General features: G+C 47.6%; 5 protein-coding genes across 7 annotated transcripts in view; 3 read left to right on the top strand and 2 right to left on the bottom strand.

The window, feature by feature from the left end:
• The window catches only part of GCH1 (GTP cyclohydrolase 1), a 47,570-nt gene extending 26,758 nt beyond the window's left edge, over positions 1 to 20,812 (top strand). The window contains exons 4-6 of the mRNA XM_088475380.1: positions 9,474 to 9,505; positions 16,053 to 16,137; positions 18,540 to 20,812. Of these exons, the coding sequence (XP_088331506.1) occupies positions 9,474 to 9,505; positions 16,053 to 16,137; positions 18,540 to 18,666 (244 nt within the window). The 3' untranslated portion in view covers positions 18,667 to 20,812. The remainder of the gene's footprint in view (positions 1 to 9,473; positions 9,506 to 16,052; positions 16,138 to 18,539) is intronic.
• Positions 20,813 to 45,107: 24,295 nt separating this feature from the next.
• On the bottom strand, positions 45,108 to 66,419 carry ZNF410 (zinc finger protein 410). 2 transcript variants are annotated; one of them, XM_088475381.1, is made up of 10 exons: positions 66,160 to 66,419; positions 65,078 to 65,152; positions 64,609 to 64,738; positions 62,047 to 62,253; positions 54,823 to 55,014; positions 51,403 to 51,541; positions 48,070 to 48,251; positions 47,910 to 48,002; positions 47,738 to 47,836; positions 45,108 to 45,846 (listed from the first exon to the last, which is right to left on the bottom strand). In XM_088475381.1, exons 2-10 carry the CDS (start codon positions 65,108 to 65,110, stop codon positions 45,725 to 45,727), a joined length of 1,197 nt encoding a protein of 398 aa, XP_088331507.1. In that variant the 5' UTR covers positions 65,111 to 65,152; positions 66,160 to 66,419; the 3' UTR covers positions 45,108 to 45,724. The 2 variants fall into 2 exon arrangements, with proteins under 2 accessions (XP_088331507.1, XP_088331508.1); XM_088475382.1 differs by having other exon boundaries at positions 47,910 to 47,999; positions 66,160 to 66,417.
• Positions 66,420 to 66,519: 100 nt separating this feature from the next.
• Positions 66,520 to 77,110, top strand: MRPL17 (mitochondrial ribosomal protein L17). Its single transcript, XM_088475388.1, has 3 exons — positions 66,520 to 66,795; positions 67,198 to 67,266; positions 76,713 to 77,110. Exons 1-3 carry the CDS (start codon positions 66,622 to 66,624, stop codon positions 76,959 to 76,961), a joined length of 492 nt encoding a protein of 163 aa, XP_088331514.1. The 5' UTR covers positions 66,520 to 66,621; the 3' UTR covers positions 76,962 to 77,110.
• A 3,287-nt stretch (positions 77,111 to 80,397) lies between these two features.
• SLC25A47 (solute carrier family 25 member 47) lies at positions 80,398 to 172,748 on the bottom strand. 2 transcript variants are annotated; one of them, XM_088475387.1, is made up of 7 exons: positions 172,654 to 172,748; positions 145,613 to 145,708; positions 129,618 to 129,661; positions 127,844 to 127,915; positions 127,584 to 127,766; positions 124,462 to 124,732; positions 80,398 to 80,809 (listed from the first exon to the last, which is right to left on the bottom strand). In XM_088475387.1, exons 2-7 carry the CDS (start codon positions 145,641 to 145,643, stop codon positions 80,529 to 80,531), a joined length of 882 nt encoding a protein of 293 aa, XP_088331513.1. In that variant the 5' UTR covers positions 145,644 to 145,708; positions 172,654 to 172,748; the 3' UTR covers positions 80,398 to 80,528. The 2 variants fall into 2 exon arrangements, with proteins under 2 accessions (XP_088331513.1, XP_088331512.1); XM_088475386.1 differs by lacking the exon at positions 172,654 to 172,748 and having other exon boundaries at positions 145,613 to 145,983.
• Positions 172,749 to 172,787: 39 nt separating this feature from the next.
• SLC25A29 (solute carrier family 25 member 29) lies at positions 172,788 to 232,397 on the top strand. Its single transcript, XM_088475385.1, has 4 exons — positions 172,788 to 173,000; positions 209,887 to 209,930; positions 225,068 to 225,151; positions 230,935 to 232,397. Exons 1-4 carry the CDS (start codon positions 172,967 to 172,969, stop codon positions 231,676 to 231,678), a joined length of 906 nt encoding a protein of 301 aa, XP_088331511.1. The 5' UTR covers positions 172,788 to 172,966; the 3' UTR covers positions 231,679 to 232,397.
• The last annotated feature ends 25,302 nt before the right edge of the window (positions 232,398 to 257,699 follow it).

Below are 257,699 nucleotides of genomic sequence, written 5' to 3' on the forward strand. Positions count from 1 at the left end.
CCTTGGAGGATACCTTTCCTGATGAGGCTCCGGATATCCAGAGAGCGTTAGTGGGACAGATGCGGGATGCAGCTTCCTATATTGGGGAAGCGTCTTTGGATGCCAGCCTGCTCACTTCTAGGGTGTCGGCTGCAGCGGTGTCTGCTCGGCGCTCCCTGTGGCTGAGGTCCTGGAGGGCTGATGCAGATTCAAAAAAGGGTCTGGAGGCCTTGCCTTTTAATGGTGATTTACTATTTGGTCCGGATTTGGACAGAATAGTGGATACTTTGGCTAAGTCCAAGTCGGCTTTTCTCCCTTCGGCCTCTGCGCCGGCTAAAGTGAGGAGCTCTGCCTTTCGGTCCTTTCGGGTTCAGGGTAAGGCCAAGGGCCAGTCCTTCCCGAGACATTCGGCGACCAAGGCCGCACCCAAGCCCAAGAAGCAGGCATGGAGTGCTCGGCGCCCTTCTTCCAAGCAGGAGGATAAGCCTGCTGCCTGATGGGACGGGCCTCTCTCTGGGGGACCCCAGAGTGGGAGGCCGACTTCTCCAATTCGCCCAGTGTTGGCACAATACCACCACGGATGCCTGGGTTCGAGAAGTAGTCTCTCAGGGGTACGCCCTGTCTTTTCGGTTCAGGCCGCCCCACCAGTTTTTCTGTACGAGTCCTTCTCTGGACAAGACCAAAGCTGGTCAGATTCAGGTAGCTATAGAATCCTTGCTACAAGCAGGGGTCATTGTTCCCGTTCCGCAGTCTCAGCGCGGGACGGGGTACTATTCTACTCTGTTTCTGGTACAGAAACCCAATGGTTCTCATCGCCCTATCCTGAATTTGAAGTCTCTGAACAGATACCTCAGAGTTCCCAGGTTCAGGATGGAAACGTTACGTTCCATCATTCTGGCGATGGAACCCGGGGATTATATGGTCTCCCTCGATATCCAGGACGCCTATCTCCATGTGCCCATAGCACCGGCACATCAGCGGTATCTGAGGTTTGCTATCCTGAACCATCACTACCAATTTCGGGCGTTGCCTTTTGGCCTTTCCACGGCTCCGAGGGTGTTCACCAAGGTGATGGCGGTTATGGCTGCCCACCTTCGGGGTCAGGGTCTACGTCTGTTGCCGTACCTGGACGATCTTCTGCTGCTGGCGAGCTCCCCGGAGGTGCTTCTTCGACATCTCCACCTGACCATTGCTTGTCTTCAAGCACACGGGTGGTTGATAAACTGGAAGAAGTCCTCCCTGATTCCATCACAGCGGATGGTTCATTTGGGAGCCCTGCTGGATTCTCGTCAGCAGCGGATTTTCCTGACTCCAGAGAAGGTCTCCTCCCTGCAGCTGCGGATACACAGTTGCCTGAGCAGTTGCCGCCTGTCGGTCCATTCAGCTATGAGAGTTCTGGGGTCCATGGTGTCGACATTCGACATGGTGGAATTTGCCCAGTTCCATTCCCGGCCCCTGCAGGGGCTGATTCTATCGGAATGGAACGGGTTACCTCACCGGATCCGCTCTCAGATGCTGGTGTTGTCCGCGGAGGTTCGGCAGTCTTTGGCTTGGTGGCTTCAGACGGTGCATCTGGTCGAGGGGCGCCCCTTTTGGATCCCGGACTGGGTCCTGCTCACGACGGATGCCAGTCTTCGGGGTTGGGGGGCAGTGACCGGCTCATTATCGCTTCAGGGTCGTTGGTCCGCGGAAGAAGCACTTCTCCCCATCAACATCCTGGAACTGCGGGCTGTGTACAGGGCCCTGCAGTCGTCCGGCCCCGCTCTTCACGGAAGGGCGGTTCAGGTGCAGTCCGACAACGCCACCACGGTGGCGTACATCAACCACCAAGGGGGAACTCGCAGTCGGGCAGCAATGTCGGAGGTGTCTCGCATTCTTGCTTGGGCGGAGTGTCACGTTCCAGCGATCTCGGCAGTCTTCATTCCCGGAGTCCTCAATTGGGAGGCGGACTTCCTCAGCCGTCACGATGTGCATCCCGGGGAATGGTCGCTTCACCCAGAGGTGTTTCAGCTACTCGTGGACAGGTGGGGGCTGCCGGAGCTGGACTTGATGGCCTCCCGTCACAATCACAAGTTGCCCGTTTACGGGTCAAGGACAAGAGACGCAGGCGCCTGTCTGGTAGACGCTCTGTCGGTGAAATGGACGTTTCACCTGGCGTATCTGTTTCCTCCGATATCCTTACTTCCTCGGGTTCTGCGGAAATTCAAGCAGGACGGCGGCACGCTCGTGCTGGTGGCTCCGGTGTGGCCCAGACGTCCTTGGTACTCCGATCTGAGGTGCCTCTCCATCGACGCTCCGTACCTTCTTCCTCAGCGTCGGGACCTGTTGTCTCAGGGGCCCTGCCTTTACCCGGATCTGGGTCGGCTGTCTTTGACGGCGTGGCTCTTGAGACAGCCGTCTTGAGGTCTAGGGGTTTCTCCAGTTCAGTGATTGGTACCATGCTTAGGGCACGCAAGCCTGCTTCCGCGCGGATTTACCACAGGGTGTGGCGCACTTATTTTCAGTGGTGTGAATCCAGAAACTATGATCCGCAGGTGTTCCGGGTTTCCAGAATCTTGGAATTTCTTCAATCGGGTTTGGACCTCGGCTTACGCCTGGCCTCTCTGAAGGTTCATGTGTCTTCTTTGTCCGTGTGGTTTCAGCGACGGATTGCTACACTGCCAGATGTTTACACCTTTTTCCAAGGTGTTCTCAGGATCCAGCCTCCCTTCGTGCCTCCGGTGGCTCCGTGGGACTTGACGGTGGTACTGAGGGTCTTGCAGGGTCCTCCTTTTGAGCCGCTTGAGTCGGTGGAGCTCAAGTGGCTGACGTTTAAGACCATTTTTCTTCTGGCAATTGCTTCGGCCAGGAGGGTTTCAGAATTGGGGGCGCTTTCCTGTCGCCCTCCTTTTCTGATTTTTCACCAGGACAGGGCAGTGCTCCGCACGCGTCCTGAGTTTTTGCCCAAAGTGGTTTCAAAGTTCCACATTAATCAGGAACTTGTTGTGCCAGCTTTTCAGTCACCTGATCTTTCTGCTGGTGAGGCTTCCTTGGATGTGGTCCGGGCACTTAGAATCTATGTGGACCGGACTGCTTCGGTTAGGAAGTCGGATTCTTTGTTTGTCCTCTTCGGTTTTCACAAGAGGGGTTGGCCTGCCAACAAGCAAACGTTAGCCCGTTGGCTTCGTTCAGTTATTTGTGAGGCTTATGCGCAGGAGGGTTTACCTGTGCCAGCCTCTGTTAAGGCTCATTCCACTCGTTCTGTGGGTCCCTCTTGGGCTGCTAGACGTGGCGCCTCCGCTGTTCAGCTGTGTAAGGCGGCTACTTGGTCTTCAATTCAGACGTTTTTGAGGTTTTATGCGTTTGACACCTTCGCCTCTCAGGATGCATCCTTTGGGCGCCGGGTACTCCTTTCAGCACAGGAGCGTCCCCGCCCTTAGTTGAACTGCTTTGGGACATCCCCAAGGTCAACCCTGTGGACCCCCTATGGACCCTGAAGTAGAAAACAAGAGATATGGTAAGAACTTACCTTTGTTATCTCTGTTTCTACGAAGTCCATAGGGTCCACAGGGCGCCCGCCCTGACGCACCTGGCTTCAAATGGGCTGTGTGGCTGGTCACCGGTTTTCCGTCTCCCATTTCTGTGAGTATGGTTTCTTGTGTGTTCCAGTCTTCCTTCTCTCTGTTTAGTCTCCTCCTCCGGCCTTAGCTGCTTACCAACTGAGGTGCCTGTGGCCGGGGCGGGGTATAGAGGAGGACGGACCCAAGTGCATCCTGGGAGCAGCAAAGCTTTAACTGCGTGGTGCCCGTGGATCCAGATCCAGCTATACCCCTAGGGCAACCCCAAGGTCAACCCTGTGGACCCTATGGACTTCGTAGAAACAGAGATAACAAAGGTAAGTTCTTACCATATCTCTTGTTTTTTGTTCATGCGCAATTAACGCCAGCATGCATGCGAAGAGTGACGGGAAGCATCGTATGCAAATGGCGAGGCGTCATATCACCCCATAACCCTCCACATAAAAGTGAAAAGAGCATTTACACAAAACCATATTATTTCATTACTGAAATACCTGGTTTGTATAAGTGATCATATCATTACCCTTAGAGTAACCTTCGTAAACTTGCTCAGGTACAACCAATGACCTGCAGATCACCCCCTGCCATCAGATGTAGTGGTGCAGATGACTTCGGAATAAAACAGTCTGCTCCTTTATGATCCTAATACTAGTGGTGCATTATAATGCTAAGAATTCACCATGGTTGGAAATTTGCACGGCCATAAATTGTTATGCAAATTGTCCGCTAAACACAGTGGTGAGAGCCGTAATCATGAGAATGCAACCCTTCCATTTATTAGGAACCAATGCCATCACTGTGAATTCAGCCCGTCAAATAGCCAAGAGACCTATCAAAGGACAACCACATGCATATGCTGCCCCGAAATAGCCAATAATGTAATATTCTAACAGAGCGAAACCATTTCAGATGTCCTGCAGCACTACCCACTGGTCCAAAGTGGTATTACCGCATCTTTGATGTATCACAGGGCAATGAGAGCTTATTGTATGTACTATATCAGGTTTTAAGCTGCATACACAGACAACGATGTTAGTAACCAACGATTTTAGTGAACGTTTTTCGTTCAGATTTTCCCTTGAAAAAGTGAACGAAAATCGTTGACTAAAAATCGTTGGTTACTAAATTAATGAACGATTTTCAAAAACGATGAACGATTTTTTAATCATGCATACAGTGAATGGAAATCGTTCATCGTTTATCGTTCATTCTGCACAGCATGAACGATTATCTGAACGAAAATCGTTTGTTGGACAGTCAGAATGGACAATGAACTACAACATCGTTCAGCTTAAAAAGTTGAATGATTTTACAAACTATGTAATGATAACGACGTCGTTATAGTTAAATCGTTCAAAAAATCATTGTGTGTACGCACCTTTAGAAAGAATCCACAAATTCAATCCAAGACGAGTTACATTTTTACCCTGCGAGCATTAATTTCACACTGTCCGCAGAGACTTCCGCTATATAAGAATATACCATTTCACAAACATTATTCCTTAACAATGGTTTATAAAGGATTACTTGCTAAGATTTATTTATTTAATTCAACATGTTATCCATAACAGGGGTAAATTTTCTAAGATTCGTGTTGGTCCCGATTTGATCTGTTAACAAACACGGGCAGGAACGATCAAAATCAGGAGGTTTTTTTTTAAATAATATCTGGTATTTACCTAGCTCCCGTGTTTTTCAGGATCATGTTTTCCGATGGTATATTTGATGGTTCCTGTCCGTGTTTAATCCCCTTGTTTACTACCCGTGTTTCCATCCCGAACAAGCAGCCTGCACATATCAGTGAGAAATGTGAAGGCTGCTTGTGTGGTTTTATTGTGAATAAAGGGTTAATTATATTTTTTAAAAATTACATCGCCCCCCCCCCCAAAAAAAAAAGTATAATTAGCCTCGGGCATCTCAGCCAGTCCTGGTATCTAAAAATATGGGGGGAAAACCGTGTAGGGTTCCCTCGTATTTTAGGGACCAGCACTGGGCTGCTGAGCCAGTCCTGGTTTAAAAATAGGGGGGAAAATTGCATAGGGTTCCCTCTATTTTTTTTTTTTTAATTCTTTATTTATTCAAGGAAAAATAGACATTAATAAAAAATATGCAATATACAACAAATGTTACTGTAATTTTTCCAGAATTTTGAGAAAAGAGAAAATCCAAATAAAAATTCAAGACATAGGGTGGGGAGAGGGGGGGCATAAACAGGTACAAATCAAACAATACGTATTGCCAAAATACATAAATATAAAGAAATATGGCTTACCAGAGTACAAAACAAATGAACTGATGAGGAGGACCTGATGGAGGCAAGGCAGGCACACTAAGAGCCCCGAAAATACAAAGGTAGCACCAAACCAGGGGAGATGAGCTATGGTTGCCTCTTAGAAGCCAGGGGCGTTCCCCCTATTTTTAAAACCAGCACCGGGCTCAAATCTGTCCGGGGTGTAATGCCACAGCCAGGGGACCCTTTCACCGGGTCTCCCCGGCCAGAGCGCTCTGATCTGTGTATGTTTCTGCTAGACATGCGGCTCAGGAGGGGGCCTATTTGAAACTTCTATTTGGGCACCGAGTTTGCTAGTATTTTTGGCTGGAAGTTAACTGTGATTTTGCCTGTGATTAACTCTAAAGATACGGGAAATACTCCCGTTTTTGCTGTAGTAAGTTCCCGTGTTTGAAAACAATGACTCAACACTTCCGTACAGCCACATTCAAACCAACACAGTTCTTAGTAAATTTAGCCCACAGTGTCTCAATTTTTTTTTTTCAATTAAATTTGACATTTAATACCACAGAGGCTCCTGGCGATACAACCAGCAGAAATATTTATTGTGGATTTAATAGGAAAAAGGAGGAAGATTTTTACATTGACTAACCATGGGGAATATTTGATAGAAGGTCAGATATCCTTACTTTATATTTCCTCAGAAATAGGTGGAATTGTGTATACTAGTCCTATAGGTGACAACTATTTGTTAGCGCGTGAAGTACACTAAACTATAATGAGCAGTTGTACAATCGCTCACCATACAGATTTATTTGCAGGATAACCAATGTCAATAAAGAACGCCACCCCTCCCCCATCCATGTTCCCAAAATTACAAATATAGCATAAATGTAAAAATAAAGGGGGGGGGGCGCCCTATTTTGCTTCTTGGGTTTCAAGTGATCTATTTAATGAGCTAATAATAATTTATTCATTATATCTTTTTTTTTTCCCCAATGGGTGCTACCATATATCGGAGAAAGTCTGGCTCACATATCAAGTCACATCAAATTTATGAACCTCAAACTGCAGACGAGTGAATCCTTTTCATGAGCTAATCCTCTTCAGTTGCACACGTGCTAATCTTTGGAACTACCCCCAGAAAATCACTGAATTTCTCCTTTAGCACTGCGCACGTTTTAGCGACTTAGTAGAAATTCCTTTAATCCCACCACAGAATACACAGCACGACTGTCATGGCGGCTTCCTGATGTACTGTAGGTCCAAATAAAATATCCAGTAAAAATGTTTGTAAAAGCAGAATTTGTAATGCCAAAGTGTCAGAGGCCTAACACAGGATAAAGTTCAGTATGGTGACGGTGGTTTCATTTTCGAATGCGCTTTTTAAATATAGTTACCCCAGGAAAATCTCAGTAAACATTAATAGCAACAGTGCCACTAGCAGCTTCAGAAAAGGGGAGAGAGCAACTTAAAGGTTATGTGGAAACGATCCGAATGCCAAAATTTTGCATGTTAGCGTGTTGACATAGCGATTTAACAATGTCCACATTTTGGTGTCAACATAATGACTATACCACTAAAACCACACTTATTATTACAAACTTTGCACTAAGCCGCATTAACCAGACAGTTGCTTTCATGGCCTAACATGAACTAAACATATAAAAGTCAGTTATACCCCTTTTACACCAGAGCAAAAACCTGGGTTATTGCTGGGTCTACCCGGGTCGCCGCTCAGTGTAAAAGGGTCCCTGAAAAATAACCCGGGTCAAGTGACCAAGCAATCCAACCCAGGTAGCTACCAGGGTTGGACCCAGGATTGACCCGGGTAATGGTGCAGTGTAAATGGTGCGACCTGGGTTATCCGACCTGGGTCATGCCTAAAATGAGCTGATTGGTGGTTGTGGAGCAGTCACCTCCCACTTTTTATGACCTCAAAGGTTTAGAAGGGCAGACCTGAGTTCAGTGTGAACAGGGCTGACCTGGGAGTAACCCAGATCGAAGGTGCATTGTAAATGGGGTCTGACCTGGGTCTGACCTGGGTTGGAACCATGTCCAAAAACCCAGGTCGGACCCGGGTTTCTGGTGGAAAAGAGGTGATATTGATCGCTTGCATCCAAATGCGCTTTCAGTAAACGAGCTGCAATGTTTCCATCATTGTAATTAGCCGCATCCAGGGGCACGGATGGAAACTGGTGCGCATGAAACCGCATATAAGGTGTTTTCCCACATCAACCAGACTCTCTGGTTTCAGTGTTACGCATTAGAAAACGAAAGCTATGTCCAATTATTTACTGTGGGTTAAGCACCTTTTATACACAGCAGCTTATGCAGAGTGTTCAGGACGTGTTCCAGCTCATATGATTATCTGTGTCACTCCGACAGTCTAGCACGGACATAATCCGCAGTGACTCAGATTATCGTGCTATGATACTTCCCCGCTGACATCACTGAGCGTTGTGTCACCTGCCAGCTCACAGCACCCAATTACAGACTCTAATAAGGGAGGGGGCACTTTGTTATTTATTTATTTTTCTCCCTAATATATAATCAGACAGGTTCTGTGGCCCATTCAGGGGCATTTTCATGTAAGAGTCATGCTTTAGTGTACGACACCGTCTGCAAACTTGCCTTTATGGTTTTCACTTTGGGAAAGTGAAGGTTATAAACTGACCTGGTTGGGTAGAATCCACTGTACTGTGTTACTCTGTACAGCATATTCTCAGGGCATCCCTTTATGGTGGAATTTTCATTGAATTTTAATTTCAACTTTTTATTTCTCAGATAGCACAATTAGGCTGATATCCAATTAGCAGCGAAACATTTTTTGGACGCAATAAAACAAGTTTTCTTTTTCGACGATTTTCGGGTCTTTTTTTTTGCTATATATTTTTTTGTGGCATTAAAGTAAACCCCGTTTTTTACGTCCGAAAAGTTTCTGTTTTTCTCACAAAAACACGTAGGATCCGCAAAAAGTCGTTGAACTATGTAATCTCACTGCAGCGATCGGGAGAAAAATGGTTGCTCATCACGGATTTGAGTCCCCGAAATTCCCGATAAGTGCCGGCATTGGGGCTAATTGGATAGCCCCGAGTGAGCTAACTAGCGGCAGTAATTTACTGCGGCCAATACCGGCCATAGAATTAAACGATGTAACCCTCCCCGTGGACCGTTTTGCCCTCCTTTTGTATTGCCCGCAAGGACTGCGCTCTCCCTGGCTACCAGCCGTGCAGTGAGCTCTGTAGGCTGCCACAGTGAGCCCAGGTACCTCCCAAATTCTCTGCAGTCGAGACAAACGTGGCAACAGCAGGATAGTCCCATAACATAGGGACTGTCCTGCCGACATCGGGAGTGTTGAAAGCTGTACAGCTGAGGGAGCCCATGGGGGGTGTCCCCACATATAAACTTTGGGGGCCCATTCAAAAATGTGCCAGGTGTCCCAGCAACATTCTAGTTATTCCCCTTGCTTGGCGCACAGCCCCGCGTCCATGTGGCAAGGGGTCACACACAGGGTTAAATGTTGCGTGTACTGTGGGCACTTCAGACCGACAACTTTTTAACCGTTTCTCGGCTAGACAAGAACTGCAGGGAATTGCGCTTTGCACCTGCGATTCATGGGCCGTCTCTGCTTGGGGCTTGGCGCTATCGCCTGAATCCTGCGTTTCTGATTAACTGATTTTTGTTTCTTTTTCTTTTTTCTTAAGGATTGTGGAAATTTACAGCCGGCGACTACAAGGTAAGGAGCTGGACACGGTGCACTTAATTGTTTTTGACATCCCCAATACACTCGCAGCCGGTTACTCAGTTGTTCTAAATATAACAGGTCCGTGGATGGGGACAGGCAGTATGTATAGTGAGTCAGACAGAATCTGCTTATGATAAAGGTCACCATTGCTGCGGCTGCAGAGTATCTCAGATTATATTGTGGAGGTTTACACAGCGCAGATGAGGCATCTTGTACAGCAGTGATGGGAGCGCCCTTTATACAAACATGAATTATCCTGACAACTGCCCTTTACATAATGCTAGTGACTGAGCATAGACGCACTATTACAGATCACTGGGGTTTTATGCTAAGATTCCGGCTGTTGCTTGCAGACAGACTGCGGGCTGTTATTGTAATGGTTCAGATAGGGTCAGGGCAAATTTCTGTTATCACATGTCATATCCGGTACGCCTGTGACCCCAACCTCGGCTGCGATCCCAACGGTGCGTATTAGTTTTAGGGATAAGTACCAGGGGGAAGGTTAGGGTTAAGCTGTGAGATGGAATGGTTAGGGTTAGGTTGCGGAGTGGAGTTAGGGTTAGGCTGTGAGATGGAATGGTTAGGGTTAGGTTGCGGAGTGGAGTTAGGGTTAGGCTGTGAGATGGAATGGTTAGGGTTAGATTGCGGAGTGGAGTTAGGGTTAGGCTGTGAGATGGAATGGTTAGGGTTAGGTTGCGGAGTGGAGTTAGGGTTAGGCTGTGAGATGGAATGGTTAGGGTTAGGTTGCGGAGTGGAGTTAGGGTTAGGCTGTGAGATGGAATGGTTAGGGTTAGGTTGCGGAGTGGAGTTAGGGTTAGGCTGTGAGATGGAATGGTTAGGGTTAGGTTGCGGAGTGGAGTTAGGGTTAGGCTTTGAGATGGAATGGTTAGGGTTAGGTTGCGGAGTGGAGTTAGGATTAGGCTGCCAAAGGGGAAGGTTAGGGTTAGGTTGCGGAGTGGAGTTAGGGTTAGGCTGTGAGAGGGAATGGTTAGGGTTAGGTTGCAGACGGGAGTTAGGGTTAGGCTGTGAGAGGGAATGGTTAGGGTTAGATTGCGGAGTGGAGTTAGTGTTAGGCTGTGAGAGGGAATGGTTAGGGTTAGATTGCGGGGGGGAGTTAGGGTTAGGCTGTGAGATGGAATGGTTAGGGTTAGGTTGCAGAGGGGAGTTAGGGTTAGCTGTGAGAGGGAATGGTTAGGGTTAGGTTGCGGAGTGGAGTTAGGGTTAGCTGTGAGAGGGAATGGTTAGGGATAGGTTGCGGAGTGGAGTTAGGGTTAAGCTGTGAGATGGAATGGTTAGGGTTAGGTTGCGGAGTGGAGTTAGGATTAGGCTGTGAGATGGAATGGTTAGGGTTAGGTTGTGGAGTGGAGTTAGGGTTAGGCTGTGAGATGGAATGGTTAGGGTTAGGTTGCAGAGGGGAGTTAGGGTTAGGGTTAGGCTGTGAGAGGGAATGGTTAGGGTTAGGTTGCGGTGTGGAGTTAGGATTAGGCCGTGAGATGGAATGGTTAGGGTTAGGTTGCGGAGTGGAGTTAGGGTTAGGCTGTGAGATGGAATGGTTAGGGTTAGGTTGCGGAGTGGAGTTAGGGTTAGGCTGTGAGATTGAATGGTTAGGGTTAGGTTGCGGAGTGGAGTTAGGGTTAGGCTGTGAGATGGAATGGTTAGGGTTAGGTTGCGGAGTGGAGTTAGGGTTAGGTTGTGATATGGAATGGTTAGGGTTAGGTTGCGGAGTGGAGTTAGGGTTAGGCTGTGAGAGGGAATGGTTAGGGTTAGGTTGCGGAGTGGAGTTAGGATTAGGCTGCCAAAGGGGAAGGTTAGGGTTAGGTTGCGGAGTGGAGTTAGGGTTAGGCTGTGAGAGGGAATGGTTAGGGTTAGGTTGCAGACGGGAGTTAGTGTTAGGCTGTGAGAGGGAATGGTTAGGGTTAGGTTGCGGGGGGGAGTTAGGGTTAGGCTGTGAGATGGAATGGTTAGGGTTAGGTTGCAGAAGGGAGTTAGGGTTAGCTGTGAGAGGGAATGGTTAGGGTTAGGTTGCGGAGTGGAGTTAGGGTTAGCTGTGAGAGGGAATGGTTAGGGTTAGGTTGCGGAGTGGAGTTAGGGTTAAGCTGTGAGATGGAATGGCTAGGGTTAGGTTGCGGAGTGGAGTTAGGATTAGGCTGTGAGATGGAATGGTTAGGGTTAGGTTGTGGAGTGGAGTTAGGGTTAGGCTGTGAGATGGAATGGTTAGGGTTAGGTTGCAGAGGGGAGTTAGGGTTAGGGTTAGGCTGTGAGATGGAATGGTTAGGGTTAGGTTGCAGAGGGGAGTTAGGGTTAGCTGTGAGAGGGAATGGTTAGGGTTAGGTTGCAGAGTGGAGTTAGAGTTAGCTGTGAGAGGGAATGGTTAGGGTTAGGTTGCGGAGTGGAGTTAGGGTTAGGCTGTGAGATGGAATGGTTAGGGTTAGGTTGCGGAGTGGAGTTAGGGTTAGGCTGTGAGATGGAATGGTTAGGGTTAGGTTGCGGAGTGGAGTTAGGATTAGGCTGTGAGATGGAATGGTTAGGGTTAGGTTGCGGAGTGGAGTTAGGGTTAGGCTGTGAGAGGGAATGGTTAGGGCAGGGCCGCAACTAGGGGGAGGCTGGAGGTGCACGTGCACCGCTGTACCCGGTGCCAGTGACCTCCAGCCCGGCGCTGCAGAGAGGCTCCAAGGCTGATGTCCGCTGGTAAATTACTGTCTTGCCCCTGGTGACAAAAATCCTAGTTTCTGCCCTGGTTAGGATTAGGTTGCGGAGTGGAGTTAGGGTTAGGCTGTGAGATGGAATGGTTAGGGTTAGGTTGCGGAGTGGAGTTAGGGTTAGGCTGTGAGATGGAATGGTTAGGGTTAGGTTGCAGAGGGGAGTTAGGGTTAGGCTGTGAGAGGGAATGGTTAGGGTTAGGTTGCGGAGTGGAGTTAGGATTAGGCCGTGAGATGGAATGGTTAGGGTTAGGTTGCGGAGTGGAGTTAGGGTTAGGCTGTGAGATGGAATGGTTAGGGTTAGGTTGCGGAGTGGAGTTAGGATTAGGCTGTGAGATGGAATGGTTAGGGTTAGGTTGCGGAGTGGAGTTAGGGTTAGGCTGTGAGATGGAATGGTTAGGGTTAGGTTGCAGAGGGGAGTTAGGGTTAGGCTGTGAGATGGAATGGTTAGGGTTAGGTTGCGGAGTGGAGTTAGGGTTAGGCTGTGAGATGGAATGGTTAGGGTTAGGTTGCGGAGTGGAGTTAGGGTTAGGCTGTGAGATGGAATGGTTAGGGTTAGGTTGCGGAGTGGAGTTAGGGTTAGGCTGTGAGATGGAATGGTTAGGGTTAGGTTGCGGAGTGGAGTTAGGGTTAGGCTGTGAGATGGAATGGTTAGGGTTAGGTTGCGGAGTGGAGTTAGGGTTAGGCTGTGAGATGGAATGGTTAGGGTTAGGTTGCAGAGGGGAGTTAGGGTTAGGCTGTGAGAGGGAATGGTTAGGGTTAGGTTGCGGAGTGGAGTTAGGGTTAGGCTGTGAGATGGAATGGTTAGGGTTAGGTTGCGGAGTGGAGTTAGGGTTAGGCTGTGAGATGGAATGGTTAGGGTTAGGTTGCGGAGTGGAGTTAGGGTTAGGCTGTGAGAGGGAATGGTTAGGGTTAGGTTGCGGAGTGGAGTTAGGGTTAGGCAGTGAGATGGAATGGTTAGGGTTAGGTTGCGGAGTGGAGTTAGGGTTAGGCTGTGAGATGGAATGGTTAGGGTTAGGTTGCGGAGTGGAGTTAGGGTTAGGCTGTGAGATGGAATGGTTAGGGTTAGGTTGCGGAGTGGAGTTAGGGTTAGGCTGTGAGATGGAATGGTTAGGGTTAGGTTGCGGAGTGGAGTTAGGGTTAGGCTGTGAGAGGGAATGGTTAGGGTTAGGTTGCGGAGTGGAGTTAGGGTTAGGCTGTGAGATGGAATGGTTAGGGTTAGGTTGCGGAGTGGAGTTAGGGTTAGGCTGTGAGATGGAAGGTTAGGGTTAGGTTGCGGAGTGGAGTTAGGGTTAGGCTGTGAGAGGGAATAGTTAGGGTTAGGTTGCGGAGTGGAGTTAGGGTTAGGCTGTGAGATGGAATGGTTAGGGTTAGAGTGCGGGAGAGGTGGGTTAGAGAAGGGTTGGAATACTTACCTGAATGCATTGGGATTTCCAACGTCGGGATTCCACTGCCAGGATTCTGACCACTGGTATCATCAGCGCCGGCATCTCGTACTCAACCCCTTCAGAATAACAGCGGCATAAAGTATTTTATGTGAGGAGTTTACGGATCTTGTAGCGTCGATGAAAAATATATACTATGGTGATATGTGCATTTGTGCGTCCGTTAGCTGAATTGCACTTTCAGTTGTACTAAGTAATAAAATCTAAAATTAAACATCAACCACAATTATAATTTTTTTAACTATAAAAAAACTATGTTATATTAATATATTGTATAGGATAACTAACGGCGTCTCTGCAGTATGATGATTTATGTGTCACTAAAAGTCCTGTGAGTATATATTTGATGGCAGATAAGAACCACTCGGCCCATCTAGTCTGCCCTTTTTTACCTTTTAGTAACCTCAACCCTATGTGATCCTCAGTTCTGTGTAAGGATATCCTTATGTCCATCCCAAGCATGTTTAAATTGCTCTACTGTCTTAGCCTCTACCACCTCTGATGGGAGGATATTCCACTTATCCACTACCCTTTCTGTGATGTCATTTTTCCTCAAATTTTCTTTGAACCTACCATCCTCCCTCCAGTTTTAGTGCATGTCCTCGGGATGGGTACGGGATGCTGGCGCTCGGGATACAGATGGTCAGAATCCCGACGCTGGCAGCCCGACAGGATTAGGATACCGACACCTGTCCGTCAGTTTACTAACCCTCCCCGATGCCTAAACCTATCCTCCTTCCCTAGTGCCTAAATCTAACCCTATTGCCTCTTAATAATAAAGCATTTTGTGTTCCGTGATTTTCATTTGTTACACAACATGAAACATAGTCTGTGACTCTGCAGTACTACTTCTGTTCTGAGAGTTGTATAGTGGAAGGAGCAGGGTCACTAGCAGCACAGAGTATATCAGGAGATGAGTGATGTGTTAGTGAGGACAGCGCTGCATGTGACAGGGGCAGTGACATGATGTGAGGAGGGGAATGGAGGCAGCAGGAAGTCACAGACTGAGAGTTATATAGTGGGAGGAGCAGGGTCCCCAGCAGCACAGAGTATATCAGGAGATGAGTCATGTGTTAGTGAGGACAGGACTGCATGTGACAGGGGCAGTGACATGATGTGAGGAGGGGAATGGAGGCAGCAGGAAACCACAGACTGAGAGTTATATAGTGGGAGGAGCAGGGTCCCCAGCAGCACAGAGTATATCAGGAGACGAGTCATGTGTTAGTGAGGACAGGGCTGCATGTGACAGGGGCAGTGACATGATGTGAGGAGGGGAATCGAGGCAGCAGGAAGCCACAGACTGAGAGTTATATAGTGGGAGGAGCAGGGTCCCCAGCAGCACAGAGTATATCAGGAGATGAGTCATGTGTTAGTGAGGACAGGGCTGCATGTGACAGGGGCAGTGACATGATATGAGGAGGGGGGATGGAGGCAGCAGGAAGCCACAGACTGTGCTGCTGGGGACCCTGTTCCTCCCGCTATATAACTTCCAGACTGTGCCTCCATTCCCCTCCTCACATCAGGAGATGAGTCATGTGTTAGTGAGGACAGGGCTGCATGTGACAGGGGCAGTGACATGATGTGAGGAGGGGAATGGAGGCACAGTCTGGAAGTTATATAGCGGGAGGAACAGGGTCCCCAGCAGCACAGAGTATATCAGGAGATGAGTGATGTGTCAGTGAGGACAGGTCTGCATGTGACAGGGGCAGTGACATGATGTGAGGAGGGGAATGGAGGCAGCAGGAAGCCACAGACTGAGAGTTATATAGTGGGAGGAGCAGGGTCTCCAGCAGCACAGAGTATATCCGGAGATGAGTGGTGTGTTAGTGAGGACAGCGCTGCATGTGACAGGGGCAGTGACATGATGTGAGGAAGGGAATGGAGGCAGCAGGAAGCCACAGACTGAGAGTTATATAGTAAAAGGAGCAGGGTCCTCCTTCCTTTATTAGATACCATCACATGTTCACTCAAACACGAAAACCCCTGGGCCATGGAGCTTACACTCTATAAAGGCTATGTAAGTACAATTCACCCTATTAAACACCTATTGCGATGCAAAATACAAGTTGATCCAAAATGAAACAGCACCTTGAAATATTCACCTCCAGGCTGTAGCAAATTAGAAGGGATAGTCTCGTCTGTCCACGTCTCCAATGAAAGGGGAAAGACATTATGAGAAAGATATAAAGGCCTTTCTGCTAGTTAATGAGCCACAAAACAGTTTTTTTCTTTACCCCACACAATATTGCTAACAAGCAGCAATAAGTGAAGTTATTTGATCCCTTTCGTTTCAAAAACATTGAATTAACTGACAGAACAGAAATACTTAGGACATGTAAAGTATCAAGTTGGGGTTTAGCACCAATCACATTGTTGTTCTGTTATTTTCCACAGTTCAAGAACGCCTTACCAAACAGATCGCCATCGCAATTACCGAAGCCTTAAAGCCCGCCGGGGTGGGAGTGGTTATAGAAGCTACGTAAGTCTTCTTTTCTCTTTATTTAGATCTCCTTATTGAGATGACTGCGTATACCAACACAACCGACTTTGTACAATGTCATCCCGGCGACACTGACCATAAATACAAGCACTGCGATAGCGTATAGTGTAGTGGGCACAACCGATTGGTAGGCGCACTCTCTCCAAATGGCAGAGTCTCATTATCATCGTTATTAGCAATATCAGCTTATCGTGTCACCAATTTTACTTAGTGCTCTACGGATAATACATTTCATTTATATCACTCCCTGTACCATTCATGCTTACAGTTTAAATTACCAAACACACATGTGTTAATTGTGTCAGAGGAAACCCACACAATCATGTGGAGAACGTATAAACTCCACACAACCGAACCGGGAATTGAACTCATGACCTTAGTGATGTGAGGAAGTAATGCTAACCACTATGCCAATATAATGCTGAATCTTCCTTATATACAGCATAATATAGGAAATAAGGACTCAGCATTGAACAGTGAGCAACTTCTTACATGTAACAAAAGGCAGAATACTGCTACAGCTTGTACGGTAACCTCCCAGCACCCTCTTCCCACCTGGTTATAGGTAGAAGTAGTTTCCCTGACCAAGCACATCTGACGCCTCATCACCCGCTCCTATAGTCTGAGTTGCACTTGTTTTCCGTTCTCTGCTACATGAGGACGCTCAATATATGGCGCCTAAAGTCTCACAGCGCCGCAGAAGGAATGGTCAGACACGTGATTACATAAGTAAGAATGTAACATTCCAGAATAACAGATTATTTACTAAAGAGGAAGCAAAAAAACGAATTTTTATTTAGATCATTTACAGAATTAATATTGGCACAAAAATGCTACATTGCATGAGAAAATTCCATAGCATAAAATATACTACATAAATATAACAATATACCGAATTATTAAAATGCAATGCCATACAGTACAGTGCCACGTCAGTTGAAAAAAGTGTAATATATTCATCAGGTCGAGGGGTCAACATAACACTTAGAACAACAGACTATATAATCTTTGTCTATTAGAGTAGGGGGGCTCTCTTTGAGGCCTATTCATCAAGGTGAGTGGGTCCTTTACACATGCGGAAACGGCACTTTCAGAGCTTGACTGCGGGTATGAGTGCCATCTTCAGATGGTGTTAGCCCACTGAGCCCTGCCCCTTCCTATTGGATTGCGAAGAGGGACCCATTCTGATCCCTCCGTCTCCGCCCCTGGCAGAGCATATGTGTGACCTAAATTCGCCCACGTGCAGCAACATTGCCGGTAGAAAACTAATTAGTGGATGCTAGGGATCGCGGTACAGCTATATTTCAGCTGTCCCTACACCGGCCATTCAGTATTGCTCCAGTCACTGGAAGTTACATATATACATGTATCCCTCTTCACAATCAGGATCTTCTTCCAGTAGATAGGAGCAGTGCTCCTGCAGTCAAGGACCAAAAACTTCCAGGAGACTAATGGGGCCCATACATCTTCAATCAATTGGGTCACTTCTCCATTCAGCAAAGGACTGGGTCGGGGGATTGTGAAAGTCCAGCATCAATTTGCTGATTGTGACCCAAAAAGTATTGGAATCTTTTTTTTTTTTTTTTAACATGTTGTAATTTCCCAACTCCCCAAGAAATCGACTATCGTCATAGACCAACGATTGGCGGATAAGATTGGTATCAGGGAATTGCCCGGCAGATGTACATAGAGAATAGGAGCTACAATGTACAAATATATTTATCTTACTGGTCCTCTATAAACTTCTCAGATTCTGCAACATTGATTCAGTATTAGCCCTAGCTGCCTGCCAATTCCTAAGGTGGTGCTGATGAACGGCATTTCGTGTGGTGGGTACACACCGCACGATCTGGTGACAGCCCGTCCGGTATGTCGTTCATCGGCACCATTGAACTTGCTGGTGTCGGCAGCTGGATCGCTCCGTCGTCCGTGGAATGACCCCCGTGTCGGGAAGCTGGGACGTGCATAGTGGGTATACACTAGAAGATGTGCCCGTTATGTCTGCCTGATTCGCAGGATTGGACAACTTATCGTCTAGTGTCCAGAGAGCAGCCGGCCAGACCCCAGACCACTATCTTTTGCAGCTCACATTATAGAGGGCTCCCGAATTCTGAAGCTCAGACACTGAATACCGCATGAATATAGTTTGTTTTCTGTGGGTTTTTTTTTTTTTTTTATAATAAAGAAGCAGAAGATTTAACAAGAGATTACAAATCATGGTATAATCAGTTAGGCAATTAAATAAAAGAATAACAATGAATGAAAAAGGTGCTATGGTATATGTGATAGACACATGTCATATTACATGAATATTACTGGTAAAATATTCAACACATTGTTCCAGATTCAAATAATAATTTGTGTTGTCTGGTTGTGTTTAGACATATGTGTATGGTAATGAGAGGGGTCCAGAAAATGAACAGCAAGACTGTAACCAGCACTATGCTTGGCGTATTCCGAGAGGACCCCAAAACCAGAGAGGAATTCCTGACGCTCATCAAGAACTAATTCCAGTGCCAAAAAGAGCCCGACGTCTACTGTAGGGATTGTGCTGTCTGCTGGATCTGTCCGTCCGTGTCCTCATCTGGTCCAATCGCCTTCGCTTAGTCTATTGTCCAACCACGTCGAGGAACACCGTGATTCATAATGAGCATTTCTGTGTACTGTTTAATTGTTCTGGTGTTTACATTTCTGAGGTGACCTATCAGAGGAAAGCCGGTAACTAGATCATGGGAGGGGGCATACATATATGGTCCATGGGGGGACGCAACCTCACTCATTCACATGTTTACATTAAACCGGTCTCCCTCAGAAGGCATTAATGTTCTCTATTGTTGCTGCTTCCATCTGCTAGAGAATATCAACGGTTCCAATTCCCCTGTTCGTGAAGCCTGGAGGGGTAAATGTGCTGTGCGATTTCCTCTTTGGCCAACAAAACCCACCATAATGACCCTGAATAGGAGTGTAACTACTGAGGTCAGATTTGTGGCATGAGAAACCTGCAGGGGAGACAAAGGCCTCATCGTGGTCGTTGCAAACATTGTGGGGCACTGGTGGTCCCCACCAAGAGATGAAACTTCTCTCTGCAAGTCGAGGACAGAATGGGGGGCAATTGCCCTTTCGTTCCCTTTGCCAATACTCACCTGTAAACTACCGGTATGTCAGGGTGTTAGATGGAAAAATCTTGTCCAGGATAAATAACTTGGCCGAAAGCACAGCGAGCCATTTTACCTCAGACATACATTGTATAGCAGCTATAAGGTAGATGGCATTCCACTGACGTCTCTGAAGAGGCAGTGTGTACTGTATCTCATAACTTGGTTACGTCTCTGTCACATATATATAATGTGTTCATGGTGTTTTTATTGATTCAGGACCAGTCCCCGAGCCTCACTACATTATTGTTCTGTACAAACAAAAGCGTCAGGTCATTTACGGTACTTAGTCAGCCTCTCACAGTATTATTCTCTTGTTACTGCCTCATGTATTTCCATTATAACACACAACGACCCGGTGCCATTAACATCACTTAGTGAATTTGTAAGCAGAAATATTTTTTCCAGGTCACAAAATGGCCGGTTCCACTGTGCATCCCACCCACAAAATGGCTACCTTCGCTGGGTGTGGGCAACCTATAGACTTAAAACAGGGCAGTATGAAAAGCTGAAGAAAAAAAAAAATACCCCAAAAGAAAATACATTTGTCATTTCCACAACTTAATGTTTGAAATAGCTTTTATATACTTTTCTGGTTTTATTAAAAATTTTAATTTGCCTGCAACCTTCATTTCAGAGTCAGACTGTTTCAATCAAACCAGTAGTGAGTAATAAAACATGGGGTTCTGCCATCAGTACACTGGGCATTTCCCAGCTCAGCGCCCCAAAATGAAGTACATAAGGACAGACAATGGTTTTGCAGCCTGATCCGAAATTCTATGTTTGGGGGATATATTTTAAAACCGATTGTAACCTTCAGGCTTAGTCGGAGACGGCGTTTATTAGCTTTCTAAGTTATTAATGCGTGGGTGGCCTTTATTTGAATTTTAAATTACATATCTATATATTCCATTATATCTATTTTTCTATCTCTTCTCACTCTTTTTCTGCCTCTGCAGCGTTGTTTAAATAGTGTAGTATTTATTTGCTTTGTCTAATCTCTTAGTGGATGGAATGTATTATTCCAAGTGATTATGGAGAGGCGACATTATAAAACTGCTTTTTTGTTACTGTAAGAAACATCTGCATGGATGTCATTATGTTCTTATGTGGAATTTCTGTCCAAATTCCATTCCGTCCTGTGGGTGCTGGTAGTGGGTTACGAACAGATTAAAGGGCATCTCCACCTGAAGAAAAGAGGATTGAGAGGGGATGTATAAATGTACATTTGTCTGTGACCCACAGGCTACAACAAGATGGCTGCCGCCTAACTAGATGTTTGTAAGTGAATGAGCATTTTAGACATTGCTAGAAAGGAGAGGAATTTATAAACCATAATGTTCATGCAAAGGATGAATAAGAAAATGTAATTTACCAATGTGATATAAATGTGTATGGGAACTGTAACACAGTGCTGCCAATGTGTTTATCTGACGATCCCAACTGTATGATGAATCTTATGTTCAGCACAATTAATAAAGCACAGTTATTACCAACAATTGTGTTATGTGAAGGCATTCTCATGTACTAACGTCACTATAGAGCTGCTTTCCATCGCATTATGACGTGATTTAAATGTTCAGTAAAACAAATCACTCTGCACAGTGTGAATTCCTTGTGTATATGCATTTATTATACTGAGCTGCCGCCGAGATCTCTCTTGTTAGTGGGATACAGAGATGGCTCTATTTCCAGTTATAAATATCTTAGACTTATATTTAAACCAAGTGGACCCAGTAGGTGCTCTATAACAGTGTGTCTGTTCCTGCCTTCTCTCTGTGCTTGGTCCTGTAAAACTGTGTTTATTTGCCTGCATACATAATATTAACTTTGCACACGTTTGTAATTTACAGTGTATTTGGGTTGGTGTTATGTCTAATTGCCAGACATGTGGCACAAATCTCAGCTCCATAAACACATTGCTCATCTCCTATTACTATTACTAGTCACATGAGAGACGTCACTGTCAGCCATATTGTGCAAATTACATTACAGGACCCAACAGTGCCATAAAGTAAAATGTAGGTACAGCTGTAACGTATCTTTCCCTTTTTTTAAAAAATAATAGCAATGACAGAAGGTATCGTCAGCCACACACCTCACTGCCAGCCATGTGGCACACACCTCACTACCAGCAACAAGGCACACATCTCACTGTCAGCCACACACCTCACTGCCAGCCACGTGGCACACATCTCGACGCCAGCCACATGTCCCATAACTCGCTGCCATCCACGCGGCACACATATTGCTTCCAGCCATACGGCACACAACTCGCTGCCAGCCACACATCTCGCTGCCAGCCACACACCTCACTGCCAGCAACAAGGCACACATCTCACTGTCAGCCACACACCTCACTCCTAGCCACGTGGCACACATCTCGCCGTCAGCCACACAACTCGCCGCCAGCCACATGTCCCATAACTCGCTGCCAGCCACGCGGCACACATATTGCTGCCAGCCACAAATAATGAGGCTCATATCTGACTTAAGCCGGGATGTACTAAAGTAAAAATGCAGTAAAAACCCAGTTTTCAGGGTTTTTACCGCATTTTCATATGTACTAATCCCCGGCCACCCGATTTTCAATGCAGAGGGTAACGCCAAATTTTTCTGGCGTTACGTTATAGAAGCCTATGGGTTTCTTACCGCATCCTGGTCCCCGCCACCACGCAATCGCCCAGTACCTCTCACTGCCGGCCTCAATCACCTCAGCCTCCTTTTACGCATACACATTCTTCCAGAGGCGCCCTGCAGCTGCCTAAGTTCGCTTAGTGGTCACGCCGGCCCTGGTCTCAGTACTTGCTCTGGCTGTTACAGAGTGTAAACTAAAGCTAAAAGTACATTCTCAGCATCTTAATGTATGGCCTGTTCATCATCAGACGCTATGCAGCAGAAACACTGATGCATCTAGCAGGTATGGCATACACAGACCTTTCTAGTCCATTTGTGTAACCCCCTGATGCATGTGTAACAGGATTAATAAGAGTTGTGCAATATTAGCAACTTATTGTCATTGCTGATGTCTGCAGACCGCAAGACCTGAGGAAAATTACCGTTATACACTGTGGAAAGCTGGAAGTTTTAGCAATGAATGCCGAGGGTGATTGCAGGGCCACATTAACAATGGGTGTGGTCAAATTGATCACAGATCGAACCACACTGTGCTGGGATCCGGGGGCCGGGATTTGGCCAGGACGATTGGAGCAAAGGCGTTTGTAGGCTAAACCCCAACGGTAGAAGCACACAAACTACAGCAGCAGGTGCTATAATCATCGGCTTGCTATGGGTTACAGCAGTGATAAGCAAACTGATACACTTCATGGGGGTGCATGGGCGGCCTTCTAGCCCTCAGAAGGGCCTCCCATTACACCTCTCCCTTGCGCCTCAATATCAACTCCAACTCTGGGCGCCTGCGCAATGTGACTTAGACGCACGTACAAAAGAAAAAATAGCTCCACTGCATCCGACATCCCCTCTGCATCCAACTCAGAATCGAGCCCATTATGTGCAGTGATTTCCACAGATGTTCTGCATTGTGTGTCTTTAAGTTAGAATTGATCTTTCCACCTTTGCTCACCGTTATCAGCGACGGCTGAAAACTTAATCAAGATACAATGATATGAAATTAATTTGCTCTCAGTGATATGGAGGCTTCGAGCACCATAGTCCAGAGGTCATTTGAGGACAAATAATAAAAAAAAACTTAGCGTAACGCGCTGTGTATTCACCCCATAAACACAACATGCAGAGAGTTTGTAACATGAGATCTGTGTATTGTACTGAAGTAATCGGTCAGGATATCATATCACAGAATGGGATAATCGGTCAGGATATATCACAGAATGGGACAAGGAGCCCAAACGTATTAGCCTGCGAGCTGCAGGACGCCATGAGATTTCTGCTATTTAGCCGCTAGATTTAAAGTGGCAATTTTTTTAAGTCAAAATCAGAAGTCTGGAAAACCAGGTGAAATGCGTTGGTCGTTCTCTCTACACTTTTATTGCCCTATAAAATGGCAGAGGCTAAAAAATTCTCGCCAGCATTACAGCAGCGATCTCCAGGAGGATGGCATAAGCACAGACTTTTTGAAGAGTTAACAAAGATGACTTATATGGTGGATTCCGATTTTTATTGGTGTATTAGTGATTGTTTTTTTTTGTATGTTTTTGGCCATGTCATTATACCTACCTTCGTGCAGTTTTGTTCTACGTTTATGTACATTTTCTTCTCTAGGTCGTCTTTTTCGTTTGCAACTTATTTTCCTTGGCTAATCTTCCTTTTATTGAATGTATATTTTGCCTTATTCAATTTGACACGCAGTTGATTTTTGGTACCATTGTCTATTCACTGTATTTGTTATCAAACGAAACAAGGCAATTTGTATCCTCTGTACGAAAAATGTTCTTACTTGAAATAAATAAACCACTTATGTGAAGCTCTAGAGGTCTGTGGTTATCGATGACATCAAATTTCCATTTAACAAAATAAGTGTGCACCACACAGAGATATAGGGGTCTGTGTACATAACCTTGGAGCGTTATAAAGTGGACGGAGATGAAGGGGTCTATTTACTAAGCCTTGGCTGGAGATAAAGTACAAACCAACCAGCTCCTAACTGTCATTTTTCAAACACAGCCTGTGACATGACAAATAGGAGCTGATTGGCTGGTATTTTATTTCCGTTCACGGGCTAGTATAAAGACCCCAAAGTACCAAGCAATCACCTCCTGTCACTTTAGAGGCTGTGGTGTCTATTTACTAAGCCTTGGATGGAGATTAAAGTGGACAGTGGTAAAGTACCAACCAACCAGCTCCTGTCATTTTTCAAATACAACCTGTGACAATGAAGTTAGGAGCTGATTGGCTGGTACTTTATCTCCATCCAGGGCTTCGTAAATAGACCTGTTTGAAAAATGACAGTTAGGAGCTGATTGGTTGGTACTTTATCTCTCTCCTAGGCTTAGTAATCTCCCCTTTTGTCTGCTTCTTACACCCACCTTTCTCCACCCCACTAACTGCGCCAGGCGCATTGTCTCTCCAATTGTAAGCACGATTATGAGCCTGGAATACCCACATACGCTTTTACAGCATTTCTTTCCCCACATCCTCCCCCGTTACATGCCGTAATCACTACCACTATATCACAGCAAGCGCAGATCCCCCCTCTCCCCTCTTGTTTTAATACCAAATAAGGCCACGTCCAGATCAACTTTGTGGTTTTTTTTAAATGCTATAGGATGGGTGAGGGTGGTTCGGTGGCAGACTATCGTTACATCACCTTGTGGGGGCTATGGGGGTCAACTCCAACCCGGTGCCAATCTGTGTGCTCCACCTATGGATCCTGCTGGGTGTCCCGCCCTCTCCCCCACACCTCAAAACCCACCATTAGGCCTCTCAAGAAATGAAGCCTAGTGGGGATCTTTGTTGTATTTAAGATGGATTGCAAGCTCCACAGCGGCAAGGATTTATGTGAAGGGTTAAATATTATCTGTAAAATCTGCTGTGTAATATGTAGGCGCCTTATAAAATACCAGGTAATAAATAATATTCTGGCAGTGTCTAGGAATAAGAGGTAGCACTCGCCATGCCTGTATCCAGTGTTTTATAATCCACAATACAGACAGGAGGTTACCAAATTGCTCAGATATACAGTACTGCAAAAATAAATAATAATGATGATGATGATGATAAATTAAACCCAATATATCCCTTAGCAGGCAACGGTTAGAGAGACAGAAGCCAGTTATAACCAGTAAGCGGGCAGACTAAGCACCCTGGCCCCATCCATATGTATAATGGTGTTTCTGTCACTCAGATCTAGACACTTGTCAGGACTCAGAGAGGGGCTACAGGAAGGTGACTGCTCCCGGGGGAGGGGGGAGAGACACTGTGATGGCAGCCTCTGGTCTATCTTACTGAGCTATAACAGACCCTGGTCTCATCAGGACATCTCACATTCCCTGCACCCTCACTCGTGCATTATACAAATCACCATGGCAACACCGCGAGGGATGCCAAAGACTCGTCATGTATGAGCATGTAATATTATCAGCCAGAAGACAAAGGAGATGTACTAAGCTCAAGTGGAGAGTGATAACCAACCAGCCACTCAGCTCCCAACTGTCATGTTACAGGCTGGGTTTGAAAAATGACAGTTAGCAGCTGATTGGCGGGTGGTTTGTCACTCTCCACTTTATCACTTTTCAGAGCTTAGTACATCTGGCCCATGTGACTTTTTACTGGGGTAAAGGGCCTCATCACTATTAGCTCATTACTGTTTAATAGCCAAGAGGTTACCCCTCTACCCCCTTGGCAGGCAGACCTAGCACCAGTCCACCACCCTTGCTTCCCACTGCTGCTGCTTCCTCTTGTGGAGAGGAGTGTGGCAGACTGTGCTGGGATCAGCTGTCTGACCCCAGCACCAGCACAGCTGCGGCAGTGGGTGGAGATGTGACCCCAACGGGGCACATCAGCGGTCGGAGCTGGGACGGGGGTCTCTGCGCACAGCGCCAGGTAAGTAGAAGAAGTGGCAGGGATTTGGCGCTGCCCACGAGCCAATCACAGCTATAGTAGGCGGCTGCGGCGAGCCTGTAGCGGCTCGCTGCATCATAGCCCTGCCCACTTGCGGTGTCTTATATTAGACGCTGCGGAGCGAGAGAGGTCAGTCTGGCGGTGTAGAAGGATGAGAGAAGACCTCCTGAAAAGACGGCAGCGAACGCAGAGGCAAGTGCCACGGCAGACATAGAAGAAACCAGAATTCACCACGGTCAACAAAGAAGATGAACAGCGGGAAGGACGTGGAGTCGGAGGCGTGGCAAGCACTTCTTCGGCCGCAGAAGAGGCCAGAATATGGTTTATGGCTGATGTTGAATGTTTTTCCTATCGATGGGGGGAAACCATCTGGTTCTCCCCGATAGAAGGGAAAAACATTCAACATCGTCCATAAACCATCAATGATTATGAATCATCGATGGTTGATGCCAACCCTATTCAAAATGCCATCCCTATTCAAAAGGGCTAACAAAGCTCCCCAGTGCAGCCTCTCCCAACTTACCGGTAGGCGGCCTTGGGCCACCTATATTAACAAGAACCCTCCCTAGACCATCAGGGCAGTCAGGTGCTAGGCCCGTGGGCACAGTCAGGCATTAGCCCTGGGGGTGATTAGAAGAACACTGGGCCTGGGTTGCATAGCCATGAGCAAAACCTACAGATTTTAATTGCTCTTTAGGCGTGAATGGCCTGGGCACTAGGCCCAAGTCACAAACGTGCCACTGATAGTCAGGAGGCCCATATTGCTGATAAGGTGACCTGGGCACTAGGCCTAGGTCACCTTGGTGCCCAAAGTAGCGTGGCCCAAGAGCCCGAGCCCCATAAAGACAGGGACACTGAGCATTAGGTTTCCCATATGTGTCCTCTGGTAGACAGGCCAGTGCCAGCGGCCTGAGCTCTGCAAAGTACTCCTGGGTTTTAGGCCCAGGGGATTCTAAGTATAATCAGGAATGTCAAAAAAGCCTGAACCCCATGGTAAGTGGCCCTGGGCAGTAGGCCCAGGTCACTAAAATTATAATTGGATAGGTGGGCCCCTGATTAATTATATATATATATATATATATATATATATATAAACACACACACACACACGCACGTAGAGGTGATAACGCTGCGTGACAAGATTGCGTTAATATCCGGGGCATTCCGTTGTCACAGGTGGGACATTTGCACTGAGGTTTTCTTATCAAAAGATAATATGTATATTTACATTATGGTAGATAACATACAGTGCATGTTATTAAGCAATGTGAATTGTAACTTTATTTGTATAGTTAGGTATGCCATTATTGATTTTCAAATGTGTCACGGGTGGGACATAAAGTAGACATACAGTCTCTGTGATTGTACAGGTGGGATAAAGTTTATATTTACCCATTGTGACGCAAGAACTTGGTGTAGAATATGTTACAATAAAGCAAGAAAGTATTATTAGTTTTAGGCAAAATAATGATTATATATTTTGTCACAGGTGGGACCACCCATTGTATGTATGTATGTATGTATAGTATGTATGTATGTATGGTATGTATGTATGTAAGTATGGTATGTATGTAATGTATGTAATGTATGTATAGTATGTATGTATGTATGGTATGTATGTATGGTATGTATAGTATGTATGTAATACAAACGGTGCATTTCTATTGCTATATAATCATTTTTTATCACATAACATGTTACACTTATTACAAATATTGTTTAAAGTATAGGGTTTTTTTTTACATTCCACTTTTAACCCTGTTCAAACACATCTACCATAGCAGGAAACTAATAACATATTCTGCCTCTCACTTTAAGAACTGGTGTATGTAACACTGCAATAATCTGAGCATGTCCTATGCCGCTCAGGACTCTATAGCCATACAGGGGCCTAATTCACAGATGGACAGAGTTACAGAGCCGCACACAAGCGGCTGCAATTCCATCCATCTTACTGTAAATGTAGAAGGAGGTGTCAGACACCTGCAATCACCATAGTAATCAACGTTGGCGATGGTCGCCCCTTTGGTCAGACTGTGGGAGCTGAAGCCTCCCATAGCCTCACCAGTTGCTGGTCACGTTAGGGTCCAGGAGTCTGCATCCACCGACGCAGACCCTGGAATCGTCCCTCCCCGAAAGCCTTTAACCATCAGATATGTCCATTTATCATTGGATGAAAGTACATCTCTGAATCAGACCCATGGGGCGATTCAATTGATGCGCGGCGCCCCCCGCTGGCCGTCTATAGTAATGGGAGTCTATCAGAGCAATTCAATGGTTTCTCTGATAGACGGCCATTAGCCGCGTCAGTCACATTTTTTTTTTTACTCACAGCCTCTGGAGGTGCGAGAAAAAATGTGTTAAATTGACCTTAGTTTAGTTTAAGCGGCCAAACCCAGACTTTGGACGCCCAATCAAGCGCTTTAGACGGGTTTAACCGCTATGCGCGGCTAAACTCGAAGCGGTCAGGCGTGTAAACTACTAATGGCAGTCTATCGAAGAAACAATTGAATTGCTCTGATAGATGCCCATACTATAGATGATGGGTGCGCATCAATTGTATCATCCCCTCAGTGCATCCGGACCCTAAGCACACAGCCAAGATATCACACGAGTGGCTTCAGGACAACTCTGTGAATGTCCTTGAGTGGCCCAGCCAGAGCCCAGACTTGAATCCGATTGAACATCACTGGAGAGAACTGAAAATGGCGCTGCACCGACGCTCCCCATCCAACCTGATGGAGCATATGAGGTGCTGCAAAGAGGAATGGGCGAAACTGCCCAAAGATAGGTGTGCCAAGCTTGTGGCATCATATTCAAAAAGACTCGAGGCTGTAATTGCTGCCAAAGGTGCATCAACAAGGTATTGAGCAAAGGCTGTGAATACTTACAGTATGTACATGTGATTTCTTAGTTTTTATTTATTTTTTTACTACATTTGCAAAAATCTCCAAAAAACTTTTACACGTTGTCATTATGGGGTATTGTGTGTAGAATTTTGAAGACAAAAAAATTAATTTATTCCATTTTGGAATAAGGCTGTACCATAGCAAAATGTGGAAAAAGTGAAGCGCTGTGAATACTTTCCGGATGAACCGTAGTTAATATCCCAGTGGTCAGGATGCTGCTGTTCAGAATGCAGACACCAGCCAGACACAAGTATTGGAATTAGGGGGAGGGTTAGGGGTTAGGCCCCGGGGGTGTGTGGGAGGGAGGGGGTGTGTGGGAGGGAGGGTTAGGCACTAGGGGAGGGTGAGGGTTATGATACCTACCTGCAGGTGTCGGTAACTTAACCCAGTCGGGATGCCAGCATCCGGATGCTGAGCACTGGCATCCCGTACCCGACCCATATACAATGTCTGCATAGCACTTGTCACGGACGCTATGGACTCAGCGCGCTGTGCACCACCATCCATTATCTTATTTGTTACAGTGAAAACACACTTACATGTGGACTCTACATCTACGATCTTCCCTGATATTGTTCCCAAGATTTAGGCCTAGCTTAGGTGTTACCTCCATCAGGTAGCCCTCCCCTGCCAGCCCAGGTGCTCTATCTCATCAAGTTCCCCTGTATGTGTTCCTGTCCCAGAAAGAACATTGTGTTACCACCCAGCCATAGCCTGGCCTGGCCATCGGCACTGTCTCTAGTTCAAAAACAAATGCCAATCTTGACTATGTAAGAAGAATAATCAACAATTAATTTTTAGGTTCACTAATACTGATATTTAATGAATTATGGCATTGATTTTAGTTTGATCTTACAGAAGTATCTAGAAGCCATTTTTCAAGGAACTTCTCAGGGCAAATGCCTTCCTCCTTTTCCGGTAGGCCAACAAAACGGACATTGTTCCGCCTAAGACGCCGTTCCATATCTGCTAGTTTCCTGTGGACCGCAGCCATCTGAGAGTCCAAGGAATCCACCCCGGCCCCTAGTGAGGACACTTTATCTTCCAGCGTAGAAGTGCACGTTTCCACCTCGTCCACGTGTTCACGAACACACTGGAGATCATGATGAATAAAGGACAAGTCAGACTGCACCTTTCCTAACTTGTCTTTCACCTAGCAGCCACAGCATCAAGGCTAGATAGCAGCAGCAGAGGACTGCACCAATTCTGATTCATCTGGAGGGGACGCAGGTGGGGATCCGTTCCCCTGTCCATCAGCAGGCAGGGGCTGAGCATTAGATGTTCTTGAAAATTTCTCTATCGTGGTCATAATCCCTATAATGAGGTGGCTTGGAGATACAATAAACTGTTGAGACTTAGGGACATATACAATTGGGAGAGAGTTTTTTTCCGCAACAAAAAAATCATGTGGACCTCCAACCCAATTGTGGAATACCGCGGGAATGCACGCTCCCAATACCCGCAGTATTCAATTAAAAAAGATAAAATAAAAACAAGAGATATGGTAAGAACTTACCTTTGTTATCTCTGTTTCTACGAAGTCCATAGGGTCCACAGGGTTGACCTTGGGGTATAGGTTGGGAACCAAATCCGGGCACCACGCAGTTAAAGCTTTTAGCTCCCAGGATGCACTTGGGTCCACTCTCCCTATAACCCCGCCCCCCAGCCAGAGGCACCTCAGTTTGTAAGTAGCCAAAGGCCGGAGGAGGAGAGAAAAAGAGAGAGAAAACTGGAACACTCACGAACCATACTCACAGAAATGGGAGACGGAAACACCGGTGACCAGTACCACAGCCCATTTGAAGCCAGGTGCGTCAGGGCGGGCGCCCTGTGGACCCTATGGACTTCGTAGAAACAGAGATAACAAAGGTAAGTTCTTACCATATCTCTTGTTTTCTACTTCAGGGTCCATAGGGGGTCCACAGGGTTGACCTTGGGGATGTCCCAAAGCAGTTCAACCAAGGGTGGGGACGCTCCTGTGCTGAGAGGAGAGTCCGTCGCCAAAAAGGAAGCATCCTGAGAGGCAAAGGAAACCAATGCCTAGAACCTTAAAAAGGTGTGGACAGAAGACCACGTGGTCACCTAGTAAGGCAAAACAGCCGAGGTGCCACAGCGAGCCGCCCACGAGGGTTACCTGGCCCGAGAAAAAACAAGCCTCAACTACAGAAATGCCCACCCATGGGTAGGCCCCTGAGGAAGACATACGAGGCCATCCAGCCAACACTTCATTATAGGCCGGCCATCCGTTCCTGTGAAAACCAGAAACCGCAGACCACCGATAAGGAGTCCGATTTCCATAAGGAACTTGAACGGATCACATAAAGCCAAAGAGGCCGGACCACAGTCAATGAGACCACACCAGCCGAGAGGACTGGGGACTGAATGGCCGTACCACAAGTTCCAGAATAATATGGAACCTAAAAACCACTCTAAGAAGAAACACAGGGCGAGAGCAACTCACACCCTGACATGATGCCCTCCAGAAGAGGGAGCCACATGAGAACGCTCCCAATTCAGACACTCTCCTGGTTGATATAAACACCCTGAGAGAGAGAGAGAGCTTAAACAATAGACCATGTAATGGCTATCACAACCAGCGGTTCCATTGACTGTCCCCGGAGGGAACAAAGAACCACTACTAACTTCCAAGGAGTCCCTAGGGAGGACAAATGGAGGCATAATCCAGAAAACACTCCAAAGGATGAACTGGATACCAGAGTGGAGCGATTCCATATCTTAACCACACCGACAGTGTAGAGATCCGCACTGTCAGGAAGGCCAGGCCGAGGGTGAAACCCAAGCCAGTCGGAAGGAATGCCAGAATATCTGGAAATCCTGGACACCGGAGGATCGTATCGATAGGTACGATACCATAAGAATTATGTATGCCACAGTCCGTGGCAGATCCCAGCAAAGTCTGGCCTATCTGCTCTAAACATCTCAATGAAGACAGAGCCAGGGAAGCCCTAGGACCACAGTAGGGGCGCAGTCAAAGACAAACGATCCAGGTCCAGGGAAAAACAAGGACCCTGAGACAACAGGTCCAGATAGTGAAGCAGTAGGAACGGAGCATCGATGAGGAGACTCCGAAAATCTTAGTACCAGTGATGTCTGGGACGAACTGGAGCCCCCAGAAGGAAAGCCCCTCCATCTCAAATTAAACTTCCGAAGACCTCGAGGAAGAAGGGAGGACACAGATACACAAAGTGGAAGGACCACTTCACTGACAAAGAGTCACTGAAGGTAGCTACAGTACTCCTAGAGCTGGACTGTAACACCGGCAATGTGTGCTAGAGTCAGAAGGCCATGGTGATCAATCACCTCAGGGAGGCCCCCTCTGCTCACCAGGAGTTTAAACCTCTCTTGGAGAAGAGACTAGTCCCCGGGATGCACGTCGTGACGGCTGAGGAAGCCCGCTTCCCAATGGAGAGCTCCGGGAATGAACGCTGCAGAGTTGGCCAGGAGAAGACCCTTGGACCATGTCAGAATGTATGACATTCCTGTCATTGCCACCCAACTAACAGTGTTGCCTAGATGGAAGCCACTGTGGTGACACTGTCGGACTGAACCTATTCAGGTTTACCGTGACATATGGGTTAGGCCAGAGTGAAGGCCCAAGACAGATTAAAGTTCCAACAAGTTAAGTGGTAGGGCTGAAGCGACAGACGTCCAGCTGCCCCGAAACGAATGCGGACCAGACACTGTCTGTAGCAAAGAATACCCTGGACGAGATGGCCATAGCCACCCGGACAGAGACCGACTCGCCTCCAGAGAGAGCATCATCGTACGAACAGCGATCCGATGGAAAAAAAACTCGATCCATCCGGAGAGGAGTCAATTATGGCAAGGCCTGGAATGGAACTGAGCACATTCCACCCTACCAAAAAGTAGACACTTTGGTAGACCGCGTATCACCAAGAGTAATGACATATGTCGACTGCGTAGACATCCGCACACTCCAAGTTGAAGAGCTGAGATCTTTTCTTACGCCAGAAAAATTCTCAGACTCTGAGAATCCAGCAGTGCTCCCAGATGAAGAATACCCTGTGAGGGTTGCAGGGAGGGCTTTTTCTCCGTTGACTAATTATCTGTGCCGAGAAGAAGCCACGGTTATCCTGACCTGGCGGTAAAGTACCTTGGTGATCCTGCTAAAAGCAGGAGGCCGCCCAGATAAAGGAGCATTCGGATACACTGAACAGGTGAACTGTCAGAAAATCAATAAAGCTGGTAGACCCCGGTGGAGTTGAGGACAGTCCCAACAGGCAGAGCCCGAAACTTGCAAGTGTTGCTGTGGCACAGCAAACCTGAACCCATGCAGATGAGAGGGCTCTGTATGTACCCGTAGGTATGTATCCTGAATATTCAGATATACCATAAAGTCCCCAGGCTCCAAACCTCGGATGATGGAGCATGGAGGATTCCACCTGAGTCCAGGCACCCTTGGAATCTGATTCAGGGATTTGAGAGAGTATAGGCAAATGAGGACCAGTCAGTCACTGCCCCAGAAAGAAAGTAGAACAACCAGTCCCTCGCAGAGATAGTGAGGCTGGCCAAAATAGCTCTGCTTACCGCAAAGACACTATAGCTTTCTGGGTTTGTAAGGCCCTGACCGGGTCTGAAGAAGGGCCCATGTAACAACGCCTGTGAGGAGGCCGCCTGAGCAATGAGAGGCCGTTGAGAATTAGTATCTCACTCTGGAATCCCCCAGATGTAGACCTGTCCCGTCAGGCTGAAGGTTTATCCTCAGGCGTAGAAGCAGGGTCGTCCGGAAGTCCAGGACTGCTCGGTACTGAATATGGTGGCCCCCGTGGAGGCCAACAGCCTAGGAAAAAACAGGCCTTTAGGCTGACCCTGAGGACAAAAAGACTTAACAGAGTTAGGCCGAATGTAGTGGGAGTAGCTAAAGACGGTATCTCTCCATAAGTGATACTGCCAATGATGCAACAATCTTGTCAAGGTCAGGACCAAACAAGATCTTCCCAATGGAAGGAGTCTGCACCTCTGCTTTCCCATAACGCAGCCATAGGGTATTGCGGCGGATATAGTCGCAGCTGAAAACCTGAAAGTTAGAAGCCCGGCATCCAATGTAGGTAATCCCATACATGACAACTGCATATTTTATGTGAGCGGCAAAAGACATTTGAACCCCATGACGTGTTGGAGGGGAAAAACGTTACAAATGCATCAGCCCAGTATGCAACAGTATTAACCAACCATGCGATGGCCATGGTAGGACGGGCAACAGGCCCTGAAAACGAGTACATTGATTTCAGGCAAAGTTACCACCTATCGATCCGTAAAATCTGTTCAGGATGGAAGGCGTATTAATGCCTGTAACCCGACGATTATTAAATCCACCTCAGAAGGAGATTTCTATTACTTGTGAGGACCCTCAGGGAATGGGAAACAGGAGGCCTTTGTGACCGCTCGTATCTGGCGACAGCCAGACTCCTGCCATGAGATCCACCCGCTGGGCAGAAACGGGGAATGTATGATACAGGTGCAGGATCGACATTCTCTATATCCAGAATGAACCTAGCTACCAGCCCCAAAGCAGGGATAATAATACTTGAAATCGGCTCCCCCCATGTGAGAGGGTAAGAGCCGAAAACACCATCCAGTTCACGGCAGAGCCACTGGGAAGCAACCACAGGGGCGTATAACACGCCATTTAGTATTTCGTAGAAAACGACATCCACCAGGGTGGCCGTTGTGGTAATCCCTGCAAGGGGAATGACAGACCGATGTGGTACCGGAGGTAATTCATGTACTGTGAAAAACCCTGGCGGGGAGCGATAGTCTGTGACACAGGGGTAAAGTGCAAGAAATTGCAACATACCCCGAGTTGAAAAGGGCAGTATGGTGAAGTAACCCCAAGCGAGTTACGACAATGAGGCCCGTCCGGCGATCCTCAAAGGAGAGGATCCTGAGAAATAAACCGCCCAAGGGGGTCGTGCAAGGGGCCCGGCACCAGATGGTGCCGCATACATAAACCTTTCTGAGTCAAATCCTCCGCACTAATACCTGCAGGCCATGACCTGCAGAATAGCAATAATGGGTGCAGTATCGTGTGCAATCTCCTGGTCAGATATATTTGACTATCTTGACGGAAATATTAAGCAGCGCCATACCGGTCCTGACTGACGCTAAGATTAGCTGCAGGGACCCATTATCAGCAGCTCAGCGACGCCAGACTGTAGCATTGAAAGGCGCGCTGAGCTGAGGGGAGGAGCCGCTAGACAGGGAAGGCTTCCTCCCCTGGCTAGCAATTAAACCCCCGGGATGCCGGCTCCCGCTGCCGCTATAATCCCTGGTGGGCTAGTGGACATGCGGGGTATGTCTCCATGGAGGGGGAGCCCGCCGCCACCACTAGCGCCTCCGGTCTGTCCCCAGAGACCGGAGGCATAAGGCTGCATACACACGTGGATCACCGCAAGCGGTGACCACGCGACTTACCTGTCCCCGTCGATCCGGCAGCAGCCCAGGGATTCCTCCAGAGCCCGGCTAGTACAGACTCTGGGGTCCCGCTGCGATCCCCAGATCTGTACTGGCGTCGCAGCGCCGGCGGGGTGTAGGAGCGGCAGCTTAGACGTCCATTGGACAGTCTGATGCTGCCGCTCTGAAGAGTAGTAAAAAATAATAAAATAAAACTCTTTTTAAAATAAATATTAAGCTTAGGGGCTGCTAAGCAGCCCCCCTGCAGTAACGGTGACCCGACTCCGGCCGGGCACCAACTTAAACTGAAGTGCCTCTGGCTGGGGGGCGGGGTTATAGGGAGAGTGGACCTTTGTGCATCCTGGGAGCTAAAAGCTTTAACTGCGTGGTGCCTGGATTTGGTTCCCAACCTATACCCCCAAGGTCAACCCTGTGGACCCCCTATGGACCCTGAAGTAGAAACACGGGCGCAGGGTTTTCAGCAGTCATCTCCCTTCCATGTTTGCACTGGGGAGGGGGCTGCTGGGGGACCATGGAGCTGCTGGGAGGGGAGATGGCTGCTCCGGGGGGGGTGCTCAGACAAATATTGGGGTCACACTCATACACACATTGTCACACACAGTGCTCACACTCACACAACATACTTACACACACACACAGCTGCAGGAGACCAGATCCAGACACTGGAGAGAGAAGACAGCACTGCGGAAGGTGAGTATTTACTGACTAAGCTAATTGGAAACTTCCAGTTGCTGAATTGGTCATTAGGTGGGGTGCCATCGGGGTCCCAGAGCATTTCCTGATCATTATTCCTAAAAATACAGATAAGTGGTCGTGCTCTGGAGGCATATACTGTACTTGTATACTTTCATTTTTACTCCCCAGGAGAAGACCGGGGTGGAGAAGCAGGTGGGGGGTGGGGCCTGACATTTTGTCATTAAGCCCCACCCTCTAACCATAAATTGCCGCAAATAGCGCATATTTAAATAGGGGATGGGGCCAAATAACTAGATTCTTGTAGAATGGCTTCTTTAAGCCCTGCCCCCTACTCAGAGACCCCCGATCTCCGTGCAAGTTCTCCCCATTCTGCACACTTCACTAGGAAGTGAGCAGGAATGCAGGAGAAATCCCTACTCTACCAGAGGGTGCGGTGGGGTTACCCGAAAAATCGCGAGTGTACCGCCACTTCCGGGAGAGTAGGCATGTCTGGGGGTGCTACAAAAAAAACAAGAGATATGGTAAGAACTTACCTTTGTTATCTCTGTTTCTACGAAGTCCATAGGGTCCACAGGGTTGACCTTGGGGTTATAGCTGGAACAGGATCCATGGGCACCACACAGTTAAGCTTTTAGCTCCCAGGATGCACTTGGGTCCTCCTCTATACCCCGCCCCCGAGCCACAGACACCTCAGTTGGTAAGCAGCCTAGGCCGGAGGAGAATATGGAACAGAGAGAAGGAAGACTGGAACACACAAGAAACCATACTCACAGCAATAGGAGACGGAAAACCGGTGACCAGCCACACAGCCCATTTGAAGCCAGGTGCGTCAGGGCGGGCGCCCTGTGGACCCTATGGACTTCGTAGAAACAGAGATAACAAAGGTAAGTTCTTACCATATCTCTTGTTTTCTACTTCAGGGTCCATAGGGGGTCCACAGGGTTGACCTTGGGGATGTCCCAAAGCAGTACAACTAAGGGCGGGGACGCTCCTGTGCTGAAAGGAGTACCCGGCGCCCAAAGGATGCATCCTGAGAGGCAAAGGTGTCAAACGCATAGAACCTCAAAAACGTTTGAATTGAAGACCAAGTGGCCGCCCTACACAGCTGAACAGCAGAAGCGCCACGTCTAGCAGCCCAAGAGGGACCCACAGAACGAGTGGAATGAGCCTTAACAGAGGCTGGCACAGGTAAGCCCTCCTGTGCATAAGCCTCACAAATAACGGAACGAAGCCAACGGGCTAACGTTTGTTTGTTGGCAGGCCAACCCCTCTTGTGAAAACCAAAGAGGATAAACAAGGAATCAGACTTCCTAACCGAAGCCGTCCGGTCTACATAAATTCTAAGCGCCCGGACCACATCTAAGGAAGTCTCACCAGCTGAAAGATCAGGGGACTGAAAAGCTGGCACAACAAGTTCCTGATTAATATGGAACTTCGAGACCACTTTGGGCAAAAACTCAGGACGAGTGCGGAGCACCGCTCTGTCCTGGTGAAAAATCAGGAAAGGAGGGCGACAGGAAAGCGCCCCCAATTCAGACACCCTCCTGGCCGAAGCAATTGCCAGGAGAAAAACCGTCTTAAATGTCAGCCACTTGAGCTCCACCGCCTCAAGAGGCTCAAACGGAGGACCCTGCAGGACCCGTAGCACCACCGCCAAGTCCCAAGGAGCCACAGGAAGCACAAAGGGAGGCTGGATCCTGAGAACACCTTGGAAAAAGGTGTGAACGTCTGGTAGTATTGCAATCCGCCGTTGAAACCACACGGACAAGGCGGACACATGAACCTTCAGAGATGCAAGGCGTAAGCCGAGATCCAATCCTGACTGAAGAAATTCCAAGATCCTAGAAACTCGGAACACCTGAGGATCATAAAGTCTGGACTCACACCACTGAAAGTAAGTGTGCCACACTCTGTGATAAATCCGTGCTGAAGCAGGCTTGCGTGCCCTGAGCATCGTACCAATAACCGAACTGGAGAAGCCCCGAGACCTCAAGACGGCTGTCTCAAGAGCCACGCCGTCAAAGACAGCCGACCCAGATCCGGGTAAAGGCAGGGCCCCTGAGACAACAGGTCCCGACGTTGAGGAAGAAGGTACGGAGCGTCGATGGAGAGGCTCCTCAGATCGGAGTACCAAGGACGTCTGGGCCACGCCGGAGCTACCAGCACGAGCATGCCGCCGTCCTGCTTGAATTTCCGCAGAACCCGAGGAAGCAGGGATATCGGAGGAAACAGATACGCCAGGTGAAACGTCCATGTCACCGACAGCGCGTCCACCAGACTTGCACCTGCGTCTCTTGTCCTTGACCCGTAAACGGGCAACTTGTGATTGTGACGGGAGGCCATCAAGTCCAGCTCCGGCAGTCCCCACCTGTCCACGAGTAGCTGAAACACCTCTGGGTGAAGCGACCATTCCCCGGGATGCACGTCGTGACGGCTGAGGAAGTCCGCCTCCCAATTGAGGACTCCGGGGATGAAGACCGCCGAGATCGCTGGAATGTGACACTCCGCCCAAGACAGGATACGAGACACCTCCGACATCGCTGCCTGACTGCGAGTTCCGCCTTGGTGATTGATATACGCCACCGTGGTGGCGTTGTCGGACTGCACCTGTACCGCCCTTCCGTGAAGAGCGGGGCCGGACGACTGCAGGGCCTTGTATACTGCCCGCAGTTCCAGGATGTTGATGGAGAGAAGTGCTTCTTCCGCTGACCAACGACCCTGAAGCGACAAAGAGCCGGTCACTGCCCCCCAACCCCGGAGACTGGCATCCGTCGTGAGCAGGACCCAGTCCGGGATCCAAAATGGGCGCCCCTCGACCAGATGAGCTGTCTGAAGCCACCAAGCCAAAGATAGCCGAACGTCCGGAGACAACACCAGCACCTGAGAGCGGATCCGGTGAGGTAACCCGTTCCATTCTGATAGAATCAGCCCCTGCAGGGGCCAGGAATGGAACTGGGCAAATTCCACCATGTCGAATGTCGACACCATGGACCCCAGAACTCTCATAGCCGAATGGACCGACAGGCGGCAACGGCTCAGGCAACTGCGTATCCGCAGCTGTAGTGAGGCGACCTTCTCCGGAGTCAGGAAGATCCTTTGCTGACGCGAATCCAGCAGGGCTCCCAAATGAACCATCCGCTGTGATGGAATCAGAGAGGACTTTTTCCAATTTATCAACCACCCGTGTGCTTGCAGGCAAGCGATCGTCAGGTGGAGATGTTGAAGCAGTACCTCCGGGGAGCTCGCCAACAACAGGAGGTCGTCCAGGTACGGCAGTAGCCGTACATTCTGGTTCCGAAGATGTGCGGCCATGACCGCCATAATCTTCGTGAACACCCTCGGTGCCGTGGAGAGACCAAAGGGTAGCGCCCGGAACTGATAGTGGTGTTGAAGGATAGCGAAGCTCAGATACCGCTGGTGTGAAGATGCTATCGGAACATGGAGGTAGGCGTCCTGGATGTCCAGGGACACCATGTAATCCCCCGGTTCCATCGCCAGAATGATGGAACGTAACGTTTCCATCCTGAACTTGGGAACTCTGAGGAATTTGTTCAGAGACTTCAAGTTGAGGATAGGGCGATGAGAACCATTGGGTTTCTGCACCAGAAACAGACACGAATAATACCCCGTCCCTCGTTGTGATAGAGGAACGGGAACAATGACCCCTGCTTTCAGCAAGGACTCTATAGCCTCCTGAACCTGTAACGCCTTGGTCTTGTTCTGAGAAGGACTTGTGCAGAAAAACTGGTGGGGTGGTCTGTGCCGAAAAGACAGGGCGTACCCCTGGGAGACCACTTCTCGAACCCAGGCATCCGTGGTGGTATTGTGCCAGCACTGGGCAAATAGAAGAAGTCGGCCTCCCACTCTGAGGTCCCCCAGAGGGAGGCCCGTCCCATCAGGCCGCAGGTTTATCTTCCTGCTTGGAAGAAGGGCGCCGAGCACTCCAGGCTTGCTTCTTGGGTTTAGAGGCCGTCTTACTCGCAGACTGTCTCGGGAAGGACTGACCTTTCGCCTTACCCTGAACCCGAAAGGAACGAAAAGCCGAACTCCGAACCTTAGCAGGCAGTGCCGCCGAAGGGAGGAAGGCCGACTTGGATTTAGCCAGGGTGTCCACTATTTTGTCCAAGTCCGGACCAAATAGTAATTCCCCATTGAAAGGTAAGGCCTCCAGACCTTTCTTTGAATCAGAGTCCGCTCTCCAGGACCGCAACCATAAGGATCGGCGGGCAGACACCGCTGTAGCCGATACCCGCGAGGTCAGCAGACTAGCATTTAAAGAAGCTTCTCCAATGTAAGAAGCGGCGTCCCTCATTTGTCCCAACAACGCCCGCTGGACATCCGGAGCGTCGTCCGGGAAGGTATCTTCCAATGCATTGGCCCACCCCTCAATGGCCTTGGCCACCCAGGAAATGGCCATGGACGGTCGGGCCACCGCCCCGGAGAGGGAGTAAATAGACTTTAAGCAAGTCTCAACTTCCCTGTCCGTGGGATCCTTCAGCGAGGATATCGACGGTAATGGCAAGGTGGCGCCCCGAGTTAAACGGGTGACATGGGAATCCACCGCCAGTGGAGTTTCCCATTTTTTACAATGTGCCTCAGGGAAGGGGTAATTAGAAGCCAACCGCTTCTGAGGAAGGAATCTCTTACTGGGCGCCTGCCAAGCTACCGCCATATGATCCGTCAACTGATCCGACAGGGGAAACACCGCAGAAGCCACCTTAGTTTTTTTGAAACTAGGAAACTTCGACCTAGGAACCGGTGCCTCATCCTCTATAAGAAGAATAGCTCGCACCGCCCTAACTAGTGCTCGCACATTAATGGACGACTTGGTATCCATTTCCTGGACCGAGGCGTCCGAGTCCATGTCATCAGGGACCTCCCCATCATCTGAGGAACCCTCTGAGTCCGATACCTGAGCAGCCCGTGTCATGAGTGGGCGTTTAGAAATCCTAGAAGGCATGTCAGTCTGCAACATTGACTGAAAAGCCGAGGAAGCGGCCGCCAAATTTTGCACGGAGTTGGAGAGCACATCCACCCATGGTGGAGGCGTCGCCATAGGGGCCTGAAAAGGTACCACAGGCTGCTGCGGCACAGGGGAAGCCTGTATATACATAGGCAACCCCGCATAGGGACCAACTGATTGAGACCCAGGAGGACTCCGCAATAACTGCGGGACACCCGGGGAATGGGGGATGGTCGGCTGGGGCACCGCCCTAGTAGGGAGAGCAGTCGGGACCGACAGACGGTCCGCAATAGACACCAGCACTTGAGAAAACATCGCCCACGGTGGTTCCTGCGCCAGAGAAGGTCTGGATGGACCAGGAGCCACCTGGCATCGACTACACAGGCCATCCTGTGACAAATCCTCCCTATCTACTCCTGCAGAACAGCGTCCGCAGGAGGCCAACACCGGAGCCACTGAGCGCTCAACCTCCTCGTCTGACATGACAGAATATATTATATATCTGGCACCAGGGTAGAAGTAAAACGCACTCACCGGTGTGCTGAACAACAGCCCACAATATGGCACTGAGTAGCACACAACTGTATCTGACGGACCTCACAAATACGTGATCTATATAAGTGAGGTCAGTAGAAACGCCCCTCCCCCACACACCTGCAGGGCTTGTAGGAGAAGTAAAGGGATAGGTATAAGCTGACAGTAAGCGGAAAATAAGCACAGACAGGCAGCACTAGCAAAAAGTCACATACCATGCAGGAAGATATACTCACTGCACCTTTACACTACAATCAACCTGCCCAGATTCAGTGTCTGGGAGGGCTATAGTGCTGTGTACGCTGTCCTTAATCAGGGGAGAGGTACACAGGGGGACCGGTCCGCGTGCTCCCTGAGATCTGCGCTGCCACTGGGAAAATGGCCGCTGGAGACCTCAGAGGAGGAGTGGCCGAGGAATCTGCAGCTCAGCGACGCCAGACTACGTGCTGAAAGGCGCGCTGAGCTGAGGGGAGGAGCCGCTGACAGGGAAGGCTTCCTCCCCTGGCTGGCCATAACCCCAGGGATGCTGGCTTCCCACTTGCCGGTTATCCCTGGTGGTCTAGTGGTCCCACGGGTTATGGGGGGGCCCGCCGCCACTGCCAGCAGCCTCCGGTCTGTCCCCCGGACCGGAGGCTAAAGGACTGCATTTAAGGCATTCCGCGCGCCGCCGCTAGCCAGCGACGCGCGGCTTACCTGAATCCCCGGCGACTCCGGCAGCAGTCCTGGGAGGTAGACAGAGTCCGGCTAGTACGGACTCTGTCCTCCCGCCGCGATCCCCAGATCAGTACTGGCGTCGCGGCGCCAGTCGGGGATCAGAGCGGCAGCGTGGGCGTCTGTACAGACAGCCCTTCGCTGCCGTCTGTAGTAAAAAGATTAAAAATAAATAAAATTTAACTTAAAATAAAAAGCTTCTGGGGGCTGCTCCTGCAGCCCCCCTGCGCGGTGACCGACTCCGGCCGGGCACCAGCTTACACTGAGGTGCCTGTGGCTCGGGGGCGGGGTATAGAGGAGGACCCAAGTGCATCCTGGGAGCTAAAAGCTTAACTGTGTGGTGCCCATGGATCCTGTTCCAGCTATAACCCCAAGGTCAACCCTGTGGACCCCCTATGGACCCTGAAGTAGAAAGAAGAACTACCGGCGCTCAAATAAGCGAACGATTTTTGCTATTCTCGCACCTAATTGAATACGCCCCAAAGATGCTCAGTAAACTTCTGTAACTGAACTCTGATAAGAGGGATAAATACACATTAGGCTGCTGTGGGCTCATTCTGTCAGGAGGCTCAGACACCCCCAAAAGCTGCTGCATGTAAACTCCGGCAGGAAAGAGATATACACAGTAGGCTGCTTGCAGACAGTCTGTCAGGAGGAACAGACACACAGAAAGCTGCTGTAGGTGAATTCCAGCAGCGATTACCACAGGCTATTGGATCTCCAAAATTGCCGCTTGCACTGTGACTCAGAAGGTAGGAAGCTGTCTTACCAGGATGCAGGCAGGCTCTGAGGAGGCACAGAAATGGCGAGCCAAAGTCACAGGGGGTGCAGGGACCCAGACCGCTAGGTGAATGCTGCGCTGAGATGCAGGACAGCCGCTCGGTGAAGCGGGGGTGGGCGCCTGCATCTTCCATGCTCATGCACTGCTGCAGATTCGGCCACAATCAAAAACAAAATTATATGTCACTCAGTAACACAGGTACAGACTGGGCTGACCCTTTACACACAGTAAGAGACACGGAGCAGCGTTACTGTGTGTAAGGGGTCAGCCCAGTCTGTACCTGTGTTAGTAAGAGACACAGAGCAGCGTTACTGTGTGTATGGGATCAGCCCAGTCTGTACCTGTGTTAGTAAGAGACACAGAGCAGCGTTACTGTGTGTATGGGATCAGCCTAGTCTGTACCTGTGTTGGTAAGAGACACAGCAGCGTTACTGTGTGTAAGGGATCAACCCAGTCTGTACCTGTGTTAGTAAGAGACACGGAGCAGCGTTACTGTGTGTAAAGGGTCAGCCCAGTCTGTACCTGTGTTAGTAACACTGCTCTGTGTCTCTTACTAACACAGGTACAGACTGGGCTGACCCCTTATATACAGTAACACTGTTCTGTCTCTTACTAACACAGGTAGACTGGGCTGCCCCCATACACACAGTAACGCTGCTCTGTGTATCTTACTGACACAGGTATAGACTGGGCTGACCCCTTACACACAGTAACGCTGCTGTGTCTCTTACCAACACAGGTACAGACTAGGCTGATCCCATACACACAGTAACGCTGCTCTGTGTCTCTTACTAACACAGGTACAGACTGGGCTGATCCCATACACACAGTAACGCTGCTCTGTGTCTCTTACTAACACAGGTACAGACTGGGCTGACCCCTTACACACAGTAATGCTGCTCTGTGTCTCTTACTAACACAGGTACAGACTGGGCTGCCCCCTTACATACAGTAACACTGCTCTGTGTCTCTTACTAAGACAGGTACAGACTGGGCTGCCCCCTTACACACAGTAACGCTGCTCCGTGTCTCTTACTAACACAGGTACAGACTGGGCTGCCCCCTTACACACAGTAACGCTGCTCCGTGTCTCTTACTAACACAAGTACAGACTGGGCTACCCCCATACACACAGTAACACTGTTCTGTGTCTCTTACTAACACAGGTACAGACTGGGCTGACCCCTTACACACAGTAACGCTGCTCCGTGTCTCTTACTGTGTGTAAGGGGTCAGTCCAGACTGTACCTGTGTTAGTAAGAGACACGGAGCAGCGTTACTGTGTGTAAGGGGGCAGCCCAGTCTGTACCTGTGTTAGTAAGAGACACGGAGCAGCGTTACTGTGTGTAAGGGGCAGCCCAGTCTGTACCTGTGTTAGTAAGAGAGACAGCAGCGTTACTGTGTGTATGGGGGCAGCCCAGTCTGTACCTGTGTTAGTAACACTGCTCTGTGTCTCTTACTAACACAGGTACAGACTGGGCTGATCCCTTACACACAGTAACGCTGCTCTGTGTCTCTTACTAACAGGTACAGACTGGGCTGACCCCTTACACACAGTAACGCTGCTCTGTGTCTCTTACTGTGTGTAAGGGGTCAGTCCAGTCTGTACCTGTGTTAGTAACACTGCTCTGTGTCTCTTACTAACACAGGTACAGACTGGGCTGATCCCTTACACACAGTAACGCTGCTCTGTGTCTCTTACTAACACAGGTACAGACTGGGCTGATCCCTTACACACAATGACATTGCTCTGTGGGCCTGATTCACTTAAGATCGCTATTCTGCTTATGCGCACACAACTGCGTTGCTAATATCAGGGGTGATATTTAAATGTTTGCATTCACATTGCGATCACAGTCCGACATAAGGACGCGCATTTCCCCATACTCACAAACGTATACTTGGTCAACATAGAGAAACAATCGGTAACATAGGACAGTTAAGCCCAGACCTTACTCAGGAATTGCTTACTTCAGCGCACACTATGAGGCCTCAGGTATCGCAGTGAATAATTTATGCACGCCGCCGTCCCAAAGCACTGGAACGCCTGCATTTGCAAGACCACCCTTACATGAGACCCCCACTATTCTTCTGATTGGAGGACAGGACCGGTGACACAGCTGAAGCATGAAGCCACGCCAACTTCTGCAGATTACTTTTTAGAACTTACAATGAAGTCAGTAAAGTGTTGGTGACATATTCCTGGATTTCACATGAAACAGAACCTTTTATTTTTTGTCCTCTGTGGTTGTAGAAACAACAAAAAACAAAACCATGTTTGTGACTTTGGCCCCTGGTAGAATGTGCCAGTCTCCCTTCCTTAGCATGGCATGTTCCCATACAAGCCGGGGCGGAGATGGCGGTGGTCTAGAGTCGCCCTGTTATAGGGAGGATGACCAGTCTTGGTATATACGCTCACTGAGAGAGAACGGACTGAGGGGGTCACCATTCTTCGGCCATGACACTGTTACCAGTTGTTGTAAAGCTCTGATAGACTGATAGGAATGAGGCCTTTCCATTGACATCTTCCAGGGCTGGTGCATATTACAGGAGGCAGCAGATGAGAATACGTAGGAGCCGAAAAGGTTTATTGCTCTATATATAGATCAATCCTATCCACACTGAGTGTAAAACTTCTGCCAGGTCCAGGTTTACGCTGCTCGCAGGTTGTGTGGAGCTTCTCTGTCGCCACCTGCTGGTCAGAGATCCACACTGCACATTTCTGTGCTTTAGAAAACTAGATCTTGTAACAAACATTAGTTCAGGTACAGACTACGAGCGGTCACCAGTCATAATAATTAAATAAGAAACGTGTCCAGTGTCATCAATTTAGCAGAATGGAGACATACTCTTCATAAGAGTGTCTCCCGGAGCCCACGGAGAGAAGCTGACTGTCCTGCAGAGCATCCTCGCTCAGGTGTAGATGTTCTGCAGTGTCACTGTGATCTGGAATAGGAAGACAAAGGGTAAAACATACACACGTACCACCACTTTCTGGTTCTCACAGAGATAAAATATGTTACCCACCTTCAGGCAACTTTAGTGTATTGGCTTTCACATGTCCCCTTTTACCAAATATGTATGTTTGTCCATCTTTCCTGTTTTTCAGTCATGTCTTTATATCATCCAGCAGGGTTATGATGCTCTGCTCTATTCATAAATGCATCCAGGAAGTGTAAAAAACAAACAAAACTCCACATGATGATATAAAGATATGGCTGAAGAACACAGAAGATAGAGATGTGTCTGTGTACATCTTTGCTACAGCCGCACTAAAAAGCCCCTCACTGCGAGCCAGGTCCTCTGAGACTGCTAGCGACTGGCGTATTTTATTGCCAAACATGCCTCTAAGTCGCAATGCGATGCAACTAAGAAGCACTAACAGAATGTACGGATTCATTTAATATGCGACACTTGTATATCTGTCTGATACCGAGTCTCTAAATCTGTATATAGTGCTACAATGTAGCGGCAGCAGCTTTATTCATTCCAAGTTCCGTTGTGCTTCATATACAGACTCAGGAGCACACAGATATACAGGTGTCACATATCACATTACTCAGCACAGTATCCCATATACAGACTCAGGAGCACACAGATATACAGGTGTCACATATCACATTACTCAGCACAGTCTCCCATATACAGACTCAGGAGCACACAGATATACAGGTGTCACATATCACATTACTCAGCGCAGTCTCCCATATACAGACTCAGGAGCACAGAGATATACAGGTGTCACATATCACATTACTCAGCGCAGTCTCCCATATACAGACTCAGGAGCACACAGATATACAGGTGTCACATATCACATTACTCAGCGCAGTATCCCATATACAGACTCAGGAGCACACAGATATACAGGTGTCACATAACACATTACTCAGCGCAGTATCCCATATACAGACTCAGGAGCACACAGATATACAGGTGTCACATATCACATTACTCAGCACAGTCTCCCATATACAGACTCAGGAGCACACAGATATACAGGTGTCACATCACATTACTCAGCCCAGTCTCCCATATACAGACTCAGGTACACACAGATATACAGGTGTCACATATCACATTACTCAGCGCAGTCTCCCATATACAGACTCAGGAACACACAGATATACAGGTGTCACATATCACATTACTCAGCGCAGTCTCCCATATACAGACTCAGGAGCACACATATACAGGTGTCACATATCACATTACTCAGCGCAGTCTCCCATATACAGACTCAGGAGCGCACAGATATACAGGTGTCACATATCACATTACTCAGCGCAGTCTCCATATACAGGTGTCACATATCACATTACTCAGCGCAGTCTCCATATACAGACTCAGGAGCACACAGATATACAGGTGTCACATATCACATTACTCAGCGCAGTCTCCCATATACAGACTCAGGAGCACACAGATATACAGGTGCCACATATCACATTACTCAGCGCAGTCTCCTATATACAGACTCAGGAGCACACAGATATACAGGGGTCACATATCACATTACTCAGCACAGTCTCCATATACAGACTCAGGAGCACACAGATATACAGGTGTCACATATCATAGTCACTTAGATGAATTTTCGGCAAAAAAAAAAGATGCCTGATGCTAGCAAAGTATCACAGGACCTGGCAGTTCACCCACGCCAGACAAATCATGCTGCGTGAAGTATTGAGGATAGATGTATGAGGACACTGTATTCGGTAAATGTTGCAGAAAAGATTATACAGTAAAGTGACCTGAAGGTGGGCAACCCCTTGTACACTGCCATCCCCTCCAGCAGGCAGAGGAATGTAACTCTGCTGTGAGAGGGGGCGCTCACCTTCCTTTCTCCCCGTGTGATGTTTCCGAAAATGAGCGTTTCTACTTCCACTCTGAGAGAAGTTCTTCCCACACACCTGACACTGGTGAGATTTCACACCTGAGGGGGACAATAGATTAATCACGGGGAACACGGTACGTGGCATGAAGACTACGGAATGACCCTTCCTCACCTGAATGGACAACTTGGTGCTTTCGGAGACTGGAATACTCAGCGAACGAGCGGCCACATCCCTCGGTCTCACACAGAAATGGTTTCTCCCCTGCTGGCAGTAGAGTCATGAGTGACAACCAATCACAAGCAGCGTTACACACATCGCTACCAGCACTCACCGGTGTGGATGCGCAGGTGGTTCTTCAGATTGCCCGCTGTAGTAAACTGCTTGCCGCAACCAGGCTCCGAGCACAGGAACGGCCGCTCCCCGTTGTGAGTGCGCATGTGGACTTTCAGCCTTTGGAGCACATAGAAGCTTTTCCCGCAGCCGTCCGCAGGACATTTGAATGACCGGTCATTTCTGAAACCGTGTGTGAGAGACAAGTTACCATTGGGAGGTTACCAACGTTTCGGGGTATTTGCACCCCTTCCTCAGGACAACTTACTATGTTGTCCTGAGGAAGGGGTGCAAATACCCCGAAACGTTGACTCACAAATAAAAATAGTACCCTCAAAGGAGGGAGTTTATCAGTCTCCGAGTGCCGTCTGAATACTGTCTGCACATATATGGTCACACTCTATAATAGCTAAAGGGTTATTTAATTATTTAATTTAATTTCTATTAATATCACAGAATATTGGTTATATCCATTACTGACAGCTGTAAGGGGGGGTATTCAATTTGGTGCAAGAATAACAAAAATCCTGCACCTGCGAGGCTTTTCCTGCCCCTGCGAGGTTTCTCCGCTATTCAATTAGGTGCAGAGTTTTTCCATTTTTGAGCTCCAGGAGGTATTCCCACCCCCCCACCCCCCCCCCTCGCACTTCCATTTACTCTCTGGGCTGTATTCAATTAGACGCGAAAAGCAGTTTTCCGCAGAAAAAAAGTATCGCGGGTGATGTCATTTCGCCAGGCGGAAAAGTATCGCCGTATTCAATTCTATGCAGAAACGCAATGTAATAGGCGAAAAAGATTTGCCCAATAGGTGGTGAAAAAAGGTGCAGAATTGGGGCTTTGGGGTGCAAACGTCAGGAAACCACTCAGCACCCTTGGGATAACGCCCCAAAGCATAACTGCGTCAAAAAAAATAAAAAATTAACAACCCAAAAAATTACTTTGAAAAAGGGGGCAAAAAAGTACAAAGCGTGGGTAAATCTTAAATACTAGCGAAATAAGCTTTTGGGGTGTCCGCAAGAATGGGGAGGTGTTTTTTTGGATTGCAGGTGCTTGCTGAAGGTGCGTTTTTTAAAATGTCACTTTTGCGATTTTTAACCATGCTTGTACCCATTTTCATGTACCCCAAATTTGCTGGGACTAGCTATTTTCTCCAAAAACCCTGCTAAATGCTATTCTTCACCACTTGTGCAAAGACGCTAATTAGCATCTAATGAGAGCATTTAAGTACCCAAAATATCTCAGCAGGCCTATTTGGGGGCATCTACATTGATCTCCAATGTTAGTGCATCTTTTTGGGGGTGTCAGGCTGGTTTCCCCAAATCTGACAGCACTTTTCGCCTGTTTGCGTTTCGCCGGATCCAGTCTTCGCTGCCTTTGGCATTGATTAGGGCGAAAAGCTGGGACGTGCACAAACAGTTTTCACCTCCAAAACACGCGAACACCGGCGAAAAGTATGGCAGGCGAAACCTTTCCGACTTTTCGGGGCTAATTGAATATGCCCCTATGTACCATACCCTGTTCTCTTCTAGGTTTAATATACCCTTTGCGGCACCAAACGGACATGGAGAATCGGACGCGGCCTATCTGTGCAGGAGGTCACAGCCATAGGTAACAAGCTGCGCCGTCAGCACCACACCTCTCTATAGTCTGATGCTCCCCTCACATCCCACCTGCTAAGGAAATCCGCTTCCAGACCATCACCTTCAGGGCGAGTGCTGGAGCCGGACATTCTGTGATGTGAATGGGCGTAAATGTCAGTGCATGCTGGTATTAGGCTGCTGCCACACCAAGCACCATCATTACTACATAAAGCGATAAGAGTGCTTTAGCCATAGGGCTCCGTTCCATCTCTTTTCCCAGAATCGTTTATATTCCATTCCCCGGGTATAGTGAGCAGAGATCGCGATTAACTAAAAAAAATGTGGGTCCCAAAGATCCCTCACTTTTAAAAATTGGGGTCCTACTCCACAGTTTGTGGGTCCCAACACAATTTATGAAAACTTGCTATAGCGAATATTTTGCACTGAGAATGACATGGGAGGAGGGCACAGCAACGGGGAGAGTACACAGGAGAGCAGATGGGGTACAGACGTGGTGAGAGGGGAACAGGGGGCACAGGAATGGAAGGGGGAGAGTACAAAGGAGAGCAGAAGGGGTACAGCGACATGGTGAGCAGGGGAACAGAGGTGGGTGGGGAGAGTACACAGGAGAGCAGAAGGGGCACAGCGACGGGGAGAGTACACAGGAGAGCAGATGGGGTACAGACGTGGGGAGAGGGGAACAGGGGCACAGAGGTGGGTGGGGAGAGTACAAAGGAGAGCAGAAGGGGGTACAGCGATATGGCGAGCAGAGAACAGGAGGCACAGAGGTGGGTGGGGAGAGTACACAGGCGAGCAGGAGGGGCACAGCGACGGGGAGAGTACACAGGAGAGCAGGAGGGGCACAGCGACGGGGAGAGTACACAGGAGAGCAGGAGGGGCACAGCGACGGGGAGAGTACACAGGAGAGCAGATAGGGTACAGACATTGGGCGAGGCGAACAGGGGCACAGGTGGAAGGGTAGAGCACTTCCCATAGATTTCTATGGGGGATGCGATGCTGCCAAATTTACCATCATCCGGAATGCGATCCATCCAGGGAGTGTCCCCTGCAGCTAACGCCATCTGATGGCGTTAGCCCCTGTAGCCTATGGGCTACACTGTGAATAATCTGCTGGGAGAACGTTTCTCCGGAAACCCTCCCTGGCAATGGCGGCCGTGCATGTGCAGTCAGCGTGACTGCGAATGTGCAGTAGCCCCGGCATCTCTACGTACACATCGCAGGGACTGGCACCTTCCGGACCCCCTGCATGTGCCAGATTATACATTCTGGCAATAGAATCGCATCTCGCAGCGCTACCGTGGGCGGTAATGTCATGCTCAGATCACATTGTAATTGCGATAATTAATAAATGGGGCTCTAAGCAATCGTATTGTGATGGACAGTTTAGGAAGGGGTCGTCCACTTTGGCCTACGGTCACTTATATCCTTCCCAACCTCACACTACACTAGGCTCGGGCACAGGAAGAAGGAAGTGACTGAGGGACGTGCTTGCAGTCTCCTCAGTAACAGATCCTCAGTACAGATTGGTGGATCACACGTATGGTGGCTACGGTGAGAAGGCCTGGCTGCATTTGTCCCATTACCGCGGTTTAGGCTGCAGGGTTCAAACTATTATTTGCTTAGTGACCCAGAAACCTAATTCCCCCGGTGCAGATACAGATAACAGCAAACTGTGAAAGGTGCTAGAACCAGCAGTGCAGTACCAGCAGTGCAGTTCAGTGACGATAACCAACCTGTGAGTTTTCAAGTGATATTTCAGGTGTGTCCGATAGACGAAGGAGCGCTCACAGCCGGGGAAGGAGCAGCGGAGGCGCTTCTCAGGGTGTGCGGCTGCTGCGTCAGCCTCAGGGGAGCTGCTCAGCGTGCTGTCAGCTGGGAGAGATCAGATAAGAGACGTGTGTGATACAACCACCGCGCATCTATGGGGGAGGATAGTGATTTACAGCTGCTTTACTTATGCCCTGAACAATTCTGACTCTACCCAGTACTGTCCTCAAATCACTGCAGGGAACGTGCGGCTTGTCGTCAAAACAAGGAGAGTCCAGCAAACCAGCCAGTGCTATGGAGCTGGTGGCATCAACAGGGAAAGGGGAAGGGTGCTGTACCCATGGAAATGGGTCATGCTTTATACTATGCCATCACATACAAACTGGAGCAAGTGGCTGGCGCCTAGAGGAAGTAAACTCCTATGTCTGCAGCCAAGGAGCAGATCGAGGCCTCATAATTGGGATGCAGTCAGGAAGCCGACGGTCGAAATGCCAACCGCCGGCTTCCCGACTGTCAAATCCCGGCAGGGGTCTAATGATCATTATCCCTATGCCGGGAGTCCGGCATAGCGGACGAAGGCAAGCCGGGCGGCGGGATCGGACAGCCGCGCAGGGGGTAGGGTTAGGTTTGGGGCTCCCGGGTGGGACTTAGGGTTAGGCACCCCCTGGGAGGGTTAGGGTTAGACTAGGGTAAGTTAGGGTTAGGCAACCTCGGGGGGAGGTTGGGGTTAGGCACCCCCCCGGGAGACTTAGAATTAGGCTGCTGGGAAGGGGGTTAGGGTTAGGCACTAGGGGGGAAGGTTAGGGTTAGGCACCCCTAAGGGAGGGTTAGGTGGGGAGTAGGGTTAGTTTTACTTACCTTAATCCCCTGTCCGGATCTTCACGCCTGCCGGTCTTCCGGCGTCGGGATTTGAACCGCCATAGGGCGGGTGGTCATTTATAAAGATTGCTCATAATTTATCCCTCAACAAACCTGCAGTGCAATGAATTTCTCCTCCGGGGCTGACAAAGGGGCCAGACGGATTATATAAAGGGTCATTACTACCCAATTAATATAGAACCACAATAATGCAATCACAATAAATCAGATGGTGCCGTCTGCCTCTCTCATTAATGAGCTATATACAGTATAAACTTAGAGAATGTCCGTGAATGAATGTAGAGATCATTAAAATATTAGTTTGGTTTTTTTAGGCTATACCACAATGCAAAGTTAGATGGAAGTCAGTGTCCTGGTGTTATTGTTACTCCTTATTTACAGACACAAAGGTTTATAACCCAAGGGATGGTAACCATTCACTTCACAGTTTCCGAAAAATGAAAATATGACTTATAATAAAGTATAAAACTAAAACAGCTAAAAAAAGATTAAAATATAAAACATAAAATAAGAACAGCCCAACAAGGTCACTCTGCAACGCGTTTTGCAGATGTGGCTGCTACATCAGGCAGTGGCCAAGGGCATATCTGTGAAACGCGTTGCAGTGTGACAAATGAACTATTCTTGTTTTAGGCTTTATTTTTCCATGTTTTTAGCTTTTTGTTTTTCATTCTTATATTTTATTTTTAATACTTTGTCCTTCTTTTACTGAAATAGTGAAGTGAATTGTTACCTTCCATTGGATCAAACACATTGTGTCTATTTATTTATTTTATTTATTTATTAACAGTTTCTTATATAGCGCAGCATATTCCGTTGCGCTTTACAATTGGAAACATTAATAGAACAAAACTAGGTAATAGACAGATATATAGGTAGGAAGGCCCTGCTGGCAAGCTTACACTCTATAGGGAAACAGGCATTGATACACAAGGATAGGTGCAATATATTGCATTTTGGTCCAGCCAGAATGCACAGTTTCTTAGTTGGCTGCATGATCCAGTCACACAGGAATATCGACCAAATGTCATGAGGATGTGAGAGAAAGACGATGTGTGAGGGTATGTGTGGACTGTGAAAGGGGATGTAATTACATATGGAAGCTATGAAGGTTATGTGGGAGGTTCTGGAATCTGATAAGCTTGCCTGAAGAGGTGAGTTTTCAGGGAACGCTTGAAGGATTGGAGACTAGAGGAAAGTCTTATTGTGCGAGGTAGGTTATTCCATAGAGTGGGTGCAGCGCGAAGAAAGTCCTGTAACCGTGAATTGGAGCAAGTAATGCATGGGGATGAGAGACGCAGATCTTGTGCTGAGCGGAGAGGTCGGGTTGGGAGATATTTTGAGATGAGTGAAGAGATGTATGTTGGTGTGGTTTGGTTAATAGCCTTATGTGTAAGTGAAAGTATTTTGTATTGAATACGGTAGAAAACCGGCAACCAATGGAGGGACTGACAGAGCGGGGCAGCAGAAGAACGTTTCGCAAGGAAGATAAAGGTGCCCACACACATACCGATGTCCTCACGATACGATTTTATGGCCAATTTCCTCATGAACTTTCACGGGAGCTCCCTTGCCGTCGTGATCACGATTTGGAGTTAAAAATGTCCAATCTGACTAAAGATCTATCTTGCAGCCAATGCATTGTATCCCAGATTGGCTAATCTGCCCTACAGCACGGCAGATCAGAAGATGCGATGTACGACGAGCGGGGACGCGCATCGGCATCGTGCTCGTGAGTATAAACTCACGATTTGTACCTTTTTTTAACCAATTCGTAGTCACGATTCGTCGAAATCGGCCAAATCGTGTAAAATGTCGCTATGTGTGTGGGCACCATTAGCCTTGCAGCTGCATTCATAATGGATTGTAATGGTGATAGCCTGTTTTTGGGAAGACCAGTAAGGAGGCTATTGCAATAGTCAATGCGGGAAATAATGAGTGCATGGATTAGAGTTTTTGCAGTGTCTTGTGTGAGATATGGTCGAATTTTGGATATGTTTTTTAAATGTATGTAACATGATTTTGAGACAGATTGAATATGGGGAACAAAGGACAGTTCAGAGTCAAGGATGACACCAAGGCAGCGAGCTTGTGGGGTGGGGTGGATGGTCGAGGTATCAACAGTGATAGAGAGATCAGGTAACTGTTATTGGCCGGTGGAAATATAATTAATTCTGTTTTAGAAATATAAATAGGAGTGACAATAAAATCCACATTAATTCACGGACATGCTCTATATACATAGCTCATTACTGAGAGAGGAAGACAGCACCATCTGATATATTGTTGTCCTTGGTGAGTACTGACCCTATGCATAATATCTGAGCCCATTTGATAGCACCGGAGGAGAAATGTATTATGTCACACACATTACACCGCCTTCATATCCTTAGATCTGAGGAAGTCTGCAGAAAGTCATAAACGTACAGTTCCCTATATGGTGCCAGCACACATCGCAGCCCGTACAACAGGCTTAGCCTGATCGCCGGGTAGGTAGCGCCACTTACCGTTACTGCTGCTCTTTGCGCTTTTTGCCAGTTGAGCCCGAGTGGCAGCAATGAGACTGTCATGAGCCAACTCCTGAACCCGCAGGAACCAAGGGGTGCTGCTGTCTGTGCAGTCATTGGACAGGAAATCATTCCCAGAATCCTCAGCTTCATCCTGAACAAAGACTAAGTGTTCAGAAGGGGAGCCTAGTCCTAGGAGGTAAAAGTAACATTATAATTCATCAGCATCATAATACCATGTGTGCTAACCCAAATACAGAGCAGAATACCTCCAGGGTACCTGCTACGGCTCAGTCTATGACTGTAGTAAGTGCCATAGCTTACAGAGAACAGGTGGGAGAGTACCAAAGTGCTAACTCCTCAGCCAATGCGTACACTATCATAACTATCTCAGGTGACGAGGGGGTGATTAAGCAGAGTAATAGCAGAGTATAATACACAGTGACTAGTAATGTATAGGGTTAGGAGGTATAATATCTGTTGATATAGTGGTCAGTAATCAGTGTAGTCACAGGCAGTACAGATGTGTCTTCTAACATCCCATCCAATCGCGCTACAAACGTGCGCACGCATCACGGTATAAAGAGTGTAGTATCAGTATAATACAGAGTGACTGGTAATGTAATGTATGGGGATAGGAGGTATAAGCAGTGTAGTAACAGTATAATACACAGTGACTGGTAATGTATGGGGATAGGAGGTATAAGCAGTGTAGTAACAGTATAATACAGAGTGACTGGTAATGTAATGTATGGGGATAGGAGGTATAAGCAGTGTAGTAACAGTATAATACACAGTGACTGGTAATGTACGGGGATTAGGAGGTATAAGCAGTGTAGTAACAGTATAATACAGAGTGACTGGTAATGTAATGTATGAGGATAGGAGGCATAAGCAGTGTAGTAACAGTATAATACACAGTGACTGGTAATGTAATGTATGAGGATAGGAGGCATAAGCAGTGTAGTAACAGTATAATACACAGTGACTGGTAATGTATGGGGATAGGAGGTATAAGCAGTGTAGTAACAGTATAATACAGAGTGACTGATAATGTAATGTATGGGGATAGGAGGTATAAGCAGTGTAGTAACAGTATAATACAGAGTGACTGGTAATGTAATGTATGGGGATAGGAGGTATAAGCAGTGTAGTAACAGTATAATACAGAGTGACTGGTAATGTAATGTATGGGGATAGGAGGTATAAGCAGCGTAGTAACAGTATAATACACAGTGACTGGTAATGTAATATATGGGGATAGGAGGTATAAGCAGCGTAGTAACAGTATAATACAGAGTGACTGGTAATGTAATGTATGGGGATAGGAGGTATAAGCAGTGTAGTATCAGTATAATACATAGTGACTGGTAATGTAATGTATGGGGATAGGAGGTATAAGCAGTGTAGTAACAGTATAATACACAGTGACTGGTAATGTATGGGGATAGGAGGTATAAGCAGCGTAGTAACAGTATAATACAGAGTGACTGGTAATGTATGGGGATAGGAGATATAAGCAGTGTAGTAACAGTATAATACACAGTGACTGGTAATGTAATGTATGGGGATAGGAGGTCAGTAAGCAGCGTAGTAACAGTATAATACAGAGTGACTGGTAATGTATGGGGATAGGAGATATAAGCAGTGTAGTAACAGTATAATACACAGTGACTGGTAATGTATGGGGATAGGAGGTATAAGCAGTGTAGTAACAGTATAATACAGAGTGACTGGTAATGTAATGTACGGGGATTAGGAGGTATAAGCAGTGTAGTAACAGTATAATACAGAGTGACTGGTAATGTAATGTATGAGGATAGGAGGTATAAGCAGTGTAGTAACAGTATAATACACAGTGACTGGTAATGTATGGGGATAGGAGGTATAAGCAGCGTAGTAACAGTATAATACACAGTGACTGGTAATGTATGGGGATAGGAGGTATAAGCAGTGTAGTAACAGTATAATACAGAGTGACTGGTAATGTAATGTACGGGGATTAGGAGGTATAAGCAGTGTAGTATCAGTATAATACAGAGTGACTGGTAATGTAATGTATGGGGATAGGAGGTATAAGCAGTGTAGTATCAGTATAATACATAGTGACTGGTAATGTAATGTATGGGGATAGGAGGTATAAGCAGTGTAGTAACAGTATAATACACAGTGACTGGTAATGTATGGGGATAGGAGGTATAAGCAGTGTAGTAACAGTATAATACACAGTGACTGGTAATGTAATGTATGGGGATAGGAGGTATAAGCAGTGTAGTAACAGTATAATACAGAGTGACTGGTAATGTAATGTATGGGGATAGGAGGTATAATCACAGATAGTATGGAGGTCAGTAAGCAGCGTAGTAACAGTATAATACAGAGTGACTGGTAATGTATGGGGATAGGAGATATAAGCAGTGTAGTAACAGTATAATACACAGTGACTGGTAATGTAATGTATGGGGATAGGAGGTCAGTAAGCAGCGTAGTAACAGTATAATACAGAGTGACTGGTAATGTATGGGGATAGGAGGTATAAGCAGCGTAGTAACAGTATAATACACAGTGACTGGTAATGTAATGTATGGGGATAGGAGGTATAAGCAGTGTAGTAACAGTATAATACACAGTGACTGGTAATGTAATGTATGAGGATAGGAGGCATAAGCAGTGTAGTAACAGTATAATACAGAGTGACTGGTAATGTATGGGGATAGGAGGTATAAGCAGTGTAGTAACAGTATAATACAGAGTGACTGGTAATGTATGGGGATAGGAGGTATAAGCAGTGTAGTAACAGTATAATACACAGTGACTGGTAATGTAATGTACGGGGATAGGAGGTATAAGCAGTGTAGTAACAGTATAATACACAGTGACTGGTAATGTATGGGGATAGGAGGTATAAGCAGTGTAGTAACAGTATAATACATAGTGACTGGTAATGTAATGTACGGGGATAGGAGGTATAAGCAGTGTAGTAACAGTATAATACACAGTGACTGGTAATGTATGGGGATAGGAGGTATAAGCAGTGTAGTAACAGTATAATACATAGTGACTGGTAATGTAATGTATGGGGATAGGAGGTATAAGCAGTGTAGTAACAGTATAATACACAGTGACTGGTAATGTAATGTATGAGGATAGGAGGCATAAGCAGTGTAGTAACAGTATAATACACAGTGACTGGTAATGTATGGGGATAGGAGGTATAAGCAGTGTAGTAACAGTATAATACAGAGTGACTGGTAATGTAATGTACGGGGATTAGGAGGTATAAGCAGTGTAGTAACAGTATAATACAGAGTGACTGATAATGTAATGTATGGGGATAGGAGGTATAAGCAGTGTAGTAACAGTATAATACAGAGTGACTGGTAATGTAATGTATGGGGATAGGAGGTATAAGCAGTGTAGTAACAGTATAATACAGAGTGACTGGTAATGTATGGGGATAGGAGGTATAAGCAGTGTAGTAACAGTATAATACAGAGTGACTGGTAATGTAATGTATGGGGATAGGAGGTATAAGCAGTGTAGTAACAGTATAATACACAGTGACTGATAATGTAATGTATGAGGATAGGAGGCATAAGCAGTGTAGTAACAGTATAATACACAGTGACTGGTAATGTAATGTATGAGGATAGGAGGCATAAGCAGTGTAGTAACAGTATAATACACAGTGACTGGTAATGTATGGGGATAGGAGGTATAAGCAGTGTAGTAACAGTATAATACAGAGTGACTGATAATGTAATGTATGGGGATAGGAGGTATAAGCAGTGTAGTAACAGTATAATACATAGTGACTGGTAATGTAATGTATGGGGATAGGAGGTATAAGCAGTGTAGTAACAGTATAATACACAGTGACTGGTAATGTATGGGGATAGGAGGTATAAGCAGCGTAGTAACAGTATAATACAGAGTGACTGGTAATGTATGGGGATAGGAGATATAAGCAGTGTAGTAACAGTATAATACACAGTGACTGGTAATGTAATGTATGGGGATAGGAGGTCAGTAAGCAGCGTAGTAACAGTATAATACAGAGTGACTGGTAATGTATGGGGATAGGAGATATAAGCAGTGTAGTAACAGTATAATACACAGTGACTGGTAATGTATGGGGATAGGAGGTATAAGCAGTGTAGTAACAGTATAATACAGAGTGACTGGTAATGTAATGTATGGGGATAGGAGGTATAAGCAGCGTAGTAACAGTATAATACAGAGTGACTGGTAATGTATGGGGATTAGGAGGTATAAGCAGTGTAGTAACAGTATAATACATAGTGACTGGTAATGTAATGTACGGGGATAGGAGGTATAAGCAGTGTAGTAACAGTATAATACACAGTGACTGGTAATGTATGGGGATAGGAGGTATAAGCAGTGTAGTAACAGTATAATACATAGTGACTGGTAATGTAATGTACGGGGATAGGAGGTATAAGCAGCGTAGTAACAGTATAATACACAGTGACTGGTAATGTATGGGGATAGGAGGTATAAGCAGTGTAGTAACAGTATAATACACAGTGACTGGTAATGTAATGTACGGGGATAGGAGGTATAAGCAGTGTAGTAACAGTATAATACACAGTGACTGGTAATGTATGGGGATAGGAGGTATAAGCAGTGTAGTAACAGTATAATACATAGTGACTGGTAATGTAATATATGGGGATAGGAGGTATAAGCAGCGTAGTAACAGTATAATACACAGTGACTGGTAATGTATGGGGATAGGAGGTATAAGCAGTGTAGTAACAGTATAATACACAGTGACTGGTAATGTAATGTATGAGGATAGGAGGCATAAGCAGTGTAGTAACAGTATAATACACAGTGACTGGTAATGTAATGTATGAGGATAGGAGGCATAAGCAGTGTAGTAACAGTATAATACACAGTGACTGGTAATGTATGGGGATAGGAGGTATAAGCAGTGTAGTAACAGTATAATACAGAGTGACTGGTAATGTAATGTACGGGGATTAGGAGGTATAAGCAGTGTAGTAACAGTATAATACAGAGTGACTGATAATGTAATGTATGGGGATAGGAGGTATAAGCAGTGTAGTAACAGTATAATACAGAGTGACTGGTAATGTAATGTATGGGGATAGGAGGTATAAGCAGTGTAGTAACAGTATAATACACAGTGACTGGTAATGTAATGTATGAGGATAGGAGGCATAAGCAGTGTAGTAACAGTATAATACACAGTGACTGGTAATGTAATGTATGAGGATAGGAGGCATAAGCAGTGTAGTAACAGTATAATACACAGTGACTGGTAATGTATGGGGATAGGAGGTATAAGCAGTGTAGTAACAGTATAATACAGAGTGACTGGTAATGTAATATATGGGGATAGGAGGTATAAGCAGCGTAGTAACAGTATAATACAGAGTGACTGGTAATGTAATGTATGGGGATAGGAGGTATAAGCAGTGTAGTAACAGTATAATACAGAGTGACTGGTAATGTAATGTATGGGGATAGGAGGTATAAGCAGCGTAGTAACAGTATAATACAGAGTGACTGGTAATGTAATGTATGGGGATAGGAGGTATAAGCAGTGTAGTAACAGTATAATACAGAGTGACTGGTAATGTAATGTATGGGGATAGGAGGTATAAGCAGCGTAGTAACAGTATAATACAGAGTGACTGGTAATGTAATATATGGGGATAGGAGGTATAAGCAGCGTAGTAACAGTATAATACAGAGTGACTGGTAATGTAATGTATGGGGATAGGAGGTATAAGCAGTGTAGTAACAGTATAATACATAGTGACTGGTAATGTAATGTATGGGGATAGGAGGTATAAGCAGTGTAGTAACAGTATAATACACAGTGACTGGTAATGTATGGGGATAGGAGGTATAAGCAGCGTAGTAACAGTATAATACAGAGTGACTGGTAATGTATGGGGATAGGAGATATAAGCAGTGTAGTAACAGTATAATACACAGTGACTGGTAATGTAATGTATGGGGATAGGAGGTCAGTAAGCAGCGTAGTAACAGTATAATACAGAGTGACTGGTAATGTATGGGGATAGGAGATATAAGCAGTGTAGTAACAGTATAATACACAGTGACTGGTAATGTATGGGGATAGGAGGTATAAGCAGTGTAGTAACAGTATAATACAGAGTGACTGGTAATGTAATGTATGGGGATAGGAGGTATAAGCAGCGTAGTAACAGTATAATACAGAGTGACTGGTAATGTAATGTATGGGGATAGGAGGTATAAGCAGCGTAGTAACAGTATAATACAGAGTGACTGGTAATGTAATGTACGGGGATTAGGAGGTATAAGCAGTGTAGTAACAGTATAATACAGAGTGACTGGTAATGTAATGTATGAGGATAGGAGGTATAAGCAGTGTAGTAACAGTATAATACACAGTGACTGGTAATGTATGGGGATAGGAGGTATAAGCAGCATAGTAACAGTATAATACACAGTGACTGGTAATGTATGGGGATAGGAGGTATAAGCAGCGTAGTAACAGTATAATACACAGTGACTGGTAATGTATGGGGATAGGAGGTATAAGCAGTGTAGTAACAGTATAATACAGAGTGACTGGTAATGTAATGTATGGGGATAGGAGGTATAATCACAGATAGTATGGAGGTCAGTAAGCAGCGTAGTAACAGTATAATACAGAGTGACTGGTAATGTATGGGGATAGGAGATATAAGCAGTGTAGTAACAGTATAATACACAGTGACTGGTAATGTAATGTATGGGGATAGGAGGTCAGTAAGCAGCGTAGTAACAGTATAATACAGAGTGACTGGTAATGTATGGGGATAGGAGGTATAAGCAGCGTAGTAACAGTATAATACACAGTGACTGGTAATGTAATGTATGGGGATAGGAGGTATAAGCAGTGTAGTAACAGTATAATACATAGTGACTGGTAATGTAATGTACGGGGATAGGAGGTATAAGCAGTGTAGTAACAGTATAATACACAGTGACTGGTAATGTATGGGGATAGGAGGTATAAGCAGTGTAGTAACAGTATAATACACAGTGACTGGTAATGTAATGTACGGGGATTAGGAGGTATAAGCAGTGTAGTAACAGTATAATACACAGTGACTGGTAATGTAATGTACGGGGATTAGGAGGTATAAGCAGTGTAGTAACAGTATAATACAGAGTGACTGGTAATGTAACGTGAGTTACCTGATCTAGCTAGATTGAGGAGGATGAAGGAGGAGTTGTCGTTAGCAGGAAGGTCTTGTAGCAGCGATGAAGGCTCAGTGGGGGAAAGCAATGCTCTGCTCTTGTCCTCTCTGGTGTCTGTGCTGTGGTCAATATCCACCTGGAGACTGTTCAGTAATCCTCCAGCTCTGGGCCCCTTAGGTGCTTCTGGCGCGGAGCGAATATCCTCTATCAGAAACCCCCCAACAAAAGGGTCATTATATTTACCGACTCTCACAGGTAAAACAGCATTTGCAGTGTAATGTATGTACATGTCACAGAACACAATGGAGCAGAATCAATTAGCGGCACAGTCACTTCCCTGAGTAAAGTGCCCAGAACCAAGCAACTACAGACCGGCGCTCAGCCCACAGCCGGCAGGTAACCCCAGCCTCGGGGCCTGACTGCGGCTCTGTAAATGAAGAGCACTGGGCGCTTTACCTGGGGGAACAGACCGCGCAGATCCACCTGCAGCTGTTATTTTTTGTTTTTTAAAAGATTCTGGAGACAATGTATTGATAGAATCGATCCAAAAATCCCGGTAATGCAGCAGAGATAAACGTACAGTTTCCCGGTGATTCCCGCAACACCAAGCACGCCTCAGTTTCTTCTTTTAGTCGCACTTGCGTGACAATAATATCAATCTCGTAGCAGATCTTTTTTTTATTATTGTCTGAATTAAATACAGCATTGTGATCCAGCATGGATCCGAAAAGATCGATACTGGGCCCCCGATTGGCCACCCCTACATAGAAAGCCACATGACTGCCACCCGATGATCTACAACTATATATAGAATTTTAAAATAAATTCATAGGAGTAAATTTACTAAAGTGAGAGTTTTTAGAAGTGGAGATGTTGCCCATAGCAACCACTCAGATTCTACTTATCTAGCACATTCTAGAAGATAATAGCTAGAATCTGATTGGTTGCTATAGGCAACAACTCCACTTCTAAAAACTCTCACTTCAGTAAATTTACCCCATAGGGTAATAATATGCAACTGTGGAATATCCTCTGTAAATTATTATTTAAATTGTATTTAAGCTTTTATCACAAATAAAAATACAACAGAAAGCCCTACCCCACCACCCATTTAGAAGTACCGTGCACATCTCAAGTACAGTAACAAACTAATTAATGATTATTGTTTATATGTAAAAGCGCAAACATATTACGCAGTGCTGTACATTGAGGAGGGTCAGAATGCAAAGTCAAAAATTACATACTATAGAATACATAAAGAGAAGTTAAAAGGTACATAAGAATGATACGCCTATAGCAATTATATATGAAATGTAGCACAAATCAGTCCGTGTAATTGCCATGTTCATGCTGCACACTCAGAACTGGCCGCATTCACAGACAAATCACATAGGGCGGTATCCAATTAACACAGATATATTTTCGGGGGCAAAAAACTGGGCTTTTTCTCCGATAATTCAATTTTTTTGACGATTTTTGTTTTCACCCTACCCGATTTGTTTCAGGCGAACAAATAGGATAATTCGCCTGGAAACACAAAGGATACGTGATAAGTTCACGGACGTGTGTTTTCGCCTTTTCCCTGGAGAAAACAGGGCACTTTTCTGGGATTATCTTTCAGGACCCAGCAGGTCCCGAAAAAAAAAAATCCCTGATAAATGCCAGCGTCGGGGCTAATTGGATAACCCGGGGGATCGAATAGCGCCCAAATAAAGTTCGGGGCTAATTAGACACTGCCCATATACTTCGCTGACCCAGACTTACAATACTCAGACACCTGAAGAATAATACAGGCTGCCTGTTACTGGAGTAAGAGAAGGGGATTTAATTATATTTTACTTTTCGATCAAAAAGGAAAGGGAATTGGTTTCTATTTTTAGAAGAAAAAAAACAGCAGCACCTTCAGCTGAATGTCACCTTAGCGGGAAAAAGAACACGCCTGCGGTAACATTTTGTGTAGTTGCGCAAGTAAAAATAAAGAAATAAAAGCGTCCGTGCTATACTGCAGCTCTGAGGCCCAGGAAGGAGCCATCACCGCGGTTGGAGAAACAAACCGCAGAGGTGTACGGGCTGAGCTGAGGAAGATGTTTTGCGCGCCTAGACCACCAGAAGTCCCGCTATGCGACCCAAACGTAGAACTTACGCAGGATGTATAAAAACTGGGGCATCACGATCATTTTTAGATTCAGTCTCCCTACGGCAGACAAAGGTCATTTACACCAGTGTTATTCATCCACTGCGCTCGGCCAATGACGGTCACCTCTCTTCCCAACGAATTACCTCCTCCCACTCTCATCTCCAGCGCTGCTCCTCATACACTCTATCAGGCTCGCCCCGCGGATTATATCTCAATTCGTTATAATTCATAGAAAGATTATTAAGGCGTAATAACGGTATACCTATCTAGAACCCTCTTTTCTGATTCTAAATGGGATTAGAAGGTGAAGATTGCAATATGAAAGGGTATCAGGAAAGTCCAAGTCAGGGTTCATTATTATAATTGCTACAAACTCTAGTGTCTCTCTTCAATGTGAATTATTCCCCTGATGGCGGTGTTACCTGGCAGCAGTAATGAGCCGCATTCTGACGTCTCGGGCAGCAGAGACAGACAGCTCAGATCTTTACACTCCGTCTTAACAAGGCCTTCTCCCAGCGGGATGGAAACGTTCTGCACAAATTCCACCAACAGCTGCAACACATCAAGGAGAGGACACAATGTACCAGGCTAAAAGCAGACGGAGTGAGCGACATACACGAGACATCTGGGACACACAACAAGCAATGCAGACGTCACCTCCCCACCTTTACCTCGGCCCTCCCCACTGGCACAGTAGCACATTCACCAAGCCGGCTCCTGCGCTCATTGGCGCTTCACATCACCTTCCGGTCCCTAGCACAGCCTCCGTTCTGCAGCGCCTTTTCTTTCCACAAACCCTACTCCCACTGTGGTGTAGCGCCAAGAGAGAAGTTTTACCTGAGGCAGTAGCATAAGAGAGGCAAGTCCCCAGTGACAGTAAAGGACACTTACCTCTGGTTTAGACTCTAGCTCATCAGATAACATTGGGGCAGCTCCAGTATGTGACAGACGCAGAGAGGAGGTCTCCTGTAACAATGCAAAGTCATTCACACAAATCTGAGGAGAGGATTCTAACATCATATAATAATAAACAGGTTTGGCTGAGTATGTATGATAATGAACACAACATGGGGAGTAGGGGAGAAAGGGCAGGTAGAGGACAATGAGCACAGGTGGAGGTGGGGGGATAAGATTCAGCACAGGTGGGGGATAAGATATTGAGCACAGTTGGCGGAGGGGGGATATGATAATGAGCACAGTTGGCGGAGGGGGGATATGATAATGAGCACAGTTGGCAGAGGGGGGATATGATAATGCGCACAGTTAGAGGAGGGGGGATATGATAATGAGCACAGTTAGAGGAGGGGGGATATGATAATGAGCACAGTTAGAGGAGGGGGGATATGATAATGAGCACAGTTAGAGGAGGGGGGATATGATAATGAGCACAGTTAGAGGAGGGGGGATATAATAATGAGCACAGTTAGAGGAGGGGGGATATGATAATGAGCACAGTTAGAGGAGGGGGGATATGATAATGAGCACAGTTAGAGGAGGGGGGATATGATAATGAGCACAGTTAGAGGAGGGGGGATATGATAATGCGCACAGTTAGAGGAGGGGGGATATGATAATGAGCAGTTAGAGGAGGGGGGATATGATAATGAGCACAGTTAGAGGAGGGGGGATATGATAATGCGCACAGTTAGAGGAGGGGGGATATGATAATGAGCACAGTTAGAGGAGGGGGGATATGATAATGAGCACAGTTAGAGGAGGGGGGATATGATAATGAGCACAGTTAGAGGAGGGGGGATATGATAATGAGCACAGTTAGAGGAGGGGGGATATGATAATGAGCACAGTTAGAGGAGGGGGGATATGATAATGAGCACAGTTAGAGGAGGGGGGATATGATAATGAACACGGAGTGGGGGTGATGATACACGTTTACAGAGAGCACCGGCTGTAGGGGCCACACAAGAAATGTTGGGGGCCCATGCAGGGGGCTGCGCTGTCTCCCAGGCACGCACCTCCCACCAGAAGATTCTCCGTTCCCCTCGTCTCCGGTTCTCGGGGTTTTCTCCTCCTTACAGCTGAGACTCCTCCGGTCACCGTACTAATAGTATCCTCGGAGTCACGGAGAGCGTACGGAGGCCGATAGGGTCACCGTACCCAGCATGGTGCCGGAAGTAAGCAGAGCGCCAGGAGAATAAAGGGGGCCGGAATTTCATCTGTCAGTGTGTACCGCAGCCGGAAGTTTCTCCCACAGTGTACGGAGGCCGGAAGTATCTCCCACAGTGTACGGAGGCCGGAAGTGTCTTCCACAGTTTACGGAGGTCGGAAGTGTCTTCCACAGTGTACGGACGCCGGAAGTATCTTCCACAGTGTACGGAGGCCGGAAGTGTCTTCCACAGTGTACGGAGGCCGGAAGTGTCTTCCATGTTGTACGGGGGCCGGGGGAGGACAGAGATCTGTAACCTTCTGTCATTAGTATGAGGCTGTTCAGGAGCCTACTCATCTCCCATGGCAAAGTGGCCCGGCGTATGGGGCGGGGGCCCCGCTCCAGGCTGGACATGCTGCGGAACCTCCTCACGGCGCTGGTCAGACATGAGCGGATAGAGACCACCTGGGCCCGGGCGGACGAGCTGCATTTCTATGCCAACAAGGTGCCTGGGGAGGGGGAGTGGTAATATGTGTCCTATAATATCCACCTCTGACATGTGTCCTATAATGTCCACCTCTGACATGTGTCCTATAATGTCCACCTCTGACATGTGTCCTATAATGTCCACCTCTGACATGTGTCCTATAATATCCACCTCTGACATGTGTCCTGTGTTACTATTTGGATCTCTGTGCTGCTGCCTGGGAATGGAGAGCCCCCACCCTGGTTCCTCTTATTAGCTGAGCATTTATGTCTGATGTCCACCATGTCGTGTCAGTCTGTGTGGAAAAACGTAGCCCGGTAATGGGGTCTTCTCCCTCTCTGGCTCCTTGTGTGTAGGGTATAGAAGGGATTGGTGCCGTACATTAAACGTCACTCACTATGTTATCGTTTTTTGTTTCAGATCATTGATTATGGGAAATGTGGCGATACGGATGAGAAAGCCATGAAGATGGCTGACTTCTGGCTGACGGTACCTCTGATAGTTTTATTTATATTCTCAATATTGGTTTTCTCTAATCACCTGCAACAAACAAAGGTTTTACCCCATAGGGGCAGATTCAATTAGCCGCAGTGTTAACTGCCTGGGTAATGCTCCGGATTTAACGCCTGGAGCTAGTCAATTACCGGGCAAACCTGCGGCTAACATGCGTTGATTCCTGAATAAGTGCCCGGAATACATGGGTTACCACTCGCGTTAAACCCCTTTTGTGATTCTGGAGCATTTACAGATCAACTGATCCAAGTTTTAATCACTTTTTTTTTTATCTTACATTCCCCAATTTTTATTGCACACTGTATACTACATGGAACATCAAAGCTGACCACAAATCTTTATTGGGCCCGAGGGTTATGTCAGGCCCCACCCCCTCTTTTCCGTTCAGTCCCCCGCTCCGTCACGCCTTCCCTCCTCATTCCCGGCAGCCGTTCCCGGTCTCCTCGATGTGGAATCCTGGGCGCACGCCCCAACAGCTCTCACTGCGAGGAACAGAACTTGTACAATTATCATATAGATAAGGCACTTGTGAGTATACAAAAACTCTCAGGATAGGAATGAGATATTGGGGGGGAAAAAAAAATAAAAAAGTAGTAATTTTGTTGAAACATAACAGGCATTCATTTAATATACAACATGTCTAGGGTTAGGGAAGACAACATGTCATGGCCGCAGACTCAAAACAATTTAGAAATACATTTCCAAAAAATAAAAACATAACTGAAAATTTTTCAAAAATGTTGTATTTATTCCTTGATGTTTTAAGATTGTCCGTACCAAATTTCAAGTTGGGATCTCTGTGGGATCTTATATTTTTAGTCATTTCTGTTTATAGTAATGTGAAAGTTTCTAGATGTCACTCAATTTTCCAGTCAATTATTTAACACGAATGAACATTGCGTACAGGGATCATCCTACGTGTACGAGGTAAGCTGCTCAGTTAGAAGGTATTCCTTCCTTCCAAAATACACATGGGGTAATGGTGAGCTCAGCGCTGCAATGTGTGTATATATAATCCTGACAGCGGCAGGGGTGAAGATCCAGATCGTTAATTAAGGTAAGTATCGCTAACCTAACCCTCCCTTAGGGATGCCTAACCCTAACCTCTCCCCCAAGTGCCTAAACCGAACCCCCCTCTTCCCTGCAGCCTAACCCTATGTCTCTGGGGGGGTGCCTAACCCTAACCTCCCCCCGGGGGTGCCTTATCAGTCCCCCCCCTCCCGTCACCTGGCCTAACCCTCCTGGGGGGGTGCCCTAAAAGCTAACTAACCCCCCCCCCCACCCCCCTTCCCCCTACTGTGGCTGTCCGCGCCCGGCTTACCTTCGTTCGGTATGCCGGGCGTAGGTCTAATGACTCAACGGGATTTCACCGCCTGTCATAAGTACCTTGCCGGGATTAGACAGTCGGGAAGCCGGCGATCGGCATTCCGACCGTCGGCTTCCTGACTGCATCCCGTATGTTGATATGTTACGTAATAGTATTGACCCTGTATAGATGGTGTGTTACTTTAAAATAAATTATGGCAACAGTAGTAAGGATAACAAGCAAAATTCTTTAGGTAAATGAAAACAAGTTTAATAAAGATTGTCTAAAACCATCAAACACAGAATAAATGTAAATTCACATGTGTCACGTATAGCGGGATAAGCCTGATGTGGCGTATCCTCATGGCTTAAATTTGAACACTGCCCCCCCTAGGGGTTGGATTACTGTAGTTCTTGCCACGGTAAACGTGGTTCAACGGATCTACGTAATAGTCTCCTAATCGAGATATGCAGCGTCCCGCTATCTGTTGGTGGAAATTAATTGCAGTCTATATGGTGTTAACGTTGCCTGGGGTGTTTCCAGGGCAGATCAGAGGGGGAGCCAATTGGGCTGGAAACAGGGACTCTGGACTGGGATATACAACAACTAATGCCTGTGTACGTGCCACGTCTTTGCTGCAGACTGTGCCCTGTACTCATGGACCATCAGCTGTGTACTTCTCTGCCTGGGGAGGGTAAGTGACTATCTCCCCCGGGCTCCCCCTCCACTGTTAAGCTACAGATCCACTAGCCGATATTAACGAGTGATTGCACGATTACGACATCGTAATCATGCAATCGCTCATTAATCGTGCATGAAAATGTCAGAAACGACCAGCGATGCGCGCACCAGCTGGTCGTCTTCGATATCAATCATCGCCTGAACATGCACGTCATACTGCCGATTAGTGCAGGAATTGATTTTCTTTGCATTGTATGTGACTTCTGCTAGCGCTGCTACCTGTACTTTCATTTTCTACTGTCAGCCTTTTCACTGTCCCTGATCTTTTTCTGCTAAAGCCCTTTGCGGTGCTGTGATTGCAGGGTGGTCTGACACTATACTAACGCGTATCAGTGAGAGGGGTCACATACTTACCATCATGTCTGAGAGTGACTTTCCTCTCCAGCTTTTGTGTACTACGTGCAAGGTACCTATAGCGGAAGGTGAAGGTAGCGCGGAGGGGCTATGTCGGCAGTGTTATTTATTGGCGCGGCCAAATACTGTCACGGCCCCGGTACAGGAGCCGCCCTGGGCTTGTTTTGCCAAAGCGCTTACAACCCTCGTGGGCCAGTTAGCTCCGCAGCCTGCGTTCTCACAGATGGATTTGTCCCAGCAGTCGGTGGTGTCGTCACCCATGCAGGGTTTCCCGAGACAATTGATGGTACCCCACAGTCTCCCTATTTCCCCTCCCCAGGTCTATCAGGAGCCTGCGTGGGTTAATTCTCTTGACAAGTTCTGTACAGCACTTGTCGGACGTGTTACAAGTGGAGTCTGTGTTGTGGCCGCATAAGTGGTCGGTGGCGTCTCTGTCCGCTCCTTATGAGGATGACGACGTGACGTCTGATGATGGGGAGATTCTGGATCTTTCGGACCAGGAACCTCTCCGTACTAAAGAGTCGGACGCTAGGTCCAAGGTTTATATTCCTGGACTTATTTGGGCAGTCCGCACAGCTTTAGTGATTGAGGATGAAAATCCTCCGGTGTCAAAATCTAAATATGCCTTTTTTAAGGATATTAAGGGTGACGCCACAGTGTTTTCTCTTTCGGGTCAATTGGTGGACCATTTAGAGGAGGCGTGGAAACACCCGGGCAAACGGTATCAGCCTCAGAGGCGCTTGGCGGTGGCTTATACGTTTGCGGATAATTATTTTTCAAAGTGGGAATCCCCTCCACAGGTGGATTCCCATGTGACACGCCTAGTCCGCAGTGCCACATTGGCCATGCCCTCCATGTCTTCCTTGAAGGATGCTACGGACCGTAAGGTAGAGATTTGCCTAAAGTCCGTTTATTCCCTTGCGGGGGGGGGGGCAGCTAGGCCGGCTATGGCTATTTGTTGGGTAGCCAGAGCTATGGAGCGCTGGGCTGATAATTTGGAAGCGTCTTTCGATTCCGACTGTTCGGCTGAACAGACCGATTTGGTAGGCAATCTCTGGGACTCGGCCACTTATATCAATGAGGCGGCCTTGGATATCAGTACCCTGGCGTCTCGGATTTCTTCGGCGGCTGTCGCTGCTCGTCACACCTTATGGTTGCGATTTCGGAAGGCGGACGCTGATTCCAAGAAGGGCTTGGAAGCTTTACCTTTCAATGGAGAAGTCCTCTTTCGTCTGGATCTGGACAAAATCGTAGCCACGCTGGCGGCAGCCAAATCGGCATGTCTTCCGTCTGCTGCGGTTCCTTCCGGTTCAGGTACGTCGTCCTTTCGGCCTTACAGGGCCCAGGGTAGGCCTAAAACACAGTCCTTTCCCAGACAGGCTGGCCCCCAAAAAATCGGCCTGGAGTACCAGACATCCGGCCCCTAAGCCCGATGACAAGCCTGCGGCCTGACGGTCCGGGCCTCCCTTTGGGGGATCCCAAAGTGGGAGGCCGCCTGCTGCAGTTCGCCCAGTGTTGGTCGGTTACCACGACAGACACTTGGGTTCTCGAGGTGGTTTCTAACGGGTACGCCCTCTCCTTTCGGCACAGGCCCCCGTCTCGATTCTTCACCACGGGTTTTCCTTCAGACCGGAGCAAGGCCATAGAACTGCGGAATGTTTTGCACACTATGCTCCAGGCTGGAGTTATAGTGCCTGTTCCATTCTCCCAGAGGGGCCAGGGTTTCTATTTCAATCTGTTTTTGGTGCAGAAACCCAATGGGTCGTATCGTCCGATCCTCAACCTCAAAGCACTCAAGTCTTTGCGGGTGCCGAGATTTCGGATGGAGACCCTACGGTCCATCATTCTGGCGCTGGAACCTGGGGATTACATGGTGTCGTTGGACATACAAGACGCTTACCTGCATGTCCCTATTCTTTTACGCCATCAACAGTTCCTCAGGTTTGCAATCCACAACGACCATTTTCAGTTCCGGGAGGTTACCTTTTGGGCTGGCGACAGCACCACGTGTATTCACCAAGGTGATGGCGGTCATGGCGGCTTCCCTGCGGCTGCAGGGAGTCCGCATGTTACCGTACTTGGATGACCTTCTGTTGGTGGCAGGATCTCCAGAGCTCCTTCTACGCCACTTTGACCTGACCATTGCGGTACTGCAACGGCACGGCTGGTTGATAAACTGGCAGAAGTCCACCCTGATCCCGTCTCAGAGGATTCTGCACCTCGGAGCCTTATTGGACTCCGGACAGCAAAGGATTTTTGTGACGGGGAAAAGATCTCTGCCTTGCAGTTGAGGGTGCGCAGTTGTCTGCAGAATCGCCGTGAGTCTCTGCACTCGGCGATGAGGTTACTGGGCTCCATGGTGTCGGTATTCGACATGGTGGAATATGCCCAGTTTCACTCCAGACCTCTGCAGCAATTGATCCTGTCCAAATGGAATGGACTGCCTCAGAGTCTAAAATCCCAGACGATGGTGCTCACTCCGGAGGTTCGCCTGTCCCTAGCCTGGTGGTTGCAGACGACCCATCTCAACAGGGGTCGTCCGTTCGGGGTGGCGAATTGGGTCCTGTTGACAACGGACGCCAGTCTGCGAGGCTGGGGAGCAGTCACGGGTCCACACTTGTTCCAGGGCAGGTGGACTCGGGCGGAAACAGAGCTTCCAATAAACATCTTGGAGCTCCGAGCGGTATTCAATGCTCTCCAGCAGGCACATCGAGTTCTCCAAGGTCACCCAGTGCAGGTCCAGTCGGACAACGCTACGGCCTACATAAATCGGCAAGGAGGAACCCGAAGTCGGGCGGTTCTCGTAGAGGTGTCCCGAATCCTAGTTTGGGTGGAGCGCAATCTCCCGGCCATATCAGCAGTCTTCATCCCGGGAGTCCTAAACTGGGAGGCGGACTTTCTCAGTCGCCAGGACGTTCATCCGGGGGAATGGTCTCTGCACCAGGACGTCTTTCAACTTCTGGTGGACAGGTGGGGTCTTCCAGAGATCGACCTCTTGGCGTCACGGCACAAACAGCAAGTTGCCGGTGTACGGGTTTCGCACAAGAGACGAAAAGGCGTCTCTGGTGGATGCTCTGTCCGTCCGGTGGACGTTCCGGTTTGCTTATGTTTCCTCCGTTTTCCCTTCTTCCACGGGTAATCCAGAAATTCAAACAGAAAGGAGGGACGCTCCTGTTGATAGCTCCCGCGTGGCCCTGGAGGCACTGGTTCTCAGACCTCCAGGGACTGTTCGTGGACATTCCTCTGCGGTTGCCGTTACGTCCGGACCTCCTGTCACAGGGTCCTTGTCTTCACCTGGACCTGAATCGGCTGTCTTTGACGGCGTGGCTGTTGAGACGGCCATGTTAAGGTCCAGGGGGTTTTCCAGGTCTGTAGTGCAAACAGTGCTAAGGGCTCGGAAACCATCCTCTGCAAGGATATACCATCGTGTGTGGCATACGTTCTTCCAGTGGTGTCGGCCGAGAGGTTATGCTCCTCGGGAGTTCCGTCTGTCTAGAGTATTAGCTTTCCTACAGGCGGGACTGGACCATGGGTTTCGCCTTGCGTCTCTGAAGGTGCAGGTGTCTGCCCTGTCCGTCTGGTTCCATCATAGGATTGCTGCAATCTCTGATGTGCGCACCTTTATGCAAGGTGTTCTCAGAATTCAGCCACCTTTTGTTCCACCGGTGGCGCCTTGGGATTTAGCTGTGGTCCTGAGGGCTCTCCAGGGACCGCCTTTTGAACCACTGGGCTCAGTGCACCTCAAATGGCTGACAGCTAAAACTATTTTCCTTCTGGCCATAGCTTCGGCCAGACGTGTTTCTGACTTAGGGGCTCTCTCCTGTAGACCCCCTTTTCTGATTTTTCATAGGAACAGGGCGGTGCTGCGCACTCGTCCTGGTTTCCTTCCTAAAGTTGTTTCCAGTTTTCACATCAACGAGGAAATCGTTGTGCCGGCTTTTAACTCACCTGATCTTTCAGTGGGTGAGGCCACTTTGGATGTTGTGCGGGCCTTAAGGATTTATGTTGACCGCACTTCTTCGTTTAGGAAGTCGGACGCCTTGTTTGTCCTCTATGGCTTCCGTAAAAAGGGGTTGGCCTGCTTCAAAGCAGACTTTGGCAGGCTGGATTCGTATGGCCATTTCAGAAGCTTATCTTCATGAAGGCCTTCCGGTTCCTTCCTCTGTGAGGGCTCATTCCACTAGGTCTGTGGGTAATTCGTGGGCTGCTCGACGTGGTGCCTCTGCAGTCCAGATCTGCAAGGCTGCCACATGGTCCTCGGTCCATACCTTTGTGAGGTATTACGCGTTTGACACCTTTGCCTCTCAGGATGCTTCCTTTGGGCGGCGGATTCTCCTTTCAGCACAGGAGCTTCCCCACCCTTAAAGGATACTGCTTTGGGACATCCCCAAGGTATCCTGTGGATACCCTATGGACCCTGATGTAGAAAATAGGAGATATGGTAAGAACTTACCTTTTGTTATCTCTATTTGTACGAAGTCCATAGGGTTCCACAGGACTCCCGGCCTGTCGCACCTGTGCTGCAGATGGGCTTTGCTCTGGTCACCGGTTTTTCCGTCTCCCTCTGGTGAGAATGTGATTCTTGTGTGTGTCCAGATCTTTTTTTTTTCTCTCTCTTCCTTCTCCTCCTCCGGCCTATGGCTTGGTACTTAACTGAGATGCCTTGGCTCGGGGGCGGGGTATAGGAGGGGGACCCTAGTGCATCCTGGGAGGCTGAAAACTTAACTCTATGGTGCCCGATGCCTGACGTCATCACCTATACCCCAAGGTATCCTGTGGAACCCTATGGACTTCGTATAAATAGAGATAACAAAGGTACGTTCTTACCATATCTCCTATTATTTAATATAAAATATAGAATATTGAATAAAAACGGTCTGTTATCAATGGATATCTATATATAAAACACACAAATAAGACCATATATTGTATGGAGAGTGACCAAAAAAAATTGGTTTGCACTGTGCCTGTAAATGAGTTACATAATGGTGAGAAACACATATCTGGGGTACCTCATATTGCGGAGACCATGTGACCGGCGCGGCTGTGCACTGGGCTGCTGTATTCTGCACCAGCAGTCTGCGGGTGTGTGACTGTGCCCCCTCCCTGTGACAGCGGCTATCGGAGACTCTCCAGCAACAGGGGATTACACCATTCCGGCACGCGGCAGCATTTACCACCAGAGCGGCTGATCACCGGCACTGATATTCCCTGGCAATTGTAGGCTGCACATCCTCTCTCTGCACGGCGGTACTCACCATCGGACCATCGGAGTGGCATTCCGGACACTGCCCTTCGGTTCCAGTCTGATATATTTGAATTATATCTAACAGGTCAGCCCGCATTTTACACAGTGTACTGGTGATTTCAGCCCATAAACTGAGGCTAATCTAAGTGCTTTGAATTACTGATTGTGTTCAATTGACACTGTTTCTATATCAACCATTCAGGACTCATTCATCACCTCAACAACATTGCATACTAATGCTAGGTTGATTATCACATGTACAGTGGAGAACGATTGAGACATTTACATTTTTCATCTTCAATTCCTAATTTTTCCATTTTGTGTTTTTATAAAGTACTACAATTAGGCCTTTTTCTTTTTCTGGATTTTCAATAGGATATGAGGTACCTCAGATATGTTTCTCACCATTATGTTACTCATTTACAGGCACAGTGTAAATCAATTTTTTTTGGTCACTCTCCATACAATATATGGTCTTATTTGTGTGTTTTATGTATAGATATCCATTGATAACAGACCGTTTTTATTCAAGATACTATATTTTATATTAAATATTATTCATTGGTTATTCCATTGCGCTTTCCCACAATATTGTTTGTTTTCTCCATTTAAGGGGTCAGCCACCCTTTAGAAAGCTGCATAGGAACAACATTCTTCTCCTACATAACCACAGCGCCCATTTGTGTTGTGTTTGTGTTCCACTTTAGAGACTCGCCTGCCTCTAGGTGTGGCTGAATCCCTCCTCCTCCTCCCCGCGGTCTGTGTCCTCCGGTGTACGGCAGCAGTCTTTAGGCTCCGGTGTCTGGATTCTCCTGTCATTCCTGGTCACGTGATCGGGCCAGAGTTAGATCAGCTCTGCGGTGGTCAGTGATGGGAGTAAACTGTAGCCGGCAATGTAGATGGAAGTGTAGTGTCTTCAACGCGTTTCAACCCGTTAGGGTCATCCTCTGGGAGAATTGGTCATATCAATTATAAAAAATCGCCGACCACTTTTTCGGGCTCGTTACTTTCTTGATCTTGGCAGCGTTTCTCTTTCATAAATTGGTTTCATTCATTGTCATACTTTGGAGACGGCAGCATATAAAGGTGCATTATTTTAATTATTTTGACAAATGTTCAAGCAGAAAGATCCAGGGGCCTGGCTTTGGTAGGGACTTGGCCTTGCATGCATTGACAATACAGTGATTTGGGAAATGGCTGTATACACGGGAGGTACCCATACCTCAGCGCGTGGCTGTATATACTCGGGAGGTACCCATACCTCAGCGCGTGGCTGTATATACTCGGGAGGTACCCATACCTCAGCGCGTGGCTGTATACACGGGAGGTACCCATACCTCAGCGCGTGGCTGTATACACGGGAGGTACCCATACCTCAGCGCGTGGCTGTATACACGGGAGGTACCCATACCTCAGCGCGTGGCTGTATACACGGGAGGTACCCATACCTCAGCGCGTGGCTGTATACACGGGAGGTACCCATACCTCAGCGCGTGGCTGTATACACGGGAGGTACCCATACCTCAGCGCGTGGCTGTATACACGGGAGGTACCCATGCACCAGCGCGTGGCTGTATACACGGGAGGTACCCATGCCCCAACACCAGCACGTGGCTGTATACACGGGAGGTGAAACTGCGCCTTGTGTGCGGTTCTCCCTCCATTGCTGCCCTCTGTCCCATGAAGGGGTGAATCTTGGTTTCTTTTCCCTTTTAAATTACTAAAAATCACTTGTGTAAATGTTCGTGTCAATGGTTTTCTCTGTTCTTCCAGGAGAAGGATCTCATTCACAAGCTTTTCAAGACTCTGGTTCCGCGCTTCAGTTCAGATAATGGCAACTACGTAAATAGGTTCCAGATACCAACCCGAGAGAACCTGGACCGTGCCAAGATGGCTGTTATAGAATACAAAGGAAACCCTCTCCCACCGCTACCGGTTCGTAAGAGGGACAATGACAAGACTCTTATAAACCAGCTTCTATTGGGTTATCGGCTAGAACATGCTGTGCAGACACCAGTATAGCCTTCGGGTAACGTCCTTCTACTTGTCCCCTGGAGGCCTGGAGCCATCTCCTGATTATACTATGCACCCTGTGGTCATCCCTCTGCTGCTGCTGACGGTCAGGGGTGGACATGTTTATTTCCTCATCAATAAAACTGTTTTGTCTAAGCTTCATTCCCCAAGATTGCTGGCAGTCGCCCGTCAGGCTGTAGTGGGTTTGTGTAGCGATAACTCTTAATGGTCTGAAACGAGCACAAGAACGGAGCAAGTGTCGGGTGATTTTATTTTCTGTATGTTGTATTTGGTGTTTATTCTTATACACAGTTGCAGTTTTGTTTTTTTGTTTTTTTATCGGATATATTTTTCAAAATACAGTTTGCCCCCTCCAACGCAAATGATAACATTACAGGACGTCCAGTATTGCTGTGTCTACAGTAGCTCAACCCTGTAACCGGACCCTCCAGCTTGAAAACCAAACTTGATGTCTCCTACAAAAGAACATGGGGGGGAGCTCCTAGTGCCTGAAGCAATAGCGTACAGCTTTAGGTCATTGTTTCTAGACACGGAACTTTGAAAAACTTGGTCTGATTGCTTATCTGAAGAAACACGTGATCACAACACAGATCCGTCCACACCTCTCCTATACCCATATCCTAAAAGAGGCAAATTCCATGGGTGTCTTAGGAAAAATTCTCAATGTCGACATGGACTTTAGGTCGACAAGCAATATGTCATCATTTTTGTAAGGTTGACAGCTTTTTCTTTCTTTCTTACATGTTTTCATTTTTTAATGTCGACACGTCGCTTGTTGACTGAAAGTCCATGTTGACATTCAGAACCTGCCGCCACTCTCTTGTTGATATTCGGATTACAATCCCTCCAGTGTAATACTGCTAAAAACACCTCTCATTGCCAAATCACAGGCTTGATTAAAATGTGCTCACAGGGTCACATGATAAAGCAGCTAATCTGATTGATGCTCCCAGTATCAACAACCCTCTCTGCTATACCACAATCCACACATGGGAAACAGAAACATGGCATGCCACCCAACGCGTTTCGTTTGCAAGTGCAGTATTGCACTAGTGGAATTTGCCTTTTTAGGATGTGGATATTGATGAGGTCTGGACGGCTGTGCGGTGTGATCACGTTTCAGACAAGCAAACATATCAAGTTTTTCAAAGTTCTGTGTATAGAAACATTTACCTAAAACCGGACGCTATTGATTCGGGCACTATGAGCTCCCTGTTTTATATCTTTATTGAAGTTTCCAAAGCAAAACCTTTTTATCTATCATATTCGGCTTTTATAGTGTAACAGATTTGTTTTGTATTGTTAACGCCAAATGTGAGCTAATCTGTGTTCTCAAAATGTAATGGTGCCATGCAGTGGCTTGGGATATTGGCTATGGCGTGAGTAGAAGAGAGCAGATTGGGGTGGGCAGGGAAACATGCAGAACACCCCCGTCGCCACAGGGCATCTTACCTCTTGCCCAATATTGCCCCACATATTTGAATTAGTTGGTATAAGTAGGAGTTTTATAGTAAGAAATGGACTGAACGTCTATCCAGACTACAATAGCATAGCGCCGCTAGTGGTCATATCTGTAAGCTGGGTACACACTTATCAATGCGTGTACCCAGAACTGCGGCTGCTACACATTACACAATCTGGTGCCCGCCATGTCAGGCATCGGCTCCATTCACCTGTCTGGCGTTGGCCCCTACATGCAGGCTGACGGAGAACGATCCAGATGGACGACCTGCGAGAGCGTGCATGGTCTTCCACAGTGGGTACACATTTCCCGATGTGGACGATATGTCGGGCCTATCTGCCGGATGGGGCGACATATCATCTAATTTGTACCCACCTTAATATATTGTGCTTAACACTCGCTTGGCTTTTCCAATAAACTGTGTCCAGTAGTTGCTGCCAGCTTCAGCAAGGACACGTGTTGATGGCACTAATGACTGTAAATACACTCAGGCAGGGCCATAAAGAGCGGTTTGTGACCAGGCCGAGGGGGTGGGGGAAACATTGTTGCTGCCCAAGTGGCAACCTTCTCTGGCTCGTGGGGTGCCTGAAATGGCATCCTGGGGCGGAACTTGGCACCCATGTACCTGGCTGCTCCTAACCCGGCCCCCCCTCTTCCTGACGTCACATGATCTGGGGCAGGTGGTGGTGTCCAGTGCAGGGTGTGGAGGTGCTGCCCCTTGCTCCTGCATTCAGACGCTTGTTTTACAATGGTGTTACCTGTAACATTGAGAAAATATAGAATATTGATTTCTGTATAGACCCAATCACTGTCCTCAGGGCTCCCCAACAGTTCAGGTGTTAGAGATATCCATGGTTGAGCACAGGTTATTTAATTAGTACCTCAGTCACTTTGATTTAATCACCTGTGCTCAACCATGGATATCACTAAAACGTGAACTGTTGGGGAGCCTTGAGGACTGCGTTTGGGAACCTCTGGTATAGCCTATGTGGTGTATATATACACTGGCCACACAAGATATTTCATGGACTGGGATTAATGATGATTGCACTTATAGTTCATCAAGTATCCTGCAAATTTCCAGTGTGTACTGACAGTCTATTGTCTATCTGGGATATTTAATTTACCAGCTGTTCATGCTGCAGCGACTGACGGTGAGACTGAACGTAGCGTAGAGCCTACATAAGCGCATCTGTGTATCTGCCTCGCAATCATAGCATGACTTGTATGTATATGTTATAATAGGTGTTTATTGTCTATAGTGCAGAAATCTATCACGTGGGTCCTTCAAACCCAAATTCCAACTCTAGCCTGAGATCAACTGCACCCGCCGGGAATGTGTACGCGGCACCGCAGTAAATAAGGGGGCAACTCCGATACTATACACCCAGGCTAACATACATTCACCAACACACATGATAAAATAAAGAATACAAATGCAAGAAAAGGATGTGATCTCACCGTGAATAGGTCGGGCTACACTGTCGCAACAGCCGCATCAGTGTATGCATCTCTACAGATGGTAATAGCAGTATATCTTTGCATACAGCACGTTCACTCAGACGTATAAATCCGTCCCAGATCACTCTCGCTAGTAAAAATCAACCTTGTTTATGATCTCTGAACGATCTTGAGACCAGGGAATTGCGTAATACGTATTTAAAAAGGATCACGTCAGCCTTTGAAAAGTAATAAATTAAATTCCCCCAGCCAGCTCGCGGTTACGGTAAGTAGCCAGCTGCCAGAATGGCGCAATTTGACACATTTACACCCGGACTACCCCCCCTTTGGTGCCGCCAGCGAGCGTCAGTGCTCGGAGGAAATGGGCTGGGCATGTACTTGGTTTCATAGCCGGCTGCTGGTCTCCTAACGTTTATAAAGGTCAAATATGGACAAAATTTTCCCCGACCACGATGTGCCCAAACCCATTTTACTATTTTTTTAAATAAAGCTCTACCAAAATCAGCGTAAGCTCCACCTTTTATAAGGACCATGAATCTTGGCATTATGGGGAGTTAGGAGGTATGTAATTGGCAAAAGCATTCCTCTATATATATAGATTTCCCTGAGAATCGTTCTTGCATGAAGAATCGTCATATGGAGAAAGGTTTGATCTGTTTCAGTATGGTCTCGTAGGTGAAGAACACCACCATGTTGACAGGGAAGGCTCTGAGGCAGTTCAATGTGAGTCCTTTAAAGAGCACGGTGGCCCCTTCCTTCTGTACACTGTCCGTGACGCAGTGAATGACCCCTCTGTACCTCCGCTGTGTGACTCCATCCACCTGCAGACGAGCTTTAATCACATCCATTGGTGTGGCTATGCCCCAAGCCACCACCCCTGCGAGACCACCGGCCAGCAGGATGCCCATTAGTTCTGTAAGACAAAGCAGAGGACGTTGTTACTGAAGAGTATTTGTCTCTTCTACGCTGTGGAAGTTGCCACTTTGGAGACTGAACCAATCTCTGTCGGATTGTAAATTCTCAATTCACTAGTAACCAATGATGTCGCAGGAGGATAACGGAGCCTGATCAAGACTTCATGGGGTTCTAGGCAAGGTGCTGGACAGAAAATAAAACACCTGACATACAAACAAGATAGAGTAATCTGGTTCCCTCTGTGCCAGCTGGACCCTACGTGTGATCTTAGGATGATAGTGGATAATTTGCCTCTAGGGCACAGGGTCTAAATTCATTAGTGATATCACAGAGAAAATAACCCGATGAGCACCTGTCTTGCTCTTATGACGAGAAAATGTAATTTAGCCGCGCCCCCTCCTCATGGTCCCCCGATTGGCAGCAGTTAACCACTTTCACCCGCCAACATGACCCCTCCCACCAGGTACGCAGTGCTCTGCTCCTGGGCTTGCCATTCACACACCCTCCAACATGACCCCTCCCACCAGGTACACAGTGCTCTGCTCCTGGGCTTGCCACTCACACACCCTCCAACATGACCCCTCCCACCAGGTACACAGTGCTCTGCTCCTGGGCTTGCCACTCACACACCCTCCAACATGACCCCTCCCACCAGGTACACAGTGCTCTGCTCCTGGGTTTGCCACTCACACACCCTCCCGCCAGGTACACAGTGCTCTGCTCCTGGGCTTGCCAGTTCATCTCTGATTGTTGTCACACGTGTTCATACATACACATATATATATATATATACATATATATATATAGATATAGATATATATATATATAGTTTTTTTTTGAGAGAGTGAGTGTGTTTTGCACACATGCATTATGTATATTCGTTCAGGGTGCTTGGTCATATATTATGTATAGCCAAAAAGAAGGAACCAGAACAGAACTGGTAAACCAGCACACCAATCTCATATGCAAAAAAAAGGTTTTATGACTTAATTTCAAAAATATATCAGTTCACAAAAAGTGCTAAACAGTGCATATCAGAAAAAGAGTACTTATCAGTGACCGGGCAGTGTGAACCGACATAGCAGTATCAAGATAATTGGCACGACAGCTGTTTCGGTGCCCTCCGGCACCTTCCTCCTGGGGCATATGTATATATATATATAAAATCATATATCCCGACTTGTTTTATCCTGGCTTGCTCAGGTTTCCAGTTGCTTCAAGTGAATAGAGATCCCAGCTGGTACATTCTGGGAGCTGCTACTGGGAAAAGGACGGACAATGGAGGACAGCTTGTAGTTTTCCACTCATTGCTATTCAGCATTTCATGAGGATACGTTTACACTGCGAATGTCCCCTGCATTCTTGAAAACAACATTAGCGTAGAGTTACCCAGCATGCAAAGCAAACCAAGATACAATTTTTGTGTATAAGCATACACTGCTCCCCCCCATACTGTCACACTGATGTTATGTGGCCGGGCTATTAGGTATAAGCATACACTGCTCCCCCCCATACTGTCACACTGATTTTATGTGGCCGTGGTATTAGGTATAATCATACACCGCTCCCTCCCATACTGTCACACTGATTTATGTGGCCGGGCTATTAGGTATAATCATACACCGCTCCCTCCCATACTGTCACACTAATTTATGTGGCCGGGCTATTAGGTATAAGCATACACCGCTCCCTCCCATACTGTCACACTGATGTTATGTGGCTTGGCTATTAGGTATAAGCATACACCGCTCCCTCCCATACTGTCACACTGATTTTATGTGGCCGGGCTATTAGGTATAAGCATACACCGCTCCCTCCCATACTGTCACACTGATTTTATGTGGCCGGGCTATTAGGTATAAGCATACACCGCTCCCTCCCATACTGTCACACTGATTTTATGTGGCCGTGCTATTAGGTATAAGCATACACAGCTCCCTCCCATACTGTCACACTGATTTTATGTGCTCGGGCTATTGGGTATAATCATACACCGCTCCCTCCCCCATACTGTCACACTGATTTATGTGGCCGGGCTATTAGGTATAACCATACACCGCTCCCTCCCATACTGTCACACTGATTTATGTGGCCGGGCTAATAGGTATAATCATACACCGCTCCCTCCCATACTGTCACACTGATTTATGTAGCCGGGCTATTAGGTATAAGCATACACTGCTCCCCCCCATACTGTCACACTGATGTTATGTGGCCGGGCTATTAGGTATAAGCATACACCGCTCCCTCCCATACTGTCACACTGATTTATGTGGCCGGGCTATTAGGTATAACCATACACCGTTCCCTCCCATACTGTCACAATGATGTTATGTGGCTGGGCTATTAGGTATAACCATACACCGCTCCCTCCCATACTGTCACACTGATGTTATGTGGCCGGGCTATTAGGTATAATCATACACCGCTCCCTCCCATACTGTCACACTGATTTTATGTGGCCGGGTTATTAGGTATAACCATACACCGCTCCCTCCCATACTGTCACACTGATTTTATGTGGCCGGGCTATTAGGTATAAGCATACACCACTCCCTCCCATACTGTCACACTGATTTATGTGGCCGGGCTATTAGGTATAATCATACACCGCACCCTGCCATACTGTCACACTGATTTATGTGGCCGGGCTATTAGGTATAAGCATACACCGCTCCCTCCCATACTGTCACACTGATTTATGTGGCCGGGCTATTAGGTATAAGCATACACCGCTCCCTCCCATACTGTCACACTGATTTTATGTGGCCGTGCTATTAGGTATAAGCATACACAGCTCCCTCCCATACAGTCACACTGATTTTATGTGCTCGGGCTATTAGGTATAATCATACACCGCTCCCTACCCCATACTGTCACACTGATTTATGTGGCCGGGCTATTAGGTATAACCATACACCGCTCCCTCCCATACTGTCACACTGATTTATGTGGCCGGGCTAATAGGTATAATCATACACCGCTCCCTCCCATACTGTCACACTGATTTTATGTGGCCGTGCTATTAGGTATAAGCATACACTGCTCCCCCCCATACTGTCACACTGATGTTATGTGGCCGGGCTATTAGGTATAAGCATACACCGCTCCCTCCCATACTGTCACACTGATTTTATGTGGCCGGGCTATTAGGTATAAGCATACACCGCTCCCTCCCATACTGTCACACTGATTTTATGTGCTCGGGCTATTAGGTATAAGCATACACCGCTCCCTCCCATACTGTCACACTGATTTTATGTGGCCGGGCTATTAGGTATAAGCATACACCGCTCCCTCCCATACTGTCACACTGATGTTATGTGGCCGGGCTATTAGGTATAATCATACACCGCTCCCTCCCATACTGTCACACTGATTTTATGTGGCCGGGCTATTAGGTATAAGCATACACCGCTCCCTCCCATACTGTCACACTGATTTATGTGGCCGGGCTAATAGGTATAATCATACACCGCTCCCTCCCATACTGTCACACTGATATTATGTGGCCGGGCTATTAGGTATAAGCATACACCGCTCCCTCCCATACTGTCACACTGATTTTATGTGGCCGGGCTATTAGGTATAATCATACACCGCTCCCTCCCATACTGTCACACTGATTTATGTGGTCGGGCTATTAGGTATAAGCATACACCGCTCCCTCCCATACTGTCACACTGATGTTATGTGGCCGGGCTATTAGGTATAAGCATACACCGCTCCCTCCCATACTGTCACACTGATTTTATGTGGCCGGGCTATTAGGTATAATCATACACCGCTCCCTCCCATAATGTCACACTGATTTTATGTGGCTGGGCTATTAGGTGTAATCATACACCGCTCCCTCCCATACTGTCACACTGATTTATGTGACCGGGCTATTAGGTGTAATCATACACCGCTCCCTCCCATACTGTCACACTGATTTATGTGGCCGGGCTATTAGGTATAACCATACACTGCTCCCTCCCATACTGTCACACTGATTTATGTGGCCGGGCTATTAGGTATAAGCATACACCGCTCCCTCCCATACTGTCACACTGATGTTATGTGTCCGGGCTATTAGGTATAAGCATACACCGCTCCCTCCCATACTGTCACACTGATGTTATGTGTCCGGGCTATTAGGTATAAGCATACACCGCTCCCTCCCATACTGTCACACTGATTTATGTGGCCGGGCTATTAGGTATAATCATACACCGCTCCCTCCCATACTGTCACACTGATGTTATGTGGCCGGGCTATTAGGTATAAGCATACACCGCTCCCTCCCATACTGTCACACTGATTTATGTGGCCGGGCTATTAGGTATAAGCATACACCGCTCCCTCCCATACTGTCACACTGATTTATGTGGCCGGGCTATTAGGTATAAGCATACACCGCTCTCTCCCATACTGTCACACTGATGTTATGTCGCCGGGCTATTAGGTATAAGCATACACCGCTCCCTCCCATACTGTCACACTGATGTTATGTGGCCGGGCTATTTGGTATAATCATACACCGCTCCCTCCCATACTGTCACACTGATGTTATGTGGCCGGGCTATTAGGTATAACCATACACCGCTCCCTCCCATACTGTCACACTGATTTATGTAGCCGGGCTATTAGGTATAAGCATACACCGCTCCCTCCCATACTGTCACACTGATATTATGTGGCTGGGCTATTAGGTATAAGCATACACCGCTCCCTCCCATACTGTCACACTGATATTATGTGGCCGGGCTATTAGGTATAAGCATACACCGCTCCCTCCCATACTGTCACACTGATTGTATGTGGCCGGGCTATTAGGTATAAGCATACACCGCTCCCTCCCATACTGTCACACTGATGTTATGTGGCTGGGCTATTAGGTATAAGCATTCACCGCTCCCTCCCATACTGTCACACTGATTTATGTGGCCGGGCTATTAGGTATAAGCATACACCGCTGCCTCCCATACTGTCACACTGATTTATGTTGCCGGGCTATTAGGTATAAGCATACACCGCTCCCTCCCATACTGTCACACTGATTTTATGTGGCCGGGCTATTAGGTATAAGCATACACCGCTCCCTCCCATACTGTCACACTGATGTTATGTGGCCGGGCTATTAGGTATAAGCATACACCGCTCCCTCCCATACTGTCACACTGATGTTATGTGGCCGGGCTATTAGGTATAAGCATACACCGCACCCTCCCATACTGTCACACTGATTTTATGTGGCCGGGCTATTAGGTATAATCATACACCGCTCCCTCCCATAATGTCACACTGATTTTATGTGGCCGGGCTATTAGGTATAACCATACACTGCTCCCTCATATACTGTCACACTGATTTATGTGGCCGGGCTATTAGGTATAAGCATACACCGCTCTCTCCCATACTGTCGCACTGATTTTATTTGGCCGGGCTATTAGGTATAATCATACACCGCTCCCTCCCATACTGTCACACTGATGTTATGTGGCCGGGCTATTAGATATAAGCATACACCGCTCCCTCCCATACTGTCAGACTGATTTATGTGGCCGGGCTATTAGGTATAAGCATACACCGCTTCCTCCCATACTGTCACACTGATTTATGTGGCCGGGCTATTAGGTAGAAGCATACACCGCTCCCTCCCATAATATCACACTGATTTATGTGGCCGGGCTATTAGGTATAAGCATACACCGCTCCCTCCCATACTACCACACTGATTTATGTGGCCGGGCTATTAGGTATAAGCATACACCGCTCCCTCCCATACTGTCACACTGATTTATGTAGCCGGGCTATTAGGTATAAGCATACACCGCTCCCTCCCATACTGTCACACTGATTTTATGTGGCCGGGCTATTAGGTATAAGCATACACCGCTCCCTCCCATACTGTCACACTGATTTTATGTGGCCGTGCTATTAGGTATAAGCATACACAGCTCCCTCCCATACTGTCACACTGATTTTATGTGCTCGGGCTATTAGGTATAACCATACACCGCTCCCTCCCATACTGTCACACTGATTTATGTGGCCGGGCTAATAGGTATAATCATGCACCGCTCCCTCCCATACTGTCACACTGATTTATGTAGCCGGGCTATTAGGTATAATCATACACTGCTCCCCCCCATACTGTCACACTGATGTTATGTGGCCGGGCTATTAGGTATAAGCATACACCGCTCCCTCCCATACTGTCACACTGATTTATGTGGCCGGGCTATTAGGTATAATCATACACCGCTCCCTCCCATACTGTCACACTGATTTTATGTGGCCGGGCTATTAGGTATAATCATACACCGCTCCCTCCCATACTGACACTGATTTTATGTGGCTGGGCTATTCGGTATAAGCATATACCGCTCCCTCCCATACTGTCACACTGATTTTATGTGGCCGGGCTATTAGGTATAAGCATACACCGCTCCCTCCCATACTGTCACACTGATTTTATGTGGCCGGGCTATTAGGTGTAATCATACACCGCTCCCTCCCATAATGTCACACTGATTTTATGTGGCCGGGCTATTAGGTATAAGCATACACCGCTCCCTCCCATACTGTCACACTGATTGTATGTGGCCGGGCTATTAGGTATAAGCATATACCGCTCCCTCCCATACTGTCACACTGATTTATGTGGCCGGGCTATTAGGTATAAGCATACACCGCTTCCTCCCATACTGTCACACTGATTTATGTGGCCGGGCTATTAGGTAGAAGCATACACCGCTCCCTCCCATACTGTCACACTGATTTATGTGGCCGGGCTATTAGGTAGAAGCATACACCGCTCCCTCCCATACTGTCACACTGATATTATGTGGCCGGGTTATTAGGTATAAGCATACACCGCTCCCTCCCATACTGTCACACTGATTTATGTGGCTGGGCTATTAGGTATAAGCATACACCGCTCCCTCCCATACTGTCACACTGATTTTATGTAGCTGGGCTATTAGGTATAAGCATACACCGCTCCCTCCCATACTGTCACACTGATTTATGTGGCCGGGCTATTAGGTATAAGCATACACCGCTCCCTCCCATACTGTCACACTGATTTTATGTGGCCGGGCTATTAGGTATAACCATACACCGCTCCCTCATATACTGTCACACTGATTTATGTGGCCGGGCTATTAGGTATAAGCATACACCGCTCCCTCCCATACTGTCACACTGATTTTATGTAGCTGGGCTATTAGGTATAAGCATACACCGCTCCCTCCTATACTGTCACACTGATTTTATGTGGCCGGGCTATTAGGTTTAATCATACACCGCTCCCTCCCATACTGTCACACTGATTTATGTGGCTGGGCTATTAGGTATAAGCATACACCGCTCCCTCCTATACTGTCACACTGATTTTATGTAGCCGGGCTCTTAGGTATAACCATACACCGCTCCCTCCCATACTGTCACACTGATTTTATGTAGCTGGGCTATTAGGTATAACCATACACCGCTCCCTCCCATACTGTCACACTGATTTATGTGGCCGGGCTATTACGTATAAGCATACACCGCTCCCTCCCATACTGTCACACTGATTTATGTGGCCGGGCTATTAGGTATAATCATACACCGCACCCTGCCATACTGTCACACTGATTTATGTGGCCGGGCTATTAGGTATAACCATACACCGCTCCCTCCCATACTGTCACACTGATGTTATTTGGCTGGGCTATTAGGTATAACCATACACCGCTCCCTCCCATACTGTCACACTGATGTTATGTGGCCGGGCTATTAGGTATAATCATACACCGCTCCCTCCCATACTGTCACACTGATTTTATGTGGTCGGGCTATTAGGTATAAGCATACACCGCTCCCTCCCATACTGTCACACTGATTTTATGTGGCCGGGCTATTAGGTATAAGCATACACCGCTCCCTCCCATACTGTCACACTGATTTTATGTGGCCGTGCTATTAGGTATAAGCATACACAGCTCCCTCCCATACTGTCACACTGATTTTATGTGCTCGGGCTATTAGGTATAATCATACACCGCTCCCTCCCATACTGTCACACTGATTTATGTAGCCGGGCTATTAGGTATAAGCATACACCGCTCCCTCCCATACTGTCACACTGATGTTATGTGGCCGGGCTATTAGGTATAAGCATACACCGCTCCCTCCCATACTGTCACACTGATTTTATGTGGCTGGGCTATTAGGTGTAATCATACACCGCTCCCTCCCATACTGTCACACTGATTTATGTGACCGGGCTATTAGGTGTAATCATACAACGCTCCCTCCCATACTGTCACACCGATTTATGTGGCCGGGCTATTAGGTATAACCATACACTGCTCCCTCCCATACTGTCACACTGATTTATGTGGCCGGGCTATTAGGTATAAGCATACACCGCTCCCTCCCATACTGTCACACTGATGTTATGTGTCCGGGCTATTAGGTATAAGCATACACCGCTCCCTCCCATACTGTCACACTGATGTTATGTGTCCGGGCTATTAGGTATAAGCATACACTGCTCCCTCCCATACTGTCACACTGATTTATGTGGCCGGGCTATTAGGTATAATCATACACCGCTCCCTCCCATACTGTCACACTGATGTTATGTGGCCGGGCTATTAGGTATAAGCATACACCGCTCCCTCCCATACTGTCACACTGATATTATGTGGCCGGGCTATTAGGTATAAGCATACACCGCTCCCTCCCATACTGTCACACTGATTTATGTGGCCGGGCTATTAGGTATAAGCATACACCGCTCCCTCCCATACTGTCACACTGATTTATGTGGCCGGGCTATTAGGTATAAGCATACACCGCTCCCTCCCATACTGTCACACTGATTTATGTGGCCGGGCTATTAGGTATAAGCATACACCGCTCCCTCCCATACTGTCACACTGATTTATGTGGCCGGGCTATTAGGTATAAGCATACACCGCTCTCTCCCATACTGTCACACTGATTTATGTGGCCGGGCTATTAGGTATAAGCACACTGATGTTATGTGGCCGGGCTATTTGGTATAATCATACACCGCTCCCTCCCATACTGTCACACTGATGTTATGTGGCCGGGCTATTAGGTATAACCATACACCGCTCCCTCCCATACTGTCACACTGATTTATGTAGCCGGGCTATTAGGTATAAGCATACACCGCTCCCTCCCATACTGTCACACTGATTGTATGTGGCCGGGCTATTAGGTATAAGCATACACCGCTCCCTCCCATACTGTCACACTGATGTTATGTGGCTGGGCTATTAGGTATAAGCATACACCGCTCCCTCCCATACTGTCACACTGATATTATGTGGCCGGGCTATTAGGTATAAGCATACACCGCTCCCTCCCATACTGTCACACTGATATTATGTGGCTGGGCTATTAGGTATAAGCATTCACCGCTCCCTCCCATACTGTCACACTGATTTATGTGGCCGGGCTATTAGGTATAAGCATACACCGCTGCCTCCCATACTGTCACACTGATTTATGTGGCCGGGCTATTAGGTATAAGCATACACCGCTGCCTCCCATACTGTCACACTGATTTATGTGGCCGTGCTATTAGGTATAAGCATACACCGCTCCCTCCCATACTGTCACACTGATTTTATGTGGCCGGGCTATTAGGTATAAGCATACACCGCTCCCTCCCATACTGTCACACTGATGTTATGTGGCCGGGCTATTAGGTATAAGCATACACCGCTCCCTCCCATACTGTCACACTGATTTTATGTGGCCGGGCTATTAGGTATAAGCATACACCGCTCCCTCCCATACTGTCACATTGATGTTATGTGGCCGGGCTATTAGGTATAAGCATACACCGCTCCCTCCCATACTGTCACACTGATTTTATGTGGCCGGGCTATTAGCTATAATCATACACCGCTCCCTCCCATAATGTCACACTGATTTTATGTGGCCGGGCTATTAGGTATAATCATGCACTGCTCCCTCATATACTGTCACACTGATTTATGTGGCCGGGCTAGTAGGTATAAGCATACACCGCTCTCTCCCATACTGTCGCACTGATTTTATTTGGCCGGGCTATTAGGTATAAGCATACACCGCTCCCTCCCATACTGTCACACTGATTTTATGTGGCCGTGGTATTAGGTATAATCATACACCGCTCCCTCCCATACTGTCACACTGATGTTATGTGGCCGGGCTATTAGATATAAGCATACACCGCTCCCTCCCATACTGTCAGACTGATGTTATGTGGCCGGGCTATTAGATATAAGCATACACCGCTCCCTCCCATACTGTCACACTGATGTTAAGTGGCCGGGCTATTAGGTATAAGCATACACCGCTCCCTCCCATACTATCACACTGATGTTATGTGTCCGGGCTATTAGGTATAAGCATACACCGCTCCCTCCCATACTGTCACACTGATTTTATGTGGCCGTGGTATTAGGTATAATCATACACCGCTCCCTCCCATACTGTCACACTGATGTTATGTGGCCGGGCTATTAGATATAAGCATACACCGCTCCCTCCCATACTGTCACACTGATGTTATGTGGCCGGGCTATTAGGTATAAGCATACACCGCTCCCTCCCATACTGTCACACTGATTTTATGTGGCCGGGGTATTGGGTATAATCATACACCGCTCCCTCCCATACTGTCACACTGATTTATGTGGCTGGGCTATTAGGTATAAGCATACACCGCTCCCTCCCCCATACTGTCACACTGATTTATGTGGCCGGGCTATTAGGTATAAGCATATACCGCTCCCTCCCATACTGTCACACTGATTGTATGTGGCCAGGCTATTAGGTATAAGCATATACCGCTCCCTCCCATACTGTCACACTGATTTATGTGGCCGGGCTATTAGGTATAAGCATACACCGCTTCCTCCCATACTGTCACACTGATTTATGTGGCCGCGCTATTAGGTAGAAGCATACACCGCTCCCTCCCATACTATCACACTGATTTATGTGGCCGGGCTATTAGGTATAAGCATACACCGCTCCCTCCCATACTACCACACTGATTTATGTGGCCGGGCTATTAGGTATAAGCATACACCGCTCCCTCCCATACTGTCACACTGATTTATGTAGCCGGGCTATTAGGTATAAGCATACACCGCTCCCTCCCATACTGTCACACTGATTTTATGTGGCCGGGCTATTAGGTATAAGCATACACCGCTCCCTCCCATACTGTCACACTGATTTTATGTGGCCGTGCTATTAGGTATAAGCATACACAGCTCCCTCCCATACTGTCACACTGATTTTATGTGCTCGGGCTATTAGGTATAACCATACACCGCTCCCTCCCATACTGTCACACTGATTTATGTGGCCGGGCTAATAGGTATAATCATGCACCGCTCCCTCCCATACTGTCACACTGATTTATGTAGCCGGGCTATTAGGTATAAGCATACACTGCTCCCCCCCATACTGTCACACTGATGTTATGTGGCCGGGCTATTAGGTATAAGCATACACCGCTCCCTCCCATACTGTCACACTGATTTATGTGGCCGGGCTATTAGGTATAAGCATACACCGCTCCCTCCCATACTGTCACACTGATTTTATGTGGCCGGGCTATTAGGTATAATCATACACCGCTCCCTCCCATACTGTCACACTGATTTATGTGGTCGGGCTATTAGGTATAAGCATACACCGCTCCCTTCCATACTGTCACACTGATTTTATGTGGCTGGGCTATTCGGTATAAGCATATACCGCTCCCTCCCATACTGTCACACTGATTTTATGTGGCCGGGCTATTAGGTGTAATCATACACCGCTCCCTCCCATACTGTCACACTGATTTATGTGGCCGGGCTATTAGGTATAAGCATACACCGCTCCCTCCCATACTGTCACACTGATATTATGTGGCCGGGCTATTAGGTATAAGCATACACCGCTCCCTCCCATACTGTCACACTGATATTATGTGGCTGGGCTATTAGGTATAAGCATTCACCGCTCCCTCCCATACTGTCACACTGATGTTATGTGTCCAGGCTATTAGGTATAAGCATACACTGCTCCCTCCCATACTGTCACACTGATTTATGTTGCCGGGCTATTAGGTATAATCATACACCGCTCCCTCCCATACTGTCACACTGATTTTATGTGGCCGGGCTATTAGGTATAAGCATACACCGCTCCCTCCCATACTGTCACACTGATGTTATGTGGCCGGGCTATTAGGTATAAGCATACACCGCTCCCTCCCATACTGTCACACTGATTTTATGTGGCCGGGCTATTAGGTATAAGCATACACCGCTCCCTCCCATACTGTCACATTGATGTTATGTGGCCGGGCTATTAGGTATAAGCATACACCGCTCCCTCCCATACTGTCACACTGATTTTATGTGGCCGGGCTATTAGGTATAATCATACACCGCTCCCTCCCATAATGTCACACTGATTTTATGTGGCCGGGCTATTAGGTAGAATCATGCACTGCTCCCTCATATACTGTCACACTGATTTATGTGGCCGGGCTAGTAGGTATAAGCATACACCGCTCTCTCCCATACTGTCGCACTGATTTTATTTGGCCGGGCTATTAGGTATAAGCATACACCGCTCCCTCCCATACTGTCACACTGATTTTATGTGGCCGTGGTATTAGGTATAATCATACACCGCTCCCTCCCATACTGTCACACTGATGTTATGTGGCCGGGCTATTAGATATAAGCATACACCGCTCCCTCCCATACTGTCAGACTGATGTTATGTGGCCGGGCTATTAGATATAAGCATACACCGCTCCCTCCCATACTGTCACACTGATGTTAAGTGGCCGGGCTATTAGGTATAAGCATACACCGCTCCCTCCCATACTATCACACTGATGTTATGTGTCCGGGCTATTAGGTATAAGCATACACCGCTCCCTCCCATACTGTCACACTGATTTTATGTGGCCGTGGTATTAGGTATAATCATACACCGCTCCCTCCCATACTGTCACACTGATGTTATGTGGCCGGGCTATTAGATATAAGCATACACCGCTCCCTCCCATACTGTCACACTGATGTTATGTGGCCGGGCTATTAGGTATAAGCATACACCGCTCCCTCCCATACTGTCACACTGATTTTATGTGGCCGGGGTATTGGGTATAATCATACACCGCTCCCTCCCATACTGTCACACTGATTTATGTGGCTGGGCTATTAGGTATAAGCATACACCGCTCCCTCCCCCATACTGTCACACTGATTTATGTGGCCGGGCTATTAGGTATAAGCATATACCGCTCCCTCCCATACTGTCACACTGATTGTATGTGGCCGGGCTATTAGGTATAAGCATATACCGCTCCCTCCCATACTGTCACACTGATTTATGTGGCCGGGCTATTAGGTATAAGCATACACCGCTTCCTCCCATACTGTCACACTGATTTATGTGGCCGCGCTATTAGGTAGAAGCATACACCGCTCCCTCCCATACTATCACACTGATTTATGTGGCCGGGCTATTAGGTATAAGCATACACCGCTCCCTCCCATACTACCACACTGATTTATGTGGCCGGGCTATTAGGTATAAGCATACACCGCTCCCTCCCATACTGTCACACTGATTTATGTAGCCGGGCTATTAGGTATAAGCATACACCGCTCCCTCCCATACTGTCACACTGATTTTATGTGGCCGGGCTATTAGGTATAAGCATACACCGCTCCCTCCCATACTGTCACACTGATTTTATGTGGCCGTGCTATTAGGTATAAGCATACACAGCTCCCTCCCATACTGTCACACTGATTTTATGTGCTCGGGCTATTAGGTATAACCATACACCGCTCCCTCCCATACTGTCACACTGATTTATGTGGCCGGGCTAATAGGTATAATCATGCACCGCTCCCTCCCATACTGTCACACTGATTTATGTAGCCGGGCTATTAGGTATAAGCATACACTGCTCCCCCCCATACTGTCACACTGATGTTATGTGGCCGGGCTATTAGGTATAAGCATACACCGCTCCCTCCCATACTGTCACACTGATTTATGTGGCCGGGCTATTAGGTATAAGCATACACCGCTCCCTCCCATACTGTCACACTGATTTTATGTGGCCGGGCTATTAGGTGTAATCATACACCGCTCCCTCCCATACTGTCACACTGATTTATGTGGCCGGGCTATTAGGTATAAGCATACACCGCTCCCTCCCATACTGTCACACTGATGTTATGTGGCCGGGCTATTAGGTATAAGCATACACCGCTCCCTCCCATACTGTCACACTGATTTTATGTGGCCGGGCTATTAGGTGTAATCATTCACCGCTCCCTCCCATACTGTCACACTGATATTATGTGGCCGGGCTATTAGGTATAAGCATACACCGCTCCCTCCCATACTGTCACACTGATATTATGTGGCCGGGCTATTAGGTATAAGCATACACCGCTCCCTCCCATACTGTCACACTGATGTTATGTGTCCGGGCTATTAGTTATAAGCATACACCGCTCCCTCCCATACTGTCACACTGATGTTATGTGTCCAGGCTATTAGGTATAAGCATACACTGCTCCCTCCCATACTGTCACACTGATTTATGTGGCCGGGCTATTAGGTATAATCATACACCGCTCCCTCCCATACTGTCACACTGATTTATGTGGCCGGGCTATTAGGTATAAGCATACACCGCTCCCTCCCATACTGTCACACTGATATTATGTGGCCGGGCTATTAGGTATAAGCATACACCGCTCCCTCCCATACTGTCACACTGATATTATGTGGCCGGGCTATTAGGTATAAGCATACACCGCTCCCTCCCATACTGTCACACTGATTTATGTGGCCGGGCTATTAGGTATAAGCATACACCGCTCCCTCCCATACTGTCACACTGATTTATGTGGCCGGGCTATTAGGTATAAGCATACACCGCTCTCTCCCATACTGTCACACTGATGTTATGTCGCCGGGCTATTAGGTATAAGCATACACCGCTCCGTCCCACACTGTCACACTGATTTATGTGGCCGGGCTATTAGGTATAAGCACACTGATGTTATGTGGCCGGGCTATTTGGTATAATCATACACCGCTCCCTCCCATACTGTCACACTGATGTTATGTGGCCGGGCTATTAGGTATAACCATACACCGCTCCCTCCCATACTGTCACACTGATATTATGTGGCCGGGCTATTAGGTATAAGCATACACCGCTCCCTCCCATACTGTCACACTGATTTATGTAGCCGGGCTATTAGGTATAAGCATACACCGCTCCCTCCCATACTGTCACACTGATTGTATGTGGCCGGGCTATTAGGTATAAGCATACACCGCTCCCTCCCATACTGTCACACTGATGTTATGTGGCTGGGCTATTAGGTATAAGCATACACCGCTCCCTCCCATACTGTCACACTGATATTATGTGGCCGGGCTATTAGGTATAAGCATACACCGCTCCCTCCCATACTGTCACACTGATATTATGTGGCTGGGCTATTAGGTATAAGCATACACCGCTCCCTCCCATACTGTCACACTGATTTATGTGGCCGGGCTATTAGGTATAAGCATACACCGCTCCCTCCCATACTGTCACACTGATTTATGTTGCCGGGCTATTAGGTATAAGCATACACCGCTCCCTCCCATACTGTCACACTGATTTTATGTGGCCGGGCTATTAGGTATAAGCATACACCGCTCCCTCCCATACTGTCACACTGATGTTATGTGGCCGGGCTATTAGGTATAAGCATACACCGCTCCCTCCCATACTGTCACACTGATTTTATGTGGCCGGGCTATTAGGTATAATCATACACCGCTCCCTCCCATAATGTCACACTGATTTTATGTGGCCGGGCTATTAGGTATAATCATGCACTGCTCCCTCATATACTGTCACACTGATTTATGTGGCCGGGCTATTAGGTATAAGCATACACCGCTCTCTCCCATACTGTCGCACTGATTTTATTTGGCCGGGCTATTAGGTATAAGCATACACCGCTCCCTCCCATACTGTCACACTGATTTTATGTGGCCGTGGTATTAGGTATAATCATACACCGCTCCCTCCCATACTGTCACACTGATGTTATGTGGCCGGGCTATTAGATATAAGCATACACCGCTCCCTCCCATACTGTCAGACTGATGTTATGTGGCCGGGCTATTAGGTATAAGCATACACCGCTCCCTCCCATACTGTCACACTGATGTTAAGTGGCCGGGCTATTAGGTATAAGCATACACCGCTCCCTCCCATACTATCACACTGATGTTATGTGTCCGGGCTATTAGGTATAAGCATACACCGCTCCCTCCCATACTGTCACACTGATTTTATGTGGCCGTGGTATTAGGTATAATCATACACCGCTCCCTCCCATACTGTCACACTGATGTTATGTGGCCGGGCTATTAGATATAAGCATACACCGCTCCCTCCCATACTGTCACACTGATGTTATGTGGCCGGGCTATTAGGTATAAGCATACACCGCTCCCTCCCATACTGTCACACTGATTTTATGTGGCCGGGGTATTGGGTATAATCATACACCGCTCCCTCCCATACTGTCACACTGATTTATGTGGCTGGGCTATTAGGTATAAGCATACACCGCTCCCTCCCCCATACTGTCACACTGATTTATGTGGCCGGGCTATTAGGTATAAGCATATACCGCTCCCTCCCATACTGTCACACTGATTGTATGTGGCCGGGCTATTAGGTATAAGCATATACCGCTCCCTCCCATACTGTCACACTGATTTATGTGGCCGGGCTATTAGGTATAAGCATACACCGCTTCCTCCCATACTGTCACACTGATTTATGTGGCCGGGCTATTAGGTAGAAGCATACACCGCTCCCTCCCATACTATCACACTGATTTATGTGGCCGGGCTATTAGGTATAAGCATACACCGCTCCCTCCCATACTACCACACTGATTTATGTGGCCGGGCTATTAGGTATAAGCATACACCGCTCCCTCCCATACTGTCACACTGATTTATGTAGCCGGGCTATTAGGTATAAGCATACACCGCTCCCTCCCATACTGTCACACTGATTTTATGTGGCCGGGCTATTAGGTATAAGCATACACCGCTCCCTCCCATACTGTCACACTGATTTTATGTGGCCGTGCTATTAGGTATAAGCATACACAGCTCCCTCCCATACTGTCACACTGATTTTATGTGCTCGGGCTATTAGGTATAAGCATACACCGCTCCCTCCCATACTGTCACACTGATTTATGTGGCCGGGCTATTAGGTATAAGCATACACCGCTCCCTCCCATACTGTCACACTGATTTTATGTGGCCGGGCTATTAGGTATAAGCATACACCGCTCCCTCCCATACTGTCACACTGATTTATGTGGCCGGGCTATTAGGTATAATCATACACCGCTCCCTCCCATACTGTCACACTGATTTATGTGGTCGGGCTATTAGGTATAAGCATACACCGCTCCCTTCCATACTGTCACACTGATTTTATGTGGCTGGGCTATTCGGTATAAGCATATACCGCTCCCTCCCATACTGTCACACTGATTTATGTGGCCGGGCTATTAGGTATAAGCATACACCGCTCCCTCCCATACTGTCACACTGATTTTATGTGGCCGGGCTATTAGGTATAATCATACACCGCTCCCTCCCATACTGTCACACTGATTTATGTGGTCGGGCTATTAGGTATAAGCATACACCGCTCCCTTCCATACTGTCACACTGATTTTATGTGGCCGGGCTATTAGGTATAAGCATACACCGCTCCCTCCCATACTGTCACACTGATTTTATGTGGCCGGGCTATTAGGTGTAATCATACACCGCTCCCTCCCATACTGTCACACTGATTTATGTGGCCGGGCTATTAGGTATAAGCATACACCGCTCCCTCCCATACTGTCACACTGATGTTATGTGGCCGGGCTATTAGGTATAAGCATACACCGCTCCCTCCCATACTGTCACACTGATTTTATGTGGCCGGGCTATTAGGTGTAATCATTCACCGCTCCCTCCCATACTGTCACACTGATATTATGTGGCCGGGCTATTAGGTATAAGCATACACCGCTCCCTCCCATACTGTCACACTGATATTATGTGGCTGGGCTATTAGGTATAAGCATTCACCGCTCCCTCCCATACTGTCACACTGATTTATGTAGCCGGGCTATTAGGTATAAGCATACACTGCTCCCCCCCATACTGTCACACTGATGTTATGTGGCCGGGCTATTAGGTATAAGCATACACCGCTCCCTCCCATACTGTCACACTGATTTATGTGGCCGGGCTATTAGGTATAAGCATACACCGCTCCCTCCCATACTGTCACACTGATTTTATGTGGCCGGGCTATTAGGTATAATCATACACCGCTCCCTCCCATACTGTCACACTGATTTATGTTGCCGGGCTATTAGGTATAATCATACACCGCTCCCTCCCATACTGTCACACTGATTTTATGTGGCCGGGCTATTAGGTATAAGCATACACCGCTCCCTCCCATACTGTCACACTGATGTTATGTGGCCGGGCTATTAGGTATAAGCATACACCGCTCCCTCCCATACTGTCACACTGATTTTATGTGGCCGGGCTATTAGGTATAAGCATACACCGCTCCCTCCCATACTGTCACATTGATGTTATGTGGCCGGGCTATTAGGTATAAGCATACACCGCTCCCTCCCATACTGTCACACTGATTTTATGTGGCCGGGCTATTAGGTATAATCATACACCGCTCCCTCCCATAATGTCACACTGATTTTATGTGGCCGGGCTATTAGGTATAATCATGCACTGCTCCCTCATATACTGTCACACTGATTTATGTGGCCGGGCTAGTAGGTATAAGCATACACCGCTCTCTCCCATACTGTCGCACTGATTTTATTTGGCCGGGCTATTAGGTATAAGCATACACCGCTCCCTCCCATACTGTCACACTGATTTTATGTGGCCGTGGTATTAGGTATAATCATACACCGCTCCCTCCCATACTGTCACACTGATGTTATGTGGCCGGGCTATTAGATATAAGCATACACCGCTCCCTCCCATACTGTCAGACTGATGTTATGTGGCCGGGCTATTAGGTATAAGCATACACCGCTCCCTCCCATACTGTCACACTGATTTTATGTGGCCGGGGTATTGGGTATAATCATACACCGCTCCCTCCCATACTGTCACACTGATTTATGTGGCTGGGCTATTAGGTATAAGCATACACCGCTCCCTCCCCCATACTGTCACACTGATTTATGTGGCCGGGCTATTAGGTATAAGCATATACCGCTCCCTCCCATACTGTCACACTGATTGTATGTGGCCGGGCTATTAGGTATAAGCATTCACCGCTCCCTCCCATACTGTCACACTGATGTTATGTGTCCAGGCTATTAGGTATAAGCATACACTGCTCCCTCCCATACTGTCACACTGATTTATGTTGCCGGGCTATTAGGTATAATCATACACCGCTCCCTCCCATACTGTCACACTGATTTTATGTGGCCGGGCTATTAGGTATAAGCATACACCGCTCCCTCCCATACTATCACACTGATTTATGTGGCCGGGCTATTAGGTATAAGCATACACCGCTCCCTCCCATACTACCACACTGATTTATGTGGCCGGGCTATTAGGTATAAGCATACACCGCTCCCTCCCATACTGTCACACTGATTTATGTAGCCGGGCTATTAGGTATAAGCATACACCGCTCCCTCCCATACTGTCACACTGATTTTATGTGGCCGGGCTATTAGGTATAAGCATACACCGCTCCCTCCCATACTGTCACACTGATTTTATGTGGCCGTGCTATTAGGTATAAGCATACACAGCTCCCTCCCATACTGTCACACTGATTTTATGTGCTCGGGCTATTAGGTATAACCATACACCGCTCCCTCCCATACTGTCACACTGATTTATGTGGCCGGGCTAATAGGTATAATCATGCACCGCTCCCTCCCATACTGTCACACTGATTTATGTAGCCGGGCTATTAGGTATAAGCATACACTGCTCCCCCCCATACTGTCACACTGATGTTATGTGGCCGGGCTATTAGGTATAAGCATACACCGCTCCCTCCCATACTGTCACACTGATTTATGTGGCCGGGCTATTAGGTATAAGCATACACCGCTCCCTCCCATACTGTCACACTGATTTTATGTGGCCGGGCTATTAGGTATAATCATACACCGCTCCCTCCCATACTGTCACACTGATTTATGTGGTCGGGCTATTAGGTATAAGCATACACCGCTCCCTTCCATACTGTCACACTGATTTTATGTGGCTGGGCTATTCGGTATAAGCATATACCGCTCCCTCCCATACTGTCACACTGATTTTATGTGGCCGGGCTATTAGGTGTAATCATACACCGCTCCCTCCCATACTGTCACACTGATTTATGTGGCCGGGCTATTAGGTATAAGCATACACCGCTCCCTCCCATACTGTCACACTGATGTTATGTGGCCGGGCTATTAGGTATAAGCATACACCGCTCCCTCCCATACTGTCACACTGATTTTATGTGGCCGGGCTATTAGGTGTAATCATTCACCGCTCCCTCCCATACTGTCACACTGATATTATGTGGCCGGGCTATTAGGTATAAGCATACACCGCTCCCTCCCATACTGTCACACTGATATTATGTGGCCGGGCTATTAGGTATAAGCATACACCGCTCCCTCCCATACTGTCACACTGATGTTATGTGTCCGGGCTATTAGGTATAAGCATACACCGCTCCCTCCCATACTGTCACACTGATGTTATGTGTCCAGGCTATTAGGTATAAGCATACACTGCTCCCTCCCATACTGTCACACTGATTTATGTGGCCGGGCTATTAGGTATAATCATACACCGCTCCCTCCCATACTGTCACACTGATTTATGTGGCCGGGCTATTAGGTATAACCATACACCGCTCCCTCCCATACTGTCACACTGATATTATGTGGCCGGGCTATTAGGTATAAGCATACACCGCTCCCTCCCATACTGTCACACTGATATTATGTGGCCGGGCTATTAGGTATAAGCATACACCGCTCCCTCCCATACTGTCACACTGATTTATGTGGCCGGGCTATTAGGTATAAGCATACACCGCTCCCTCCCATACTGTCACACTGATTTATGTGGCCGGGCTATTAGGTATAAGCATACACCGCTCTCTCCCATACTGTCACACTGATGTTATGTCGCCGGGCTATTAGGTATAAGCATACACCGCTCCGTCCCACACTGTCACACTGATTTATGTGGCCGGGCTATTAGGTATAAGCACACTGATGTTATGTGGCCGGGCTATTTGGTATAATCATACACCGCTCCCTCCCATACTGTCACACTGATGTTATGTGGCCGGGCTATTAGGTATAAGCATACACCGCTCCCTCCCATACTGTCACACTGATATTATGTGGCCGGGCTATTAGGTATAAGCATACACCGCTCCCTCCCATACTGTCACACTGATTTATGTAGCCGGGCTATTAGGTATAAGCATACACCGCTCCCTCCCATACTGTCACACTGATTGTATGTGGCCGGGCTATTAGGTATAAGCATACACCGCTCCCTCCCATACTGTCACACTGATGTTATGTGGCTGGGCTATTAGGTATAAGCATACACCGCTCCCTCCCATACTGTCACACTGATTTATGTTGCCGGGCTATTAGGTATAAGCATACACCGCTCCCTCCCATACTGTCACACTGATTTTATGTGGCCGGGCTATTAGGTATAAGCATACACCGCTCCCTCCCATACTGTCACACTGATGTTATGTGGCCGGGCTATTAGGTATAAGCATACACCGCTCCCTCCCATACTGTCACACTGATTTTATGTGGCCGGGCTATTAGGTATAATCATACACCGCTCCCTCCCATAATGTCACACTGATTTTATGTGGCCGGGCTATTAGGTATAATCATGCACTGCTCCCTCATATACTGTCACACTGATTTATGTGGCCGGGCTATTAGGTATAAGCATACACCGCTCTCTCCCATACTGTCGCACTGATTTTATTTGGCCGGGCTATTAGGTATAAGCATACACCGCTCCCTCCCATACTGTCACACTGATTTTATGTGGCCGTGGTATTAGGTATAATCATACACCGCTCCCTCCCATACTGTCACACTGATGTTATGTGGCCGGGCTATTAGATATAAGCATACACCGCTCCCTCCCATACTGTCAGACTGATGTTATGTGGCCGGGCTATTAGGTATAAGCATACACCGCTTCCTCCCATACTGTCACACTGATTTTATGTGGCCGGGGTATTGGGTATAATCATACACCGCTCCCTCCCATACTGTCACACTGATTTATGTGGCTGGGCTATTAGGTATAAGCATACACCGCTCCCTCCCCCATACTGTCACACTGATTTATGTGGCCGGGCTATTAGGTATAAGCATATACCGCTCCCTCCCATACTGTCACACTGATTGTATGTGGCCGGGCTATTAGGTATAAGCATATACCGCTCCCTCCCATACTGTCACACTGATTTATGTGGCCGGGCTATTAGGTAGAAGCATACACCGCTTCCTCCCATACTGTCACACTGATTTATGTGGCCGGGCTATTAGGTAGAAGCATACACCGCTCCCTCCCATACTATCACACTGATTTATGTGGCCGGGCTATTAGGTATAAGCATACACCGCTCCCTCCCATACTACCACACTGATTTATGTGGCCGGGCTATTAGGTATAAGCATACACCGCTCCCTCCCATACTGTCACACTGATTTATGTAGCCGGGCTATTAGGTATAAGCATACACCGCTCCCTCCCATACTGTCACACTGATTTTATGTGGCCGGGCTATTAGGTATAAGCATACACCGCTCCCTCCCATACTGTCACACTGATTTTATGTGGCCGTGCTATTAGGTATAAGCATACACAGCTCCCTCCCATACTGTCACACTGATTTTATGTGCTCGGGCTATTAGGTATAAGCATACACCGCTCCCTCCCATACTGTCACACTGATTTATGTGGCCGGGCTATTAGGTATAAGCATACACCGCTCCCTCCCATACTGTCACACTGATTTTATGTGGCCGGGCTATTAGGTATAAGCATACACCGCTCCCTCCCATACTGTCACACTGATTTATGTGGCCGGGCTATTAGGTATAATCATACACCGCTCCCTCCCATACTGTCACACTGATTCATGTGGTCGGGCTATTAGGTATAAACATACACCGCTCCCTTCCATACTGTCACACTGATTTTATGTGGCTGGGCTATTCGGTATAAGCATATACCGCTCCCTCCCATACTGTCACACTGATTTATGTGGCCGGGCTATTAGGTATAAGCATACACCGCTCCCTCCCATACTGTCACACTGATGTTATGTGGCCGGGCTATTAGATATAAGCATACACCGCTCCCTCCCATACTGTCACACTGATGTTATGTGGCCGGGCTATTAGGTATAAGCATATACCGCTCCCTCCCATACTGTCACACTGATTGTATGTGGCAGGGCTATTAGGTATAAGCATATACCGCTCCCTCCCATACTGTCACACTGATTTATGTGGCCGGGCTATTAGGTATAAGCATACACCGCTTCCTCCCATACTGTCACACTGATTTATGTGGCCGGGCTATTAGGTAGAAGCATACACCGCTTCCTCCCATACTGTCACACTGATTTATGTGGCCGGGCTATTAGGTATAAGCATACACCGCTCCCTCCCATACTGTCACACTGATTTATGTGGCCGGGCTATTAGGTAGAAGCATACACCGCTCCCTCCCATACTGTCACACTGATATTATGTGGCCGGGCTATTAGGTATAAGCATACACCGCTCCCTCCCATACTACCACACTGATTTATGTGGCCGGGCTATTAGGTATAAGCATACACCGCTCCCTCCCATACTGTCACACTGATTTATGTGGCCGGGCTATTAGGTATAAGCATACACCGCTCCCTCCCATACTGTCACACTGATTTATGTAGCCGGGCTATTAGGTATACGCATACACCGCTCCCTCCCATACTGTCACACTGATTTTATGTGGCCGGGCTATAAGGTATAAGCATACACCGCTCCCTCCCATACTGTCACACTGATTTTATGTGGCCGTGCTATTAGGTATAAGCATACACAGCTCCCTCCCATACTGTCACACTGATTTTATGTGCTCGGGCTATTAGGTATAACCATACACCGCTCCCTCCCATACTGTCACACTGATTTATGTGGCCGGGCTAATAGGTATAATCATGCACCGCTCCCACCCATACTGTCACACTGATTTATGTAGCCGGGCTATTAGGTATAAGCATACACCGCTCCCTCCCATACTGTCACACTGATATTATGTGGCCGGGCTATTAGGTATAAGCATACACCGCTCCCTCCCATACTGTCACACTGATATTATGTGGCCGGGCTATTAGGTATAAGCATACACCGCTCCCTCCCATACTGTCACACTGATTTTATGTGGCCGGGCTATTAGGTATAAGCATACACCGCTCCCTCCCATACTGTCACACTGATTTATGTGGCCGGGCTATTAGGTATAAGCATACACCGCTCACTCCCATACTGTCACACTGATTTATGTTGCCGGGCTATTAGGTATAAGCATACACCGCTCCCTCCCATACTGTCACACTGATTTTATGTGGCCGGGCTATTAGGTATAAGCATACACCGCTCCCTCCCATACTGTCACACTGATGTTATGTGGCCGGGCTATTAGGTATAAGCATACACCGCTCCCTCCCATACTGTCACACTGATGTTATGTGGCCGGGCTATTAGATATAAGCATACACCGCTCCCTCCCATACTGTCACACTGATGTTATGTGGCCGGGCTATTAGGTATAAGCATATACCGCTCCCTCCCATACTGTCACACTGATTGTATGTGGCCGGGCTATTAGGTATAAGCATATACCGCTCCCTCCCATACTGTCACACTGATTTATGTGGCCGGGCTATTAGGTATAAGCATACACCGCTTCCTCCCATACTGTCACACTGATTTATGTGGCCGGGCTATTAGGTAGAAGCATACACCGCTTCCTCCCATACTGTCACACTGATTTATGTGGCCGGGCTATTAGGTATAAGCATACACCGCTCCCTCCCATACTGTCACACTGATTTATGTGGCCGGGCTATTAGGTAGAAGCATACACCGCTCCCTCCCATACTGTCACACTGATTTATGTGGCCGGGCTATTAGGTATAAGCATACACCGCTCCCTCCCATACTACCACACTGATTTATGTGGCCGGGCTATTAGGTATAAGCATACACCGCTCCCTCCCATACTGTCACACTGATTTATGTAGCCGGGCTATTAGGTATACGCATACACCGCTCCCTCCCATACTGTCACACTGATTTTATGTGGCCGGGCTATAAGGTATAAGCATACACCGCTCCCTCCCATACTGTCACACTGATTTTATGTGGCCGTGCTATTAGGTATAAGCATACACAGCTCCCTCCCATACTGTCACACTGATTTTATGTGCTCGGGCTATTAGGTATAACCATACACCGCTCCCTCCCATACTGTCACACTGATTTATGTGGCCGGGCTAATAGGTATAATCATGCACCGCTCCCACCCATACTGTCACACTGATTTATGTAGCCGGGCTATTAGGTATAAGCATACACCGCTCCCTCCCATACTGTCACACTGATGTTATGTGGCCGGGCTATTAGGTATAAGCATACACCGCTCCCCCCCATACTGTCACACTGATGTTATGTGGCCGGGCTATTAGGTATAAGCATACACCGCTCCCTCCCATACTGTCACACTGATGTTATGTGGCCGGGCTATTAGATATAAGCATACACCGCTCCCTCCCATACTGTCACACTGATGTTATGTGGCCGGGCTATTAGGTATAAGCATATACCGCTCCCTCCCATACTGTCACACTGATTGTATGTGGCCGGGCTATTAGGTATAAGCATATACCGCTCCCTCCCATACTGTCACACTGATTTATGTGGCCGGGCTATTAGGTATAAGCATACACCGCTTCCTCCCATACTGTCACACTGATTTATGTGGCCGGGCTATTAGGTAGAAGCATACACCGCTTCCTCCCATACTGTCACACTGATTTATGTGGCCGGGCTATTAGGTATAAGCATACACCGCTCCCTCCCATACTGTCACACTGATTTATGTGGCCGGGCTATTAGGTAGAAGCATACACCGCTCCCTCCCATACTGTCACACTGATTTATGTGGCCGGGCTATTAGGTATAAGCATACACCGCTCCCTCCCATACTACCACACTGATTTATGTGGCCGGGCTATTAGGTATAAGCATACACCGCTCCCTCCCATACTGTCACACTGATTTATGTAGCCGGGCTATTAGGTATACGCATACACCGCTCCCTCCCATACTGTCACACTGATTTTATGTGGCCGGGCTATAAGGTATAAGCATACACCGCTCCCTCCCATACTGTCACACTGATTTTATGTGGCCGTGCTATTAGGTATAAGCATACACAGCTCCCTCCCATACTGTCACACTGATTTTATGTGCTCGGGCTATTAGGTATAACCATACACCGCTCCCTCCCATACTGTCACACTGATTTATGTGGCCGGGCTAATAGGTATAATCATGCACCGCTCCCACCCATACTGTCACACTGATTTATGTAGCCGGGCTATTAGGTATAAGCATACACCGCTCCCTCCCATACTGTCACACTGATGTTATGTGGCCGGGCTATTAGGTATAAGCATACACTGCTCCCCCCCATACTGTCACACTGATGTTATGTGGCCGGGCTATTAGGTATAAGCATACACCGCTCCCTCCCATACTGTCACACTGATTTATGTGGCCGGGCTATTAGGTGTAATCATACACCGCTCCCTCCCATACTGTCACACTGATTTATGTGGCCGGGCTATTAGGTATAAGCATACACCGCTCCCTCCCATACTGTCACACTGATTTTATGTGGCCGGGCTAATAGGTATAACCATACACTGCTCCCTCCCATACTGTCACACTGATTTATGTGGCCGGGCTATTAGGTATAAGCATACACCGCTCCCTCCCATACTGTCACACTGATTTTATGTGGCCGGGCTATTAGGTATAATCATACACCGCTCCCTCCCATACTGTCACACTGATTTATGTGGCCGGGCTATTAGGTATAAGCATACACCGCTCCCTCCCATACTGTCACACTGATTTTATGTGGCCGGGCTATTAGGTATAACCATACACCGCTCCCTCATATACTGTCACACTGATTTATGTGGCCGGGCTATTAGGTATAAGCATACACCGCTCCCTCCCATACTGTCACACTGATTTTATGTAGCTGGGCTATTAGGTATAAGCATACACCGCTCCCTCCCATACTGTCACACTGATTTATGTGGCCGGGCTATTAGGTATAAGCATACACCGCTCTCTCCCATACTGTCGCACTGATTTTATGTGGCCGGGCTATTAGGTTTAATCATACACCGCTCCCTCCCATACTGTCACACTGATTTTATGTAGCCGGGCTCTTAGGTATAAGCATACACCGCTCCCTCCCATACTGTCACACTGATTTATGTGGCCGGGCTATTAGGTATAAGCATACACCGCTCCCTCCCATACTGTCACACTGATTTTATGTAGCTGGGCTATTAGGTATAAGCATACACCGCTCCCTCCCATACTGTCACACTGATTTATGTGGCCGGGCTATTAGGTATAAGCATACACCGCTCTCTCCCATACTGTCGCACTGATTTTATGTGGCCGGGCTATTAGGTTTAATCATACACCGCTCCCTCCCATACTGTCACACTGATTTATGTGGCTGGGCTATTAGGTATAAGCATACACCGCTCCCTCCCATACTGTCACACAGATTTTATGTAGCCGGGCTCTTAGGTATAACCATACACCGCTCCCTCCCATACTGTCACACTGATTTATGTGGCCGGGCTATTAGGTATAAGCATACACCGCTCCCTCCCATACTGTCAAACTGATTTATGTGGCCGGGCTATTAGGTATAATCATACACCGCACCCTGCCATACTGTCACACTGATTTATGTGGCCGGGCTATTAGGTATAACCATACACCGTTCCCTCCCATACTGTCACACTGATTTATGTGCCCGGGCTATTAGGTATAACCATACACCGCTCCCTCCCATACTGTCACACTGATGTTATGTGGCCGGGCTATTAGGTATAATCATACACCGCTCCCTCCCATACTGTCACACTGATTTTATGTGGTCGGGCTATTAGGTATAAGCATACACCGCTCCCTCCCATACTGTCACACTGATTTTATGTGGCCGTGCTATTAGGTATAAGCATACACAGCTCCCTCCCATACTGTCACACTGATTTTATGTGCTCTGGCTATTAGGTATAATCATACACCGCTCCCTCCCATACTGTCACACTGATTTATGTAGCCGGGCTATTAGGTATAAGCATACACTGCTCCCCCCCATACTGTCACACTGATGTTATGTGGCCGGGCTATTAGGTATAAGCATACACCGCTCCCTCCCATACTGTCACACTGATTTATGTGGCCGGGCTATTAGGTATAAGCATACACCGCTCCCTCCCATACTGTCACACTGATTTTATGTGGCCGGGCTATTAGGTATAATCATACACCGCTCCCTCCCATACTGTCACACTGATTTATGTAGCCGGGCTATTAGGTATAATCATACACCGCTCCCTCCCATACTGTCACACTGATTTTATGTGGCTGGGCTATTAGGTATAATCATACACCGCTCCCTCCCATACTGTCACACTGATTTTATGTGGCCGGGCTATTAGGTGTAATCATACACCGCTCCCTCCCATACTGTCACACTGATTTTATGTGGCCGGGCTATTAGGTATAAGCATACACCGCTCCCTCCCATACTGTCACTCTGATTTATTTGGCCGGGCTATTAGGTATAAGCATACACTGCTCCCTCCCATACTGTCACACTGATTTATGTGGCCGGGCTATTAGGTATAATCATACACCGCTCCCTCCCATACTGTCACACTGATGTTATGTGGCCGGGCTATTAGGTATAAGCATACACTGCTCCCTCCCATACTGTCACACTGATTTATGTCGCCGGGCTATTAGGTATAAGCATACACTGCTCCCTCCCATACTGTCACACTGATTTTATGTGGCCGGGCTATTAGGTATAAGCATACACCGCTCCCTCCCATACTGTCACACTGATTTATGTGGCCGGGCTATTAGGTATAAGCATACACCGCTCCCTCCCATACTGTCACACTGATTTTATGTGGCCGTGGTATTAGGTATAATCATACACCGCTCCCTCATATACTGTCACACTGATGTTATGTGGCCGGGCTATTGGGTATAAGCATACACCGCTCCCTCCCCCATACTGTCACACTGATTTATGTGGCCGGGCTATTAGGTATAAGCATACACCGCTCCCTCCCATACTGTCACACTGATTTTATGTGGCCGGGCTATTAGGTGTAATCATACACCGCTCCCTCCCATACTGTCACACTGATTTTATGTGGCCGGGCTATTAGGTATAAGCATACACTGCTCCCTCCCATACTGTCACACTGATTTTATGTAGCTGGGCTATTAGGTATAAGCATACACCGCTCCCTCCCATACTGTCACACTGATTTTATGTAGCTGGGCTATTAGGTATAACCATACACCGCTCCCTCATATACTGTCACACTGATTTTATGTAGCTGGGCTATTAGGTATAAGCATACACCGCTCCCTCATATACTGTCACACTGATGTTATGTGGCCGGGCTATTAGGTATAAGCATACACTGCTCCCTCCCATACTGTCACACTGATTTATGTGGCCGGGCTATTAGGTATAAGCATACACCGCTCCCTCCCATAATGTCACACTGATTTTATTTGGCCGGGCTATTAGGTATAACCATACACCGCTCCCTCATATACTGTCACACTGATTTATGTGGCCGGGCTATTAGGTATAAGCATACACCGCTCTCTCCCATACTGTCGCACTGATTTTATGTAGCCGGGCTATTAGGTATAACCGTACACCGCTCCCTCCCATACTGTCAAACTGATTTTATGTGGCCGGGCTATTAGGTATAATCATACACCGCACCCTGCCATACTATCACACTGATGTTATGTGTCCGGGCTATTATGTATAAGCATACACCGCTCCCTCCCATACTGTCACACTGATTTTCTGTGGCCGGGCTATTAGGTATAAGCATACACCGCTCCCTCCCATACTGTCACACTGATTTTATGTGGCCGTGCTATTAGGTATAAGCATACACAGCTCCCTCCCATACTGTCACACTGATTTTATGTGCTCGGGCTATTAGGTATAAGCATACACCGCTCCCTCCCATACTGTCACACTGATTTTATGTGGCTGGGCTATTAGGTATAAGCATACACCGCTCCCTCCCATACTGTCACACTGATTTTATGTGGCCGGGCTATTAGGTATAAGCATACACCGCTCCCTCCCATACTGTCACACTGATTTATGTGGCTGTGCTATTAGGTGTAATCATACACCGCTCCCTCCCATACTGTCACACTGATTTATGTGGCTGGGCTATTAGGTATAAGCATACACCGCTCCCTCCCATACTGTCACACTGATTTTATGTGGCCGGGCTATTAGGTGTAATCATACACCGCTCCCTCCCATACTGTCACACTGATTTATGTTGCCGGGCTATTAGGTATAAGCATACACCGCTCCCTCCCATACTGTCACACTGATTTATGTGGCCGGGCTATTAGGTATAACCATACACCGCTCCCTCCCATACTGTCACACTGATTTTATGTGGCTGTGCTATTAGGTATAAGCATACACAGCTCCCACCCATACTGTCACACTGATTTATGTGGCCGGGCTATTAGGTATAATCATACACCGCACCCTGCCATACTGTCACACTGATTTTATGTGGCCGGGCTATTAGGTATAACCATACACCGCTCCCTCCCATACTGTCACACTGATTTATGTGGCCGGGCTATTGGGTATAAGCATACACCGCTCCCTCCCCCATACTGTCACACTGATTTATGTGGCCGGGCTATTAGGTATAAGCATACACCGCTCCCTCCCATACTGTCACACTGATTTTATGTGGCCGGGCTATTAGGTGTAATCATACACCGCTCCCTCCCATACTGTCACACTGATTTTATGTGGCCGGGCTATTAGGTATAAGCATACACTGCTCCCTCCCATACTGTCACACTGATTTTATGTAGCTGGGCTATTAGGTATAACCATACACCGCTCCCTCATATACTGTCACACTGATTTTATGTAGCTGGGCTATTAGGTATAAGCATACACCGCTCCCTCATATACTGTCACACTGATGTTATGTGGCCGGGCTATTAGGTATAAGCATACACTGCTCCCTCCCATACTGTCACACTGATTTATGTGGCCGGGCTATTAGGTATAATCATACACCGCTCCCTCCCATAATGTCACACTGATTTTATTTGGCCGGGCTATTAGGTATAACCATACACCGCTCCCTCATATACTGTCACACTGATTTATGTGGCCGGGCTATTAGGTATAAGCATACACCGCTCTCTCCCATACTGTCGCACTGATTTTATGTAGCCGGGCTATTAGGTATAACCGTACACCGCTCCCTCCCATACTGTCAAACTGATTTTATGTGGCCGGGCTATTAGGTATAATCATACACCGCACCCTGCCATACTATCACACTGATGTTATGTGTCCGGGCTATTATGTATAAGCATACACCGCTCCCTCCCATACTGTCACACTGATTTTCTGTGGCCGGGCTATTAGGTATAAGCATACACCGCTCCCTCCCATACTGTCACACTGATTTTATGTGGCCGTGCTATTAGGTATAAGCATACACAGCTCCCTCCCATACTGTCACACTGATTTTATGTGCTCGGGCTATTAGGTATAAGCATACACCGCTCCCTCCCATACTGTCACACTGATTTTATGTGGCTGGGCTATTAGGTATAAGCATACACCGCTCCCTCCCATACTGTCACACTGATTTTATGTGGCCGGGCTATTAGGTATAAGCATACACCGCTCCCTCCCATACTGTCACACTGATTTATGTGGCTGTGCTATTAGGTGTAATCATACACCGCTCCCTCCCATACTGTCACACTGATTTATGTGGCTGGGCTATTAGGTATAAGCATACACTGCTCCCCCCCATACTGTCACACTGATTTTATGTGGCCGGGCTATTAGGTGTAATCATACACCGCTCCCTCCCATACTGTCACACTGATTTATGTTGCCGGGCTATTAGGTATAAGCATACACCGCTCCCTCCCATACTGTCACACTGATTTATGTGGCCGGGCTATTAGGTATAACCATACACCGCTCCCTCCCATACTGTCACACTGATTTTATGTGGCTGTGCTATTAGGTATAAGCATACACAGCTCCCCCCCATACTGTCACACTGATTTATGTGGCCGGGCTATTAGGTATAATCATACACCGCACCCTGCCATACTGTCACACTGATTTTATGTGGCCGGGCTATTAGGTATAACCATACACCGCTCCCTCCCATACTGTCACACTGATTTATGTGGCCGGGCTATTAGGTATAAGCATACACAGCTCCCTCCCATACTGTCACACTGATTTATGTGGCTGGGCTATTAGGTATAATCATACACCGCACCCTGCCATACTGTCACACTGATTTTATGTGGCCGGGCTATAAGGTATAAGCATACACCGCTCCCTCCCATACTGTCACACTGATTTCTGTGGCCGGGCTATTAGGTATAATCATACACCGCTCCCTCCCATACTGTCACACTGATTTTATGTGGCTGTGCTATTAGGTATAAGCATACACAGCTCCCTCCCATACTGTCACACTGATTTTATGTAGCTGGGCTATTAGGTATAAGCATACACCGCTCCCTCATATACTGTCACACTGATGTTATGTGGCCGGGCTATTAGGTATAAGCATACACCGCTCTCTCCCATACTGTCACACTGATTTTATGTGGCCGGGCTATTAGGTATAAGCATACACCGCTCCCTCCCATACTGTCACACTGATTTTATGTAGCCGGGCTATTAGGTATAACCATACACCGCTCCCTCCCATACTGTCAAACTGATTTTATGTAGCTGGGCTATTAGGTATAAGCATACACCGCTCCCTCCCATACTGTCACACTGATATTATGTGGCCGGGCTATTAGGTATAAGCATACACCGCTCCCTCCCATACTGTCACACTGATATTATGTAGCCGGGTTATTAGGTATAACCATACACCGCTCCCTCCCATACTGTCACACTGATGTTATGTGGCTGGGCTATTAGGTATAACCATACACCGCTCCCTCCCATACTGTCACACTGATTTTATGTGGCCGGGCTATTAGGTAGAAGCATACACCGCTCCCTCCCATACTGTCACACTGATATTATGTGGCCGGGCTATTAGGTAGAAGCATACACCGCTCCCTCTCATACTGTCACACTGATTTATGTGGCCGGGCTATTAGGTATAAGCATACACCGCTCCCTCCCATACTGTCACACTGATTTATGTGGCTGGGCTATTAGGTATAAGCATACACCTCTCCCTCCCATACTGTCACACTGATATTATGTGACCGGGCTATTAGGTATAACCATACACCTCTCCCTCCCATACTGTCACACTGATTTATGTGGCCGGGCTATTAGGTATAAGCATACACCGCTCCCTCCCATACTGTCACACTGATTTATGTGGCCGGGCTATTAGGTATAAGCATACACCGCTCCCTCCCATACTGTCACACTGATGTTATGTGTCCGGGCTATTAGGTATAAGCATACACCGCTCCCTCCCATACTGTCACACTGATTTTATGTGGCCGGGCTATTTGGTATAATCATACACCGCTCCCTCCCATACTGTCACACTGATTTTATGTAGCTGGGCTATTAGGTATAACCATACACAGCTCCCTCCCATACTGTCACACTGATTTATGTGGCCTGGCTATTAGGTATAACCATACACCGCTCCCTCCCATACAGTCACACTGATTTATGTGGCCTGGCTATTAGGTATAAGCATACACCGCTCCCTCCCATACTGTCACACTGATTTTATGTGGCTGGGCTATTAGGTATAAGCATACACCGCTCCCTCCCATACTGTCACACTGATTTTATGTGGCCGGGCTATTAGGTTTAAGCATACACCGCACCCTGCCATACTGTCACACTGATTTTATGTAGCCGGGCTATTAGGTATAACCATACACCGCTCCCTCCCATACTGTCACACTGATATTATGTGGCCGGGCTATTAGGTATAAGCATACACCGCTCCCTCCCATACTGTCACACTGATTTTATGTAGCCGGGCTATTGGGTATAACCATACACCGCTCCCTCCCATACTGTCACACTGATTTATGTGGCCTGGCTATTAGGTATAACCATACACCGCTCCCTCCCATACTGTCACACTGATTTATGTGGCCTGGCTATTAGGTATAAGCATACACCGCTCCCTCCCATACTATCACACTGATGTTATATGGCCGGGCTATTAGGTATAAGCATACGCCGCTCCCTCCCATACTGTCACACTGATGTTATGTGGCCGGGCTATTAGGTATAAGCATACACCGCTCCCTCCCATACTGTCACACTGATTTATGTGGCCGGGCTATTAGGTATAAGCATACACCGCTCCCTCCCATACTGTCACACTGATTTTATGTGGCAGGGCTATTAGGTATAACCATACACCGCTCCCTCCCATACTGTCACACTGATATTATGTGGCTGGGCTATTAGGTATAAGCATACACCGCTCCCTCCCATACTGTCACACTGATTTATGTGGCCGGGCTATTAGGTATAACCATACACCGCTCCCTCCCATACTGTCACACTGATGTTATGTGGCCGGGCTATTAGGTATAACCATACACCGCTCCCTCCCATACTGTCACACTGATTTTATGTGGCCGGGCTATTAGGTATAACCATACACCGCTCCCTCCCATACTGTCACACTGATTTATGTGGCCGGACTATTAGGTATAAGCATACACCGCTCCCTCCCATCCTGTCACACTGATTTATGTGGCCGGGCTATTAGGTATAAGCATACGCCGCTCCCTCCCATACTGTCACACTGATTTATGTGGCCGGACTATTAGATATAATCATACACCGCTCCCTCCCATACTGTCACACTGATTTATGTGGCCGGGCTATTAGGTGTAAGCATACACCGCTCCCTCCCATACTGTCACACTGATGTTATGTGGCCGGGCTATTAGGTATAATCATACACCGCTCCCTCCCATACTGTCACACTGATTTATGTGGCCGGGCTATTAGGTATAAGCATACACCGCTCCCTCCCATACTGTCACACTGATGTTATGTGGCCCGGCTATTAGGTATAAGCATACACCGCTCCCCCCCCATACTGTCACACTGATTTATGTGGCCGGGCTATTAGGTATAATCATACACCGCTCCCTCCCATACTGTCACACTGATTTATGTGGCCGGGCTATTAGGTATAAGCATACACCGCTCCCTCCCATACTGTCACACTGATGTTATGTGGCCGGGGTATTAGGTATAAGCATACACCGCTCCCTCCCATACTGTCACACTGATGTTATGTGGCCGGGCTATTAGGTATAAGCATACACCGCTCCCTCCCATACTGTCACACTGATGTTATGTGGCCGGGCTATTAGGTATAAGCATACACCGCTCCCTCCCATACTGTCACGCTGATGTTATGTGGCCGGGCTATTAGGTATAATCATACACCGCTCCCCCCCATACTGTCACACTGATTTATGTGGCCGGGCTATTAGGTATAAGCATACACCACTCCCTCCCATACTGTCACACTGATTTATGTGGCCGGGCTATTAGGTATAAGCATACGCCGCTCCCTCCCATGCTGTCACACTGATTTTATGTGGCCGGGCTATTAGGTATAAGCATACACCGCTCCCTCCCATACTGTCACACTGATTTATGTGGCCGGGCTATTAGGTATAAGCATACACCGCTCCCTCACATACTGTCACACTGATTTATGTGGCTGGGCTATTAGGTATAAGCATACACCACTCCCTCCCATACTGTCACACTGATTTATGTGGCCGGGCTATTAGGTATAAGAATACGCCGCTCCTCCCATGCTGTCACACTGATTTTATGTGGCCGGGCTATTAGGTATAAGCATACGCCGCTCCCTCCCATACTGTCACACTGATTTTATGTGGCCGGGCTATTAGGTATAAGCATACACCGCTCCCTCCCATACTGTCACACTGATTTATGTGGCTGGGCTATTAGGTATAAGCATACACCGCTCCCTCCCATACTGTCACACTGATGTTATGTGGCCGGGCTATTAGGTATAATCATACACCGCTCCCTCCCATACTGTCACACTGATGTTATGTGGCTGGGCTATTAGGTATAAGCATACAACGTTCCCCCCATACTGTCACACTGATTTATGTGGCCGGGCTATTAGGTATAAGCATACACCGCTCCCTCCCATACTGTCACACTGATTTTATGTGGCCGGGCTATTAGGTATAAGAATACACCGCTCCCTCCCATACTGTCACACTGATTTATGTGGCTGGGCTATTAGGTATAAGCATACACCGCTCCCTCCCATACTGTCACACTGATGTTATGTGGCCGGGCTATTAGGTATAATCATACACCGCTCCCTCCCATACTGTCACACTGATGTTATGTGGCTGGGCTATTAGGTATAAGCATACAACGTTCCCCCCATACTGTCACACTGATTTATGTGGCCGGGCTATTAGGTATAAGCATACACCGCTCCCTCCCATACTGTCACACTGATTTATGTGGCCGGGCTATTAGGTATAACCATACACCGCTCCCTCCCATACTGTCACACTGATTTTATGTGGCCGGGCTATTAGGTGGTGAGCAAATCATCTCATATAACACGAGCATGACAGCTCACAATTACAGTCACTAGGAGGAGAGCAAGGAGTAACACAGAATGACAATATTTCCTATGGGGGAGGTGTATCAAACTGTGGTTCAACGAAAAACACGCGGAATTGGTGCTTTACAGGTGTTCTATGAATCTGAAATGTAATATACAAGTATCGTGGGGAATCCCGCACTCCCCTCCTGCGGTACTAGCGTAATGGGTCCACATTCTTCAGAAACGCCCACTCCATCGTCGGCAATGGTAACGGTGCATTCCGGAAAGGTATCCTGCTCGCTTAATCATAGCTTGAACTCGCCTTCTAACGCCATTATCAGATGCTGTACGCTGTCAATCACAGCACGTATACAGCAAGAGGGAGATGTGTGCACATTCCCGCCTATGTGACTGCGTATGCGCCTTTCTTCTGTCTGGCATGTAAAGTAACATAGGGGGAGATGTATCAAGCTGTCTCCACTGGCCCATGTTTCCATTGTTTTACCTGCTTGAAACATCAACCCCACAATGCCTTTAGGTTTTGGTATTGTATGTTCCCCGGGACAGTCTGATATTGGAGGAGCTATCCGGCAAGTTCTTAATGATCCGTACGAGTGGATAGCTTGGCTGCAATAATCTGACTATAAAAGGGTAGGGCCTGTTTCTTGAGTACATACTGACAGCCACACAACTGTCACACAATAGAGAATGAAACAGATCGTCAACGGCAGAGCTGCAATCTTGGTATGAGTTTCTGCCTGGCAAGCCGGACTTCACTGGCACATGTCATACCCCCAAATCTCCAGCACCGGGTAAACGTAGGCCATGCTAACATCAATCAGGGTTTCTCAAAGGGCCCTGAACCCCGATCACTCAGACAAACACTTTGAAACAAACTCGAGTGTTCCACAAACTTGCCACTTACTCCCAGACATGACGCACATGCCACGTATCTTGGAACATTGTCAGCGCTAAAAAAAAATAAACTTACAATCAAGGCGTGTTTGATAGAAGTGTCATACAGACTTGATTTCCGTCGTGTGATTAGAAAATTATTATACTTTATATGGCGCCATGAGGGTTCTTCAGCGCCTAACAAAGTACGTAAACAGTTGAGCAGAACATGAGAACAGTGACTGACAGTACAAGACAATGTAAGACAGAGTCGTATCTAGACTTTTTAACTAGAGAATTGGCACCTCCCCCATTTTTTAAATAGGGACATCAAATAGTGCACCTGAAAATGGGCCATGGCCTCATGGGGAAGGGCCAGGGAAGAGATAGTCGAGGCAGGAGATGCTGGGGATAAATAGGGACATAATATAGTGCACCTGGGAGAGGGCCATGGCCTCATGGGGAAGGGCCAGGGAAGAGATAGGGGAGGCCAGGAGATGCTGGGGATAAATAGAGACATAATATAGTGCACCTGAGAGAGGGCCATGGCCTCATGGGGAAGGGCCAGGGAAGAGATAGGGGAGGCCAGGAAATGCTGGGGATAAATAGGGACATAATATAGTGCACATGGGAGAGGGCCATGGCCTCATGGGGAAGGGCCAGGGAAGAGATAGGGGAGGCCAGGAGATGCTGGGGATAAATAGGGACATAATATAGTGCACCTGAGAGAGGGCCATGGCCTCATGGGGAAGGGCCAGGGAAGAGATAGGGGAGGCCAGGAGATGCTGGGGATAAATAGGGACATAATATAGTGCACCTGAGAGAGGCCCATGGCCTCATGGGGAAGGGCCAGGGAAGAGATAGGGGAGGCCAGGAGATGCTGGGGATAAATAGGGACATAATATAGTGCACCTGGGAGAGGGCCATGGCCTCATGGGGAAGGGCCAGGGAGGAGATAGGGGAGGCCAGGAGATGCTGGGGATAAATAGGGACATAATATAGTGCACCTGAGAGAGGGCCACGGCCTCATGGGGAAGGGCCAGGGAAGAGATAGGGGAGGCCAGGAGATGCTGGGGATAAATAGGGACATAATATAGTGCACCTGAGAGAGGGCCATGGCCTCATGGGGAAGGGCCAGGGAAGAGATAGGGGAGGCCAGGAGATGCTGGGGATAAATAGGGACATAATATAGTGCACCTGAGAGAGGGCCATGGCCTCATGGGGAAGGGCCAGGGAAGAGATAGGGGAGGCCAGGAGATGCTGGGGATAAATAGGGACATAATATAGTGCACCTGAGAGAGGGCCACGGCCTCATGGGGAAGGGCCAGGGAAGAGATAGGGGAGGCCAGGAGATGCTGGGGATAAATAGGGACATAATATAGTGCACCTGAGAGAGGGCCATGGCCTCATGGGGAAGGGCCAGGGAAGAGATAGGGGAGGCCAGGAGATGCTGGGGATAAAAGAAGAGGAAGCTACAAGTGAGACTGATAATAAACAGAAAATTGACAGGCCCAAACAGCGCCCCCTGCCTGCGGTGCCCTGTACCACTGCACTGGTCGCACTACCCTAGTTACGGCCCTGATGTAGGACATGTACATGGTATAGAAACATTGTTGTAACAGCGATCATATCACTCAAGTAGTACAGAGGCAGAAGTTAAGGGTTAGGTGCTGATGTAAGGAGTATGGAGTAGACAGTATAAGTAAGGGAAGGAAAAGCACATGGGGGAAGAGGGCCCTGCTCGTGAGAGCAGTGGCGTCACAAGGGGGGGTGACACCAAAGTGCCATGTCCTCCTGTACTGTAGCATTACGTGCAGCACTCGGCTCCTGACACTGTGAGGAAGCCGGCACTGAACACCCTGCACTTCGCTCTGCGCACAGTACTACCCTCCCCGCACCGGGTATGACAGCGGGGTGGGACGCCACTGCGTGAGAGCTTACGTTCTAAAGGGTAGGGGGTGGACAGACAGGGGTGACACAGATTAGGTAGATAGTGAGCATGGGACAGAGGGTTAGAATAAGAGATGAATGGCTTTGATGAAGAAATGGGTCTTGAGAGCCCGTTTAAAGTTTTGTAAAGAGGTGAAGAGTCTGATAGGTAGAGGTAGAGAATTCCAGAGGTAGGGAGCAGCACGTGCAAAATCATGGAGGTGGTCGTGGGAGGAAGAATTCAGTTGGCAGGAGAGGCGGCATCCATTTGCCGAGCAAAGAGGGTGGGCAGGAGAGTGAAGGTAGATAAGGTCAGAGATGTAAATGGGAGTGGAATGGGTGAGGGCTATGTAAGTGAGTGTAAGAAGAAAATAAAAAAGATGGTTTCCAGCCTCCAACTCTAACGCCACATAACAGAGCACAGACAATGCCATTACAGGGCTTTATTGCGACCTGTGCAGGCTACGCACCCTGAGCGCATGATGTCATGCTGAGAGGGCGGGGCCACCAGCGACGGGAATTATCCGGCACTGCAGTGCATTAGTGAGCACTAGTAGACTCTAGCTCTATGTCAGTCTACTGCGCATGTGCAGGTCTTCGGGGGAAATGGTGCGGCAGCCATTTTCCCACCGATTTGTCTACTGCGTATGCACAAAACGCTGGGAAAATGGCAGCAGCAACATTTTTCACGGTGATCTGTGCAGCGCTGGCACTGCCGACGCGGGACCCCGGAGAGAAAAGTATTGAAGAAATAGGTGCAGAGTGTATGGTCTGGGCCTGCCTGACCCAGGGGCCCGTGTACACCGCGATCTACAGACATATTCAAATCATTTCCACTGCTAAAATGACTTTAGCTGTATGACTGATCTCATGACTTTTCAATGCTGCAATGTTGTCCTTTTGGAGTTTATAACATTAAAATTACTCTGACTGGCTTAACTAAAAGCACATTATATAGTATTGACTATACTGTATGTACATAAGGCAGGATGTTTCACACTGTAACATGCTGTAAAACCTCAGAAAACTGCAGAGGATCACCGCAATACATATGTATCACCATATGCACTAAAAAGGTTCGCGGCAGATATCTGTGATATCCGATGCGGAGCCTCAGCACAGCAGTCCCATAGAATTCATGGGTCTGCAATGAGCCTCATATGCATCAAGCTCTCAAGCGTAACTTTCCAGAGCTTCTGCACAATAGGCAACGCCAGCTATAGAATGACGGCGCTGCATATAGGAGCCTGTGGGCTTCTTTACACAAAAGCTCTCCGGTCCCAGAGGCTTGCACATGCGTCGGACGATGGCCGCATTAAGACTTCCAGGTCATGACCCCGGCAGTCACTTCTCCGCGGGGGCATGTCAAGTTTTGCAACCAATAATGGGACCTCCAGCTATAACCCAGACTCGGAGAACCAGCGATTATGGAAGCATAGAACACTACGGCTATATAGTCTTCCATCCCGGAGGTCTCCAGTGTGTGTAATCAGTAGGTAAATATCTAACATAATATAAAAGGCGAAGTCCAACCAAAATGAGCCATGCAGTAAATATATTGCTCTTATGGAGCCCATACTCCCTGGCCCGATCTCTTGTTATTTTCCCCAATTTAATGGTTGTCCGATACACCAAAATGCGTCCAAAAATTCACGATATTTTCTAGCCATTCATCGATCATTTTCTCCAAAAGTAGTGAAGGTGCCTCATTTGACGACAAATGGTTTGTTGCCAAATTCAACATTTTGGAAATCCGGATTTGTTGATAATTTTTTTGATCAGAATCGGTGACAACAAATCTTCGGCAAAAGTTGGTGACAAAATCATAGGGCAAAAGTCTGATTTGGCGCAATTGATTGTGGATGTATGGACCTGGCAATTAGAAGATTTCCACTCCAATAATGAAATGAATCTGACCCTAAAGATGACCTGTGCCTCATACAGATAAGAGCTGCCACTCCAATCACCACCCTTTCCCAACTATCCTGTGTTGAAACAGCTCCACCTTGAATCATTGTCCTCCCAGCTACCCTGCAGACCTGATCAGAACCTAATGGTCTTAATCCATTTTTTAATTAATGACTCAGGCCCTGATTCAGAGCCGGACGCTCTGACAGACCGCTCGCTCTGAATCAGGGCCGTCCCTGCTCCTTTTTGGAGCCGCCTCCTGGCCGCGCGCATAGCTGTGGGTGACCACCCACAGCTATAGCGAGCGGCCAAAATGATGGTCGCGATGGTCAAGACCATCGCGACCATCGGGCTTGCGACGAGACCCTGTGGTAGGGTCTCGTTGCCGCAAGCCCTAGAGTGCTTTCGGCTGTATCAGAGCCAAAAGCACCCACTGACATCACTTGTGATGTCAGTGGGGCCCGGCCCCAGATGTTAGGCGTTCCCATGGGAACGTCTCCGTCTGGGCAGCCATGCCCCCGGCACGCCCACCAAAGGGGGCATGCTGTCACTCACCATCGACAGCACGCCCGCTTTGGTGCGAGACCCATAACGACTGCTTGGTTGTCGTTACTTGGGTCTCGCGCATGCACACGACGGAGCCGCCTCCGTCGTGCGCATTCGCACTTGGGCAACATCGACCCGCTTGCAAGCGTTCATCGCTCGCGAGCGGGTCTGAATCAGGCCCCAAATGTGTATATACTGGTTTGGGGCACCCTTCATCTCCTCCATCTGTTAAAAAATTGGTTCAAGATATACAGGTCCCTCTGGAGCTGATTCAGACCCGCTGGCTATGATGCGAACGCTTGTAGCTCGCCGATATTTGCAATCAGCGCATGCGTATCCATCGCAATGCGCTTGCGGGAACCAGTGCGAGAGATCGGGATGCGTTTGCTCGCTGCATATAGACTGCCCAGTACAGTGAGTGACAGGAGAGGCCGTTTGTGGGTGGTGACAGGAGCTGACCACTGGAAACGGGGGAGTGGAGGTGCGAACGCAGGCGTGCCTGAGTGTCTCAATGCCGTTTCAGAGGCGTGCATAATTAAAAGGCAGCGTCATAGTACACGTCACTTGGTGGGATTTCACTCTGAAGTGATCGCAGTGCTGGCGGCAGGGTATAGGCAACCTTAAGCGCTGCGATCGCATCCGATGGTGCTCGATGTACCAATGTTTTCATGCACTTCCAGGAGATGATGTGCACAAGTGGGCGTCTTATGAATGGCTGGTGGGCGTCTGCATACACAAAGTGATCGCATGCCAAGACATAGTGGGCGTGCTATGCCTTGCCGTGCGATCGCCTGCCTTGCTGGGCACGCGTTGGATTGGCATACGCAGGGTGCGAGCGAACGCATCTAGCGAGCGGGTCTGCATGAGCTCCTCTGGTCCTCATCCAAAGTAAGGAGTTAGGAGGAAGCAGCAGAGAGGTGCTGCAGCAGCTATACCCACCGGCCAGAAGTAAGAGTTTCAGGTTCCGGGGGAAGAGCCCGCAGTGACTACCCTGCTACAACTGGGGGGCACTGCCATGGTGTGCAGATGGCACTTACAGTCGGAGAGTGGTGAAGTGGCACCAGTAGGAGGGGTTAGTACCAGCAGGTTACTGAGGGTAAGAGGAGGTACCTATTCCCATTGTGGTATCTTGCCTATCAGTCACGTACCTGAATGCGTTTGCTCCACTGGCACAAACCATTCCCGGAACACGGCATACGACAGGAAGTATGTGGCGAATGAGTGGCAGTCTCTGAACATGAGGGCAAAGCACCCTTTATACAGGCCAAAGAATCCTTCCTCCCTCACTATTGTCAGCAGACAGTGGACAGGGCCTGTGTACTTTGGTCGAGCCAAGAGAGAGCAGGTGCTTGGATGGTGAGGCGACACTTGTGTCTGTAGACGGACCTTCGCCATGTCGGCAGGAGACGACACCAACACCTAGAAATAGAGAATTCATGGCAGCTGAGATTATCTCACCTGGCATATATAGTGGGAAATTAAAACAGGATGGGTGGAGCTTATAGGAGGGGTGGATCTTATAGGAGGGGTGGATCTTATAGGAGGGGTGGATCTTATAGGAGGGGTGGATCTTATAGGAGGGGTGGAGCTTATAGCAGGGGTGGAGCTTGACCAATATAAATGAAGGCTGTGTAGATCGCCACCACCCTTCAGACAAGTGAAGTGTGTCTGAGCACATCCATGACAATTACAGTACCCCAATCACCCAGTTATCCCTGTGTACCTCGGCTATATATCTTTGAATAGAAGCATGAAGCATGCACGGATTCACCCATATACAGAGTTTGTATGTTTCTCCAAATGCGACTGCCTCTACGTTCTATGAGCTTGCCCTGCGCGTATTCATGCAGGATACGGTCTGCGAACGTCTGTACACTGCATTCTGCATCAGCCCAGCTGTTGTAAAAGTGTGTGCACCGCCTATGCAGAGTGGAGGCAGCCATTTTGTGAAGTAACACATTTTCATGGGAATGCTCCCTATGAATTCAAAATTCCTACTGAACTTTGGCTTCACTCCACAAAATGGCTGCTTCATCGCTGTCCCAAGTTGCTGGCAGCAATATTGGTTGCAACATGAAATATCAGAGATCAAGGAAGGCAACCCCAGGGCAATGGTACCACTAAGCAAAACTAGGTGGTCAGGGTTTAGGGCCACAGAAAACATCCACTCTCTGCAGGCCGCTGGCATAATGAGGGCAGCTTCTGACATCTGAGGCTGCCAGCTGCCACACCTTAACATTGGTAATGGGCCGGGAGTGTGGTGCTGGGCAATGATGTCACAGCGCTGCGCCACACTTTCAAGAGGAGAATAAGCCCTCTTACCACACAAAGGGGGAGCTGTATCAAACCTAAAGTGAGCAAGTGAAGATGTTGCCCATAGCAACCAAACAGCTCCTACCTGTAATTTATCAAGTACAGTCTATAAAATGATAGGTAAAAGCTGATTGGTTGCACTTGCTATGGGTGACTTCTCCACCTGTCCATCGATACATCTCTCTCATACCAATCATCTCCTAACTGCCATTTTTCAAACACAGGGGTCTATGGCCCTGATTCAGAGCCGGACGCTCTGAATCAGGGCCCTCCTCCATTAAAATGGAGCGTCCTCCTGGACGCTCGTATAGCTGTGGGTCACCACCTACAGCATATACGAGCGTGCAAAAAGATGGTCGCAATGGTCTTGACCATCGCGACCATCGGACTTGCGAGGGAAACCCTGCGGTCGGGTTTCCCAGCCGCAAGGCCAGGAGTGATTTTGGCTCTATCAGAGCCAAAATCACTCCCACTGACATCACTAGTGATGTCAGTGGGGCTGGCTTCAGACGGTAGGCGTTCCCATGGGAACGCCTCCGTCTGGCAGGCACGCCCCCGGCACGGCCACCAAAGGGGGCGTGCTGTCAATCAACATCGACAGCATGCCCCCTTTGGTGAGAGACCCCGAGCGATGGAAAGCCCGTCGCTCGCCGGGTCTCGCGCATGCGCATGACGGAGCTCCCTCCGTCGTGCGCATGCGCAGTGGGGAACATCGACCCACTTGCGAGCGTACTGCCGCTCGCGAGTGGGTCTGAATGACCGCCTATGTATTAAGCAGTGATAAGTGACAGTGAAAAGTGATAAGAAAGTGATAAGGTGCCAGCCAATCAGCTCCCAACTGTCATTTTTCAAACACAGCCTGTGAGATGACAGTTAGAAGCTGATTGGCTGGCACTTATCACAGACTTATCAGTTTTCACTCTGTCACTTATCACTGCTTAGTACACAGGCCCGCCAAGAGCCATGGGGGCCCCCGGTAATAGGGGGCGTGGCCTAATAGCGGGAGGCGTGGCTACGCCCCCTTGACAATAGAAAAAAAAAAGCTCGGCGCAAAGCCAGGAGTGTGATCGCTCCCCCGCACAGGCATAGGAGACTGCTGTGGCTGCTCCTCAGCAGCCATGAGCTGTCTCCACTGCAGCTCAGCCCTGGGCCCCCGCCGGGCCCCTCAGGAAGCCCGGGCCCCGGTAATCTTTACCCGCTCCCCCCCCCCTCTCGGCGCCCCTGTTAGTACATAGACCCCACAGCCTGTAACGTAATAGTTAGGAGCTGATTGGTTTGTACTTTTATCTCTCTCCACGGCTCAGTACATCTCCTCCAATCTAAGATGGAGTGATCAGGTGTCTGGGGGGCTGACCATAGGTGTCCCTTGTCCTGTATATCAGACTTCAGACTGGGCGGGATGTACTAAAGTGAAAAATGTGGTAAAATACCTGAAAATGCTCCACATTTCTCAGATGTACTAAGCACCAGAATGCGACGCGTCCCGGTGGGTAACTCCATCTTCAGATGGCGTTACCCAATAGAAGCCTATGAGCTTCTTATTGGGACACCCTCAGGGAAATCCAATCGGATCCCTCACATCTCTCCCTGCAGCGCATTCGCAGAAGGACTCCAGAGAGACTTCTGGGTGTTAAACCTGGAAGTCCCTTTGCCCGGGGGCATCGCAAAGGACGCTCTTATCGGGAGTACTGTCCTTTGCGATGCATATCGCATTTCTAAGCACATACCGCATCAATCAACCGCGGTATGTACCCGATGAGAGGCAGGATGTACCGCATTGCGGATGCGATGCTTAGTACTTCCCGTCCTTTCTGTTTAACAACCTTACAGGTGACAGAGCATCCATATGAATCTGCGGCAGGTGCTGTCACTGGCCATAGGTAATACTGATAGGCACGTTTGGCTGCCACAAGCAATTGATATATAATAGAGGTAATTGTGAGAAGATGACAAGTACCTGTACTGCGCCAGCTGCGTAACCAGACAGGAAAATATCCAGCTTTGATGGTCTGACGTTCGACGTGCCATATTTCAGCTTGCACAGATTATGCAGACAATTTCTCTGCACCCCAAACACGACGGACGAGCTGACCGACACGGTAGAAATGGGCATTGACATCCCTTTGAAAAATCCAGACACCTTTGTAAGACAAGAAGCAATAAGCGGTAGGCGGGAGACATTACTTACAGCGCACATAGGTAGAAGGCGTCACTTACTCTCTCCACTTTGTAGGTAGAGTGAATACAGTGCCAGATCCCAGTGTAGCGCCTCTGCGTCTGAATTCGTACCTAGGGTGGAAAACGGAGACTCAGTATTCGCAGTATGTTCATGTGGCTACAGTACAGATTGTTTAGGAAAAAGCTACACATGGATTCAGGGGATGGGCTGACCAGTGACCGCTGCAGCCCTATTTTCAAAGAAATCCCCACAGATCTATAGCACATCGAATGCACTAGGGCCCTGATTCAGACCCACTCGCAAGCGGCTGTCCGCTCGCAAGTGGGTCAATGTTGTGCACTGCGCATGCGCACGACGGCGGGAGCTCCGTCGTGCGCATGCGCCAGACGCGACGAGCGAAGGACTTTCCTTCGCTCGTTGTGTCTGATCAAAGGGGGCGTGCTGTTGATGTTGATTGACAGCACGCCCCCTTTGGTGGGCGTGCCGGGGGCGTGCCTCCCTGACGGGGGCGTTCCCAAGGGAACGCCTACCGTCAGAAGCCGACCCACTGACATCACTAGTGATGTCAGTGGGAGTGATTTTGGCTCTGATAGAGCCAAAATCACTCCGGGCCTTGCGGCTGAAAAACTCAACCGCAGGCTCCGGCTCGCAGTGGCGATGGTCGCGATGGTCAAGACCATCGCGGCCATCAAACTGCACGCTCGTATAGGCTGTGGGTGGTGACCCACAGCTATACGAGCGTCCAGGAGGACGCTCCATAATTATGGAGGGCGGCCCTCATTCAGAGCGTGCGCTCTGCTCAGAGCGTACGGCTCTGAATGAGGGCCTAGGTGCCATATTCCAAATTGACGCCATGGGATGCGATCGCTCGCCAAGGCATAAGCACACCCACTTTGGCTGTGCGAGCGATCGCTCTGTGTATGCAGATGCCCATTAGAGTATGCAGAGACGCCCACTAGCGCACGTCATCTCCAGGAAGTGTCTATAAACATTGGTACATCGAGCACCATCGGAAGCTAACGCAGCGCTTGTGATTGCCTTACCCTACCGCAATCACTGCGAGGACTTCAGTGTAAAAAACAGGCAAGTGCCGTGTACCATGACGCTGCCTGTTAATTATACATGCCTTAAAACGGCGTTGAAACACTCAGGCACACCTGCGTTCACACCTCCACTCCCCCGTTTTTAATGGACTGTCCCTGTTACCACCCACAAACAGCCTCTCCTGTCACTCACTCTGCTGGGCTGTCTTTGCTGGGCGAGCAGGCAGTATGCGATCGGAATGAGTAGTTTGCGGCACGCGCACTGTGATGCGTGCGCGTACGCAGACCTCGGGCCGCTTGCGAGCGCACAACGCTTGCGACCAGGTCTGAATCAGGCCCTTCATTTCTCTCCACTGTATCTCTCTCCAAGGGCAGGATGCACCAATATCAGAAATGTGGTGAAACCCCCAAAATTGGCATTTTGGGGGGTTTAACCGCATTTCCCGCATGCACCAAGCCCCGAAATGCGATACATTCCGGGACCTGGATGCGGTGGGCAATGCCATCTACAGATTCGTGACGCCCCCCTGAGATGGATCCAATCGGATCCCTCCCTGCACCCCCCATGGCAGGCGTAGAAGGACGCCAGTGGGACTTCTGGGTAATAGACACGGAAGCCCCTCACTCGCAAATAACAGCTCTTACTGAGAGAGAGGTTGGGGTAACTTATTTTCATTGTAAGTTCGGGTGAAGCATTCAGTCTGACCAGGGCAGGGCACACAGCTGTATAAGGAACAGACAGACATACATCAGGAGATTATTTATATACCTTTACTGTGTCCAGGGGGTATCCCACCATGACTCCGCAAGCCCCTGCAATGTAGATATGAAGGTTTTAGTAAGAAATGGTGTTAACACAGCGGCACAGTCTGCTGTACGTAGGAGGTCCCTTTAGCTCAGCTTCAGTACCTATGATTTGGGGCCCATTTAATTAATGATCACATACTCAATGTGATCTGGGAACAACATTAGCGCCCGAAATTGCGTTGCAGTATGTGATAATAGTGCTGGAATGTATCAAATAGCACATGCAGGGACAGGACCCCCGAAAGGACCCCAACCCTGCAATGTGCTCGGAGTGAGCTGAAAGCATCCGTGTTGTGAAGTGTAGACCATAGGCCACAGCAGCGCAGCGCAGCACAATCTTTAGCTTTATCTGACAGCTGTGCAACCCCCATAGAAACCTGCTGTCGGAAAAGGAGGTACAGCAGCAAATATTAGAGATAATCTGCAGCAATAATACATCAGGGGAATACTTAATTTCTACTTCAGGGTCCATAGGGTATCCACAGGATACCTTGGGGTATAGGTGTGACGTCAGTCATCGGGCACCATAGAGTTAAGCTTTCAGCCTCCCAGGATGCACTAGGGTCCCCCTCCTATACCCCGCCCCCGAGCCAAGGCATCTCAGTTTAGTTCGGTGCCCGGCCGGAGTCGGAGGCACCTGTTAGAGGGGGGCCATGAAGAGCCCCTGAAGTTTTCGTTTTGCAGCTGTTGCTGCACATCTGGAAGTACAGCATGGACAGTCAGTTTTGACGTCCATGCTGTCTTCCCTACACCCCTGCCGGTACCAGAACGCCGGTACCGATCCGGGGATGCTGGTAAGCATCTGGGGTCACAACTAGCGGTGACTCAGATGTTTAGGACCATGGCCGGACTCAAGGTGGGCAGCAAGGTAAGCAGCGGGGTCCCGCGGTGGGTCCCCGCTGATACATGGTCCAGAAGTCCCCAGGCAGGGGGCTCCCTGGGGACTGGCTGCAGCGTGGAGCCAGGTACTAACCTGCGCTTCCACTACCCCCCTGGGACAGCAGGACTGCGGCAGAGCGGTAGCGCTGCGGCATCCCAGGGGTTAAATGCATGCCAGGGGAGCGCGCCTTCTCTGTCTCACAGCCGGCGCCTCCCCCGCTGCACACAGCCCTCTCTGCAACACGCCGACTGGCCCTGTGGCAGCGCTCCTCCCCCAGCATGGTGAACGCTGCTGGAAGCCTGGATGGAGGCATCGTGGTCTGGATCCCCCCCGCATACCTCTCCTCCGCTGTGGTCAGGTCTGTGTATGCAGCGCTGTGTCCTACCAGACTCTGTGTCTGTGTAGCTGATTTATCAGCGCTGGTTAGTGCAGGAATTGAGTTTCTTTGCATTGTATGTGACTGTGCTAGCGCTGCTGCCTGTATCTTCTATTCTGACTGTCAGCTTTATTACTGTCCCTGTTCTTTCTGCTAAAGCCCTTGCGGTGCGGTGCTGCAGGGTGGCTCTCTCGCCTTTTTAAAAAAATTGGTGAGAGGGGTCACATACTTTCTACCATCATGTCTGAAAGTGACTTTCCTCTCCGGCTGCAGTGTACTACGTGTAAAGTACCTTTAGCGGAGGGGGAGGGTAACGCGGAGGGCCTCTGCCGGCAGTGTTTGTCGTTGGCGCGGCCTATTACGGTTACAGCACCGGTACAGGAGCCGCCCTGGGCTTGTTTCGCTCAGGCGCTTACAACCTTAGTGGGCCAGTTAGCTCCGCAGCCCGCATTTACGCAGATGGGTTTGTCCCAGCAATCAGTGGTGTCGTCACCCATGCAGGGTTTCCCAAGACAATTGGTGGTACCCCGCAGTCTCCCTATTTCCCCTCTCCCGGTTTCTCAGGAGCCGGCGTGGGTTAACTCCCTGATGAGTTCTGTACAGCACTTGTCGGATGTGTTGCAAGGGGAGTCTGTGATGCGGCCACATAAACGGCCGGTGGCATCTCTGTCGGCTCCTTATGAGGATGACGAAGGGACGTCTGATGATGGGGAGATTCTGGATCCTTACGATCAGGAACCTCTCCGTACTAAGGAAGCGGACGCTTGGTCCAAGGTGTATATTCCTGGACTTATTCGGGCAGTCCGCACAGCCTTGGTGATTGACGAAGTTCCCCCAGCGGCTAAATCCAAGTATGCCTTTTTTAAGGATGTGAAGGGTGATGCCACAGTCTTTCCTCTTTCGGGTCAGTTGGTGGACCATTTAGAGGAGGCGTGGAAACAGCCTGGCAAGCGATACCAGCCGCAGAGGCGTCTGGCGGTGGCTTATCCGTTCGCGGATAATTATTTTGCTAAGTGGGAATCCCCTCCACAGGTGGATTCTCATGTGACACGTCTTGTCCGTAATGCCACATTACCAATGCCATCCATGTCCTCCCTTAAGGATGCTACGGACCGCAAGGTGGAGATCTTCCTGAAGTCCGCTTATTCCCTTGCGGGGGGGTAGCGCGGCCGGCTATGGCCATTTGCTGGGTTGCCAGAGCTATGGAGCGCTGGGCGGATTCGTTGGAGGCATCCTTCGATTCCGACTATCCGGCTGAGCAGGCGGAGTTGATTGGTAATCTCCGTGATTTGGCCACTTATATCAACGAGGCGGCCTTAGACATTAGTACCCTGGCGTCTCGAATTTCTTCAGCAGCGGTGGCTGCTCGTCGCACCTTGTGGTTGCGATCCTGGAAGGCGGACGCTGATTCCAAAAAGGGTTTGGAGGTGTTGCCCTTTAATGGAGAAGTTCTCTTCGGTCCAGATCTGGACAAAATTGTGGCGGCAGCCAAATCGGCATGTCTCCCGTTGGCCGCTGTCCCTTCTGGTTCAGGACCATCGTCCTTTCGGTCTTATAGGGCCCAGGGCAGGCCCAAACCACAGTCTTTTCCCCTACAGGCTGGCCCCAAGAAATCGGCCAAGCCCCGGAAGCAGACATGGAGTACCAGACGTCCGGCCCCTAAGGCAGATGACAAGCCTGCGGCCTGATGGTCCGGGCCTCCCTTTGGGGGATCCCAAAGTGGGAGGCCGCCTGCTGCAGTTCGCCCGGTGTTGGTCGGTCACCACGACAGACACTTGGGTTCTCGAGGTGGTCTCCCACGGGTATGCCCTCTCCTTCCGACACAGACCCCCGGCTCGATTTTTCACCACGGGTCTACCATCAGACCGGAACAAGGCCACGGAGCTATGGAAGGTCTTGCACACTATGCTCCGGGCTGGAGTTATAGTGCCTGTTCCATTCTCCCAGAGGGGCCAGGGTTTCTATTCCAATCTCTTTTTGGTGCAGAGACCCAATGGGTCGTATCGTCCGATTCTCAACCTCAGGGCTCTCAACAAGTCTTTGCGGATGCCAAAGTTTCGGATGGAGACCCTACGGTCCATCATTCTGGCGCTGGAACCTGGGGACTACATGGTGTCATTGGACATACAGGACGCTTACCTGCATGTCCGTATTCTTTTGCGCCATCAGCGGTTCCTCAGGTTTGCAATCCGCAGCGACCACTTTCAGTTCCGGGCATTACCTTTTGGCCTGGCGACAGCACCACGGGTTTTCACCAAGGTGATGGCGGTCATGGCGGCTTCCCTGCGGCTGCAGGGGGTCCGCATGTTGCCGTACTTGGACGACCTTCTATTAGTGGCAGGATCTCCGGAGCTCCTTCTGCGCCACTTGGACCTGACCATTGCGCTACTGCAACGGCACGGTTGGTTAATAAACTGGCAGAAGTCCACTCTAATCCCGTCTCAGCGGATTCTGCACCTCGGAGCCTTATTGGACTCGGGACAGCAAAGGATCTTTGTGACGGGGGAAAAGATCTCTGCCTTACAGTCGAGGGTGCGCAGTTGTCTGCACAGCCGCCGGGTGTCTCTACACTCGGCGATGAGGTTACTGGGCTCCATGGTGTCGGTGTTCGACATGGTGGAATATGCCCAGTTTCACTCCAGACCTCTGCAGCACCTGATCCTGTCCAAGTGGAACGGGCTGCCTCAGTCTCTAAAATCCCAGACGATAGTGCTCACCCCGGAGGTTCGCCTGTCCCTTGCCTGGTGGTTGCAGATGATTCATCTCAACAAGGGACGTCCGTTCTGGGTACCGAATTGGGTCCTGTTGACAATGGACGCCAGTCTTCAGGGCTGGGGAGCAGTTTCGGGTCCACACTTGTTCCAGGGCAGGTGGACTCCGACAGAAGCAGAGCTTCCAATAAACGTCTTGGAATTCCGAGCGGTTTTCAATGCTCTCCAGCAGGCACATCGGGTTCTCCAGGGTCGCCCAGTGCAGGTACAGTCGGACAACGCTACCACCGTGGCCTACATAAACCGGCAAGGAGGAACCCGAAGTCGGGCGGCTCTCGTAGAGGTGTCTCGGATCCTGGTATGGGCGGAGCGCAATCTTCCGGCTATATCAGCTGTCTTCATCCCGGGAGTGCTAAATTGGGAGGCGGACTTTCTCAGTCGCCAGGACGTTCATCCGGGGGAATTGTCCCTGCACCCGGACGTTTTTCAACTTCTGGTGGACAAGTGGGGTCTTCCAGAGATCGACCTCATGGCGTCCTGGCACAACAACAAGTTGCCGGTGTACGGGTCTCGCACAAGAGACGAAAAGGCGTCTCTGGTGGATGCTCTGTCCGTCCGGTGGACGTTCCGGTTCGCTTACCTGTTTCCTCCCGTTTCCCTTCTTCCACGGGTAATCCGGAAATTCAAACAGGAAGGAGGGACGCTCCTGTTGATAGCTCCCGCGTGGCCCAGACGGCACTGGTTCTCAGACCTTCAGGGTCTGTCCGTGGACAGTCCTCTGCGGTTGGCGCTACGACCGGACCTTCTATCGCAGGGTCCTTGTCTTCACCCGGACCTGACTCGGCTGTCTTTGACGGCGTGGCTGTTGAGACAGCCATGTTAAGGTCCAGGGGGTTTTCCAGCTCTGTAGTGCGTACCATGTTAAGAGCTCGGAAACCGTCTTCCGCGAGGATATACCATCGCGTGTGGCATAAGTTCTTCCAGTGGTGTCGACCGAGAGGTTATGCACCGCGGGAGTTTCGTCTGTCTCGGATACTCGCCTTCCTACAAGCAGGACTAGACCATGGGCTTCGCCTTGCTTCTTTGAAGGTACAGGTTTCGGCCCTGTCTGTCTGGTTTCACCGTAGGATTGCTACAATCCCTGATGTGCGCACCTTTATGCAGGGCGTTCTGCGAATTCAGCCGCCTTTTGTTCCACCTGTTGCGCCTTGGGACTTGACTGTGGTCCTGAGGGCTCTACAAGGACCGCCGTTTGAACCACTGGGCTCAGTGGATCTTAAATGGCTAACAGCTAAGACTGTTTTCCTTCTGGCCATAGCTTCGGCCAGACATGTTTCTGATTTAGGGGCTCTTTCTTGTAGACCCTCTTTCTTGATTTTTCATGGGAACAGGGCAGTGTTACGCACTCGTCCTGAATTTCTTCCCAAAGTTGTTTCCCAGTTTCATGTTAACGAGGAAATAGTTGTTCCGGCTTTTAACTCACCTGGCCTTTCAGTGGGTGAGGCCACTTTGGATGTTGTGCGGGCCTTGAGGACTTATGTTGACCGCACTTCTTCGTTTAGGAAGTCGGACGCCTTGTTTGTCCTCTATGGCTTCCGTAAAAAGGGTTGGCCTGCTTCAAAGCAAACTTTGGCAGCCTGGATCCGTATGGCTATTTCTGAAGCTTATCTTCATGAAGGCCTGCCGGTTCCTCCTTCTGTGAAGGCTCATTCCACTAGGTCTGTGGGTCCTTCGTGGGCAGCTCGACGTGGTGCCTCTGCAGTCCAGATCTGCAAGGCTGCTACGTGGTCCTCTGTCCATACCTTCGTGAGGTATTACAGGTTTGACACCTTCGCCTCTCAGGATGCTTCCTTCGGGCGGCGGATTCTCCTTTCAGCACAGGAGCGTCCCCACCCTTAAAGGATACTGCTTTGGGACATCCCCAAGGTATCCTGTGGATACCCTATGGACCCTGAAGTAGAAAATATGAGATATGGTAAGAACTTACCTTTGTTATCTCTATTTCTATGAAGTCCATAGGGTTCCACAGGACTCCCGCCCTGTCGCACCTGTGCTGCAGATGGGCTTTGCTCTGGTCACCGGTTTTTCCGTCTCCCTCTGGGGAGAATGTGATTCTTGTGTGTATCCAGATCTTTTTCCGGCCTATGGCTTGGTACGAAACTGAGATGCCTTGGCTCGGGGGCGGGGTATAGGAGGGGGACCCTAGTGCATCCTGGGAGGCTGAAAGCTTAACTCTATGGTGCCCGATGACTAACGTCACACCTATACCCCAAGGTATCCTATGGAACCCTATGGACTTCGTAGAAATAGAGATAACAAAGGTAAGTTCTTACCATATCTCATATTATTTGCAGGTATTAATTGATAAATATTGATTGATAAATAGGCATCTCGGTGTCAAAATAATGATAAGTACTTTCCCTTTAATTATGTGCGCATGTTGGAAGATGGCTGCCTAAGTTTGCAGCATACGCTAACAATAAGCATTCATGTCCAGACCAGAGGTGCATATTGCCTGATTTATTATTTCTGTTCACCTTTTGCCCACCGCTCTGCCTATATTCACTCTATACTAGTTTTTGTTTTTTTTCTGTCAGCTGGTGACATACATGAGGCATCAGTGCCTCGTGCCTCATTGACTTCAATAACTCCAGGGAATTGATTGGCTGCAGGAAATATTGGTTCAGCTGATTTCATCGGGCCTGGTTCAGACTTGCACACAAGCTCGTTTTTTGCGAATGGACCTTGCGACTTTGCTCACTGGGAATGCTCCGTAGCCGAGCAAGCGCCTCCATGAGCGACTACATGTTTATAATGTATATTGACGTGTGGAATACAAGAGTCATTCTTAGGGGGACACAAATAGCAGGGTGAGAACTGCTGTCTTGCACCATGACATATCGTGTGACCTTGGAAGTAGGCAGCGTCTCTATACATGAATGGATTCTGTGTCACCATGATGTCAGGAAGGAACAGACGGCTTAATAAAATCAGCTTTACTGGCCTGGATATCTGTCACGGCTGGCATTATGCGCTAAAGCTTGGCGTGGGCATGGCGATAGAGGTTTGGCTGGATGTAGGAAGGTCACATGATACCAGATGGCAGTCTCTGGGCTAGGGGGTTAAAGGGTCTATTTACAGTTATGTGATTTTTATTTTCATGAGCGATATAAATGTTTTTATTTTTAGCTTCTTTCATCATCTGTATGTGCATGCTGGGCTGGGCTGGTTGTCCCCATGCAATCATAATAGAAACTCATTTAGAATATCACAAGTCTAGATGCAGCAGACGTAAGAGGATTCTCCTCGCCTACTCTCTACTAACGCTCAGTGTGACACAAGGCATCCGAGCCTCCGCCTGCACACAGTGTAACAGCAGAATGGGGACTGGCCGCATTAGCAAAGGGGGGTTGAGGGTGCTCCTAGGGGGTATATTTACTAAAGTTTGAGTTTTTAGAAGTGGAGATGTTGCCCATAGCAACCAATCAGATTCTACTTGTCATTTATCTAGCACCTTCTAGACGATAATAGCTAGAATCTGATAGGTTGCTATGGGCAACATCTCCACTTTAAAAGGGGCAGACTGGATGGGCCAAGTGGTTCTTATCTGCTGTCAAATTCTATTTTCTATAAGCCCGCACCTTAGTGGGGGGGGGAGTAGGTGTGGCCAGCCCATTAAGGGGGTATAATTAGCATGTAACAAGCTATAGTCTGCTTCATACACATGTATGTAATACTAGCCAAGATTTACTATTTGCCCGGGCCTGTTAAAGGGGCCTGGCGGGGGCCCAGGTCCTGCAGCCCGCCAAAGCCGCCGCTGTCAAGTTCAGGCAGCAGGGAGAGAGGACTGACTGCTTCTGAAGCAGCCGCTCTCCCCAGCTCAGCACACACACGCTATTGTCACGCTGTGTGCCGTGTTAGGGTGAGAGGTTGCTGCAGCAGCGTTATATGCCTCTTGGGGGAGCATTTGCGCTCCCACCCCCTGACCCATGCACCCCCTATGCGATGCGGTGCGCATGGTCTGGCCACACCTTCCTGATTGGACACTCCCCCTACCTTTACCTTGGCTCGGCAGAGCTGCCGGCAGCCCTGAATACTTCAGACATATACAGGGCCAGTGATCACAGTAACCTGTTATATGAGGCAGTAGGACCAGCCATACATAGTGCAGTGTATGTAATACATCAGACATATACAGGGCCAGTGATCACAGTAACCTGTTATATGAGGCAGTAGGACCAGCCATACATAGTGCAGTGTATGTAATACATCAGACATATACAGGGCCAGTGATCACAGTAACCTGTTATATGAGGCAGTAGGACCAGCCATACATAGTGCAGTGTATGTAATACATCAGACATATACAGGACCAGTGATCACAGTAACACGTTATATGAGGCAGTAGGGCCAGCCATACACAGTGCAGTGTATGTAATACATCAGACATATACAGGACCAGTGATCACAGTAACCTGTTATATGTAGCAGTAGGACCAGCCATACATAGTGCAGTGTATGTAATACATCAGACATATACAGGGCCAGTAATCACAGTAACACGTTATATGCGGCAGTAGGACCAGCCATACATAGTGCAGTGTATGTAATACATCAGATATATACAGGGCCAGTGATCACAGTAACCTGTTATATGTGGCAGTAGGACCAGCCATACATAGTGCAGTGTATGTAATACATCAGACATATACAGGACCAGTGATCACAGTAACCTGTTATATGCGGCAGTAGGACCAGCCATACATAGTGCAGTGTATGTAATACATCAGACATATACAGGGCCAGTGATCACAGTAACCTGTTATATGCTGCAGTAGGACCAGCCATACATAGTGCAGTGTATGTAATACATCAGACATATACAGGACCAGTGATCACTGTAACCTGTTATATGCTGCAGTAGGACCAGCCATACATAGTGCAGTGTATGTAATACATCAGACATATACAGGACCAGTGATCACAGTAACATGTTATATGCGGCAGTAGGACCAGCCATACATAGTGCAGTGTATGTAATACATCAGACATATACAGGGCCAGTGATCACAGTAACATGTTATATGCGGCAGTAGGACCAGCCATACATAGTGCAGTGTATGTAATACATCAGACATATACAGGGCCAGCGATCACAGTAACATGTTATATGCGGCAGTAGGACCAGCCATACATAGTGCAGTGTATGTAATACATCAGACATATACAGGGCCAGTGATCACAGTAACATGTTATATGCGGCAGTAGGACCAGCCATACATAGTGCAGTGTATGTAATACATCAGACATATACAGGGCCAGTGATCACAGTAACACGTTATATGCGGCAGTAGGACCAGCCATACATAGTGCAGTGTATGTAATACATCAGACATATACAGGACTAGTGATCACAGTAACCTGTTATATGTGGTAGTAGGACCAGTCATACATAGTGCAGTGTATGTAATACATCAGACATATACAGGACCAGTGATCACAGTAACCTGTTATATGCGGCAGTAGGACCAGCCGTACATAGTGCAGTGTATGTAATACATCATATACTGGACCAGTGATCACAGTAACCTGTTATATGTGGCAGTAGGACCAGCCATACATAGTGCAGTGTATGTAATACATCAGACATATACAGGGCCAGTGATCACAGTAACCCGTTATATGCGGCAGTAGGACCAGTCATACATAGTGCAGTGTATGTAATACATCAGACATATACAGGACCAGTGATTACAGTAACCTGTTATAGGTGGCAGTAGGACCAGCCATACATAGTGCAGTGTATGTAATACATCAGACATATACAGGGACAATGATCACAGCAACCTGTTATATGGGGCAGTAGGACCAGCCATACATAGTGCAGTGTATATAATACATCAGACATATACAGGACCAGTGATCACAGTAACCTGTTATATGCGGCAGTAGGACCAGCCATACATAGTGCAGTGTATGTAATACATCAGACATATACAGGACCAGTGATCACAGTAACACGTTATATGGGGCAGTAGGACCAGCCATACATAGTGCAGTGTATATAATACATCAGACATATACAGGACCAGTGATCACAGTAACACGTTATATGTGACAGTAGGACCAGCCATACATAGTGCAGTGTATGTAATACATCAGACATATACAGGGCCAGCGATCACAGTAACATGTTATATACGGCAGTAGGACCAGCCATACATAGTGCCGTGTATGTAATACATCAGACATATACAGGACCAGTGATCACAGTAACCCGTTATATGCGGCAGTAGGACCAGCCATACATAGTGCAGTGTATGTAATACATCAGACATATACAGGGCCAGTGATCACAGTAACCTGTTATATGAGGCAGTAGGACCAGCCATACATAGTGCAGTGTATGTAATACATCATACATATACAGGGTCAGTGATCACAGTAACATGTTATATGCGGCAGTAGGACCAGCCATACATAGTGCAGTGTATGTAACACATCAGACATATACAGGGCCAGTGATCACAGTAACCTGTTATATGCGGCAGTAGGACCAGCCATACATAGTGCAGTGTATGTAATACATCAGACAAATACAGGACCAGTGATCACAGTAACCTGTTATATGCGGCAGTAGGACCAGCCATACATAGTGCAGTGTATGTAATACATCAGACAAATACAGGACCCGTGATCACAGTAACCTGTTATATGATGCTGTAGGACCAGCCATACATAGTGCAGTGTATGTAATACATCAGACATATACAGGACCAGTGATCACAGTAACCTGTTATATGCGGCAGTAGGACCAGCCATACATAGTGCAGTGTATATAATACATCAGACATATACAGGACCAGTGATCACAGTAACACGTTATATGTGACAGTAGGACCAGCCATACATAGTGCAGTGTATGTAATACATCAGACATATACAGGGCCAGCGATCACAGTAACACGTTATATACGGCAGTAGGACCAGCCATACATAGTGCCGTGTATGTAATACATCAGACATATACAGGGCCAGCGATCACAGTAACATGTTATATACGGCAGTAGGACCAGCCATACATAGTGCCGTGTATGTAATACATCAGACATATACAGGACCAGTGATCACAGTAACCTGTTATATGAGGCAGTAGGACCAGCCATACATAGTGCAGTGTATGTAATACATCAGACATATACAGGGCCAGTGATCACAGTAACCTGTTATATGAGGCAGTAGGACCAGCCATACATAGTGCAGTGTATGTAATACATCATACATATACAGGACCAGTGATCACAGTAACCTGTTATATGCGGCAGTAGGACCAGCCATACATAGTGCAGTGTATGTAACACATCAGACATATACAGGGCCAGTGATCACAGTAACCTGTTATATGCGGCAGTAGGACCAGCCATACATAGTGCAGTGTATGTAATACATCAGACATATACAGGACCCGTGATCACAGTAACCTGTTATATGATAATGTAGGACCAGCCATACATAGTGCAGTGTATGTAATACATCAGACATATACAGGACCAGTGATCACAGTAACATGTTATATGCAGCAGTAGGACCAGCCATACATAGTGCAGTGTATGTAATACATCAGACATATACAGGGCCAGTGATCACAGTAACCTGTTATATGCGGCAGTAGGACCAGCCATACATAGTGCAGTGTATGTAATACATCAGACATATACAGGGCCAGTGATCACAGTAACCTGTTATATGTGGCAGTAGGACCAGCCATACACAGTGCAGTGTATGTAATACATCAGACATATACAGGACCAGTGATCACAGTAACCTGTTATATGAGGCAGTAGGACCAGCCATACATAGTGCAGTGTATGTAATACATCAGCCATATACAGGGCCAGTGATCACAGTAACCTAATATATGAGGCAGTAGGACCAGCCATACATAGTGCAGTGTATGTAATACATCAGACATATACAGGGCCAGTGATCACAGTAACCTGTTATATGAGGCAGTAGGACCAGCCATACATAGTGCAGTGTATGTAATACATCAGACATATACAGGGCCAGTGATCACAGTAACCCGTTATATGCGGCAGTAGGACCAGCCATACATAGTGCAGTGTATGTAATACATCAGACATATACAGGGCCAGTGATCACAGTAACCTAATATATGAGGCAGTAGGACCAGCCATACATAGTGCAGTGTATGTAATACATCAGACATATACAGGGCCAGTGATCACAGTAACATGTTATATGCGGCAGTAGGACCAGCCATACATAGTGCAGTGTATGTAATACATCAGACATATACAGGGCCAGTGATCACAGTAACATGTTATATGCGTCAGTAGGACCAGCCATACATAGTGCAGTGTATGTAATACATCAGACATATACAGGGCCAGCGATCACAGTAAAGTTAAACACTCCATAATACATATACATATATTGTTTAACTGGAATAGGTATGACATACCGCCAGACCTAAGCCCGGCGGATGAAATACCAATGCCGGAAGTCCAGCAGATGAAGATCCCGATGGCCTGGTAAGTATCCTAACCCCCCCCTCTTCCCCCCTAACCCTCCCTTAGGGGTGCCTAACCCTAACCTCCCCCCCTAGTGCCTAAACCTACCCCTTCCCCCGTGCGGCTATCCGCTCCCGATGCCCGGCTTACCTACGGTCGGTATGCCGGGCGTCGGGATTTCGTCGAGGAGCTGATGATAGGCGTCGGTACTTAGACGCCTATCATTAGTCCCATGCTTGGATTTCACAGTCAGGAAGCGGCTTCCTGACTACATACCGTTTAACCAGTAGGAGACAGAACTGAGCTCTCTAAGCACACATTCTCCCACCTCATGGTTAGGCACCTGTCTCTTCTTGCTGGCAGCTGCTCCCTGGTCTCTGTTCCAGTGCGCTAAATGAGCGCTCAGTTCCACAGACACAGCAGACTTGTTAAGAAAAGCTGCGGCCACTGGGTCAGTGCAATGTGTGGCCAGTTATTTGTGGAACTCTGGAATATATGTCACCCGGACCACCCACTTCACTTGAGAAGTGGATGGCACCAGGCAGACGAAGGCAGCTCTGGGAGACTTCAATGCTCTTTTCCGGATGATTGTGATCTCTTCCCGAGATTCTGCGGCCTCCCGGCCATTCCAGGGGAGTAGACAAGACTGGGACGTGATGATGCGATTGTCATTCAACTGTATTCTATTCCCATACACTGAGCTGAGGGATGTCCCTGATGCTATTTTTCAGCAGGAACTCAGGGCCTGTTTCAGATCCGCAATCTGCGCATGCGTACACATTGCAGTGCGCTTGCGCGAAACTAGTCCATTCGATTGGGAAGCGTTAGCTCGCTGCACACAGACAGCTCGCTAGAATGAGTGACAGGAGAAGCCGTTTGTGGGTGGTGACGGTATGGCGGATGAAAACGGGGGTGTGGTGGTGCGAACGCAGGCATGCCTGAGCGTCTCAATGCCGTTTCAGAGGCATGCATAATTAAGATGCAGCACCATAGTACATGTCACATGGCTGAGTTACACACTGAAGCACTCGCGGTGCTTGCGGTAGGGTATGGTCAGCCACAAGTGCTGCGATTGTTTCTGATGGTACTCGATGTTACCGATGGTTGCATACACTTCCTGGAGATGACGTGGGAAAGTGGGCGTCTTAAGACAGGCTGGTGGGCATCTGCATACATAGAGCGATCGCACGTTAGTGGGCGTGCTATTGCCTTGCGGATTTGTATACTTTCACTGTGTGCGAACGCATCTAGCGAGCGGGTCTGAATCGAGCCCTGAGTTCCTGAACTTCTCATTAACTATGATATAATGTCCTGGGCCAAAATGTATATATATATAATTGTTTTTCTCTAGCTCCACCCACAGTTTTTGAACCTATTCTTCCAGAAAAATAGCCCTGGATGTTCCTGCACCCCTCGATAGCCACCGCTGCAGTGGTGAATGGCAGGCCACGGGCCAATCAAAAACAAGGGCAGGCTCAGCCGGCATCGGGGGGCGTGGCTAAGCTCCATCCTGTCCAGAAAAACAATCAGCTCACACTCATCCATCGATGACAGAAAACCATTGGCTCTCTGCCATCGATGATAAAAGTATTTGACATCAGCCATTATCCATCGATAATTTCGAAACACCGATGGTCGATGGCCATCCATACCCAGTAGAAGTAGATCTTTTCTGTCACAGCGCACATGCTAAGCAACCTCCTTTGGGCCTGATTCAGAGCCGCTCGTAAGCGGCCGCTCGTTCGTTCCGAGCGATGTTTGCCCAACTGCGCATGCGTACGGATTGTTATACGCATGCGCGAACCAGTCAGTGCGGTCGAAATTCATGTGCTCGCAAAATAGCGAATGCCTGATAATTGGAGTGACAGGAGTAGGCGTATGTGGGTGGTAACAGGGGAAGGTGCTCGAAAACGGGGAGTGGAGATCCGAACGCAGGCGTGCTTAAAGGTCAAAACGGACGTTTTATGGGTGTGCATAATTACTACAGCAGCGTCATTGACCACGTCACTGGGTTATTTTATTGCCAGAACTGCTCGCAAAATTGTGGTAGCAAAAACCAACCCCAAGAATAGCGAGCAGTTCATACCCTGGTCGATGTACTCGATTAATCTAATAAATAGCGGACATGACGTAGGATGCAAGCGGCCAGGGGGCGTATTTTTTCAAAAAATGACCGCAAGTTTTGTTCGCTCGTTCAGACATAGAGGAGTGAACAGACCACAAAGAGCGAACGGTTCATTTGAATAGCCACCCCTTGTTTTAGAACGAACGACCGCAAATAGCGAGTGGCTCTGAATGAGGGCCTTTATGTTATAGCGAGTACATCTCTTTTCACCACTCTATGTATGTGGGCGTGGCTTATAAAGTGGGTAATTATTGGAAAATTTGCAATTGACCTGTTGCCATGGTGCCTGAGTGAAGTCATTAGCTTCTAGTTCATTACAAATGGTGCCCTCTACTGAAGTAGGTCCATGGAGCTCAGCCTTTTATAGCTGAGACACTGAGGGCTGATTCAGAGTCACACATTCTTATTAAGGATAAAAACCATTATGGTGTAGGACTGAGGGACGGTGCAGGACTGAGGGAAGGTGCAGGACTGAGGGAAGGTGTAGGACTGAGGGACGGTGTAGGACTGAGGGACATGTAGGATTGAGGGACAGTGTAGGACTGAGGGATAGTGTAGCACTGAGGGACTGTGTAGGACTGAGGGACAGTGTAGGACTGAGGGACAGTGAAGGACTGAGAGACAGTGTAGGACTGAGAGACAGTGTAGGACTGAGGGACGGTGTAGGGGTGAGGGACGGTGTAGGACTGAGGGACAGTGTAAGATCGAGGGACGGTGTAGGGCTGAGGGAAGGTGTAGGACTGAGGGACGGTGTAGGACTGAGGGACAGTGTAGAACTGAGGGACTGTGTAGGACTGAGGGAAGGTGTAGGACTGAGGGACAGTGTAGGACTGAGGGACGGTGTAGGACTGTGGGACAAGGTAGGGCTGAGGGACGGTGTAGGACTGAGGGACAGTGTAAGATCGAGGGATGGTGTAGGGCTGAGGGAAGGTGTAGGACTGAGGGACGGTGTAGGACTGAGGGACAGTGAAGGACAGAGACAGTGTAGGACTGAGAGACAGTGTAGGACTGAGGGAAGGTACAGGACTGAGGGACGGTGTAGGACTGAGGGACATGTAGGACTGAGGGATAGTGTAGAACTGAGGGACTGTGTAGGACTGAGGGAAGGTGTAGGACTGAGGGACAGTGTAGGACTGAGGGACGGTGTAGGACTGAGGGACAAGGTAGGAATGGCCAGATGGGAAGAATTTTGTGCAGTTGGTCCGGCTTAAACATATATTGCAACATGTAGAACTAACATTCCTTGATTTGAAAAGGAATACAATTTGGAGTGTAACATGTGAGTGCAGATATGATAGATAGATAGATAGATAGATAGATAGATAGCTTACCTCCAACAGCTCCGGCGATGAAGTCAGCCATCTGCCAGGGTGTCTCAGGCCGTCACACGTCCCCGCTCAGCTGGTCCTTTATACGCTCAGTGCTTCCTGGAATAGGGACAGGAGACAGCAGGGACGAGGTTATAAGCTGAGCAGTGAGAAGGGTAAATAAATAGCCATGGGAATGGCAGGACTTATAGTGCCGGGCACTGGTGTCACACGTCAGGTGACGGTCTCAGTGTTATAAAGGTAAAAGCTGATGTGTGTTGCTGCTGCTGCTGCTGGTATAATCCGTCCACAACAGCCGGGGTGTACTGCAGACATACATTATATCAGTTACACCCCCTTTCCTCCCTACATTCTGGACATGAAGCTCAGTGGTCAAGTGCACGGATTGCAACACAGTGACACAGTAGTGTCTGTTACATCTGACCTTCGCTTTGTCTCTCTGTGTCCCAGGCAGCAAAGTTACATTGTGAACTCAGCCAGGGGGGCGGAGTACAGACAAAGTTCTGTGTATGGTTATATAGTTACATATACATAAATACATATATATATATATATATGTAATATATATATACTGTATACAGTATATAGCATATATAGTTAAGTTTTTATTTTTTTGTATCATACAATAAGGAATTCCTCAGCATCACCACAGTTTCAGTACGGAACCTTCTATCCCTCTATTCTATTTCCCATTCTTAGCTGATGACCCCTTGTGCTATGCTATGAATGCTCCTCGGTACCAAAAAGTTTGGTACACAGATTCAGTAATAAGCAGGACCACATAATTTATACCTCCACATACCTATCCCATATCAATTAGACCTCCACATACCTGTACCACATAATTTACACCTCCCCATACTTGTCCTATAACATTTACACCCCTACATACCTGTCCCACATCATTTACAACCCCACATACCTGTCCCCCATCATTTACACCTCCACATACCTGTCCCGCATCATTTACACCTCCACATACCTGTCCCTCATCATTTACACCTCCCCATACCTGTCCCCCATCATTTACACCTCCCCATACCTGTCCCCCATCATTTACACCTCCACATACCTGTCCCCCATCATTTACACCTCCACATACCTGTCCCTCATCATTTACACCTCCACATACCTGTCCCACATCATTTACACCTCCACATACTTGTCCAACATCATTTACACCTCACCATACCGGTCCCACATCATTTACACCCCTACATACCTGTCCCACATCATTTACACCTCCACATACCTGTCCCACATCATTTACACCTCCACATACCTGTCCCACATCATTTACACCTCATTTACACCTCACCATACCTGTCCCCCATCATTTACACCTCACCATACCTGTCCCCCATCATTTACACCTCCACATACCTGTCCCACATCATTTACACCTCCCCATACCTGTCCTATGTCATTTACACCTCCCCATACCTGCCCCATGTCATTTACACCTCCCCATACCTGTCCCACATCATTTACACCTCCCCATTCCTGTCCCCCATCATTTACACCTCCACATACCTGTCCCTCATCATTTACACCTCCACATACCTGTCCCACATAATTTACACCTCCACATACCTGTCCCACATCATTTACACCTCACATACCTGTCCCATATAATTTACACCTCACCATACCTGTCCCCGATCATTTACACCTCCACATACCTGTCCTACATCATTTACACCTCCACATACCTGTCTTACATCATTTACACCTCCACATACCTTACCCACATCATTTACTCCTCACCATACCTGTCCCACATAATTTACACCTCCACATACCTGTCCCACATCATTTACACCTCACATACCTGTCCCATATAATTTACACCTCACCATACCTGTCCCCGATCATTTACACCTCCACATACCTGTCCCACATCATTTACACCTCCCCATTCCTGTCCCACATCATTTACACCTCCACATACCTGTCCCCCATCATTTACACCTCACTATACCTGTCTCACATCATTACACCTCATACTTGTCTCACATCATTTACACCTCCTCATACTTGTCTCACATCATTAAGCTTTATCTTCATTTTATACTTAAATGTAGTTTGTGTTGTTTGTTAATAAAAAAATGCACCAAGGGGCTGTTTCTCTATCTCCTTTGGACCTGTTTAAGACGGCATCACCCATCAAAAGGATGCTGGGGACCAAAAACTTGATTTAGATAAAATGTATAAATATATGATGACCCTGGTACACAGTTGATGCTCTAAAAATTCTTAAACCTATCTCTAAAAGTATAATACCTAGCTTACTAGGTGAACCAGGGTATATTTAGGGTTCAGGATCACACAGACAAGATGGCTTCTGTTTTAGAGAACAGTGGCAGTCGCGGTCCTGTCCATGCCCCCAAATGGCCGCCCACCTGAAATCTTGCATCGGGTGATTGCGCCTCTGATAACTAGTGTAAAATAGAAGGATATTAAAATTCATATTTTAGACAACCTGAACTTTATGAAGGTGTATGTTCTATATAACAACTTCCTCAGCTGGTATCAGACAGTTGCGGTACCCTGGCATCCTAGGTACGGGCCACCTTGTCCTCCGTCAGATTCTGCCCTAATCTCATGATCTTTACTTTGCATAAAGAATGGTGGGGGGGGAATCATCTTCTGCTTCTCAGATGTGACAATGGGGCATTTTATATCGGAGCCAAGCACCAGCGTAACACTGACAAGGAGGAGCTGCATGATTTTCCTTCATGGGGTGCATTAAAATAACTGTGTTACTAGTTTTTCCCCAATCTGAACAAATTGAGTAACAAAATGGCGGCCTACACTGTGTTGAGACAACAGCTTTCTATGAGCTTTGATGGATTCTGCCGCTGTACAGCTTTGGTTATGGCTGACACTACAGAAATAGCCTATTGCAGCCCCGTGGGAGGCCTTTGTCCTACGCCCTGAATGGTTACAGTGTACGATAATCAAAAAATCATTAACAGATAAAGCCACTGTGGCCTAGCTATTCACCTTTTCCCTAGTTGGACGTCATCGGTCACATTGAAAGGTCATAGAGTTCCCTTCCAAGGGGACACAGGGATCCTGCTGCGGTCCAAGTGGAGTTGGCACTTCCCCTAATAGTGTATCCCCCAGCCATTGTCCGCAGCTATAGTCTCTCTCCCAGTCTCTCTTAGTACACAGGGACTCATTCAGACCCGCTCGCAAGCGCCTGAGTGCTCGTAAGTGTGTCGATGTTCGGCTGTGCGCACGCGCAGCAGCCGCACTGCACGTGCGCAAGCCCCGGAGCAAGAGAAATTCTCTCGCTCCGGGGCTCACTACAAAAAGGGCGGCTGTTGACGTTGATCGACAGCTCACCCCGCTTTGTAGACGCTTGCCGTTTGTGGGCGGCCACACTGACATCACCGGTGATGTCAGTGGGAGAGCTTCCGGCTCTATTAGAGCCGAAAGCTCTCTGGGGCTTGCGGCAGACGAGACCCTACCATAAGTAGCAGACACAGCATTACACGTTCCATTACGTTGCAGCGTAATGGGAAATATTATATACAAAAACATGGGTGGATCAACTGCCGTGAAGGCAAAATCTCACATACTACTTGGGAACATACAGGGGGTGCTGGGGGCGGGGTGTACAAGGTGCCAGTTCTCTAACTTACTTTTGGAGAAGGGGCGGTTTAAGAAAGAAGGGGGCTCGTCTGCAATCTCCGTGTGGTTCCCCACTTCTCATGCTGGCGCAAATAGACCCTGGCACTGTCCCACGCCATTTTCCCAGTGGTTGCAGTGGCGTCAGCAGAGAAGTAAGTATAGGCTATGGATACAGGTTGTACGGTTTGGGCACCTGGATCATCTGCAGAAGAAAAGGATGGGGTTGCTATGATATCCCTATAATCAGGAATGACACAGGCAGGGGCGTAAGTAGACCTGGGGGGCCCCATAGCAACATTTTCATGGGCCCCCCTCGGTCTGCATCAACCCTCCCTCCCCCTCCCCTCTCCTCTCTCTCCGACTGGCCTCTGGTGGTCGCGTCCTTCATCAGTGTGCTGTGCAGGGCAGGCACACCTCCTCTCCCGGTTGGCTCCATCTCTCCTCATTGACTGATGCTGGGAGGATGCGACCACAGCTGCAGCTGGAATGGTACTCCAGATGCAGGGGGAAGGCCGGGCCCGGGTGTCGGTCTGGGCCCCATATCAGCCTCAACCCCTGCACCTACGGTGGTTACGCCAGTGTACATAGCAGTGACGTGCGGTGAGGTAAATGGCTGAGGAGGCACTGGCAGTGACGTGCGGTGAGGTAAATGGCTGGGGAGGCACTGGCAGTAATGTGCGGTGAGGTAAATGGCTGGGGAGGCACTGGCAGTGACGTGCGGTGAGGTAAATGGCTGGGGAGGCACTGGCAGTAATGTGCGGTGAGGTAAATGGCTGGGGAGGCACTGGCAGTGACGTGTGGTGAGGTAAATGGCTGGGGAGGCACTGGCAGTGGCAATGACATGCGGTGAGGTAAATGGCTGAGGAGGCACTGGCAGTGACGTGTGGTGAGGTAAATGGCCGAGGAGGCACTGGCAGTAACCTGCGGTGAGGTAAATGGCTGGGGAGACACTGGCAGTAACGTGTGGTGAGGTAACTGGCTGAGGAGGCACTGGCAGTGACGTGCGGTGAGGTAAATGGCTGGGGAGGCAATGGCAGTAATGTGTGGTGAGGTAACTGGCTGGGGAGGCAATGGCAGTAATGTGTGGTGAGGTAAATGGCTGGGGAGGCACTGGCAGTGACGTGCGGTGAGGTAAATGGCTGGGGAGGCACTAGCAGTAACGTGCGGTGAGTTAACTGGCTGGGGAGGCACTGGCAGTAATGTGTGGTGAGGTAAATGGCTGGGGAGGCACTGGCAGTGATGTGTGGTGAGGTAAATGGCTGGGGAGGCACTGGCAGTAACGTGCAGTGAGTTAACTGGCTGGGGAGGCACTGGCAGTAATGTGTGGTGAGGTAAATGGCTGGGGAGGCACTGGCAGTAACGTGTGGTGAGGTAAATGGCTGGGGAGGCACTGGCAGTGACGTGTGGTGAGGTAAATGGCTGGGGAGGCACTAGCAGTAACATGCGGTGAGGTAAATGGCTGGGGAGGCACTAGCAGTAACGTGCGGTGAGGTAAATGGCTGGGGAGACACTAGCAGTAACGTGCGGTGAGGTAAATGGCTGGGGAGACACTGGCAGTAACGTGTGGTGAGGTAAATGGCTGGGGAGACACTGGCAGTAACGTGTGGTGAGGTAACTGGCTGGGGAGACACTGGCAGTAACGTGTGGTGAGGTAAATGGCTGGGGAGGCACTGGTAGTGACGTGTAGTGAGGTAAATGGCTGGGGAGGCACTGGCAGTAACGTGCGGTGAGGTAAATGGCTGGGGAGACACTAGCAGTAACGTGCGGTGAGGTAAATGGCTGGGGAGACACTGGCAGTAACGTGTGGTGAGGTAAATGGCTGGGGAGGCACTAGCAGTAACGTGCGGTGAGGTAAATGGCTGGGGAGACACTAGCAGTAACGTGCGGTGAGGTAAATGGCTGGGGAGACACTGGCAGTAACGTGTGGTGAGGTAACTGGCTGGGGAGACACTGGCAGCAACGTGTGGTGAGGTAAATGGCTGGGGAGGCACTGGCAGTAACGTGTGGTGAGGTAAATGGCTGGGGAGGCACTGGTAGTGACGTGTAGTGAGGTAAATGGCTGGGGAGGCACTGGCTAGTATCAGAGTCAGAGTTACAGATACATATATGAACCCGCAGGTACATGTGGGCATTATACACAGGTGCAGCAGCAGATAGTGCTGGAAGTTTGGTGAGTGTTGATCAGGGATGTGCAGATAAGGTAGACAGGGGAGGCAGCACCTCACCCACCATACACTGTTTACTCCACAGTTTTGACTATAAAAATGATTAGAATAATACAAAGAAGATATTTATTTTTTCTTTACATTTTTCTTAAAATTTGTATAGTCAGAACTCTGGTTTATATGTAAGTATGACAGGAAAGGCTCTGCCTCACCTGCCTCACATCACTAATACACAGGTTCTGCCGCTGATTAAAACCAGGTGAAATGCAGACATGAAGCCAGCCAGCCCCCGAGCCCAAGTAATGGGGCCCATCCATCAGCGATGGATTGTCGCGATACCGCGATGCTGCAACCCGGCATTGCAGAAAACCAACATGTTGGATTTTCCCGACTTGCCGATCGCGATCAAAAAATGATTGCGATCGTCAAATCGGGGACATTTAACATGTAATATTTCAGCGATCCTGCGACGGATCGCTGACCATTGATGTTGGCCGGCAGGCGTTTCCGCCCGGCAGATCGTCATTTCTGATCGCGTCGCAGGATCGCGGAAATACCGGTCTGATGTATGGGCACCTTAATTCATGTGTGTCCCTGATTAAAGGGATATTCTAGCAACTTTAGGTGGGGGGCAGCCCAGGTAACTGTGCATACTAAATAATATAGATTCCTACTAGTCCGCAGAGATCTTATCTTATCTTTTATGGTAGCTGCCATTTCATTTGTTGCATTCACCAAAATATTTGTGTAGCAAATACAGAAGATAACACAAATCATTTCTGTGCTGAGATATATCACGACAGTAGCCCCTTTTTCCCGATGTTGCTCAGGGGCTTCCAGTATCAGGAACTTTTATTTTGTTTTATTGTAATCTCAGTTTGTGATCACTAGTTCCAGAAACAGGAAGAAATCAGTAATACAATTTCAGAGATGAATACAATGATTATCTGGAGGCGTGACCAGGGTATGGAACCTCTATCAGCTTAGGGTGAGTCCCGGCTTCTTTTTTTACTCACGGAAGAAAACCCCCTGTTCGGTCGCTGATACCGGTTTACTAGAAGGGAGCGAAGTTGCAGCGGAATTTTGCAGAAACCAAATGTCATGGCAGAACGGGCGATCCTTCAATCTTCCAGCTGCGCCATTGTCTGTATATTTAGGGGATTCAGAGGAGACAAATGGCCAAACCTCTTCCAGTTTGGCACCGGCGTTTAGCCAAATTACAGCGACCCTGCAAGTAAGAGCTTGTGCCTGTAGTACTAAATGATGTCACAGGAGGAGTATATATATATTGTCACATATAAGACATTGTTTATAATACATAATGAGATATGTTATTCTAAACAGATTATGGGGCTGATTCAGATTTGGGAATAGAGCGCCTGACTCATCACAAGTGGGATTTCGCACGGATCGCAGATGCAAAAATATGCTAATGATTCCAAAGCTTACCCGGGCATAAGGCATACTTGCAGACTATTTTTTTCCTGGGGAGGAGAAGCAACTTGGTGGCTATGCGGGGCGGGACATGACGGCCCCGGTCATTAAGCTCCACCCCTCGCGATCCGGGCAAATTTAAATAGGGGCAGAGCCAAAAGATGGAATTCTTGCAGGATCGCGTCATTAAGCTCCACCCCCTATACGGGGACCCGCGATCGCTGCGGAAATTCTCCCCATTCTGTCCACTTCACTAGGAAGTGGGCAGAAATGCGGGAGAAATGCCTACTCTACCGGGGGGTGCGGGGGGTTACCCGAAAAATCGTGAGCCTCCCGTGACTTCTGGGAGAGTAGGGGTGCAAATTCATCCAATTTTTTTTTGCATGCCAGGTAAATACCGGTGGCTTTTGCATGTAGCCCACAGATGCTGAACAGCTTTATTCTGTACAATGCAATTGAGATTTCAGTTTGGACACCTCCCTCCCAAATCTAATATCTCTCTGCACAGGTTACATCTGCCCCTCCCTGCAGTGCAGCATGGTGTTACCAAGGTGCAAAGTTATCTGTTCTATCTTACTCTATTCCCAACTCTGAATCAGGACCTATATCTGGACAATATTCCAATGATTGTTCATTGAATAAAACAACTTCTTCCACAACCGGACCCAGGTAAATAATCTTTTGGGAGTGGGTATTAGTTATATGCATACCTGCCTACTCTCCCGATTCGGCCGGGAGCCTCCGGAAAATTGGGTGGCGCTTCTGGCCCACCCGGAAAAGCAAGCCTCCCAGTTGGCCGCCGGCTCCTCCAAACCCCCCACGATGAAGCGTCATCATATGTAGTGGGCAGGGCCAACATTACGCTTCGCCCCCCATGCAGGGTAATATCCCCGGCCACGCCCCCCCCCCTTCCCTATGCCGACCTGGCTGCTACCTTCCGGAGGGGGCAGCCAGAATGTCGGCAAGCATGGTTATGTATTATATTTTTTACTTATTACTACAGAAATGAAACTCCAATCTCATAGATCTTGTGAACATTCTATATTACACTGTACATCCAGGTCTATATTGATATCACATATTGCGACAGAGGAACAAGCAGCAGGTTTTCCCAGTAATAGAATGTTTAGATATCACTATTAATTCTGGTCAATACCTCGCTGGCCTTTCACCTTCTGTCAGCTCAGCAAAGTGCCCCGTAACCTGACCGTTCCCAAAAACCAGAGCACTCAGACACCAACTGCAAAGGTGACTGCACTGAACATCACAGCCCAGTGTACTGGGGACACAACGTGACTCCTAAGGTACCAACACAATAAAACGTCTATAGCCGGAGACACTCGGACCAGATTCATAATACTGACAGATTGGGCGTGGAGATAGGGAAACACTGTACATATTTATTTTTGTAAAGGATTCTGCAAGTTATAACAAAAATAAATAAAGTTAAACTATTGAAAAAAAGCACTGTAAAAAAAAAAGTTCAAAACATCCTGGGCCTGATATGGTGCCATCTGCGCGCAATGCCTGATGTTTACGTGGTGGAGCGAGAATTTGCAACAGCGCATGCACAAAAAATCCTGACCCTACTACGCAATAGCACCTCTGTGCGTACACTCTGTGTGAGGCATGCGCTGTCAGGGTTTATAAGAATATTTGCGCAGTAACAAATTATCGCTTACCTACACGAAGTCGGCACTGCATACGGTTTGCGTCTGACTCAGAGTAAGGCCCATTAAGTCAAAAGTGTAGAGAGAATGACATTAACACAGAACGTTGCATGCAGTGGGTCAGAATGGCAGCTTTTCCGATGGAGGTACCTGTAATAGCATTGTAAAACAATGGCACGCACACCTGCGCAGTATTACAAGGTAAAATCTGCTATATGTTATACAGATGTGATTCAGTTGCATAAAATAACGCATGAATTAATCCAATTACATCATTTTTTTTAAAGCAAATGAATAAAAGGAATGGCAGGTCTGCAGGCTTTGGAACAGCAGTGTAAAGCTGGATACACACTGAACAGATATATCTGCAGATGATGGTCGTACATACACACTGAACGTCCATCATGTTTGTGGCCGCAGGGTGTGTCCCGCCGCCCTCCCCATGGCTGCCGGGCGGGCGGCAGACCGCCTGTACACACTGCCCGATGGACAAATGTATCTGTCATCGGCTGTGCAGCAAACACGATATGTCTGCGAACGCACATCGCTGGTACACACTGGCTGACGGGCAGCCAATAAATTGGCCGATCAATTGATTGGCCAATATATCTGTCAGTGTGTACCCAGCTTAAGGCATACTTACCTACTCTCCCGGAAGTTGCAGGAGGCTCCCCGCACCCTCGGAAGAGTGGCTGGATCTCCCGCATGGTGCCCACCTCCTGGTGAAGTGGGCAGAATCGGGGCGGGGAGTACTAAACGCAAAAATATGGTACACTCCCTGAAAATGCAATTTTCGGGGGTTTTACCGCATACCCCACATGTACTATGCACTTGAATGCTACGCCATCTTCAGGTGGCGTTACCCAATAAAAGCCTATGGGCTTCTTTTCGGGATGCTCCCCATGAAAGGCAGGGTTGGATTAAGGGCCACATGAGCCTGGGACTGAAAATGTTAAAGGGCCTATACTGAGAAGAAGAGAAGCCGTAACCAGCAGTAACATGCGGTGAGGTAAATGACTGGGGAGGCACTGGCAGTGACGTGCGGTGAGGTAAATGGCTGGGGAGGCACTGGCAGTGACGTGCAGTGAGGTAAATGGCTGGGGAGGCACTGGCAGTGACGTGCGGTGAGGTAAATGGCCTTCCCCATGATCTGATTCTGCTGAGGTCTTTAAGGAGTTGTCCTATGAGATGTAAGAACATTTGTATTAGTTACAGGCCATCCCACGGTCAGATCACGTCTAATGTCATATCTAAACTTACTGGACTCTGATCTAATGAGATTCTCACCTACCCAGGAAACATTACGTAACATGATAACAAGCTTTTGTATTTCCCAATATAATCTAAATATTTAGGTTGATTGAACACATCAACAAAATCAGGTGCCAATTCTCTTATCTGCTGGCACCAACTGGGCCTCTGTGTTTGGGTTTAGTCTCCAGTTGTTTTGGGACAGTCGTGGTACAACGTTCAGCTGTCTGTCTGCCCCCTGGTGGAAAATTATTGTTATCGCAGCTTTATTGAAAAACAAACTAGGACAGACCTGACAGTGAATGATATTAAAACAATATAACAACAATATAAAAAATTATATATATATTTTTTTTACATCCCGTCATGGTCTGTTTAAAACATAATTTTAAACATGCATTTAAATGTACTACTTTAGGAAACAGCCATTCGTGCTACATCCCAAACAAACGTAACGTGTAACCCTTCCTATACTACCCCATCTTCCTTTGGGCATGATTGAGATTTGGACGCAATGCCAATACTCACGCCAGCGGTCGATGTTATTCAAGTGTGCCTAAGTAGCTAAAAAAAAAAAATCGCACAGCACATGTGGGGTACCCCTATTTGGGCACAAATATGGTGATACCCCATATTGGTACCCCACATGCATCCCATAGTGTGTGTGAAGGGTGGCAGGGCAGGTAGACCTTTATGCTCTTCCAGGCAACTGGTAGCAATAACTGAGATTCAGGAGCCTCCCAGCCAATCCAGGAGAGACGGACATTGTGGGCATTCCAGGCCTCGCACATTCAGATGCACGTCTGTACACCAGGGAAGGGCTTATACTATTAGCATAAAGACACAGAGGCAACTGCTGCAAAAGACGTTAAAGCATACATGCCTACCCTCCCGGTTTTTGCGGGAGGCTCCCGATTTTTCGGGTAACCCCCGGCACCCCCGGAAGGGTAGGCATTTCCCCCGCATTCTGCCCACTTCCTAGTGAAGTGGGCAGAATGAGGAGATACCCGTGGCGATCGCGGGTCTCCGTGAAGGGGGCGGGGCTTAAACCGTGATTCTGCGTGAATCACAGCATTTGGGGCTTAATGACGCGAATCGTCAAGCCCCGCCCCCATTGGCCCCCTGCTGCTTCTCTTACCCGGGCTTCTCCCGGGAAGAGAGTATTAAAGGTAGGCAACTATGGGTTAAAGCGGATGCAGCAGCGAGTGACTCCAAATCAGGCCTTTTATGAGCAAAACTAATTTTCTGTCTACATGCTCGACCCTGCTGGAAAGGGTTCCAGTAGCTGAAAGCTGGAGCAGCAGCTAAGCGGTCCTGACTTAGAGAACCAGAAATTGGGGATCAGGCTGGCCATTGTCGGTATCAGGAATCAAGAAGGGACAACCCGGAGCAGAATTCATAGGGAGAACCAGAAGGGCACACACTACGCACCTTGGCCCCCCTGCAAACCTGCCAGCACTATACCAGCGGAAAATGCAGTCATTATTGCCACCACCACACTTTGGGCAGCATAAGTGTTGCCAGTACTTCAGTGCACATGATACATAAGAAGGAGCTGTAGAGAGCGATAAGTCTGTTAGAACAGGTCGGAGGTCTGACACTCCCAGGCGCAGTGGCGTAACTAGGGTAGGGCGGGCGGGGTTCGTGCCCTGGGCGCCGTTGGACCGGCGGTGCGGGGGGGGGGGCGCCGCCAGCCACGGTACCGGCCCGCCCTAGTTAGCCAGTGTAGCGCTGACCGCAATGAGTGCGCTCAGCCCTACACATTTACACAGGACCGGCGCTAGGCTTCCAGCGCCGGTCCTGTGCTGCATGCCTGAGCCCGTTCCCTCCCCCAGGAGGCGGGCTCAGGCTGTGCGTAACACACGCATCGCTGGCGGCGATGCGTGTGTTAAACAGTAGCCAATGAGAGTCAGATAGACTCTCATTGACTGCTGCAGCACCCACTGCAAGAGCCGGACTTCTGTCCGGCTCCTGCAGTGGGTAATGGGACTGACGTCATGACGTCTGTCCCATAATGCTGAGCGTGCCCGCCCGGGCGGGAGCGGCGTCGCGAGCAGGAGCAGAGATTCAGGTAAGTATATTTTTATAGATATATATATATATATATTTTTTTTTGTAACCTATCTGCACAACGGGGGAGGGGGGTGGCTACTACCGGGGGGACCTCTACTGGGGGAGGGGTGACTACTACTGGGGGGACTTCTACTGGGGGAGGGGTGGCTACTACTGGGGGGACCTCTACTGGGGGAGGGGTGGCTACTACTGGGGGCACCATTGGGAGCACCTACTCTACTGGGGACTACTACTTGGGGGGGAACTACCACTGGGGGCATTATGAAAGGGGCCTACTAGAGGCACTGCACTCGGGGGACCACTACTGGGGGCAATAATAGGAAGGGCCACTACAGGGGGCACTGGATAGGGGGGATCACTACAGGGTGCCTGCATAAGGGGACCACTACTGGGAAAACTGCATGGGGGGGGACTACTGCTGGGGGCACTATATAAAGGGCACTGCATAGGGGGGGGAAATACTACTGGAGGCACCATATAAAGGGCACTGCATAAGGGGATACTGCTACTGGGCGCACTGCATTGTGGGGACTGCTACTGGGGGCACTGCATAAGGGGAACACTATGTGGGGCACTGCATTTGGGGGGGCCACTACTGGGGGTACTGTATAAGGGGCACTACTATGAGCCTGCATAAGAGGGACCACAACTGCATACTGGGGGTACTGTATAAGGGGTACTACTGAGGTTAAGGTGCATATGGATAGGAATGTTCAGCGTGAAAATAAAGGGGTGTGTCATGTTTACACGCCCCATTTTTAAGTGGCCACGCCCATTTTCCCCCGCGCGCGCGCGCATATCGGTGTGTTAGGGGGGGGGGGGGGCTCCGTTTTCAAATTTGCCCTGGGCTCCAAATACCCTAGTTACGCCACTGCCCAGGCGCCATGGGTACCATAGGGACCATAGGTGCAGCCGCTATGGATCCCACAGCTGAGTGGGGTCCGTTTTCCCTGTTAATGTTCCATGTGTTATATAGATTTTTCACCATTGGATGGAACATATACATAAACTTGCTAATGCTATAGGGCCCACAGATATCTTGTGATGCCCCTGCCATGGGTCCCAGTTTGCCAAGTTTGGAGGCAGAGAGAGCGGTATTTAGCTGACGGTCATGAAACCCAGAGGAATGTTTTTGTAAAAGCTCTATTCATGCAGCCACTTGTTTGGTTACAGTAACTGATTACATTGGGTTGTGGTTCTGTTTTGGGATCAGTCATTGTGTAACTGATAAAATATTAGCTAGGTAATAAAAAAGCAACAACAACCACAACGTGCTGACTCGTAAGATCACAAAAAATATCATTAACAAAGTGCTAAAAAGTGGCCAGAGCAGGACACAGATCAAAGTGCAGCGTAGGATACCGGAAACAGCCACGGTGAGCCTGAAAATCCCACTCTCCACCCATCCCCAGCCCCCTTTTGGATCCCATCGCATTGTAGGACCCTCCTAGGTTTAGTTCGCCAAAGACTTTTGCAATCATTCCGGCATAAAAAAAAAAAAGGATGTGGAAAGGTGAATCACCACGAACCATAAAAATATTGATGGCGACCATTTACCAATCGCGCAACCTTCCGCAGGTGAAGAGAGGCGCTTTTATAGATGTCTGGGAAATAGGAACAGCTGCTGGTGTCACCGCCATGGCGTGGGAAAGTGATCGCTACATCTGCGCTTTGTCAGTCAACACAAGGAGACTTTCTGTCTCTACATAATAGTTACACAATGTCATAAATGAAATAAAACGCAGTCACAGATGCAAATAAAATATTCCATAAAGAACTGATGATCACATAATAAGGAACTGACTCAGAGGCAGACGCTAACAGTGGAGTGGCGCCATTATCGGCTACTGCACATGCGTATGCCGCTGCGACAATAGGCAAATACTAGTTTCTGCCCTCCCCTGGTGTAATAGCCGGCGTCTGAATGAGCAAACCGTGAGACGCCCGCTGCCTGCATCTCTGCCCGCTATAACACCGCCGGAGATTTTAAATACGCCACCATCGCATGCACTAATCCTATGGACGGTTTCTACGTCTGAATGTGGCCTCTGCAGCTGTGCGTCTAGCACACCCATGAGATGGACATTTATGTGCTCACTCCAGGCCCCATCCCAGTCACCCCCCCCAGGAACTCCCATCACTTTGACGCCCCCATTGTCTGCCCCGAACGCAACAGCTCCTTTGTGCGCAGACTGTGCGTAACGCCTGCGTCATAAGGATTTTCTTTCAGGACTTTTTTGCGCACTCGCAAATAATCGCTCAGCCGAATGAACCTCACCAGCGAGCTATAATTGCACCGCTGAAATCAGTCCATAATAAACACGGGTTAAATCCCAAATTAAAAGTATCCTATTGCCCAAAACGGGATAGTCACTCAGTAGATGCTGAAAGTCGCTACGATGTGTAAAAAAAAAAAATAGTCCTACAGGAGCTGTTTGGGGTCAATTCAATTACATTGCATACGCGGTATTGCATACGCGGTATGATCACATGTTCCGGGGCGCGGTACGGGTGATGTGCGGAACAGCATATGGTAGCCTATCACTGAGCACTACCTGTGTACCGTACCTGTGTACCTTGACAAAGCTACCTAGCGAAACGCCGCGTCGGTTAGCAGCGCTCCATACACCTTCATGTCCTAACATGTTACTCTGCGAGTCAGCTCAGTTAAAGAATGTGGAATGTTTACCCTATATATGTTAACTGTAGCGTGACTAGCATGCAACTGTTTGTCAGTATATAAAGATGTGTGCAACATAGCACTAATAATAAGAGGTTGCTGTTGTTAAACCTGTCTATCTGAAACTGTGATAAACGATTATAATAGGTACTAATATCACCCATTATTTGAACCACTGCTTATATAGTGATTCAGTGCAGTACTGTGCCACGGAGGGACCCCTCCGGACAGGGACTCTAGCACATTGAGATCTATGAATAAAGCAGGGTATTGGTAACCAAGACATCCATAATTTGCATAAATGATTTCCCATGAATACCTTCATATGTGATGGGAGAATATACTATATGATATGGGATATGTGAAAGGAGGTTATAAAACTTGGTGTGGGAAAGATTTTCAGTCCTATGCGAAGCTGCATGATATTACACACGGTGGAATGCCCATGATATAAACAGTGGACTTTGGCCCTCATTCAGAGCCGTACGCTCTGAGCAGAGCGCACGCTCTGAATGAGGGCCGGCCTCCATAACTATGGAGCGTCCTCCTGGACGCTCGTATAGCTGTGGGTCACCACCCACAGGCTACACGAGCGTGCATTTTGATGGCCGCGATGGTCGTGACCATCGCGACCATCGAAACTGCGTACAAAAGCCTGTGGTTGAGTTTTTCAACCACAAGGCTCGGAGTGATTTTGGCTCTATCAGAGCCAAAATCACTCCCACTGACATCACTAGTGATGTCAGTAGGGCCGGCTTCTGACGGGAGGCGTTCCCGTGGGAACGCCCCCGTCAGGGAGGCACGCCCCCGGCACGCCCACCAAAGGGGGCGTGCTGTCAGTCAACATCGACAGCATGCCCCCTTTGAAGAGACACTACGAGCGAAGGAAAATCCTTCGCTCGTCGCGTCTGGCGCATGCGCACGACGGAGCTCCCTCCGTCGTGCGCATGCTCAGTGCAGAACATCGACCCACTTGCGAGCGGACAGCCGCTCGCGAGTGGGTCTGAATCAGGCCCTTTATCACTGTGAGAGTGATAATCATAGAGAAGAACTACACAGTGGATCTGCTATGATAGCAGTGGGTTTAACAACAGAATTAAAACAACCAGATATCTATATACAGAGAACCTTACTGGTCACATGTGTAATCTGCTACTAACAACTGTAACTGAAACAGTGTAGACTATCACTATTTGTGTAGATACGTAATGTGAGGAACAATTTATTATGTGATAGCCACAAGAGGATGATGTTTTTGACATCACTCTGATTATGATAAATTCTATACCATATAGGGGCCACACATTATATTTAAGTGTGGCCATTTTGTGTGAATATATATATCCTTGAAGTGGCATCATCATCTTTATATATTTCTATAGACCAACCGGTTATTGATATTAATATCAGGACATTTCAGTGGAACAGGAGCGTATGCAATTTTTATAACACATTTTATTTACATTACATACACTATTCTCTTTTAATATTTCGCTTTTTAGACATTAATTAAATAAGTTATATTTTATGTGTCATTTCTATTTAGTGCACTGCAATGGACATTTCTTCTTCTTTCTATCTGTTTGTGATATGACTCTTGTCCGTAGTAGCACCCCCATCTTTTCCAAATAAGAGAAACTGATTATTGTGGGGTTTATTGAAATACCATACAAGGGCATATATGATGTCTGGTGCAATCAGGAATCCCTAAATATTGTGTCATTATGAATTCACCCCCCTGCAGTGCAGTAAAGGTGTAAATGTATTCCTTGATTTTTTATTTTTTTGCTTTGCTCCTGGGTGAGGCCCTAATACATAGCACAGCTCGGTGTACATGCTAAACTAGTAACCTCATACCATGTGCCTACAGAAAGGCTAATATTGCATTCATTAACTCTAGTATTAGCTAAAGAGAATTATCAAAATCCGTTTGTCCTGTGCTATCCAGGGGGATATAAACCAGGTTTGCCTACCCTCCCGAGATCGGGTGCAGCTCCCGGCCCCCCCGGAAAGGCAGGCAAGCCTCCCGGCAGCTACCGATCCCCCCCCCCCCCGCGATTAATAGTTAAACCCCCGAAACGGAGGGGGCCGGTCCCACATCAGTTTGGCCCCGCCCCCTGCTCCACAATTTCTGTATTATCAGCATTGTGTAGTGGGGGCGGAGCCAAAATGACTGATCGCATGCCCGCCCCAGCCACGCCCACAAATGTCCGTCACCCGCCTGGACACTCCCCCTTGTCCCAAACTCCCTCCCGGAAGGAGCAGCCAGAAAGTTGGCAAGTATGATATAAACAGGGTGGTCAGATAATTCTGAGGCCTCAACTCAAGTAGGGGAACCAGTAATGCGGTAACACATACAGTGATATACCCTGCATATTATACTGGATGGTTTTGCACTGACATGGCGCCTGATTCAGAGCTGAACGCAAAAGGTGCATCGACGTTACCGATAGTTGTGCAGGTAAGCGACGTCGTGCGCATACGGGAAGGCAGCAGTGGGCGTCTTTATTTTCGGGTAAGCTTTCCACCCATTAGCATATTTTCACACATGTGATGCGTACGAAATCGCAGCTGCAATTGTGATACCCCACCAAAACACTGGTGGGTATTACTAATAGTATGTAGAACCCCTATAAAAACAAAATATCCTGCGTGTACTGGTGCAGGTAATATGTGATGAGTCAGCAGGAGGTCACATGATGCAGAAGCTGCTACAGGTGACTGAGGGGGACAGTTCCAGCAGTTACAGGGAGCCCTGAGGATGATGCGCTGAGGAGCGGACCTACACGTGAGGACTCTCCAGAGGGACACCGGCAATTTCTGGACAAAGCAGCGGTCAGCTGCTGCCACCGGAGCACCAGAGACCTCCACCCAGCACCTGTGACAGCCTGCAGCAAAGGGTCCCCGCTGCGCCCCTCCAGCAAGTCCGGGCTCGGGTAATTAGTACCCGCTCCCCCCCCCCCCTCTCTGCGTCCCTGCTCATCCAGCGGTATAGCTAGTACCCAAGATACTGGACAGCAGCCATAACTAGCAATAACAGCTTATAATAAATACATAACAGCCTTAGCTAACCCGTCAGAAGTCATCAGCTAAACAACATTAGTGAAAGTCTGCAGGGATAACAGCAAAATTAAGACAATTCCTTCTAAGCACTTCAAATGGCTGTAGCAGTTACATTATACGCTGCAAAACGCATTCAACCCGGGCAACGTACTACAACAGAGCTCTCCAACAGTATTTAAGCAATAACTTTATCAAAAGTGAGGGGAACATCCCAAAATCAACGTATAAGTACACCACCTATAGAGAACAAACTGAACGTATTGTTAGTATTAGGCTGCATGCATGCAAATATAAAAATGAACAAAAGGACTTTAAACAAAATGTGTATTATTTAAAAAATTGTACATTTCTTTTACTAAATTGTTTGGTCACTGATATACAGTAAGTGCGACTGTGCCAAGTTGTTTAGTGTGTAATACATGACAATGTAACTATAGTTCAATGGGACCAGTTAGTTATTTAGAAATAGTGATAGAATTTGTTCCGTAAAGAGAGTTATAAGAAGAATTGCATGTTGGTAGGGAATATTAATCTTTTCACAGGTGTTCGATGTGGATGGGATAAACAGAGAGTCTCCCACCAATTTCCAGTGTAATAAAAACTGCATTTTCAATTTAGTGTGAGCTAAATGAGGCCCTGATTCAGAGCTGGACGCTCTGACAGAGCGCTCGCTCTGAATCAGGGCCGTCCTTCTCTTTTTTAGAGCGGCCAAAAAGATGGTCGCGATGGTCTTGACCATCGCGACCATCGGGCTTGCGACGAGACCCTTGTGGTAGGGTCTCGTTGCCGCAAGCCCTGGAGTGCTTTTGGCTCTATCAGAGCCGAAGGCACTCCCACTGACATCACTTGTGATGTCAGTGGGGCCGGCCCCAGACGGTAGGCGTTCCCATAGGAACGCCTCCGTCTGGGCAGCCACGCCCCCGGCACGCCCACCAAAGGGGGCGTGGTCACTCACCATCGACAGCACGCCCCCTTTGGTACGAGACCCATAGCGACGGCTTGGCCGTCGCTATCCGGGTCTCGCGCATGTGCACGACGGAGCCGGGTCCGTCGTGCGCATGCGCACTGGGCCAACATCGACCCACTTGCGAGCACTCAGCGCTCACGAGCGTGTCTGAATTAGGCCCTGAGAGTGCAGTAGGGATGGCCATCGACGATTCAAATCAACGATGGTTTATGGCAGATGTCGAATGTTTTTACCATCAATGGCAGAGAGTCAATGGTTCTTAGCCATCGATGGACGGTGGGAGTTGATAGTTATTTTTTGTTTTCTGGGCTGGACGGATCTTATTTCTGCCCCCCAGCTGACACTAAGCCACGCCCCCTTTTTGACTGTCCCGCTGTTCCCCCAGCAATGGTGGCCATCAAGGGGTGAAAACCATCGATGGTTCACCATAGAGTTTTTTTTTGTGTGCCATCGATGGTAACCATTGATGGACACCCCACCAATGGCCATCCCTAGAGAGCAGCAGGGTCTGTTATACCTACTGCAGTATCTTTTTTTGCAGGGGTTACCAACCACAGTCCTCTGGCACACTATCAGTTCAGGTTTTAAGGATAGCCGGACTTGAGCACAGGTGTCTTAATTAGTACCTCAGTTATTTTGATATAACCATCTGTGCTCAAGCATGGATATCACTAAAACCTGGACTGTTAGTGTGCCTTGAGGCATGAGGTTGGGAAACACTGCTCTATTGGCTCAGCCTCAATAACAGGCGGAGCATCAGTGGTCAGAGGAGAATGCACTGAACCCAGATTGGAGGACATTTTTATCTCTGTAAATGTAAGCAAGGTTTTTAGAACTGCACAAAATTTGGGTTTACATTGCACAATTTTTTTCAAAACTGTGCAAATTGTGTGGAACTGCACATGACATAATCCCCTGGTGTTGTCACGGTTCCGGTATTCTGTAGATCTGGCACGGGGCCCAGGGTATTAACTGAGGAGTGCAGGGAACGGGGAGGCTTCAAGATACCACAGCTCATAGAATACAGGTACTGGCAGACTAGAGACACTAGGGGGTAAATTTACTAAAGTGACAGTTTTAGAAGAGATGTTGCCCATATCAACCACTCAGATTCTAGCTATTATCTTCTAGAAGGTGCTAGTAAATGTTAAGTAGAATCTGATTGGTTGCTATGGGCAACATCTCTTCTAAAACTCACTTCTAAAAACTCTCACTTTAGTAAATTTACCCCTAGGAATCACGGACCGGAGAAATGCAAGGATACTAGAATTGGGACAGGAACCCAAGTTACCGGGCCGCCTCTCACCTGATGGTCCGAGGACCAATCATGCCAGAGAACTACTCCAGTGACAAGAAGAACCTGAACTCAAAACAGTATAGTACTGACAGGCTGGGCCTGGGAACCGAGCCAGGAATCAGTCATGTTACCAGGGAAAAACTAATGAAGCTATGGACCTGATTCAGACCCGCTCGCTAAGGCGTGATCGCTCACTGTGAGCGATTTTCGACCAACTGCACATGCTTATAATTCGCAGTGCGCATGCGCAAGCCATTCATTGCGATCTGATTTTGGTAGCTCCTAAGCCACTATCAGGTCACTGCTTTGAGTGACAGATAGCGCCGTTTGTGGGTGTTAACAGGGGAAGGTGCATGTCAACGGGGGAGTGGTGTTGCGAACGCAGATGTGTCTGCCCTCCAAAACGCCGTTTAAAGGGCGTGCATAATTAGCAAAGTAGCGTCATTGTACACGTCACCTGCATGTATTTCAGCCCGCACTGATCACAGTGCTTGCGGCAGGGAAAGGCAACCCCAAGGGCTGCGAGCAGCTCCGATGGCTCACGACGGTCCCGATTAATCCTACATTTCCCGGAGAAGTGGCAAGGGGGCGTCTTCAGACACTTGCGAGCACACTTTGCCGTAGCTCGCTAACACACAGTGGGCATCCTTACGCGACGCAGTGCAAGCGCTTAATTTACATATCCAGCCCCTTTTGCCAGCGAGCGATCGCATCTTTGCGAGCGGGTCTGAATCAGGTCCTATATCCCTGGTACAGCTCTGACGCAAGACCTGGACCAAGATCCGAATGGGGAACTCAGGATAGAGAGACACATCAGGCTCACACAGTACTGAACACCTCGATGCTAAAAGACAGTGACCCGATCATGCCCTCCAGACCTGGAACCCCAACGCTGACTGTCAGCCCAATACAAGAGCACACAGTACGGGATAACCAAAATAGTCAGCCTAGATTATGCAGTAACCACTATAGCCACAGAGTGTAGTGATACTTGCAACACTGTCCAGATGATGTGCACAACGCAGAGTGGAATCCACACAGATGTGTGGCAGCAGCAGATGGTACGCACCACAGTTACACTGGCAGAACTGGTGCTGGAGTTGGAAGCGGTCTGTGTGCAGCGTGGGAGCCGCGGCGCTGATTGATGGTACACAGCGGTATATGGAATCCAGACAATGATGATCAGCAAGGACAGTATCCACAGGGAAATGTTTTGGAAACACAGGAGACACTGAGCTTAGAACGATACTCAGGGGTCTATTTATCAAGCAGTGAAAAGTGTGGAAAAGTGACCAGTGGAGAAGTTGCCCATAGCAACCAATCAGCTTCTACCTATTATTTTATAGACTGTACTTAATAAATGCTACGTCAAAGCTGATTGGTTGCTATGGGCAACTTCTCCACTGGTTCACCTCTCCATACTCCATACTTTCACTGCTTGACAAATAGACTCCTCAGGAAGACCACGATTCGTGACAGATGTTAGTGGAAACAGGGCCTAATTCAGACCCGCTCGCGAGCGCTGAGCGCTCGCAAGCGGGTCGATGGTGCCCTAATGCGCATGCGCACGATGGAGGGAGCTCCGTCGTGCGCATGCGCGAGACCCACATAGCGACAGCCAAGCTGTCGCTATGGGTCTCGCACCAAAGGGGGCGTGCTGTCGATAGTGATTGACAGCACGCCCCCTTTGGTGGGCGTGCCGGGGGCGTTGCTGCTCAGACGGAGGCGTTCCCATGGGAACGCCTTCCGTCTGGAGCCGGCCCCACTGACATCACTAGTAATGTCAGTGGGAGTGCTTTTGGCTCGCACACAGCTTGCACGCCCCCAGACTCTACCTTTTGAAGCGTTAGCATTCATAAGCTCAAATCGCAACCCAATCTTCAGCGGAATGGAAGCGTAAGAAGAAGTTTGGTGCACAGTACGAAAAAGCCATTTTTTTCACCATAAAAGGGAAGACAACCTCCGATACAACATTGCAAAAGTCAGACAGGAGAATGAAATCTGATAGATAATCTATATCTCCTTATATAGAACATGTTACTAGAGACTACGTGTTACTCTTCATTATCTGTACTGACCACGCATGTGCCGCGGCCATTACCCGGCTAGTTATGCGATGGCGATAGCTGCGGGGGCCAATCTCCAGGATGCATCGCATTCCGAATGTTGGTAAATATGGTCAGCATCCATGGTCGTAACTACCATAGTTGCATGGGGTGCAGTTCCTATGGGGCCCAGAGCTGAAGGGGGGTCCATCTTCCTTGTGTTTGTTACATGTGTTATATAAATGTTTTTTCAACATTGGGTGGTACATAGAGGCCCTCACAGACTTTTTCTATGTGGCCTTCAAATACCTAGTTACGCCCCTCGCATCCCCCATAGAAACCTATGGGGGAACCGCTGCCTGCGGGAATGGTGGGATCGCAGCAGGTATCGGAGATATCTGCTGCTGTCCCTCGGCATACATTCGGGGGATACTAAATATTTGCGGTACGGGTGTTTTCGGAGAATAAGCTGCAAATATTTCTTGATAAATGGGCCCCATAGGCTCAAATGTGTTCAGCTGCTTTGAATGGATCCTGGATACCCTTCAAAATGACATTCCTCTGTCTGTGTAATTATCTTACTGCCTATCCCCGTCTGTCGTTTCCTCGCCTTTCCCCCCGCAGCGTGGGATCTTGTGATGTTTTCTTCCTGGGCCCTCCCCTTCAGCTACTCCTCCCTCTGTATAGGTGCTGGCACTACACACCCCTCACCCTCCCCTACAACCTACATATAATAGGCGTCCCTCCTGCGTGTACACAATAAATACAGGTCTGAGCCTCCTCTAATCCATTTCCATTCCACTGAGCCGCTGTCCTATCCTACTCCATCCATGTAATCTTATTCAGTCTAATCCCGTGCTCACCCTGATCGTCAGCTATAGCCATATCGACATTTAGGACTTAAGTGTATAAAATAAAACCTAACCCTAGTAATGAAAGTATAGATATGTTATGTATAAGGCGAGACGTCATGTATACTGTGAGTAACAGGATATGCAAACTGCTATAGGACTCCCCCAGATAGCTTACAATCTAAGTCTATGCCAAAATTAAAAAAAAAAGGAGCAGGGTGCAGTGCAAAAGCCATTTATTCCCCTTTTCGTGACATTCTGCTCATATTGTTTGTATGGTATGCAATCGGGAAGCCGACTGCCTAAATACTGGCAGTCGGCTTCCCGACTATCATATCCCGGCAAGGGTGAAATGCCGGGCGTCTAGCTGTAGATGCCCGGCATTTCCCCCGACGCCGGGAGACCGGCGCCCGGCATCCCGATCGTAGGGATGCCGGGCGCCGCGGGGGGGGGGGGTTAGGTTTAGGGCTCCCGGGGGGACTTAGGGTTAGGCACCCCCCTCGGGAGGGTTAGGCTAGGGGGAGGGAGGGTTAGGCACCCCGGGGGGGACTTAGGGTTAGGCACCCCCCCGGGGGACTTAGGTTTAGGCAGCGGGGAAGGGGGTGGTTAGGGTTAGGCACTTAGAGGGGGGATTAGGGTTAGGCACTTGGGGGAGAGGTTAGGGTTAGGCACCCCTAAGGAGGGTTAGGGGGGTTAGGTTAGACAATACTTACCTATCCACGATCGGGATTTCCAGCGCTGTCGGGCTTCCGCTGCTCGGAACTCTGCTGATGTCGGGCTGCCGGGAATCGAACCGCCGGCCATGCGTCCGGCGGTATTTCATACCGATTCCTGTTTGTATTGTACTTTTGTATCATTTTTTTAGGGATATATTTAGTAACATTACTTATGAATAGTTATTTAAACGATGAGAGCATATTTCCCAGCACTTTACAATTGGCAGGAATTAGGAAGCCCTGGAACTTACCCTAACACACCCGCTGGTGGGTGTTGGGGAATTAAATGGTTGAATTATCTTTTTTTTTTTCTGTGGAACTACTAGTCCCAGCAAGCCTAGACAGACAGACAGAAGGAACAGGTGGAACAGAAGTAAAAGGGGATACAGGGAAAAGGACAGGGGGAGATGGGAGGTACAGAAGACAGGAAAGGGGGAGACAGGTGGAGCAGGAAGGATGGGGAGATGGGAGAAACAGGAGAAAGAACAGGTGGATATGGGAGGAACAGGGGAAGGACAGGAAGATACAGGAGGAAGAACAGGTGAAGATGGGAGGACCAGGGGGAAGGACAGGAAGATAGGGGAGAAACAGGTGGAAGAACAGGTGAATATGGGAGGAACAGGGAGAAGGACAGGTGGAGATGGAAGGAACAGGGGGAAGGACAGGAAGATACGGGAGAAACAGGAGGAAGAACAGGTGAAGATGGGAGGAACAGGGGAAAGGACAGGAAGATATGGGAGGAAGAACAGGTGAAGATGGGAGGACCAGGGGGAAGGACAGGAAGATATGGGAGAAACAGGTGGAAGAACAGGTGGAGATGGAAGGAACAGGGAGAAGGACAGGAAGATACAGGAGGAAGATGAAAGGACCAGGGGGAAGGACAGGAAGATACGGGAGGAAGAACAGGTGAAGATGGGAGGACCAGGGGGAAGGACAGGAAGATACAGGAGAAAGAACAGGTGGATATGGGAGGAATAGGGGGAAGGACAGGAAGATACAGGAAGAAGAACAGGTGAAGATGGGAGGACCAGGGGGAAGGACAGGAAGATGGGGAGAAACAGGTGGAAGAACAGGTGAATATGGGAGGAACAGGGAGAAGGACAGGTGGAGATGGAAGGAACAGGGGGAAGGACAGGAAGATACAGGAAGAAGAACAGGTGAAGATGGGAGGACCAGGGGGAAGGACAGGAAGATGGGGAGAAACAGGTGGAAGAACAGGTGAATATGGGAGGAACAGGGAGAAGGACAGGTGGAGATGGAAGGAACAGGGGGAAGGACAGGAAGATACGGGAGAAACAGCAGGAAGAACGGGTGAAGATGGGAGGAACAGGGGGAAGGACAGGAAGATAGGGGAGAAACAGGTGGAAGAACAGGTGAATATTGGAGGAACAGGGGGAAGGACAGGTGGAGATGGAAGGACAGGAAGATACAGGAGAACCAGGAGGAAGAACAGGTGGAGATGGAAGGAACAGGGGGAAGGACAGGAAGATACAGGAGGAAGAACAGGTGAAGATGGGAGGACCAGGGGGAAGGACAGGAAGATAGGGGAGAAACAGGTGGAAGAACAGGTGAATATGGGAGGAAAAGGGGGAAGGACAGGTGGAGATGGAAGGAACAGGGGGAAGGACAGGAAGATACAGGAGGAAGAACAGGTGCAGATGGGAGGACCAGGGGGAAGGACAGGAAGATACGGGAGAAACAGGAGGAAGAACAGGTGGAGATGGAAGGAACAAGGGGAAGGACAGGAAGATACGGGAGAAACAGGAGGAAGAACTGGTGAAGATGGGAGGAACAGGGGGAAGGACAGGAAGATACGGGAGGAAGAACAGGTGAAGATGGGAGGAACAGGGGGAAGGACAGGAAGATACGGGAGAAACAGGAGGAAGAACAGGTGGAGATGGAAGGAACAGGGGGAAGGACAGGAAGTTAGGGGAGAAACAGGAGGAAGAATAGGTGAAGATGGGAGGAACAGGGGGAAGGATAGGAAGATACAGGAGAAACAGGAGGAAGAACAGGTGAAGATGGGAGGAACAGGGGGAAGGACAGTGGGAGACGAGAGATCCAAGAGGAAGAACAGGGAGAAATATACGGAACAGGGGGAATTAGGGATGGCCATTGGTGGGTTAACTATCGATGGCCATCAACGATGGTACCAGTGGTGGTTAACATTGATGGTATGGACCCATCAATGAGGAACCATTGATAGTTTTGCTCACCAATGGTCATCCCAGCTTTGTTACTCAGTGGGCTAATCAGAGATGGAGGCAGGGCTATATGGGATGCATTTGGGGTGGAGCTAGACTCCGTGTCCTAGCGCCAGGGATAAAGAAAAGAATAAAAAAAACCTTGCGGACCTGTGTCCAATCAATGTAGGACAACCATTAGATTTCTGCCATCGATGGCAAAACCATCAACCATCTATGGTTGTTAACCATTGATGGTCGATGACCACCCTAGTGGGAATAACAGGGGAAGAAGTAGGGCCAGCGCTTCCACTAGACAAGCTTAGGCATTTGCCGGGTGCCCGCTGAGATTGTGTTACCAGCGGGAGCCCAGCTCCTTCTCTCCTCACCACCCCACCCCCCGGCGCCAGCGGCAGCCGGAGGACGGAGCTCATTCCTGAGCTCCGGCTTCCGGGTCCCGCAGTGCACTATGGGAGTGACGTCATATGTATATATTTTTTAACACAAAACTTATCCGCCACTCCACCTGTGCAAAGTCATTTTCATCTGAGGGGCTAAATGAGTACAGGGTAGGTGTGGGGCGCATGCAGAAGTTTTGCCTAGGGTGCCTAGAAGTCTAGCACGGGCCCTGGAAGAAGGGAGGAACAGGGTGAGAAAGAAGGAGTGGGGAAGGACAGTGAGAGACAGGTGGAACAAGGGGAGATGGGAGAAACAACAAGGAGAAGGTGTACTATAGCTAGCGAACTGGCAAATGACAGGTCCAAAATACTAACACACATATATACAGTATATCTATCTATCTATCTATCTATCTATCTATCTATCTATCTATCTATCTATCTATCTATCTATCTATCTATATATAATATATATAGATCTATATATCTATATATATATAGATATCTATATATATATATATATATAGATATATATATATATATATATATATCTTGCTGGAGATACTGGTAGTAATGGAGAGCACAGTAGCATTTGCATAGTACTTGTCTTACCCTCTCCTCGGTGAGGGCGGGGTAAGGAGGCCGGTCCTGGGGGTGTTGTCCCGAGCTCCAGCGCTGATTGGACAGGACGCGTCTCCCACATAAGGACATTTGCACCTTGTTGGGCGGTGTCAGTACTACGGTGTGTGAGCTGCAGCAGCTGAGAGAGAGCCGGGCGGGCGCAGCACAGGACCAGCGGAGGGAGGGGGCGCTGCTGCTGCCATCACGCTGCCTGAGAGCCCCGTCCTCACTACCCCCTGCGGCTGGGATTGTGCAGCACACAGAGGCGCAGGCTCGGTGTCTCTTCCATTCGTCCCCGGGAGGCATGGCGCTGGATTTCCTGGCTGGATGCGCAGGAGGTGAGAGCTGAGGCTGGGATGGACATTTATTACAGCATAGTATATACAGCGCATGTACAGAGGGTATACAGAGCACATATACAGAGGGTATACAGAGCACATATACAGAGGGTATACAGAGCATGTACAGAGGGTATACAGAGCACATATACAGAGCATGTACAGAGGGTATACAGAGCATGTACAGAGGGTATACAGAGCACATATACAGAGCATGTACAGAGGGTATACAGAGCATGTACAGAGGGTATACAGAGCACATATACAGAGCATGTACAGAGGGTATACAGAGCACATATACAGAGCATGTACAGAGGGTATACAGAGCATGTACAGAGGGTATACAGAGCACATATACAGAGCATGTACAGAGGGTATACAGAGCATGTACAGAGGGTATACAGAGCACATATACAGAGCACATATACAGAGGGTACAATACAGAGGGTATAATACAGAGCATGTACAGAGGGTACAATACAGAGCATGTACAGAGGGTATACAGAGCACATATACAGAGGGTATACAGAGCATGTACAGAGGGTATACAGAGCACATATACAGAGCATGTACAGAGGGTATACAGAGCATGTACAGAGGGTATACAGAGCACATATACAGAGGGTATACAGAGCATGCACAGAGGGTACAATACAGAGCATATACAGAGGGTATACAGAGCACATATACAGAGGGTATACAGAGCATGTACAGAGGGTATACAGAGCACATATACAGAGCATGTACAGAGGGTATACAGAGCATGTACAGAGGGTATACAGAGCACATATACAGAGGGTATACAGAGCATGCACAGAGGGTACAATACAGAGCATATACAGAGGGTATACAGAGCACATATACAGAGCACATATACAGAGCATGCACAGAGGGTACAATACAGAGGGTATAATACAGAGCATGTACAGAGGGTATAATACAGAGGGTATATATAATACAGAGCATGTACATAGGGTATAATACAGAGCATGTACAGAGGGTATATATAATACAGAGCATGTACAGAGGGTATAACACAGAGGGTATATATAATACAGAGCATGTACATAGGGTATAATACAGAGCATGTACAGAGGGTATAACACAGAGGGTATATATAATACAGAGCATGTACAGAGGGTATAATACAGAGCATGTACAGAGGGTATCATACAGAGGGTATAATACAGGGCATGTACAGAGGGTATAATACAGAGCATGTATAGAGGGTATAATACAGAGGGTATAATACAGAGCATGTACATAGGGTATAATACAGAGCATGTTCAGAGGGTATAATACAGAGCATGTTCAGAGGGTATAATACAGAGCATGTACAGAGGGTATAATACAGAGCATGTACATAGGGTATAATACAGAGCATGTACAGAGGGTATAATACAGAGGGTATATATAATAAAGAGCATGTACAGAGGGTATAATACAGAGGGCATAATACAAAGCATGTACAGAGGGACTGTGTCCCCATTATTATCATGCTGGTCATCTCTGCAGGGGGCAATCTCTGGTTTTGGAAATGTGACCCTGGAGATTGATTGCTTTAAATCTGCAGTGCACCCCATCCTTAATTGCCTATGGTTCCTTCTTATTATACATGGGCTACCCTACTAATGCACCTTTTATTGAAGATGTATATTTGCAATAGGATTGATTTATGATAATATGGGAAGAATGCAGCACGGAGCATACAGGTGTCGCTGCCAGCTGTGCGGTTGGCGCTCCTGCATTGTACTTTTGCTGTATCATAGGCTAGACATGCTGGTTCTGTATAGGGATGACTACGCAGGGCCACGCAATGCACAGAGAAGACTCTGTATGGCCTCAATATACAAAGGGAAGTGTGTGCCATTAATATATAGTGTGTGCCAGCCAGCTACAGGGCCATTCGTGGGATACTGAGTATGCCCTCCACACAGGGGGGGGGGCCCGCAATGTCCCAGCTTACTGTGGTCTGCCTGTATTACATCTGTCTGCTTCCAGAAAAGGCGCCGTTCATTGATTTATTCCCCATTGTGTAGGGCAGCCAGTTACTACCCACTATGGGGCAGCTTGTGGTGCCCCAGCATATGGTGGCGGAGGTTCATGGAGTCTTGAAGAGTGATTGTGACTCCTCAGCGTCACAAGATCATGAGGCAGCCAGTAATATATATACAGTATGTGGGTGGCAGACGCTTATAAATAAACATTGCCACTGTCGGAGTGAATTACCTCTGGCACTTGCATTACAATTCCTATGGCACCTCCACTTACAAAGCTACTACCGTTTAATCCGTAAATGAATGCCAGCATTATAGGCTAACAATGGGTACGCAAAGGTGACTACTGTACTCGGTGAAAGCAGAGGACCTTAGACCTCCAACAAGGACTTGATAGCAGAGCACTTATTATGCCTTGTGAATATAGTGATTTAAGTCATGTGCTTCTGTAAGAGGATTGCAGTGGGGGATCTGTGTCCTCATATTTCCTAGTGCTGGCTCCTCTGCTGAGATATTGCATCTGAATGTATGCTACTGATGGCATCAGCCAAACAATGTGTTATTTCCATGTGGGAATCCACTATCTAGATTTTGCGTTACCTCCAAGTGACACGATAAAATCCTATGCCATATCTATGTACTGCTGTACAATTACCATATAAAACCCTACATAGCGTCCAGTAGCGCAGAAACTTACATTTTAAGCCCCTGCCTATAGCTCTGAGTCCCTCTGGAAGGCTGCATACTGTAGCTTGTGGTCTTTCATGGGAAGAGGTGAACAGCTGTGATCTGTGAAAGGGGGTTGTCAACAAATGGAATAATCCGGCACCATTTTACATTTCTATAATTGTGTTTATTGCAAAAGTTCTACATACATCGCCAGGTTACCGGTTGCCCCACCGAGTAGCGTTGAAGCCGGTTCAGAATCAAACAGATGGTATAACAAATCGGCCCAACAACACCTGGAGGGCAAGAACCGATTAATTCAACTGCATTGTTGCTCTCACACAGCGGAGGCAGACATTCATTTCACAGAGTGCCTCATGCCTCAGGGAGGTGTCACTAGTTCATTGTGAAGGAGAAATGGTCTGTGAGAAGAGCATGGCGTGATAGGGCGAAGGATTGGTTGCTTGGATATGTTTTTGCACCCACCTCTCTATACCATAATGGTGCCTGTTTGATCCTGACCTATATGCTGTGATAATATAAGATAACAGACCCTTCATATTCCTGTCTTTTCCATATATGATGTCCGTACTAAATGAAAAGAAAAATAAAATATTCAATACTGAGTCCTATTACTTGAACCTCCTCTGAGCCTAAATAAAGCAATCTTGCTGACAAATGTCCTTTTTTGGCTCCTAAATTATACGTGTCGTAGAACACAGCAGTGGACGTTATATAGTAAACAAGAACGGGTAGCACAGTGGCTGCATTCGTCGATTTAATAGGAACATCCTATTATTGGGCGTTTACTGTTGCGTAATTAGTGCTTGGGGCTATTTATGTGCACTTATTACATGCCGGGCGGCGTCTACAACAACATTCGTAAGGTGCAGCCAAAACCGGAAGCAACATCTCTTATGTCAAAGGGAAGAGTTGTCAGAACCACAATGTACCTTATAGATCTGAGCACCTACGTACGAGGCTTTTATGGCGGTGGCTGCATTGTATGAAGTCCGATCGCCCGATGACCATGGATTTTGCAGCAGTATTAATTCCTGATTTGATCCATTGCAATCAAAGTGTCGTTCAGGATTGCTAGCCAGATCGGGCCTGAGCACGTAGTCACGTGCGTCCGGGTTTTGTTTGAAATGACCGGGCAAGTTGTGTTGTGGACAGCTGTGCTGTGGCTTCCCTAGACTTGAGGATGTTACAGAAAATATAAGGGGCTCATGCTGCGTTTCAAGCAAGTTCGTTTTGCAGACTGCTCTTGCTTTATAGCGCTGCGCATACTTCCTAGACGAGCGTAAATATCTACAGGTGCTTCCAAGTCATACGCATGAGCAGAGTCTACTCAACTTCGTTTAAACATGGCCTCTGTGGCTGCGGCTATGCGGCTGAGACCGCAGCGGTTTACACTGACGCCTGGGATGGCCTTTTTTTTTTTTTGCGCACTCTTCAGGCCACCTCCCAGGAACTGGTTTTGCCTCGCCATTTCTAAAGCCAGCTGTCCCATACGTAATAGTGCATTTATGCATACACATAACACATGATGCGCCGTCTTGAGTTTTCAGTAAATTTTTGCGCAGTAGTAAATAATCGCACAACTCGACATCGAGATTGCGTGTGGTTTGCATCCACTTCTGAATCGTTAGGCCCTTAGTTGCAAGTGGCTGTTACATTACGCTTAATTTTTTTAATTTTATTATTTTTTTATTAATCGGGAACCAAAGTCCATATTTGGACACTGGTCCCTACTTTTCCAGTAACAGTGCCAGGTTTTCAAGATTAATTTTTCCACAGGAAATGGCGGTGTTTAGAGATGGGCCTATTTTTCAGTATCAATCAACTCGACAGCAAAATTAATTATTGAAAATGATTTTCGCAATCTAGATTTCATCATATATGTTTAATATTTCGTCAGGTGTATTTAAAATGCATAAAAATCACACTATAAAGAATTTCAGTGATAGTCTTACTTTATACTGGTGCGCCAAGTCCAAACTGCCTCTGGAATATTTTTTTTTATTTTTTTTTTAAAATACCATTTACAGACCTCTTAACATATAAATTGTGCTTCTTGAGTGTCTATCCTAATTGAAAAGGGGGCTTGGTGACACCACGCAGAGCACACGCTGGTGCCATGTTGAGCTGTGCCACGTTCCCCAGGGATAGGAAATCCACTGTTGGGATGTGGGACTGCCCCATAAAATTGGGACTCTCATGATTAAACTTGGACAGGTTGGGAGTATGCAGCTGTGAACTGTAACAATTTATATGCGTGTGTAAAAGTTACCATACAGAGCATAGATAATGGACATTGTATGTAAGTCTCAGGTATTGTCCTCCGTTATCAGCCATCTTTGGCTTCCAGATCCCCCACTGTGTCCTTCAATGGTCTTACAGATCGGACGTTTGCACTTGCTGCTCCTGAATAAGGGCTTATTTTTGGTTCTGATAAGTTGCCCAATTGCTTAGGTACATAAAGGTGATTGACAGCACCAGCTCTTAAAGCTCTCATCGTCTCAAGCGCCCTGGGGCTGCCGCAGCCATTTTGTGCTCTGGATCAGTATTTGGTGTGCCGTATCACCAGTGACGTCACAGATGCTATGAGGCTCCTTGTTCCAACGCTGTCACTAGTTTCCAGCAATTTGTTTGGCTGTGTTTGAATTGGCCGTGGATCGGGCCACAGAATTGCTGCCCCAGCTACGTGCAAATGATTTTCTAGAGTTGGGGCGCTAAATAGAGAACTATCTGACCCTAGGCCAGAATGGGAGATGTACTAAGCCTGGGAGCCAGCTAAAGTACCATCCACTCAGATAGTAATTGTTATTTTTGGTGCTTTATCTCTCTCCAAGGCTTTAGTACATCTGCCTAGAGTCCTCTGATGGCAGTATTCTGATAATTCTCAATAGTGCTAAATGCTGGTTAACCAGGTTATTGTTAACTGCCCAATTAAACCAGCTTCAGACAAGAAAAAAAAAAAGTGATCTAAGTAGTGGGATAAAAATCCCTATTTTTTTTTTTTTTTTTTTTCATTTTGCTTTTTTAATTTTTTTCTTTGGCCCCTGGAATACTTTACACTCCAGACCCCCCCCCCATTGATCAAATGTTTTTGTATAACATAACAAAAGCCATCTGTACGGCGGTTCCTATGGCTTTGAAGAAGGAAAAATAAGGTAATCCAGTCACGTGTGTTTGAGCGCCAAAATTTGCCCATGGAGGCCTAGCTCCATAAATAACAGGCTGACTGAATACAGTACCGTCCCCTTCACAATGTGGCCGTCTGTAAATGAACACAGCTTGTCTGTAGTAGACAAGAAAAAAAGACCTCGTAAATAAAATGTCAGGACTGGGCTATAAGTTCTTAGTTGGACAAAAGCGAAACATCTAGTAGATATCTGACAGGATTTCTCGCCGCAGAGCAGGCGGCGTGCTGCGCATTGGTAATCCAGTAAGACTGGCCCTGCACAGTGAGGCCGGCCTTGCTTGAAAATAGATCTGTGCAAATTTAATGTCATAGTGGCCGTTGTATTAGGGCCTGCTCCAGAGCTGTACGGTATTGTTAGGTGTTAGGAGACAGAGTGAAAAGTGATAAGGTGCCAGCCAATCAGCTCCCAGCTCTCATCTCACAGGCTGTGTTTTAAAAATGACAGTTGGGAGCTGATTGGCTGGTACCTTATCACTTTTCACTCTGTCTCCTAACACTGCTTAGTAAATAGACCCCTTAGTTACTATTAGGACAGGTCTCCCGATGTAAAATGGATCTATCTCCCATCTGTCTGATGTCTCTGATCTCGGGACAGTTTTATTTATTAATTACAGTAATGCTACCAAAGCTCTATATATTCTGAAAAGAAATTGTATACAGCCCAGGTTCTCACACTCGGTCCTCAGGACCCCAAAAAGTGCGTGTTTTCCAGATCTCCTCACAGAATCGCAAGTGAAATAATTAGCTCCACCTGCAAATCTTTTAAAATATGTCGGTGAGTAATGAATACACCTGTGCACCTGCTATGCGACCCTGGAAAATGTGACCTGTGTGGGGTCCTGAGGACCGAGTTTGAGAAACGCTGGTAAAAAGAAAGCGGAGGAATCCGTACCGCACAACATTGTAGTGAGTGTATGCACAGAGGCGCAGCGATTTTATCGCAGATGGCAAAGATCGGGCCTCCTCCTTTGAAGCCAGCATTCAGCAATACATTCCCCATTCCCTGCCATGTATGTAGGGCGTGAGGGCATCAGCATAATTGCAGACTGCATTTGCTTTCCGGCATTGCCTCAGGGTCTTGATGAAAAGCAACGATATCTATACAAATGCTCGCAGGCAGCCAGATGCAGAAAGGTTTGGATTGTATCCTCAGTAAGTGGCAGTGACTTGCTGCTGACTCTTGCAGAACCTGTTTGTATTAATCTTCAAATCTCGTAGAACGTAAACAGAGGAGTTTATTGAGGCTTACGTTTCACTCACACCCCCAAAGCGCCCAATCACAGCGGTGCTGACATACTGCAGATGACGTGTGAATAACATGCGGCTATGAAATTCTGTACATACATAGCTAAGAGGGAATGTAAGGACACTGCAAGGCCTGCTCATTGCTTTTTATCTTCCTGTCAGCACTTGTAGCAATGTATATTATTATGGGGCCTATTCATCATAACTAAAAGTTCTTAGGTTTAGAACTGGCATGGAGTTCTACCTAATTACCGGAGGAATTCATCATTCCTCCTCCCTATAACTATCTATTCCGAAAAGCTGTCATTTTTGCAATGACAGCTTTTCGGGAAATAGATACCTTTCCCTGCCTATACCTACTTTACCCCAGCTGTAATCAGTGCAGCGCATGCGCTGCTATATCCGTAATACCAGCGCATGCGCAGCACTACCTACATCTGCATTAAATCTGTCCCCACCAACTCCCTGTCCCCGACTTACCTGCCCGCTGCAGCCACCTCCGGCTCCGTCTGCTGTGTCCTCCCGGCAGAACACAATAAAGTTGAGGAAAAAAATAAATTTTAAAAAAATTATTATTTTTTTTTGTTTGTTTTATTTTAAACTATACTGTGTTCTGCCGGGAGGACACAGTGTTGGCACAACATCTGGACCCGGAGGAGGGACCAGGGAGCGACGGAGGGAGCCGAGGAGGACCTGCCCACGCTGACAGCAGGTAAGTGTAACCCGCTATACGCCACCTGACAGTGGCGGTTAGTAACTCCCTCAAATTCCGAAAATACATAATTTTCAGAATTTGATGAATACCATAATTTACATATCCCCATGCTAATGTACTTATATATGGGGAGTGTGGATATTAACGCAGGGGGACTTATATCACTGATATCTCCTTGCTAAGTGTCTTCATGAATACTAAAATAACAGTAATTAAGGAAAATGTCCTTAAAAACTTTATTTGAGTGTTGATGAATAGGCCCCTATGTCATATAATAAAACATTGTCTCATGTTACAGATAGAAGATGGTGATGAATGAGGAGTGTTTAAAGATGGACTTAAGAGTAGGGGGGTTATCAAGTATGAAGCGCTAATGTGGTGACGCGCAATGCAAAATCTGTGATGGGCAGCATGGTTGGCGAGTTCAGTTTTCTGACCAAGGCATTAACTGTATGGAGTTTGTATGTGTTCCCCATGTTTGTGTGGATTTCCTCCGGTTACTCCAGTTTTATCCCACACTCCAGAACATTCTGGTAGGTTAATTGGCTTCTGACCCCCCCCAAAAAATAGAACCCTAGTGAGTCTATACGATAGAGAATAATAGAGTGCAAGCTCCATGGGGACAGGGACTGATCTGAATGACTGAAATGTAAAGTACTGTGCATTATGTGCGCGCAGTATAAATAACTTTAATAAATAATAAATAAATATGGCCCACAGTGCATGTAAAAGTGGGAAGTAGGCATGCACCATTTATTACGCCAGTGCAGATATAATGCTTTTTGCGTTGAGCATCAAGTGTCCCATTGGGAAATGAGCCTATACTTCTTTTAAACGGAATGGGATTGAAATGCTGGCCGCCGGTTCAAATTCCGACAGCGGTGGCCCGACAGGATCAAGATCCCGACCGTCAGGTGAGTACCCTAATCTCCCCCCCTAACCCTCCCTTAGTGGTCCCTAACCCTCCCCCCCCCCCCCCCCCAAACCTAAGCCTAACCCCGCTAACAAGTACACGGCATACCTGTCCATATGCAATGCTTCTGTGTCACATTTAGGTCATGCCTGCCCAGTCTCCCGCAGTGTAAGGGAGACTCCTGAATTTCAGGGGAGTTTTTGTGGCCTCCCAGAAGAAAAGGCCATTCTCTTACTGTGAATAGCGTCGTTACACAGCCCTGCTCTCACCCGCTGAACCTCACCCAAGTCCACAAAGCTGGTGTATGGTCTAATCCATCATGAATCACCAAGGCTAACATGCAGCTGCAAGCACACATACCTCATAGCCTTTTTATTATAAAAAAAAAGTTGAAGGTTGTGCATATGTGTAAATACCATTGGGCATGATTCAGACTCGTTCGCTATATGCGTGCGCTCACAAGCGGCCCGATGTTGACACCTTTCATAACTCCCTAGCCAGCATTCCCTTTTGATATATAGGGCATGTACAGTGGTCAGGTCATGTTGGGGGATGTAGTGTCCTATGTCTGTATACAGTGTAATAGATGTGTATTATGGTCATGTTGGGGGTGTAGTGTCCTATGTCTGTATACAGTGTAATAGATGTGTATTATGGTCATGTACAGTGGTCAGGTCATGTTGGGGGTGTAGTGTCCTATGTCTGTATACAGTGTAATAGATGTGTATTATGGTCATGTACAGTGGTCAGGTCATGTTGGGGGTGTAGTGTCCTATGTCTGTATACAGTGTAATAGATGTGTATTATGGTCAGGTCATGTTGGGGGTGTAGTGTCCTATGTCTGTATACAGTGTAATAGATGTATATTATGGTCATGTACAGTGGTCAGGTCATGTTGGGGGTGTAGTGTCCTATGTCTGTATACAGTGTAATAGATGTATATTATGGTCATGTACAGTGGTCAGGTCATGTTGGGGGTGTAGTGTCCTATGTCTGTATACAGTGTAATAGATGTATATTATGGTCATGTACAGTGGTCAGGTCATGTTGGGGGTGTAGTGTCCTATGTCTGTATACAGTGTAATAGATGTATATTATGGTCATGTACAGTGGTCAGGTCATGTTGGGGGTGTAGTGTCCTATGTCTGTATACAGTGTAATAGATGTATATTATGGTCATGTACAGTGGTCAGGTCATGTTGGGGGTGTAGTGTCCTATGTCTGTATACAGTGTAATAGATGTATATTATGGTCATGTACAGTGGTCAGGTCATGTTGGGGGTGTAGTGTCCTATGTCTGTATACAGTGTAATAGATGTGTATTATGGTCATGTACAGCGGTCAGATCATGTTGGGGGTGTAGAGTTCTATGCCTGTACACAGTGTAATAGATGTGTATTATGCTCATGTACAGCGGTCAGGTCATGTTGGGGGTGTAGTGTCCTATGTCTGTATACAGTGTAATAGATGTGTATTATGGTCATGTACAGTGGTCAGGTCATGTTGGGGGTGTAGTGTCCTATGTCTGTATACAGTGTAATAGATGTGTATTATGGTCATGTACAGTGGTCAGGTCATGTTGGGGGTGTAGTGTCCTATGTCTGTATACAGTGTAATAGATGTGTATTATGGTCAGGTCATGTTGGGGGTGTAGTGTCCTATGTCTGTATACAGTGTAATAGATGTATATTACGGTCATCTACAGTGGTCAGGTCATGTTGGGGGTGTAGTGTCCTATGTCTGTATACAGTGTAATAGATGTATATTATGGTCATGTACAGTGGTCAGGTCATGTTGGGGGTGTAGTGTCCTATGTCTGTATACAGTGTAATAGATGTGTGTTATGATTATGTACAGTGGTCAGGACATGTTGGGGGTGTAGTGTCCTATGTCTGTATACAGTGTAATAGATGTGTATTATGATTATGTACAGTGGTCAGGACATGTTGGGGGTGTAGTGTCCTATGTCTGTATACAGTGTAATAGATGTGTATTATGGTCAGGTCATGTTGGAGGTGTAGTGTCCTATGTCTGTATACAGTGTAATAGATGTGTATTATGATCATATACAGTGGTCAGGTCATGTTGGGGGTGTAGTGTCCTATGTCTGTATACAGTGTAATAGATGTATATTATGGTCATGTACAGTGGTCAGGTCATGTTGGGGGTGTAGTGTCCTATGTCTGTATACAGTGTAATAGATGTATATTATGGTCATGTACAGTGGTCAGGTCATGTTGGGGGTGTAGTGTCCTATGTCTGTATACAGTGTAATAGATGTATATTATGGTCATGTACAGTGGTCAGGTCATGTTGGGGGTGTAGTGTCCTATGTCTGTATACAGTGTAATAGATGTGTATTATGGTCATGTACAGTGGTCAGGTCATGTTGGGGGTGTAGTGTCCTATGTCTGTATACAGTATAATAGATGTGTATTATGATCATGTACAGTGGTCAGGTCATGTTGGATGTAGTGTCCTATGTCTGTATACAGTGTAATAGATGTGTATTATGGTCATGTACAGTGGTCAGGTCATGTTGGGGGATGTAGTGTCCTATGTCTGTATACAGTGTAATAGATGTGTATTATGATGATCATGTACAGTGGTCAGGTCATGTTGGGGGTGTAGTGTCCTATGTCTGTATATAGTTAATAGATGTGTATTATGGTCATGTACATTGGTCAGGTCATGTTGGGGGATGTAGTGTCCTATGTCTGTATACAGTGTAATAGATGTGTATTATGGTCATGTACATTGGTCAGGACATGTTGGGGGTGTAGTGTCCTATGTCTGTATACAGTGTAATAGATGTATATTATGGTCATGTACATTGGTCAGGACATGTTGGGGGTGTAGTGTCCTATGTCTGTATACAGTGTAATAGATGTGTATTATGGTCATGTACAGTGGTCAGGTCATGTTGGTGGTGTAGTGCCCTATGTCTGTATACAGTGTAATAGATGTGTATTATGATTATGTACAGTGGTCAGGACATGTTGGGGGTGTAGTGTCCTATGTCTGTATACAGTGTAATAGATGTGTATTATGGTCATGTACAGTGGTCAGGTCATGTTGGGGGTGTAGTGTCCTATGTCTGTATACAGTGTAATAGATGTGTATTATGGTCAGGTCATGTTGGGGGTGTAGTGTCCTATGTCTGTATACAGTGTAATAGATGTGTATTATGATCATATACAGTGGTCAGGTCATGTTGGGGGTGTAGTGTCCTATGTCTGTATACAGTGTATAGATGTATATTATGGTCATGTACAGTGGTCAGGTCATGTTGGGGGTGTAGTGTCCTATGTCTGTATAGAGTGTAATAGATGTGTAATTTGGTCATGTACAGTGGTCAGGTCATGTTGGGGGTGTAGTGTCCTATGTCTGTATACAGTGTAATAGATGTATATTATGGTCATGTACAGTGGTCAGGTCATGTTGGGGGTGTAGTGTCCTATGTCTGTATACAGTGTAATAGATGTATATTATGGTCATGTACAGTGGTCAGGTCATGTTGGGGGTGTAGTGTCCTATGTCTGTATACAGTGTAATAGATGTGTATTATGATCATGTACAGCGGTCAGGTCATGTTGGGGGATGTAGTGTCCTATGTCTGTATACAGTGTAATAGATGTGTATTATGGTCATGTACAGTGGTCAGGTCATGTTGGGGGTGTAGTGTCCTATGTCTGTATACAGTGTAATAGATGTGTATTATGGTCAGGTCATGTTGGTGGTGTAGTGTCCTATGTCTGTATACAGTGTAATAGATGTGTATTATGCTCATGTACAGTGGTCAGGTCATGTTGGGGGTGTAGTGTCCTATGTCTGTATACAGTGTAATAGATGTGTATTATGGTCATGTACAGTGGTCAGGTCATGTTGGGGGTGTAGTGTCCTATGTCTGTATACAGTGTAATAGATGTGTATTATGGTCATGTACAGTGGTCAGGTCATGTTGGGGGTGTAGTGTCCTATGTCTGTATACAGTGTAATAGATGTGTATTATGGTCAGGTCATGTTGGGGGTGTAGTGTCCTATGTCTGTATACAGTGTAATAGATGTATATTACGGTCATGTACAGTGGTCAGGTCATGTTGGGGGTGTAGTGTCCTATGTCTGTATACAGTGTAATAGATGTATATTATGGTCATGTACAGTGGTCAGGTCATGTTGGGGGTGTAGTGTCCTATGTCTGTATACAGTGTAATAGATGTGTGTTATGATTATGTACAGTGGTCAGGACATGTTGGGGGTGTAGTGTCCTATGTCTGTATACAGTGTAATAGATGTGTATTATGATTATGTACAGTGGTCAGGACATGTTGGGGGTGTAGTGTCCTATGTCTGTATACAGTGTAATAGATGTGTATTATGGTCAGGTCATGTTGGAGGTGTAGTGTCCTATGTCTGTATACAGTGTAATAGATGTGTATTATGATCATATACAGTGGTCAGGTCATGTTGGGGGTGTAGTGTCCTATGTCTGTATACAGTGTAATAGATGTATATTATGGTCATGTACAGTGGTCAGGTCATGTTGGGGGTGTAGTGTCCTATGTCTGTATACAGTGTAATAGATGTATATTATGGTCATGTACAGTGGTCAGGTCATGTTGGGGGTGTAGTGTCCTATGTCTGTATACAGTGTAATAGATGTATATTATGGTCATGTACAGTGGTCAGGTCATGTTGGGGGTGTAGTGTCCTATGTCTGTATACAGTGTAATAGATGTGTATTATGGTCATGTACAGTGGTCAGGTCATGTTGGGGGTGTAGTGTCCTATGTCTGTATACAGTATAATAGATGTGTATTATGATCATGTACAGTGGTCAGGTCATGTTGGATGTAGTGTCCTATGTCTGTATACAGTGTAATAGATGTGTATTATGGTCATGTACAGTGGTCAGGTCATGTTGGGGGATGTAGTGTCCTATGTCTGTATACAGTGTAATAGATGTGTATTATGATGATCATGTACAGTGGTCAGGTCATGTTGGGGGTGTAGTGTCCTATGTCTGTATATAGTTAATAGATGTGTATTATGGTCATGTACATTGGTCAGGTCATGTTGGGGGATGTAGTGTCCTATGTCTGTATACAGTGTAATAGATGTGTATTATGGTCATGTACATTGGTCAGGACATGTTGGGGGTGTAGTGTCCTATGTCTGTATACAGTGTAATAGATGTATATTATGGTCATGTACATTGGTCAGGACATGTTGGGGGTGTAGTGTCCTATGTCTGTATACAGTGTAATAGATGTGTATTATGGTCATGTACAGTGGTCAGGTCATGTTGGTGGTGTAGTGCCCTATGTCTGTATACAGTGTAATAGATGTGTATTATGATTATGTACAGTGGTCAGGACATGTTGGGGGTGTAGTGTCCTATGTCTGTATACAGTGTAATAGATGTGTATTATGGTCATGTACAGTGGTCAGGTCATGTTGGGGGTGTAGTGTCCTATGTCTGTATACAGTGTAATAGATGTGTATTATGGTCAGGTCATGTTGGGGGTGTAGTGTCCTATGTCTGTATACAGTGTAATAGATGTGTATTATGATCATATACAGTGGTCAGGTCATGTTGGGGGTGTAGTGTCCTATGTCTGTATACAGTGTATAGATGTATATTATGGTCATGTACAGTGGTCAGGTCATGTTGGGGGTGTAGTGTCCTATGTCTGTATAGAGTGTAATAGATGTGTAATTTGGTCATGTACAGTGGTCAGGTCATGTTGGGGGTGTAGTGTCCTATGTCTGTATACAGTGTAATAGATGTATATTATGGTCATGTACAGTGGTCAGGTCATGTTGGGGGTGTAGTGTCCTATGTCTGTATACAGTGTAATAGATGTATATTATGGTCATGTACAGTGGTCAGGTCATGTTGGGGGTGTAGTGTCCTATGTCTGTATACAGTGTAATAGATGTGTATTATGATCATGTACAGCGGTCAGGTCATGTTGGGGGATGTAGTGTCCTATGTCTGTATACAGTGTAATAGATGTGTATTATGGTCATGTACAGTGGTCAGGTCATGTTGGGGGTGTAGTGTCCTATGTCTGTATACAGTGTAATAGATGTGTATTATGGTCAGGTCATGTTGGTGGTGTAGTGTCCTATGTCTGTATACAGTGTAATAGATGTGTATTATGCTCATGTACAGTGGTCAGGTCATGTTGGGGGTGTAGTGTCCTATGTCTGTATACAGTGTAATAGATGTGTATTATGGTCATGTACAGTGGTCAGGTCATGTTGGGGGTGTAGTGTCCTATGTCTGTATACAGTGTAATAGATGTGTATTATGGTCATGTACAGTGGTCAGGTCATGTTGGGGGTGTAGTGTCCTATGTCTGTATACAGTGTAATAGATGTGTATTATGGTCAGGTCATGTTGGGGGTGTAGTGTCCTATGTCTGTATACAGTGTAATAGATGTATATTACGGTCATGTACAGTGGTCAGGTCATGTTGGGGGTGTAGTGTCCTATGTCTGTATACAGTGTAATAGATGTATATTATGGTCATGTACAGTGGTCAGGTCATGTTGGGGGTGTAGTGTCCTATGTCTGTATACAGTGTAATAGATGTGTGTTATGATTATGTACAGTGGTCAGGACATGTTGGGGGTGTAGTGTCCTATGTCTGTATACAGTGTAATAGATGTGTATTATGATTATGTACAGTGGTCAGGACATGTTGGGGGTGTAGTGTCCTATGTCTGTATACAGTGTAATAGATGTGTATTATGGTCAGGTCATGTTGGAGGTGTAGTGTCCTATGTCTGTATACAGTGTAATAGATGTGTATTATGATCATATACAGTGGTCAGGTCATGTTGGGGGTGTAGTGTCCTATGTCTGTATACAGTGTAATAGATGTATATTATGGTCATGTACAGTGGTCAGGTCATGTTGGGGGTGTAGTGTCCTATGTCTGTATACAGTGTAATAGATGTATATTATGGTCATGTACAGTGGTCAGGTCATGTTGGGGGTGTAGTGTCCTATGTCTGTATACAGTGTAATAGATGTATATTATGGTCATGTACAGTGGTCAGGTCATGTTGGGGGTGTAGTGTCCTATGTCTGTATACAGTGTAATAGATGTGTATTATGGTCATGTACAGTGGTCAGGTCATGTTGGGGGTGTAGTGTCCTATGTCTGTATACAGTATAATAGATGTGTATTATGATCATGTACAGTGGTCAGGTCATGTTGGATGTAGTGTCCTATGTCTGTATACAGTGTAATAGATGTGTATTATGGTCATGTACAGTGGTCAGGTCATGTTGGGGGATGTAGTGTCCTATGTCTGTATACAGTGTAATAGATGTGTATTATGATGATCATGTACAGTGGTCAGGTCATGTTGGGGGTGTAGTGTCCTATGTCTGTATATAGTTAATAGATGTGTATTATGGTCATGTACATTGGTCAGGTCATGTTGGGGGATGTAGTGTCCTATGTCTGTATACAGTGTAATAGATGTGTATTATGGTCATGTACATTGGTCAGGACATGTTGGGGGTGTAGTGTCCTATGTCTGTATACAGTGTAATAGATGTATATTATGGTCATGTACATTGGTCAGGACATGTTGGGGGTGTAGTGTCCTATGTCTGTATACAGTGTAATAGATGTGTATTATGGTCATGTACAGTGGTCAGGTCATGTTGGTGGTGTAGTGCCCTATGTCTGTATACAGTGTAATAGATGTGTATTATGATTATGTACAGTGGTCAGGACATGTTGGGGGTGTAGTGTCCTATGTCTGTATACAGTGTAATAGATGTGTATTATGGTCATGTACAGTGGTCAGGTCATGTTGGGGGTGTAGTGTCCTATGTCTGTATACAGTGTAATAGATGTGTATTATGGTCAGGTCATGTTGGGGGTGTAGTGTCCTATGTCTGTATACAGTGTAATAGATGTGTATTATGATCATATACAGTGGTCAGGTCATGTTGGGGGTGTAGTGTCCTATGTCTGTATACAGTGTATAGATGTATATTATGGTCATGTACAGTGGTCAGGTCATGTTGGGGGTGTAGTGTCCTATGTCTGTATAGAGTGTAATAGATGTGTAATTTGGTCATGTACAGTGGTCAGGTCATGTTGGGGGTGTAGTGTCCTATGTCTGTATACAGTGTAATAGATGTATATTATGGTCATGTACAGTGGTCAGGTCATGTTGGGGGTGTAGTGTCCTATGTCTGTATACAGTGTAATAGATGTATATTATGGTCATGTACAGTGGTCAGGTCATGTTGGGGGTGTAGTGTCCTATGTCTGTATACAGTGTAATAGATGTGTATTATGATCATGTACAGCGGTCAGGTTATGTTGGGGGATGTAGTGTCCTATGTCTGTATACAGTGTAATAGATGTGTATTATGGTCATGTACAGTGGTCAGGTCATGTTGGGGGTGTAGTGTCCTATGTCTGTATACAGTGTAATAGATGTGTATTATGGTCAGGTCATGTTGGTGGTGTAGTGTCCTATGTCTGTATACAGTGTAATAGATGTGTATTATGATCATGTACAGCGGTCAGGTCATGTTGGGGGTGTAGTGTCCTATGTCTGTATACAGTGTAATAGATGTGTATTATGGTCATGTACAGCGGTCAGGTCATGTTGGGGGTGTAGTGTCCTATGTCTGTATACAGTGTAATAGATGTGTATTATGGTCATGTACATTGGTCAGGACATGTTGGGGGTGTAGTGTCCTATGTCTGTATACAGTGTAATAGATGTATATTATGGTCATGTACATTGGTCAGGACATGTTGGGGGTGTAGTGTCCTATGTCTGTATACAGTGTAATAGATGTGTATTATGGTCATGTACAGTGGTCAGGTCATGTTGGGGGATGTAGTGTCCTATGTCTGTATACAGTGTAATAGATGTGTATTATGATCATGTACAGCGGTCAGGTCATGTTGGGGGATGTAGTGTCCTATGTCTGTATAGAGTGTAATAGATGTGTAATATGGTCATGTACAGTGGTCTGGTCATGTTGGGGGTGTAGTGTCCTATGTCTGTATACAGTGTAATAGATGTGTATTATGATCATGTACAGCGGTCAGGTCATGTTGGGGGATGTAGTGTCCTATGTCTGTATACAGTGTAATAGATGTGTATTATGGTCATGTACATTGGTCAGGACATGTTGGGGGTGTAGTGTCCTATGTCTGTATACAGTGTAATAGATGTGTATTATGGTCATGTACAGTGGTCAGGTCATGTTGGGGGTGTAGTGTCCTATGTCTGTATACAGTGTAATAGATGTGTATTATGGTCAGGTCATGTTGGGGGTGTAGTGTCCTATGTCTGTATACAGTGTAATAGATGTGTATTATGATCATATACAGTGGTCAGGTCATGTTGGGGGTGTAGTGTCCTATGTCTGTATACAGTGTATAGATGTATATTATGGTCATGTACAGTGGTCAGGTCATGTTGGGGGTGTAGTGTCCTATGTCTGTATAGAGTGTAATAGATGTGTAATTTGGTCATGTACAGTGGTCAGGTCATGTTGGGGGTGTAGTGTCCTATGTCTGTATACAGTGTAATAGATGTATATTATGGTCATGTACAGTGGTCAGGTCATGTTGGGGGTGTAGTGTCCTATGTCTGTATACAGTGTAATAGATGTATATTATGGTCATGTACAGTGGTCAGGTCATGTTGGGGGTGTAGTGTCCTATGTCTGTATACAGTGTAATAGATGTATATTATGGTCATGTACAGTGGTCAGGTCATGTTGGGGGTGTAGTGTCCTATGTCTGTATAGTCATGTTGGGGGTGTAGTGCCCTATGTCTGTATACAGTATAATAGATGTGTATTATGATCATGTACAGTGGTCAGGTCATGTTGGATGTAGTGTCCTATGTCTGTATACAGTGTAATAGATGTTTATTATGGTCATGTACAGTGGTCAGGTCATGTTGGGGGTGTAGTGTCCTATGTCTGTATACAGTGTAATAGATGTGTATTATGGTCATGTACAGTGGTCAGGTCATGTTGGGGGTGTAGTGTCCTATGTCTGTATACAGTGTAATAGATGTGTATTATGGTCAGGTCATGTTGGTGGTGTAGTGTCCTATGTCTGTATACAGTGTAATAGATGTGTATTATGATCATGTATAGTGGTCAGGTCATGTTGAGGGTGTAGTGTCCTATGTCTGTATACAGTGTAATAGATGTGTATTATGGTTATGTACAGTGGTCAGGTCATGTTGGGGGTGTAGTGCCCCCTATGTCTGTATAGAGTGTAATAGATGTGTATTATGATCATGTACAGTGGTCAGGACATGTTGGTGGTGTAGTGTCCTATGTCTGTATACAGTGTAATAGATGTGTATTATGATCATGTACAGCGGTCAGGTCATGTTGGGGGTGTAGTGTCCTATGTCTGTATACAGTGTAATAGATGTGTATTATGGTCATGTACAGCGGTCAGGTCATGTTGGGGGTGTAGTGTCCTATGTCTGTATACAGTGTAATAGATGTGTATTATGGTCATGTACAGTGGTCAGGTCATGTTGGGGGTGTAGTGTCCTATGTCTGTATACAGTGTAATAGATGTATATTATGGTCATGTACAGTGGTCAGGTCATGTTGGGGGTGTAGTGTCCTATGTCTGTATACGGTGTAATAGATGTGTATTATGGTCATGTACAGTGGTCAGGACATGTTGGGGGTGTAGTGTCCTATGTCTGTATAGAGTGTAATAGATGTGTATTATGATCATGTACAGTGGTCAGGTCATATTGGATGTAGTGTCCTATGTCTGTATACGGTGTAATAGATGTGTATTATGGTTATGTACAGTGGTCAGGTCATGTTGGGGGTGTAGTGCCCCCTATGTATGTATACAGTGTAATAGATGTGTATTATGGTTATGTACAGTGGTCAGGTCATGTTGGGGGTGTAGTGCCCCCTATGTCTGTATACAGTGTAATAGAAGTGTATTATGATCATAGCCAGTGGTCAGGACATATTGGGGGTGTAGTGTCCTATGTCTGTATACAGTGTAATAGATGTGTAATATGATCATGTACAGTGGTCAGGACATGTTGGGGGTGTAGTGTCCTATGTCTGTATACAGTGTAATAGATGTGTATTATGGTCATGTACAGTGGTCAGGTCATGTTGAGGGTGTAGTGTCCTATGTCTGTATACAGTGTAATAGATGTGTATTATGGTTATGTACAGTGGTCAGGTCATGTTGGGGGTGTAGTGCCCCCTATGTCTGTATAGAGTGTAATAGATGTGTATTATGATCATGTACAGTGGTCAGGACATGTTGGGGGTGTAGTGTCCTATGTCTGTATACAGTGTAATAGATGTGTATTATGCTCATGTACAGTGGTCAGGACATGTTGGGGGTGTAGTGTCCTATGTCTGTATACAGTGTAATAGATGTGTATTATGCTCATGTACAGTGGTCAGGACATGTTGGGGGTGTAGTGTCCTATGTCTGTATACAGTGTAATAGATGTGAATTATGATCATGCCCAGTGGTCAGGTCATGTTGGGGGTGTAGTGTCCTATGTCTGTATACAGTGTAATAGATGTGTATTATGCTCATGTACAGTGGTCAGGACATGTTGGGGGTGTAGTGTCCTATGTCTGTATACAGTGTAATAGATGTGAATTATGATCATGCCCAGTGGTCAGGTCATGTTGGGGGTGTAGTGTCCTATGTCTGTATACAGTGTAATAGATGTGTATTATGCTCATGTACAGTGGTCAGGTCATGTTGGGGGTGTAGTGTCCTTTGTCTGTATAGAGCAGTGGCTCCAAAACGGTGTGCCGTGGCACCCTGGGGTGCCTCAGGGCACTTGCAGGGGTGCCTCAAGTTGGTGGTTCAGTACCAAATAAAATGTATTTTTACTCAGTGTGATGGACAAAACCATTGCTAATGGCTGCCAATCAAAAAAATATGTGGACAAATATCCCTGTCCACCACCACATAACAGAACCTAAAGGTGACCTATAAGCACGGTCTACTTCATGTAATTTTTTTACTGAATTTCTGAGTAAGAAACTTTTGGCCCAAGGGTGCCATTGAAAATATGCTGATACTCTAGGGCGCCGTGATTTGAAAACGTTTGGGAACCACTTGTATAGAGTGTAATTGAAATGTATTATGTCATGTTTCAAGCTTCAATAAAGTTTGCTAGAGGGGAAAAAAAAAAAAAAAAAAGAGTATAGGACAAAATCCGATCCCTGCTATACCCCGTACTTCCCTACTCCTGGGTTAGTCGGGAGCCTCCAGCAAGTCTCCTGGCCGGTGCCAATCCCTCGCACCCCTTTGACGGACGCTCCCCTCCGGGGTTCACTCTGTTCTGTGATTGGCTGTCCTGGGGAGCCGATGCCGCGATTCGCGCTGAATCGCGTCATCGTGGCCCCGCTCCTGGCTGCAAAATGCCTGTAATCTTGGTTTTGTGTAGCGGGGGTGTGGCCGCGATGACTCGATCGCGCACTCCCCCCTGCTCTGACAATCTGGCTGCCTCCTCCTGGAAGAGGCCGCCAGATTGTCGGTAACCCTGCGCTTACCCCTAAAGCGTCTACACAAATGGAGCTTCTATTCGCCCTTCTATACTGCAAGGAGCACATTCCACGCACCCTTATCTTGTTTCACTAGATCAGGCCTGGCCAACCTGTAGCTCTCCAGCTGTTGTGAAACTACAAGTCCCAGCATTCCTTGCCAGAGTTTTAGCATTCCCGAATAGGCCAGGCCTGCATTAGATAAACTCTCTTGTTTTCGTGCAACTTTGAAAACCTTTTTAAGAAATCTTGCACTTGGTAATTGAGGCCCAATGTACACAGAAGCCCAACCACAACCTTCCCCTGGGAATGATTGTAAACGGACTATGCCCTGATCACCGTGCCTGCTGCCCATATGGTATACCAATGACATGGCATTAGGGGCGGTCATCGGTGTTTGAGGGCTGCCTGCATGTGCCCGTCCTGGTGGGGTAACGCAGACCCGGCACTTAACAAAGGTCTTCTTCTGCCTATAGTATTAGTTCACATGCGGCTGTGTTTCTCATCCCACGGTACACAAAGAGTTAAGACCGCAGGCTCTGTATGTGGCCTGGCAGTCAGGACTTTTTTCCATTTACAAGGTATCATGGTGTAAAAATAGCCGCTCTAATTCTGCCGGATCAATTTCCACTCTCACCCTTGCACTGGCTGTGTTAGTACTGTGTTAATATTAATGGAGCCATTTTAAAGGGACAATTTAAATAATAATAATATCGATAATAATATATTTTGTAGGGCTCTATCCTAGTGGTAATAAGAAGGCTGTTCCCCTTCATTCTTACCCAGCTATACGATGGGGACACTCTCCAGGTTTTCGTGAGAGTCTGAATAAAGATTGATAAATAGGAAGTGTTTAGTGTTCTTTACTTCTAAGTAGGGTTTTCTTTTTCTGTCTTTTCCTAAAATAAATTCTATATAATTTATTAGTATAGAACTGAAAATTATTCAAGATGGAAAAGTGCACATCTTACCCGACCGTGTGTACATGGCACATGGGTGGTAAATTGCCTGCTGCATGGACCATTGCTTCCATCAGTATTTAGCTCCTTAGATGCCAGTTATGGCTTTAGTATCTGGCTGCTGGAAGTCCCGTATACAGCTTGTTGTTCTTGTGGACACATAGGGCCTGATTCAGACCTGCTCGCTAAGCCGCGCTCGCTCATTGCCAAAAGGGGCCGGGTATGCAAATTCCGCGATTGCACTGTGTGGTGTAAGGACGCCCTCTATGTTTTATAGAGCGACGGCAGTGAGCGCACGCTGGTGTATAAAGACGCCCACTTTTCTTTATTAACACACGTCATCTCCAGGAAGTGTATGAATTATCCGTAACATCGAGAGCCATCGGAGCTGCTGGCAGCCCTTGATGTAGACCCTACCCCACCACAAGCACTGCGATCAGTTCAGGCTAAAATTCAACCAAGTGACGTGTTAAGTGACGCTACTTTGCTAATTATGCGCACCCATTAAACTCCGTTTTGACACTCAGACACGCCTCCGTTCGCACATCCCCTCCCCCGTTCACAAGCACCTTCCCATCACCACCCACAAAACGGCACTATCTGTCACTCAAAGTAGCGTCCAGTCTGTGTACTACGAGCGCACAATTCCCGGCCGCAGTGACTGGATCGCGCATGGGTACTTAGACGCATATGCATGTGCAGATGTGCGATAATTGCCCCGAGCGAGCGCAGCTTAGCGTCCGGGTCTGAATCAGGCCCATAGTGCACACAGCTGGCCCCAGGACTTCCGCTGGTCTCTGTGTGGATGTTTGTGAGCATATAAATACCCTGATTATCCTTCTGTGTTACAGCCAGCAGCCCTAGGCCGTGAGACCTGATATCTCTGCCCCTTTGAGTGTGTATGGATCGGTTCCTGTGGAACGCCATTCTGGATTGCCCGACTTATGCCTCGGGCCAGGGCATTGTCTCTGTAGTGGTGTGTGGTACGCTCGTGTGATACTTGGCCTCACACAGGCCTTAGCTTGGGTAATGAGGCCCAACTTCGATTACTGCCCATATATAAAGGGGGCAGGCAGGGCCACTTCTAGTTGCCAATCTTTCCACTCATAAAGCTGGAAGGCATAAATGTCGCCAGTGCTGCTTCCTCAATGTCTATACGCGTCACGTTGTCCCTGACGCGCTTAGTCCGGGTATGCTGTTACTTATAGTCTGCCAATGAAACAAATGTGGGATTTGTCATTAGGGCTCACTTTTGTTGGACTGTAAATCTCTGCAAGCTGCCGGGTAACAATGTGAGCATCTGCTGGGATTTTACAGGCGGCCATGTCTTGGGGTCACCTCTATGTGGGCCGGGATGGCGGTTGTTGCTGCAGAATACATCGGCGCCGTAATGCGGTGGATGTGTAGGTCGATAAGACTAGAGTCCTGCTTTGTTTTTCTTTTGTTTTTTTTATTATTATTTTTTCATTTTTTATAATGCTCATTTTAAATGTAAGCCCCCAAACCCCCCCCCCCCCCCCCAAGACTTTTTGTGCACTGGTACCTTGTTGGGACTGAAGATACTGTATGGTCGGATCTGGGATTCTTGGCTATGACCACTGGGGGTAACAATTTGTTGCTCTACAATTAAATATAAATGGACTATATAAAATATGTTGGTGTCTCTGCGTATTAATACCTGGCTACACTACGTATGAGGGACTGACATCTAATGGTGTCTCTGTATATTAATACCTGGCTACACTACGTATGAGGGACTGACATCTAATGGTGTCTCTGTATATTAATACCTGGCTACACTACGTATGGGGGACTGACATCTAATGGTGTCTCTGTATATTAATACCTGGCTACACTACGTATGGGGGACTGACATCTAATGGTGTCTCTGTATATTAATACCTGGCTACACAGCGTATGGGGGACTGACATCTAATGGTGTCTCTGTATATTAATACCTGGCTACACTACGTATGGAGGACTGACATCTAATGGTGTCTCTGTATATTAATACCTGGCTACACTACGTATGGGGGACTGACATCTCATGGCGTCTCTGCATATTAATACCTGGCTACACTACGTATGGGGGACTGACATCTAATGGTGTCTCTGTATATTAATACCTGGCTACACTGCGTATGGGGGACTGACATCTAATGGTGTCTCTGTATATTAATACCTGGCTACACTGCTTATGGGGGACTGACATCTAATGGTGTCTCTGTATATTAATACCTGGCTACACTGCTTATGGGGGACTGACATCTAATGGTGTCTCTGTATATTAATACCTGGCTACACTACGTATGGGGGACTGACATCTAATGGTGTCTCTGTATATTAATACCTGGCTACACAGCATATGGGGGACTGACATCTAATGGTGTCTCTGCATATTAATACCTGGCTACACTACGTATGGGGGACTGACATCTAATGGTGTCTCTGCATATTAATACCTGGCTACACTACGTATGGGGGACTGACATCTAATGGTGTCTCTGCATATTAATACCTGGCTACACTACGTATGGGGGACTGACATCTAATGGTGTCTCTGTATATTAATACCTGGCTACACTGCGTATGGGGGACTGACATCTAATGGTGTCTCTGTATATTAATACCTGGCTACACTGCGTATGGGGGACTGACATCTAATGGTGTCTCTGCATATTAATACCTGGCTACACTACGTATGGGGGACTGACATCTAATGGTGTCTCTGCATATTAATACCTGGCTACACTACGTATGGGGGACTGACATCTAATGGTGTCTCTGTACATTAATACCTGGCTACACTACGTATGGGGGACTGACATCTAATGGTGTCTCTGTATATTAATACCTGGCTACACTACGTATGAGGGACTGACATCTAATGGTGTCTCTGTATATTAATACCTGGCTACACTGCGTATGGGGGACTGACATCTAATGGTGTCTCTGTATATTAATACCTGGCTACACTACGTATGGGGGACTGACATCTAATGGTGTCTCTGTATATTAATACCTGGCTACACTACGTATGGAGGACTGACATCTAATGGTGTCTCTGTATATTAATACCTGGCTACACTGCGTATGGGGGACTGACATCTAATGGTGTCTCTGTATATTAATACCTGGCTACACTGCGTATGGAGGACTGACATCTAATGGTGTCTCTGTATATTAATACCTGGCTACACTACGTATGGAGGACTGACATCTAATGGTGTCTCTGTATATTAATACCTGGCTACACTACGTATGGAGGACTGACATCTAATGGCGTCTCTGTATATTAATACCTGGCTACACTACGTATGGGGGACTGACATCTCATGGCGTCTCTGCATATTAATACCTGGCTACACTACGTATGGGGGACTGACATCTAATGGTGTCTCTGTATATTAATACCTGGCTACACTGCGTATGGGGGACTGACATCTAATGGTGTCTCTGTATATTAATACCTGGCTACACTGCTTATGGGGGACTGACATCTAATGGTGTCTCTGTATATTAATACCTGGCTACACTACGTATGGGGGACTGACATCTAATGGTGTCTCTGTATATTAATACCTGGCTACACTACGTATGGGGGACTGACATCTAATGGTGTCTCTGCGCATTAATACCTGGCTACACTACGTATGGGGGACTGACATCTAATGGTGTCTCTGCATATTAATACCTGGCTACACTACGTATGGGGGACTGACATCTAATGGTGTCTCTGTATATTAATACCTGGCTACACTGCGCATGGGGGACTGACATCTAATGGTGTCTCTGCATATTAATACCTGGCTACACTACGTATGGGGGACTGACATCTAATGGTGTCTCTGTATATTAATACCTGGCTACACTACGTATGGGGGACTGACATCTAATGGTGTCTCTGTATATTAATACCTGGCTACACTGCGTATGGGGGACTGACATCTAATGGCGTCTCTGCATATTAATACCTGGCTACACTGCGTATGGGGGACTGACATCTAATGGCGTCTCTGTATATTAATACCTGGCTACACTGCGTATGGGGGACTGGATGCAGCCTTCCGATTTAGGGGGTGACCACAAAAAGGGTTAAATAGTATAAAAACAAATTATCTAAAATTCCATTATCGATCTAAAAAAATAAATGATTGAGCAGCCTAATTGTAAAACCATGTAATAGAAGTTTTCGTGTCGCAGGGGGGTATATCATCGGACGGTCTCTTAGCTCAGCTCAAACTCTACAAATCGCTTTCTGGTTCACATTAGATTCAACTTTGCTCTCTTATCTTGGATGTATAATCAACATCGTCCTAGGTTACCGTCCACTACAGTGAAGTTTGCTAATTACATTACATTCATCACTGATGTAACCACGGCGCCCTTAGACCACTGGCAAACAAAGACCGTCTCACACAGACAACACGGGGAGGGTTCTCTTAGGCTGGGTACACACTGGAGTGACGGGCATTCGTTCCGACATCGTAACGAATGCCCGTGAACAGTGATTGTGCGTCCACACTGGACGACAGTAATGAACGACAGAACGATCACCGTAACATCATTCATTAACAATGCACAGGCCGCTAGCGGTATCGCTAGGTTTGTTGCGCAGCACATCAACCCTAACGACCGCGGGTGTGTGCAATGAAATAAGCCATTCGAGAAACTAAGGCTGGTGACTGAAACGTGTAATATGATACGCACTGAATGAATATATCCTCGTAACTAAATACAAAGAAATCTAGAGGGCTCCTGCGCAGTCCAAAGGCTGCAGAGGAGGAGGTTAAGGAGGGGTCATCAACCACCCATAAACATAGGACAAACAGGAAAAAACAACCAACTCCTACTGCGCTCTTTCAATCACTTGTAAATATGGAAATAATCTATTAAAAAAATAAAAAACAATGTAAAACTCTACATCCAAAATATAAAGTCAATTGGACTGTATTAAAAAATCAAAAAGACCAGGACGATGGTCCCTGTTCCCAAGACGAGTCCTAATAATTATGGAACAATGGGCCTGATTCAGAGCCGCTCGTAAGCGGCCGCTCGTTCGCTCCGAGCGATGTTCGCACAACTGCGCATGCGTTTGGGTTGTAATACGCATGCGCGAACCAGTCATTGCGGTCAGAAATTGTGTGCTCGCAAAATAGCGAATGCCTGCTAATTTGAGTGACAGGATGAGGCGTTTGTGGGTGGTAACAGGGGAAGGTGCTTGAAAACGGGGAGTGGAGATCCGAACGCAGGCGTGCCAAACGGTCAAAACGGGCTTTTTAAGGGTGTGCATAATTAACAAAGCAGCGTCATCAACCACGTCACTTGGTTGTCTTTTAGCCTGAACTGCTCGCATGATTGCGGTAGGAAAATGCTACCACAAGCACTGCGAGCAGTTCAGATGCCTTTCGATGTACTCGATTAATCTAATAAATAGCGGAGATGACGTATGATGCGAGCGGCCAGGGGGCGTTTTTAAAAAAATAGCGAGCGCATGTTTCGTTCACTCGTTCAGACATAGAGGCGTCAACAGACCGCAAAGAGCGAGCGCTCTATTTAAATATCCGGCCCCTTTTTTTGAACGAGCGAGCGCAAATAGCGTCCGGCTCTGAATCAGGCCCAATGTCCTGGTCCATAGAGGATGGGATGAAGAGGCCCATTTAAATCTTCAAAACCTTCTTCTATTCTTTGGGTCAAAATCCTCAGGAAAGGATCAAAAAAGAAACAGAAAAAAGGGAAGACTAATAGTGTAGTAAGTTCCGGCCAAAAAACTCTCTTTTACAATATGTCCAGTCTAATATGATGAGTCTAAAATATTATTCGTACCATACTCACTCTGAATTACAGAGGAAGACTCCCATAAAGGTTTCTTTAGATGATAAAATGAATACCAGGCTGGTCATGAAAACACCCATGTGCAGATAAAACTTTGTAAACAGGACCGGGGGGGCGTATCCTACTCACAATAAAATGGGCGATAACATTCACATAAAGGGATCTTTGGGTCTCTCCTAAGAAACTTCCCTCAAATGGATGTCGTTTTCCCAAAGTCACTCGTCACTCCGTGGTGGTAGTATCAATGGTCCTCAAAGTGGGGTGATAAAAAATGGGGGAGAGGGGAGCTGCTAGTGTAGTAGGTTCAAATCAACAATATCTCTTCACATACGTATCCTATGAAAAGTAAGTCGTACCGTACTCACTCTATATCACAGAGGAGAATTCCCATAACGGTACGATCTTTAAGTGCCCCGGTTTCTAACCGGTAAATAATGAGGCACCTCTGTGCTAATAAAATCGTACAAATAAATAAAGGTAACGTACCCCACTCACAATAAATTATATGGGGATGTTCCCGTAATGGTTTCTCCCAAGCAGGTGTCTCAGCACCCTGCGCCATCCGTGTTCCCCCTGGCCCCTCCCCTCACTGCGCCCTCCCCGTGCTTACATTATTCACCACAACAAACGGGGTGGTGGGCGGGACTTTCCTACTGCCGGACCCCGGTGCCCAGCCCAGAACATACCTGGAGCCAGCCCTGCTCCCAAGGCTCCTATTGCTCATTCCATGTCCTCAGCTAAGGTGCCGTAATAATGATGAAATGAACAAGGGGTCACATCAGGAGTAGGTAATGTCAGTAAATATTTATTACTAAACAATCCGGTAAACAAATATAAACAGGCGGAAAAAAAAAAGAAGAAAAAAGCAGTATATGACCTGCAGTGAAAAATAAAATCCGGACTGTCCCACTGTCGGTCGTGAGTTCTTGGTAGAATCACTGGGTTGCTTCAACCTCTATCCACCTGTCAGTGAATGTACTACCCAGCGCTGGTGTGTTTGTTTTATAGTATAGCGCCGCTGTGTCCGACTGGCAGGACAAGCAGCTGGCTTTACAATATGTCATTTTCATCCTGCAGATCCTATGCCTGTGTGTGTGTGTATGTATGTATGTATGTATGTATATATATATATGTGTGTGTGTGTATATATATTTATAGTGTTTGTGTATATACAGTCAGGTGCATAAATATTGGGACATTGACAGAATTTTCATATTTTGGCCTCTATTCACCACCACAATGGCTTTGAAATGAAACAAACAAGATGTGCTTTACCTGCAGACTTTCAGATTTCATTTGAGGGTAATTACATCCAAATCGGGTGAACGGTGTAGGAATTACAACAGTTTCAATATGTGCCTCCCACTTTTTAAGGGGCCAAAAGTAATGGGACTATCAACTCAAAAGCTATTTCATGGACAGGTGTGGGCTATTCCCTCGTTATTTCATTATCAATTAAGCAGGTAAAAGGTCTGGAGTTGATTCTAGGTGTGACATTTGCATTTGGAATCAGTTGCTGTCGACTCTCAATATGAGATCCAAAGAGCTGTCACTGTCAGTGAAGCAAGCCATCATTAGACTGAAAAATCTAAACAAACCCATCAGAGAGATAGCAAAAACATTAGGTGTGGCCAAATCAACTGTTTGGAACATTCTTAAAAATGGGATTTTGGTACCTACCGGTAAATCCTTTTCTCTGATTCCACAGGGGACACTGGAAGTACTTACGCTGGGGTATAGAGGCGTGGATAACTGGAGCCGGCACTTGAAATAATTTAGAAGTGTGAAGCTCCTCCCCCTCTATGCCCCATCAGCCCTCATTTTTGAAAATGAAGACGGAGAGTAGATGGAGAACAAGCGGAGTAAGAAAAGGAGAGAAGAACACACAATAACTGTATCATACAACATTCGCAACAAGCCGAACAGGCAGGCAAAGAGCGCAGAGGTGGGCGTCCAGTGTCCCCTGTGGAATCAGAGAAAAGGATTTACCGGTAGGTACCAAAATCCCATTTTCTCTTTCATCCACTAGGGGACACTGGAGGTGCTTACGCTGGGGACGTCCCAAAGTTTTTTCCCCACGGGCGGGAACGCTCTGAGGCGCCTGCAGAACTAGGCGGCCAAACCGGGATGCCGAAGAAGGAAACATATCCAATTTGTAAAACTTGACAAACGTGTGAACTGAAGACCAAGACGCCGCACGGCACAATTGTGACGTGGAGGCTCCTCTACCGGCCGCCCATGACGCACCCACAGAACGTGTGGAATGAGCCGAAATGGACGAAGGAGGCAGACGGTCGGCACTAACATAAGCCAGATGAATAGTCAGCCGAATCCAACGTGCCAAAGTCTGCTTAGACGATGGACAACCCCTCCGAACAGCATCATAGAGGACAAAAAGCGACTCAAACTTAAGGAGGGACGCTGTCCTGGCAACATAGGTGCGGAGAGCCGTAACCACATCCAAAGCAGAAGAACCACCAGAGTCCTCCACCAACGACTGTACCACAATAGACTGATAGATATGAAAAGCCGACACAATATTGGGAAGGAAAGCAGCTACCGTCCGGAGTTCCGCCCTATCAGCATGAAACACAAGGTAAGGTGCTTATCAGACATAGCCCCCCATTTTGAAACCCTACGAGTCGAAGCAAGAACCAGGAGGAGGACCGTCTTCCAAGACAGGTACTGAAGATCAACATCCTCCAAAGGTTCAAACATGGGCGACTGAAGAAACAGAAGCACTAAGTTTAGATCCCAGGGAGCTATTGGAGGTACAAAAGGGTGCTGCGTGCGCAAGACCCCTTACAGAATGTCAGCATCTCAGGAAAGAAGGCCAATTTCCTTTGAAAGGAAAATGGAAAGGTCAGAGACTTGCACCTTTTAAGGTTCCTAGACGAAGGTCAGAATCCAGACCTGTCTAAAGGAAAAGCAGAAACTGTGGATAAACGAAAAGTCCTAGACAGAAGACCCCGACCGGCACACCATGAGATCTAAGCACGCCAGAAGCGATGATCATGCGCATACGAAACTGGCTTCCTGGCACGTATCATGGTGGGAATAACTGCGTCTGGGATGCCACTGCGTCTTAGGATATCGGTTTAAAGAGCCACCCCATTAAACGCAGTTGCGCTAAGTTGGGGTGTATGAAAAAACCCTGCTGGAGAGGATCCGGGCGCATAGGAAAGGACCACGGATCTTCTGTCATTAGGGACCGAAGGTCCGAGAACCAACTTCTCCGAGGCCAGTTCTGAGCCACGAGAATTACAGAGGCTGTCTCTTGTTTATCCCCTTTTTAGAAGACAAGGAAGACGCGGAATCGGAGGAAAAAGATAAACAAAGTCGTAGATCCACTGACTTGTCAGAGCGGCTACTGCTTCCGCCTGTGGATCTCGAGTTCTTGACACGTATACTGGGAGCTGACAATTCAGTCGTGACGCCATGAGGTTCACCTGAGGACATCCCCATTGACGTATCAGCGCGCTGAACACGTCTGGATGAAGCTTGCATTCCGGATATCCTGTCGACTTAGGTAATCTGCTTCCCAGTTGTCCACACCCGGGATGAATACCGCCAACAGGATTACTTACTGGTTCTCGGCCCACCGGAAGATATCAGTTACTTCTCGCATAGCCATGCGACTCAGAGTTCCTCCTTGGCCATTGATGAAAACGACTGCCGTCGCGCTGTCGGACTGAACTCTTACGGGATGAGCCCTTTAGAAACTCTGTTGCCTCTATCAGAGCATTGTTCGGTCTGAGTTCCAACGCCTTTATGGCCCACTTCTGTTCTAGAGGGGACCCTTGAACCTGAAAGTGGTAATCGAGGACTACTGCTCTCCATCCTCGGAGGCTGGCATCCGTAGTTACGATGATCCAGTTCCACACTCCGAATCTCCGGCCCGCTATAAGATTGGTGGATTGCGTCCACCAGAGAAGGCCACTCTGGTAACCGGGCTCAGACAGATCTGTCGTTGTAGAAGCAGATGAGACCCTGACCCCTGGAGTGAAACCAGCCGAACTGAAGTGCCTCGAAAGCAGCTACCATCTTTCCTAAGAGACGCAGACAAAGAAGCATTGACATAATGGATTATGTTCACTCCTGATGACCGAAGGAGAGCGATCATGACTGCTATGAGTTTGGTGAATATGCGGGGAGCCGAAGATATGATCTTTCAATATGGCAAAATTTTGAAAAGCTTGGTGTGGTTCCCATGGGAAAATGGAGATAAGTATCCCTGATATCCAGGGATAATAGGAACTCCCCTGGTTCCATGCTCGCAACAACGGACTGCAGAGATTCCATTTTGAAACGATACATCTTTAGATACAGGTTTAAGGACTTGAGGTTCAAGATGGCCATGACCGCACCCTCCGGTCTGGGCACTACAAACAGGCTTGAGTAAAACCCCATACCTCGCTGATGCTCCGGAACCGGAACTAACACAGATGACAATACTAGAGACCTGATAGCCTCCTGTAGAACTTGAAATTCTTGCAAGTGGGCTCCCACCGCAGGAGACCCCAGGTGGGACGGAAAACAGTCATGCCACCTGTTTCTCAGCTGGTTTAGACTCTGGTCTACGTGCAACCGTGTGTGGACGACCTCTACCTCTGGCTCTACCATGAAAGGAATGAGGGGCTCAAAAGGAATGAAACGAAGGTCCAGTATAAGGTCTTCTGGGATCTGGAGCAGTAGACGGGAGGAAAGAGGACTTACCGCCCCGTGGCTTGGGATATCCACTTGTCCAATTCCGGGCCAAAAAGCATGTCACCCGTGAATGGTAAACCCTCAACCGCACGTTTGGACTCTGCGTCCGCCTGCCAAGTGCGCAACCACAGAGCTCTGCGTCCTGAAATAGCAGATGCAGATATGCGAGCACTAATCTGACTAATATCCTTTGAAGCTTCTCCCAAGTAAACTGCAGACTCACGGATGTGTTCTGCTAATAGACGTAATTCTACTCTGGAAGTACCCGAGTCCAAACCTGAAATCAGCTGGTCAGCCCAGCAAACCACAGCCTTGTTAACCCCGGCGGTAACAAGGTTAGGACTAAGTTGAGCTCCCGTTGCGGTGTATATATAGATCTTAGTGTTGTCTCCAACTTACGATCCGAAGTGTCCTTTAAAACAGTAGCTCCCGGCACCGGAAGTGCTGTTTTCTTAGTGAGACGGGAAACAGACATCTATAGGAGGAGGAGTTTCCCACTTCTCCATCATGGATGATGGAAAAGGGAAGCTAGACGGAAAACTACGCCCAGATGCAGAACAGGTGCTTTACCCTCTGCACCATCTCTGGATACACATTAAATAGTGGACGTGGGATCTGAACCCAGGTCTTGAAATTTGGAATTGTTTCCAGGCCCTGTTCATTTCTTGTAAAACTTCTTCCAATTCACCCTCTACGGTATCCTCTGTGGCGAGGAATTCTTCGTCCGACTCTTCTGACTGGAGAACAGTCATTAGAGTACGCTTTTGAGACGGGCTTTGGTAGGAGGTGGAGTGTGTAGGCACCGCTGTACCCATCACCTGAACCAGGGTGTCTAGAGACTTGGTTAAGTCAGCTACCCAGGGAGGATGAGACCTGCGCGCCTCAGCCAACTCCGATGTTAAATTTGACATAACTCCTACCATGTCAGTGACCCATGGCGGAGCAGGAGAGCTAGTAATCGCCATCTGTGAATCCGTTGTTATACAAGCATCACATAACGTGGACCCAGTGGCCTGTGGCTTGGTCTGTTTGTTGTTACACTTGGAACAGACAAACAGCCTTTGAGAGGCCTTGTTTCTGTTGGACATGGTACACACAGTCACTCAGAGAAACACAGCGTAAAACAGAAAAGACACAGACATATAAAAACAAGAAGGCTGTGGGACACAGAGGAGGAGAAACCCCCCTCCCACAGATCAGATTCCCCTGCACTTACACCCAAGTTACTTACAGCCTCTTTACCAGGGATGTAATCAGATGTACTTGTCCTGCAGCACAGGAATGGCAGCAGAGGAATCCAGCCTTCTGTGTCTTACACTGCAATCTCCTATATAGAGATGCAGTATGTGCTGCTGTGTAATGAAGAACTGCAGCCCTGCTGTTATACGGCCGCTTGACGTGTATGGGAGAGAGACCCGTGCTGCCTTTAAGCCCCGCCCCCTTCTTTATGCCCTAAAGGGCTATCAACCTCCTTACAAGATGGCCTCTGTGACCATTAACCACCTCCCCCATGCGCCACACCGCGTGTACAGCGGACCGCTTACCGCCTCTCTGCCCCGCGTGTAACAGCGGGGAGAGGGAGAGCCGGGCAGAAGGAGGGAGAGCAGGCGCCTGTCAGCTGCCCCGCGCTACTGTAACAGCGGGGAGAGGGAGAGCCCGGCGGGTAGGAGGGAGAGCAGGCGCCTGGTCGCGCTTGTAGAGCACTTAGGCTGAGCCGGGTGCCGCGCTTACCAGCGGGAGGAGGGAGAGGGAGAGCATAGTGCTCTGCATTAGCTGCCCAGCATTCTAAATATGTAAGACCGCTGGGCAGCGGCGGGAGCGGGAGCCGGGGGATGCGCAGGTGATTACTCACTGTGTGGTCCCCGATGGAGTCTCTCTGCAGCATTCAGCACTTCTCTTCTTCCTTGTTGAGAATGTGCTGTGGCAGTAAGGAGCTGTCAGTGCTTTTCAAATAAGCACTGTGCAATCCTTCCTGCCTCCTATAAGGACAGGTGGCGAAGGGTACCTAAAAGTGTCAAAAGATGTAAAAATAAAGAAAACCTAAATAAATAAAATTAAATGTGTTGCTGGAGCACAGCAGGTTGTGACCAGCTCCGTAGGCACATTTTCTAAACTGAGGGCTGATGGGGCATAGAGGGGAAGGAGCTTCACACTTCTAAATTATTTAAAGTGCCGGCTCCAGTTATCCACGCCTCTATACCCCAGCGTAAGCACCTCCAGTGTCCCCTAGTGGATGAAAGAGAAAAGAAAGAACGCATCGGAGAGCTCATCAACACCAAAAGAAACCGGAAGACCACGGAAAACAACTGTGGTGGATGACAGAAGAATTATTCCCTGGTGAAGAAAAACCCCTTCACAACAGTTGGCCAAATCAAGAACACTCTCCAGGAGGTAGGTGTATATGTGTCAAAGTCAACAATCAAGAGAAGACTTCACAAGAGTGAATATAGAGGGTTCACCACAAGATGTAAACCATTGGTGAGCCACAAAAACAGGAAGACCAGATTAGAGTTTGCCAAACAAACTCTAAAAAAGCCATTACTGTTCTGGAACAACATCCTATGGACAGATGAGACAAAGATCAACTTGTACCAGAGTGACGGGAAGAGAAGAGTATGGAGAAGGAAAGGAACTGCTCATGATCCAAAACATACCACCTCATCAGTGAAGCATGGTGGTGGTAGTGTCATGGTGTTCAATGGAACTGGTTCCCTTGTATTTATTGATGATGTGACTGCTGACAAAAGCAGCAGAATGAATTCTGAAGTGTTTCAGGCAATATTATATGCTCATATTCAGTCAAATGCTTCAGAACTCATTGGACGGCGCTTCACAGTGCAGATGGACAATGACCCGAAGCATACTGCAAAAGCAACCAAAGAGTTTTTTAAGGCTAAAAAGTGGAATGTTATGCAATGGCCAAGTCAATCCCCTGACCTGAATCCGATTGAGCATGCATTTCACTTGATGAAGACAAAACTGAAGGGAAAATGCCCCAAGAACAAGCAGGAACTGGAGACATTTGCAGTAGAGGCCTGGCAGAGCATCACCAGGGATGAAACCCAGCGTCTGGTGATGTCTATGCGTTCCAGACTTCAGGCTGTAATTGCCTGCAAAGGATTTGCAACAAAGTATTAAAAAGTGAAAGTTAGATTTAGGATTGTTTTAGTTTGTCCCATTACTTTTGGCCCCTTAGAAAGTGGGAGGCACATATAGAAACCGTTGTAATTCCTACACCGTTCACCTGATTTGGATGTAATTACCCTCAAATTAAAACTGAAAGTCTGCAGGTAAATCACATCTTGTTTGTTTCATTTCAAAGCCATTGTGGTGGTGAATAGAGGCCAAAATATGAAAATTCTGTCAATGTCCCAATATTTATGCACATGACTATATATATATATATATATATATATATATATATATATATATTGTAATTATGCACTATATAAATGATGATAATATTATGAAGGGCTCATTTAAAAGTACTGTGGAAATCCTCCAAAAAAAATGCTCTGCTGCGCATTTTCCAGATGCGGTATTTAGGAGCTTATTCTTTTCCAACCATTGCAATACGAGCGCGTGAGACAGACATAAGTTGGTTGCGTGGCGCTCTAGCATTTTAAGTGCGCTGTTCAAATTCTCCAACACAGTGGAGGGAGTAGCGGCATTGACTCTGACATGACCCATTTTTTATACGTTTTTTTTTTTTCTTTCTAATTTATTAATGTATGAAAAGTGCTGGATAGATAAATGAAATTAGAGCTGTAGCTGTGAGTGAGCCTGACATGGGGGGAGAAGGCAGACTGGTGGTAGTGAACCTTATACATAACTAACCTTGGACAAGAGATAAGGAAAGATCTGTACACTATAAGCTTTGTGCAATGGGTGATGTACAGTGTACGGAATGACTACTAATTACAGGGTAACCTATTAATGTCAGTGGGTGCATCAATGAAAGCCCAGGGAAGGTGCCACTGTTATAAGAATCAGATCTGATATTTATACTGGTGATTCAGGGCTACAGATAATTATTATCCTCATTCTGACACTTTTTGTCTTTTATGTAGGTGCTGCTGGTGTGCTAGTGGGACATCCCTTCGACACTGTAAAGGTGGGTTTTAATTTCAATCATATAAATATATATATATATTAGTATGAATTATATGTGCAAATACTTTATACAAAATGTAACACTGATTATTACATATATAATTGGCTGCTATATGTCCGGTACAAGTGCCTGAGTCTGATTGTCCACATTCAATCAAGCAGAATATTCAGTGCCTCCGGAAAGTATTCACAACGCTTCACTTTTTCCACATTTTGTTACAGCCTTATTCCAAAATGGAATAAATTAATTTTTGTCCTCAAAATTCTACACACAATACCCCATAATGACAACGTGTAAAAAGATTTTTTTGATATTTTTTTTCAAATTTTATAAAAAAAAACCCCACTAAGAAATCACATGTACATAAGTATTCACAGCCTTTGCCATGAACCTCAAAATTGAGTTCAGGTGCATCCGGTTTCCACTGATCATCCTTGAGATGTTCCTACAGCTTAATTGGAGTCCACCTGTGGTAAATTCAGTTGATCGGACATGATTTTAAAAGGAATACACCGGTCTATATAAGGTCCCACACTTGACAGCGCATGTCAGAGCACAAACCAAGCATGAAGTCCAAGGAATTGTCTGTAGACCTCCGAGGCAGGATTGTCTCGAGGCACAACTCTGGGGAAGGGTACAGAAAAATATCTGCTGCTATGAAGGTCCCAATGAGCACAGTGGCCTCCATCATCCGTAAATGGAAGATGTTCAGAACCACCTGGACTACCTAGAGTTGGCCAGCCGTCTAAACTGAGCAATCGGGGGAGAAGGGCCCTAGTCAGGGAGGTGACCAAGAACCCGATGGTCACTCTGTCAGAGCTACAGCATTCCTCTGTGGAGAGAGGAGAAGCTTCCAGAAGGACAACCATCTCTGCAGCAATCCACCAAACAGGTCTGTATGGTAGAGTGGCCAGACGGAAGCCACTCCTTAGTAAAAAGCACATGGCAGCCTGCCTGGAGTTTGCCAAAATGCACCTGAAGATCTCTCAGACCATGAGAGACAAAAATTGAACTGTTTGGCGTGAATGCCAGGCGTTATGTTTGGAGGAAACCAGGCTCCGCTCATCACCAGGCCAATACCATTCCTACAATGAAGCATGGTGGTGGCAGCATCATGCTGTGGGGATGTTTTTCAGCGGCAGGAACTGGGAGACTAGTCAGGATAGAGGGAAAGATGAATACAGCAATGTACAGAGACATCCTGAATGAAAACCTGCTCCAGAGCGCTCTTGACCTCTGAGTGGAGCGACGGTTCATCTTTCAGCAGGACAACGACCCTAAGCACACAGCCAAGATATCAAAGGAGTGGCTTCAGGACAACTCTGTGAAAGTCTGTGAGTTGCCCAGCCAGAACCCAGACTTGAATCCAATTGAACATCTTTGGAGATATCTAAAAATGGCTGTGCACCGACGCTTCCCATCCAACCTGATGGAGCTTGAGAGGTGCTGCATTTGCAAAAATCTAAAAAAACTTTTTACACGTTGTCATTATGCGGTGTTGTGTGTAGAATTTTGAGGACAAAAATGAATTGATTTCATTTTGGAATAAGGCTGTAACATAACATAAAATGTGGAAAAAGTGAAGCGTTGGGAATACCTTCCGGATGCACTGTATCATGTGCTTTTCAGTCCTGTGTTTTGTATCATCAGGTGACATTATTTATAGCTATTGCCCATGGATAAAACACAGATCTGCTGTGTTCTCTGCTTTGGATAGTTGGGCCTGGTGCAGTGATGAAAGGAAGTTGGGCGTATAATGCTCCAAAAAAAAAAAAAAGAGCATGCCAAAAATGTGTATATCCGCCCAATCTGCAGAGTTATACGCACCCTAGTAGCCACCGCTTCTGAGTTGTGTATCATGTGCGCCTGGTTTGCACCTGCCCTATACTAGGTGCACATTGCAGGCCTGCACACAGGCGTATTTTGGCTTTAGTTCATACCTGCAAGAGAGGCCCTGAGTGGATTTCACCTACATCAGTACGCCCCATCACGACCCAGTTCCACCTCTCTGTCGAAAGCGTGGGTGCGTTCCAAATGCATTTTACTCTGCATCGCCTGTATTTATGTGCACCCATGTTCTAAGTACGTATGTGCTGTGCGAATTCACATGAGATTTACTCTGCCAATGGGCGTAGGTTCACCTCTCCATCAGTCCCCGAGTGTGTCCAGATAACAGCTTTGTACTATATGCCAGGGAAATACCAAGAACAACAGTGACTAATATTGTAAATATAACTGAAAAACCGGGAGAGAAAAGACGTTCGTATTTAAGACCAGTGTGTAGGAGGGCAATGTACAGGCCAGTAAGTAAGAGTCATCGTACGGTGGAACCCCACAACTAGGACATTCTAGCCTATGTGAATGTTTGCTGTCTAGTGTTATAGTAGATGTCTGTATTCATTCCCTTACTGCGGAGCCTGTTTAATGTGGGAACAAGTCAACTTAATTTCCTCGAAAATTGGTCACAAATTATAGATCTATTTAAATGTCACATTAAGGATCATTTGTTTTATTTTCTTGAAATGCCAGTCTCTGTATGTATAGCAGGTCACTGTCCTATACCTCTTCTTAGTGGGAAAGTGGAATTTAATGGGACTGAGGGGGAGAGGTATCAAACCTTAGAGAGAGCTAAAGTGGAGACTTTTTAGCAACCAACCAGCTTCTTACTGTCATTCCATAGACTGTGCTAGATAATTGGAAGCTGATGGTCGCTATGGGAAACATCTCCACTTTACCTCACTCAAGGGCTTGGTACATCACCCCCTTGTGAGCGGAATATAAACATTTAAAGAGCGTGGAGCTGAACTGGTCTCCTTACTGTAACTACCCCAATTTTCAACCAACACATGAAAGGAGGACCACGAGGACTATTGCATCTGAGATTGCAGGGTGTAGTCCAATGTAATCCATTCTTAGCTCTGGTCACACACGGTCTCGTCCACCCACCCAACGTGAGTGACAGGAACAGCGCCCAGTGCTACCACACGGATGAGCTGGTCACTTGTGACATCACTGGAGCCTGTTAATGAGGTTGAGTGATGACTGCGCTCACCGGTCAGTGCGCCTGATTCAGTGGTGAAGTAGCCGTGGCTGCAAATGCCGCTACAAAACCCTTCCCTGGTGTTTATTCGTGCCTCCGAATGTGCAAGGACTGAGATGCCCACTGTCAGCGTCCGTAGACTTATTACCGCCCGGTGCGTCTATTTACGCACCCTGGAAACTTCCACCAGTCCAATGGCAGGTGCAGATTTTAACGTCCGACTATGGCCTTCAAAGTGACCGATTGAGCGTCTTTGTACTCAAACACTTCAGCGCCATGCCTGCGACACTTCCATAACACGCCCATGCGACAGACCATTTCCGTGCGCCTGTTTAGCCACCTCCCAGTCCCTGCCCAAGAACTTCCAGCATTTTTCCATGACTGTTGTGATACCGTGTGTTTCAGTCACATCCGCGCCTGTGTAACGCATGCGCCATAGAAGTTTTTAGGAACTTTCGCGCAATAGCAACAAAAAAAACAAAATCGGCGTTGCATGTGACTGAATGAGGCCCGATAGGTGTAATCGATAATTATCTGATCAGTTTTGAATGGCTAATTACCAAGCACTGTGGCCCGCACTCACACACTAATGCAAAGCACCCTGTCATATTATAGCCTGTCATATTGGATCGTGTGTGACCAGCCTAACTGTTGTAATTATAGTAGTTAACCAATGAAAAATAAACACATTGGAGGTCATTTACAACATGGCCGCTCTGCTGCGTCTTTGTCATATACACAAAGTTTACTTTTATCGCCCTTGGATATGACGCACAGCTGCTCTGGATACAATTGTATCCAATAGAGAGAGAGGAGAGCAGAGCAGATCTGTTTGTAAGGGTGATGAAGCTAACCCTGATGCAATTGCATCCAAAGCAGATCTGAGTCATATCCAAGGGCGATGGTTACTCGGCTGTAGTTACATGAAGCCAGAAACTTCCTTTTTAAGCCTAAACTATTTTCCAGAATGCCACTTGCCTCCTGTGAGACCTTTCTATGTATTGTGTTAATGTTACACTGTTGCTGTTCATTTCCTCTGCTCTCCCAGCTAGGGGATGTCCTAAAAGTGTTACTTTATTGTAGATGAGGAATAAGCCTCTTCCCCGAGAGTAACCAGCCAGTAAGTATAGACCAGGTGATTTCTCCTTTCATTCAAACTGATTCATTCTCAAATAATTTGTATTTTTCCGGAGTAGTGTCAGAATAAATGGATTAATGCAGGGGTCTTCAAACTTGGCCCTCCAGATGCTGTGGAACTACACATCCCAGCATGCACTGCACATAGTTTTAGCATGCTGTTATATCAAAAAGGTGGCAGTGCATGCTGGGATGTGTAGTTCCACAGCAGCTGGAGGGCCAAGTTTGAAGACCCCTGGATTAATGTGTTGTTGCTGTTGTTTTCCCCTTCTCCTCTGATCGTTTCTCTCTTACTGTATGTAGAGTGTCCGGTTCATTTTACATGTCTGCTTCTTATTGTGTATGTGGTCACGAATCATCCACCTCCCTGCATGGTCACCCCCATCCCCTAATTACAGAGACCAACCATCATCTTCTTGTGTCTCCTTTCAAGAGTAACTAGTGTACAAAAACATCTACGGAAAGGAAATAACTGTCATACACCCTTACTGCTAACTAATATAATATACAGGGGGGGAGCGGGCTCTGGATTCCTGCATCGGGAGATTCTGCCGTGTGTAAAAGTTGTTTGAGATGATAGACTGGAGATAGATGTGTCCATCGACTCGGTAGCGCTGAGCGTCTTTTTGTGCAACTTCCCTTCACATGTGTCTTACTCACAAGTTGATGCGACTAGGATGCACATGCAGCTTCTGCTGATTAAAATGACATGCGGCATGCCTATATTCTGTGTGCGGCTGTATCTGCATGCGAAACGCTATGGTTGCAGTGTCGCAGTCGCATGCAGATACAGCCGCAGTCGCACACAGAATATAGACATGCCGCATGTTGATTTAATCAGCAGAAGCTGCCTCCTATTTGCATCGCTTTGCAGTTTAAGGGAAAAACTCGCATGAAAAGATGCTTGGCGCTACACACGGAGGATAGATGTATGTGGGCACTTCTGTATGTGAATACCAGTAGATTTGCATAGAATAGGTAGGACAGAGCTGCGGCTGGTATTCCTACCTGTGCACTTGCCATCCTTAGCTTTTAATTCTGAGATGAATAGATAACTTCTGCCCCAGGTCCCATAATATTATTATAATTAATTGTTTATGTGAATATGAATTAGACCTACTGTACAGATGTGTCCTCCATACACCTATCCTCACACAGTGCCCACTCCAAGGACCTAGCCGCACCATGCAAATGTTTCTTAAAATATGTGTCTTTGGGCCGTATTCAATTAGCCGTGAAAAGCCGTGATCCGCGGAAAAGTATCGCCAATTGCGACTTTTCGCCTGTCGGAAAATTATCGCCGTATTCAATTCCATCCGATTTTTCGTGTACGCGGAAAGCCAATGCAATGTAATAGGCGAAAAAGATTCGCCTCTGAATAGGTGGAGAAGAGAAGTGCAAATTTTTATTTTCGGGTGCAAAATTGGGGAAACCACTCAGAACCCTCGGGACAGTCCGATAAAGGATAACTGCGTCCAAAAATTCCAGATAAAAGACTTAAGTGCACAAAGTACATTGAATTTGGGGGCAAAAAAGTGCAAAGTGGGGGGGGACAACTTTGCAAACTAGCGACATAAGTTTCTGGGGGTGCTCTAAGAAGGGGCCAAGTGTTTTGGGGATTGCAGGTGCTTGTATGAGGGAGGAATTAAATTTTCTTATTAATTCACTTTAGAGACAGTAAAGATGCTAGCACCCATTTACAGGTACCCCAAATATGCCAGGAATACTTATTTTCTCTAAACCTACTGCTTAATGCCGTTCTTCACCACTTGAGCAAAGACGCTAATAAGAGGCAATTGTACCAACTTAAGTACCCCAAACAGCTTTATTAGGGCTAATCGGGCACTACTACATTGATCCCCAATGTTTCTGCATATTTTTTGGGGGGTTCAGGCTGATTTCCGCTATTCTGACACCACTTTCCGCCTGTTCTTACTTTGCGTGTCGCCGTTTTCGCGTCTTTTGGAATTGAATAGGACGAATTGAGGGCGCACGATAAGTTTCCACTGCTAAAATACGCGATGTAGGCGAAAACGAGTGACTCGCGCCAGACATCGTTCTGCCTAATCCGCTACTTTATATCAATTCCTGCTAATCCTAACTACAGTATTTACGGCCTGATCGCAGCTCCGTAACTGCACACAATGCATCTGCGAAGGTCTGCTCTGCCAGCATAGAGATGCCCGCTTCTGCTTTCTCACATCCGTAATACCTCGTAGTCCTGCGTATATATCGGTAACATCGTCCCGATACGCACAATTACAGCAGCTCAGACCTGTCTCAGGAACTGCACGCAGCGAGCACACACACTGCGTAGGCATTCGCAGTGGCTAATTTATACACACCCATGTGACGGCGTTCAAGCGGACAGGCACGCCAGCGTTTCTCCGACCACTCCCTTGTCGCCACCCCCCAAACACTCAACGGCATGTCACTCACTCTGTGATGAATTCCTATGTGCATCCGAAATCGCAGTGCGATCACGGTGCACGCCTAATGCATTGCATACGTGTGCGCAGTACGTAATCATTGGCCGATGTGCGTACGCAGTGGCAATTGCGAAACCCTACTAAATCAGGCCCTTAGTACACTATCAGTGGAATAAGGAGCAAAATGTAAGAAAAAGTACCCGAGCACTGATGGAGCGTCTAAGTTGGCGCCAGACGTCACAAGCCCTATGGCGCAAAAAGTATAGGTGTACGAGGACACACGTGTAGCAATCCTTATTACTATATTCCCCCCCAGTAAATGAAATGTTCTTTTGTAACAGACGATGCCTAGTTATTATGGTTGCCAGACTGGCATGTTGGTATTGTAAAGACCGTAGAAGCGCAGCATAACCCCCAACTGCGGGCCGTTCCTGATTGCTGCGGTCATATGCTGCAGGGTATACTGTGGCTGGGTGGATTGGGCATGGTTTGTTTTTTGTTTTTTTATTTCTTTGAAAACTTCCAGGCAATATGCGTATTGCATTGTGGAGCTAATTCAGGGCCGCTCGCTAGATACGATCGCTCGCACGATGTGTAGGAAGTGCTATCGCACAGCAATGCATTAGCACGCCCAGTATCTCTTAGAGAGCGATCACTTAGTGTATGCAGACACCCACCAGCCTGTTTTATAACACCCACTTGTGCACGTCATGTCCAGGAAGTGTATGCAACCATCGGTACATCAGGTAACATCGGATACGATCGCATCGCTTGAGGTTGACCATACCCTGCCGCAAGCACTGCGAGCACGTCAGTGTAAAAACCAGCCAGGTGACGTGTACTATGATGCTGTCTTATAATTATGCACACCTCTAAAACGCCACTGAGACGCTCAGGCACGCCTGCGTTTGCATCTCCACTCCCCCGTATTTAATGGCCAGCCCCTGTTACCACCTACAAACGGCCTCTCCTGTCACTCACTCTGCTGGGCTGTCTGTGCGCAGCGAGCGAACGCATTGTGTACTTTCGCTTAGGTATGCGCACTGCGATGCATACACATATGCACAATGCATACACACTGCATACCATCGGCAGCAGCGAGAGTATGCATCTTAGCGAGCGGGTCTGAATGAGCTCCTGTGTACGCTATGAAATGGCCAATCCAAGTCTTTATATCTGTCAACACAACCAATTGGTTGTGCACCAACAGGACGGGTTTATCGGTTAACCTGAATGGCCAAGCCGTTCCGAATCCGAATGACTGTTGTCACAGGTTTTGGGTCTGAAAGTAATGGGGCACATCCACTAGCAGACTTTACAATGTCATAATCGTACAGTCGTTTCAATTGTGCAATCGTTTCACAGTCTGTGCTGTACCTACACCGAAGGATCAGTCGTTCAGCGCAGGCACCCTCCCTCATCCCCGAACATGGGCAACCTGACGTTATCGTCAGGATGATCAGCATGTTCGGGCGATGATTGATGTCGGAAACTACCAGCGGGACCGCGCATCGCTGGTCGTTTCCGACATTAATGTGCTTGATTCATGAGCGATTGAACGATAACGTTACCGTTCAATCGCTCATAGAAATCGCCAAGTGGATGTGCGTCTTAAGGCTGAGCTGAGGCCTGATCGCAGGTATGTAGATAAACATTTAATGTAGCATCTGCCGTTCCACAAGATCCTAGCATTAGACGAGACAAACTTTAAGATAATAACTAGACCGAGGGGCTGATTCTTTACGGATTGCAATTGTAACCGCGTAGGCACTGCGATCACATTCGCAGGGTGAGTGACGGGACGTCAGCGTTTGGGGGTGGTGACGGGGGAGTGGTCTGAGAAACGCAGGTGTGTCTGTCTGTTTAAACGTCTTTTCCTGGGCGTGCATAAATTAGCCACTGCGACGGCATACGCAGCTTGTGTACTCACTGCATGCGAAGAGACTTGCAATTTCTGAGACCGGTAATTCTGCGTGAGGCTCTGATGTTACCAATGTGTACGCAGGACTGCGAGGTGTTACGGATGTGAGATAGCGGTAGTAGGTGACTATGCTGGCTGAGCGGTTGCAAACATTAGCATATTTTCGCAGCAGAACTGCATGCATAAACGCAGCTGCGATCACAATGACGATCCTTAATGAATCCGTCCCAGAGATCACTGTAATAACATGTCTTCTGTCTGTTTGTTAAGTAGCAGAGTGCCAGCTCTTGTTCCCTGTAATCCGCCATGTCAAGCAGAGAGTAGCCCGCTGCCTGTGTGCATCAGCTGACTTTAATGAGCTTCAAGAGAGGAAGTCTGCTGTGCGCAGCAAAAAAAAGTCCCCCCCAACAACCACAATAAATACCTGCAGCTATCTGCTGCTCATGATGAAGGTGTCACTGTAAACACCAAAACAGCTGTCGGGTACTACATGCTGGGGATAGACTTATGATGAGTATCTACTTGTTATCACCACATGGATATACCTTTTTATTTATGATGCTGCTTACTCTCACATTGCACCTAAGTCTCCCATATACCCTGACCATAGTATGGATATGCATTTTTATTGGCTGCTGGTTGTCCTTTGGTGGATTAAATGTTTTTTTTTGCTTTGGATGAAAGGATGTTCTGGCTATGCTTGTTCTATACAGTAACCGTTTATGTGCCGTGCACTCCGTTTGTGTCAATATTGAAGTGTGTGCTTCTGGTCTATATATGCTGAAAAACACTACAAGATCTGGTAACGACTGCACAATTATGACATTGTAATCGTGCAGTTGTTTGTCAGTCGTGTGATGAGCCTGCACTGAGCGAGCAGACGTTCAGTGCCGGGTCATCAATCATCTGGAAACATGCTGAACCTGACGATATCGTCAGGTCGACCAGCATGTTGGAAAGATGATAGATGTCTAAACGACCAGCGGGCACGCGCATCGCTGGTCGTTTTAGACACTTTTGCAAACGATCGTAATCGTTCATAAAAATCGCTAAGTGGATACCCCCCCTATAGTGTAGTAAATGAAACAAAAGAACTAGTGCCCAAAAGATACAAATTGTGCGTACCAAAAAATAATTTATAAATGCTTATCTGATGTCCAGGTAATAATCCTATGGTCCAGGTGCACATAAGACAATAAACTCAGGAATTTTCCAGGGATGAATACCGCTCAACAGACCATAAAAAAAGCGGGCTCAAATCAAGCCCATAGAGAATAATATAGTCTAGTACTTTCCGTGCAAAATATTTTTAACAGTAGACACACATATATCTGCGTACCAGACAATGCATATGTTTATGCATATAAGGGTATCCCTCCTCAATGTTCCTGATGGTATACAACACACGTCCTGCTTCTTATATTAAGTGGTAAACCTGAGGTGTAAAAGGCGAATAGACCTCCATCAGAAGAGTTTAAGGCGACCATTCTTGTATATATTAAATATTGATGAAGGCAAACAGTTAAAACCACGCAGCAGGCATGTCAGCTGGGCTTTCTCTGGCTCCTATGAGAGTCAGCGTGTAACACCCTGCTGCTGGTACTGTTCCTAAATCCTGACCGATGACTGTACATTACGCTGCCAGACTTGTGAATCTGTAACAATAAAGTTTTGTAATGCGCTATCTACATTTGGCCTAGTTGGTTTGGTCCATATGATGGTCACGGTCAATGTCCTGTTTGCTTCTCTATAGAGATCAATAACCAGTGCTGCAAATTACGTTTATGCATTGGTCACGGTGCAGCTAAAAGCAGCTTGGGGCATATTGACCACAGTGATGTCTATGTATTTCTCTCGCTCAGCCAATAGGGTGGATGTAGTTTGGTTTTACGGACTTGTGTTAAATGTGGAGAAATAGCAGCTGTGCTGGAATGAAGTTATCTCTGTGACTGTTCTGAAGGTTTTCAGACATTACGTTTTTGTTTTTTTTTACTGTGTGTGTGTGTGTGTGTGTGTGTGCGCGTGTGTGTGTGCGTGTGTCCACTTTTTTAAGCTGTTGACTTGTCAGTCCAAATGTGTCTATTACACCTATTAGCGCTGGACAACTGCAGGCTGCAAAAATCTGCTTTTCTCTCCTGCACAGAAAGATACAGACTTTAGTTTTTCAGTAACATGTGGCCCCATATGGCTAGGAAGGTGGATTGGGGTTGTCAGACCAGAGCAAGGACCCTATGGCTGGAAAGGTGGCTTGCAGTCAGTCAAGAGAAAGACCTCTATGGCTGGAGAGGTGGATTGGGGTCGTCTGACCAGAGCAAGGGCCCTATGGATGGAGAAGAGGCTTGCGGTAAGGCCAGAACAAGGCCCTTATGCCTGGAGAGGCGGATTGGGGTCAGGCCAGAGTAAGGCTCTTATGCCTGGAGAGGCGGATTGGGGTCAGGCCAGAGCAAAGGCCCCTATGCCTGGAGTGGCGGATTGCGGTCAGGCCAGAGCAAGGCCCCTATGGCTGGAGTGGCGGATTGCGGTCAGGCCAGAGCAAGGCCCCTATGGCTGGAGAGGCAGATTGCGGTCAGGCCAGAGCAAGGCCCTTATGCCTGGAGAGGCGGATTGGGGTCAGGCCAGAGCAAGGCTCTTATGCCTGGAGAGGCGGATTGCGGTCAGGCCAGAGCAAGGCCCCTATGGCTGGAGAGGCGGATTGGGTTCAGGCCAGAGCAAGGCCCTTATGGCTGGAGAGGCAGATTGGGGTCAGCGCAGAACAAGGAGAGCACAGTCCGGGTATAAACATGTAAGTGTAGCCAATAGTTGACCTACAGCCTACTTAGACTTGGCTGCATCTCCAGATACGACTCTTAGGTTCTATATCTTTTGGAGGATACGAAGACTTGCAGCAAATAGGTGCAGTAAGCAGCATCAGCACTTATATCGTTAATGCATTTAAATAAGAAATTAATAAATGAATAAAAACAAGCACCCATCCCCTAAAATAACTAACCAGCACCAGCTTCTCTTGGGTCAGTTACTGCTAAAGCACGGGAACACAAGGCTCCTTGATATTCTCTTTACGCCGGTTACACCAAGATACTCTGTGTATCACAATGCCGCGGCATATTTACATTGCATTTTAAGTTCTTATTCCAGAATATGTGCAGCAGAAAGCACACCACCGAGGGCGCCATTGTGCTGTAACCGGTTCACGCCTACAGCTGCTGCCTTCTCTACATCTTGCCCAAAAATGAGCAGCTAGACCCTCAATAAGCCACAGATGCCAATACGATGGCACCGAATGGTAATGACGGACTGACTGGCACAGAGGTGGAGTCAGGTCCTTATGTACCAGAACACAGGAATTTCTGGTGTCTGCCTGTGAAGGGGAAAGAGATTTACCACAGGCGTTCAATGTAAAGTGCCGTCCTTGGCGGTCTGTCCTTGCTGCGTCTTTATGTGTTGGGCATAGCTGAATCTACGCTTATATCAGTCTGCCAGGCCCTGGGTCAAGCAAAATACTGTTCAGTGACCAGGTCTGTTTTCCTACTGTTTTAAAGTGGAACAAGTAGGTATTTATCAAGTGGCACGAAGCCCTTCAGCTCTATGTAGATCTCTATTTATTAACACGAGTGGGAACTGACAAAGCTGTTTTCTAAGATTCAAGTTGCAGCTGTCGCCTGGAGAGGATGGAAGCAGCCATCTTGTGTTGTAAATCAGTAGGGAAGTAGATCTGTAACTCCCTACGGATCAGTTCAGTGCAAAGGTCAGGGACAATGCATCCTATCAACAGAGTCGGGAAGTGATGAGGTCTGGCGGCCATTGGCTGCTCCACTACGTGTCGCTGTGATGTCACTGGTTTCTTGCGAATTAATGGGTTTCTCTCTCAGAATTGTTTGGCCCACAAAACTACTGCCTTGACTGGGTCTTACTTGCGAAGCTCATAGTGACCAAAATCGTGTTGGGTACTGTTGTGCCCCTAGACTTATGGGGGGGGGGGGGCTGCCTCGCCGTTTGTAAAATTAAATTTGTACGATTTCATTGCATTTAACCCGAAGAAGCCTGCACAGATCATAGTGACGGACTTCTGTTGTGTGTTAGCTTTTATTTGGCAGGTTTATCAGATTTGAACTAAAAGATCAAATCCGACGACATTTACACCTGCAAAATCCATCTGACATCGACGTCTGTTTTTTTTTTTTCTTTTAACTAAAAAGTAGTTGCTCCATGTAACTTAAGCTGGGTCCACACTTGCTGATGTGTGTACTCAGCAATGCGACGCCCGACTGCACTATATATTGGGCGAATGCGACGCCCGACTGCGCTATATATTGGGCGAATGCGACGCCTGACTGCACAATATATTGGGCGGTCGGTACACACTGCACCCGTTATGTCGGGCACTGTCTCATCCACTATGCCAGCTTTGACATCTGGGTCGTACCATCGGCCCTACGTGCAGGCCGATGGAACAACCCCGATGGACAACCTGCGGGAGCGCGCATGGTGGGTACAGACTGGCCCATGTGGACGATATGTTGGCCCGTCGATTGGTATGCCAGGCTGCCAGCGTAGGTATAATGACAGGCATCGGGATTTCTACGCCTGTCATTAGCACCCTGCCGGGATTTGATAGTCGGGAAGCCGGCGGTCGGAATTTCTACTGCATCCCCTCAGGCAGATGTTTGCAACACCTGGTGTTGTGACAACTATGTCTGGACAATAGAGAACCGCTAACCAGGGCTCCGGTCTCGCCATACACTTACATGGAGAAAGGCAGAAATGTCCTGAGAGGAGGCTATATCTGTAGTCTTTGTATAAATCTCAATTGCTATCTGCTCTCTGTAATCTGTATTCAAAAGGTACAAAATGTTCCCTGCAGTGTCCTTCAGTAGTATCCTGCTGGCAAGACGCCTTGCAATCCAGTCATTCCAGTGCTGGGTGAAATATTCAAATCCTAATGGAAAGAGGCTGCACAATCTCCTTCCAGTGTAGGGTTTGCTCATATACATATATACATATATACACACAGCAATGTGATTGTATTGCAGCCAGAACAAACTGTTCTCGGTCTGTAGGGATGCGCATTAACTTGTGCACGTTTAGGCCATACAACGCATTCATCTGTTCTGACCAGTCACACACAGCACTGTGTAATGCCCTATAATTACCCGTCATAACCAATATAAGAGAGCAGGAGGAGGCGTTCTCTATAGCTGGGCAACAATAATGATAGAAAAAGAAATTACAACATATCTTTATGAATACATGGCTGTAGTCTACTGAGCGTATTGGCTTCCATTACTAGATGTGTCCTCATTCGCCATATGCCGCGCCGACGTTGCGATCTGTACTTTTTCCAAACTCTGCGTCTTAGTCGCATCATGGCCATACAGACGCTTCCGGGGACACGAGTGTACTAGTACTGAAGTTGCACAGGAATTGGTGAAAAATCGCCGTTTACGCATAACGCGCGACAGGTGTTGTGGCACGGCCGCAAGTATCGAAACTCTGTCTTTTTTGCCTTTTTTAACTTAGATTTGCGCACAGAAATGTAATGCCGGCCCCGGTAGTCTGTGTACTTTTGTCGCAGTAGTCCGCGGTGCGCCGAGCGGGGCCATTAGTCGTGATGTGAGCAAAGCTGTATGTGGACACATCTGCAGGAAAACTATTGTGCAGGAAAAAGAAGACATTTACTTTTCATTTTGTAACTCACTTTTTGAGTGTTTCACCTGTTTAAGGTAAACTAGTTGTTAGGTTTATTTGTATGGGGGGGAGCAGTGTGTTTGCTGTATGTGATGGTCTCCTGCATAGAATAATATCCGCCGCCCCTCCCCCCCCTTTATACCATACATAGCAGAGCACTGTGTCCTCAGCCCGGAAATAATGCATTGTTTTACGGAACACGGAGCAATACACCGGATAATCATGTGACACAACTATTTGTTCTCGTTTCCTTAAGGAATTGTCATTGGTCTGAGGGTCAACCCCCCCCCCCCCTCCCCCTAAACCAAGCCACTGATTGGCCAAACAGTGCAGCTACAAGTTCCGTGTGCATGCTTTATATACGGGCGTCTGCATGTGCAGCTTGTGACCGCTAAACCACAGTGTTACTGTATGTCCTGTGTTGTAACCTTCCAGTTATGTTGTGTAATTACTGTGCAGCGTGACACTATAATAAAGACAGGATTGGCTGCCAGAGGGAGCTTCCCAGCAACACGTTTCTAACCTTGGAGAGTTTATAATACTAATCCTTCCAGTGACTTTCAGTGGTTAATAAAGAAATAGGTGTGGCCTGCTGGGAGATGGGCGTGGCCACATAGGAGGAAGTAGACATGGTTGGGATAACGGAGTGTCCTTATTGGTGCACATTATTCTTCATGGTGAAAGCCATGGTGGTTATTATACTTTTACCATCATGAAATTAAACTGGGAATCCTTACCAGTAAAAAAAACAAAAAAAAACAACCTGCAGCTCTACTGACACACGGGTTCAATAATAACAAAAAATGCTGTTTTAATGTTCTATTAGGTGGTGACAACTGATTTATTGTGACCCATTGTATTGATCTGTTGTGTACCCATGATGCATCATACTTTAGTGTAATGTAGTGTATCGTTTTCATTTTAGGTGCGACTGCAGGTTCAGAGTGCGTCAAAACCCCTTTATCGCGGGACCATTCATTGCTTTCAGTCCATCATCAAGCAGGAAACTGTAAGTAATCTGTCTTAAACCTGTGCATAATAACTTGTGTATAGTGGTCTCAGCAATCTGTTTTTGACTGTAAAAAATATTTATGAAAATGTAACCTGTGATATCACATTGAGTCAGTGACATCACTGAGACACAGGAGAGAGTAGCATGAAGTCACTAGGAGCCAGTGACATCACTGGCTCCTAGTGACTTCATGCTACACTCTCCTGTGTCTCAGTGGCTCCTAGGGACTTCATGCTACACTCTCCTGTGTCTCAGTGGCTCCTAGGGACTTCATGCTACACTCTCCTGTGTCTCAGTGGCTCCTAGGGACTTCATGCTACACTCTCCTGTGTCTCAGTGGCTCCTAGGGACTTCATGCTACACTCTCCTGTGTCTCAGTGGCTCCTAGGGACTTCATGCTACACTCTCCTGTGTCTCAGTGGCTCCTAGGGACTTCATGCTACACTCTCCTGTGTCTCAGTGACTCCTAGGGACTTTATGCTACACTCTCCTGAGTCTTGCTGATGTCACTGGCTCCTAGTAACTTCATACTGCATTCCCCTGTGTCTCAGTGATGTCACTGGCTCCTAGTGACTTCATGCTACACTCTCCTGTGTCTCAGTGATGTCACTGAGACACAGGAGAATGCAGTACGAAGTTACTAGTAGCCAGTGACATCACTGAGACACAGGAGAGTGTAGCTTGAAATCACCAGGAGCCAGTGATATCACTGAGACACAGGAGAGTGTAGCTTGAAATCACTAGGAGCCAGTGATATCACTGAGACACAGGAGAATGCAGTATGAAGTTACTAGGAGCCAGTGATATCACTGAGACACAGGAGAGTGTAGCTTGAAATCACTAGGAGCCACTGACATCAGCAAGAATCAGGAGAGTGTAGCATGAAGTCCCTAGGAGCCAGTGACATCACTGAGACACAGGATAATGCAGTATGAAGTTACTAGTAGCCAGTGATATAACTGAGACACAGGATAATGCAGTATGACGTTACTAGTAGCCAGTGATATCACTGAGACACAGGAGAGTGTAGCTTGAAATCACTAGGAGCCAGTGACATCACTGAGACACAGGAGAATGCAGTATGAAGTTACTAGTAGCCAGTGACATCACTGAGACACAGGATAATGCAGTATGACGTTACTAGTAGCCAGTGATATCACTGAGACACAGGAGAGTGTAGTTTGAAATCACTAGGAGCCAGTGATATCACTGAGACACAGGAGAATGCAGTATGAAGTTACTAGGAGCCAGTGATATCACTGAGACACAGGAGAGTGTAGCTTGAAATCACTAGGAGCCACTGACATCAGCAAGACTCAGGAGAGTGTAACATAAAGTCACTAGGAGCTACTGATGACACAGGAGAGTGTAGCATGAAGTCTCTAGGAGCCAGTGACATCACTGAGACACAGGAGAGTGTAGCTTGAAATCACTAGGAGCCACTGACATCACTGAGACACAGGAGAACGCAGTATGAAGTTACTAGGAGCCAGTGACATCACTGAGACACAGGAGAATGCAGTATGAAGTTACTAGGAGCCAGTGACATTACTGAGACACAGGAGAATGCAGTACGAAGTTACTAGTAGCCAGTGACATCACTGAGATACAGGAGAATGCAGTATGACGTTACTAGTAGCCAATGACATCACTGAGACACAGGAGAATGCAGTATGAAGTTACTAGGAGCCAGTGACATCACTAAGACACAGGAGAATGCAGTATGAAGTTACCAGGAGCCAGTGACATCACTGAGACACAGGAGAATGCAGTACGAAGTTACTAGTAGCCAGTGACATCACTGAGATACAGGAGAATGCAGTATGAAGTTACTAGTAGCCAGTGACATCACTGAGACACAGGAGAATGCAGTATGAAGTCCCTAGGAGCCAGTGATATCACTGAGACACAGGAGAATGCAGTATGAAGTTACTAGGAGCCAATGACATCACTGAGACACAGGAGAATGCAATATGAAGTTACTAGTAGCCAGTGACATCACTGAGACACAGGAGAATGCAGTATGAAGTTACTAGTAGCCAGTGATATTGCATTCTCCTGTGTCTCAGTGATGTCACTGGCTCCTAGTAACTTCATATTGCATTATCCTGTGTCTCAGTGATAGTGATGTCACTGGCTCCTAGTAACTTCATGAGACACAGGAGAATGCAGTATGAAGTTACTAGTAGCCAGTGACATCACTGAGACACAGGAGAATGCAGTATGAAGTTACTAGTAGCCAGTGATATCACTGAGACACAGGAGAGTGTAGCTTGAAATCACTAGGAGCCACTGACATCAGCAAGAATCAGGAGAGTGTAGCATGAAGTCCCTAGGAGCCAATGACATTACTGAGACACAGGAGAATGCAGTACGAAGTTACTAGTAGCCAGTGACATCACTGAGACACAGGAGAATGCAGTATGAAGTTACTAGGAGCCAGTGACATCACTGAGACACAGGAGAATGCAGTATGAAGTTACCAGGAGCCAGTGACATCACTGAGACACAGGAGAATGCAGTATGAAGTTACTAGGAGCCAGTGACATCACTGAGACACAGGATAATGCAGTATGAAGTTACTAGTAGCCAGTGATATCACTGAGACACAGGAGAATGCAATATGAAGTTACTAGTAGCCAGTGACATCACTGAGACACAGGAGAATGCAGTATGAAGTTACTAGTAGCCAGTGATATTGCATTCTCCTGTGTCTCAGTGATATCACTGGCTACTAGTAACTTCATACTGAATTCTCCTGTGTCTCAGTGATGTCACTGGCTCCTAGTAACTTCATATTGCATTATCCTGTGTCTCAGTGATAGTGATATCACTGGCTCCTAGTAACTTCATGAGACACAGGAGAATGCAGTACGAAGTTACTAGTAGCCAGTGACATCACTGAGACACAGGAGAATGCAGTATGAAGTTACTAGGAGCCAGTGACATCACTGAGACACAGGAGAATGCAGTATGAAGTTACTAGTAGCCAGTGACATCACTGAGACACAGGAGAATGCAGTATGAAGTTACTAGTAGCCAGTGACATCACTGAGACACAGGAGAGTGTAGCTTGAAATCACTAGGAGCCAGTGACATCAGCAAGAATCAGGAGAGTGTAGCATGAAGTCCCTAGGAGCCAGTGACATTACTGAGACACAGGAGAATGCAGTATGAAGTTACTAGTAGCCAGTGACATCACTGAGACACAGGAGAATGCAGTATGAAGTTACGAGGAGCCAGTGATATCACTGAGACACAGGATAATGCAATATGAAGTTACTAGGAGCCAGTGACATCACTGAGACACAGGATAATGCAGCCTGGTCACTGGGAGCCACTGACATCACTTGGCAGCAGTGACATCACTAATTTGAATGAATAATAGTTTGGAAACCATATGACTGAAGTGTACTAGTAGCCCACTCATTGCAGCCAAAGTAATTATTTTTTTGTCACTGGTGAGCTAAGTCCCACATCTGGGACTGACAGCATTTTGTCTGCACACAGAAAAGATAAGACTGGTGATAGCAGGTGATGTAGAACTAATAAAAACCTGTTTTGTCATTGCCAGCTCTCCCTGATTTTCTGTTGTTGGTTCAGCACTAGTTTCTCCCACATGATGAGGTCTCATTGCGTAAAACCCAGAGCAGCGATTCTGACTTTAGCAGCCATTTTGTAACTTGCTGTAGACTGATAACAGCAAAATGCCATTACTGGAGGGTAGACGTGCCGCGGTCACGCAGATTGTCTCTTCCCGAATATTGTAGAGAGAAAACCCTTACTTGGGGGTGATTCCAGTGCCTGTCACCTTGGCTGCATGGAGGGGTTGTTATATGTGGAACATTTTCATTATCACACATAATTCATAAATAAAACCCCCTCAGTGATCATTTTCCTGCTCCGGTACGTGCCCTCCATTAAAGTAATTAGTCACCTTTAGGACTTGTACACTCCATTTGGGGGACACTGGGAAACATTGGGGGTATAGTGGGTGTAGGAAGGATTGCTGGCTTTTTAAGGGGGATATGTATCAAATCTTCTAAAATGGAGACGTTACCCATAGCAACCACATAGCTTTTAGCTATCATTTATCTAGTACATTCTATTGCTATGAGCAACTTCTCCCCCTGTCTTCTATAGAAGTTTTGATACTTCTCCCCCTAAATTCTTTCATGGCTGTTGAGCAGCACATGGAGTGTAGGACCCGGCTCTTCTGGAGTGTAGGACCCGGCTCTTCTGGAGTGTAGGACCCGGCTCTGCTGGAGTGTAGGACCCGGCTCTGCTGGAGTATAGCAGTGGTGTGGAGCACATAGGAGTCCTTTAATAGTAGCAATTAGTTAATTAATTCCTTTGTGGAGTCATCCGAGTTAAATTTTTTGGGGTCTATCCACAAGTCAACTGGAGTTAGGGCATGTTGTAAAAATAATGGTCCCCCCGTCCTTGTCGCTGATTTCAAAGTGCATTTGTTACCTGAATGTGGCAATATACCTGAGAATGCAGTAACTACGGAGGCACTGCGCGGCTGTTATTCCGGATGTGCCTGTTATAGCAGCATCACGTATTCACCAAAACTTCATCACTGGATCCTCCGCCGGATGGGGAAAGGTTGGTCTGGTTGGTCAACATTTTGGGACGTCTCTGTCCCCTTTCTTCAAGATCATAACATGCCAAGTTCCCCATCTAGGGGGGGATCCGGTGATGATGTTTTGGTGAATATGTAATGCTGCTCTTTGACCTTTTCAATACAATTATTTAATAATATAAATCCACTGAGTGCTGCCACTTGGATGCATGGACTGTTCCAGTAATCTTATCTGCTTTATGATGTCCTGAGCATGGGGGAAGGTTTGCGTCCGGCCAGTGCACATGAAGAGTAAACAGCACTTGGAATTGGGAACATTGAACCCTCTGCAGAACACATGACACACAAGCGTTCCTATGTAGCACTGGAAGGGCGTGGATGCAGTATGTACTTCTTTTTATAGTATCCATGGTCTAAGTATGGCAACACAGTGGCGTAGTGGCTAGAATTACTGCAGGTTAGTTGTCCTCTGTCAAAAAAAAAAAAAAAAAGAACCCCAATGTGTCCATGTGACCAGAACACGGGGGCTGATTCAGAGACGGGCACTAATGCTGCGAATTTGCAAGCAGCGGTTGTGCGACAATATGTAAATGTTGCAGTCGCTGGGATTTGAATTGAAAAGCCCACCAGCGGCTTTGCGAATCCAAGCGACTGCGTACAAACGCAGAATGGCGGCCAAAACCGAGACGCCGGTGCCATTAATACTGCGTACAGAGGCGCCGTCGCTGGCTTCCGCAAAATGGTCGCGACACGCCTGCGTTTTTCAACAGCCCACAAACACCCCATTACCACCCACAAATGGTCCTAATTGTCAGTCAGTCGGCGTCTAAATCCTCTCTGCGAGGGGCCCCGGGACGCCTGCACCGTGCGTCTGACGCACGCACAGTAGTAAAAACATTGTCCAAATGCGTACATGTCAGTATAGCATACGCCTCTGAATCCAGCCCCTAGAGTGTAAGCTCCGCTGGCAACGGACTGATGTGAATGGCTGAAATACACTGTGTAAAGCACTGCGTAATATATGTGCGCTATATAATAAGTGACCGTAAATAAATGAGCAGAGGGCATTTGTTTTTTCCTCATTGCGGAACGTAAGCTCCCAGAGTACACACTAAAATAAATCTTGTTTCTGATTTTATTTTAAAGCTTTTTTTTATGACATTATATAGTTCATCGTTTTTATTTTTTATTCTAGGCATGGGGACTGTACAAAGGAGTCGGGTCACCAATGATGGGGTTGACCTTCATCAATGCTCTTGTGTTTGGGGTGCAGGGAAACGCTCTGCGATACCTCGGCAGGGACACCCCGTTAAACCAGTTTCTGGCCGGCTCAGCGGCTGGCGCCATCCAGTGCGTGATTTGCTGCCCGATGGAGTTGGCGAAAACCAGGATGCAGCTACAAGGAACCGGGGAGTACAAATCCCGATCTAAAAACTATAAGAATTCTCTGGACTGTTTGGTAAAAATCCACCGCAAGGAAGGCATGAGGGGCATCAACCGGGGCATGGTCACCACGTTCCTCAGGGAGACGCCGAGCTTCGGGCTCTACTTCCTGACGTATGATTATCTCACCAGGTATCTCGGCTGTGAAATCAACGACGGCCTTATTATCCCTAAGCTGCTGTTTGCCGGAGGCATGTCGGGAATCGCGTCTTGGTTATCGACCTACCCTATCGACGTGATCAAGTCCCGGCTTCAAGCCGACGGCATCGGCGGTGTGAACCATTACAATGGCATTCTGGACTGCATCCGAAAAAGCTATGAAGTGGAAGGCTGGAGAGTATTTACTAGAGGTCTGACCTCCACCTTGCTCAGGGCGTTCCCCGTCAATGCTGCTACCTTCGCCACCGTTACCCTGTTCCTTATGTACATGAGATCGGAAAACGCCATCAACGAATGTGACGCCGGCCCCGCAATTCAACAGCCGACCAGCATGTAAACTTTACTGCATCACGCCTGAACAAATCCCGATGTAGAGTTATTTTTTTTATATACATATATATATAAGCGAGTTGTATAAATATAATGTACATAACTGATATGTATAATTGGTTTATATGCATTTTAGACAGGCTTTCATCTCTGCGGTGTAGAATGTGGCCTTCTTTTGGGAATATTGTCCCACAGCTGCCAATGGCGTAGCGTTACCATCCTGGAAATCTCGTGGGATCTACTTTAGTTCGAAGTAAATCCCGTTCGAGATCATGGATACATGGGGCAAAGCTGACAGCTAGTTTGTCAGAGTCCTAAACCATTGCTGGAGAAGTTAATATTACAATATTTGATTGTAAGAAAAGTATTGTTGAGCGCGTTCTGCCAATGTATTAATGTGGGATCCACGCGTTTGTCTGTATGTAACCTATGGGCTCCAGCTAGCCACATGTATCATAGTTTCTGAAATGTTAAAAGACTGATGCAAAAAAAAAAATACTGTACGAGACCCTCGTCAATCAAAGCTGGATTTTTTTTTTTTTTTTTTTTTTTTTTTAAGACATTACTCAGAAGTTATTTATTAAACAACAAAAAACACTTGAATTGTGCAGTATCTACAGATATACTGCAGGTGGCACTGTTGCACAGAAACTAAATGTCAGAATAAGAAGTCTGTTTTTATACATTTTGTTTTTGCTGTAAAACATGGTTGCTGTTGTTGTTACATTGCAATGTGTGCTCATTTTTGTTTGTTTTTTTTCTCTAGTAAATTTCCATTCCTCCTAAATACCTGCACAGGTACATGGTACAGCTTTATAAAATCTGGCTGCTTTTATTACATACACGTACTACACTATTGAAAGGCCACATTGCTGTTTAGTGAGCATTTGTGAATATGGCTTTAAGATGCAGCTTTTAATGTCAAATATTTATTTTTACACATAGTATTTTTTTTTTTTTTTTCATTCGGTCACAAGCCGAGCATTTTTTAAATGCCGCAACTTGGGGCCTGATCCAGACCCGCTCGCAAGCGCATTGCGCTCGCAAGTGGGTCGATAATGGCCCAGTGCGCACGCGCCCCGTAGCGAGTGAGACCTTCACTCGCTCCGGAGCTCGCAGCTAAACGGGACGGCTGGCGATGTTGATCGACAGCTCGCCCCGTTTTGTAGGTGGGTGGCTGAACAAACTGCCATTTGTGGGCGTCCCTCCTGACATCACTCGTGATGTCAGTAGTGGACTTCCGGCTCTATTAGAGCAGGAAGTCCACTCGGCATAGCGAGTGCTGAGACCCTACCTTAGGGTCTCCCCGCAATGCCGATGGTTGCGATAACCGCGACCATCTCCTGCCCGCTCGCACTAGCTGTGGGTGGGCACCCACAGCTTTGCAAGTGGACAGGAAAAAAAATAAATAAAAAAATACTCCCCGCCCTGATACAGAGCGTGTGCTTGCAAATAGCGAGCGGCTCTGAATCAGGCCCTTGGTCTTATCTTGTTTAATTGTATATTTATGAAATGCTGGAGATCTTTATGATGCTGAAGTGGTGGAGAAAGAAAACAATTCTCACTAATTTAATAGAGAGAAATGAGGGATATGGGCGACCCCTTTTATACAAGTAGTAATGCAACGTGGGGGTGAATGGGGTAAATGAATGGTCTGCTAAGTCTATGGGGTAAATGTAATGCAGAGCTGGGGTTTATGCAATGCAGAGCTGGGGTTTATGCAATGCAGAGCTGGGGTTTATGCAATGCAGAGCTGGGGTTTATGCAATGCAGAGCTGGGGTAAATGCAAGGCAGAGCTGGGGTAAATGCAAGGCAGAGCTGGGGTTTATGCAAGGCAGAGCTGGGGTTTATGCAAGGCAGAGCTGGGGTTTATGCAAGGCAGAGCTGGGGTTTATGCAAGGCAGAGCTGGGGTAAATGTAAGGCAGAGCTGAGGTAAATGTAATGCAGAGCTGGGGTAAATGTAATGCAGAGCTGGGGTAAATGTAATGCAGAGCTGGCTTTGCTACTGAAAGAGAATAAAATCCGTCATATTTACCCCGTACTGAGCTATATTAAAGGGAAGTCATCACTTATTTAATACATTTATGCTGTTTCGAAGTAAAAATGGAGTATACTGTCTGCCGAACTTTTTTGAAATAAAAATATTTGGGTGAAGTTTTTACTGCGGAGAATCCGTTCATCATTTGCAATTACAGCAGGTCTGACCTACCGCAGACACTGCCGGTCTCCTCGCTCTCAAGCTGCGTATGCAATTGCAGTGGCTAATGTATGCACGCCTAGGAAACGGTGTTCAAATGGACAGACACACCTTCATTTTTCTGACCACTACACCCCCCCCCGCCCCCCCAAAGGCTCTCAGCCTGTCACTAGCTCTGCGATGGATTCCTCTGTGTGCGCGTAATCGTGATGGGGCTTATACGCAATGGCTAACAATCGCTCTATCTGCGTGCGTAGTTGCTTTTATCGATCGCTGCTGAATCAGGCCCACAGATAGGTAGAGGTGGAGACGTAGGGGTTGTAACCTGTGTGGCAAATTGTATCCTAAATCGCTAACCTGTCCTTAGTTCTAGCATCTTCACAATATGGAAACTGCAGCACTGAGGGGGTGGCAGAAACCTAGTCGCCCATCAAATGCCTCGGGGGGTACTGGAGTCAGGGTCTCTTAGTTACCAGTATTATATGTGAAATATCGCAACTGTCTTGGTTATTCAGCAGAACTGTATGCATACATTAATGTGATAAAAAAAATAAATAAATATATATATATATATATATATATATATATATATACACACACTACTTAATGGTGGCATATGTTGCTATACTGTAAATTGGGGAGAACTGTATAAATTAGTTTTATTCCGCTTTATAATCGGCCGTCAGTTTCTGGATGCCGGTCGTTATAAACATACAGTTGTGGTGTTTTGCAGGGAAAGGTGGTTATTTCCCTGAAAACATATATTTTTATTTTATTTATTTCACTATGAAAGTAAAACTTTTCTGTTTTTTTTTTTTTTTTTTTGTTTCTTCCGCTCGGAATTGTATTATTATTATTGCTCCAGCCTATAACTGCCGATGCTTATAATTATGTTGCTGAATCTTCAGTGCATTAGAACATTTTGCCACCCATGGAATATAAGTTTATTGTATGTTGAAATAGATATGACAAATAAGGGACTTTTATTTTAGTTTTTTGAACTGCTGACCCCGTTTCTTTTTTATTTTCACTCCGATCCATGCACTCATTTTATTTTATACTGGTGGTTGTGCCCACGTGTTGGGTTTCTTTCTTCTGACAATTGTCACCCTCCTAGAACTACATGAGGCTGCCACAGGTATTTATTATAGTCAGTCTTTGCAGTAATAGTATGAACACCTGTTACGTGTATATGTATAATGTCATAATACTGAGGGCAAGAAAAAGCAACACACCCAAGGGCAAGAGCCAACAAAAGAGCCTGCTTCCTCCATGATAGTAATATGCAGATCACTCGGTCACACACGTGCGTGTGTGTGTGTGTGTGTGTACACAGTTGAGTCACATTATATGACCACCTGCTACATTTGACATTCGGCAGTGCCTAGCCCATGAAGTAAGTCACGGGCCGGGCGTTTGCTTGGTGCGTATATAAGGTGTGCGATAGGCCATCTGCACACAGATCACTCGTTGCTGTCATGGGTAAAAGGGGCGACTTATCAGTTGCAAAAAGGGCTGATGATTGGCTTTCGGGCCAAGGGTGGCAGTATTTCTGAAACAGCGCAGCTTGTGAACTGTTTGCGTGATGCTGTGGTGAAGCTGCACCGTGACTGGACAAAATGGCACCATTGCGAATAACCGACGTGGAAACTGCGGAGCACCACATGCCATTGATGGGAGAGGTGAACGTTGGTTACGAAGGTGCGTGAGGGCCGACCAACAGGATAATGTGGAGCAGCTCACCGTCAAAATGAACCTGGGGGCCACCAGACGTGTATCTAAAACAATTCAGCTAACCCTACTGCGTATGGGGCTGCAAAGCAAACGGACGGTTACTGCACCCTATGCTGACGGTGCATCGGCAGAAATGGCTTAAATTTTCACCCGTGTGGTAATTGGACCTTCGCTGATTGGCGAAGGGTTGCCTTTTCCAATAAGTCACGTTTTTTGCTTCTTCTAACAGATGGGCGTTGGTGGGTCAGACGAGAAGCATCGGAGAACAAACACCCTGGAACCACTGCTGGCAGAACACAAGCTGGTGGTGGCAGCGTTATGGTCTGGGGAATGTTTTCATGGCATTCTCTGGGCTCACTCATCTATGTGGAAGGCACCCTCAACCGATTTGGTTATGACTCCATCCTTGCAGAGCACGTACACCCATACATGCTGATTGTCTTCCTTGAGGCGGATGGGATCTTCCAGCAAGACCATGCGACATGTCAGACTGCTAGAAATGTCAGACAGTGGTTGGACGAGCATGACCAAGGCCCGTATTCAATTTGGAGCGAAAAGCCGGAATTGGCGAAAAGTTTCGCCGATTACGGCATTTCGCCAGGCGGAAAAGTATCGTCGTATTCAATTTGAAAGACTTTCTGCCTAGGCGGAAAGTCAGTGCAATGTAATAGGCGGTAAAGTTTTGCCTATGAATAGCAGGCGGGAAAAAGTGCAGAATTGGGGTTTTGGGGTGCAACGTCGCGGGAAGCCCTGTGCAGCCTTTCGTTTTGGAGGCAAAAAAAAATGTTGGGGGACAAAGTCAAAAACTAGCGAACTAGACTCCAGGGGGGGGTCCCCAAATATCCAGGTTTTTTTTTTCATTGCAGGGGCTTGCGGCAGGTGGATTTTTCACGATTTCTTAAAGTTCAGCAATTTTAAAATATGCTGACCCCCATTTTCAAATACCCCAAATTTGCTGGGATAAGTTAATTTCTGCAAAAAAACCTGAATACTATTCTGCACCACGTATACAAAAACGCTATTTAGCAGCTATTGAGCCCGTTTAAAAACAACGAATACCTCCAGCAAACCAAATCGGGGGGTACTATAGGGGAACCCCCATGTTAGAGCATCTTTTGGGGGGGGTGTCAGGGTGATTTCCCCAAATCTGACAGTACTTTCCGCTTGTTTAAGTTTCGCCAGGTCCCGTTTTCGCGTACTTTCAAATTGAATATGGGTATACGCGGGCACGCGCGCGATACTTTTCTGCCTGTAAAACAGGCGGAAAGTCCGGGAGGCGAAAAAGTATCGCGGGTGCGAAATATATTGAATACAGGCACAAGACTTCCAAGTACTTCCCAGGCCCCCTAATTCCCTGGACTTGAACCCAATTGAGCATCTGTGGGACCACCTCGATCATTGTGTTCGCTCTATGGATACTCCACCACGCACCCTCCAGCAGCTGTGGGATGCCCTGCAATCAGCATACCTGTGCCTACCTACCAGCACCTTACTGAGTCACATTCCCAGCCCGTCTAGCTGCTGTCCGTGTTGCACACGGAGGTTACTCTGGCTATTAGCTGGTGGTCATAATGTGACTAAACTGTATAATGTATATACAGAAAAACAGAATGTAGGTGCACTATACATAAGTATAATACATTTTGCATCAAATAAAAGTTTTTTTGCATCATTTTAAAAGTTCTCTTCTTACCTATCACATGTAGGAAAACCTCATCATAGGGGAAGTCCCTAACATTCAAAGGGTTCAAGTCTAGGGCACGGGACACCCCCAAGCCAGCCCACCCCAAGGCACCACACTAGTGAAAGAAAGCAAGTGACATGTTATTAGATAAGTGAAAGCAGCAACTTTGGGGTCTATTTACTAAGCCTTGGGACCTATGTATCAAGCTGTTTGATACATAAAATTATGCAGAAACTGCAGTCTGCACAATTGTATGCATTGTTCCTATGTACTAATGGCACAATGCAGGAGAGATCACAGAAATCTCTGGCAAAGTGCTAATTAGCGCTGCAGTTCGCAGTCCCTGTTATTATCAATGGGGACTACGATCTGACCCCTTTGTACTAAACTCCAAAAAGCAAAGCTTTATGGAGTTTAGCACGAGTAGTTTACATCATTTTCAGATGGTGTAAACTGCTTTGAGCCTATGGGGGGCTCTAGGGGCAGGAGAGAGATCTTCCGATCACTCCCCCATAGCCCCCGGCCAGTTGCGGAAGCTGGCGCCGGGGAAGTCTTTCACAATTTGCCGGGCATATAACTCGCAGGGATGGTGGTTCTCGCAACCGCTGTCCCTGCGAGTTCCCCTTTGTACATACTAGGGATATTTTTTATTAAAAATTAAAATATACCCTGCCAGTTGGGCCGATAATCGCGGTAGTACCGTGATTATTATTACATAGACCCCTTGGAGAGAGATAAAGTACCAACTAATTAGCTCCTAACTGTAATTTTTCAAACACGGCCTGTACGGTGACAGGAGCTGATTGGTTGGTACTTTATCTGTCAACTTTATCTCTCTCCAAGGCTATACTAAAATAGGTGTTCTATAGAGATCCCCTGAAGCGGGGCAGTCAATATATACATTCCATTTTTTTAGATCCAGCCTTAATACAAGGGCACGACGTGTGTGTGTGTGTGTGTGTGTGTGTGTGTGTGTGTGTGTATATATAGTTATAATTCCACTGCACTTGCCACTCCCAGTTCTAGGGTGCAAAGTGGCATGTGGGCAGATTGCTTAAATAACTAAAAACACGAAGCTTAATACTTGCCCTCTTAATAATACATAAAACAAGAGATATGGTAAGAACTTACCTTTGTTATCTCTGTTTCTACGAAGTCCATAGGGTCCACAGGGTTGACCTTGGGGTATAGCTGGATCTGGATCCACGGGCACCACGCAGTTAAAGCTTTGCTGCTCCCAGGATGCACTTGGGTCCGTCCTCCTCTATACCCCGCCCCGGCCACAGGCACCTCAGTTGGTAAGCAGCTAAGGCCGGAGGAGGAGACTAAACAGAGAGAAGGAAGACTGGAACACACAAGAAACCATACTCACAGAAATGGGAGACGGAAAACCGGTGACCAGCCACACAGCCCATTTGAAGCCAGGTGCGTCAGGGCGGGCGCCCTGTGGACCCTATGGACTTCGTAGAAACAGAGATAACAAAGGTAAGTTCTTACCATATCTCTTGTTTTCTACTTCAGGGTCCACAGGGTTGACCTTGGGGATGTCCCAAAGCAGTTCAACTAAGGGCGGGGACGCTCCTGTGCTGAAAGGAGTACCCGGCGCCCAAAGGATGCATCCTGAGAGGCGAAGGTGTCAAACGCATAAAACCTCAAAAACGTCTGAATTGAAGAATAAGTAGCCGCCTTATACAGCTGAACAGCGGAGGTGCCACGTCTAGCAGCCCAAGAGGGACCCACAGAACGAGTGGAATGAGCCTTAACGGAGGCTGGCACAGGTAAACCCTCCTGCGCATAAGCCTCACAAATAACTGAACGAAGCCAACGGGCTAACGTTTGCTTGTTGGCAGGCCAACCCCTCTTGTGAAAACCGAAGAGGACAAACAAAGAATCAGACTTCCTAACCGAAGCAGTCCGGTCCACATAGATTCTAAGTGCCCGGACCACATCCAAGGAAGCCTCACCAGCAGAAAGATCAGGTGACTGAAAAGCTGGCACAACAAGTTCCTGATTAATGTGGAACTTTGAAACCACTTTGGGCAAAAACTCAGGACGCGTGCGGAGCACTGCCCTGTCCTGGTGAAAAATCAGAAAAGGAGGGCGACAGGAAAGCGCCCCCAATTCTGAAACCCTCCTGGCCGAAGCAATTGCCAGGAGAAAAATGGTCTTAAACATCAGCCACTTGAGCTCCACCGACTCAAGCGGCTCAAAAGGAGGACCCTGCAAGACCCGCAGCACCACCGCCAAGTCCCAAGGAGCCACCGGAGGCACGAAGGGAGGCTGGATCCTGAGAACACCTTGGAAAAAGGTGTGAACGTCTGGCAGCGTAGCAATCCGTCGCTGAAACCACACGGACAAAGCAGACACATGAACCTTCAGAGAGGCCAGGCGTAAGCCGAGGTCCAAACCCGATTGAAGAAATTCCAAGATTCTGGAAACCCGAAACACCTGCGGATCATAGTTTCTGGATTCACACCACTGAAAATAAGTGCGCCACACCCTGTGGTAAATCCGCGCGGAAGCAGGCTTGTGTGCCCTAAGCATGGTACCAATCACCGAACTGGAGAAACCCCTAGACCTCAAGACGGCTGTCTCAAGAGCCACGCCGTCAAAGACAGCCGACCCAGATCCGGGTAAAGGCAGGGCCCTTGAGACAACAGGTCCCGACGCTGAGGAAGAAGGTACGGAGCGTCGATGGAGAGGCACCTCAGATCGGAGTACCAAGGACGTCTGGGCCACGCCGGAGCCACCAGCACGAGTGTGCCGCCATCCTGCTTGAATTTCCGCAGAACCCGAGGAAGTAAGGATATCGGAGGAAACAGATACGCCAGGTGAAACGTCCATTTCACCGACAGAGCGTCTACCAGACAGGCGCCTGCGTCTCTTGTCCTTGACCCGTAAACGGGCAACTTGTGATTGTGACGGGAGGCCATCAAGTCCAGCTCCGGCAGCCCCCACCTGTCCACGAGTAGCTGAAACACCTCTGGGTGAAGCGACCATTCCCCGGGATGCACGCCGTGACGGCTGAGGAAGTCCGCCTCCCAATTGAGGACTCCGGGAATGAAGACTGCCGAGATCGCTGGAACGTGACACTCCGCCCAAGCAAGAATGCGAGACACCTCCGACATTGCTGCCCAACTGCGAGTTCCCCCTTGGTGGTTGATGTACGCCACCGTGGTGGCGTTGTCGGACTGCACCTGAACCGCCCTTCCGTGAAGAGCGGGGCCGGACGACTGCAGGGCCCTGTACACAGCCCACAGTTCCAGGATGTTGATGGGGAGAAGTGCTTCTTCCGCGGACCAACGACCCTGAAGCGATAATGAGCCGGTCACTGCCCCCCAACCCCGAAGACTGGCATCCGTCGTGAGCAGGACCCAGTCCGGGATCCAAAAGGGGCGCCCCTCGACCAGATGCGCCGTCGGAAGCCACCAAGCCAAAGACTGCCGAACCTCCGGGGACAACACCAGCATCTGAGAGCGGATCCGGTGAGGTAACCCGTTCCATTCCGATAGAATCAGCCCCTGCAGGGGCCGGGAATGGAACTGGACAAATTCCACCATGTCGAAAGTCGACACCATGGACCCCAGAACTCTCATAGCTGAATGGACCGACAGGCGGCAACTGCTCAGGCAACTGTGTATCCGCAGCTGCAGGGAGGAGACCTTCTCTGGAGTCAGGAAAATCCGCTGCTGACGAGAATCCAGCAGGGCTCCCAAATGAACCATCCGCTGTGATGGAATCAGGGAGGACTTCTTCCAGTTTATCAACCACCCGTGTGCTTGAAGACAAGCAATGGTCAGGTGGAGATGTCGAAGAAGCACCTCCGGGGAGCTCGCCAGCAGCAGAAGATCGTCCAGGTACGGCAACAGACGTAGACCCTGACCCCGAAGGTGGGCAGCCATAACCGCCATCACCTTGGTGAACACCCTCGGAGCCGTGGAAAGGCCAAAAGGCAACTCCCGAAATTGGTAGTGATGGTTCAGGATAGCAAACCTCAGATACCGCTGATGTGCCGGTGCTATGGGCACATGGAGATAGGCGTCCTGGATATCGAGGGAGACCATATAATCCCCGGGTTCCATCGCCAGAATGATGGAACGTAACGTTTCCATCCTGAACCTGGGAACTCTGAGGTATCTGTTCAGAGACTTCAAATTCAGGATAGGGCGATGAGAACCATTGGGTTTCTGTACCAGAAACAGAGTAGAATAGTACCCCGTCCCGCGCTGAGACTGCGGAACGGGAACAATGACCCCTGCTTGTAGCAAGGATTCTATAGCTACCTGAATCTGACCAGCTTTGGTCTTGTCCAGAGAAGGACTCGTACAGAAAAACTGGTGGGGCGGCCTGAACCGAAAAGACAGGGCGTACCCCTGAGAGACTACTTCTCGAACCCAGGCATCCGTGGTGGTATTGTGCCAACACTGGGCGAATTGGAGAAGTCTGCCTCCCACTCTGGGGTCCCCCAGAGAGAGGCCCGTCCCATCAGGCAGCAGGCTTATCCTCCTGCTTGGAAGAAGGGCGCCGAGCACTCCATGCCTGCTTCTTGGGCTTGGGTGCGGCCTTGGTCGCCGAATGTCTCGGGAAGGACTGGCCCTTGGCCTTACCCTGAACCCGAAAGGACCGAAAGGCAGAGCTCCTCACTTTAGCCGGCGCAGAGGCCGAAGGGAGAAAAGCCGACTTGGACTTAGCCAAAGTATCCACTATTTTGTCCAAATCCGGACCAAATAGTAAATCACCATTAAAAGGCAAGGCCTCCAGACCCTATTTTGAATCTGCATCAGCCCTCCAGGACCTCAGCCACAGGGAGCGCCGAGCAGACACCGCTGCAGCCGACACCCTAGAAGTGAGCAGGCTGGCATCCAAAGACGCTTCCCCAATATAGGAAGCTGCATCCCGCATCTGTCCCACTAACGCTCTCTGGATATCCGGAGCCTCATCAGGAAAGGTATCCTCCAAGGCCTTGGCCCATGATGCCTCAATGGCTTTAGCCACCCAGGAGATAGCCATGGACGGGCGAGCCACCGCCCCGGAAAGAGAATAAATGGACTTTAAACAAGTCTCCACCTTCCTGTCCGTGGGATCCTTCAAAGAGGAGATAGACGGCAATGGCAGCGTCGCGCTTTTGATCAAGCGGGTAACGTGGGAATCCACTGCCGGCGGAGTTTCCCATTTCCTGCAATGAGCTTCAGGAAAAGGATAGTTCGCCGCCAACCTCTTCTGTGGATGGAACCTCTTACTAGGTAACTGCCAGGCCGCCGCCATATGATCCGATAATTGATCAGACAGGGGGAACACAGTTGAAGTCACCTTGGCCTTTTTAAAATTAGGAAACTTCGACCTAGGAGCCGGCGCATCATCCTCAACATGTAGGATAGCCCGCACCGCCCTAACTAAGGCTGGAACATTAATGGAGGACTTAGCTTCCACCTCCTGCCCCATGACATCAGAGTCAGAGTCCTCACGGATTTCTCCATCATCTGAGGACACTTCCGAGTCCGACAACTGCGCAGCTAGTGAACTCATAACCGGACGTTTAGACACCCTTGGTGGCACATCACCTTGCAACATGGACTGAAACGCCGAGGATGAAGCCGCCAGACTCTGTACGGAGCTGGATAGAACATCCACCCAAGGCGGAGGAGCCGTCGGAGCAAAACTCTGCAAAGGCACTACAGACTGACGCGTCCCTGGGGAAGACTGCACATACACAGGCAGTCCCGAGTAAGGACCCACAGTCTGGGCCCCGGGGGGAGACCGCAACATTTGTGGAACCCCCGGGGAATGGTGGGCTGCGGCAACGCCCTAGAAGGGACCGATAACCGGTCCGCAATAGACGCCAGCACCTGTGAAAACATCGCCCAAGGAGGGTCCTGTGATACAGGGGGGTTGGAGGGGCCCGGTACCAGCTGGCACCATCCGCACAGACCATCCTGAGATAAGTCCTCCCCATCAACTCCAGCAGCACAACTTCTGCAGGAAAAGAGCGCTCAGTCTCCTCATCAGACATGATACCGTAAATCACAAGAAATAGGTATCACCAGAGGAATTACGGTTTTAACACCCGCGCACTCCCAGTATGCGACACAACAGCCCAGATATGGTACTGTGTAGCACCCAACAGTATGTGACTGACCCCACAAATACGTGTTTTATATAAGTGAGGGTCTCAGAAAAACGCCCTTCCCCCACACACCTGCGGGCCGTAGGAGAAGGAAAGGGATAGTTATAAGCTGACAGCAAGGAGAATAAGTCACAGACAGGCAGCACTAGCAATAGTCACATACAATGCAGAAAAGTTAGTACTCACTGCACCTTCCGCTACAATCAACCGCCCAGATTCAGTGTCTGGGAGGGCTATAGCGCTGTGTACACTGTCCTTTAGCAGGGGAGAGGTACACAGGGGGACCGGTCCACTTGATACCGCCTGGGAGTCTGCGATGTGCCAGTAAAGATGGCCGCCGGAGACCTCAGAGGAGGAGTGGCCGTAAGATAAGAGCAGCTCAGCGACGCCAGACTCCTAGTTGAAAGGCGCGCTGAGCTGAGGGGAGGAGCCGCTAGACAGGGAAGGCTGCCTCCCCTGGCTAGCAATTAACCCCCGGGTTGCCGGACCCGCTACCAGCCTGATACCCTGGTGGTCTAGCGGACACGCGGGGTATTCCTCAAGTGAGGGGGAGCCCGCTGCCGCCGCCAGCGCCTCCGGTCTGTCCCCAGAGACTGGAGGCTTCTGACTGCATAGAAAGTATCCGCGGGCCGCCGCACGCGGCGACCCGCGGCTTACCTGATCCCCGTCGCGTACGGCAGCAGTCAAGGGAGTCCCCAGAGCCCGGCTAGTACAGGCTCTGGGGTCCCGCCGCGATCCCCAGAGCTGTACTGGCGTTGCGGCGCCAGCGGGGAGGAGCGGCAGCGTGGACGTCCTAAAGGACAGTCTGATGCTGCCGCTCTAACTGTAAAAAAGTAGAAAAAAATAAAAAATTTCTCTTTTAAAATAGAGCTTAGGGGCTGCTCCTGCAGCCCCACTGCGACAGGGTGACCCGACTCCGGCCGGGCACCAACTAAAACTGAGGTGCCTGTGGCCGGGGCGGGGTATAGAGGACGACGGACCCAAGTGCATCCTGGGAGCAGCAAAGCTTTAACTGCGTGGTGCCCGTGGATCCAGATCCAGCTATACCCCAAGGTCAACCCTGTGGACCCCCTATGGACCCTGAAGTAGAAACAATGGGGTTTTGGTTCATGGATAGATCTATGCCAGAGGTTCCCAAATGCGGTCCTCAAGGCGACCCTCCAACATGACCCGTTCCAAATGCTCTGCTCCTGGACTTCCCTCTTAATTTATGATTGCAACTACACAGTAGGAGGGCAGTCCAGGAGCAGAGCATTTTGTACCTGGTGGAAGGGGTCATGTTGGAGGGTAGGCATTACATAATACACACATACATGTACAAACCCATATATGTACATAAAACACACACAAATATGCACATGCATGCATACATACACATGATAAGATACACACATGTATATCTCACACAATCTTCATTTGTATTCCTTTATAAATGCTAAAATCTGGCAATAAGACAGAAATCCACCAATATGCAAATATGGTAATGAAGAAAGGAAACAAAGATATTCCATAGGGATTTGAAGGATAATGGAAATTCCAATAGCTGTTATTGTATAAAATATATATTTACAATCTTTCTTGACATCCAGTTCCTACAGTTTTAGGCCACTCACTGCCTCACCCTAAGGGTGTGACCTATCTCCTATTCGTGGCCCATCCGGCATACACCAATGCATTTCGTCTAGCATGACTTCTTCAGGGGTGTTTTATGTCTCAAGGATTCATATATGTGTGTTCTTTCTGAGGAAGGCAGACAACACAGGGATGAAAGGCTTCTTCGAGACCACAATGCCAAATGCACTACTTTGCTGGAATGCCACCAAGAAGAGGGAAAGACCCTTGTCAAGAGGAAGTGAGGTAAAATGATTCCTATAATAGTGGGTTTACTGCCCAGGGATACAGCCAAAAGGTTTTCATGGTTATTGTATCCCAGTTACCCTTCAAAAAGGAAATCCATTCTTTTTCTGCACATCCTTATGCATTCTGAGTGCCCTGGAGGTGGAAGTAACAGACATACCAGACTTGAGCACAGTTCCCTAGGAAATGGGAAGTTTTGTATTTTTTGTCTCCTGGTCCTAGAACCTTTCAGTGGATTTCCACATTCCAGTTGAACAATGGTCCTAGCTGAGGGGCTAGCTACAGTCACATACATTTTAGGCACCAAATGCCACTTCCAAACTTTGTCACCCTTGAAAAAAATGAAATAAAATACTTGCAAGTACATCTGTTTAAGATCTAGTGATGCCTGTCCATCTGTCCCATTAGTTCTCAATGGGATTTTAGTACACACCAGCAGATCTCTTACAACTATGAACAGCTCAGTTACTTAACCAGTGGAGTGGTATATTGGTGTTACATAGTGTACAGTCGTACTCACTGTTATACACACTCTGGTCATGGAGCAGGATGTCATACAGCTCACCAGTGAGTGAATGCAGCTTGCGGGTAGCGGTGCAGGATGCTGGAAACGCTTCTGGATGTAGGTAATCACAGGTCTCATTGGAGCTACTGTCTCCCACTGTGGCACTCTAACACAGTGACAAGATGGTGCCAGGCATGCACAGTGCTTGGGTTGGTGGCCATATTGGATCAGAAAATTACGCCTCCCTGGAGGAATCTTCTCTGTAGCATCCTGAAAGGGAAACAGGGTTAAGCACATAGTAAAACATAAACATATCAGGTGACTTTGGCCTGCTCTTCTTGGTTAGACACATTAGTAAGAGTCCCCTTACTAACAGCAGGGACTTATATCAGGACTGCTGTCGGTCACGATTCTGAATGTTTTCCTCACTTGTGACCTTGACATTTTGCAAAGTCTACCTTGGACTCTCTGGGCATTTAAGAAATAAAGCCATGATCCGAAGGTGTGTGAGCATCACTGAATGCAATGTTTGCAAATTCTTCATCATACCTCTTAGGTGGCTTGCCGATATTGGAGCTTGCAGAAGACTTTCTGTGACTGAACCTCCATGCTGATAGCCTCTGGTTCAGATACATCTCCAGTTGCTGGCATGTTCAGTGGCATATACTTGCCCTGTGTATCAAATTCCAGCTTTTCTCTAACTTGCACTGTTTCTTTGAATGACATTTCTACACTTTACAAGCTTTCTGGTACTGGGATTCCATAATCTGTAGCCTTTACTTTCATGGCAGTAGCCAAGTATGATGCACTTTACTGATTTTGAATCCAGCTTGTGTTTTCTTTCCTTCGGTCTGTGTACGTAGACGGTACTTCCAAAAGTTCTGAGAGGTTTTAAACTTGGTTTTCTCTTTGACCACGCTTCAATAGGCGGTGTCCTTTAGGGCAACTGTAGAATGATTTTTTTTATATAAACGGCCGTGGACATGGCGTCCGCCAAACACTGCTTATCTAAGCCTGAATCCTTTAACATACATCTTGCTTTCTCCACTAGAGTACGGTTTGCTTGTGCACTGGCACCAGTTTCCTCAGGAGTATAGACAATGGTCAATTGATGCTCTATTCCATACTTTCTCAAGAAAAGGTCCACCTCTCTGTTTAGGTACTCTCTACCATTATCTGATCTCAGGGTCTTGAGTCTGTGGTTTGATTCTCAAAAGTCTTTTGTAGTCAGAAATCTGAAGTAGCAAAGAAGATTTGCAATCTGATAAAGTACATGTCGTCATTCTTGTGAAGTATCAAACTGGCCATGGCATTTCCGTAAAGGGTTAACTATCATAATGTAATACTTTGTACAACAAACAAGGGTGAACACAACAGAACATATCACATTACAAGCCAACCCCCGTAGGTAACCAGACTGGGTATAGTGCAGATTGCTGGGCATCTTCCTTGTTCCTACAGCCGGTAAGGCAACAATCCAACGCTGGAGTCACCTTGCTTATATTAGGCGCACCACTAGTGCAAGGTCAGCAGAGTGCTGGGTGTCAGGTTGACGTTTCTCTCAGCTTGCCTATCACTCATGATGCCTTTTACTCCTGGATTGTCTAGCAGGAACCACAATCCACAGACGACTGACGAGACTCTCTTGCTTCTCTTGGCACCTCTATTAATTCCTGCTCCGGTTCCCACAGTAATAGATTTTGGGTATCGTGGGGCACTGCCAGTATATGCTGCTGCCTCGGAGTGTGGGATAAGTGCTGCCACTGAGTGTGGGTTAAGGATCTCAAAGCACGCAAGGTATTATGATAGGAGACAGAGACATTGTACAATACAGTAGCATAACAATCTGGAGAAGGCAAATTGGTGGACTCCTCTAAAAGTTAACCCATAACTGACAATTATGTGTTCTCGGGACCTTGTAGCTTACCATCACTTCCGGGCCAATGGCCTTATTCAGAGATGGCCGCAGTGCCGATAGTTATGAAGCTGTGCGATTATCGATAATGTGCACATGGGTCAAGTTCCGCTGTCGTTTGCAATGAGGATTTATTACCAAAGTGATTGACAGACAGGGACCGTTTGTGGGTGGCAAAGACGGGGTGGCGACTCAAACGCAGGCGTGTGGTGAATGTTTTTTTGGTGGGTGTCTCCGCCTGCGATCCCATATGCAGGGAAAATGGCTCCGGCGTCACAGTTTCAGCGCCCATTCTGGATAACCATACGGTCGACTGAGCTGCAGCTGTCTACACGCAGTCGGTTTGGATTTGCAAAGCCGCCAGTGGCTGCGCCATTTGCATATTCAAGCACAACCTCGGGTAAAAATTCGCAAGTGCGGCCGCATTAGCGGTCATCTTTGAATCGGGCCCTAAGGCGTGAATAACATTTCCAATTACAGTTTACCAGACTCATTATATCACATATGCCCATCACGATGCAGACATTATTGTATTACATGTGTCTGGTACCCCGCTCACACAAGGAGAAAATATCATTTAAAAAATACAGGTACATTTTATTTAAAAACAATTTTTTTTTTTTTAAATAGAATAAACACCATCGCTGAGTTTACAGACAATTTGGGGGAAACAAAACAAAAAATCAGGCATTTGCTTGTACCCTAAAAGTTACGTCGCTTTTCACAGCACTGCATGTGAAGCACCTGCAAAACCACAACAGGTTGGTTTTAATAGGTTTTGTTTTAAACTATGCTAACATACTCCTAAACCGCATCGTAACGGGGCTGTACAGCGGGCCCCTCCCCCTGACTGCACTTTATTGCTTATACGTGAGACTCGTGTATTTAGATGCTAAGTAGTCATAATCAGGACTGCTGAGCTCGCATGTCGACCGCAAACATTTACTTTGAATCCATTTCGACTCTATGGCTTTGCTGGTTATTATGTCATACAGATTATTATGTCAAGAAGCTGGTGCCTTGTACCCAGCCCGGCCTTGTGCTTATCTCTACTTCATAACAAGACGCACGTGCTTAGGCTACAAACACTCTGATATAGATACAACTGATGTTTTGTCTCATTTCTGTAGGAAAAAACAAACATTAAATATATTAAAACGTTTAACAAAAAGTAGCAAAATGTATCATGTTTATCAATGAAATGGAATTTGCTCAAACTTAAAGGGTCCGATTCTCAGTTGGACGCAGCCGGGTCCGTGTCGGAGGCTACTGGCGGTCGCACGCCTGCAACTTTTCGCAAATGGCACTGATGTACATCCGTGCGCCCGAAAGCGCGAGGACTGAGACGCCCAAGTGCCGATTGATGCGTCTTTAGAACCACCATCGAAACTTGCACCAGCCCCATGGAGGAGCAGAATGTCTGAACATGGCCGCCGGGGTTACTGCAACGCCATCTTTGGATGCAGTCGCTGACCACGACACCAGTTATCTTCCTGAAACGCCCACCGCAATGGCATCTCTCTGCGTGCAATTTCAAAGTGCACATTAGAGCGGTATCCATCATAACACATGCGCAGTGTGACTCGGCCGCTTACATACGCCATTGACAGTGCGTGCACCACTGGATCAGGCGCTTTAAATGCTTAAGAATCGAAATAACTGGGCATCATAATTCTATTGACAAGTACCTTTATCAATGAGGTAGAATAAGCATAGTCAACACAATGATGCCACAGGTCACAAGGGGGTTGGGATTATAGTACATTCCTACAGGTGTCATTTCAAACCAGTCGGGATTCCGGCATCGGGTTCTCGTACCCAACCCGGATGTACAACATCACTGTTACCGCGTTAATGACAGTCAGAAATGGCTGCCGTTTGCCAAGGAGCAATGGGTGGCTCAGTGTAGTGTATCACTGGCAGGGATTGTCTAGGTCCTATTTTAGGAGCACATAATAATAATAAAAAAATAATGCTGGGCTATTTCCCCATAGGGCCATAATCAATCAGAGGCGAATAAGTTTCACCTATTGCCGCTTTTCACCTGGTCGGAACTTATCTCCAAATTTAATTCCAGCCGGAATTCGCCTAAGCGGAAACTCAATGCAATGTAATAGGCAAAAAAGTTTCTAAGAATAGCAGGTGAAAAAAAGTGCAAAATCTTTATTTCGGGGTACCAACATGGGGAAACGACTCAGAACCCTTGGGACAGCTCCCAAAAGACAAATCTGGCAAAAAAAGAAAAAAAAAAAAAAAACTTAAGAACACCCCAAAAAAAGTACTTTCATTTTTTGGGGTGAAAAAGTAAAAAGTGGGTGGACAAGCACAAAAAATATGAGATATGGTAAGAACTTACCCTTGTTATCTCTATTTCTACGAAGTCCATAGGGTTCCACAGGATACCTTGGGGTATAGGTGTGACGTCAGTCGCAGGGCACCAAAGAGTTAAGCTTTCAGCCTCCCAGGATGCACTAGGTCCCCCTCCTATACCCCGCCCCCAGGCCAAGGCACCTCAGTTAGTTACCAAGCCATAGGCCGGAGGAGGAGAAGGAAGAGAGAGAACAAAGATCTGGACACATACAAGAATCACATTCTCACCAGAGGGAGACGGAAAACCGGTGACCAGAGCAAAGCCCATCTGCAGCACAGGTGCGACAGGGCGGGAGTCCTGTGGAACCCTATGGACTTCGTAGAAATAGAGATAACAAGGGTAAGTTCTTACCATATCTCATATTTTCTACTTCAGGGTCCATAGGGTATCCACAGGATACCTTGGGGATGTCCCAAAGCAGTATCCTTTAAGGGTGGGGACGCTCCTGTGCAGAAAGGAGAATCCGCCGCCCGAAGGAAGCATCCTGAGAGGCGAAGGTGTCAAACCTGTAATACCTCACGAAGGTATGGACAGAAGACCACGTAGCAGCCTTGCAGATCTGAACTGCCGAGGCACCACGTCAAGCTGCCCACGAAGGACCCACAGACCTAGTGGAATGAGCCTTCAGAGAAGGAGGGACCGGTAGGCCTTCATGAAGATAAGCTTCAGAAATAGCCATACGGATCCAGGCTGCCAAAGTTTGCTTTGAAGCAGGCCAACCCTTTTTACAGAAGCCATAGAGGACAACAAAGCGTCCGACTTCCTAAACAAAGAAGTGCGGTCCACATAAGTCCTTAAGGCCCGCACAACATCCAAAGAGGCCTCACCCACGGAAAGACCCGGTGAGTTAAAGGCCGGAACAACTATTTCCTCGTTAACCTGAAACTGGGAAACAACTTTGGGGAGAAACTCGGGCCGAGTGCGGAGCACTGCCCTGTTCCCATGAAAAAAACCAAGAAAGGGGGTCTACAAGAAAGAGCCCCTAACTCAGAAACACGTCTGGCTGAAGCAACGGCCAGAAGGAAAACAGTCTTAGCTGTTAGCCATTTAATATCCACTGAGCCCAGTGGTTCAAACGGCGGTCCTTGGAGAGTCCTCAGGACCACAGCCAAATCCCAAGGCGCCACAGGTGGAACAAAGGGCGGCTGAATACGGAGAACACCTTGCATAAAGGTGCGCACATCCGGGATTGTAGCAATCCTACGGTGAAACCAGACAGATAGGGCCGAAACCTGTACCTTCAAAGAAGCAAGGCGAAGCCCATGATCTAGTCCCGCTTGCAGGAAGGCGAGAATCCGAGACAGACGAAACTCCCGCGGTGCATAACCTCTCGGTCGACACCACTGGAAGAACGTATGCCACACGCGATGGTATATCCTCGCGGAAGACGGTTTCCGAGCTCGTAACATGGTACACAGCATAGAGCTGGCAAACCCCCAGGACCTCAGCATGGCCGTCTCAACAGCCACGCCGCCAAAGACAGCCGAGTCAGGTCCGGGTGAAGACAAGGACCCTGAGACAGAAGGTCCGGTCGTAGCGGCAACCGCAGAGGACTGTCCACGGACAGACCCTGAAGGTCTGAGAACCAGTGTCGTCTGGGCCACGCGGGAGCTATCAACAGGAGCGTCCCTCCTTCCTGTTTGAATTTCCGGATTACCCGTGGAAGAAGGGAGACCGGAGGGAACAGGTATGCGAACCTGAACGTCCACCGGACGGACAGAGCATCCACCAGAGACGCCCCTTCGTCTCTTGTGCGAGACCCGTACACCGGCAACTTGTTGTTGTGCCGGGACGCCATGAGGTCGATTTCTGGAAGACCCCACCTGTCCACCAGTAGTTGAAAAACGTCCGGGTGCAGGGACCATTCCCCTGGATGAACGTCCTGGCGACTTAGAAAGTCCGCCTCCCAATTTAGCACTCCCGGGATGAAGACCGCTGATATGGCCGGAAGATTGCGCTCCGCCCAAACCAGGATCCGAGAGACCTCTACGAGAGCCGCCCGACTGCGAGTTCCTCCTTGCCTGTTTATTTAGGCCACGGTGGTAGCATTGTCCGACTGGACCTGCACCGGGTGACCCTGGAGAAACCGCTGTGCCTGCAGGAGAGCATTGAAGACCGCACGGAGTTCCAAGATATTTATTGGAAGCTCCGCTTCTGTCGGTGTCCACCTGCCCTGGAACAAGTGTGGACCCGAAACTGCTCCCCAGCCTCAAAGACTGGCGTCCGTTGTCAACAGGACCCAATTTGGAACCCAGAACGGACGTCCCTTGTTGAGGTGGGTCATCTTTAACCACCACGCAAGGGACAGGCGAACCTCCGGGGTGAGCACAATCGTCTGGAACTTCAGAGACTGAGGCAGCCCGTTCCACTTGGACAGGATCAGGTGCTGCAGAGGTCTAGAGTGAAACTGGGCGTATTCCACCATGTCGAACACCGACACCATGGAGCCCAGTAACCTCATCGCCGAGTGTAAGGACACCCGGCGGCTGTGCAGACAACTGCGCACCCTTGACTGTAAAGCAGAGATCTTGTCCTCCGTCACGAAGATCCTTTGCTGTCCCGAGTCCAATAAGGCTCCAAGATGCAGAATCCTCCGAGACGGGATTAGAGTGGACTTCTGCCAGTTAATTAGCCAGCCGTGCCGTTGCAGCAGTGCAATGGTCAGGTCCAAGTGGTGTAACAGGAGCTCTGGAGATCCTGCCACCAATAACAGGTCGTCCAAGTACGGCAACATGCGGACTCCTTGCAGCCGCAGAGAAGCCGCCATGACCGCCATAGCGTCCTGTATGTCCAATGACACCATGTAGTCCCCAGGTTCCAGCGCCAGAATGATGGACCGTAGGGTCTCCATCCGAAACTTCGGGACCCGCAAAGACTTGTTGAGTGCTTTGAGGTTGAGAATCGGACGATATGACCCATTGGGTTTCTGTACCAAAAATAGATTTGAATAGAAACCCTGGCCCCTCTGGGAGAATGGAACAGGCACTATAACTCCAGCCTGGAGCATAGTGTGCAATACCTTCCGCAGCTCCGTAGCCTTGTTCCGGTCTGATGGTAGACCCGTGGTGAAGAATCGAGCCGGGGGTCTGTGCCGGAAGGAGAGGGCGTACCCGTGAGAGACCACCTCCAGAACCCAAGTGTCTGTCGTAGTGAACGACCAACACCGGGAGAACTGCAGCAGGCGGCCTCCCACCCTGGGATCCCCCAAGGGGAGACCCGGACCGTCAGGCCGCAGGCTTGTCATCTGGCTTGGGGGCCGGACGTCTGGTACTCCATGCCTGTTTCCGGGGCTTGCCCGATTTCTTAGGGCCAGCCTGTCGAGGAAACGACTGTGGTTTGGGCCTGCCCTGGGCCCTAGATGACCGAAAGGACGATGGTCCAGAACCAGAAGGAGCAGCGGCCGACGGGAGACAAGCAGATTTGGCTGCCGCCAGCGTGGCCACAATCTTATCCAGATCCGGACCGAAGAGAACTTCTCCGGTAAACGGCAACGCTTCCAGACCTTTCTTGGATCTGCGTCCGCCTTCCAGGATCGCAGCCACAAGGTGCGACGAGCAGCTACCGCTGCTGAAGAAATTCTAGACACCAGAGTACTAATGTCTAGAGCCGCCTCGTTGATGTAGGTGGCCGAATCACGGAGATTGCCAATCAACTCCGCTTGTTCGGCCGGACAGTCGGATTCAAAAGAAGCCTCTAATGAATCCGCCCAGCGCTCCATCGCTCTGGCAACCCAGCAAATGGCCATAGCCGGCCGTGCTGCCCCCCCTGCAAGGGAATAAGCGGACTTCAGGCAGATTTCTACCTTGCGGTCCGTAGCATCCTTAAGGGAGGACATGGATGGCATCGGCAATGTGGCACTACGGACAAGACGGGTCACGTGAGAATCCACCTGTGGAGGGGATTCACACTTAGCAAAATAATTATCCGCGAACGGATAAGCCACCGCCAGGCGTCTCTGCGGCTGGTATCTTTTGCCAGGTTGTTTCCACGCCTCCTCTAAATGGTCCACCAACTGACCCGAAAGAGGAAAGACTGTGGCATCGCCCTTCACATCTTTGAAAAAGGCATACTTAGATTTAGCCGCTGGGGGAACTTCGTCCTCAATCACCAAGGCTGTGCGGACCGCCCGAATAAGTCCAGGAATATATACTTTGGACTTAGCATCAGCGTCCTTAGTATGGAAAGGTTCCTGATCGTAAGGATCCAGAATCTCCCCATCATCAGACGTCCCTTCGTCATCCTCATAAGGAGCGGACAGAGACGCCACCGGCCTTTTATGAGGCCGCATCACAGACTCCCCTTGCAACACATCCGACAAGTGCTGTACAGAACTCGTCAGGGAGTTAACCCACGCTGGCTCCTGAGAACCCGGGAGCGGGGAAATAGGGAGACTGTGGGGTACCACCAATTGTCGTGGGAACCCCTGCATGGGTGACGACACCACAGACTGCTGGGACAAACCCATCGGAGTAAACGCGGGCTGCGGAGCTAACTGGCCCACTAAAGCTGTTAACGCCTGAGCGAAACAAGCCCAGGGCGGCTCCTGTACCGGTGCTGTAACCGTAATAGGCCGCGCCATGGACAACACTGCCGGCAAAGGCCCTCCGCGCTACCCTCCCCCTCCGCTAACGGTACTTTGCACGTGGTACACTGTAGCCGGAGGGGAAAATCACTTTCAGACATGATGGCACCACGTATGTGACCTCTCTCACCAATTAAGTATTAAATAGGCGAGAGACCACCCTGCAGCACCGCACCGCAAGGGCTTTAGCAGAAAGAACAGGGACAGTAATAAAGCTGACAGTTTAGTGAAGAATAGTTACAGGCAGCGCTAGCACAGTCACATACAATGCAGAGAAATAACAATTCCTGCACTAACAGCGCTGATCACTCAACTACACAGACACAGGGCCTGGTAGGACACAGCGCTGCATACACAGACCTGAGCCACAGCGGAGGAGAGGTATGCGGGGGGACCCAGACCACGATGCTTCCTTCCAGACTTCCAGCAGCGTTCACCATGCGTTGCAGAGAAGATGGCCGCCGAGGAGCAGAGAGAAGCTGGCCTGGGGGAGGAGCGCTGACACAGGACCAGTCAGCACAGTGCAGAGAGGGCTGTGTGCAGCGGGGGAGGCGCCGGCTGTGAGACAGGGAAGGCGCGCTCCCCTGGCATGCATTTAACCCCTGGGACGCCGCAGCGCTACCGCTCTGCTGCGGTCCGCTGTCCCAGGGGGTAGTGGAAGCGCAGGTTGGTCGCCTGGCTCCACGCTGCAGCCAGTCCCCAGGGAGCCCCCTGCCTGGGGACTTAGGACCATGTGATCAGCGGGGACCCACCGCAGGACCCCGCTGCTTACCTCTGTCCCCCTTGAATCCGGCCATGGTCCGGAGCATCTGGGGTCACCGCTAGCTGTGACCCCAGACGCCCACCAGCATCCCCGGATCAGTACCGGCGTTCTGGTACCGGCGGGGTGTAGGGAAGACAGCATGGACGTCAGGACTGACTGTCCATGCTGTTCATCCAGTTGTGCAGCCACAGCTGCATGAAGAATAAGCTTCAGGGGCTCTTCTAGCCCCCACTCCAACAGGTGCACCCGACTCCGGCCGGGCACCAAACTAAACTGGGGTGCCTTGGCCTGGGGGCGGGGTATAGGAGGGGGACCTAGTGCATCCTGGGAGGCTGAAAGCTTAACTCTTTGGTGCCCTGCGACTGACGTCACACCTATACCCCAAGGTATCCTGTGGATACCCTATGGACCCTGAAGTAGAAACTAGCGAAATAGACTTCTTGTGGGTCTGCAAGGAGGGGTCAGGTGTTTAGGATTGCAGGTGCATGCCGCAGGTGTGTTTTTGAATTTTTTGTAAAAGTTCACTTATAGAGACATAAAAATATGCGAACACCCATTTTTAAGTACCCCAAATTTGACTGGACTCCTCGTTTTCACCCCCCCCCCCAAAAAAATATACAGCTTTCTGCCATTCTTCACCACTTATGCAAAGACACTAATAAGAAGCAATTTAAAAAACTTAAGTACCCCAAACACTTATTAGGGCTATTAGTACACATCTACATTGATTCCGTGTTAGTGCATCTTTTTTTTTGGGGTACAGACTGAATTCCCCAATCTGACTGTACTTTCCGCCTGTTCTGCATTCGCCCAGCATTGTTTTCACCCGTTTAGGAATTGAATAGGGCGAAAACGCGCATGAAAAGTATTCACCTCTAAAACAGGTAGAAAGTCAGGACAGGCAAAACTTGTCCGACTTTTCGCCTCTAATTGAATACGGGCCATAATCGGATACCCGTACATATTAAGCACCCCCTGGATCTATGTCCATGGACCACAGCAGGTATCTTCTCCAGTCCCCTGATTTTCCTTACAAAAACCAGCTGTTAGCTGGGGCCTGCTAAATGGGACTTCACAACAGCCCAAAGTATTAAGTGGATAGTTTGGATTTCACTGGAAGTAGACTTATGCTGGACACACACCTAAAGATATTCTGTCCAACCATCCAACTAGTTGATTGGTTGGAATGAAAATCTGGTAATGTATGGGAGTAACTGATGATCAGCAATTTGCTCCTAAATGCCAGAAAAACAGATGAAAATGGCGTCAGACAAGTTTGTTAAATGTTTGATCTAAACAATTTGTTCTAACAACAGTTTTTGGCCATTTTGCGGCGTTTGGGAGCAAATTGCTGATTGTCATTTGCTTTCATACGTTACCAGATTTTCATTCCAACCAATCCACTAGTTGGACAGAAAATCTTTACGTGTGTACCCAGCATTGGTATTCTCGGATGAACCTCTGTATTGTGGAAATCCTGAGTGCATTTAATTCAGCTTGTGCTATCACTAATATCCATCTATTTATGTCACCATACATTGGGTTCCCCTGGGAAGCACTTTTTTTTTGGTCTACTGGTTTTAAAGTGTCATCGGTGGATGGGACTGGACTTTGAATTGGAAATAAGTTTTGCTTTTTCTTGTATCCTCCAGAGAATCCTCGAGTCACTGATCCTGACCCAAAAACGTTTGGAAACAGAGTCAGGTATTTTTAACATACATTCTCTCCCTCTCTCTCTCCCCCCCCCCCCCCCCCCACCCCCCAATCCGCAGACAGACCGTAGATCATCCATGTCCACAGATCAGCGGATTTTGGTGGCTGAACAACAGATTGGATTCAGGAAATCGCGGCACTGATGTACGGTCTGCATAGCTCCAGCTGGATTACAGAGCGGTAGCATATAAATTGGACAATAATGTTGTATGATTATAGTAAACAAAGCTCTCCAAGGTATGAACATGTAGCCGAGCCTGGACAATGGAGCACTAATGAATGCTTAGTGAGATGGTTTGTGGGCATGGATGCTTTTGCCCGGTCTGCCGTGCAGCTTGCCGGGTGCAGTGAGGAGAGCCTCTTAGAACCACAGGTAGGGGGCTGAGGGGTAAGTGTGTTTACACACCAGACAGCATCTCCTTCTACAAGAGCAGAATTGTAGTAACAGTGCTATGGTCTCCAGAACCTCGATATGTCCCCTAAGGGCTATTTCACACACGCCGCTTTTCAACAGCAGCAAATTAAATTTTTTTTTTAAAAAAAGGTGAATTCTTGACGTAAATAGAGGGTCCTTTCAGGCG

Source organism: Taudactylus pleione, unplaced genomic scaffold (genome assembly GCF_031769625.1).
Source record: "Taudactylus pleione unplaced genomic scaffold, aTauple2 ptg000171l, whole genome shotgun sequence".
Taxonomy (NCBI): Eukaryota; Metazoa; Chordata; class Amphibia; order Anura; family Myobatrachidae; genus Taudactylus; species Taudactylus pleione.

Excerpts from the sequence above, each read along its gene's own strand:
- ZNF410 (XM_088475381.1), bottom strand. The coding sequence starts at position 65,110 with ATGTTATCTGATGAGCTAGAGTCTAAACCAGAG. Across the intron at positions 55,015-62,046 it reads CCTCAATCTAGCTAGATCAG|GACTAGGCTCCCCTTCTGAA; the intron begins GTAACTCACGTT and ends TTTACCTCCTAG. Across the intron at positions 45,847-47,737 it reads TCACACGGGGAGAAAGGAAG|ATCACAGTGACACTGCAGAA; the intron begins GTGAGCGCCCCC and ends TTCCTATTCCAG.
- MRPL17 (XM_088475388.1), top strand. The coding sequence starts at position 66,622 with ATGAGGCTGTTCAGGAGCCTACTCATCTCCCATGGCAAAGTGGCCCGG. Across the intron at positions 66,796-67,197 it reads TGCATTTCTATGCCAACAAG|ATCATTGATTATGGGAAATG; the intron begins GTGCCTGGGGAG and ends TTTTTGTTTCAG. Across the intron at positions 67,267-76,712 it reads TGGCTGACTTCTGGCTGACG|GAGAAGGATCTCATTCACAA; the intron begins GTACCTCTGATA and ends CTGTTCTTCCAG.
- SLC25A47 (XM_088475387.1), bottom strand. The coding sequence starts at position 145,643 with ATGGCTGACTTCATCGCCGGAGCTGTTGGAG. Across the intron at positions 129,662-145,612 it reads CATCGCCGGAGCTGTTGGAG|GGGCTTGCGGAGTCATGGTG; the intron begins GTAAGCTATCTA and ends TCTACATTGCAG. Across the intron at positions 124,733-127,583 it reads ACGCAGCTGGCGCAGTACAG|GTGTTGGTGTCGTCTCCTGC; the intron begins GTACTTGTCATC and ends CTCTATTTCTAG.
- SLC25A29 (XM_088475385.1), top strand. The coding sequence starts at position 172,967 with ATGGCGCTGGATTTCCTGGCTGGATGCGCAGGAG. Across the intron at positions 173,001-209,886 it reads CCTGGCTGGATGCGCAGGAG|GTGCTGCTGGTGTGCTAGTG; the intron begins GTGAGAGCTGAG and ends TCTTTTATGTAG. Across the intron at positions 209,931-225,067 it reads ATCCCTTCGACACTGTAAAG|GTGCGACTGCAGGTTCAGAG; the intron begins GTGGGTTTTAAT and ends TTTTCATTTTAG.